General features: G+C 39.6%; 14 protein-coding genes and 7 long non-coding RNA genes across 22 annotated transcripts in view; 6 read left to right on the top strand and 15 right to left on the bottom strand.

Annotated features, from left to right (window-relative positions):
- Positions 1 to 14,100, bottom strand: part of tacr3a (tachykinin receptor 3a) — a 38,677-nt gene extending 24,577 nt beyond the window's left edge. Inside the window, exons 1-2 of the mRNA XM_033969684.2 lie at positions 13,733 to 14,100; positions 1,911 to 2,093 (exon numbers count right to left, since the gene is read on the bottom strand). Of these exons, the coding sequence (XP_033825575.2) occupies positions 1,911 to 2,093; positions 13,733 to 14,100 (551 nt within the window). The remainder of the gene's footprint in view (positions 1 to 1,910; positions 2,094 to 13,732) is intronic.
- A 23,446-nt stretch (positions 14,101 to 37,546) lies between these two features.
- On the bottom strand, positions 37,547 to 45,126 carry cnga1a (cyclic nucleotide gated channel subunit alpha 1a). The gene is made up of 9 exons (XM_055222651.1): positions 45,052 to 45,126; positions 44,087 to 44,182; positions 43,448 to 43,507; positions 43,311 to 43,364; positions 42,773 to 42,880; positions 42,584 to 42,688; positions 41,306 to 41,412; positions 39,812 to 40,422; positions 37,547 to 38,546 (listed from the first exon to the last, which is right to left on the bottom strand). Exons 2-9 carry the CDS (start codon positions 44,170 to 44,172, stop codon positions 37,692 to 37,694), a joined length of 1,986 nt encoding a protein of 661 aa, XP_055078626.1. The 5' UTR covers positions 44,173 to 44,182; positions 45,052 to 45,126; the 3' UTR covers positions 37,547 to 37,691.
- A 656-nt stretch (positions 45,127 to 45,782) lies between these two features.
- enam (enamelin) lies at positions 45,783 to 48,112 on the bottom strand. The gene is made up of 8 exons (XM_055223018.1): positions 47,810 to 48,112; positions 47,555 to 47,614; positions 47,421 to 47,444; positions 47,212 to 47,277; positions 47,095 to 47,130; positions 46,975 to 47,007; positions 46,835 to 46,903; positions 45,783 to 46,343 (listed from the first exon to the last, which is right to left on the bottom strand). Exons 2-8 carry the CDS (start codon positions 47,603 to 47,605, stop codon positions 45,924 to 45,926), a joined length of 699 nt encoding a protein of 232 aa, XP_055078993.1. The 5' UTR covers positions 47,606 to 47,614; positions 47,810 to 48,112; the 3' UTR covers positions 45,783 to 45,923.
- A 2,989-nt stretch (positions 48,113 to 51,101) lies between these two features.
- On the bottom strand, positions 51,102 to 53,021 carry scpp5 (secretory calcium-binding phosphoprotein 5). Its single transcript, XM_055223454.1, has 10 exons — positions 52,950 to 53,021; positions 52,635 to 52,691; positions 52,463 to 52,507; positions 52,342 to 52,389; positions 52,140 to 52,208; positions 52,024 to 52,053; positions 51,898 to 51,945; positions 51,568 to 51,618; positions 51,414 to 51,497; positions 51,102 to 51,336 (listed from the first exon to the last, which is right to left on the bottom strand). The coding sequence occupies exons 1-10, from the start codon at positions 53,001 to 53,003 to the stop codon at positions 51,319 to 51,321; spliced, it is 504 nt and encodes a 167-aa protein (XP_055079429.1). The 5' UTR covers positions 53,004 to 53,021; the 3' UTR covers positions 51,102 to 51,318.
- A 1,681-nt stretch (positions 53,022 to 54,702) lies between these two features.
- On the bottom strand, positions 54,703 to 56,687 carry scpp7 (secretory calcium-binding phosphoprotein 7). The gene is made up of 9 exons (XM_055223030.1): positions 56,649 to 56,687; positions 56,512 to 56,575; positions 56,343 to 56,387; positions 56,175 to 56,222; positions 56,048 to 56,080; positions 55,904 to 55,960; positions 55,604 to 55,816; positions 55,036 to 55,097; positions 54,703 to 54,953 (listed from the first exon to the last, which is right to left on the bottom strand). Exons 2-8 carry the CDS (start codon positions 56,563 to 56,565, stop codon positions 55,056 to 55,058), a joined length of 492 nt encoding a protein of 163 aa, XP_055079005.1. The 5' UTR covers positions 56,566 to 56,575; positions 56,649 to 56,687; the 3' UTR covers positions 54,703 to 54,953; positions 55,036 to 55,055.
- Positions 56,688 to 58,750: 2,063 nt separating this feature from the next.
- LOC129456502 (uncharacterized) lies at positions 58,751 to 60,074 on the bottom strand. The gene is made up of 3 exons (XR_008648800.1): positions 60,037 to 60,074; positions 58,958 to 58,996; positions 58,751 to 58,831 (listed from the first exon to the last, which is right to left on the bottom strand). It is a non-coding gene; the product is annotated as an uncharacterized LOC129456502 (long non-coding RNA).
- Positions 60,075 to 60,131: 57 nt separating this feature from the next.
- On the bottom strand, positions 60,132 to 61,280 carry LOC117370258 (uncharacterized). The gene is made up of 4 exons (XM_033965655.2): positions 61,161 to 61,280; positions 60,748 to 61,026; positions 60,622 to 60,675; positions 60,132 to 60,296 (listed from the first exon to the last, which is right to left on the bottom strand). Exons 1-4 carry the CDS (start codon positions 61,212 to 61,214, stop codon positions 60,132 to 60,134), a joined length of 552 nt encoding a protein of 183 aa, XP_033821546.2. The 5' UTR covers positions 61,215 to 61,280.
- Positions 61,281 to 73,065: 11,785 nt separating this feature from the next.
- On the bottom strand, positions 73,066 to 73,748 carry LOC117373026 (uncharacterized). Its single transcript, XR_004541550.2, has 4 exons — positions 73,685 to 73,748; positions 73,551 to 73,614; positions 73,222 to 73,275; positions 73,066 to 73,136 (listed from the first exon to the last, which is right to left on the bottom strand). It is a non-coding gene; the product is annotated as an uncharacterized LOC117373026 (long non-coding RNA).
- Positions 73,749 to 77,214: 3,466 nt separating this feature from the next.
- On the bottom strand, positions 77,215 to 77,845 carry LOC117376535 (uncharacterized). The gene is made up of 4 exons (XR_004541769.2): positions 77,801 to 77,845; positions 77,667 to 77,730; positions 77,340 to 77,393; positions 77,215 to 77,254 (listed from the first exon to the last, which is right to left on the bottom strand). It is a non-coding gene; the product is annotated as an uncharacterized LOC117376535 (long non-coding RNA).
- A 3,092-nt stretch (positions 77,846 to 80,937) lies between these two features.
- On the bottom strand, positions 80,938 to 81,272 carry LOC117391541 (uncharacterized). Its single transcript, XR_004543006.2, has 3 exons — positions 81,233 to 81,272; positions 81,061 to 81,145; positions 80,938 to 80,983 (listed from the first exon to the last, which is right to left on the bottom strand). It is a non-coding gene; the product is annotated as an uncharacterized LOC117391541 (long non-coding RNA).
- Positions 81,273 to 82,257: 985 nt separating this feature from the next.
- LOC117375121 (uncharacterized) lies at positions 82,258 to 82,715 on the bottom strand. Its single transcript, XR_004541669.2, has 3 exons — positions 82,666 to 82,715; positions 82,387 to 82,453; positions 82,258 to 82,315 (listed from the first exon to the last, which is right to left on the bottom strand). It is a non-coding gene; the product is annotated as an uncharacterized LOC117375121 (long non-coding RNA).
- Positions 82,716 to 96,083: 13,368 nt separating this feature from the next.
- On the top strand, positions 96,084 to 96,440 carry LOC129456500 (uncharacterized). The gene is made up of 3 exons (XR_008648799.1): positions 96,084 to 96,170; positions 96,241 to 96,312; positions 96,384 to 96,440. It is a non-coding gene; the product is annotated as an uncharacterized LOC129456500 (long non-coding RNA).
- Positions 96,441 to 97,988: 1,548 nt separating this feature from the next.
- LOC117375135 (uncharacterized) lies at positions 97,989 to 98,296 on the top strand. Its single transcript, XR_004541671.2, has 3 exons — positions 97,989 to 98,029; positions 98,097 to 98,132; positions 98,237 to 98,296. It is a non-coding gene; the product is annotated as an uncharacterized LOC117375135 (long non-coding RNA).
- A 166-nt stretch (positions 98,297 to 98,462) lies between these two features.
- On the bottom strand, positions 98,463 to 101,010 carry odam (odontogenic, ameloblast associated). Its single transcript, XM_033971364.2, has 10 exons — positions 100,978 to 101,010; positions 100,839 to 100,904; positions 100,721 to 100,756; positions 100,501 to 100,575; positions 100,185 to 100,430; positions 99,879 to 99,935; positions 99,659 to 99,787; positions 99,011 to 99,043; positions 98,705 to 98,788; positions 98,463 to 98,627 (listed from the first exon to the last, which is right to left on the bottom strand). Exons 2-10 carry the CDS (start codon positions 100,896 to 100,898, stop codon positions 98,592 to 98,594), a joined length of 756 nt encoding a protein of 251 aa, XP_033827255.1. The 5' UTR covers positions 100,899 to 100,904; positions 100,978 to 101,010; the 3' UTR covers positions 98,463 to 98,591.
- A 1,329-nt stretch (positions 101,011 to 102,339) lies between these two features.
- Positions 102,340 to 103,644, bottom strand: scpp9 (secretory calcium-binding phosphoprotein 9). Its single transcript, XM_055221720.1, has 8 exons — positions 103,600 to 103,644; positions 103,373 to 103,387; positions 103,122 to 103,271; positions 102,935 to 103,018; positions 102,792 to 102,860; positions 102,646 to 102,726; positions 102,493 to 102,543; positions 102,340 to 102,408 (listed from the first exon to the last, which is right to left on the bottom strand). The coding sequence occupies exons 1-8, from the start codon at positions 103,642 to 103,644 to the stop codon at positions 102,355 to 102,357; spliced, it is 549 nt and encodes a 182-aa protein (XP_055077695.1). The 3' UTR covers positions 102,340 to 102,354.
- A 3,159-nt stretch (positions 103,645 to 106,803) lies between these two features.
- Positions 106,804 to 111,546, bottom strand: sparcl1 (SPARC-like 1). The gene is made up of 9 exons (XM_055221719.1): positions 111,529 to 111,546; positions 110,653 to 111,483; positions 109,998 to 110,103; positions 108,943 to 109,067; positions 107,856 to 107,976; positions 107,623 to 107,759; positions 107,177 to 107,325; positions 106,932 to 107,080; positions 106,804 to 106,848 (listed from the first exon to the last, which is right to left on the bottom strand). Exons 1-9 carry the CDS (start codon positions 111,544 to 111,546, stop codon positions 106,820 to 106,822), a joined length of 1,665 nt encoding a protein of 554 aa, XP_055077694.1. The 3' UTR covers positions 106,804 to 106,819.
- A 3,933-nt stretch (positions 111,547 to 115,479) lies between these two features.
- On the top strand, positions 115,480 to 118,683 carry scpp1 (secretory calcium-binding phosphoprotein 1). The gene is made up of 8 exons (XM_055222796.1): positions 115,480 to 115,596; positions 115,682 to 115,736; positions 115,963 to 116,010; positions 116,319 to 116,372; positions 116,487 to 116,537; positions 116,647 to 116,682; positions 116,760 to 116,822; positions 117,285 to 118,683. The coding sequence occupies exons 2-8, from the start codon at positions 115,683 to 115,685 to the stop codon at positions 117,801 to 117,803; spliced, it is 825 nt and encodes a 274-aa protein (XP_055078771.1). The 5' UTR covers positions 115,480 to 115,596; position 115,682; the 3' UTR covers positions 117,804 to 118,683.
- A 15,774-nt stretch (positions 118,684 to 134,457) lies between these two features.
- On the top strand, positions 134,458 to 140,678 carry dnajb14 (DnaJ heat shock protein family (Hsp40) member B14). Its single transcript, XM_033985021.2, has 8 exons — positions 134,458 to 134,787; positions 135,524 to 135,695; positions 138,304 to 138,449; positions 138,530 to 138,718; positions 138,804 to 138,886; positions 138,987 to 139,096; positions 139,481 to 139,653; positions 139,720 to 140,678. Exons 1-8 carry the CDS (start codon positions 134,655 to 134,657, stop codon positions 139,842 to 139,844), a joined length of 1,131 nt encoding a protein of 376 aa, XP_033840912.1. The 5' UTR covers positions 134,458 to 134,654; the 3' UTR covers positions 139,845 to 140,678.
- A 187-nt stretch (positions 140,679 to 140,865) lies between these two features.
- Positions 140,866 to 144,953, top strand: pla2g12a (phospholipase A2, group XIIA). Its single transcript, XM_033985441.2, has 4 exons — positions 140,866 to 141,280; positions 141,708 to 141,784; positions 143,681 to 143,846; positions 144,628 to 144,953. Exons 1-4 carry the CDS (start codon positions 141,061 to 141,063, stop codon positions 144,744 to 144,746), a joined length of 582 nt encoding a protein of 193 aa, XP_033841332.1. The 5' UTR covers positions 140,866 to 141,060; the 3' UTR covers positions 144,747 to 144,953.
- A 330-nt stretch (positions 144,954 to 145,283) lies between these two features.
- On the top strand, positions 145,284 to 148,362 carry LOC117387669 (caspase-6-like). 2 transcript variants are annotated; one of them, XM_033985324.2, is made up of 8 exons: positions 145,284 to 145,342; positions 145,531 to 145,572; positions 146,540 to 146,573; positions 146,653 to 146,802; positions 146,892 to 146,968; positions 147,047 to 147,222; positions 147,298 to 147,448; positions 147,522 to 148,362. In XM_033985324.2, exons 1-8 carry the CDS (start codon positions 145,312 to 145,314, stop codon positions 147,764 to 147,766), a joined length of 906 nt encoding a protein of 301 aa, XP_033841215.1. In that variant the 5' UTR covers positions 145,284 to 145,311; the 3' UTR covers positions 147,767 to 148,362. The 2 variants fall into 2 exon arrangements, with proteins under 2 accessions (XP_033841215.1, XP_033841135.1); XM_033985244.2 differs by having other exon boundaries at positions 146,537 to 146,573; positions 147,522 to 148,258.
- A 2,608-nt stretch (positions 148,363 to 150,970) lies between these two features.
- On the bottom strand, positions 150,971 to 168,577 carry LOC117387566 (calcium uniporter protein, mitochondrial-like). The gene is made up of 8 exons (XM_033985135.2): positions 168,228 to 168,577; positions 155,081 to 155,150; positions 154,232 to 154,399; positions 152,947 to 153,051; positions 152,720 to 152,880; positions 152,096 to 152,299; positions 151,355 to 151,471; positions 150,971 to 151,262 (listed from the first exon to the last, which is right to left on the bottom strand). The coding sequence occupies exons 1-8, from the start codon at positions 168,333 to 168,335 to the stop codon at positions 151,185 to 151,187; spliced, it is 1,011 nt and encodes a 336-aa protein (XP_033841026.1). The 5' UTR covers positions 168,336 to 168,577; the 3' UTR covers positions 150,971 to 151,184.
- Between the last annotated feature and the right edge of the window lie 63,997 nt (positions 168,578 to 232,574).

The following is a 232,574-nucleotide window of genomic DNA, read 5'->3' as shown; positions in this document are numbered from 1 at the left end:
TGGACAAAACTTTGAAGGAGTGACACGTCTACAGTTGTGGTCAGCTTACTGCTGGACACTGCCTTATATTTATCTGAAGTGAGGAGCAGAGAGGATATTTTGAGTTCCAGTGTAGTTAGCTCCTCCACTCAGACAGATATAAGCCAGCGTCCAGCAGTAATCTGACCAGAACTGAAGAAACGGCTTGAATGAACAACCAAACATCTTCACTCTTACAACTTTTTTGTCCAGTTGACAGATTAACATTCTTCTTTTAGTATGGATCACATCTGGACGACTGAGGGATTACACAGATATGCTAAACCCAACAAATATGTGGAGTAAATGAATAATGCATGCAATTTAGGTTTCTTGAAAAGCACAGCAAAAAAATATATGGTGTTTTTCACAACACCCAAAGATAGATTAGTGAGAGTAAACAGCAAACTTCAGCAGTTAGAATGTGTATCGGTACTTTTTCAAATGTGAAATCAATATGAAAAATAATATTCGCTCGCTTTGAGACTATATTTATCTCACATGCAGCCACCTCCCCTATTTAAGTACACTCTCTGGACCAACGCAAAGGCCTATGTGACTTGTACTTTTTTATGTTTTGTAGTTTGAGTAGGTATTTTCTGTATCATGTTTACTTCACATAGATTGCACCTTGTTTCTTGTTCAGACTGTGTTTAGCTTAAAGGTCCTATATTACGCATGATGGATTCTTGTGACCTTTAAGCCGCGTTATAATGTTGTTGCCTCCTCAAAAACACACCTGGAGTTGTATTTGTGTGTGTTGTGTTTTGTTTCATTCACACATATTTGAGTAATCCTGCATTTTTAGTCTGCGGTCTGTTCCACCTTGTGATGTCACAAAGCGGTAGTTTTCGAGTTAACTTTTTTACTTTTACCTTTAGATTAGCAGCTCCAGGGTTGAAATGATCCAAATGATTCTAGTGAAGGTGTATAGAGTCTTAAAACACAGTGGGGCACGTCCTGTATCACCACATGATGACATCACAAGGTGGAACAGAGTGTTTTCTGTTTGAGAGACGAAAAACTTGTGCGAATGAAAGAAAATACAACTCCAGGTATGTTTGTGAGGAAACAACTTACCTTTCACATTCCTGATGATTAGATTTCTTTATTTAAACCCATTTAACATCTCGGTTAGGTAAGATTCTTCAAAAACAAAATGATTGTCACAGTTCTTCCTGTTTTTCATGTTTATCCTCAGTCCAGCTCGCTCCGTTTCCCAGCCTGTTCCTGTCATTTTTTTGCTACCTCCCTGTTTTCTCTGTAGCTGCCATTCATGGTCTATATACACTCCCTCTGTTCATTCAGTACTTGCTAGATTATTGATCAGTCAAGAGAGACGCTCAAGCTCTGTATTTGTTTGCAATTCTGAATCTGCATTAGTTCCTGTTTGAGCTACCTGTTTCTGAGTTTATTTTTCCAGCCTTTCCTAATTTCATTTATTGATTCCCCAAAGTGTAAGAGATTTTAGTTGATATTCAATAAGCTATTCATTCCTCAGTTGTTACTTGTTTGGACCCTCTCTGTTGGATTTACTAAGACTTCCGTTTGACTTTACTCTTTGTGTTGCATTTGAGTCGAGTTTAGCTGCGTGATAATGATGCTATGTTGTAATTAGTGAAATGAGCAGTCTACGACATTTAAATCCAGGCTCAAAACGCTCCTGTTTAGCTGTGCATGTGACTGAAAGGGGTTTATTCTGCACAATACAATACAATAATTTGTTGTTTTGCTTTACAAATTGCTTTGCTCTGCCTATTTTCACACATTTTCACACTTTCTCATTGCACCATATGCCCAATACAAATCCCCCCTCTGATGCCACAAATCTTATTAACTAGCTAATTACAATACCGTTTTACAGATGTTACACCAAAAGGCTTTATTCTCACATGAACTCATTAGCTCCGTGGGGCCACTTCACGTAGCACAGCGGCCGGGTACGCGCGGTGGTGGTGGAGTAGTAGCACAGGGGGAAGGCCAGAGCCACAGCCAGACACCAGATGACCAGGATGATGCACGTGGTGGCTTTGGCCGAGAGGCGGGGCTTCAGAGGGTGGATGATGGCCATGTACCTGCGAACACAAGAGAGAGGACGTGCGGTTGTCAGTACACTACGCTTCTATCTGTCTGACATTTTCAGTCTATGTTTATGTCAGATTTGCAAGGAGAACAACAACTCCTATATCACAAGTAGGAGGGTCGTGCTGTAGATAGATGGGTCCTGAGGAATGGAGGTGACCTTTTGTTGTTCACGTGTAGTAGTTAATGCAACCGCTTTTGTACGTGACACTCAGTTGCTATGCCAACAAGTTGATGTGAAGTTCTAGTGCAGGGGTCGGGAACCTTTTTAGCCGAGAGAGCCAAAAAAAAAGTCACATATTTTAAGATGTGTTTCTGTGAGAGCCATACAATATTTTTTTAACTCTGAATACAACTAAATGTGTGAATTTTTAAACAAGACCAACAATTTTAGAGTATAAGAAGTCTCTGAATGTATTGTTAATATATTTTTTTAATAACATCTGTGGGAGCCAAGTTTTGGTTTACGTGTGGTAATGCATGCAAATTCAGAGTGTTAATATTTTAATGTTAATAAATGATGCTTTATGTTAATATTTGATTTATATGTATAAGCTACACTTGTTTTCTTGCATTAATGTTGATTTTGAAAAATATCTTAGGATTGTCATTATTGAAGTTTTACGAAAATATGTTACCGTCACTTTAAGAGCGATAATGCGCATGAGGGAAAAGAGCACGCGCTGTGAGAACGTGTTAGTTGAGGCAGCGCATAAAGACGGAGCCAAATGGTTTTCTTACCGTAGTATTGTTTATTTTTGAGAATTACTTGATTTGATTACTTCTGTATTTATGTATGATTTATTCATTACTTATTGTGTTAACAAATGTCAGCTAAGATTTACCTGAGAGCCAAATGCAGTCATCAAAAGAGCCATGTCTGGCCCGCGAGCCATAGGTTCCCGACCCCTGTTGGCGACCAGTCTACAGCCTTCAATCAGCCCTCAGCTTTTTCTGTGTTTTTATAGTGGCCTTTAATAAGAAAAGTTTGGACACCCCTGCTCTAGTGAGTTGAGACTGTTCTTGTTTTGTCGTGAGTTACGGCCGGCAGTAGCCCTTGTGTTCAGAAAATAAACAACCAGAAGAAATTCACCGTGCTTCCTTAGACCAGAACGCTACAAAGGAAAACTACAAAATGTATAGTTTCTTATAGCAATGTATTGTCTTGATTGTATTTGCACTAGAGGAAGGGCAATGAGAATGTGAGGGGCATGGGAAACACCATCTTCATATATCTCGTTAAAATTGTTCAGTGGCTACATCAAATCGCTTATTTGTCAATTATGTCTGTAACTTCATGAAAAAATCATATTTTTTGAAAAAAAAAGATTTGAACTTTTTTCATGTGCTGAGAAGAAGAAAAACACCTCAGAAAAAAATCTTGACCAAGGCTTTCAAAATTCATGCATCAGAGGGTTAAATTTCTATGGGTTTAATGCATGCTCTGTTTAAAGATGGTCTACATAACTTTTCTGGTGGACAACTGGTTGATATGGTGTTGTTTAGTGGGTGACACCATGAAGAAAGATTGCATGTTTTTTTAAGTTTGTTCGTTTTTAATGTTTTTGGGGTTTTTTTAACAATAAAACATAATTTAAATGCCCCATATTAAACTGGTTTATATATATATATATATATATATATATATATATATATATATATATATATATATATATATATATATATATATATATATATATATATATATATATATATATATATATATATATCTCTTTTTAGTACATTTTAACAAATCACAACCTCCCCTCCTCCTCCCCTACAGATGGCACCAGGCAAGCACAGGAACACAACTGTTACATACACAATACATTAGAATTAACACATTCTTATACATTTATAGATCCTCACACACACACACACACACACACACCCACACACACACACACCCACACACACACACACACACACATACGCATACAGGTAAGTACAAACCAATATACAATATGGTAAATAACTGTAGTAAAACCAACAAAAATAAATAAATAAATCATATATTTCCATGTTTTTCGTAGCTCTCTATTGGTCACCATCTGCGTCCTCTCCACAGTCCAGTCGTCACAAAAAATATCTGATGATAAGCCACGCTCCAGATCAGACATTATTTACGCACTCTACTTTCAATATAAACTTCTGTTATAGTAGTTTTTATTGTAATAAGTTGTAAATCATTTTCAAGTTTATATAATCTCTGTTCTACACATTAATATAATAATAACCTTTATGATCTTTGCAATTTTTATTTTTTAATTACTTTCATTTCTGGTCTGGAATGTAGGTCAAACTACTTCCCCGTTTGAAATGTCAGAGGTCAATAAGGTGTCTCCGTAAATAGTTATATGGGTCTGTCCTATGTTTTAAAGCGTAAGTTTGATACTGTGTTAATCAAACGTGTGAATGAAGCTAAACACCACAACAAACTCCAGGTATGTTTTTAAGAAGGTAACAGCATTACAACATGACTTAAAGCTCACAGTTGTCAGTTTTGTGTAATATAGAACCTTCAAGAAATGCCACACATCCCAGTACGCTCCACCAGAAATGTTACTGTTAGTGCAATCTTCATTTATTTTACCTAGGCTTAGGAATAGCACAAAGAGATCATTTAAAGGTATAAATGATTTTTTATAGATATTTCTCGGTTCTGTACATTGAGTAAAGGTGTGAAAGGGGTCGATTCTGTCATTAGTATGCTGTTTGCACCCGCCTTTATCAGGCATGTCAGAGCGCTTGTTTAAGGCTACGGCCGTTCATGCCTGTGGTCTGAAGCAATAATATTAAACATAAGGCTCGACAAGCCCTCGTATTGAATCCCATTGATCTCCTATAACCAGATGGATAACCTCCCACGGACAGCTCCCCACTCTCCTCATGCAAGTGAACGTCAAACCTGCCAGCGCATTTCACTAAGATCCATCATTCTGAGTGCGTGTGAGTGGTGGGCAAGTCTTTCCATGTCTTGTTTACACAACTTGGAGTACTTACTTGAAACTTTTAACAATGATAGAGAGAAAATATAAAGATGATAAATCCAGGAATAGACGCTTTTAGTTTTACTGCACTTTTACTGCGCCGTTTCCAATTGAATTCCTCCAAAAGGTTTATTGGATTTTTTTAGTGCCCCACAGAGAATGGTTCAGGTTGGAAGGCGTGCACTGCAGTAATGGAAAGTTTAGTAAGAGAATCTGCAAAATCAATAGTAGCATAGCTTATAAAGATAACGAAGTTCCAATTTTTCATGCAGGCAGCTTCTGAAGAATGCAGCTGCACAGTGTTGAAGAAGACTGCAGAGATGCTCATTGAAAAACAACTAAAACCACAAGGAAAAGTGGTAGAAGGATTAATAGACAAGCAAATGAGATGCATTGAGATAAACTTTAGCTGGATGAATATTAATTTTGTCAGGAAAGAGGAGGATATGGAAATGCTGCTGCAGTAATGATGGAGGAAGAGGTTTGCAGCAGCTGATACAGCAGAATGGTACTGCACTGAAATAATACTGCATTTATTTTATATAGAGCGTTTCCAGATGCTCCGTTCTATACTGTGGTAAACTGTACAGGAGCGACACCTGCCTTGGGGTAGACTGACAGAAGTGAGGCTGCCAATATGTGCCATCAGCCCCTCTGACCACCACAAATCATGCACACACCACTGAACCACGGCAAAATGCAAAAGAACCACTGTCCCACTATGGCACTATGGTCTCCTGTCTAAGTCTAACCGGACATAATCCTGGCGTCTGACCACCGACGGACACCGATGGTCTAAGACGAGGTTTCATTGTTTCTGTGTCATTGTGTGTGTCATTGCGTGTGTCATTGTGTGGGTGTAGTGTGACGGTGATTGATAGTTAGAGATTCTGCACAGATTGGCAGCCACACTTTCATCAGTCCACCCTAGGGCAACTGTAGCAAAGTATCTGGGGAGTTTATGAATATTTATGCATCTAGAAAACCACAACAAAATGTTATAAATATGTATCATTTCCCATACAATTTTTACATCTGTGTAATTTATTCAGCATCACCACAATCGAGTGTCTTCTGAAGCTCACAATGGCAGAACGCTCACCAGTAACAGGATCAGACCTCATTCAAGACCCAAAGAAAAGCCAAAAATTGCTCTTGCCAACTCAACACAAATGCTTAACCCGCTATTCATCATATTCTGAAACTGTCTGCGCCGCCTCCCCATTGAATATGTCTCTCCGCTGATGTGTCTCTGTTCTGCAATAATTGTGTGGCATTTACCCTCAGCCTCATCAGTCCTACAAATGGGAGACTCTGAATGGTTCGTTTCAGACTCAATCACCAGTGTGGCTGAGGCGTGTACTATCCATCAGACGCATACAACAGAACGCATATACGTACATACGCACACACACATATACATACACACACGCACACACACACGTCTAAAATCAACAATAGTGAAATTGATTAGGTTCAGCCAGATTTTATACAGAACATTTCCATTCATCTCCCATGTTCCCAAAGCACAGAGCTGTCAGTCTGGATCCTGTTTTGTTTACCTTACTTTAAAATGCCCATATTTGCTATGGTGTCAAGGATATAATTGCTATTTAAGTACATGAAAACATAATTACCCCTGTGAATTCTTTCATTAAGGGCTTATCATTTTTTAATTTGTTGATAAGAAACAAACAGAGTAAGAAGCTTTGTGAAGGTCCACAGACAGTCAGGCTCCTGGCATGAATGCACTTTAAATCATATCCTGAAAGTTGTTGGGTTTTTTTAAGTTACTTCCATCATTTGCCTGGATCCAGAACACAGGCTTTCAATACTTTACAAACACCAGAGTTCAGATGGCCGTGATTTACAGGCAGGATAAAAACAAATATGGCTGCTTATGAGGAAAAAGAAAAAAACTCTACAAGGGATGAAAAAACATTTCAGATTTCAATGAGCAAAACAATAAAACTGATGAGAGAGATACTAGGGTGACCAATGAGCTACAGCTAGGACTGGGCATAAAATCAATGAAATCAATGAATCAAATTTAAAGTTCAAATTGATTTGTTTGGAAGAAAATTTATGTTATCAGCAGAGTGTAGCACACGGGGAGCAGAGTGTAGCACACGGGGAGCAGAGTGTAGCACACGGGGAGCAGAGTGTAGCACAGGGAGTAAAATCTTGCACAGGGCGTCAAATGAAATGTTGGGGCTGCATGTTTAATGCAATAGTTTCATCTCATTCATAAAAGATTTCCCCCATGGCCATTGGGTTAAATATGATCACTGAACACATTTTTACAGTTCTGACCATGTTCTGTAATATGTTTTGTTTTTTTGTTTTTTTTTTGCAGGGACAGGGAAAAATTTAACATTAAATGGAAAATCTAATTTTGGGGGAAAAAAATTAACAATTTTATTTTCAGGCAAAATCGGCCAGCCCTAGCTCCATTTCACCTGTCACTCAAATAAACAAATCTGACTGCACAGTCAGTTTGGTGACACAACTGATACCTCCTGTGTAAAAAAACACAGAGATAAATCTTTCTGGACCAGCCACACAAATCAAGAGCAGCAGTGTGCACAAACAAATTAACTCAAAGTTAACTCAAAGAGGTGTGAATGAAACACTAGCCTAGGTTTGGATGCTGAACCTTATAAAACTAGAATAGTAAAAATCCTTTTCAGCAGATTATGCCCTATTTTTGATGATTATTTAATAGCAGTCGAGAAAGTTCATAATGTGACCTTTTCATTCTGAATGACCTTGCTTGGGGAAACTAGCTCACAAACTTTAAACATGATTACTAATGTTCTCTCCTCTGTCCTTCATTAGTCAATCCATGTATTTTGTCTCCATTGCTTTTCATGCAAGAGCTTGAGTGTACTACATGACCAGATATAACACTCAACATGCAGCTCAAGAGGGACCTACTGCACAGCCCCAATTTTCACTGGTAACTCTCCAGATGGATCAAAACTCCTCCTCCTCCATGTTATTTTACTATAGTAAAATAAGTACAGTAGTACTTTACCCTAAATGTACTAAAAGCACATGGTTTAGAACAGACTTCATTATGTTCATGAAATTCATAATGAGATGCATTTGATGTGATTTACATTTTTGTGATACATTTTTTGTCCTAGGCACTGATCAAAACTAAGACTGTAGCATCAAAACCAGAGAGTAGTGATACTGGAAATAAGCACATAAAAAGGACAAAGTTTGACTTTTTCTAAAGAGCAGAATTATGACATGAACCCTGGAGTCACTCTCCACTGCCTTATCTTTAAATATTTATTCATTTTAGTGTGACTCAGAAACACCCTCATAGAGATCCAACTGGAGAGGAAGTAGTGACGCTAACAGTGACGTTACCAGGTGCTGCTGAGCACAGAGCCTATTCTACAGGGCTTAAATAAAATGTCTGAGGCACACTGATAACAACAATAAAAGTCCTTTATCACGACAGGAAGAGGCTGATCTTGGTGTTTTAATGATATTCACTTGTTGAAGAGAAGTACCTCATCTTACACTAGAAGGATCCACTGACGCAATGGACTGACTTGTTTCAGTTAAACCATTACTTTTTTGGAAATTACGTATTGTATAAAAATGATTTTGTATTATATAACCATGGTATGAACTAGCATTAAGTATTGAACGTTTTACTTAATATCAAAACTGAGTGGAGAGATAATTTGTGTTGTGGCAACAGTAGTGCGTACAATTGTTTAGACACATGGAAATGTCATAACTATGCAGACTAAACTGTGTCTGTGAAATCCATGCAGCGTCTAAACACTCTCCATCATCTTGTGTTTAAGCATAACAGATTCAAGAGAGGAGAGTTGAAGGGGCCAGCACACATACAGCTGTTTGGAGATTCACCAATGAGTGTGTTTACATAGGCTGGAGTATCCCGGTTATGATCAGGTTTTTGTGTCCTGGTTTTGTGTGTGTCCATATAAATACAGTATCCTGATTTCTTAGCACTGCTACTGTACTGAGTGTGTGAACTAAAGTAACAAATAGGCCTGTAGTAGGAGCAGCAACTTTCCCAAAATGACTCAAAGTCTACTAGGACTTTTAAAAAAGTTTTGTTCTAACATCATATAGCAGTCTGCTGTGCAAGAGTCACTTTTTAACAACATATTCATTCTGTGGCTGTTTATGTTACTCTGAACAGACATTTTGGGACTGTTGTATTTTTTGTTCTTAACGCCTTTTTCTGAAGCTGTGATTGTGCCTCATAATCTTCATTGAATATATATCTTGTATCTTTTCTTTGTCTTTTGTTGTTGAAAACATGTTAACTAGCCTTACATTAGTAAAGTTAACATGTTTAACTCCTTGTCGTATATGTGTCATAGTTACCATAGTTACCAGTCCAGGATCCAGGATACTCATGTATGTACATTGTGCATGTACACTGGTTTCTCTGAGCGCATGTAACGCCTGAACACTGTCTTCACCAGGATAAGGCTCATAACCTGGGCACTCCAGCTCATGTAAACACACTCATTGAGAAGGTAATGAGTGTTTGTGCAAGCAGGAGATAGTCAAAATATTAGTGGCAGAATATGGTATGTAAGTATTTTTAGCATTATACTGAAGATATAACATTCAGAAGCTGTAGCATTTACAATATTTTCACTTCTGAATGTGCTGTACAATGCATTTGTATAGATGCATGTATTCATTCAACCTGTTGAAAAAGAAACACCCTGAGAGTGCATCTATAAGGACAACATTACTATTCTCATTGTAGTTTGCTTTCAGAAGATGAAGTTAAAGTTAAATTCATTTTGAATGTTTTGCATTTTTTCCAAGTGGCTGATCCTGTGTTTTGATTGGCTGGAGTAGGACATGCTTGTGCACACTGCTGTCCTCACTCTCACCAGAGGCAATGCGATGTGCTACATGCACTAAAGTGTACTGTTGTGTAACAGTGCTACAGTGCTTCTACATGGTGGGCTACATAAAACATACCCCATGTGTGCTAAATGACAAGTAGACCATATGAAGGAACATAATTACAGCATAGAGCAGTGCAACAACACGTCCAACATGAGAGACATTGTTATAATAAGAAGAAGAGCTTTTTGCCTCCAGACACACTGACTCTAAAGTGGTTAAGTTAGATCACATTCACACCATTTGTTGCTTGATGGAATAGTCGTATTTTCAGGAAGAATGGAAGACATTCAAATGTAAGATGTATATTTATACACTGAGGATGATTAAATCCACCTGTCACTCGCTCATTGTGGAGCGGGCGGAGAAAAAATCTGTGTTTGAGCAAAGAGCTGAACAGAAACAAAGTCAATCACAATAATCAGTCTGTGAAGAGAGGGAGAAAGAGAGAAAGAGAGAAAGAGAGAGAGAGACAGAGACGGAGGAATAAGGTCACCATGTGTTTGTTTTGGAAATTGGGTGTATATTTTGGAAAATGTGTGTGGTTTTTAAAAATATGTTTTGTGTGTGGTTTGTCCTTCAGGGCCACTGTAGCATATGGTAGAGGAAGTAGGGCTGAGCAATCAATCAAATTGATTTGATTAATTCATGTTTTTAATCATCGAGATTTGAAAATCTGTAAAATTGTGAAATCGAGGAATGTTCTGAAATAAGTTTACTTCAGACCATTCTTACTTAAAAAGCAGGGATACTGTGCAGTTACACAATAGACATTGTAAAAAACAATCTCATTCTAATTTTAACTCTTAAAATTTGATTTTAAGTCTATACAAATGTAACTGAAGGCAATTTAAAATTTCTTAAATGAAAGGGTTTGATAAAAATGAAAATGTGTTATTGTCTAACAGTCCCTGCTGTGACTTTGATTCAAATCGATACAAATACAAATAAAAATCATCCAGTGTCTGCAAGAAATATGTAGAGTTTATTTTTTGTCCATGTGATCCAGTCCTATACTCAAGTTTGCAATTTTCCATAATAGATGCTAAGGCTCTTTACTAATGTTTGAGGCACTAATCCTCTCTTCTGATCACAGCCAAATTAAATTCAAATACTAAAAGGCCCAATTAGCCACAACTAATGCTCCTCAGACTGTGTGTCTTATGTACTTGGCTGGACAGAGGACAATGTTGTCAGGTCTGCTCCTTTGTTAACCCTATAGTCGCCTTTGCATTTCCCTCTCCAACAGCGTCCTGCCTCGTAGAAACACACTGGACTGCACTAAAGGCACTGCTCATATACAACATCACAGACGGGGCCAACTCCTGCCCCGTGCCATTTCAAAACATCAGAGCAGAGACTCATTCTGGGGTTAGAAGAAAGTGACCATGAGTTATACTGGCGCGGTGCAGGGGCGCGGTGCAGGGACGCGGTGCAGGGGCGCGGTGCAGGGGCGCGGTGCAGGGGCGCGGTGCAGGGGCGCGGTGCAGGGGCGCGGTGCAGGGGCACGATGCTGCTCTCTTTCTCTGGGCACCAGCATTAACACAATCACTCTGACATATGCAGCAAACATGAAAATACAATTGGAAAAAGAGTCAAAACAAGTTTGGACTGAGGAAGTGGTGCACACCTCAACCCAATAGCCTTGTGAAGATAGAGAGAAAGGGACAGATAGAGATGTGGAGAAAGAATGAGAGAGGAAGAGGGAGGGATGGGGAGAGAGAGACAACTGGCTTTCATCATGAGCTGCTGTAATCCCCTCAGTGGAACATGATAACAACGGACCAATGATCAGAGCATCAGAAAGAGACTGCAAATTACATAAAGCGGACAGATCAGTGCAGCCCCTCTCAGTGCAGCCCCTCTCAGTGCAGCTCCTCTCAGTGCAGCTCCCCTCAGTGCAGCCCCTCTCAGTGCAGCCCCTCTCAGTGCAGCCCCTCTCAGTGCAGCCCCTCTCAGTGCAGCTCCTCTCAGTGCAGCCCCTCTCAGTGCAGCCCCTCTCAGTGCAGCCCCTCTCAGTGCAGCACCTCTCAGTGCAGCTCCCCTCAGTGCAGCTCCCCTCAGTGCAGCTCCCCTCAGTGCAGCACCTCTCAGTGCAGCCCTCTCAGTGCAGCCCTCTCAGTGCAGCACCTCTGCCATGCTTTATTTTTGAGGGGGTGGAAGTCTCTGAAGGGGCACCATGGCTAAGTTGCTGTTTTCAGTTCTTTTTCTCTAAAGCCTGAGGCTCACACACACTGGGATACACAGGAACAACATAATAATATAATCCACAACTGTGTGTTTAGTAAATGTGGATAAAAAAAAAAAAACAAAAAACCACAACTGGATTTTTGATTAAGCTAATAACAGAAATGTGCAAAGACCCAGATGATTTTTTTCTTTCTTACCACATTTTTCTTTCTTTCTTTCTTTCTTTTTAAATACACCAAGAAAAAAAGTAAAATAATAGAATGAATGTGAGAGAAACATAATGAGGCAACAAAAAGTGTGAAAACAGAGACTTTTCTGAGGTGACTGATGTAGCAGGAGGTGTGTGACGGTGTCTGTGTGGAAATAGCCACACTGCTGCAAATGAGAAATCCTCAGGGATTTTTGTATTAAGCAGACTGGATTATTGCTGCTATTTGCCAAAGATGGAGTCTTGTGTTTTGCACAAGGCTGCAAGGCCAATAAAGGTCACAGATATGTGAAACATGCAGAATAGTTAATAGAAATATGTTTTAAGACTAAGTTATTTGTGAATGAAGCATGTGGAGAGCACTGCACCCCCCATGAAAGATATGTTTTCTACAAACTCCAAACTGCATCAGTAAAAAACAGTGCCCCACCTTCCCACAAAGTAAAAAAAGGGCTGAAATATATGACTCTACATGTCACCAAACATTATCCTATTAGATGAACCAGCAGGTCTTTAACACAGCTATAATGAAGTCATTTAGTCCTGTTTAGAAACAGTGTTAACCAAATAATGTGAATAGTGTGTGTGCATAAACATTACATTACACACTGGTGGAAAGAAAAATAAGCAAAAATAGCAAAATCACCATTAGTATTTTTGTAGCAGGCCTGGGAAGATGGTAATACTGCCACAAAATGTACAGTTATTTCAACATAAATGCTACTCTCACGGACTTATACTAGATGGAATTGATTTTTCTGTCTCAATTGTTGGAGAGGAACATTATGGCGGCCAGTATTTCATTGAGATGTACAGTCTGCGTCATAAAATGGAATGTAGACCTTTAAGTTTTGTGTGTGCATGTTTTTTGCTTTAAGATGACAAGAAAACTAAAGCAAATCTAAAAAGGGGCTTGGCAGCTTACATCTCAATGGTCAAGCAGAGCCACCTGTTACACAGAGACAAAAAAGATCCATCATCTAGTGCATCATTTGAGCAGCACATCAAACACGGGGACTTTTTCCAAACAAAGGATTTCCCATGGCCTCAGGTGGAAGCAGCATGCCTAAGCAGAATGATAAGAACATGTCCAGAAAAGCATGCATGAAGCGTTTGAGATGAAAGCCCCTGAATCACAGGAGCATTGTTCATTTACTACAGCCTCACACCAGCCTCTAGTCTCTTTGATCAAACCAGAGACAGAGTACAGGGCTGGAACTTGGATGATAAATGATTTAATTAAACATTTCAGCGCAGCCTCCACACATACACGAAGGAGAAAAGAATCTTAATGTAGTCTCAAAAGTTGATATAAAACACCCACCTGTCCACTGCGATGGCCGTCATGGAGTAGATGCTCGCAAACACAGATGTCACGGGGAAAAAGTTATGGAATTTACAGTATGCTTCCCCAAAGTACCACACCCCGTGCGAGGCGTAGATAAAGTTTATGAGGGTGTTGAACGCGGCCATTGACGCGTCAGAAAAAGCCAGGTTCAGGAGGAAATAATTGGTGACCGTCCTCATGCGTTTGTGCGCCAGGATTATCCAGATGACGATGAGGTTTCCAAACACCGCCACGGCCAGGATGAAGCTGTAGGCGATGGACCAGAGCGCCACGCGCCACGGGGGCTGCGCGAACTTGTTGGTGTAGTTCATCGCGGCGTTTGATTCATTTTGTAAAACCTCCATTCTCTTCGTCCTTTCTTGGGAAACAGCCGACCTTAAAGATGTTTCTAGATAAAGTCTCTTGCGCAGGCAGTAGTCTGTCTCCAGGCTTTCATAGCGCGTAATGTGAAGTCATCCACAAAGAGAAGCTCTCCTCTGAATCCCCGTTATCCCACTGACCTGCTCTGCTCACTCCTCGGTAATAACAAGCACAGGAGCTTGGAGTGTCCTCGGGCGCCTGTTGAATGTGCTGGAGAGCGCACAGACTCCAGCAGCAGTTTGGAGCAGCGCGCACTGAGCACTCAGTGACGCACGGAGTGGCACAAATGGAGCGAGGGATTGATTGATACGTGTGGCTGCTGTTTAAACTTGAATAAATAACAGATGGCCCATGCTGTGTCCAATGTAGACTAGTGCCTTCATGTCGTTTGAAATGATCTCGCCTTGGCAGTACTGTGAATGCAGCGTGAGACAGGATATTGAAACGATATGAACAATAAGTCAGCAAAGGTTGATGTCCACACAAGAGAAAAACAAATATAACAGAAGAAATTAACTATAACGTCATGGAGCTGTTGGAGGCTACAGCTCCATGTCCAGTGTGCAGCCTCAGGCTTATACTCAGGTGTGATTTGTTTTATCAGTTTATTTAGATTTTTTGTTTCTTTTTTTCAGTTGAACTGGGTTGGTTTAAGAGGAACAATATCAGGGTTTAAATAATGCATGAAATAAAATGTTTAAAAAGTAAACAGTACTGACAGTTTTAGCCCTTTATTTTGTATCCCAGTCACATCTCCATGATTTCCCCCCACTCGTTTTGAGTGACCTTTTGATGTGATGTGTCACTGTATAATGTGCCTCTTATTACAGTGTTGGATCATCCTCACACAGGGGAATCCCAGTGTACTCAGCTGGAATCGTGAGCTGCTGTTGAATTGACTCCTTCCTCTTACTGTCGTATTCCCACTACCAACTGGCATCTAGCCCATCTTCATCTCCTCTTATCCTCTGTCTTCTATGTCCTGCATTTTCTGCTCACGTTTCTCACTTCTCATTGGTGTGATACTTGACAATGGTACTCGTCCACCTGCAGCTGCCACACCTTTAAATAAGGCAGTTTGATCACATAAAAAGAAACATATTGCTAAATAGTTAGATAAAAAAAACAGGTTTTCACAGGAGAACTCTCTTTGGGTTGTGTCAGCCATATTTCAGGGCTGGTTTTCTGCACATACAAAAGCAGATGGAGATGACAGATGCTTCAAACACCACAAAAATACATATTTAACTAACACATGGATTTATAAAAACGTTTAATGAGGTACCTTTGGACCTTCTGAAAAGACGCCTTTCTAACTGTGCCCGCACTGTTCTGCACATGAACAATAAAGCATAGCAAAAAAAAGTTCTTTACAGTGTTTGAGTTTTTGTTTAATTTACACAGAAATCTATTCATGTTTTTGTTCTGTTTTGGGCCAATCATTATTAATAATTGGTTTAATTACATATGGTAGCTTACATTTTACACACACACACACACACACACACACACACCCACACACACCCCCACACACACACACACACACACACACACACACACACATACACACACTCACACAGATCAGGCACAGCTCCCAAATAAAGTATATAAACACACTCAAGTGTAAACAAGTAGACATAAACATGTGTATACAAGTACAAACCAATATAAAACATGAAAAATATTGTAAAATAAACAGAAATAGATAATAATTAAATAATATATTCACCATCAGCCCCTCTCCACAGCACAGTCGTCACTTTTACTATTTGAGCCACGCTCCAGATCAGACATTATTTATGCTCTCTACTTTCATTATGAACTTCTGTTATAGTAGTTTTCATTATAATTATATTATTATTATATTATATATAATAATAATATATTATATATAATATATTATATTATTATTATTATACAAGGGGTCCGCAACCTTTAACCCCCAAAGACCTGGTTTTCAAGAAAAACAAAACAAAACCAAACACTGGATTACAGACTCTAAATTTTAAAACTCTAAAGTTTCTCTAAACTGTATAATGTGCCTCTTATTACAGTGTTGGATCATCCTCACACAGGGGAATCCCAGTGTACTCAGCTGGAATCGTGAGCTGCTGTTGAATTGACTCCTTCCTCTTACTGTCGTATTCCCACTACCAACTGGCATCTAGCCCATCTTCATCTCCTCTTATCCTCTGTCTTCTATGTCCTGCATTTTCTGCTCACGTTTCTCACTTCTCATTGGTGTGATACTTGACAATGGTACTCGTCCACCTGCAGCTGCCACACCTTTAAATAAGGCAGTTTGATCACATAAAAAGAAACATATTGCTAAATAGTTAGATAAAAAAAACAGGTTTTCACAGGAGAACTCTCTTTGGGTTGTGTCAGCCATATTTCAGGGCTGGTTTTCTGCACATACAAAAGCAGATGGAGATGACAGATGCTTCAAACACCACAAAAATACATATTTAACTAACACATGGATTTATAAAAACGTTTAATGAGGTACCTTTGGACCTTCTGAAAAGACGCCTTTCTAACTGTGCCCGCACTGTTCTGCACATGAACAATAAAGCATAGCAAAAAAAAGTTCTTTACAGTGTTTGAGTTTTTGTTTAATTTACACAGAAATCTATTCATGTTTTTGTTCTGTTTTGGGCCAATCATTATTAATAATTGGTTTAATTACATATGGTAGCTTACATTTTACACACACACACACACACACACACACACACACACACACACACCCCCACTCACACACACACACACACACACACACACCTACACACACTCACACAGATCAGGCACAGCTCCCAAATAAAGTATATAAACACACTCAAGTGTAAACAAGTAGACATAAACATGTGTATACAAGTACAAACCAATATAAAACATGAAAAATATTGTAAAATAAACAGAAATAGATAATAATTAAATAATATATTCACCATCAGCCCCTCTCCACAGCACAGTCGTCACTTTTACTATTTGAGCCACGCTCCAGATCAGACATTATTTATGCTCTCTACTTTCATTATGAACTTCTGTTATAGTAGTTTTCATTATAATTATATTATTATTATATTATATATAATAATAATATATTATATATAATATATTATATTATAATTATTATACAAGGGGTCCGCGACCATTAACCCCCAAAGACCTGGTTTTCAAGAAAAACAAAACAAAACCAAACACTGGATTACAGACTCTAAATTTTAAAACTCTAAAGTTTCTCTAAACTTTAGAGAAAATTGTCACATGATGCATTGTAAAAGATGCATTTTGGGCAGAAGATGACGTTCAAAATTCTCTCAAATTACAGAGTAGTAAAGTTATTTAAATTTAACCCAGCGCAATGCTTTTTGGTGCACATCATCTTAAGGGTCTCTAATAATCGTTAATACATTTATAATCACTCCACTTTATTTTGTCTGCGCCTTCACTTTGTCTCATACACTTATACAAACTATTTCTTAAAACTGACTGATATTGACAATTTGGGATTTTTAATTTTTTTTATTAACCCATTTAAACCCATCGATCATAATAGTGACCACTAAAAATTGTGTACTTTTAAAGCTCAATATGTCTTACTGTGAATATTTTCAATGCATGACAAAAGATGTTTTATAACAAAGACAGTGGCATTAAATGAAAATGAATAAAAGATTTCATATTTTTATCAGTAATGCTCTTAATAATTCACTCTTAAATATTCTCCATCTAGAAACACTGTGTCACCATATTTCTGTGTTGTTTTTTTTTGTTTTGTTTTTATTTAAAACTGTAAAAAAAAAAGCTTAAGTAATTGCACCTTTTTGAATCTCGTGTTTTTTCATATTGTGATTTTGATTTGATAACTATTACTTGTGCAGCTCTCCTGTTGCACTGTGGACAGCCAGCGTTTAAGATTAAGAATAGATTGGATCTTTGGTGAATTATATTAAAGCAGATTTAAGACATTTTCCACAATAGAGTTCCCCCTACAGCTCCGTTATGAGAATACACTGTCAGAGAACAGACTCAAAAATGTTTGGGTTTTTCTCTTTCTCTTTTTTGTTTTTTTGTTTTAAAGAAACATATTGCTAAATATTTAAATTTAAAAAAACAACAGGTATTCACAGGAGAACTCTCTTTGGGTTGTGCCAGCCATATTTCAGGGCTGGTTTTCTGACAAAAGCAGGTGGAGACAACAGACGCTTCAAATACCCCAAAAATACATATTTAACCATCACAAGGATTTATAAAAATGTTTAATGAGGTAAATATGTTACTTAGTTCTGCTATAATAAACAATTATATTAATAAATCAGTGATATATTGGCATTTATATGTAAGTATAGCAACACACTCATGCTCAAATGTGGAATGTGAAATCACCTGGCGACACGTGACATCACCTGGCAACACGTGACATCGCCTGGCGACACGTGACATCGCCTGGCAACACGTGACATCGCCTGGCGACACGTGGCTTTGTGATGACATCGACAGATTCTATGCAGAAGTCTGTAAGTGTAGCACAAACCCAGCATCACTTCAATTTAGCACTCGAACGAGCACGCAGCGACCGAACTCAGAGCAGCAAACATGACCAAAGACTGGAGCGACTTTACTCCCGAAGACGACGAACTCCTCTACAGTGAGGAATTTAACTTGATGGAGGAGTTGGGGATAACATCCACCAATGCAGACCTTCTTGAGGAGGGTCCTTCTCCATCTTTTGAGGAGTTGGAGCAGCTCGAGAAGCCGGTGATAGCATCCACCGGTGCAGACCACACCTCTGGACCTTCTGAAAAGGCGGGTCACGCCTTTCTAACTGTTGAGGAGTTGGAGAGAGAGCAGTTAGGGCCTCTAAACCATGAGAGGTCTAAGGAGGAAGAGGAGAGGGGCATGGCCTTAGTCATGTCTCAATTCGAAATGGCCTCTAAAGTTGCTCAAACTTTAGATGCAAGAGAGAAACATCTGCTCCAAGAGCTCGAGGACCTGAGGATTCTTCGAGAACAAGACCATGATCAGCACCAGGAGGAGAAGTTAAAGCTAGAAATGATTATTCTCACTCATAACACTCAGATGGAGAGAAAGGACAGAGCAGCCCAAGAACTCCAGACTGAGCTGGACAAGGTCAAAGAGGAGAATAGACTTTTACTGAGAGAGTCTGAGGAACTGAAACGTGCGATTCAGTTCAAAGATGGAGAAATAAGTCAGCTTGTGAAAAAGCACAAGAAAGACAAGTTAATGGTCCTGAAGAACACTCAAATGGAGAGAACAAACAAAACAATCCAAGAACTCCAAACTGAACTGGCTCAAGTGAAGGAGGAGAGAGGAGCAATTAGACATCAGTCAGGTGAGCTGAAACACCAGCTTCAGACCAAAAACGGCAATATTGAAGTACTGGAGAAACAGGTCGCTGAAATTAAAGCCACGTTGAAGCAAATTCGAGAAGACTCCAGCCAAAAATCCAAAGAATGGAACATCGAAAAGCAAAGTTTCCGCAAGGACACTGCTGATCTAAAATCCAAACTGCAAGAAAAATCTTTGGAGAATGCAAAGCTGATGGAGCAGAACACTCGACTGGAGCGTGCTCTGTCCAACCTTAAAAGAGACATGTCTGCTCTGGTTCAGTTCTCTAATAAACTGGAGGTAAAGCAAAAAGAGGACGCTGAGCAGAAGATCCAGATGCTCCAACAGATTCAAAACAAAGAGTCACAGGTCCAAAAGAAGGAGGAGGAGAAGGACGCCATTTTGAAGACCTATGAGGAGCTGAAGGAAGTGCTGAAAAAGTCACAAGTAGAGCGCTCCCTGTTGGAAGAGCGATCCAGTGCATTAAATCGGAAGCTGAGGAGTGCAGAAAAACAGCGCTCCCTGCAGCTTCAACGATGCCAAGCGTTAGAGCAGGAGCTGAAGAGCACGAAGGAACAGCGCTCCCTGCTGGATACGAGCAGAGCAAAACAAAACAAAACAATCCAAGAACTCCAAACTGAACTGGCTCAAGTGAAGGAGGAGAGAGGAGCAATTAGACATCAGTCAGATGAGCTGAAACACCAGCTTCAGACCAAAAACGGCAATATTGAGGTACTGGAGAAACAGGTCGCTGAAATTAAAGCCACGTTGAAGCAAATTCGAGAAGACTCCAGCCAAAAATCCAAAGAATGGAACATCGAAAAGCAAAGTTTCCACAAGGACACTGCTGATCTAAAATCCAAACTGCAAGAAAAATCTTTGGAGAATGCAAAGCTGATGGAGCAGAACACTCGACTGGAGCGTGCTCTGTCCAACCTTAAAAGAGACATGTCTGCTCTGGTTCAGTTCTCTAATAAACTGGAGGTAAAGCAAAAAGAGGACGCTGAGCAGAAGATCCAGATGCTCCAACAGATTCAAAACAAAGAGTCACAGGTCCAAAAGAAGGAGGAGGAGAAGGACGCCATTTTGAAGACCTATGAGGAGCTGAAGGAAGTGCTGAAGAAGTCACAAGTAGAGCGCTCCCTGCTGGAAGAGCGATCCACTGCGTTAGACCGGGAGCTGAGGAGTGCAAAGGTAGAGCGCTCCCTGCTGGAAGAGCGATCCAGTGCGTTAGACCAGGAGCTGAGTAGTGCAAAGGTAGAGCGCTCCCTGCAGCTTGAAAGATGCCAAGCGTTAGAGCAGAAGCTGAAGAGCACAGAGGAACAGCGCTCCCTGATGGAGGAGATGAGCAGAGCACTGGAGCAGGATCTGGAGAGGAAAAGGAGGAAGTGGTACAGGAGGCTCCTGCCTATCTAAACCCTCTGTCCACCCCCCGCACTGTTCTGCACATGAACAATAAAGCATAGTAAAAAAAAGTTCTTTACAGTGTTTGAGTTTTTGTTTAATTTACACAGAAATCTATTCATGTTTTTGTTCTGTTTTGGGCCAATCATTATTAATAATTGGTTTAATTACATATGGTAGCTTACATTTTAATATATCACACCAACACCTCCCCTCCCCCCACCTCCCCCTACAGGTGGCACCCGGCGAGCGCAGGAACAGAGCATAACTGTTACATACACAAATACATTAAGATTAACACATTCCTATACATTCAAACATCCTCACACACGCACACACGCACACCCCCACACACACACCCCCACACACCCACCCCCACCCCCACCCCCACACACACCCCCACACACACACCCCCACACACCCACACACACACACCCACACACCCCAACACACACACTGATCAGGCACAGCTTCCAAATAAAGTATATAAACACACTCAAGTGTAAACAAGTAGACATAAACATGTGTATACAAGTACAAACAATATACAATATGAAAAATAACAGTAAAATAAACAGAAATAGATACTACTACTACTACTACTACTACTACTACTACTAATAATAATAATAATAATAATAATAATAATAAATAATAATAATAATAATATGTTTCCATCTTTTTAATAGCTGTCTATTGGTCACCATCAGCCCCTCTCCACAGCACAGTCGTCACTTTTACTATTTGAGCCACGCTCCAGATCAGACATTATTTATGCTCTCTACTTTCATTATGAACTTCTGTTATAGTAGTTTTCATTATAATTAATTATTATTAATGCTATAGTTTATATAATATTATATCTCTGTTTTATTATACCAGGGGTCGGCGACCTTTGACCCCCAAAGTCCTGGTTTCCACGAAAAAAACAAAAAAACACTGGGTGCCACAAAAACTTTCTGAGATCTAAAATGAAGATAATACTGTTTGTTTTTTTTACCTTTACGCTTTGTATAAACAACTATAGTGTGTTACTTATGAAATCCATGAGGTTCTGCAGAGACTCTGACCCTCTGCACAGAGTCTGCATCAGGGCGGTGTCTTTACACAGGACTGTGAGCTGTGTGTGTGAGCCGTGAGGGGGGTTTGTGTTTAACATGTGAGTGAGAAGCTTATTGTGAGCGATGAAAAATAATAAAATATTATTTTATTATTTAATATTTAGTATATATTTAGTCAAGTACAATTTAAAAGAAATAACTAACACAACTGAAATACATCTTAATGTCATTGGCCGTATTTCACAAAGCACGATGAACTTACTCTGAATTATTTATTTTTTTCTCAGAGTTGTGGCTCTGAGAGTGATACATTAACATAGAAATTATAAAGACATTATAGAAGCATTTCAGAGCTCTCACAAAAGCCTTCTATCCAAGTTATCCTTCATACAGCAGTTGAAATCCATCCATCTATCCATTTTTTTCCGCTTATCTGGGGCTGGGTGGGGGCATCAGTCTAAGCAGGGGCTGCCAGACTTCCCTCACCCCAGACACGTCCTCCAGCTCCTCCGGTGGGACCCCAAGGCGTTCCCAGGCCAGCCGAGAGACATAGTCCCTCCAGCGTGTCCTGGGTCTTCCCCGGGGCCTCCTCCCGGTGGGACATGCCCAGAACACCTCCCTAGGGAGGCGTCCAGGAGGCATCCTGAGCAGATGCCCGAGCCACCTCAGCTGGCTCCTCTCAACGTGTAGGAGCAGCGGCTCTACTCCGAGCTCCTCCCGTGTGACCGAGCTCCTCACCCTATCCCTAAGGGTGCGCCCGGCCACTCTGCGGAGGAAGCCCATTTCAGCCGCTTGTATCCGCGACCTTGTCCTTTCGGTCATTACCCAGAGCTCATGACCATAGGTGAGGGTAGGAACGTAGATTGACCGGTAAATCGAGAGCTTTGCCTTCCGGCTCAGCTCCTTCTTCACCACAACGGACCGATACAGCGACCGCATCACTGCAGACGCTGCACCGATCCGCCTGTCAATCTCACGCTCCATCCTTCCCTCACTCGTGAACAAGACCCCGAGATACTTGAACTCCTCTAGGAGTTCAGTTGAAATCCCCAATAATAAATTCAAATTTGTTATCATATTGACTGTACAACATTAGCATTTCTGTCATGAAGTGTGACCTATCTTCATTTGGTGCATAAATATTTAAAATAGTAATTCCACTGTCTAGAATTGTTCCATTAAGACATATCTGCGCTCTGGGTGGTTCTGTTTTGATTTGAGTGAAAAGGATGTATTTTTATGAATTAGAAAAGCAACTCCCATTTATTTTGGTTATGACTTGAGTAACAGACTTGTCCAGCTCAGTCTCAGTGCTTTGTGTTCACCACGGGACAAGTGAGTTTCCTGTAGTAATGTAACATCAGCCTTTTACATACATATATACAGCAAACACTTTAGAACTGACTTTTTCATGATAATATTTTATTAAATACAGTCCCTTGAGATGCATTATCTCTTTTTTGAGGGGGTCATGATGTTTAAAGTTCAACATGTTTGTAGTTAAACTATAAAGATCTTTGGTTATTTTCTACATAAATCTGCTGCTACAATGATGAAACGGAATAATTGTGACAAGTGATCTATTAAATAATCTGTTGTAAATAGGTTGTATTTTGATAAACAAAATTGTAATCTGGATTACAGACAAAACATGACTAAAACATGACAAAAGATGTTTTATAACAAAGACAGTGGCATTAAATGAAAAGTAATAAAAGATTTCATATTTTTATCAGTAATGCTCTTAATAATTCACTCTTAAATATTCTCCATCTAGAAACACTGTGTCACCATATTTCTGTGTTTTTTTTTGTTTTGTTTTGTTTTTTTTGTTTCTTTTTTAACTGTAAAAAGATAGAGGAGTGGACATTTTATTATAAAGCTTAAGTAATTGCACCTTTTTGTATCTCGTGTTTTTTCATATTGTGATTTAGATTTTTTTTTACAATTACTTGTGCAGCTCTCCTGTTGCACTGTGGTCAGTCAGCGTTTAAGATTAAGAATAGATTGGATCGTTGGTGAATTAAATTAAAGCAGATTTAAGACATTTTCCAAAATAGAGCTCCTCCTACAGCTCCGTTATGAGAATACACTGTCAGAGAACAGACTCAAAAATTTTTTTTTTTCTTTCTCTCTCTCTCTTTTTTTTTTTTTTTTTTTTTTTTTTTTAAGTACGAGTCTATTGACCTTATTCTGCTTTTCCACACTTTTCCTGTAAATGCTCCAAACTGTGCATTCTTTGTGGTGGTTCTTCTGGTTAAGCGGGAAGCCTATTCATTTCGGTGGAGGATCTGTGTAAAATGATGGACAAGTCAACACTGAAACATCTTTGGGGTTTGTATAGAACAGATTTGCTGTGAAGATCTGCAGCCCCACGTAAAATGATACAACCCTGATGTCAATGGCGTCCACGACAACTTCAGAATTACGGTGAATGTCACTCCTGTCACTCCTGGATGTGAGTGATCAGCCACACCAGTGATTTTTGTTTCAATCTTACATCAAATCCAATTAGAAAATGTATTGAAACTCCGCTCCACCCCAGCTTGAACTGATCCAAACATATATGTGTAGATAAACTAAAAAGTAAACAAAAACTGTATTTTGGGGGACATTTCTTGGTATAAGAATCAATATTATTTAGATAGATATTTATTTATTTATTTGGTCATTACATTCAAATCAAACATTATTCAACTTGTATAAGGTTGTACATAACATTTCTATCATGACCGAAAGGGTTTAGACTGAAGTAAAAAAAATAATAAAAAAAAACTTATAATGCCTCACCCATTTTAATAACACACAAGAATTCAAAGAAAAGCAGCATCAGTTCTACAACATATGACTAAATATGTAACAAAAGAAAAAACTACAAACCACGACAGTTCACATGAATCACTCCTGAGTCCTGTCATTTTCAAAAAGTCATGTTTTATACCTCTTTTTAAATGCTTCTATTGTGTAGGAGCTTTTTAATTTATCATCGAGGTTGTTCCACACACTAACCCCTCGAACAGAAACACACTGATGTTTTTTATTGGTTCTAGTCTTAATTTTTTTGAATATACCTGTTTCCACCCATTTGCTCCCTCAATCAGTGTCAATATATCAATAGTATGAGGTTTTTTGGGGTTTTTTTTTGTTGATTATTTACAGCAATGACTTGCCACAACTCTCAGACCAGAGTGTCACGTTAAAGCTAACAATAACTAGCATGCTAACAGAGCATCCCTGGTTCTCCAATGATAAAGTCCTTTTTAATGCAGAACACATTTTTCTCCCATTTTGCCCCTAAGAACTGTTTTTTTTACCACATTCACAGCGAAAACGGTGCCTTCATCGCGCGTCTCTGACCTGCAGGTGCATCCATGGCACCGTCACTGATTGTATCTTGTGTCTAATCAACAAACGGGGTGTGAAGAATACAAAGTGAATATCTGTTTGCTGTAAGTGCAGACAAAAATCTGATGATATGATATGAATTAGAAGGTTAGAGTTGGTCTTTCTCCTGTGTTGTTCTTCTGCTCTTGTGGTTGTTGCGGGTTGTGTTTTTGGAGTAGAGCGGTCACGTCTTTGTCAGTCCGCCCCCTGAATGAATTTACAACCTCAGAGTGTGACTGAGACGTCGCACACATGAAAAACAAATATATAATTACGTAACAAATAAAAAAACAGACACATTTACAGGTCCTATATTACGCAAAATTGACTCTTGTGTGCTTTAAACCATGTTATAATGCTGTTATCTACTCAAAAACATACCTTTAGTTGTGTTTTGTTTCATTCACACATGTTTGAGTAACCCCAAAATGCCCTGTTTCACTTTGTGATGTCATCAAGCAGTAGTTTACAAGTTAACATCTACTTTTTACTTTTAGTTGAATAGAGATGGGCAATTCCAGGGCTGAAATCATCCAAATGATTCTAGTGAAGGCACAGGGAATTTAGAAACACAGTGGAGCACTTCCTGTATTACCACATGACATCACAAGGTGGAACAGAGTGTTTTCTGTTTGAGCGAAGACCTCATGTGTTTATGTGTTAAACATGAATGAAACAAAACAAAACTCTGGTATGTTTTTGATGAAGAAACAACATTATAACATAGATCAGGAAATAGTGTAATACGGGCCCTTTAATATTGTCACTTGTGAATAAAATAGATTGATTTTACGTCACTTACTTCGCGTGTTATTTCTTCCACTGGGGTAAGAGTGGGCTTCTCGAACAGACACCATATGGTCATCCTGGACACCCATCAGCAGCACTGCGACAGACAATAGTTGGAGGGGGGGTGTAAAATGCTGTGATTTGCATGTGAAGCATATTTCCTCTCAGTCCAGTCCTGACCTCTGTGTTTCCTCACATCTTTGAAGCCGCTGTCTAATGAGGCGCTGTCTGCTTTTGTTATGGGCCTGACACAGAGCTGACTGGTGTAATTGAATTATGGCATTTATTTTGAACATAATGCAAAGTAATGAGGTTGTTGATGTGTTTTTGTGATCATTTTAGTGTTACTTTGTGGGCAAATGTACAGATGTCCACATTAAAGGTCCTTTATTGTGGAAAATTGAGCTTTAAGCCATGTTATAATGTTGTTATCTGCTCAAAGACATGCTCTGAGTTGTGTGCTGTTTCATTCACACATGCTTGAGTAACCGTTTATTATTAGTCTGTTTATATCGCCAAAGCTCAAAATGCTCTGTTCTACCTTGTGATGTCGTGAAGTGGCAGGTTTTAAGTTAGCATCTATGTTTTGCCTTTTGTTCAGTAGAAATTGGCAATTCCAGAGCAGAAATGATTCTAGTGGAGGTGTATGGAGCATATTTTAGCTGCAAAACATTTCTCAAATCCTCTATTAACATGAAGAGGATTCCCGCTTAACCAGAAGAACTAGCACAAAGAAAGCACAGACTGGAGCATTCACTGGAAAAGTGTGGAAAAGCAGAATCAATAGACTCGTACTTTAAGGTGTGGCAGCTGCAGGTGGAGGAGTACGATTGTCCAGTATCACGAAGTATCACACCAATGAGAAGTCAGAAAAGTGAGCAGAAAATGCATGACATAGAAGACAGAGGGTAAGAGGAGATGAAGATGGGCTAGATGCCAGTTGGTAGTAGGAATACGACAGTGAGAGGAAGGAGACAATTCAACAGCAGCTCTCGATTCCAGCTGAGTACACTGGGATTCCCCTGTGTGAGGATGATCCAACACTGTAATAAGAGGCACATTATACAGTGACACATCACATCAAAAGGTCACAGACAACTATGGATATTTACGAGCTGAATGCTACATCCCATGTGCATATGAAATGTCTTTATTTGTTGGTTGCACGCCAATGTTTCTGTCTGGTTTAGTCCTGGCTTAGTCCTAGTTTTGTCCGGGTTTATTCCTGGTTTGGTCCTTGTTTATTCCATGTTAATTCCTGGTTTAGTCCTGGTTTTGGTTTAGTCCTGATTTAGTCCTAGTTTAGTCTTGTTCCCTTGTGTTAAAGGTGTTGATGTTTACTGTCTTAAAAAATGAAAACCAGAGCCAGTTCATTTAAAATATTTTACACTGGTCAAAAGTTTTTCCTCTCTTACCTTATGTCTAAGTCAGATCATCATAATCATTCATGACAATGAGTTTTTAAGAGCTTTTCACAACTTTCAGAGGCTATAGCAGAGTTTTAATGCTAACAGCAACTGGCATGCTAACTGCGCACATCCTAATTCTTACTTCTCTTACTTCTGACTGACTTAATTTTGACTTTAAGTGCTACTTATACAACATATCTGTACTGGAGCAAGACACATTTTGTTCAAATACATGTAAAAATCTGTCCTTTAATGGTTTTAGCATTGGTGAAACATAAAGTAAAAGTAATAAAGTGCTGTATTAAAGCACACATTATAGATATCAGTACTTAAGTACATTTTACAGTGGATACTTTTTACTTTTACTTTACTACATTTGAGAGCAGTGTCTGTACTTTCTACTTCACTACATTTTTTAACTGGACTGAAAAGTACAAGTATTTTTTAGGATTGTTTGAGGCCTGCTGAAAAGTCTGAGGAATTTATTTTTTAACATGTTCGTAGTTTGAGTAAACAAAAATATGCAAATACATAAAAACTGGAAAAAAAAAAATTGCCCGGTTGAACAAAATTCAGCACAAATCTGTATCAAAATCACTACATGACAAAACCTGCATGAAATACTTTTACTTTTTACTCTTTAAGTACATTTTAAATAGCTACTTTTACTTAAGTAGATGTTTTCATGTGATACTTTTACTTTTACTTGAGTTTATTTTTTTTGCTCCAGTGTCTGTACTTTTACTTCAGTACTTCTTCCACCACTGGGTTTTAAAAGTCAACCTCAAAAGCAAACAGTTGCGTGTTTCTTGCCCATAGCGTACACAAACACATACAGTCCACATACCGCCGCTGTGACATCAGCATCTCGCTCTGACCAGTTTGACTACAGCCACCAATTTATTTCCTAATGAAAGAGCAGTGCACCTCAATTATTTCCTAATTAGACTCCATTCCAGACATTAGCGCAGAGACGTGTTGTTCCTTCCGGGAGCATCACGCATGAGTTTTCACTGTCACCCTGAGTCTTCTTCTTTTTCATTGACGAGGACGACATGATCGGACCAAACAGCACCAATCGTATGCGGATCAATTAAGAGTAATCAGAGGGCATGATGGGTAATAGCAGCGCATACGGTGACCTCTGACCTCCCACCTAAGCCAAACCCAGCAGCACACCCAGCAGTGGTGGGAGGCCCAATAGTCAGGTATGATTGTGGCGGTGAAATCAAAGCCACTTCATTAGAAGCTTTTATCTATTTTTAAATCAGGCTGATCACCACCAATTACATCAGCGTGAAGCTCGCAGTTTCTTATGGACTGTTTATTTATTTATTTATTTTTGGTCTTTTTACTCTCTCTGTGTGTAAATTTGGAAACACTAACCTGGAAACAGCAAAATGGTCAGAAATCCAGAAATCCTGCATATTTAAGGTGCATTCTTCTCTCAAAATGAAAACACTCCCCCTTGTGATGTCATGTGGTAATACAGGAAGTGCTCCATTGTGTTTTTAAACTCCATACACCTTCACTGGAATCATTTGGACAATTTCAGGCCTGAAAATGCCAATCTCTACTGAACAAAAGGTGAAAGGAGCTGTTAAGAACTACCACTTAGTGACAAGGTGGAACAGAGCATTTTGAGGTTTGGAGATGTACAGACTTATAATAAAGGGTTACTTAAACATGTGTGAATGAAACAAAACACAACACCAGGTCTGTTTTTGAGGAGGTAACAGCACTATAATATGTCTTAAAGCTCACAAGAGTTAATTTTGTGTAATATAGGACCTTTAATCATTTTGCATCCATAGATTTCTACTGGGATATAAAGATCTGCCTTTAATGCATGTACACACACATCCATCCTGGATTAAACTTTATTTTTTGCAAGGATTTGTTCATACACTGCCTGGCCACCACCTGGATTTAACTAAGCAAATATGTTGGTGTTGCTGCAGTTGGTCAGGTCTAGGTTCAGCAACAGTCTGTGCTCAAAGAATGAGGTCAGTTGACACCTGAATATACTGAATGACCAGGTTGGATTTTTTCTTCCCTGATGGCACGGGCATATTTCAAGTTGTCAATGCCAGGATTCATCGGGCTCAAATAGTGAAAGAGTGGTTCAGAAGCATGAGACATCATTTTCACACATGGATTGTCCACCACAGAGTCCAGACCTTAACCCCATTGAGAATCTTTGGGATGTGCTGGAGAAGACTTTGTGCAGCGTCAGACTCTAACATCATAAATGCAGGATCTGGGTAAAAAATTAATGCAACACTGGATGGAAATAAATCTTGTAGAAGCGAAATTGAAACAATGTCACAGTGAATGTGCCGTAATCAAAGCTAAAGGGGGAACAACCAAATATTAGAGTGTGTGACCTGTTTTTTGGTCAGGTAGTGTATTTAATTCTAAGCCTGAAGAAGTGATTTTTTTTTTGATTTTTTTTTTACTTTTACACCACTTTTCTGTAGATCCACTCAAATGCTAAATAAGATATACCAAAATCCCTCTGTACATCTCAAATTGAAAAAAAAAATGGCTCTATCAGTTTCTCAGATGTATAACTCCCAAATATGTAACATTTTTGAGATTTTTACACTTCCTCATGTATCTTTATCTCTTAAGGGAGAGCACAGTGAGAGTATCAGAGTCTTTATGATCTCCCTGTTACAATACAGACAACAACAAATAAAACAAATAACTCCATCGGTCCATTTAAACCACACAAAGCACATTAAAACAGGAGCCGGTGTGAGTGTAAATGTTTGTCGCCAGATTATTAAAGTGCATTAGTGGCAATGGTGTATCCAGTTTTGCACGTCCTTGAAATGTACTTCATTTTTGGGAAGCAAAGCAACCAAACTTTTTTTTTCTCCCCATTTCAGTTATATTGTTGTTTTTAGACATAGACAATCATGAGATCTTGCAGCGTCTCACCATAAACGTTGCAATTAAGTGCTCAAAATGTATTGTGGTCACGAAAGTCATAACATCTAACTTAGAAACAGAAAATAATGTGATGTAGTTTCAGCTCACCTCAGACGACACAGTCAAATCAAAAGTATATTAGCCCCTGTGTAATGAGCGGCACAAATGTAAGTTCAATAGACTCGAATCACACGTCATGGGGGCTCGGTTTTTACATTAAAAACTATTTACCACAAACAATTTTTTTCTGTTGGAGGTCACAGCAATTTAAGCACACGCTGGTTTGGAAAATGTCCTTTCTGACAAATTGAGCCATATCACTGAGACTGAGTTTGGTGGGAAATAGTGACGGGATGTTCAGCTCTTTTATGAGATCTGAAACTTTTGGATTTGTTCCTTTCAAAGAACCATTGAAAAGACTGGCGGTTTTACTATTTATTTATATGATAGAAGCCAGTGCGAGACTCAGATGTGTTTAAAACGGATCAAAGTGAGAGCGGGAGTGTGCTTACCCGCTGAAATGATGCATAATCAAAATAAAACGTTTGAGTATAATAATAACCATTTAAAAACTAACTGTTATTATGATGCCAAATATGTTTTTTTGCGCACGAAGCTCTCACTCGTGTCGCCTGCTCTGTTTCTGTGCTGATTCTTGTGTTGGTTCAGTGTTAATCAGTGTAAAAATGCATCAAAACTAGAAAGAAAAAGCTTTGATTCTTTTAAAAAATGAGATCTGATTCCAACAGTTCACATTAAGGAGCCGACTCATTCACAAACGCCACATCGCAGTGAAAGTGTAGCATGAATGTGTCTGTCCCACCACACGGCCGACCTTTTACGTGCCTTCTGACCTCTTCTACTTCCAGGTTTGGGGTTGCAGTAGATGCAGAGGTGAGAGCGCTTCAAATTGATTCGGATGGTGTCGGATAACCTCTGGATCTGATCTAAGCCTTCCTCTTATGGGTCCAGGGAGCGCTCGATGTGTAAGGCTGCGACTGTAGACGGGCGTGCGGTCCCCAGTGGTCCTGTGATGTACCCATTTATTTATTTTAGGTTCTACTTAATCCCGGTCATCCACGCAGATTTACTCCGTTTCTTATCTCTACATTTGAGCAGCTGTTGTTTTTATCTGTCCAAGGAAGTGTTCTGTCAATTCAAAGGACCATTAAAGTCACTGTTTGTGTATTTGATTTATTTTTATCAGTAAATGACAGATGTAAAACCTGCCCCCCTCCTCTCACCTGGCCTTTACTCACACTCACCTGTCACTCAAAACATCAGGCCCGTCCATGCCCCCTCCTCCTCCAGCAGGGTCTCAAATCAGGCCCTTAACGACGCTTTCAATGAGAATAAGAAAATGCACTACTTTGTAAGCAACACACGCTCTGACATTCAAAATAAATCATTTGCAAAAAAGACTGTTCTTGCTTGTAAGACTATAACCTCAAACAAAACTCAGCTCATGCCAGATATTGGGTTACAAACACACATTGATTATGGATGAAGTGGTATTTCAAGAGAATTTCCGTCTCAGTTGCGCCTGCAGGTCAGATGTTTGCACAGCGCACACGTTTTTTGGTCGAGATAGCAAGAATATTTCACCTATCGTGTTTGGCCTGGGTTGATGTGGTGTTGAAACTGAAGTGCCTGGAGGTGGTATTTCCTTTAATGCACGTATATGTTTTATATTTCTAAATAAAAACGATGCGCACAAGTCAGACCCATGTGACTCTTGGTTGGGAAGGGAGCCTATACAGCACACTTGTTTTACTTCCCTATCCCGAACAATGAAACTTACATTTTTGTCATGACCTCACTCTGAAGACTGGCACTAAGTGGAATCAGCCAGGGATCCAAAGTCTGGAGAATAGTTGCAGATAGCCAGCCTCAAGCATGCTCCAAAATGATCATCAGTCGAGGTGGAACTGCATTTGGACTTAATCATCTTCATGTAGGAAAAGGCTGACTCGCATGAATAAGTGGAGCTGAATAATGTAGTCAGGGAGGTAACGCAATTCCTCTGTGAGTAAGTTAGTGTCGTAGCTTTTGTGAACAGTCCGAAAATCCCGCTTCACGTTTCCCTTCTTCAGAATAGCAACGGTACACGGGCAGATGAGGCAAACGCACTTCGATTACGACATTGTGAGAAAAAAAGTCCTCCCATCCCCCTCCCATTTTTACTTGGTCCAGCTCCACCACTCATTTCATCCCCTTTCTTAAGATTAGATAGAAATCAATTGGAGCTAACTCGATGATAACTTTAATTTTGTGGCATTTGGTGTCTATTTTTGGGGGGAATGTCCTGCGATCTACTCGTACTACTTTTGCCATCGTGCGGCACATCGCGATTGACGTATTGGTACTTTCCTGCTTTAAGGATTTGAGTGTGAACACGTCTTCTCTCTGAGACTGGTGGTGTTGGGCTGGTTACAATGGCATCAAGTTGTAGCTCTGAACACTTATCAGCTACGCTCCTGATGTTAGAGTAATAAATACAGTTATGACAGTACTACATAAGCATATTCATTGTTGGATTTTGAATAAGAAACATTCCCATTCTACAAAAACATCTACTAATTTACATTACTGTATTAATTTCCTGTTACTTTCATGGCAGCAGGCTAATAGGACTTCCTCAGAGCATATTCTCATGTGCCGCTGAAGTCTACTTGAATTACTCCAGACCCAGGCTCCTCCGTTTCCCTACGCCGCACTACACTACACTGAGAATTGACTGAATGAACTAAACTGCTTTTCTTATTAATGAGGTGTTGAGCCCCTTCTGCCTTTGGGGCTTCACGGAGCAGAGGCTGTTAAGGATTCCGCATTATTTCACATTAATGGGATACTCACGGTTGCCCATTTTATTTATGTCTATTCAATCTCTTATTTAATCTTGGGTGAAACGTACGAGTTGCCTAATCCTGCATATTATTATCCTATGGTTTTGCATTGGTCTGTAGATTCAGAACTGTCTTGGGGAAAGGTAATGGTATATTAAGTGCGCTGTACGGGGGACCAATTCCTCTACAAAACGGGAGAGGTTTTGTTCGATACCGTTCGACTCCTCGGGCAAAGAATCCCTCAGAGAAACACATCCTTTGGGAAATCAGCCTTATAGCAAACAATCTCCGTGCTCTAAATGACATGCGCTCCATCACTTTTCCCTGTTCTTTGTACTACCATATGTCTAATACTGCTGTGTTTCAGTTTCAACGGTATTTATTTATCACAGACTGTATAAAGAAGTGTATTAAGTGAGTACGACGTCACCCACAGCGTTCAGCTCCAGTCAAATGAAGCTAGAGCTAGAGGCTAGAGCAGTTATAACGGCTGATTTGGAGCCAAGTTTCATATTAGGAATTCTGACCACGAGTATTTTAACAACCAAAGAGTTAACCCGGAGCCAGACTGTTGAAGGTAACACGTTTTCCCGTCCGCACCTCTGGTTTAGCAGGGAGTGTGCACTTAGCAGCGCCGTCAATCAAACCTTTTGTTAACGCTAGTGGGAGCGACCTCAGGGAAAGAAGGCGGCTGATTTGTCTGTTATTAATGTTCATTTCGTAAATCATGGACACAATAGCGAAATCAAAACAACAGGATCATTTAGAACGGGTTAATATGAACATTTTAAGACCAAAATGACGAGTCTGATTGCAGAAGTTACAGAAAGAGGGACCACAGTTTTTCAATAGAAAGTGAATTGGAGCCAGAGTAGATGGAGCCGGAAGTGCGCACATGAACGCTTCCTATTTGGAACGTGGTGGCTAGCAGGTTAGCTATGTTTATCACAGACTTACAACTGTTCAGCCAAGTATTAACAAATTTTTAATTGGCAATTTTTCTTTTGTTTTTGTCTTTTTCTGACTCCCAGTGCATGGTAATTTGCATCTATTCATTATAATGTGAGCTCAATTCTCAATTCAACTCTCGTTTTAACCCCATTGGGAAACAAAAACGTGAGGGCAGGTCCAAATACTGGCCTGTGACAAAATGTGCTCACGTTTGGATTGTTCGGAGAGTGTTTTGGATGTGACTGTGGTAAATAAATTTGCATAAAAGCTCCATATTTGCACTGCTCGTATTCTTGTTGGTCAAATGCTTTTCTAAACAAATTGCTCCTAATAAATGCTTTTTATCCGTATTAAAAGATTAGAAATTAGAACATTTTTCACAGCTGAGGGAAATGAATTGGAAAGAACATTATGCAAATATGGAAATGTATGCAAATGTGTATGCACACGTCACTAGAGGCAAGATAAGATTTAAGATTAGTGCTTCAAACTCCATGATCATAAAACTCAAGTATATTCTTACGTATACTGTTTAAGCTTTCAAAAACGTACCAGGAGTTGTGTTTTGTTTCATTCGCACATGTTTAACACACAAACCTTGCAGATTTAGGCTTTAGAGTTTTTCCCTGAAACTGAAAACACTCTGTTCCACCTTGTGATGTCATCATGTGGTAATACAGGAAGTGCTCCACTGTGTTTTTAAACTCCACACACCTTCACTAGAATCATTTTGATAATTTTATCCCTGGAATTGCCAATCTCTACAAACTAAAGGTAAAAAGTAGATGCTAACTTGAAAACTGCCACTTTATGACATCACAAAGTGGACCTACATTTGGATTTTGAGCTTTGGAGATGCAGACAGACTCATAAAACAGGATTACTGAAACGTGCGAATGAAACAAAACACAACTCCAGGTATGTTTTTGATAGTAACAACTGTCTTAAAGCTCACAAGGATCCAGTTTTCATTAACAGCGCGAGACATGATAAAAAACTTATCCTGCAGTGTCCTCTCTGTGGTGTTATTCCTGCTCTGGTTTGGCCCAGCGAATACGACTTTCCATTCTCCCGGCACCACACAGTAAATGATCAGTGATCCCATGGGTGCACACAAGCACTTATTAGCCCGCTAATCCCATCAGGTGGCTTCTTTAAATATTAGTCTCAATGCCGAAAGAAGCAGATTTTCCATTCAAATATAAAACACAATGTCATTCCTCCTGAAGCCTTTCTGTGCAGACATTTGCTCTCCATGGCTACTTGTGCAAAATAGGCCAATCTCTCTCCAGGATTACCTCTGTGTAATAGTCTATTTTTGTTCCAACACAGCCATTTGCCAGCCACTGTTTTTTAGTGCAATTTAAGGTGGAAATGGAAGTGATAGTGAGAGGTTGCTTGCGCCCTTAAGAGTCAAAGGAGATACTTGAAAATGTGGCATCACAAAATGTTTTGGGGTTGCTTTTGTCTGATAGATTTGGTTCCTAGTAAATAGAAGTTAACAAAAATGAATAGTAATTTGTACCCCATTTACACCTCTAACTGGCTTTTTGTATCTTTTACTGTAAAAGCTCTTCATTCATAACCTTCCCACCAGCTGTGAAATGATCAGTTTGAAAATACTAGAGTTTTACTATCCCCCAGTGGCCAATACCCTGAACTGCAACTGCCTCCTAGTTGGTGGATAAAATATCAGGTTTTATCAAAAATGACTGAGGAATTATTTAAAGTGAATGGATTTTTACCTGCATATTTAGACTGAGTTCCTCTCGCAAACAGAAAACACTCTTTTCCACCTTGTGATGTCATCATGTGGTAATACAGAAAGTGCTCCACTGTGTTTTTAAACTCCACACACCTTCACTAGAATGATTTGGATCATTTCTGCCCTGGAGTTGACAGTCTCTACTGAACTAAAGGTAAAAAGGAGCTGTCAACTTGAAAACTATCACTTCATGACTTCATGACATCACAAGGTGGAACAGAGCATTTTGAGGTTCGGTGATGTAGACAGACTAATAATAAATTGTTACTCAAACATGTGTGAATGAAGCAAAACACAAAAGCAACAGCATTAGAACAGGATTTAAAGCTCATAATAGTCAGTTTTGTGTAATATAGGATCTTTGCGCATACAGAGGGATTAGTATTACTTCAAAATCAAAAGACTAAAGAAGAACCAAAGTGAAACTGTGGCTCAAACTAAACCAAGCCTGTGAATACTAAAGATATATTTTCTATTGTGCTTTATGATATAGGGACTTTGCAATTTTAAATGTGCCAGTGCTCTCTTTTCTGTCACTTTTAAACAAAAAAAGCAAATAAAAAAGCATAAATAAACAATCAAACTAACATACAAATAAATAAATAAATAAATAAATAAATAAATAAATAAAGTAAAAACACCTTGTATCAAATGTGTAACTAAGTGGAAAATATTCTTGACCTACTTCTACTAGAATTCCAACTGATACTGTTACTATAAGAGATGAGACTTTCGGCTCTTTTAGGGTATCCAAATTTTTTGGATCCGTTAATTTCAAAGAACCGTTCAAGCACTGGCTCTTTTTCTATTTATTCATATGACAGAAGCCACGTGAGAACTAATTTTATCTACAAACTAATCACAGAGAGACACGACCAAGGCTCAGGTGTGTTTAAAACGGTTGAAAGGGAGTGTGAGAGTGGGAGTGTGTTTACTCTTCGAAATGATAGAAATCTAATTAAAACCTACAATAATAATAATTAAAAAATAACTATTATTATGAGGTCAAATCGGTTTTTGTGCATAGCTCTCACTTGTGTCAGCGTTAATCAGTGTAAAAATGTATAAAAATGTGAAAAAATCTCATTTGATTCCAACGATTCACGTTAAGGAATCGTTCAAAAGAGCCAACTCTTTCACAAACCTCACATCACTGGTCAGCTCTTCAAACATGATACTTACAACACTTCTCTATAGGCGTATTTCTTAGTAATTATACCTTTTTAATTGTGGTATCAGCTATTTTGCTGTACTTGGAAAAACGACTCCACCTCTGTAACCCCTAAGATGAGCTTTATGCTTTCATCTTGAGTATTTCCAGGTTCATAAACAACCACAGGCTGCATGCACACTGCCTATAAATGGAAGCAGACATAGGTTAAACCACACAGCAGCTACACCTTATCCACATGTTTATTAATATTACACATTTCATGCACAGTACTTATTTCCCATCCAGAGATCAGCGTATTTTTGTCAATGTCCCTAAGTATACAATATATACACTCTGCAGCCATGATTAAGTCCAACTCATATTTGAATAACATTTTTAAAGTTATTTCCGAACCTAAACCTAAACCTGATGCTACACATTTTGCCACAGTCTTATGTACAAGACAAACTATATTTATTTTCAACATTTGTTTTGTGGTATTTCGTCTGAGAAGTCACAGTTTACTTTTCATCTTCCGTTTTAGCTTCCTTCCCTGTCTCCTCGGCGTCCTTTGCCTCCTCTACCTTCATCTCCTCGACCCTTTTGCCCTCCTCTTCCTCCTCGTCATCCTCCGCTGGCTCTCCTGTCATTCGTTCCAAGTCGGAGAGCTGATGCTTTAGAGCTGTCTCGGTGGACTCGTAGTTCACCAGTATCTTTTTGATCTTGGTCTGCATCAGTTCCATGGTGCCGTACAGTTTGTTAACTTTCTCCTCGAGCTCTTTAACTTCGGGCTTGATATTTGCAGGGTCCAAATCAATCAGACCGTCCTTCAGGAGAATCTGTCGCCCCTTTTCCTCCAGCATAGCCTTGGCGTCCGGGTACTCTGTCAAAGACTCCATAAGGTCATCTTTGGATAAGCAGAAAAGATCGGAATACCCGATGCTCCGTATATTCGCGGTTCGTCGATTCCCGGCTTTGCTCCCTTTAATATTGAGGATACTGATTTCGCCGAAGTAGCTGCCACTTCCCAACACGACAAACTGTGTCACGCCATCATCAGCCACGACAGCCAGTTTACCATCTTTTATAATGTACATCTCGCGTCCGATGTCGCCCTTTTTGCAGATGTAGTCGCCCGGGCTGAACACCTGGGGGCGCAGTTTAAGTACCAGCTCGATCAGTAAACCCGCCTCACAGTCAGCAAATATTCGGACTTTTTTCAGAGTGTCCATGTGAACTTGGATGGCGATCTCGGCTCTGAGTTTGTCCGGGAGGTACCTCAGAACTTCTCGTTCGTCCTGGGCTTTACCGTTGTTCCACAAGTAGTCAAACCATTTTATGACACGCTGCTCCAGTTCTTTGCTGACCTTTCGAGCCTGAAAGAAAGGCACAAAACAAACTATTTTAGCTTTTTTTCACTTTATTATGCAAAATTGACTCTTGTGAGCTTTACACTACGTTATAATGTTGTTACCTCATCAAAAACGTACTTGGAGTTGTGTGTTTTCATTCACACATGTTTGAATAATCCTGCATTATTAGTCTGTCTACATCTCCAAAGCTCAAAATGCTCTGTCCCACCTTGTGATGTCATGAAGTGGCAGTTTTCAAGTTAACACCTACAACCGTTAGTTCAGCAGAGATGGTCAATTCCAGGGCTGAAATTATCCAAATGATTCTAGTGAAGGTGTGTGGAGTTTAAAAACACAGTGGAGCACTTCCTGTGTCACCACATGCTGACATCACAAGGTGGAACAGAGTGTTTTCTGTTTGTGAAAAGAACTCAGCCTAAATAACTCCTGGTCTGTTTGTGATGAGGAAACAACATTATAACATAGATTCAAAAATAGTGTAATACAGGCCCTTTAAAGATGCACTATGTAACTTTTCTGGTGAAGGGTCCGATACGTGCTTGTGTCCATGGAGATGTTATTGCTTCGACTGGAATGTACCACAGGATAGCATTTCTACTTTGCATTTGTTAAATTACACATGATGTATGGTTTAAAACACATGACAAAAAACATGATTCATTGTCAATGTGAGTGGGCTTGCACCTCCACAGATTTGACCTCTGACATGACCTGGAGACCCCACCTGCTTGTCTCCATGGGAACACATAAAATTAACTGTAAATTATGACATTTTTCTATATTTCTTTTACCCCTTCAAGGCACTAAAGCACTTTACATCAAGGAATCACTCAGCTATTCACACACATGCACACACACATTCACACACAGACACTGGGGCCGAGGGGCATTAAGTGTCTTACTCAAGGACACAATGAATATGACAGCAGCACAGCGGGATTTGAACCACCAACATTCAGATCAGTGGACAAACACTCAAATGTTATTGGAAAAACAGTAGCATGTACAAGCTTGTGGTTTAAACTCCTCCAGAAAACTTACATAGTGCAGCATTTTACATCTTACATATTGTTCGCAAGATGAAATACTTTATCCCCTGTGTAGTTATTTTGAAAGATCAGACAGAACTAACTTATATTTAGACTTAACCTAACCCTAACCTCTGAATACAGGCATCAAGATTTCTTCTAATTAGGTTCATAAATTCACAAAGTTCCACTGAAGCAGGAGTTTGACAAACATACCTGCGTGTAGAGTTTGAATCGTACCTGCATGTAGTGCTTGATGTTGTCTATCCTGGACTGAAACTGGGCCTGTGCTGCATTCATGTTGGAGATCATTGTGGCAATGTTTCCTACTATCGTGGCAAAGATGAGGACACCAACCAGGAAGTCCACCACGTGAAACAGGAACTCGGAGTCCAGGGCTGGTGGCGGCGTTTCACCGATAGTTGTAAGAGTCAACGTGGACCAGTACAGACTAAACGCGTACTTCCTCATCGGCTGACCAAACTCTGGCTCCTCAGGATTATCCAAAGCGGGATACACCCAGTCGTCCGCCCCAAACCCTATGGACTTGGAGAAGGAGAAGTAGAGGCAGGCGTTCCAGTGGATAATAATCAGGATGTACATGATGAGGTTAGAAATGCGGAAGATGTTTGGGTAGTTGGTCTTCGTTTCCGTCTTGGTGAAGAACTCCATCATGCGACCTATTCGTAGCAGTTTGTTGATGCGGATTTCGGGGTAGTCTATTCCGAAGTACAGGTACAGGACGTCGGTGGGCAGCATGGAGACCACGTCCAGGCGGAACTGAAAACTGGAGATGTAACGATCCTTAAGGAGTTGCTTGTCTTTCACCAGGAGGCCTTGCTCAAGAAAACCTGCATTCACCATAGAGAGGGTCCATCACCGCAGTTACACAATGACACGTCCTACACGTTGATTAGACTCATAATCGGTCTGATTATGCAAATGTACTAATCAGTGGATGAGCTGAAATTTGCCATAAATGTCGCGTCATGTTAGGAAACTGTGTGCAAGATTTTGAATGAACTAGCTGAATTATCATGTATTTATGTTATAATTTGGTGTTTTGCTTCTCAAGAGAGTGATCCAATCAGAAAGTGGATATAGTCTCACACAAGACTCTCATTTGGATTGCCAGTTTTGAAGCTGAAATCGAGTTGGTTTAAACCAGGGGTCCCCAAACTTTTCTCATTAAGAGCAACATATAAAAACACAGACAAAGCTAAGGGCCGATTTAGCGCTATAGACTGGTTGCGAATACAGTGAATACTTCAAATCTGCTTGTTAGAATGAACCACTAGACCTTTATTCACACTTACATCCTCAACGGGACACATTAAATATCTGAGATGGGCTTGTTAAAGTAGATTTTCAGAAATGTACAGTAAAAAGGACTGTTTAAAGTAACATGGGCCAATTCACTTGGAAGCTTGAAAAAGAAAAATTGGTCTGAGGGCCACATTTAGCCCCCGGGCCACAGTTTGGACATGCCTGGTTTAAACGTAAAAGGACTCTCTCTGGTCTAAACCCGAGCACTTGCAGCCAAACATGAATCAGTGCTGGTGCTAGGGAGTTCTGGAGGTTCTGAGCTTTCACATGAGACCTGAACTATCCGTGTCCCAAGCAGAACAAGAACGTGGATGTGTTCTTTATCTGCACGTTGAGGCACTGGCAACCTGGCAAAAACGATAAGAGAGCCGACTACGTACAGTCCCTTTGCGTTATTGATTGTCTAACCTGTTCTGGTCCTGAAGAACATGTCAGCAAGGTAGATGAGGTCTGAGGTGTAGTCCAGAAGAACCCAATAAATGATGTAGTCGTGCTGCAGCTCCTCGAAGCAAGCCCTGCGGCACAACAAGAGGTGGATGAAACATTAGGCTTTTCCTGTCGCTCTATAGTAATCTGTTTTTTTTTTTTTCCATAGCTCAGAGGTCTTAGTCTATTTAATTACATTTCTAGCCTCATGAAAAAATGCTTGAGAAAAATGAAACGTTTTGCCTTGACATTTCATTACCCACCCATGCAAAGAAAATGAGTGTTTTGGCAGACCCAGATAAATGGCCGTTATCTGCTTCTTTGCTGTGGTGTGGTAAATCAATAAAAAATTACACTAATGCACTGTCCATAGCTGAGACGTTACTAAAAGTTGAACAAGGCTGGGTTTTAGTACAGATTTGGGTAGTTTAACACCGTGCAAACATAGTCATGCGTACAATTTTGTTCATTCATTTGGATTTCTATTACAGCCATGTTCCAGTATGTGAAATGTTCCGCAGTGTGTCACTATCTATCTTGCGTTTATTTCACTACAGGTGTTTTGTTTGCTAAAAGGCATTCAAATACATGCATTCTTACTGTGAATAAGGTTTGATTTTCCACAGATCTGACCTATAAATTAATCGGGTGGAACCGCACGCTCGTCTCTATAATGAGATGACACCATACTGTGGAATATTCACGTCAAAGCAATAACATCACCATGGAGACGAGTAAGTAGTGAATCCAAGTAGTGAAATAATGACACCTTCAAAAATGAACTGTCTCAAAGCGAAATGTTTCAAAAAATATATAAAAATATAAACTTTTAAATTAAAATGACATAAAAACGACGCAAATTGATGCGACCCAGAAACAAAGGGGCTTTGATGAAGGCTGAGTAGTACTATTAGTAAAAGTAAGTAAAAGTATCACCAGAACAATGAGGATTTTTATTTAAATGCATCATATCTCAAGTATAAATGTTAACTACTCTCTGTGAAGTGAGGACACGGCAAGTACATTTACCTTAATGACCAATTCCATCGCTATTTCTCCAACCATATCCTGTTCTCCTCTGGTAATAAAGGTTTATATAACACTTGACGCTGCTAACTTAGTCTAATGGCGTGATAAATATGGTACTGGCCTTTATATAAAGTAAGCAAAGGTCTACTGTATGTCTCCAAACCTGCATGTTCAGATACTCATTGTACCTGTTCTATTAAACAACTCAAATTGTCCCACAGTGCCGTTCACCTGGCTATGATCATGGTCCAGTTGTACATTACAGGAAGTGTGATAATGAAAAGCCAGTTGTAATACAGATTTCCAGCCGGGTTTATCACGAACAGTTCCTTGGGCCTGGAAGTGTCAGATGAAAATAAGGAGTGTGAATAACCAAAAACACCAAAGACTTGAGATCCAGAGCGGAGTACGGTCACCTACGTCTCCTTCTGCTTTTCTTTCTCTTTCTTCTCCTTCTCCTCCTTCTCTTTTTCCTCCTTTTCTTTGGCTTCCCTCTCCTCTTTCTCTTTTTTCTCTCGTTCCTTCTTTCTGTAACACACAGTTAAGTTAAAGACGCACTGTGTGGCTTTTAGAGTCACCCACCAGCTTATCTCCGTGAAGATGTTTTTGTTTTTTGTTTTTTTTCTGTTGACTGGAATGTTCCATAGTATGGCATTAAACTATCTTAATCTATCAGCAGGTTATGCTACCAAACCAGGTCGGATCTGTGGAAAGGCGACGCCAATCACAGTAAGGATGCATGTTTTTCTGTTTTTTATTACTGTACTGTATTAATCAGCAATAAAATAACAATAATAAAGAAATAATAAATGCAAGACAGATAGTTTTATGACCACTGTGGAACATTACAGGCAAAACAATAACATCTCCATGGAGACAAGCAGGTTACATAGTGCAGCTTTAAATTTGGCCTTTACAGTGTCTCCAGCATATTAAGAATTAAAAATGAAATAATTACTCTTTCTTTTCTTTTTTCTCCTTTTTGTCCTTTTTTCTTTTCTTCTTTTTCTCCCTGTAAAAAGAAATGATTAAAACGTTCAAACACAAATTAACATTAAACATCAAACAAAATAGTCTAGCCGCCGTTGTACGCACTCTTCATTGTTGTTAGAGTTGTTCATGTTGAGTAATCCGTAGGGACCGCCAACCTCAGCGCTGAAAACAAGACGCTTTCTGTCACATGATTTTATTTTTTTTTTTATTTTTAACATTAAACGGTCCATATTACGCTCTCTCTGATCTATGTTATAATGCTGTTTCCCCATCACAAACAGACCTGGAGTTGGGTTTTGTTTCATGTTTTCATTCACAAATTCTTCTCTCAAACTGAAAACGCTCCGTTCCACCTTGTGATGTCATCATGTGGTACCACAGGAAGTGCTCCACTGTGTTTTTAAACTCCATACACCTTCACTAGAATCATTTGGATCATTTCCGTCTAGGAATTCCCAATCTCTACTGAACTAAAGGTAAAAGGAGCTGCTAACGTGAAAACTACCACTTCATGACATCACTGCATGACATCACAAGTTGGAATAGAGCATTTTGAGGATTGAAGATGGAGACTAATAAATAATAAAGTGTTACTCAAACATGTGCGAATGAAACAAAACACAACTCCAGGTCTGTTTTTGAGGAGGTAACAACATTATAACATGACTTAACGTTCACAAGAGTCAGTTTTGCGTAATATAGGACCTTTAAAGGAGTAATACAGTCTGAAAATGTGCTCACAAGTCGTCATCTTCCTCACTGCCCTCTTCAGCGTCTGAGGTGAGTGGTGCGGGGAGAGGCAGGGGGACAGAGCTTGGGGTTGCCATGACAGCAGATCTGATAAAATCAAAACAAAGGAACACAGTGTTTGAGAATAAATGTACTTCATCACATAATCACACCTTTATAAATATTACCATTCACTTTAACCTTAACCATATGTTTTGTGTTTTGTGTTACTGCTGCTCTAATCCTCGTGCATCCTTTACTACTACCACAACTATTCATATTTTACTATCTCTAAATATTGCATACCATAGTTTCCTTAATTTCCTTTGCTATAGCTATCCAGAAGTATTCATCCACAGGAAAAAAACAAAAAAAACAAACAAACATCTGTAGTATATACTTTCTGTTCTAAAATTGTGGAAGTACTCCATTTTATTACTTAAGTAAAAATAAATATGCTCAAGTGAAAAAAAAAAATGAAAAAATGTACTCAAGTAAAAGTTTTAAAGTACCTGTTTTAAAATGTACATAAAAAGTAAAACGTAAAAGTATTTTGTGCAGATTTAGAGGTCTAATGAAGCTGATTTTGATTTGTGCTGAATTTTGCTCAATAAAACAACTGAATCTTTTTTTTTTTTTTTTTTTTTTTTTTGATATTTTTTTGTTTGTTCAAGTTATGAACTTAAAAATAAACCCTCTCAAACAATCATAAAAACATACTTTTTACTTTTCAGTCAAAAATGTAGTGGAGTAGAATGTACAGATGTGTTCTCTCTAATGTATTAAAGTAAAAGTAAAAAGTATCCACTAAATTTTTCTTAAGCACAATACTAATACTTTTACTTTGTTACTATTTCTACCACAACTACAGATATTTTTACTATATGTTCTGCTCTGAGGCATATTTCTTCAGTCTAATCAGGTGTTAATTAGACAGAGTGACACAGTGTGATACAGTGTGGTTCAAATGAGCTCACCTTGTTGCTTTCTTAACGCACGGACAGATCCATTTGGCGCTCTCTCTCTGGAGAAATATCAGATCCAGCTGTTTGCATCCATAATTGCACTAATCATTTTGATCATACTTCATAATCAGGCTCCAGGAGCAGCACACACTGCAGCTCTCTGTAGTGTGGTATGCAGGACTGGGTGACCTTGATAAGGATTTGTGGATTACACTGGGAGCATTGTCCTGATCTGCCCACACAGTAGACCCCACGATCACAGTTTGCTCAAAGCCCTTAGTTAATCTATGAAAAAAACAGACAAGTGCAAACCATTTTGGGTCCCGTTTTATCTGACACATTTGTAATTTTCCTGACTATCAGCGGAACACAGTAGTTTAATGCTCTGCTACTGCAGCCCCGGCTCCTCCCGCGGTGTCAGCACTTTCTCCCCTATCCCAGTCTGATCCTATTAGTCCTGCCCCGCACAGCTGATTTAGGATCAGTTGTTTAATTGAAATCTTAACAGTGACTGTGGCGGTAGCATAACAGAGCTTCTGTGGTGCAGTGGCGCCCCCTGTGGGCTGAAAGGATCACCTTACTTGGTTTGCTCTCCTCTTTTATGACAGCAGCCTGTTTAATATTCATATACAGTGAGAGTGAGGATATTTATGTGGCTGTACAGACAGAAATAAGTCTGTATGATTTTAGAGAAATTAATAATACCAAAACTTTTTATTCATGAAATAAAGGAAACACTGGTGGCAAACTTTCTTTACAAAAATACAAACAGCCTAATATTTTTTCTCATACACTTTCTAATCATTGCCTGCTTAACATGCAGCACCTTTATATGTATTTAAATAGCATGTATCCAGTGACAGGCAACACAAAACAACACAAACTTATGCAATAGCAACCACACCAGGATCTGCATCAGCTGCAACGGGAGCGTCCACTGCAGGGGCCACGTCCACGGGAGCCACATCCACAGGAGCCACATCTACAGGAGCCACATCTACAGGAGCCACATCTACAGGAGCCAAATCCACAGCTCCGGTGTCCACCGGGACCACCTCCACCGGGGCGTCCACCACCACCGGCTCCAGTGGGACTGGGTCAGCTGGGATGGGGTCTGCAGGTGCGGGGTCTGCAGGTGCGGGGTCTGCAGGTGCGGGGTCAGCAGGTGCGGGGTCAGCAGGGGCAGGGTCAGCGGCGGCAGGGTCAGCGGCCTCAGCAGCCTCAGCCTCCTCCACCTCTTCCTGTTCATCGGAATTCACAGGGGCACCACCAGCAGCAGCTGCAGCTTTGGGGGCAGCCCCCTCCTGGAAACACAAGAAAATACACTCAACATAAAGTATATGCAGTATGTGCATTCCTAACCATAAATAATGAATTATGGAGCAGGTTAATTATAAGGAGAGTTTTACTACGGGCTCAGGGGTGGATGAGTATGACAATAATCTGTGTCTTATCTTGTGCTTCCCGCCCACTGTGTCTGCTTACTGAGGTCTCTGACTGAGGACACTTTCTAAAGACTCTTTAAGTCAGAACTTGTGAAAACAGTTTTTATGATTATTGTAAAATCAGCTAATTACACCTTTAGCAATTGTTTTCTCAGAAAGCTGTTGAGGAAAATAATAGTGTCTAGACAAGACAGAGGAGTGTGCGGTACCTCATTTAACCTACATAAAGTCAAGTACAGAGGAACAGCAATGAAAACTTCTTTTGGGAAGATGAGCAGTTTGAACAAAGATGTATGGATGTTGTACATGTAGTAAAAGAAGCAGTAGTCACAGATATAAAGTATGATCACCTCTGTCTCTTCCTCAGACACTTCCTCTGCAGGGGCTGCTGCTGCCGCTGGGGCGGGGGCTGCATCTACCTGCACATACAGACCACTCACTGTACAACTGCAGCACAATGTCACTGAGGGAAGAGCTGTGCTGGACCTACCTGGACCAGAGGTGCTCTGGCAGCTGGATCAGCCTGGAAATGTTTATACTGCAGGTCAATTGTTTTGATATGAAACACGATTCACAAACAGTGTGTGCTGGTACAGTTAAAGTAACTTACAGGTGCATCTGCTGGGAGGAAGGGGTTCACCAGCCCCTGCAAATACACAGGAATAATAATGATTACTGACCATTATCAATGAGGTCATTACTGCTGTATACAGAGGAGATGACTGGCCTGCTGCTGGTACATCCTGTACATCTCCATCCAGCGCAGGGCTTCATTAGCATGAGCCGCTACCTGCTAAAGAAATACCAGACAGTTTCAGACATGCTTCCTACTGAGACCAGACTTATCCTTCTCGTGCTGTTTCAGACTGAGACAGAGACATGTCACGGCTCACTCACACGATGTTATCATAAGTTTTGTACAGTTTGTTTGTTTACCTCATTACTTTCACTCGCTGGAGCCTGGATACCAAAGAACAGAAATAAAGGGGTCACTTTGTGCTCTGATCATTAGAATGTTTACATATGTAAAGATAGCTGAGTCAACAAACTAAACAAGTTACTGGACTTACAGGAGCAGCGCTGGCAGCGGCCAGCAGGCACGCGATCAGCACCAGGTTCATTCTGAAAGCCTAAGAGAATATAAAAACATGCTTTTAACATGACTTTATTTCATATGTGTTTTAATTTGCCTGAGCAAAGCATTCAGACAGTAACTCTTACATCTGCACTTCTCACTAAGAGTGAAATCCACTTCTAAACTGTGGTAATATTTACAAAATCATAGAAACAGAAATTCAAAAAATCTAGAAACAAGTGTGTCTTACCTGTCGTGTGTTGGAGGGAAAAACTGAAGATTTCTCGACGTTGGTAGCTAACCTAGTCCATCTCCTTCAAGGATGCCATTTATATCCCAGAGCATCCTTTGACAACCAATCACATGCGCACATGGCTGTTTGAAGAAATGCCCCACACTTCAAAAGTGAAAAGGAGGCATGCATAAGGCCCCTCTTACACTTAATTACATGCTGCGCAGGTTGGCTTAGCATACATGCCCCTCTTTATTGCCCTAAACCAAACAAAGTGGTTAGCGCTGACACAAGCACATGCCTTGTGGTGATAAGTGAGGAGGGAAAGTTAACCCAAAAATTGGTCTAATGATAATAGGATGATAATGACAGGAAGGTCCTGAGGCAGCACACAGTGACACCTTGTCTCACATGTCCATGTCCCCGAGCTGAGACAGGTTCCTGGATGTTTGACAGATGCTTCATAAATAGGATCGTTTTTAATTTTTTTCTTCTTTTTTCTTGTGCTTTTTTGGGTAATTGCCATCATCGTTGTTTCTGTGTTTACATTGTGCCTCACAATCACATCTACATCCAGCCTGCTGAGCTCGTCAGTTTCACTCAAGTGGGTTCCTCCCTTCAGATAAACACTTTACATTTCATTGTTTGCTAAATGAAAATTTATACTTCAAGGAAAAGTTGTAATTGGTTTATGAAACTTTTACAGACAAGAGCTTCACCAACATGAATTAAACCAGATTTGTTTGAGTGTTTGTCCAGTTTTGGCCTGTCTGGGCCTATTCAGTATTTCTTTAATTTCATCATTAAAGGTAGGCCTAAACTATCAAAGTAATATTTTTTTCATTTGTGCTAACATGAGCGGAATATCAAGAAAATAAAATGAAGTAACAATCAGTGGTTGTGTATCGGGGATTAGTGAAAGGAGGATTACTACAAACAAACCTGTGTGAAACTGTGAAAACAATTATCACATGGTTAAAAAAGTCGATCTTGCATAATAAGTCTCCTCTAATGCAGCAGTTTTACTGTTTGCTTTTGGTCTGCTCTTTGACATATGTGTTTGCTGAGTCATACTTTGCTATAACTTAAAAATGTACTTACTTTTGTTTCCTCCCTCTGTCAGGACCATCGTGTCTTCAGCTGGTTTTGTGAAAAGATGCCAAGAGCTCAACCTCCAATCCACAGAAGTATGCAGACCACAGAGACACGCCGGAGCCTCTCCATGTGGGAGGTCGACTTTTTTCTTTTATCTTTTATATATTTTTATCAGTCGTTTTTCAATATAAGAAGTAGACAATCAGTTGTAAGAATACCAGAGGCCATAAGAGCTTGGACGATTAAAGCCAAGACAGTCCAGTCACATGACAAACAGATGCATTGTTAGAATTCCAGCAGAAATGACAAAACTCACTATAATAATGACATATGCTCATCGTATGGATTTGAGAGATTTTAGACCTTTTACTGTTTCATGACACTGATGAATCATCTGTATAGAAAAGTAGTTTCTTACTGCTGTCAAGGAGTATAAGTGTCAACACTGAAACAACAACAACTCAAGTAATGAATCATAGCACTTACAGAGCAGAGTCGCAAGATATAAACAGTGATATGGTGAGTTTAAAGTTTTAAACAATATCTGTGCAACAACAAAATGGGAACTTTAAAACTAGAAGAGGATTTAAAGTGCATCTGCCAGGTTTTCATCCATCCATTCATTTGTTTATCGCTTATCTGAGGCCAGGTCACGGGGGAAGTTCAAGTAGAAGTAAGAACTTCCCTCACCTCAGATACTTCCTCCAGCTCCTCTGGTAAGACCCCAAGGCGTTCCCAGGCCAGGCGAGATACCTTCTTCCAATGGGACATGTCCGGAAAAACCTCACCAGGTAGGCGGCCAGGAGGCATCAGGAACAGCGGCTCTACTCCAAGCTCCTCCTTTGTGACTGAGATTTAAGGAAACGCCCAGCCACCCTGCGAAGGAAACTCAATTCAACTCCATGTATCCACGATCTTGTCTTTTTGGTCATTACCATGACCACATAGAACAGTTTTTCAATTCATTACTTGGTTTGGTAGAATAGTTTTTGTCTATTTAGCATAGTTTTGCATCAGTTAAGTGGCAGTTTGTGGAAAAAGCAAGTAAGGAATTTTTCTGACAGTTTAAACCTTCATTTAATAAAATAAAGGTGTTGCCATGTGTTTTTATTCATCAAATAATCAATACCTTGTAAATGAAATTATCTTTGGCCCTTGTTTACAATATGGTTGCCAGGTAAAATTATAATCAAAATAGTTGAAATGGAAAAAATGAGGCACAGTTATTAGTCAAATCTTTAATATAACTTATACTGTATACTGTATCTTGTATGTGACACTTTGTTGCTATGCCGACAACTTGACGTGAAGCTTCTACTGGTCAGTTCCTGGTCTGTTTTGGAGACTGGCTCAAGGAGTGGAGACTGCTGTTGTTTAGCTGTTGTCTTGCTCTTGTTTTTGCATGTGTTATGGCCTACAGCATCCCTTGAGTAACCAGAAAAAATTTGTCCTGTTTACACCACTACAAAAGAACGCTATAATATGTTTTCATTAAGTGTGGTCTATATACTCTTTAAGGATATACATAGACTATAATTTATAAGAACATCTAAGAAAACAGACGGGCTGGACTGTGAGACAAAAGGCAATTTATCAACTCATTTTTAATTTACCCAGACACTGCTCTGAGATATTTCATTAATCTGTCTTTACAGATGTAGACTCCGCTCTGGTGTCTTATCTGATGCAGGCAGTATTTCACGATCCTTTTGTCTGACAGTGTTCAAATAGTTTTAATATAAAGCCTGGAGAGGTGCTATCATCTTGACTGTGATGTGGCTGAGCGTATTTATACTCTGGAGCGCTGTCGTTCCAGGAAAGAGGACGAGACAGAGTAGCGTGAGAGCTCGGTGCCTCTGTGCAGGTGCCTTTGAAAAGATAAGTGTTCAGCAGTGCTGTGACAGGCTCCTGCCCTCAGGGGACTCAGGATTTTTATATTTTTTTCTTTCTTTTCTTTTTTAGCGTTGTTTATTTTAAATGATTGTGAGGGAATGTTGAAAATCACTGTGGCCCGTTATTTTTTACACTGTGTTGTAATTATGATGTACTCTCCATGTAAAATACACACATAACATGATAAAATGATTTTGAGTTTTCAAAATCATGGGCTGTGTTAATAAATTGAATGGATACATTTGTACATAGCTCAAAAGTGACATTGTAATTATTCTTAATACGTCCAAACATTTGACTTTTTCCAAGAACATACAAGCACTTGCTTCAAAATTTTATTTACTTAAATACAATTAATTTAAGTGATGTGAAAGTGATTTAAATTAATGAAAGATAAGAAACATACTACAAAGTGTTAAGTTAAAGTAGGAATGGATACAGAAAGGCTTAGAAACATTTAGTATGTTGGTTGCAGTTCTTGAAATCTTCCGGCGCATGGCTACTGTTAAAAAGAGTGTAACTTTGTTTTTGCATTCACTTTAAACTTTGGTCGGTGCCTGAAGAGAGACAAATAGAAATGTTTATAAAAGTACACTCTCTAATGTCCATATGTCACATGTGCTTTTGAATCAACCTGGCTGCTCTGGATGGGCTGGTCCTGCTGGGCCTGGTTCAGAGGGTCCTGGGATGGAAGTGGCTTCATGTCAAAAGTGGGAATCTAGAAACAGAGAAATGACAGTGTGAGGACTCAAACTCCTCCGTCACAGATGGGACATGAATCCTCTCACATTCTGAGGTGGTGGAGGGATGTTTTGAGGTGGGAAGTCAAACGGCAGAATCTGAAAAATTCAGAGTCAGAAAGTTACTTTAAAAGTGACAATCACAGGGATTGTATTGGAAACAAAAACATATTGAAATCAAATGGGTTAAAAACTGATCCTTGAGGGATACCATAGTGTAGAAATAATAGAAACACAGTGAATACCAGATTTGTGAAAGGCACAGACTTTCACCAAATCTGGATGCAACAAAAACAAAAAACAAAGCAAGCAAACAAACAAACAAACAAACAAACAAAATAACATTGAAGTATTCTTGATCATGGATATTTGTCTTACGTTGGGGCTGTGAGGAACATTTGACATCGGGGGCATGTTTGCAATTATCTGTAATCAAATTTAAAATGCAGTTCATTTATTTTATTTATTTATTTATTTATGTATCATTTTTTTTAAGATTCTTACCCTCTGCTGTGCAAAATCATATGGGTAGTACTGAAAAGAAACATGAAAATTCATTTTTTATAGTTTGTCTAAAAAAAACGGGGAAATTGGAAACCAGAAAAGAAGGTGACACTTACAACTTCAACGCTCTGTCTGCCTGGAGGCTGTGGGATGGAGTATTTGATGAAACCTTGAGTGGGGAAAGACTGCACAGAAACATGAAGGAGGAGAGTGAACAAAAAGTCCTCTGCAAATCAGCAGAGACAATGGAAAAGCCAAACAAGTTTTCAAGTCAAGCAGACTAGTACTATACTAGTACCAGTGTCGTGTATAATGTACCTGTCCAGCAGTCGCACCTCCAGCTGCACCAAATGTGTGAGGATAAATCTATAAAAATCAACAGCATTAAAATAAATGAAGCATGGTTTGTCTGTCATTGAGATGTGGAGTGTTTACTCACTAGCTCCACGCTATAGGCACCAGGAATTCCAGTCTGTGGTAGAGCCTGAGCACCGAGAAAAACATATTTCAGCTTGAACATATAAACAGCTTCCATTGAAGAAAGTGTTTTTGTAATTGGAAAAGCAGTTCTTGTAAAATAATTTGTCTTGAGAAACATGATGCGTCATTACCTGAGGGGGTGGCACTTGTCTGGAGCCCGTATAATGAGGCAGGTAATGAAAGAATGACTGCAAATAGACAAGTATTTTGGTATATGGAAACTGTGTATTTTACAAAAAAAAGGCTGTGTGGGCAAAAACTTAATCATAGCACTATAAAGGCCAGTATATGGATATACAGTGTAGTCTGTGTCATGGTCAGCGCGTGTTACAACACAGATCCTTATAATAAACATGATCTCATAAATAAAAAGAGTGCTCAGTTTATTATATGGTTACATTCAGACGCCATTCACTGCTTCAATATACAACATCTTCAGTTCTTACCGGTGCAGCGAAGGTCGTGCTCGCCAAGCACAGACACAACAAGGCTACTTTCATTTTTTCTATGTGTCCTTGCACTGAAATAAAAAAAATATATATATACATATTCATATATATATACATACAGAGTGGTAAATGGATATACCAAAAAATAATACTACCTGTATGTTCCAGTACTTACCTGTCGCTCCTTGTCAAAGTCTCTGCGGTACGGTCCAGTGGTAACATATTACAGACGTAGTGATGGCTTTTGTAGGGTTCAAGTGGACCCTTCAGCCAATCAGAGACCTGTGATGATGTTATCAGATGAGTAGGTAGAGGTGTCTAGTCTTCAGCTTTAGTAAACTACCTGTGGTAATATCCACTTTCTGTGTAATAGCAGACTGTTGTTGATTGCATAGTCTAGAGCAGTGGCACTCTGCCCACTGCTTATGCCAGGTCCATGCCTGTGCTACTTCAGCAACAACATAGGACGTTTGCGGAAATATAAATCCTACATCAATTGTTCCATTAATAAGTTATAATATTAGGCAATAATGGAAGTATTTTGTGATATTTGGCTGCACAGACAAATGATGAACTTCCACGTCAACAACTGTGGTGTGGGGCAATGACATAATGATTTTAATAATGGAGTGACAGTCGCTCAGTTTGTAGAGCATTTGACATAAATATCCACTGACCCACAGGTTGGCGATGCGATTCCAGCTCCCACAGATGAATGCTGTCGTTATGTCCTTGGGCAAGACACTTAACCCACCTCACCCTAGTGTCTGTGTACACTGGTGTATGAATGTATATGTGAATGTGTGAGCGGTTCCTTGATGTAAAGCGCTTTGAGTGTTTTGCAGGTGTAATCTGACCGTTTGCCATTCACCATTTTGCAGTTGGACATAATCAGTGTCATTTTAATGTGAATAATGTGTAGTATGAAGTCAAGTGAGGCTTGTGCCGCAGGGAAACAAAGGGGTTAGATTACAATGTATATGCAGAGGTCAGAATGCTTGACTCATTTCATGTTTAATTTTGTCCCGTTTAATAAAGCTCAAGGTCTTTAATCATGTTCCATTGTGAATACTATAGTGTAAAGCCTCTGAGGTGAGTATTACACACACACATACACATTATTATAAGTGATGGCAAATAGAAAGTCCTCAGATGCCTCAGGTCATACTGTAATTCCATGTACACCAATCGAATCTGACATTTACTGCAATAAACCAGATTACCCTAGTACATGTTTTGAATATTGTTACACCATTCTAATGACCAGTTATAGTTTGCAATTTGCTCTTTCACAGTTCACTCTATGTCAAGCAGCTCATATTGGTTTTTACATATGATACTTTTACAGAAATAGAGTTGTTTTTCCCCCTCACTTCCCCACTTGGCCACTTCACAAATCCACCCGCATGTGCAGACCTGTTGATGCGGCAAAACTGGCTCTTTTCCAGATAAGTCATAATGTGTGAAGCATGCACACAACACACACATCAACCCTGCACACGAGACCAATCCCGCTCTGTGCCGATTGTTAAAGGTGAACCTCTAATCCAGTGCACATGACTTTCTCTTTACATCACACATTTGGAAGCACTTGGAAAGCCCCAGAGCCCATCCCCTATAGCCCCCGAACATGTCCCCATACGTCAACATAAAGAACTGTTATTGAGTGATTTAAAATGGCATCTGTTCTCACCAACTCTGTAAAATAGAACGGTGCGTTTATTTAATTGTACGTCATAGTCGTATCTGTCAATCAAAAACACACACTTGACGGATGCCTTTGCCTTTATTTTGAAGCAGCAGCAACTCAGTGAGATTAGAAACATTGTAGAAAAACAGTAGAAAAAAAACACACATCAACACATCAAATACACCCAAATTGAGATGCAAAGCACAAATCTTTTTCACATCAAATATAGCACCATGTTTCAACACCAGACGTGGGAATAGTCCAAGAATTCTGTCAGCTTTATTTGTGGTAGGTAGTTGCCCTTTGTGGACCTATAAAAACACAAGAAGTGATTCTCAATAATAGGGAGCAGACAATGTGGCATGTGTATATGCTTTTAGTGATAATGGTCACCTGGCTCTGAGGCTACAGGTTTAATCTTCTTCTTCCTCCTCCTCTTCGTCACTTTTCTTTGCCTGAAACCGCAAAGATGAGTCATGAGTGATACAAACAGGAAAGGTCCGTCTCAAACTGAAAATGTGCCAAGTCTCCACGTGTGTCTATACACCTCCGCACAAACAGAAGCACCGTGTTAACTACGAAGTGAATCTATAGTTTGAGCCACAAATGGCCTCACATCTGTCTATCACTCCACACCTGTCGATCACTCCACACCTGTGGATCACTCCACACCTGTCGATCACTCCACACCTGTGGATCACTCCACACCTGTCGATCACTCCACACCTGTGCATCACTCCACACACTTATCGATCACTCCACACACCTGTCGGTCACTCCACACCTGTGGATCACTCCACACACTTATCGATCACTCCACACACCTGTCGGTCACTCCACACCTGTGGATCACTCACACAACTGTCAATCACTCCACACCTGTCGATGATGTCGACTCCAGTGTCTTTACTCAAACTACAGCTACTTTCTCTTTAGGTTCAAATGCACATTCAAGTCTTACAGCAGGAGCAGCTACAACCACTGGGGCAGCAGGGGCAGGTGCGGCTACTGCGACAACAGGAGCAGCCGGTGCGACGGGGGCAATGGGGGCGATGGGTGCGATGGGAGCGACAGGGGCAACAGGGGCGACAGGGGCGACAGGGGCGACAGGAGCTGGTGCGGCTGGTGCGGCTGCTGCAACTGGGGCCGGAGCATCAAATCCAAATGGATAGAACTAGAGCAGAGGACAAAGCATTAGTTTTAGTCTCTGGGAATCCAACCAAACTGTGCTGGCTCCAGTCGGGCAGAAAATGGCACTTACCACCTCTTTATCTTTGCCGTTTGGCTGTGGGATGTCCTGTTTAATGAATCCACGGACCTTTCAAAGCACACATAATCACACACATTTTGATTGTGCTCATGTAAACAATTATGTGTTGGATTTGTGTTGAGTTGTTCCACTTACAGGAGCACCAGCAGGAGCGTTCAAAGGCAGGAGCTGCAAACACAAGCTGTTGTTACAGTCGCTCAACACTACGATGATGATGATGATTATGATGAATGAGTCAAATTAAGGAAAACTCAGCTCTTACCACTTCCAGGCTGCCAGCAGGAACCCCCGCAGGGATGGCCGCTGCCGCCTACAATGATTTATGGACTGTAAACTTTTGATCATGCACAGAAAATAAAAGCTAAAAGGCTCAAATGAAGACAAAGACTAAAGGAAACGTATAGATGGTACTATAAATAAAACAGTGTACCTCAGCAGGAGCGTAGTGGATGTCATATTCCACATACATATCGAGCTGAAAAGAAAAGGCTGAATTATCACAGAGACAGGAGGATGTGTAAAGTGATCAGACAAACAGCAGGGAGTTGATTGAAAAATAACTGTATCATATTTGACAATTAACCAAAAAGAAATCTTACCGGGAAACAAAACACTGTCCCAAGAAATAAAACAACCACGAGGATGGACTTCATTTTGGATTATCTGAAAATAAAAACATTGCAAAGGTTATTCTCATTGACAAGAAACAGAAAAAAGTTGTCTAAAGTAGCCTGACCGTTCTTGTAGCGAGCACTGGAGCGCAGATGGGTTGCAGAGGAGAGGTGTGAGAAGTGGAGAGAGAGCTCTACTCCTATTTATTTGCTCCCAAAAAACGGATCTGGGGTGCATTTTGACAGCCTTTGGTTTCCAGCCAAGCATATTTGTTTTATGCTTTTCACATTGGCAGCAGCAGCTCAGGGAGAAGTCACAGGCTAAAAAAAAAAACTGGCCTCAACCCTGCATTCATCACATTTGATCTCTCTATAAGGTTGTGTTTTTACGAGGAGGCCCTGTGCATGTTGGGATCTATAAATGCATCCACTGTAGTCTGCACGTGACTCTTTGCTATGTTTTGTCCCATGAAATACACATGAAACTTGAATACTTAGTTTAACTTTTGTGATTTCTCTTGGTAAAACATTTCCAGACTGCAATTAGTCTTAAACAAATTGGGATTTTTTGATCATAGGAACCAAGGTCTATATTTCAACTCAACTGTAAAAACTAAACAAATGTGTGGTACCATTTTGAAAAGGAACCGTATATAAAGACTGGAAAGAGTAAACAAACACTGACTAGACTTATGTAATATTTCATTTTCCCAAGATGGTTTGCTACGTTGTATAAAAAGAACGCAAAGATTAAAGGTCCTATATCACGCAAAATTAACGCTTATGAGCTTTAAACCATGTTATGATGTTGTTACCTCCTCAAAAACATACCTAGAGTTGTGTTTTCTTTCACACACACACGTCTGAGTAACCCCTACGTCGCTCCAAATGCTCTGTTCCACCTTGTGATGTCATGAAGCAGTAGTTTTCAAGCTAAATTCCAGCGCTGAAATCATCCAAATGATTCTAGTGAAGGTGTGTGGAGTTTAAAAACACCGTGGAGCACTTCCTGTATGACCACATGACATCACAAGGTGGAACACAGCTTAAATATGCAGGATTTGTGTGTTAAACATGTGCGAAGTAAACAAAATAAAACCCCGGGTATGTTTTTGATGAGGAAACAACATTATATCATAGATCAGAGAATAGCGTGATATAAGCCCTTTAATGAGTCCACAAAACTGTGCATTCCACGTTTACGGGCAGAGTATGTAGGATAAATCCGGTGACATAAGTATTAAATAGCTTGTTAAGTATGTTTTTCACAGCCCTGTATTTCGAATTACAGGCAGGGTCTTTGTTCAAACATGGATTGGCAACAAGTTGAGAAAGTTGCACTCAGCAGTTTAATAGTCAGATAATGTGCTGCAGCTGCACTCACACACCAATAACAACAAACAATGAATACAGTATGTGGTTCTTCTCATGCTATGAATTAAGCACGGAGATATTTATAAGCAAACATTTAAAACGGCAGGAATCCTATATTTTAAGATTTCCGTACGTAGATGTTCGTCTGCACATTTCACAGTGACCTCCTCTTGACTCCAGCCATATGGTGCAATTTGGGTATTTTTGAACTTATAATTACATATGATATATACCATACTATACCGTACTATTTTAGCTTAGTGTCATGCTGTGTTTTCGTACATCTAAGTTGTTATTATGGATAAATCTAAGCTACCCTGGTCCTGAACCCACTGCTGCAGTAACTTCGTATTTGTATTTGGTGCTTGAGAAAATGACTCCAGGCCTAACTGAACTATTGCTTCACTTATAAACATCCAGGCGTACTTTGACATGTGTGTACTTCACTTCATCTTGTTTGAAGACAGTGCTCAGTGTGGGTGATTGAGGGGATATACATATGAAGACACTAGACTTTATTGTATTTACATTTATTTGATCATAAAGGCTATGCGGAAAACATAATCAAAAGGTAAACACACTACAGTTCCCATTGCATTATTTACTATTGACTCATATGTTCTAACTACAGACCCGATGTGAAAGTGACAGTACTCTGCTCGTAGGGGGGACGTCCCGTTGTTCTTCAGTCTATGTCTGGAGCAGCAGCTTTCTGTGGGCCTGTGGACTGTTGCCTGTTTGAGCAGGGGGTTCCTCCAGTGCCTCTACTGGGTCCCTGTATCTTCTGGACCCCCGCGGGCATGACCCCCACCTCTGCATTCACCTGGGTGGGGATCCCCCCTGCGTGATTCAAATGATTCAAAGGCTGCACTGCTCCTCCACCACCGTTATTCATAAGAGTGTACATGCCCAGCTGGCTCATTTTAGCTGCGATCTGCAAGACAAGCAGAGATGTGAGATGGGGAGATATTGGACCGTCTTTGGGATCATTGGGTTCATGAGCGCTTGGGTTTGAACAGGCTCACACTGAAGAACAATAAAAAGTTGGCAGTTGTTTTACCTGGAGCTCCTCCGAGCTGAGGCCGCCAAGCTGTGGGTTCTGTTAAGAAACAGAGCACATGTCAGATAACACGTCATCAATTCAAAGTTTTCCATCCATTATATAATGTTTTGTCAATGTATTCTCATGCCAAAGCTCACACTCCACACTTAGTCTATATATATATATATGTATGTATGTATATATACAATTCAATCATGAGCTTCCATGGCAGAATGGTGTTTATTATTATATTTGTTTGATAGTATTTTTCCATCACATTTCAGCTCATCTCATGTCTCTATTTCCTTTCTCCATTTGTATTTGGAGTAGCATAGTGTACGACTGCTGCTATATTTCAGTTATTTGCTTATTGAAGGACATCATGGAGGCCTTTCCTCATAAACATATTGTGATCCTCTCAATTTCTGCATGTAAATGAGCTCCATACTTGCAATACTTGATACAAATATAATCAGTTTCGGTGATGATCATTGTTTAGAAGATGATATATATCTACTGTAAGTATAACATGTTTGGTAAAGGGCAGCTCATCTTCATATAGGTCATATAAACTCTGATTTTAGTGTCATTCCCTGTAGTGAATCTTTACAACTTGCTGTGTGGCTTTTTCACATAGAACACATACACTGTTCATGGTTACAGCTTCCTGTTGTATGGTGCCATTTGGAGGACAGCTGACCATTCAAAAAATACTACAAGTTGTTCTGAACTATTAAGTGCTATGCCAGTGGTGGATGAAGTACTCAATTTTGTTAGTCAAGTAAAAGTAAAAGTATCACATGAAAAAGTGTAACATATTTAAGTACCTGTTTAAAAATGTGCTTAACAAGTAAAAAGTAAAAGTATTTCACAAAAGTGTTTTTGTTAAAGTGTAAATAGCTTGAACTCAAAAACTTTAGTCAGGATGAACGTGGTAAAAATAACCTCTCAAATTATATGAAAAGTTCTTTTGACTTTTCAATCCAGTTCAGAAATGTAGTGGAGTAGAAAGTACAGTACTTTACTACTTGTACCTTCCACCACTTTCTATGACAACTGTTTGTGAAACCCATGGATAAACTTGTTAAACTTATTACCATTGGCTGCTGCATCATGTAGATGACCTGTGGACTCTGCGGAGAAAAATACTTGGTAATAATGCAGGTATTTCTAGACTGAAATGCCACAGACACTAGACCCACAGAAGCACCTGTTGTTGCTGTTGCTGTTGTTGTTGCACCTGCAGCACTTCTCCTCCAGGGGCGGCTGTGAGGGACGTTTCTACTGGTAATGCATTTGGCGCCGGATTGGCTGGTGCTTGTGGGAGAGGGGCTTCGGGGAGCCTGTATGGAGAGAGCTGGCAACACACATCTGGCCTTCATAAGGTGTAAGTACAATTTCAATCCCTGTTTACTTCCAGATGTATACATATATTTCAGTACAGTGTCAGTTGTTTCATTGCCAAGAAAAGTCTCCACCACAGAGTCATAAATCACATGTACTTAAGTTGGCCCTGCATTTCCACAACGCAGTATCCCTACCACACATGCTAACACCACATTTAAGAGCGCCCTCAGGTCAAAACTGTGTAGATCTTTTTTTTTTTTTTTTTTTTTTTTTATAGAGCCTATAGAATACACAGTGCCGTTTGTAATGTGCGTGTAAGATAATTATGATCTCACCATCTGGTTGGTATATGGAGGAAACATTGGCAAGTATCCAAAAGACGGAAAGACCTGGAAAGAAACAACGATTTATAAATATTAAAGCTGTGAAGTATCGCCCCTTTAAGTGTCTTTGCGTCATACCAAAGGCTGCATAGGCATTCCAGGTGGATTTGCAACTGGCTGAGATCCAACTACATTAGGCTGGTAAGGGAAAATCAGTGGAGTGCCCCCCAGTGGACCCCAGGGGTATTGCTGCAGAGGAGGCAGGAGCTGGGGACTGGGCAGCGGCTGCGAGGAAGGCTGAGGCTGTTCCACAATAGGAGCTAGAGGGGCTTGTGTTTGTGTTTCCGTGGCCTCGGCTGCACCATGGACCCTCGGGGATAGGTGAGATTCCAGAGGAGGGGCTGGCTGGGCATTTAGCTAAAATTTTATGAAGCAATTTAGAATAACAAGACTAGAAAATATGTCCATAAATTAATAAAAAAAAAACAAAAAAAAAAACATAAGATCCCAAAACGTTCTGAATAAATAGTAAATACGTGAAAAATACTTACAGGTGTGGAAGATCCCATGTAGCAGAGGCACGATAACACAAGTAACACCATCATTTTGACAGAATATCTATCTATACTAACCAAAATGCAATTATAAAGCCTTGCAGTGGGTATATATAACCGTTTTTAAGTCTACTGAAACACTTTTTGAGGGCCACTGACTTATGCAGTGCGGGCCACTTGAGGCAACCAATCAACAGACAGAATAGGCAAACTCATTTTTAGTGCAAATTAAGCAATAGAATATTAAGAACCAGCAGGTTGTCTAAAGTGCCTGTTTTGGTCCATTATGATGGTGTCATGTCTGCGAATAGTGATTTCGCTCGCACCCAGGACAAGAGCTTTCCTGTTAGTCACTGCTCCTCTGTCGGTTAATTACTCGCTGAGCCGCCGTCAGCTAATTATAATTATAGCTACATTTGTTTTATGCAGCATACAGCAAGTTTTTTAACAGAAAAAGCAACTATGGTTATCTGGTCATTTCGCAATACAGTGTGATGTCAGGCTTGTGCAGTAGCATTATAGCTCCTGCAGTGTTTACACATGTGTTTTTTCTGTTCAGGAAGTCTACCCAGGGGCAGACTGAGGGCATGAATTTCACAATCTCGTGCTATAAACGGAGGCTTGTATTCACATTTTGTTGTTGCAATGTCACTGGGTCAGACAAACATGCTCGACAATATGATTTTTTGCGTTTAACTCTTGAGAAACTTGTTTGCAGCATGATGGAAAATGATTTTAAATGCTAAAAAGGAGCAGATGATTCCACACGAATGCTGCAAAAATGGAACAGGCGAGTTAAAAGTGAAAAGATTAATATTCAGTGTTTAATAATATCCATTCATCTATTGTTTTTTTCCGCTTATCCGGTCATGGGTGCAACAGTCTAAGAGGGGACTCCTAGACTTCCCGCACCCCAGACACTTCTTCCAGCTCTGGGTTGAGGGAAGTCTGGGAGTTAAACAGAAGAAAAAAATCAATTCATCAATTTTTTACTTAAAATATACCGGTAACATTTTCAAAAGTGTGAGGTTTTGGTTTAGAGCCATAGAAATGTGTGGCAAAAAGCGCTGTTGTTCTGTGTTGGGTAGAACTCAGTTACATTTATGACGTGTACATTTACTTGACTCACTTTTTAAATAAACGTGTACTCAGAGTAGTTACTTCAACAATATATCGCACTTCAAAATGTGTTATTGAGACAGGCCTAGTCCTACTTGAGTGATACAATATAACATCACTCTTACATGTGTAAACGGTTTGGCTACTCTTTCCACTTTGTCCATAAGCGGATTCATGTTGAAAGTATAAACATATAAATACATATAAATAAGATTATAACAACTGCTCATTCAGTTTTCTCAATTTTATCCTTTGAAAATACCAGATTTTGTGCATTATTTCATGTTTTTTCATTCCAGTTATATTAAACTATTAATAAGACAATTACTGTTACAACTCTTGAGCAGGTTTAGGCCTGTCAGACTTTGGAGTTCACTGAAGTAAATATAGACAATAAACGATAATATTGAAACTAATTTATGCAACTGACACAGAAACCCAAGAGATTTAAACCACAAAAACGATTCTAAACCTACAATGTTGTTAAAAAATCATGAGCTGCAATAAATAAATAGCAGAATAAAACACTTTAGTCATTAGTTTGCATCTGTAATGAGTCAGACAGTTATTAATTTAACCTTTTACGGCTTAAATCTGATCATATAGCCAAAAAATAACAAAAATATTCCCAGTAATGCAAAGAAAATGTAACATGTTGACCCCAGCTTTCAGAAGTAGGTCCCGCAAATACTTTTTTTTTTACTCTTGAGTTATAACGTGGACCACTATTTTATTTCTACTTAAGCAATAACAGTAGACTCCTCTTATATGAGCACAATTTTGTACAGTTTTATTGTTTTTTGCATTAAAGTGACAGAAAAAACACACATTTCTATCTTCCATTGAATCTTAATATTACTCATTACTATTACTTCTATACTACTATAACAAATCATAAGGCTATTTCTTCTCAGTGCATGATACAGATGAAGTCATTTCCATGGTTACATTCAATATCAGAGGTGCAGGTTTATCTTAAGCATGTATAGTGGTTTGGTGTTAAACGGCACGTGATGGTGGGTCAGTGAGTGAGTGAGGGCTGCTGTAGAGGTGAAGTGTGCAGACATGGCATTAGAGGCTCAACACTGATCCAGCAGAGACGCAGAGTGCAGATTACACCTAAGTGTTGTCAGCCACTTCCCACTGCTGTCTCCACCCCGGTCTTAGGTCAGGTTTAACCAAAGGAGTGCCTGTCTGTTGCCCCGTCATATAGTTTCAATCTTAGTCACAATCCATGTTAGTTGAAATATTGTATACAAGCCTCATAATGGGATACAAGCTGAACCAGGAACTGTCCAGGAGTCAATCGTCAAAATTTGCTTGTTGGTCTTCCTGTCCAATCATTATCGGATAACAAACATTCTTAGCTCATGAAACAGGGGTGTCCAACATGGGGCCCACGAGCCAAATTCGGTTCTCCACGGGGTCTAATTTGGTCCATGACGGGGCTCTGAGATTTTAAGAAGAATCTATTTTATATTAATTCAGTGTTGTATTGAAAAGAGTAATGGGACAGAGGCCAATCCTGTCTATTTGCTTATATTTAAACTCATTTTAATCATATAATCTTTTACAGAAGAACATTTTGATGCAGACTATCAATAATTAGTATTCATTTTGCCGTGCCGAGAAAAATACTTAAGGCAAATAAAACAAATGCAACCCCTCTTAAACCCACTCTTAAATAACATGTTTTTTAGTACAGGGATAAAGCCGCTAGTCATTCAGTCATAAAGCATTAATAAGTATATAAAAAAGTATTATCGTTTACTGTAGTATTTCTCTGTAACAATATATCTTGCTTCAAAATTTGTTATCATGACAGGTCTATATATAGGCTCGAAATGCGCAGTTGATTTAGCAAATTTCTTCCAAATTCGGATATATTTGTGTCTTTGCAGTCGACAGTAGATTAGGCAGAGAGAGAATGTCATTTATGTTGCTGAAAAAATTACTTAACTTTCAAAACAATGAATAACAATAGTCTGTTATATAAGATTATCCATTGTCTCCACGTGGGACCGTTGTTGACTTCGTAGTTCTGGTGGTTGAAGCTGTTGTCGTTGTTCTAGTAGTAGGTGGAATGAGAGGTCGCCACAGTTGAAGTAAAGGTAAAAGCTGCCAAATGGTTAAATGCCCCTGAAGAAGAAACCCAAAGTCCAAATTGGAAGAATTAACGTCAGATATACTGAGATGATCATCTTGCCTCACAACTGTCAGATTAAATACTATAATCTGCTGCTAGGCAAGGGCTGAATTTCAGTCTTACCTCTTCACTAGAGGAGTCGCTGCGGATTTGGCGATCACTTCTCTGTAAAACAACAGAATACATTTTCATTCTTAAAGGGCACATACATGTATTACGATATTTTCTAATCTACAGTATGTTATAACGTTTTTCCTCATCACAAACAGACAGGAGTTGTTTTTTTGTTTCATTCTCACATGTTTAACACACAAACTCTACATATTTAGGCTGAGTTCTTTCTCAAACCCCCTGTTCCACCTTGTGATGTCATCATGTGGTAATACAGGAAGTGCTCCACTGTGTTCTTAAACTCCACACTGCTTCACTAGAATTATTTGGATAATAATAATAATAATTCAGCCATGGAATTTCCAATCTCTACTAACCAAAAGGTAAAACGCAGCTGTTAACTTCAAAAATACCACTTCATGACATCACAAGGTGGAACAGAGCATTTTGAACTATGGAGATGTAGACAGACAATAATAAAGAGTTCCTCAAACGTGTGAATGAAATACGTTTTTGATGACGTAACAACATTCTCATTCTAAAATGGCTCAGTTTTGTGTTTTTTAGGACCTTTAAGCTTATTCACACTTAGTAAAGCCACAAGACTATTTCAGATATTACTCCAGATGCCCATCCAAACAAAAATATAACATTCAGATTTTCTAGACATCTTAACTAAACTGGCAGAAGCGAGACAGCCAATCAGCCCCACCCACCACCGATCACTCACACATTCACATAGTCAATATGGTCAAAGTGTCTTGCCCATGTACACAATGTAAATGTGCACCGAGCTGGGGTCAAACTGCCAACTTTGGGGTTTGTAGGAGAACTCTCTCTTCTGCTCTCTTAAAATTAGGTCTATCCAGGCAAATAGTACATAACTTGTGAATCCTCATGACTAGATTTAAACTCAACAATGCACAAATATTCATCTATAAATTTTAGAGTACTTACAGGACTTGAAGACTGGATCAGACAGAAGACCAACAGGAGACAAACGGTCCGAAACATTGCGGTCGTGTGGTATTATCGACTATCGCTTATAAAAGTCGTGAGCGAGTGGATAGGTTAAGTCTTGGTAATATTTGCCTGACTCTTTCAAAATCTATTAGCTTTTAAACAGGCCTTTTATGTCCTAATTGCACCTGACTGTCAAGGTGTGGCGCTATGTCTCATATGTGGTCTGCGCCGTGGGAGTGTGAGAAACCAAATCAACCAAACAACTTTAATGACTAACAGGTGATACCATGACCCGGCAATTAGTGCAAAACGGTGACGATGATTTAAAAACAACCACATTAGTTTCCGTATTAGGAGCCCACACGGATATTGCAGAGGTTTCAACAGAAGTTAGTAGCTCGAGTTCAGTGAGGTCTGTGTCTAAAGCTATTAATGCAAAAACAACAGGACTTGCCCAATGTCTTTCCACATCCGAACTCTGCAATCATCTTGTTTACTCAGTCTTTTTATTCACTAGGACTGTCGGTGAGTTTGGCATCTGTAACACAGCATTTTATTGTGTAGTGAGGGTTTGTCTGGCACATTTAAAGTACGTTCATATACAGGACAGTTCAACCCCAAAAAGGTGTCTATCTTTAAAGAGTTAGAGTTTATATTAAACATTTTACAGATTTGTTATACTCCTTTACACCATAGTCTTGGTATTTCCAGTAAATGATTAAATGTAGTTGTAAAAGCACCAGCAGATGGCAGTAGTTCAGTGTCTAACGCCATATGGAGTGGTGTGTGATCCCTCATCATCCAGGTATGATCCACAGCATAAAATGTTCAATTCTGTCAACTGGACCAAACATTTTTTCTTTTGCCATATTAAGAGAGCAAATAATTAAGGACTCAGTTTCAAACATTCGGGTAGCAATCCAAGATTTCATAAAAGCCACAGGTTTTTTGCTTGATTGGGTAAAAGGAATCATACTACCAACAGAATAAATACACATAATCTTGAAACTTTATGCACAGTTTTGAAGCATTACCATGAACTTGAAGATCATTGATGAAGATTCAGATCAGAGCACAGAAGATATTTCAGCTTCTCAACGACTTTTTGTTAATCATTTTCTTTGCAAATATTAGTGTTATTGTTCAAAGCTTGTCTTTAAAGGTTGTGCAGTAGAGCTGAGCGATATAGGAAAAAGAGTTTAATCTGTAAAATTGAATCAAAATACTTTCTTTATGGTCTGAGCTGGTATTACTGACTGAGGATTGGCTGTAAATCTCTCAATTAAAAAACCCAGCAACACTGCATAAACTCACATAGGTCATATATCTTTACTTTGTCTTCAGTTCCATGTCACTGAGATTAACTAGAAGAATGTTTTATTCCGTGTGTCCCCTGGGAAGACCCAGGACACGCTGGAGGGACTATGTCTCTCGGCTGGCCTGGGAACGCCTTGGGGTCCCACCGGAGGAGCTGGAGGACGTGTCCGGGGTGAGGGAAGTCTGGAAGTCCCTGCTTAGACTGCTGCCCCCGTGACCCGGCCCCGGATAAGTGGAAGAAAATGGATGGATGGATGGATGTTTTATTGTACAACAACTGCTCACCTCCTGTCATATATGAGAGACTGAGAGCCGATTGTAACTAATCAGACCTTAATACACATGGTTATTGAGAAATGTCTTGATTAAATCTATACTGTAAAGTCCTCATAACTCTTTATAGTCTACTTTGCTGGTGTCTAAGTCAGGGGAGCAATATTTATTTTTCATCTAGGGCCATATTCAAATCCAGACATGAGGCTAGGGGACATAATGAAAACTCGCCAGTAGGTTAGACTGCTGTAACGGCCTGCTCACTGGCCTCTCCAAACGAGTCTTAAGACAGCTGCAGTACATCCAGAACACTGCTTCTCACGTCTCTGGCTCCTGTGGCTCAGAGAATAGACTTTAAAGCAGCTCTGTGTGAACAAGTCTCTCCATGGACCAGCACCAAAGAACATCTCCCACATGTTAGAGCCACATGAACCATCTCACACTCTGAGGACTTCAGGGACCGGCCTCCTGCTGGTCCCAGAGTCAGGACTAAACATGGAGAATCAGTGTTTTAGTTTTAGCAGCTAAAACCTTGTTGTATTGTCATGTTAATGCCTTTCCTATTCTCTAATGGACTTGTGCATTACTTGCAACTAAACTTGCCTTGCTGTGCCTCTGTCCTCCCTGATTGAAGAGAGGAAAAATACATCAAAACAACAGGATACGATCATGAAGCTAATGAAAGAGACAATGCAGCTCAAACTACAGACGTGATGCAGACTTGGAGCAGTACTCCAGAATAAATGAAGTGCCGATCACTGGTCTGGACATCACGCTGCAATCGTATGCCTGTGCCGCTGCGACTGAGGGGGAACTGACACAGCCGGACAGCCGGTGATCACCTTCTGGGAAAGACAGACATCGCAGTGGAAAGGGGAGACATTGAGGCCTGCCATCCACTACCACAGAGAAGCACCCAGTAGAGGCCAAAATGTACCTCCAGCCTCTAGGTGTCACTGATTACATGTTCTGATACCGTGTATTCAAGGGAAGGTAATTAGCGTAGCAGGTGTTACATATGTGAGGTAGAACAGTCTTTTGACCGTGGAAATAAAGTGCATCTTTTTGAGTACTGAGCTCATTTTTAGGAAACACATGTCTGAAACACCACCAAAAACATTTGCAACCAAGTGGTTTTGTGGCCTCTTCACACCCAAACAATGGCACCAGTCATAGTAAGATTTGTAAGCAGAAAATCTAAAAATGCACTGTTAAAGCGAGGTAAAAAAAAAAATTAAGGGTCCAGTGTATACATGAATGACCACCTGACCAAGAACAACACAGCCACAGGCCAGGTGTTGAAGCAGAACATAATTCAGTCAACTTGGATGTTTAATTATCGTGTGTTCATTAAATTAAATGGAACAAGGCAAACATGCTGTGGATTAAAAAGGCCACGAGTTCAATAGGTACAAATGATATGTACTATACTAGTGAAACTGTAAATAAAATGTTCCAAATCACAATTGCCAGAATATACTGAATGATGTAGATCCAGAAAATAATTTGTGTAACGATAACTGTAGTTACTATAAGGATCTTTGGAATATTAAAGGTATTTGGCAAGTATTAAATTGTGTACTTAATAAAAATGTAAAAGTGAGCTGTCCTGAGCAGTGCTACATTCATAATGATGAAACGCTCTAGTATGGATGAAGTGGTTAATGGTTTTAACTGTTACTTTGTCAGAATTGTTTCTCAAAGCAGTGGACGAAAAGGAAATTATAAACACTGACCCCAACTCCAAAAACAAGAAATCTACAGATGGTGATGGACTGTATATGACTTAAATCAAAATGGAATCCTCCAAATTATGGAACTGATAACTGCATACAGTAAATTGAACTTTCCAAACTGGGAAATTCCCAACAAAAATGAAAATGTAAAAGTTATTCCAGTTTACAAAGACAGGGTCAAACAACAATCTGCCAACTACAGGCCAATTTCTCACTATCTCCATTTTCTAAAATTCTCGAAAAATGATTCACTGATCGATTAAACAACGACACTAAATCAAGTAATAAATTAAATAAAAGTCAGTATGGCTTCAGGAGTAACTCGTCTTGCCCTTGTAAACTGTGCTTGCCCTCATAGATTTGGTAGAAGAAATGACCAACAATCTGGAAAATAAACAATATTCTATTGTATTTTTCATGGACTTAAAAAAAAGCCTTTGATACAGTTGATCACAATATACTCATCAATAAATGTTAAACTGTGGCATAAGAGTAAATCCTCTGCAGTGACAGACTTCACTACATCACTGATAGACTGCAGTTTGTCCTGTTGTGCACAGATCCACACTGCACCAGCTGCTGGTTGAGGTAATCACAGATGTGACTCAAGGACTAAACTAAATGGCTTTAAAAAAAAGCTAAGAGACATAGCTTAATGATATTTGAAAATAAAATAATAATAATAATAATAATAATAATAATAATAATAATAATAATAATAATAATAATAATAATAATAATAATAATAATAATAATAATAATAATAATAATAATAATAATAATATGGATGTAAGTATAAAAACTGATAATGAAGACATTGAGAATGTAAACATAAACATAATTTGCTTAGAGTCATATTTGACCAAAAACTGTTCTGGAAACCCCAGATAGCAAAAAATAAAACAAAGATGACAAAATGCATCTCAGTTCTGGGTAAATCTAGGTATATATTAAATTATAAAACACTGTATAGTGTCTATTGTGCTTTGGCATTGCTGTATATCAAACTGAAAACACTCCAAATTCTGTATAAGGCAAGATACAACTTGCTCCAATAAAGAAGCTAAATATAATTTATGTTGTAAAATGAATTTTCAAAAACATTGTTTTTGTACTAGATCGACTAGGAGTCGACCTGTGGAACGGACTTGATTAAGAAATGAAGTAGCACTTCCCTTGAGCAGGTCAAACAATGGTTAAACACAAAGTCCTGCAGTATTATGCACTGAATGAAGACTAATGGACTGATATGTAATTTGGATTATGAATACCTCACTGTCTGACATCACACTTTCCCTTATAAACAGGCCACAGTGTGTGTGGGCCTGGGTATGGGTGCTACCCATCCACTTCAAACAAGCATCACGTTGATAAGCTGCTTTAAACAGCATTATATACTAAATCACAAATTCAGCTGCATTTGCAATCAAAACTGATCCTTATGTGTGAAATAATAAAAGGTAATGAATGTATTAGAAATGAATTATTACAGTTTTGTTAGTGTAATTATGGATTATTATGTGCACAGTCGTCACCACAAAGAATATGACATTGTAAAAAAAAATATTATTATATTTATATTCTGTACCAATTTCACTCATAATCAGGCTGGGTATGGGTGACACAATGAAGCAGTAAATACTTTATAAAAACTTGGGTGCTGAATGTGACTCTTGTTTTTGTAAAGGTAATGGATGTAACAAACAGCTATAAGTTACAGGGGGTTGGCTCAAAGAAGCTTTTGCTTCTGTTTGCTCCTTTTGATCATTACTGTGTTACTTTTTTAGTAATTTATTAAAAAAATGTTTTGTTTCTGTTACTCTGTGTAAAAAAATGCTCAAATAAAATAAAATGAATGATCATATGTACAGAGCAAACATATAATAATCAACATTATCCTTTGACATGAAGCTTGTGATTGCATTTGTATTTGTACATGCAATGTAGGAATAGGAACAATTAGTGAATATTATTATATTATTTTTGGTTTGTTTATGCAGTGCTAATGGGGCTGTGGCTCTACAGTGCAGTTATGCTGAAGGGAGCTCTGATTCTGAGATTGTTCTGTGTGGTTTCTATGGAGCTTAAAATGTATTGGATTTTGTTCCTATATGTTACAATATGTTTACCCTGAATTTGGGATGAAAACAGATATTGGCACAGAGATCATAATGCGAAATTGCTTGAGATTTCTTGTACAACCCCAATTCCAATGAAGTTGGGACGCTGTGTAAAACTTTAAAAAAAATACAGAATACAATGATTTGCAAATCCTTTTCAACCTATATTGAAATGAATAAACAACAAAGACATGATATTTAATGTTCAAACTGAAAAACTTTATTGTTTTTATGCAAATATTCACTCATTTTGAGTTTGATGTCAGCAATACATTCCAATAAAGCTGGGACAGGGGCATGTTTACCACTGTCAGCAGTCTGGGGTCTCTGTTGTTGTATTTTATTCTTCATAATGTATAATGCATAATGTGCCACACATTTTCAATGGGAGACAGGTCTGGACTGCAGGCAGGACAGTCCAGTACCCGCACTCTTTCACTACGAAGCCACACTGTTGTAACACGTGCAGAATGTGGCTTGGCATTGTCTTGCTGAAATAAGCAGGACATCCCTAAAAAGACGTTGCTTGGATGGCAGCATATGTTGCTCCAAAACCTGTATGTACCTTTCAGCATTAATGGAGCCTTCACAGATGTGCAAGTTCCCCATGGGCACTAACACACCCCCGGACCATCACAGAGGCACTAACACACCCCCGGATCATCACAGAGGCACTAACACACCCCCAGAACATCACAGAGGCACTAACACACCCCCAGACCATCACAGAGGCTTTTGAACTTTGCGCTGATAAAAATCCAGGCAGTCCTTTTCCTCTTTGGCCCACAGGACACGACGTCCATGATTTCCAAAAATAATTTGAAATGTGGACTCGTCAGACCATAGCACACTTTTCCACTCCACGTCAGTCCATGCCTGGTACAGTTTTAACTTGTACTTGGAGATGTAGCGACGAACTGTGTTAACTGACAATGGTTTCCTGGAGTGTTCCTGAGCCCATGTGGTAATATCCTTTACACATTCATGTCTGTTTTTAATACAGTACCACCTGAGGGGTCAAAGGTCATGGGCATTCAGTGTTGGTTTTCAGCCTTGCCGTTTACGTGCAGAGATTTCTCCAGATTCTCTGAATCTTTTGATGATATTATGGACCTAGATGATGAAATCCCTAAATTCTTTGCAATGATATGTTGAGAAACATTGTTTTTAGACTGTTGGACTATTTGCTCATGAAGTTGTTCACAAAGTGGTGAACCTCGCCCCATCCTTGCTTGAGAATGACTGAGCCCTTCCTCAGTCACCCTGGGCAGCCGAGCTACAGGCTGTTTTTTGCTTAAGCACAACATCAGTTTGTATTCCATAATAATTTGCCGAGCAGTGTTAACAGAATAAGAGCAAAACTGGTGTCCAGTTATGAAGAGCAGTGGCTAAATGGGGTCTTGGTTAAACCCAAGTTGCAAACATATATTAAATTAAAAGATACGTTTAAGACTGAATTTTATGTCAGAGCAAATTTGAGTAGGAATCAAAGATCGTTGAAGCCACGACTGCGACAGAGATCCCTCCCCTGGTTTTAGAAACTGTGAGGTTTTCTCAAGCCCCTGAAGAAGAAAGACTTTGTGGTTTATGTGAGTTGGAGAAGTGGAAAGTGAAGCTAATTTTTTTGTTGTATTATCCATTTTATGACAAATTTAGAAATTCTTTATTTGATGAAATGTTCACCCAGTGCCCTGATATGTTCTGGTGTAATGACAACGACAAGATTAAATGGTTTCAAATTCAAATTTTTATAAGTTGGCATCATTTCTCTGTAAAGCCTGGAAGAAGTGGCAGATGAGTCTATTGTTTTTTGGGGTTTTTTGTTGTTTTTTTTTGTAATACACATCTGGACTGTTGTATTTTGTTAATGGGGGTCTTATAAGCCCACGAAAGGGCTCAGCATTCTTTGTACGAAGGACACAATAGTAAAATCAAATAAAATAAATAATTATTATATTTATCGTTGTAGGTTGTTTGCTGTATAAAACAATACAAGACGGAGCACATAACTTGCTTTTAATAATGCTTTTTATTTCACACACATTAGTACAGCTTCAGCCCAACTGTGTGGGAATAACATCTCCAAACACTTTCACCCTGATAGTAATGCCTGGAGTGCCTGGATCAGTGCAGCGAGATCAGCTGCTGTGGTGGCTGCAGTTGTGGTGGTCGCAGTTGTGGTGGTACTCTACAAAAGACAGTGAAAACAGTGAATAGTTTCTAAATCCACATCATTTACTGATGAATGTTCAAGTCATTTAGTGAAGCCTTACCTCCCCTGAGCTTGATTCATCAGAGCGAACATTACGATGGTGCTCCTCATTCATCTGCAGACAAAATATTTTGTAAATGTGATCATATTTTCTTCTTTTGCCTTTGGTCTATTTTGGATCACTCAATACTTTCAATCTAATTTGACTTTTTAGTGCCGGCAAAAGCACCAGTGTGATATGGATCTTTACCATTACAGTAAAGTCACTGATGATACTAATGTGCATCCATACTACCAGAACACTGACAAATATCACCTGTACCACTGTTTGAATGAATAGCCTGTAGTCTTAGTCTTTTAGAAGTATTGTAATAGTTATATTGGACTTACAGGGGAAGCCAAAGTAAGGCTCAGGAGACATCCCAGAATCAGAGCTACCTTCAGCATGGTTGCACTGTAGAAAGAGCCACAGTCTCATTAACACTGCATACAAACACTGCACCAAATAAGTTTTATATTCTTACCTTGTCTAGTCTTGTGTTGCTTGTCACACAGATGAGACAGAGGAGTGTTGTGTTGTACGAGGACAGTGCATCTCCTTTTATACAAGACTGAGAGCAGAGCTTAACTGATTAGGTTTTAAGAAAGACTTATTAAGAAATGGCCATTGGTTAACTTTACCAGGTGTGGAATACTGTGTGGTATTTACAATTATGAAATGTATTATTATTACTAATAAGATTAAAGTTATTATTTTTATTCTTATTTTTTCTTTGCAAAAGTTCTAAAACTCTGGATAAGCCTCCGCCTACATTGATGGGGATTCTGTCATTTTAAATAGTTTTAATTCAAGCATGTAGAGACTCCAACAGTCAACTATATTCTTATGAGCCCATGTTTACACTGTTGTAATCTTTGTTGTCTAATAGTTTGACACATTTGGAAATGTTAATGCTGAAAAATGTAATAAATAATTTACCATTAAGCACTTCTGTCAAGTTCCTATGTTAGAACAACCATCTGCGGTAGGATCCATGAAAGGCTGGTGCAGAGAGATCTGGGCGGTAGTCGAAGGCGGGGGCTGGATATCCAGACATGGAGATTGGCTCTGGGGACTTGGAAAAATTACAGCCACTTGTAACTATGGTCGTAAGGTCTGTGGTGCTGGTCGCAGCGGCAACCCCCGAATCCGGTGGTGGACACCGGAGGTAAGGGTGGCTGTCAGGCTGAAGAAGTTCTGTCGAGTTTTGTTTGCTTGTGAGACTCCTGAGGCAGCCGACGAGTACCGGCGGGCCAAGGGTGCCGCAGCTTGTGCTATCACAGTGGTAAAAACTTGGGTTGGGAGGAGTTCAGGGAGACCATGGAGGAGGACAATTTGTCGGCCTCAAAGAGATTCTGGCAAACCGTCCAATACCTCAGGAGGGGGTAGTAGTGCTTCATCAACACTGTTTACAGTGCCGGTGGAGAGCTACTGACCTTGAGTGGGGATGTTGTTGGACGGTGGAAGGAATACTTTAAGGATCTCCTTAATGCCACTGTCACATCTTCCCGGGACGAAGCAGAGACTGTGGACCTGGAGGCTGACTCATCCATCTTCCTGGCTGAAGTCACTGAAGTGGTTGGCAACCTCCTCGGTGGCAAGACTCCAGGGGTGGATGGGATCCGTTGCGAGTACCTTAAGTCTCTGGATGTTGTGGGACTGTCTTGGCTGACATGTCTCTGCAACATTCCATTACAGTCGGGGACAGTTTCTCTGGACTGGCAGACTGGGGTGGTGGTCCCTTTGTTTAAGAAGGGGGACCGGAGGGTGTGTTTCAGTTACAAGGGAATCACACTCCTCAGCCTTCCTGGTAAGGTCTACTCCAGGATAGTGGAGAGGAGAATTCGACCGATAGTCGAACCTTGGATTCAGGAGGAGCAGTGCGGTTTTTGTCCCAGTCGCGGAACACTGGACCAGCTCTATAATCTCCATCGGATGCTTGAGGGTTCATGGGAATTTGTCCAACCAGTCCACATGTGTTTTGTAGATTTGGAGAAGACATTTGACCATGTCCCTCGTAGTGTCCTTTGAGGGGTGCTCTGGGAGTATGGGGTCCAGGCCTCTTTGCTAAGGTCTGTCCGGTCCCTGTACGACCGGAGCAGGAGCTTTGTTCACATTGCCGGCAGTAAGTCAGACCTGTTCCCTTTCCACCAGGGCAGCCCTTTGTCACCGGTTCTGTTCATTGTATTTGTGGATAGAATTTCTAAGTGCAGCCAGGGTCCGGAGGGGGTCTGGCTTGGGAACCACAGGAATGTCTTGGGGTCCCACCGCAGGAGCTGGAGGAGGTGTCTGGGGTGAAGCAAGTCTGTGAGTTCCTGCTTATACTGCTGTCCCCTTGACCCGGACCCGGATAAGTGGAAGAACACGGATGAATGGACGGGATGAAAATTGGTCACAGATTTTGGCACAGAGACCATATTGCTGTATTGCTTGAGATTTCATGTTGATGTAAAACAAAGGATACACAGAATGGAGATATTGGCATGTGATGCCAACCAAAGATAATTTCAGACTTGGAATTACAAATCTCTACTGAAGTAAAGGTAAATAGCAGCTTACTTGAAAACTATTGCTTCATGACATCACAAGGTAGAACAGAGCATTGTGAGCTTTAGAGATGTAAACAGACTAATAATATAGGAGTAGTCAAGTGTGTGTGAATGAAACAAAACACAACTCCAGGTATGTTTTTGAGGATGTAACAACATTATAACATGGCTTAAAGCTCACTAGAATCAATTTTGTGCAATATAGGACCTTTAAACTCTAGATCGCTGGGGTGTCTTAGTAAATTCAGACTTCTAAACTAATCAGCTTTGTCTTTGAAATTCATAAGACAAACTTTATTGATCCACAAGAGACATGATTTGGCCACAGCAGCTGACACATCACAATATAATAACAAAGAGCAAAACTATAAATGGTAATAATACATTCAAAATAAGTAGCGACAATAGCAAGAGACTGGTGTCAAATAACAGAATAATGACATATAATAATAATAATAATAATAATAATAATAATAATTATTATTATTATTATTATTATTATTATTATTATTATATAATGTCATGTGATGTTGTCAAAATCAAGGCATTAGAGAAGTTTCCTCAAAAGTAGATGATAAAAACTCATAGATCTGTAATAAAATATAGAGCTGCTCTCAATCAATCAGATGAATACGCAGTCTGCAGTTAAGAAATACAAACACTTAAGTACAAAACTTACCTGGGCAGCCAAGACCACACGCCCTGACAACTGTTTACAAACAGAGTCTGGATCTATATCCTGTCTCTCTCATTTCTGATGTCTGAGATTAACTGGCAGATTGACCAAACAACAAATCTTTGAATCTGAAGTAAAATAATGTGTATATTTTGTTCTTAGTTTTCTAGAGGAGACGTCTTCCATGTTGGGCATGACTACATGCTTCCTCATGTGTTCATTTGTCACATAGTCCAATTTTAGATTTTTTCACATTACGTTGTGTGTTCCCCTGTATTGTCCATTTATTAGTATGATATTTTTGAAGACCGTTATTCACATCAGATGCTTCTTACTGTGTTGATTTACACTGCATATATCACTAAGGGCAGAGGGGTGGAAACAGGGACGTAGGTGACAACACTGATCTGCAGTGTGAAAGATGCAAGTGAACATTCTGCTTGGATAAATTCAGCTTGAGGACATTTATGAAAACATTATGGAAGAATTATGATTTATGACTTATGGAGGTCTGTGTTTGTAGTCACTGAAAGATTGCATCTGGATATCTTTACCTGAAAATACCCTATTGGCATATATATAATTATTATATTTATCGTTGTAGGTTGTTTGCTGTATAAAACAATACAAGACGGAGCACATAACTTGCTTTTAATAATGCTTTTTATTTCACACACATTAGTACAGCTTCAGCCCAACTGTGTGGGAATAACATCTCCAAACACTTTCACCCTGATAGTAATGCCTGGAGTGCCTGGATCAGTGCAGCGAGATGCAGCTGCTGAATTGTGGTGGCTGCAGTTGTGGTGGTCGCAGTTGTGGTGGTACTCTACAAAAGACAGTGAAAACAGTGAATAGTTTCTAAATCCACATCATTTACTGATGAATGTTCAAGTCATTTAGTGAAGCCTTACCTCCCCTGAGCTTGATTCATCAGAGCGAACATTACGATGGTGCTCCTCATTCATCTGCAGACAAAATATTTTGTAAATGTGATCACATTTTCTTCTTTTGCCTTTGGTCTGTTTTGGATCACTCAATACTTTCAATCTAATTTGACTTTTTAGTGCCGGCAAAAGCACCAGTGTGATATGGATCTTTACCATTACAGTAAAGTCACTGATGATACTAATGTGCATCCATACTACCAGAACACTGACAAATATCACCTGTACCACTGTTTGAATGAATAGCCTGTAGTCTTAGTCTTTTAGATATTGTAATAGTTATATTGGACTTACAGGGGAAGCCAAAGTAAGGCTCAGGAGACATCCCAGAATCAGAGCTACCTTCAGCATGGTTGCACTGTAGAAAGAGCCACAGTCTCATTAACACTGCATACAAACACTGCACCAAATAAGTTTTATATTCTTACCTTGTCTAGTCTTGTGTTGCTTGTCACACAGATGAGACAGAGGAGTGTTGTGTTGTATGAGGACAGTGCGTCTCCTTTTATACAAGACTGAGAGCAGAGCTTAACTGATTAGGTTTTAAGAAAGACTTATTAAGAAATAGCCATTGGTTAACTTTACCAGGTGTGGAATACTGTGTGGTATTTACAATTATGACATTCATTATTATTTTTAATAAGATTAAAGTTATCATTATTATTATTTTTTGTACCAAAGGCCTAAAATTCTGAATGAGCCCAAGATAAGATTGTTGGGGGATTCTGTTATTTTAAATAGTTTTAATTCAAACATGCAGAGACAGTCAACTATATTCTTATGAGCCCATGTTTACACTGTTGCAATTTATGTTGTGCAATAGTAATAGTTTGACACATTAGGAAGTCATTTGTAATGTACTAAAATGTATTATCTATAAATGTATAAATTAAGCACTTATGTAAAAAAAAATGCCTTCAGCCTACCCAAGCCCCAGAAACAAAGCAAGGCTATTTTATTTGTATACCACAATTTGCACACAAAATAATTCAAAGCACTTCACACAATAAGAAAGACATTAAAATCACAATAAAACAAAGAAAAAAAAAATTATCAAGAAACATAATTATCATATAATTAACATTAAAAGAATAAATGCAGAATATTCACAGCTAAACAGAACTGTTTAGAGCCTGGATTTAAAAAGTACAGAATTTAAGGTCATAATCATTTTAGTGGTTAGTAGCGTAGATAATGAGAAGACATGTATCAGGTTGAGACACATGCTGTAAAATACTATGATCATGGGCTTATTTCCATTCAGTGTTCTGCTTTTTTAATGTATTTTTTCTATTAATTGTAAGTTAAATTAAGCACGGACAAATATGCAAATAGTATGACCATGGAAAACAGCACTCGACAGTGTCCCATCAGTAAGCACATAGTTGGCTGAGTGCACAGGTAGGACTCTTTGTGTTGGCTGATGTGGTCTCGAGGCTGCTGCTGAAAGCCCACACTGGCACAGTTTGAATGTAAAACATGACAGAGCAAAATTATGCTTGTTTTGCAGTGTGGTCAAGCCTAGTGCCTGTAATGTTATAGTTTTATCTGAGTGCAATACAGCCAATGGAGAATAAAATGCACACAAAAACACTATCGTTCACACAGCAGTGTTTTAAAGGTGTCTTGTCCAAGGACGGTACTGCACTGAGCAGGGTTTGAACTGCTGAGCTTCGGATTGATGCAGGACCACTGAGCCACTTCTGCCCCACTATGGCCCCACTTCTGTCCCGCTATAGCCCCACTATGGCCCCACTTCTGTCCCACTATGGCCCCACTTCTGTCCCACTATGGCCCCAATATGGCCCCACTTCTGCCCCATTATAGACCCACTTCTGACGCACTATGGCCCCAATTCTGCCCAACTATGGCTCCACTTCTGCCCCACTATGGCCCCACTTCTGCCCCACTATGGCCCCTCTATGGCCCCACTGATCTCCAGTTCCAGTAGCTTCCAAGACCAGGCGTTCTAGAGGTGCTATTGAAGTAGAGACATTTATACCTTTAGCAGCATTGTTGTGTAATCAAAAATTGCTGTTCTTACGAGTGATGATCTGAACAGATAAGTTAAAAATGTGTTCCTGTTGGTGATTTAGTGTAACCAATGACAAGCCTAATCTGCACATTCTGCAATCCAGTAAACTCGTTCTGAATGACTAAAGAGGCATGACGCAATGTTTATTTGCCTGTGAGTCTGTATCATCCCACCCTGTGATTACTCAACACTCCTTTGATATCTTAAGATGGTGGAATAGGCTCTGTGAATTTTTCTTTGGTCTTTTTTCAATTAGGATGTGTCTAATGTTATAATCACATGTGTAATTTGCTGTTAGGATGTGTGTTCATACTTATAAAGTTCTGTATTTCCTTTCGCTCTAATTGCCTTAAATCAGTGGTTCTTAACCTGGGTTTGATTGAACCCTAGGGGTTCGGCAGAGGTCAAGACACGCACCTCACTCATATGATTTGAGGATTGCAAGCATCTCCAGACGCTGGCCGTGTCCCAATTTGACAAATGCACCCTTTGCTGTGCCTATCGAAGTACCTGGCCGACTTAAATGAGCCGTTCGAACAGCATAAAAACGAAGTAAAAGGAACAGACTTTGCTGTGAAAAAGACATGAGAATGGTCAAGGTGAAGCCACATATTTCTGATCTGGTCTCTCAAAGGAAACAGCAGAAGTCTGGTCTGGTCTGGTCTGGTCAGGTCATGGCTGTGTGTTAAAATGTTAAAAATAATAAATAGCATAAATACAATAAGTTCATTATTGGAATACATAAGGTTAAAAAATGTTATTATTTCAGTGTGGTAGTATTAAATAAGGTCAAGTCTTTGTGAAAAGGTATGTATGTAATTTGTTGTGAGTTCATGCTCTGTATTGGTTTTATTCTTTGAACACAATGATGTTAATGCACGGTTCATTTTGTGTACCAGTAAACATACATGTGTCTTGAATATGAAAAAAATAATATTTTATTTTTCAATAAAGAAGGGTTTGGTGAATGTGCATATGAAACTGATAGGGTTCAGTACCTCCAACAAGGTTAAGAACCACTGCCTTAAATGCATTGGAGTCCAGAGATCAGTGCCAACAAACAGCTGAAACAGACCTTGGGATAACTTAAAAACTCAAACGAAAACTGTTCAAGAATCATAAGTCTGTACAATTGGTGACCGTGTCAGATAAAAAAAAATCCATGAAACTAAGGAACATTTGACCTGTACCATGTTCTTTATTTTAAAATAACATTTATATACATCTGTAGCATACAAAGTAATGAAAAAGCCACATAGTCAACTATCCATGAGGGCATCTTATTGGAGTGCGACCTCTTCAGCCTTGGCTGCTCAGTAATGCCAACAGAGTCGTCACTGCAGTTGGGTTGGATTGGGCCTGGGCCAGGAGCAAGGGAAGCAGGAGCTGAAGCAACTGGTTGTTGGTGATCATGTTGTTGTTAGCCACGTTGGTGTTAGCCATGTTGCGGTTGTTGTAATTTACCTGGAAAAAAAGATAACCATTCAATATAGTGATATAATGTGAATACTTCTTTCGTAGTCTCACGTACTTCATTGCTGCTGGAGCGTTTGACCCTGGCGTCTTCCTCTTGGACCTTAAAAACATTCAAATGATCTTAACACAGTCCTTTAAAACTATATTTTAAAGTATCTATTTGCAACTTGGACTTACTGGAAGAGCAAGACTTAGTCCAATGAGCACCAGACCAGCCATAAACACTGAAAAGAGTTTCATTGTTGCTGGACTTGACAGATTTCTATGGAAACAAACAATATTAATCTATAATCTATAGGAATATATAAAAAAAAAAAAAAATGAACAGAGATAAACAAGGAATGCGTACCACTGAACTGAGAGCTTCACAGCAGATTTCCGTAGTGAACTGGTGGTTGCAACGAGATCGAGGAGAGGGTCTCCTTTTAAAGCAGTGTCCCACTCGCTTCACCCAATCAGATGAGTGCTATTGGACATTTGGCCTTGTACAAAAACACAAGGAAATGTTGTAATTGGAGGATAATCCTGAAATCCATTGTCAGTGCCAGACTCTCAACTAATCTCAGAGGTTAAGAAAGAAGTGATGTGTCACACTTGTTGGTAGTGCATATTTCAATACAGGATCTCAGACATGAGGCAGTGCGTTGGATTCTGAAATTTTTGTTTGAATCACAAGCACTCACACATTTCTTAATGCAGGACGAGGCTGATTTATCACACAATCTGCTTAATAGTTAGTACAAATGTTTTAAATGGTGGTGTCTGAGGCGTTGAGTAACTTTTTTCTGCTACTAATATTATAAGATCGAGTATATAGAGCCTGTATTTTAAAAGGTTACGATGAATATGTGCGAGATTCAGTTATTTCTAATTATCAGTGTTATTGTTCGGGCTTTGAAATAAACAGGTCCACAGTGAAATCCTCAGTTAGTAAAGACACATGTCGTTTGTAGTTCCAACTTTGAAGGGGGAAATGTGAAAGTTTTACCTTTTAAATGTTTTTTAAAAGTCTGTATTGTTCATGTTCAGGAAACCAGTTGTGAATGTCATTTTATTCTAACTACATCTAACTAAAAATAAATAATTAGGTCTATTTACTATTTTCAGAACTGAATTAGATGATACATTTGTTTATAGGAAGTGAGCAGACAATAGATTATAATATTGCTGTTTATTAAGCATCAAACACACCATTAGTAGTTTTCTGTCTAACATTTAGACAACTACATCTGGAGCCATGGTCTTTGCAGTGCCTGATTCACCCAGAGGCAGCAGTGGTTGTGGTGGTGGTGGTGGTAGCAGTGGTAAGTGTAGCTAATGCTGTGATCAGCGCTTGCAGCAAGGCCTCCAGAGGGTTTACGGTTGGGGTTGTGGTTGCCTCTGTGGAATCAGAGTCACTGGAGCGGGCGATGCGCTTGTGCTCCGAGTCCGCCTGTTGGAGAGGAAGAACATTCTTAGTACAGCAATAGACTCTCTATGTTTTACTAAAGGCTTAGGTCTTACAGTGGAGGCCAGAGTCAGGCACATGAGACATCCCAGAATAAGCACAACCTTCAGCATGGTTATACACCTGAAAAACAATACAAAAATTTTAATAAATGAGAGTTCAAATGTCCCCATTCATTTGTTTATGGGTGCAAAGTTCAAGCAGATGTATCATTTAGGTTATATTGTCCTAGTAGCTAAGTGCATAATAGTTTTCATTGCATGTTATTAAAAATAAGGTGTCAGTACTTAATCAAGTACACTCTAATGGAAGTACACAAATGAAGAGTAACCTACCAGTAGTCTTCTCAGTGGATTCCAGTAGAGTAGAGGTGGGTATAGGTGGTTGATGTCAATGGAGGCACAGTCCCTTTTTAAAGCAATGTCCAGCTCCCATCAGCCAATCAGGTGAGTGCGTTTGGACATTGCGCTACACAGAGGAACTGTTGTAACTGGAGGATAATCCTAAAATCCCTAATCACTGATGTCACTTATCAAATCATGTTTACATGGCACATTGACTGGCATTATATTTCACCAATGATTTAATAACTTAAGTTGATAATAAGTCCCCAAGATTTGAAATGTAGAGATTTCAATGAGCCAATGATGTGTCCATTACAAATTTCTAAATAACAGGTAGAAACAAACTAAACATAAATCATTTACAGTCACTTGGATCAATAGCAGTTTGTAGTGGCGTGTGAGGAGTAAGCAGACCTCATACAGTTATGTGATCCACTGTTGGATCACATAAGTTTTCAGTCTCTCTGGTGGCCTCATAAACATCATAGTTGTAGTCATCTTGGTGCTCGTCCCCAGTGAAGTTTCCTCATGGAGTGAGCAAATAAGAATTTGGCTTTACCTTCTGACTAGAGATCAACTGATGTGTTTTTTTCCATATAGATTGTTTAGATGGTTGATAAGCTCTGCCGGTACTTTTGGACCGATATGTAGAGCCGTTACTACAAACTCACTTCCAGTCCTTTATCCCCTGAACCCATAAGAGAGCTGTGTAGTCATGTTTTGTGCAGTTACCTCTTTGCACTCAAGTGTTCAAATAAAACATGATCTGTGTTATTTAAGCAGCAGGTGGACCAAAAACAAAATATCTACCTGTGCTGAACATTAAAGCAGATGCCCATATGTTAAAACATGCAAATAAAGTGATATACCTAGACTTTTGACTACTTTTTCTTAATGACAACAGTTTCTGGACTGTGGAGACGGAGGAGTGTGGAGGTTAATTCAATAGTGTAGTGGTATCTCAATCCATGGCATTTTCAGCTGCATTAATTCTTGTACTTCTATATATATATATATATATATATATAAACCCAAAAAACGAAGTACGTATTTTGTAATTTAAGTTTATGTTGTGTGTGTTTCATTTTAAAGTGTCCCATAATGTCTACAGTTGTTCTTATTGTATTTTTAGTCTCCATCTCTGATTGTAGATCGACTAAGCGAGCAAAAAGACATTTGTCTACTGGCTTAGACAAAAAGAATACAGATATTACAAATGAATGGTTTATTTGATTGTTGCATGAGCATTTTCAAACTCTTTATTAAGCCGTTCCCCACTGTCTCAGCCGACTGTTTGGGGAATAGGGGTCGTCATAGTTGTAGTAGTTGGTGTAGATATTTGTTGTGACAAATAAATTATAGAGGATTTGAAAAAATCATTAACTCTTGATTTTTGTTTGTTTAGAGCAAATTATACTTTACGATAATAACAACTGAAAACCATGACCTCATTTGAATCAGAAAAAGAGCGAGCAAGACATCACTCCTTTCTCATTTCAAGCTGTAGAATGGAAATGGGTTGTTTAGATGACAAATGTATGATTGAACACAAATGAATGTATATTTAGACTTACAGGAGAACCCAGAGTCAGAATCAAAAGACATCCAAGAATAAGAGTTAACTTCAACGTGGTTACAAAACTAAAACACAATACACCAGTTGAGCAACAACAGTGCTACTAATAATAAGAGATTTACTTTTTTAAATAAATTGGATGTGTATTACCTCCAAGTTTTGTTTTTGTCTGTCTGCACCTACAGTCTTTACTACATCATATACTAATATTCATTTAGGTTACTGTGGAAATGTATATGATTAATACTAATGCTGTCAAGTTCATTTTTCAATTGTTTCAAACGTGTTCTAAAATGTCCTTTAAAACAGCACTGACCACCACAATAATAGGGATGGGGCATTATTATGTTTCACAATAGTGATGAAATCTGAAATATTCTTAGTTTAAGAAGTTAATGGGCCTGCAAAAAAAAAAAAAAGAATTCTGCGTCACATTAACACTGTGCTCTGTTCTTTAGCAATTCACCAACATCCAGATGAACGTCACTTAGTTATATTTGATTATTTATGTATTTTTTCCATAAAAATTCATGTCTGGGAATATGGAAATAAACAAATAACATGCAACACACAAAATATACAGATTGCATTAAAAGTGTAATAATACTGTAAACCTTCTTCATCCCTGTGCAGAGGAGCGCACATGTTCTCAGGATGTGATCTCCCAGAACATCATCAGTAAAGCCTCACACGACGGGAACACTTTTTAGGCCACGATTTAGGCCCTGATTAGCTTCTTCCTGATTTTAGGGAGGTGTGACTCGACGTGTGATTTAAGTTAAACTGTAGCATTCATCCTTATGTCCAAAAGCCTAGTATTTTCTCTGCACATCCATGGCACCCAGGCCCACTCCCCATAGTAAACAAAAGACTATCATTGATGTATTTAACCCCAAATTGAACTACATGCTCTGAACAGGCTTTACATCTTTTATTTGCAAAACATAGTATTTGTTCATATTTGTATTTGTATGTTTTGTCTGTTGTTATATTTTTCCAATAATTATACAATGATAGAAACACACTGGATTGCAGTGAAAGGTAAAGAGGCTTTATTTTACACTACGCCATACACATACTCTCAGTACAGTGTCTAGCCAGCGGCAGGGGTGGTGGGGGCAGTGGTCGTAGTTGTGGTAGTAGTAGCTGTAGTTGTAGTTGTGGTAGCAAGCAGGTTGATCAAAAGCTGAAGAATTAATGAATTTAGGGAGGAGGAGGAAGAGACCATCTGTCCCTGTAAAATGAAAACACATCAATATGAATATATTTAATATCACGATTAAACATATTTTTCAGTGTTCATGTAAACATGTCACTTACAGAAGACCCTGACGAGCGAGCAAAGCGTTCATGCTCCTCCTGTATCTGTAAAAACAGGCATTTACAATCATATTTGTACAATTTATATACATTTTAAAGATTGCTGAACTTACAGGAACAGCCAGAGTCAGGCTCAAAAGACATCCCAGAATAAGCACAACCTTCAGCATGGTTATACACCTGAAAAACAATACACAAATTTTAATAAATGAGAGTTCAAATGTCCCCATTCATTTGTTTATGGGTGCAAAGTTCAAGCAGATGTATCATTTAGGTTATATTGTCCTAGTAGCTAAGTGCATAATAGTTTTCATTGCATGTTATTAAAAATAAGGTGTCAGTACTTAATCAAGTACACTCTAATGGAAGTACACAAATGAAGAGTAACCTACCAGTAGTCTTCTCAGTGGATTCCAGTAGAGTAGAGGTGGGTATAGGTGGTTGATGTCAATGGAGGCACAGTCCCTTTTTAAAGCAATGTCCAGCTCCCATCAGCCAATCAGGTGAGTGCGTTTGGACATTGCGCTACACAGAGGAACTGTTGTAACTGGAGGATAATCCTAAAATCCCTAATCACTGATGTCACTTATCAAATCATGTTTACATGGCACATTGACTGGCATTATATTTCACCAGTGATTTAATAACTTAAGTTGATAATAAGTCCCCAAGATTTGAAATGTAGAGATTTCAATGAGCCAATGATGTGTCCATTACAAATTTCTAAATAACAGGTAGAAACAAACTAAACATAAATCATTTACAGTCACTTGGATCAATAGCAGTTTGTAGTGGCGTGTGAGGAGTAAGCAGACCTCATACAGTTATGTGATCCACTGTTGGATCACATAAGTTTTCAGTCTCTCTGGTGGCCTCATAAACATCATAGTTGTAGTCATCTTGGTGCTCGTCCCCAGTGAAGTTTCCTCATGGAGTGAGCAAATAAGAATTTGGCTTTACCTTCTGACTAGAGATCAACTGATGTGTTTTTTTCCATATAGATTGTTTAGATGGTTGATAAGCTCTGCCGGTACTTTTGGACCGATATGTAGAGCCGTTACTACAAACTCACTTCCAGTCCTTTATCCCCTGAACCCATAAGAGAGCTGTGTAGTCATGTTTTGTGCAGTTACCTCTTTGCACTCAAGTGTTCAAATAAAACATGATCTGTGTTATTTAAGCAGCAGGTCGACCAAAAACAAAATATCTACCTGTGCTGAACATTAAAGCAGATGCCCATATGTTAAAACATGCAAATAAAGTGATATACCTAGACTTTTGACTACTTTTTCTTAATGACAACAGTTTCTGGACTGTGGAGACAGAGCAGTGTGGAGGTTAATTCAATAGTGTAGTGGTATCTCAATCCATGGCATTTTCAGCTGCATTAATTCTTGTACTTCTATATATATATATATATATATATATATATATATATAAACCCAAAAAACGAAGTACGTATTTTGTAATTTAAGTTTATGTTGTGTGTGTTTCATTTTAAAGTGTCCCATAATGTCTACAGTTGTTCTTATTGTATTTTTAGTCTCCATCTCTGATTGTAGATTGACTAAGCGAGCAAAAAGACATTTGTCTACTGGCTTAGACAAAAAGAATACAGATATTACAAATGAATGGTTTATTTGATTGTTGCATGAGCATTTTCAAACTCTTTATTAAGCCGTTCCCCACTGTCTCAGCCGACTGTTTGGGGAATAGGGGTCGTCATAGTTCTAGTAGTTGGTGTAGATATTTGTTGTGACAAATAAATTATAGAGGATTTGAAAAAATCATTAACTCTTGATTTTTGTTTGTTTAGAGCAAATTATACTTTACGATAATAACAACTGAAAACCATGACCTCATTTGAATCAGAAAAAGAGCGAGCAAGACATCACTCCTTTCTCATTTCAAGCTGTAGAATGGAAATGGGTTGTTTAGATGACAAATGTATGATTGAACACAAATGAATGTATATTTAGACTTACAGGAGAACCCAGAGTCAGAATCAAAAGACATCCAAGAATAAGAGTTAACTTCAACGTGGTTACAAAACTAAAACACAATACACCAGTTGAGCAACAACAGTGCTACTAATAATAAGAGATTTACTTTTTTAAATAAATTGGATGTGTATTACCTCCAAGTTTTGTTTTTGTCTGTCTGCACCTACAGTCTTTACTACATCATATACTAATATTCATTTAGGTTACTGTGGAAATGTATATGATTAATACTAATGCTGTCAAGTTCATTTTTCAATTGTTTCAAACGTGTTCTAAAATGTCCTTTAAAACAGCACTGACCACCACAATAATAGGGATGGGGCATTATTATGTTTCACAATAATGGTGAAATCTGAAATATTCTTAGTTTAAGAAGTTAATGGGCCTGCAAAAAAAAGAATTCTGCGTCACATTAACCCTGTACTCTGTTCTTCAACAATTCACCAACATCCAGATGAACGTCACTTAGTTATATTTGATTATTTATGTATTTTTTTCATAAAAATTCATGTCTGGGAATATGGAAATAAACAAATAACATGCAACACACAAAATATACAGATTGCATTAAAAGTGTAATAATACTGTAAACCTTCTTCATCCCTGTGCAGAGGAGCGCACATGTTCTCAGGATGTGATCTCCCAGAACATCATCAGTAAAGCCTCACACGACGGGAACACTTGAATGATTTAGGCCCTGATTAGCTTCTTCCTGATTTTAGGGAGGTGTGACTCGACGTGTGATTTAAGTTAAACTGTAGCATTCATCCTTATGTCCAAAAGCCTAGTATTTTCTCTGCACATCCATGGCACCCAGGCCCACTCCCCATAGTAAACAAAAGACTATCATTGATGTATTTAACCCCAAATTGAACTACATGCTCTGAACAGGCTTTACATCTTTTATTTGCAAAACATAGTATTTGTTCATATTTGTATTTGTATGTTTTGTCTGTTGTTATATTTTTCCAATAATTATACAATGATAGAAACACACTGGATTGCAGTGAAAGGTAAAGAGGCTTTATTTTACACTACGCCATACACATACTCTCAGTACAGTGTCTAGCCAGCGGCAGGGGTGGTGGGGGCAGTGGTCGTAGTTGTGGTAGTAGTAGCTGTAGTTGTAGTTGTGGTAGCAAGCAGGTTGATCAAAAGCTGAAGAATTAATGAATTTAGGGAGGAGGAGGAAGAGATCATCTGTCCCTGTAAAATGAAAACACATCAATATGAATATATTTAATATCACGATTAAACATATTTTTCAGTGTTCATGTAAACATGTCACTTACAGAAGACCCTGACGAGCGAGCAAAGCGTTCATGCTCCTCCTGTATCTGTAAAAACAGGCATTTACAATCATATTTGTACAATTTATATACATTTTAAAGATTTCTGAACTTACAGGAACAGCCAGAGTCAGGCTCAAAAGACATCCCAGAATAAGAGCGACCTTCATCATCATGGTTACACCTGTAGAAAAAGAACCTTGTAAAAACATATTCTTGATGATTACAGCTAAACATTGTATGAAAAAGCATTACCGTATGTTGCCTTGAATACAACAGATAATGAGAGAGGGCATTCTGCTCACCTTATATACAAACTGTGAAGCCGCTTGCCACACCATTGAGAAATAGATTAATATTTGTTTCTGCAGCAAAAGCTGTGGTTGTACCTGTCTTTGACCACAGACTTAAGCAACATTCATGTAACGATTGAGACATGGTCAGATCATTTATCATTTAAATGTTCACTGTGCAACTTCACCTGTGTGACCCCATAGAGATGTTATGCTTTGTAATGTTGTAATGTTCCTCGTGTATGGCACTTTATTTAGCTCTTAGCTTATATCTCCATGGATACCAGTGTCACCATCAGACCAAGTAACAGGTCAGATGTGGGAAGCAGTAAGAATGTGTGTTTTACCATGTATTTTTAGCAATAAAAACTATTGTAATGAATAAACTGAATATACATAAATACATTTAACATCATATTGTGGATCATTCAAACAGATAAAACAACTGAAACAGGTAGCAGCTCTCCACCGGAAAAGTTACATAGTGCACCTTTAAATAAACAGTATAAGAGTCAAATATCTTTAATTTAAATCATCAAAAATCAAATGTATTACTGTTCTGTGATGTTATGAGGGTTATTATTGCTGTTAGAGGTAATTACTACCCCAGATGGTGGCATCATTGTTTATTTAAGAAACACAAAAATTTGGAAATATTATTAATAAGTTCCTCGGTAAAACTATTGACCTCATTCGGCCCTGCCCACTTTTACTGTAGATGCTAATAAACTGTGCTGTCTTTGTGGTGGAACTTCCAGTTAAGTGGGAATCAAAGTTTTGCTTGAGAGATCTGATATAAAATAGGTTGATTTGTATAAAATGTTCAGTGTTCATGGGACCAACAAGTTAACACTGCATTGATTCTCTGGGAGGTGTTAAAACAGCTCTGTAGTCAATATAGAACTTATTTGCTGTTTAGATCTGCAGCCCCATGCGAAATAATACACCTGGTGGTGCTCAGGGCAACTTCAGGAATAAGATGGACAACAAATCACATGGGACGGCCTAGATATGGTCACATTTTTATATAACACTTTTCCACCTTTGAGCCACTCAAAGCGCTTTACATCAAGGAATTCACCCCCATTCACTCATTCACCCCAGTGTACAGTGTCTAGTTCATTACATGGCATATATTATTTTTTATTTTTGTTTGTAAAATAAAAGAAACTTACACTGGATTTCATCAAAAGACAATTGACTTTATTTTGCACAAAACCATAGACATAATGGGTTTATTGACAACACGAGCACTGCATTTCTCAGGTGTGGTGTCTAACCAGAGGCAGGAGTAGTAATAGTTGTAGTAGTAGTTGGAGGAGCAGTGGTAGTGGTAGTAGCTGCTGTATTGGTGAGCAGTAAGCTTAACAGTTGAAGAAAAAATGAATTGTTTGAAGAATAAAACATATCTTCCTGTTTAAAGAAAAGAAATGGTAAGGACAGAGCAAACACATCAATCAAACCAAAATCCAAATGTGATCTTTACCTCAGTAGATCGAGAAAGACGTGTTTGCACCTTAATGCTCTGTAACTGTAAGAACATATATTTAAAACCTCATAAAAACATGACAAAAAATACAATTTATAGACTCTTGAACTTACAGGAACTGCCACAATCAGGCTCAAAAGACCTGCCAGAGTAAGAAAGACCTTCAGCATGGTTACACCTGGAGAAAAAGAACTTTGTTAGAATGAATAGAGATGTAAACGAATGCAAAAACATGATGAAAAACCTTTACTGTAGCTGTGTCACAGTAGCAAATACTGTCTACTGATCACCTCAAGTCCAAGTCCAAGTGTTTCAGCTGTGGTTTTCCTGACTTTAGCAACAGACTTAAGCAGTGGTCTGTTACGAATGCCAATAACACTGCGGTTTATTAAGTAATCTGAAAACTATTGTCACATGAGTTTGAACAAAAATATACAAATTTGCAGTATTTTCCGAACTATAAGTAGCACTTTTTTATAGTTCGCCTACATGTGAATGTATGTGTGAAATATATGTGTTTTGTTTTTATGTGAGCTCGGGATGTGTTGTTTTTTTGTTTTGTTTTTTTTTGGGGGGGGGGGGATTGTGTTTTTGCTGTTATTATGTAAACAATAAAAAAAATTTGATCACAAAAATATATATAATATATAATATATGTGTTTTGCTTCATTATTATGCATTTTTTGGCTGGTGCGACTTATACTCAGGAGCGACTTATAGTTCAGAAAATACGGTAGCTGTTTTGGGACACAGTACTTATCATGTGTACAATCTCTTTATTTAAAAATGTGTTTATTCTGTTTTATTTTAGTTGTGTCAAAGGCATAAAGTGGTGCAATATCTACACTCATCATTAAAACCGTAGCTGCTAATATGCTCTATCTACTCCCACCACCACCAACCCCTTACCCATACTTAGGTAAAGTGGGTGAAGTGCCTTGCTTAAGGACATGGACTGTTCTGAGCGAGGTTTAAACCAGTCCATGAAAATATCTTTCCTTCATCATTTGCCAAACATGCTCAAAGACTCTAAATATATTCTTATTTTTCTGCAACTCTTGAGGTACACAAAGGGCTCTGTTGTCCCCCAGAGTCTTAGCAGCCTAGAATTGGACCGTCTTTCTATTCATTTATATCCGAGGGGGGCCCATGTGAGGCTTCTTGCCGCAGGGGCCTCCAGATTTCTACTGACGGGCCTGATTAATGGAGATAATGCCTGTATGACATTAAACTGACATTAAACTGTCCTCACTGCTCAAAAAACGTTCTCATTGTGAATACTGTCGTCACTCCACAGATCTGACCTGTAACAACGCCTGCTGGGGTCAACTGCTTGTTGTGATGGAGAGAGATGTGTTTAATGTTGTGGAACATTCCAAGGAAGTAATATCATTTGTATGGAGTAAATCCTGCGGCGTACACCCTCCACGAGAGACAAGTCACATACCTGTAAGACATAGTGTTCACTTGTTTCTTTATATCACTGAGATGAATGCTGTTGTTGTGTCCTTGGGCAAGAAACTTAACCCACCTGAATATGTGTGTGTGTGTGTGGGGGGGGGGATAAAGGCATTAGCGTTAAGTCCTCGGGTGACGATCACACACACACGACACAGAGCTGGTGTTGTAATGTGTTGAGCAGGAAATGGGATTATCTTATACACACTTCATCTCATTAATATGCACAACTATTAAGAAACTACAGTTATTAGGTGTGGTGACTAGACAGACTCAAACCACTGTTGGAATGCACCTTAGGTTTTTAGCGCAACACTAAGACATAACGTTGTACTTCCTGTCCAGTGTTCACTATTGATGTGTTTCATTCAGGGATGAAGAACTCAATTTTGTAACTCAAGTAAAAGTAAAAGTATCACGTGAAAAAATCTAGTAAGTAAAAGTATTTAAGTATCTGTTTAAAAATAAGGAGTAAAAAGTATTTCACACAGATTTTCAGGTCTAATAAAGCTTCAATCAATCAACAACAATCAAACAATCCTTTTTTTTTTTTTTTTTTTTTTTTGCAGTTTTTCTTTGTATAGTTTTGTTTGCTCAAGTTATAAATGTGTTACAAATAAACCCTCAGCTTTTTCAACAGGTCTCAGATTATAATAAAAAAAATACTTGTCCTTTTCAGTTCAGTTAAAAAATGTAGAGTAGAAAGTACAGATACCTGCTGTCAAATATAGTGAAGTACAAGTAAAAACCATCCACTTTGCTCTTAAGTAAAGTGCAGATCATTAAAATGTTCAGTTCAGTGCTTTACTACTTTTACTTTGTTCTGTTCCACCACTGCCGGGTTTCAGATGACGTCACAACATTAGACCTGTACAGTGAATTGGAAATGTGGTTTAGATGCTGCTGTTTTCAGTTATAAAAGACTATAGCGTGAGATCATGGGCCTTTTTACAAAACAAATTATCAGGTCCAACATCTGTGAATTTTCTTATGTAAATACCATATAGTCAATAGGGAAAACTGGATGTTGTCCCCCAACAGGGACTATGGCACAGAGACAGTGAAGAGCAATGTGTGAGGCATAAACTCTATCTGTGTATGCTGAAGTATGTCCTTGTTTTAAATTTGTTTTAAACTAAAACATTTCAAATTTGTCTAGAATACAGTATAGCCCTACTATCACTATTAAAGGGCCTGTATTATGTTGGTGTTTTGTTTTTTTGTTTTTTTAATCAATTTTTTGGCCAAAGCACCCACAGGGCATAGGGCCTATTGCTTTCACAATGATGCTCAATGTTGTCAAAGGTAGTGTGACACGCTCATGTCCCCAAACACACTCCTGGCATCGAGCTCACTGGGAGGTCAATGGGCACTCATCATTCGCCATTGACCCCACAGTGACATGGGGAAAGTTGAGAGCTTTCAAAAATCATACAATATGTCATTCTAATATTAACGGATACATGGCTTTTGCTAAAAATATTAGCCTCTATTATTATAACTATTATGGCCCAAGCATGACTGCACCAAATAAATCACTCCTGAGAGAAAGAAAACATGCTCAAAAACTCTTCAGAATCTGCACAAAATTAGAGATTGACTCAAATTTAAGTTACATAACATCACCAAGAATCTATATTGCAGGATGGCTCAGTGGCGCCCTCTGGAAAATTTAAATATATTACGAGATAGGAGAGGGCGAAACCTATTTTTTCATTGTTGGCACATAAAACTTGGAGCACATGGAGCATCTCAAGACAGACAAAAAAGTATATTATGGCCTCGCCCTGAACCACACGGGACGTCAGCCAGACGTTCAAAATTTGGACCTCATATTTATTCAGTTTGTCCAAGAGGTTTGATTCAACAGACTCTAAACTAAGGCCGCATCATCAGGACATATCTGGTGTCAAAAGTTGTTAAAAGAATCGACATAAGTCTCAGGGTGTGGTCATGACGAGCTCTTAACGAAGCAGCCATTTTGAAAGCTTCAAAATCCATGTAACTCTTGAAAAAAGCATCAGATCTGGACCAACCCAATGTTGCGTTTGTGTATTTTGATGAACTGGACATAATGATGTGTGAATTAAACTTGTAGCTTTAAAAGTGTGGGCCCTTTATCACTGCTTGCAGATTTAATATAATGTTGCTTCCTCACCAAAAACAGACCTGGAGCTGTGTTTTGTTTCAGTCACACATGTTTGACACACAAACCCTGCAGATTTAGTTCTTCTCTCACACTGAAAACACTCTGTTCTACCTTGTGATGTCATGTGGTGATACAGGAAGTGCTCCACTGTGTTTTTAAACTCCACACACCTTCTCTAGAATTAGAAATAGACTTGGATAATTTCAGCCCCGGAATTTCCATCTCTCTACTGAACAAAAGGTTAAAAATAGCTGTTAACTTGAAAACTACCACTTCATGACATCACAAGGTGGAACAGAGCATTTTGAGGTTTGGGGATGTAGACACACTAATGATAAAGTGTTACTCAAACATGTGTAAATGAAACAAAACACAACTCCAGGTCTGTTTCTGAGGAGGTAACATGACTTAATGCTCACAAGAGTCCATTTTGTATCATATAGAACCTTTAAAAACAGAATAAACGTACAATTATATGCAAACTGTACGTGAAATATTTCTGTCAATGATGATCAAAGTTGAGTTTCTGTATTTTTGCTCTCCAGGTTTTACAGTGCTGCCTCCTGCTGTGGGGCACTCCACCTCTTCATAAATGAGCGAGCAGTGTGACGGAGCCCTGCTGAGGGTTTAACAGAGCTCACACAGAGAGGCCTGTGTGCGCAGACGGCACACGGGGCACGCAGCAGGGCCCACGACGAAGACGATGAAGAAGATGAAGAGGGAAAGGTGAGCACTGAGCAGAGACGGGCTCATGAAAAGATGTGCTTCAGGTGTGTGGGGCAAGAAAAGACACAGAATGAGCACCATTTTGAACTGACCATGTCTTTTTATAACTGCTGAAGTCTGATCTATTCATCAAACACACATTCCCCACAGGACAAAGATGGACTCCATGAAATTACACTCATACTTTTTTTTTATTTTTATTTGTACAGAGACCCACAGAGAGCACTCTCTTTTCATGGGTGCCCTATTAAAAAAAAATACAAACAAAAACCAAACAAAACTAAGCACGAGTCTATTTAAAGTTTAAAGTTTCCAGATTATTAAACTGCATGTGTGGCACCAAAGTATCAAAATTTGCTTGTCCTTGAAATATATTCCAATTATTGTGAAGCAAAATAACCAAAAGCCCTTTTTACCACCTCCGTTCTGGTGCAGCTCGTCCTTAGACTTATACAAACACATGATCTTGTAGTAAACGTTGCGTCCCGTGTCAAGGATTAACGAGCAGCTGAGATAATCTGTCAGTCTATCATCATAGTTTCTTATAAATACATTTCAGACGGTGTTGTTCTGACAGATTTCTGACAGGTTTCAAAGTAGAGTCTGAAGTCTGTGTGTAGATTATATCTCCATAATCCAGTACAGAAACAAAAAGGTTGGCTTGAACAATTTATCTTCTGTAATTTAATGCGATACAAGATTTGTTTTAGCAATAGAATGATAATTTAGACTTTAAACTGTTACATAATTCTGAGATATGTATGTTTAAATGATATATTTACACACCCTAAACTCAAATTATACTCAGTAAATATGAATTAGTAATAAAACTGGATAACTTTGCAAAATAGATTGTAAATAGTGAGCCTAATCTTTACAGGAAACAGGTGCAGTTTGTTAATCCTTGTTTATTGCACATTTGAGAATTGCTGCAAACTTATTTCAGGAATTATGATGCTGCTCCCAAACCTGTTAAGTTAGTTTAAGTAACACTGGTTTGCCCATTGTTGAGTGTGAATACTTTGTGATGGCTCAATAACTCACGGTATAGTCTATATAAGAACAAGTGACCGAAGCCTGGACACACATTCAGACAGAGACAGGGACTACGTATAAAACATCTGCAAAAATAGTGTCTGACAATGAAGGTTTTTTCTGTTATCGCTCTATTTTTGGCGGTTGCTGCTGCTCAAGTACGTAAATAAACTCATGAACTACTCAGAAATTATAAATCAGTTTTTTAAAGAGTTTTTTGTGTTTTAGTCGGGTGATGATGATACAATGGAAAGTGAAAGTCCTGAAGATGAAGGTTGGCCGGAACATCCTGCAGTTAAGGTATGAATGTTTATCAAAGCAGATTTTTTTAAACATAAAGTTGGCCGCATTCAATTGTTTTTTTGATGAAGCCAACTGGACGTCCTTGGCTTCCTTACAAACCCGGAGATTCGAGATTGAAGCACAGCGGTCCTGGAGGGAGGAGTCCAGGCCTCCCTTTTTACAAGGTAAACACACCTGGTTAAAAGAGGTTTACTTGTTAATATTTACCTAAAAAACAAGATCTAAACTGTTGCATTTTCTTTGCTACAGAAGCCTATAGTGTTTTCTCCCATCTTCAAGGTAGGAAATCAAGCTGCGTCATATACAGTGCACATTTTCAGAAGATAATTCAGTTTTTATTGCTGTTATTATTATTTTAGATCGACAATGTGACATTTCAGGTAACTGTATGACACACAAAGTGATAATTAAATGTATATATTTTAAACTGCTAATAATTCATTGCAATCACAGAACAGCTCAGACGTCCAGCTGAAGGAGGTGAGCAGCGTGCACATGTTAGACTTTGGATTATAGTGTTTTCTTTCATAACTGAGTGTTTGTATTTTCAGGGGGAGAACATTTTCTTTTTGATGAAGGTAGGTCTGAAATCTTTAACATAGTCTATAGTATTACAGACTGATATATCTGAATAAAACATCTCTGTTCCTCAGGAAACAAGGCCCCCTTTCAAGGTAAATGACATAAATCCAAGTCTAACTTTTACACAGCATTCACTTTGTATCTAACAGTTATTTCTTTGTTTTTATAACAGCAATATGTGAAGCTCACCTACAACTCCACTGAACCAGTAACTCAGATCCTCCCAAATATATTCTGTACTGTCACTTAACAACTGTCTCTTATTTAACATGAACTGTTTTGTCTTTTACAGAACCAAGTCACCGTAGAGTTTGGAGAATTGCAGCCGGTGAGTTAAAGAGGCTCAGCTCATGGAGGTGATTACATTTATTTCAAGTCTTGTAATGTGTTTGTTATTTCATATTTTCAGCCCGCTCGTGTGTTTTTACCTGTCTTCAAGGTAAGATCATTTCCAAAAACATTTAGCATGTTATTCTACAAAAATAGTTTATGTTCTCAATAATAATAATGTTATATAATGTTAAAATAATGTTCCTTTATGTTGTAGGTTGAAAATGTGACGTTCCAGGTAATCAAAACTTTTATTTCAACTGTCAAAAATATTTTTTATTTATATTACAACATGTTTAACAAATGTGTTTTCTTTCTTAGAACATCACAAGTGTTCAGCTGATGCAGGTAAAAGTCTCTGTTTGTTTCCCAAACTCCACTCAAACTTTACATGTACTAATCAGTGAAACTCTAAACTTTAAAGGGAGAGAATCTCTTTCTCAAAGTGAAGGTGAGTTTTTGACACTGTCTTTGTATAAATTACATGTTGAGAAAGATCAGAAATGAGTAGATCTGTGTTTTAGGGAAGAGGACCACACACCCCTCATCACTTTAAGCCCCGTCACTTTAAGGTAAACAGAGTATTCTTCACAACATCAGCTAAACGATGATATGTGTAGTTTATAACATGTACAACATGTGATTATGTTGTAGCTTCCCTTCCATCCACCACATAGTCCTCCATTTAAGGTATGTCATGTACTGTGTACTGTTGCTCTGAAGTATGTATTTCACTTAACCGTGTTTGTTCTATTGTTTACAGGGACAGTATGTCAAAGTCACCTACAACAGCACTGAGCCTGTAAGTTTAAACAGCACATCAGAGCCTAGAGTTTAAACACATCAACTTAATGTTTCTCCTTTTTCAGGGCCAAGTCTCTGTTGAGTACGGCATTGTGCGATCAGTAAGTAAAAATGTATTAAGAATATTTCAGCATATTCCCATGACCATCTTCCCATATTTACACAATTACTTTTTTTTTTTTTTACATATTTATTGAATAATTAGACCTTCAGCATTAGGAGTCTGAGTGAGGAGGAGGATGACTGTACTGTACAGAATGAAAAGGTGAGACTCATGTAAATTTGACTGTCAAATCTTGTTTCTAATGATATTACTTTACTCTTTCTCAGGAAGAGTAAAGAGAGGAAGAGCAGGAAGAAAATGGATGGGCCTGCTTCTGAATAAAAATATTCTTGTAACAAAGCACCAAAATAAACATTAATCAAGAGCATTTTGTCACACATCTTTATTTGACATGTTTTTAAAAACATTTGAGACACATGAATATACAAAGAACAGGTCAAATTGTAGGTGATGCAGAAAAAAGGGCTCTTAGTTGGTGAGTGAAGTCTGACGAAGTTCAAGGCTCAAAAAGGAAGGGGAAGTTGGATTGACCCTAGAGAAATTAGCAAAATTTAAACAACAATTAAACCAAATGGCACATATTACTTTGTGATTATTTTAAATTCATACCTCATCAACCCCAGGACCAGAGGCGTCACCGCGCAGCTCCGGGGTGAGCGTAGTGGACTCTTTGTTTGTCCCCAGTGGCCATGTCTGACAAAGAAAGTAATTAATCTATATAATAATAATAGTTCAAGCTAAACATTGAAGCCTATAATTTGATATGGTTAAATAAGCTTGGGAACAAAGTGAATGTGTTTCATTATAAGCCATGTGGATATTTATATCAAACAAATTGACAATTACAAATAGACAATCATCAGTACTGAGATAAACACACAGGTGCTAAAATATAGGAGTTTAAAGGGTACTTACAGAGTCAGTGGGTACTTTTGGTTGGGACGCATGCTGCAAAAGAATAATGAAAATACAAATAAAACCTGGTCAGTTTATGGTTTGATGGGATGTTGTCATTATTTCTATGTTATTCAGTTATATTTGTACTGTGTAATCACAAACATACCATAACTACAACCACCTCAGCAGTTCACTTATTATTGATGCAGCCATTTGAAGCTACACTGATGGATCAACTTATTACTGCTACTACTTTGCATATTATCCTTAGGGTCAATGTGTTACAGAAGAAGTAAGTATCTAAAAGTGTGGCAGGCAGAACGAGAGATATTCATGATTTTCCTCCACAGTCTCACTCTGTTTGTGGTCAGTCTGTCAGACACTGCCAGTTGCATCACAGCACACCACATCCCCACAACCACAGCGCCAACAAACCTTTTATTATTGGACTTATGACAGCATGATCTCACCAGCCAGACATGTGTCCCTCCTCCGGTCTCATCCCAGTCTGACCACCTGCTGTATTGTGAAACCCACTGTCTCCCTGCACTGACCTGAGGAGGGAGCTGTTCCTGCACTGACCTGCAGAGGGAGCTGTTCCTGCACTGACCTGAGGAGGGAGCTGTTCCTGCACTGACCTACATAGGAAGCTGTTCCTGCACTGACCTGCAGAGGGAGCTGTGGTCTCTGAGTGGTCCTGTCCACGTTGGGCTGCACTTGTCCGTTGTTTGGCGGCAGGGGCGCGGTGTTTCTCTGCTGAGGGTATCCATAACGGGGGAAATAGTAGGAAAAGCCCTGCAGGTATCAGAAAAACACAAATGTTCAGGATTTTGGTCATATTTGATGAAATTGTCGTGATGCTGGCGCAGGTTAGCACATGTCCCACCTGCTGTCTGGTCAGCTGAGGATATCCATAGGCAGGATACTGAAACTGAGGGTACATCTGCAAGTTCAAAGCAGGTTTGTTTTTAGTGAACCTCTAACAATATAGTTAATAATACATTTTGTAATATTATAAGTATTATATTATAAGTATTATTATTTCTGTAATTTATACACAATATAAAGTTTCAACATGAATACCTGAATTACTACAGCCTAAAGGCTCATGATGTTACTTGTGTTAAATCACATCAGATGCCAAAGCAGCAGTTTTCCTCCTCCTCTTACTAAATGTCCGCTGTGCACTCACCTGTACAGGGTTCTGTGCCTGCTGTGGGACATTGGGGGCGTTGGGGTCCTGTGGTCCGAGCTGCTCCTGCTGACCGTTGGGGAGGATGACTGGGGTCAGCTGGTTCCCCTGAGAGGGCAGCAGCACCTGAGGGCCCTGAGGGCCGAAGGGCCCGGCCAACTGCGGGTTCAGGTTCACCACCTGAGGAGTGAGCAGCACCTCTGGCTGCTGCTGCTGCAGCACAAACGGAGGCAGCAGTGAAGTGGCCTGGGTAAGAGCAAGTATATGAGCTTTTTAAATGTCCAAATGGTAATGTGGCCTATTGTTTTTGTTTCACCTGTGCTTGACCAAGAGTGGTGAGTGTTAATCCATTCAGTGTGTTCAATCCGTTCAGTCCATTCAGTCTGAAAATCTAGACACAAAATGTTTGAATTTAGAGATACTGTTTTACTTTTGACAACATCTCAAAAAGAAATACTGTAGATGTGTCCTTAGTCCAAAAGATAACCTTTAAAGAAATCACCAAAACAAAGAGACAAGGTAAACATGCTGTTTACCTCATTGCTGTTACTTGTAAGAAGTCCAATCTGCACCTGTTAAAAGGCCACACATGAAAAATATAAATAATAAAACATTCCTTATAGCATTTAAGCATGTTAAACCATCAAAACGTACTGGAAGTCCAGAACTTGTCCTCAAAAGACAGAGTAACAGTATAGCAACTTGAGGCTTCATTGTGGCCTACAGTACAGAATAAAAAACGCACTTATTTTCAACAAAATCCTCAAATTCAGCTCTCTACAATTGAACTTACTTTGCCTTTGCTTTCCCTTTCTGAATGCTTCACCTTGGTCCCATCCTTTATAAATATCTGCAGGTCATCCTGTCCAGAGCCTGCCCAGACGAGCCCTGTGTGGTCAGTACAACAGACGTTTCTCATCACTTAAGTGTGTTATTATGTGTATGTCATGTCTCTAAACGCCATAACAAGTTTGGATAGTGCCAGCTAATCTTTCACTTAATTTTATACAATCATTTATTGCAAAACTATCATGACTTTGCAGTATTTTAAGTAGGAATTGTGAATGTCATGAGGTGGGGGGTCTCACCTCTCACATTTTTTATATTCTACATATTTTTAAGTGTAGAAACTATGCGGGTAATTACAGGCTCTAAATCAACAAGAATTTGGCTTGTCATGGGAAAAAGAACAGCATCGGCAGAAAGTCTGTAATCATAAAGACATGTGTCTCAATCATGTTCAGACTTATGCACAGATATCTTTGGCAAAGAGTTTACAGTGGTGAAATGTAGATCACAAACTGCTCATTTGTGCAAATAGTGTTTACTGTGCAGATTTGATTTTATTCTTTTTTTTCTACCCTGGTCTAATTTTTAAATAAAGTACTTTAAAATAAATAAATAACTTTAAAATCTTGTTAATGAAACACAGAACCATACAGTATAGAGAAGTTTACATAAGGAAAGTCTTGGATCAATTCTGGTCTCACTTGACATTTTTGATTTTTTTTTTTTTTACATAAATATATAGACAGTTTCATGACCAGTAGTTTTCAGGTGTCCAGTCTTAAAGGTGCTCAATTTTCTGGTGCGGGGTCTGCCCCCTACTTGTCTACATAGAGATGTTAATACTGAAATGTTCCACATTATGACATTAAATTTGTCTATCTGAGTTACGGGTCAGATCTGTGGAGTTTTTCATGGTATTTATTCAGTAATTAAAACACTTGTAATCTGATAAATGCTAAATATATGAGGTGTAAAGTCATACTGTGAAACATTCTAGTCAAAGCAAGAACATCTCCACAGAGAAAATCAGATGGCAAATTCTAAACCTGAAAAAGTGCATAGTTCACCTTTAAATACTGTCACAAAGATTTGTATAGAATGTACATGATGAGGGATGATGATGATTTCAGTGAATCTGTAGTCTATAATACTTATGTGGTATTTTTGTTTGTAATTTTCTCATTGTCCACTTGATGGCAGTAAATGCCCACTTGGAGATGGAGCCAAAAATAAATAATAGTGTGATGAAATCTCAAAATGAAATTTTATTAAACATTACATAATGGACATTGGAAATATAATCAGAAAGAAACAACTTTTTTTTTTTTCCATAGGTTTCAATGGTGATGTAAATAAACATCTCAGTTTTTTCTGATTAACTTCACTGAGTAACTTCATTGCTACAAGCACTAGGATCCTCAGTTGGAGGCGGAATCTAAAATAAAAGAAAAAATAAGCATGTTAAAAAGTAAAAAAAACTGAGTTAGGGAGAATATGAATATGTTATAGATAAAGTTACCTGAGTGTCCACTGTGGCCGCTGCTGTACTGTCTGGGATCATGACCTGACGCTGAAAAACAAGCACCAGCTTAGCTCAGACTGGAGTATAAGCTCATTCATAAACATTCACTTATATAATGTAATAATATAATAATATGATCTAAATGTGTACCCTGAAGCGTTGGACTGGGTCCAGCTGAGCTGGGACCAGCTGTGGTTGTTGCTGCTGCATGTTGCCCATAGGGAAACCACCCTACACAAACACATTTTTTATACAAATGATTTTTTTATTGTGATGTGATGACATAAGGAACCTACCATGAGTTGCTGTGGGAGTGGTTGTGGAGGGGTGATTGGCCCCATCTGTGCAACCCCCATGTAAGGATACTGCCACAGAAAAACACACACACATATTGAAAAACAACACAGATTCCACTGACATACGTTTGGGTTACACAAACCTGATTGGCTGCTGGGGCTGGGGCAGGGTACATGTTTGGAATGGGTGCTGGCGGGACACCGTAGGCAGGTAGAGCGGGCACAAACTAAAAGGCCATTTGGAAGTTGTTAAAACCTTAAATTAGCCATAGCTGAAGCTGACATGCTGCACAACTGTAAACTGTCAATTTAACCTCCTCTTTTTCTCACCTGAGGAAACTGGGGTTGCCCAATGAACCCCGCGCCCCCTGGAATTACAATGGGACGCACTAAGCCTCCACCTAACAGGCCGGCGGCGGCTGGATTCACTCCCATCCCCATACCATTCATGGCATTCATAGCTGCCAACAGCCTTGCAGTCTGTTTCAACATAAAAGGGAATTTACACAACAACCTTTATTATAATGCAGTACTTGTATACAACAGTACTTTCATTATAATAATAACACATGATTTCTTACCTTGCCTGCACTGACCTACAATAGCAGAAAACACAGTCAGAAACAAATACTACTAAGAACTTAATCTGAAATCACATTTAGTAGAAGTAGTAGTTGTAGCCGTGGTAGTAGTAGTGGTAATAGTGGTAATAGTGGTAATAGTGGTAATTTAATAGCATTAAAGCAGTTATGGCAGAATAGTAGTTGATGAGCAGTTGATGACACAAATGTCCCAGTTGATTACTTACATAGCAGACTGTAGATAACAGTGTTGTAAAGACCAGGAGCTTCATCTTCTACTGTAAACAAAATAGTTCTATTGAGTTAATTTACACATTTCCTGTCGTATTAATTGTGTAACATACCTTAAGTTTTCTCTGGTGAATGTCATGTGCCAGGAAGAACTACAGTAGTTGTGTGGTTGTGACCGTATAGGTAGAGCTTTTTATCAGTCCCAGAGATTATTAGCATCCAATTAGACAGGAGAAGACCCAGTTATTCATGGACTATTTCTGTCACCTGGGTGTCACCATTTCACTCTTTCTGCAGGACTCAAAATTTGGTTGAAAAGGTCATTTTTAATCTCTTTTTGTTCTCTCACAGGGACCACAGACAACAACAATGATTCATAGGCCCGAGGTAAATGCCTTTAAACCTGCTTTAACCCCACAGTACCACAAACAGATGCATCAGTCGGTGCTGCTGTAGAGCCAGGCTGGGTTGAACTGGACAGATTTGGTTTAATAGTAAAGAAGTAACATTATCTGCTTTTCTGCTATAGTATAGAATGTTACCAAAAGGGGAAATACTTGGACATAGTAGCTCATACATCATAGAAAAGTAATAAAGTAATATTTTCTTTTTTTACTAAATGTATTCCATAACTTATTTGATTTTTAAGTTAAATTAATTATTGTTGTAAATATTTCCAGTGGTGTTAATCCTCATGTAGATACTTTGGTGCTACAAACGCAATTTAATAATCTGGAAACAAACTTTTATACTCACACCTGCACCAGTTTTTAATGTTTTAAATTGATTTATTTAAATAATACTTTGTTTTGTTTGATTTTTGTTTGTATTTTTTCTATTTTGAACAGGGTGCCCATGAAAAAGACAGTGTAAGTCCTCTCATTGGGCCTACCTGTATGAATAAAGATAAATAAATAAAAATTAAGAATTATTAAAATGAAATTAATTTGCACTCCATTTTCAGATCAGTATTATGGGAGACTATAAAAAGGACCTATATCGACCAGATAGCTGTGGTCTGGTTTTAGTCTCCGTCTTGGTAGTTGAGGATCCTTGACTTATACTATCATTGCTTTTACTTATCTCAAAAATATCAAATGAGTGTGTTTTTAGTGTGTTTACCATTTAAATGTTTAATTTGAATGTTTAAAAGTGTCCTGTAAAGGCGTACTTAGTCATGCTCATGTGCTTTTCTGGGCATGTCGTCACATTTTGAGGCTGTCTGGGAACCTTCTGGAGCTGCTGACTGGGCAGCCCACACACACCAGGTAAACAACACTAAGAGACTGGGCTGAGATCGGCTTAAATTATACTCTTGTCATCAGCTTCAAATGAGGAAAAGCTCTTCCTGTGCTCTGCCGTTGCAACACAATAACATATCGTTAAAGAATTACATCATTTCATCACATGTTTTCCACATTGTAATAAAGATATGTTACTTTTTATGGCCTATACAAAACTAAATTATACTTATCTGTGTGTTAGCTTTTTATGTGTCAAATATAGGATGCAGTGTTTTGTTTAGCTTTGGATATTGGCAGCCATTAATCATCCAAAAATGCGTTGCCATCATATACTTTGCCATGACATATAAATGTAAGAAACAAAACAAAAACATTATGAGGCACCTAATAACCACTGCACACAGATTTATTCAAAGATCATATTTATTTTAGTCATTGTGAATCAAGTGATTTATTAAGGCATTGAAGTGTTAAAGAGTCAGACAGCATTGTGGGTGATTGACAGTGTGACTTAAGCAGTATTTCTAATATTGTTGTTTCCTCTGTCTATCCATCCCCGAGCCTTCCTCTTCCTCCTCCTCCTCTTCTTCCTCTTCCTCAGATGCCATCGCCTTTGTCCCCGAAACTTGAGTCCTTCTGAGACGTGTAGCAGCAGATCGCACAAATCGAAGTCCACCTGCTATTTTCCCAGCATTCCCTGGGATGGGCTGCTGCTGTTGGTTGTTGATTCCTGCCGGAGCGACCAGCTGGACTTGCCCTGGTGTCAAAAATGCATTCTGAGGGTTTCCAATGGCTCCCCCTTGTGGAAGTATGGCAAACAACGTGATGGGTGATCCTTGTCCTGGCAGGCCTGCTTGCCCCTGTGCGATCACACCTCCTCCTCCGGGCTGTCTTACTGCAAACTGGCCTCCTTGTTGGATAGTGCCGAGAGGTATGAACTGTTGTATCGGAGGTTGGCTGACTTGGTTTCCAGCTTGCTGTAGATAAAGTGATCCTCCTAAAGGAACTAAATGGGCCACAACAGCCTGTCCATTCAGTGGGACCCCATTTTGGGCAGCTGCATTTACATTGTTGCCCGCTATACCTCCAACATTTTTCCCCCCAGCTTTGGCCAGCGTTTCAGCGCTTGCCGAGGTCAGACCCCCCTCCACCAGAACAGCCAGACTTGGAAAGATCAGCCAAAGTGTGCACAACATTTTACCCAAGAGCAGCAAGTGATCAACAGAATGAAGACACTTTCTCTGCTTTTATTCACATTGTCCCATCCAGTAATCACCAACAAACAGCCAATCAGAGTCCAGCACATTACCTCCAAACACGTTACAGTGCTCACCGTGACTGTGCATCTTTGCTATTTTCGCTTTGTTGACTACAAAGACGTTCATTTGGATTATGTGGCTGTTCAAAACCAAGAATTAGTGGACAGCGTTTTCTGGTGTCATTGTACAGAGCTTACACAAAAATAGTCAGTAACAAAGATATAATAAAAGTACATTGGAGATGTTATTTAACAGTGGTACAGGTGCACTGCTCTCCATTCAGCCCTGGAGTTTTCAAATTCTAAAAAGTCAAATACTTCCTTTTGCTGAGAGTACAAACCAAACAAATGATATATAGCAAGGTATTCGGGTTAGACTAAGGTATTACAAATGTGATACTCTAAAAGGGTTTAATAACATTTGAAAAGACATTCAGAGTCATTTCTACAGCCATAAAACAAAACAAGAAAGTTCAACATTGGCTGAACTAAAAGACTAGATCGAGTCAACTACAAGGAGCTTTTGTAAACTAATCTCCAGTTTGGAATGCTCTTGGACATTTTTATTGAGAAAAAATTTAACATCTTAATAAAAAATATAAAGTATTTCCAGGACTAGTCTGTCTGGATGAAACAGGGCCTATAATTATCTCTAAACACGAGGTAAAGTGAGTTTGTTCATACTGTTTACACTTGTGGGACTGTCTCTGAAGCTCAGAACAACAAACTGGTGTCCATATCCTCTGTGAATGACAAAAAGAAAAGCACAGATTTAACTTCACGATTATAATTTGATGCGAGTCATTGTTGATTTTGCTGACCGTACCTTCTTTGATGCCAAAACAGGAAGTCCACTCTTTGAATGACACCTGCTTGTCTTTGTCAGAATCACACTCCTGGAAGAAGAGGGAAGTGCAGTGCTCCATGGGCACGAGAGGCACCCTCAGAGGGGCCAGCTCCGAGTGGGACAGCTGTCTGTAAAACCCCAGTTAGCATAAGGTGAGTAGGGAGCGAGTGTGTGATCATGTGTTTATGTTTTATGCCTTTTTCATACATAAAAACACTACATACCGGTCAGAGGGGTGTTGGTCCAGCTGTGCAAACTGCCAGTGAACGGGATAGATGTACATGTGGTAGTTTTTCTCAAAGTCCCGTTCAAGAAGTTCGACTGAGTGATCACCGGCATGAAGACGTCTCTCACTCTCAAAGATTTTTTTCACCTAAATGCACATATATTATTTGTCTGCTAGTTTGGATGCACTTTGGATACTGAACTTATTCAAAACTTGATGAACGGAACAGTTTAAAGTTAAAACTGCAATCCACATATTCTCTGAGGTCTGGCCAATCAGAGCAGAGGATGAGCTGTTTTAAATATTTGTCGATATAGAGCAGAGCAGAGACAGCGTTGAGACTTTTTTAAATGTAGCTACAGTTACATGTTTAGAAATATTGAATTACAAGTACATGTTTAAACTCTAGTTACTCCCCCCGATTTCAATTATTATTGAAATTACTCTTAAGCGTTGTTTAGGCGTTAGGAAGCCCGGGGAGGTGGTGTCGTGTTCATACAGCTGAAGTAAGACATTTTTCAGCCAGTCCCTCATCCTCAATGGAAACTGGATCAGCTCTGGGTCCAGGCAGGGCGGGATCACTGCAGCAAGACAGAGGGACAAGAGGGACATGAGGACTTTGTGAAAGACATTATCAGAAACAGATACTTTGCATAATACCATGTTTTTATACTTACGTTTGCATGATCCAGTGTAGTCCAGATGAAGCCGGTGTCCTTTCTTAGTGCCCTCGAGGTTACATTTTGTGGCAAACAGTTCGCAAGATGTGTCATATGTTTTGTTGTCAGTTCCACAGACCTGCAGAAATTAAAAAAAATATATATATATTCATAGGAACTTACATTATTGGTAGAGCGATCAGATCCACTGAGCCACAGGTTGGCGGTGCAATTCCAGCTCCTACAGATGAATCCTGTCGTTGTGTCCTTGGGCAAGACACTTAACCTGCCCCAGTGTCTGTGCACACTGGTGTATGAATGCGTGTGTGAATGGATGAGTGGTTTCTTAATGTAAAGCGCTTTGAGTACTAAAATTCTGACAATTTTCCATGTGATAGAAAGAACAATATATTTTCAGTAATGATCACATGTACCTTATCTTTGTACTTGTTTTTTTTTTTATATTTTTTGTAGTATGAAGCCCATATGGTGAGTTTGAAGCCCATTTGTGCTGTAGTTGATGGAATAATTCAGATCTATGACACATTATAGATTATACTAACTACTAAAGTGTTCAATAGCTCTGTTTATCTATTGGTGGCCACATGTTTTATAATATAGTTCACTTAAAAAAGGTTTAATGAGGTTGTCCAGCTGTAGGGTTACAAAATAGTTTCAATATTGTCGTTTATCTTGATATTTTCTGAAACAATATATCCCACTTTAGAATTTGTTATTGAGGCCTAGGGGGAAGAAAGAAATGGTAAATTGTCACATTTTCATATAGCGCTTTGCCACGTTCAAGGCACTCAAACACTCGAAGCATTTTACATCAAGGAACCACTCACTCGTTCACAGACACATTCATGCACCAGTGTACACAGACACTCGGGGCGATGTAAGTGTCTTGCCCAAGGACACAGCGACAGCATTCATCTGTGGGAGCTGGAATCATACCGGACAAACGCTCAACCAACTGAGCTACTGTCGCCCAAGAGAAAAACTAAAGCGAAAGAAAAAGTTAAATGTCTGTATTTCATTTGTTGTATTCAAACAGTGAAATAAAAACAGATTAGGCCTAGCTGCTAGTTCTGTCAGTGCTTACATGGTCCAGCTCATTTAGACTTGGAGGACATTCCGATGGCACTTGACACACACAACTTGGCTTATTGCCGTCGTCCAGTTTACATGTTTTCCCACGTTTGCAGCGGAAGGTGTCGCATGGGTCTGCTACACAAACAACATAGAACAAATTGCCATGAACTTTTTCCTTTATTTACACATTTGTATCAAACCAGACTGTAGAGATGGACAATATATCAAGGAGCCAGATCACCATTTCAGTTTCATCAGGATTCATGTAAGTTCTGTATCTTTATATCGTCTTGAAGAGGTCACTAACGTCATCTGCTTCACACTTCATTGCACTGACTCTCACTCAGAGCATTGAGGCGGCCGACCAATGGGAGATGTGGGCGGGGAATAGGCATGGGGCGATGTTGACATTTTGTTTTATCATGGCCTGGATGTTCTGGATATGAATAGTTATAATTGTAATGTTGTAGAACTTTTGTGTAACTGTACTTTGTTATCAGTGAAAACTACTACGATTTAGCAGAGAACATTGTTTCTGCACATTCTGGTGATGTAATGGCGATTATGTTTGTTGCCAATTATCACGATTATATAAAATGGCCCACAAACGATTAATGTCAACCCTTTTTATCACGATAATTAATATTATTATTTATTTTCCCATCCCTAGTGAGGAAAGGGGTCTTTGTTAGAGCATAGAGCTGTATTCAAAAGAACATTTGGTGAAATTTCCATATTGTCATTCACAAAGCAGCATATCGTAGTGTGAGATTCGATTTTATCACAATATGGCCCGCCGTACCAGAAGGCCATAACCTCTTTTTCCATCCCACACATTGGCATTCCACTGCCATTCATGTTGGTTCTGTGATTAGACTTCCCTGATCTCTCTCATTGACTCTTAAGCCTGCCACGGTTGTGTTATAGCAGTGGACGGGATCACTGCTTACTGGTCATGTGGAAGTTTGAGCGTGAAGTGCCGGTCAGCAGATTCTGGGATAAGATTGTTGGGACAGTGTGCTGTTTTGGCCTGTGGTGCACACTGTTACTACTGCACAAACTAACCTGAGGCTTCAAGGTCCTGGGTGACTCCTGCCAGCGCGGCCCTCGACCCGGGGTACAGGTCCACCGTGGCTCGGATCTGCACTGGATTCACTCCCACCAGAGCCCCCTAAAAAGAAAGCGTGAACGTAACTTAACTGGTTTCATTATCACCAACGGATCTAATTTAGAGGCCCAGTCTGTCAAAGTTAAGAGTAGTTTTTCTATATGTTACCACAAGGTGTCACAAGTCAGTAGTTTTATGGTCAGCTTCCAGGTTTGATAAATGGAGTGGTTGAATCAGGACACCCAGAATGTAATAAATAATTGTAATTTAAAATCAACCACTTATAGAAGTAGAAAAGACATTATTAAAAAAGACTAATTTACAGGCTCTTTATTTGTTCTAATTCAGGAAATGCTTTATGCAGGATGCTATATAAATATTCCCATATGCATTTTAATGGACATTTTAGGAGATGAGAAAAAAAAAAAAGATAAAATAAACACTATACTGATGCTTCACCTGTCCAATTAGTTGCCACACTGGATGAGAACCATCTGGAACAAACTGCTGAGGACTATCCCAGACAGTTTCTCAGTCAAGTTCCACACTTATGGTTCAAAATCAAGGACAAGGCCTTTTAAATATTGCACGCTTTGAATATTTATACAGTACCCATTTGCCGGCCCTCCTCCTCTTGGTCTTGTGCGCTCCGTTGTCAGTGCTGTTGCCCTCTGACTGCACCGGCTCCTCCTTGGCTGGCTTGGGCGGGTTCGGCTCTGCTTCGATCCGGGCCTCATCTTTCTGAGGAGAGTGTTTCTTCGATCGCTGGTTCTTCTGCTTCCTCTGCCTCTTCCTGCCTTGAACATTACTGTTGTTCTTTCTCTCCTCCTCCTCCTCCTCCTCCTCCTCTTCCTCTCCTCTCACTGGCATATCGTTCTGAACCTCCGTAGCATCATGTGACACACTGTCCGCATCTTTCATCTTTTGCTTGTCGCTTTCTGTTTGCGCAGATTTATCATGTTGTTTTTCTTCATATTTGTCCAGTTGTTGAGCGTTTACTTCATCCACACTGGACACTGGACGTTTTTCATCCATATCTTTGGCTGGTAGGATCTTGACAAGTTGTAAGCTGTTGCTGTCACTGGCGTAGTCCAAACCCAATGGAGTCTCAGATTCAGCGCTGCTTTCCACTTCCTCAAACAATTTCTCCTGTTTAGCCTCAGTTTTCTCCATAGTCGTCTTCACTTGATCTGCAGCGTCTTCCACAGCTTCTTCCACTACCTCCTGGGCATCATTGGACTCGGCATCATCAGTATCTTCTCCGGTGTTTACAAGTGCCTCCAGTTCCTCTTCACTCATCAGCACTGCTCTGGCCTTAGACATCTCAGAGGGTGAATCTGCGTTCTCCTCTGTGGTTCGCTCGTCTTGCTCCTGACTGTTGGCTTCATACGTGATTAATGTGGGCAAGAGTTGAGTCTGGTGGACCTTCTCTGCGGTGGCATCCTTGATCAAATGAAAAAGAGCATAAATATACTTTTTAATTCATACTTGTGAATTCAAAATCATTACCTTTGCTTTGTCATTGTAGGATCTTTTGTGTAAATCATGATGCTTCACATGTGGGACTCCTTTTACCTGCAGACAGAGAAGTGTGATGGGTCCATTTTGTTAGGTGCATAAACAAAACTTTTTCAACTATATAAAACTACAGAAACAGCAGAGACAGGGAAGTGCTCATCAAAAACTATAAATAAAGGCTTTTAAATATATTATGTTTTTAACCAAGTGAGTGCCTGGTATCTTTCTTTCCTTATAAAAAATACATTTTATAAATAATCTTATATTCTGTAACACTGACCTATTATGGAGATCCTGGGGCAGAACTCCAAAATCATAGAATTATAATAAATACGTCTGAATGTTTTCTATGGTCTTGCCAAAAAGATTGTCACATAGCTACTGAAAATTGTGCATAAAACGTTATGTAACTTACCGCAAATGTTGCTGTCAGTAAGCAAAGGAATATAAAACAGGCCCTCATATCTGAAACAGAGAGTCAACTGTAAACAATAAATTCAGTGTAAATAGATCTCATTCTGTGGCAAAATTCACTTGGCACATCGTTCAAAGCTATGTTTATCTGTATGCTGCGGACATGTCCATCATGCCGTTGTCATGGTTATAGTTCTGTGTGTCTCTCATTCAGAGCTAAAATAAACAACAGAAGGCACCAGACTGGAAGAAATTTGACTAAGTCCACAAAGTTTTTGTCCCACTGGACGGAAACAAAGCCAACATGTTCAGTCCCATCAACCGGGCAAAAGCACGCAGGGTTAACCAAAACAGAAGGCTGCTGGACGAAAAGTCATTTTGAAATAATGTAGTGTGCACTAGCTTTGGATGTGGCCTAAACTTTGAAGGTTGTTGCAGGTTGTTTTTACCAAAGACAAATAATTATTTTATGCCAGTATATTGTAAATAAAATTAAGAAACATGCAGATTTAATGTAACTGAACTAAAAAATAATCGGCTTAAATAAGTAAGAATGTGAGACAGATTTGAAAATTAATCAGCATTTTAACAGAAATCTAAACACTTAAAGTCACCAATTATCTGGCAAAAATACGTCTGTTTATATTAGATTCGGTTAGTGTTTTAATGCACAAGAGGAAGTCATTACAATAACTACAACAAACAGATAACAGAAATATGTCAGAGATCAGATACAGGTAAAATGATGAGCAAATGAGACGTGTTTTACCTGAGGCTGGCTGTAGCAGAGTAAACCCACAGCTGTCTGAACGTGAGTCTGTGAAGCTTCTGATTTCACCCCTCTGTCCTCACAAACTGGACCACCACAGTCACATACACACACTCGGACCACTCAGGCATGGGGGTCCTGCCCTGCACAACATAGACTGTGGGGCGTATCGATATGAGTGAGGAGAAGCTATAAACATCTCAGGTATTACTGTTAAATCGGTAAGTGCACATTCATTATTGCATATTGTTTTTTTCTGTGTTATAATGATGTTTCCTCATCACTAACAGACCTGGAGTTGTTTTTTGTTTCATTCACACATGTTTAACACACCTACTGCATGACATCACAAGGTGGAACAGAGCATTTTGAGGTTTGGAGATGTAGACAGACTAATAATAAAGGATTACTCAAACACAACTCTTTTTTTTTAGGACGTAACAACATTATAACATAACTTAAAGCTCATTTTGTGAATCAATTTTGTGTAATATAGGACCTTTAAAGAGGAGGTACTATGCAGAATCAACTTTTTGGAGATTTCTACGTTGTTCCTTCATCAAAAACATGCCTGAAGAGGTTTTAGATGTTATCCATGCATGTTTAAGTAATTTAGCGATCTCTCCCGGACGCTCTTTGAACCCTCCTTACGGTTAGCTGTAAAATTTTGTCCAAAGCTCCGCCCACAAGCCTATGTCATCCATGCTAATGGCCATAATTCTTCATAAATATACAAAAAGCATGATACAAAACAATACACTACTACTTCATCAACATATGTGCAATATTTTAATTTGCGGGTGATGTCACTCTGAAGGGGGGGGTGACTTAGTGTGGAGAGCAAAAGAAGGAGAGATTCAAAGCATCAAAAATGAAAGTAAAACTTATAAAACGTGTTAATACGTTGTTCCTGGCAAGTATAGCATTTTCAAAAACATTAAAAAGTAACACGATGGTCTAAATATGGCATGTGTTGCAGTTAATACCCCATCGAAGTAAAACACCCCCGCTTTAATAGTCGAGGTGTGTTCTGAGCTCTAAATGTCATGTTGCACAATACACTTCCCTTGTGGCATGTCGTTGTAAATATATTTGCAACTAGTAACTGCGGTTATTGTTTAAAGATAGAACATATTGCTTTTAATAGATTCAGATCATTATTATGTCCCACTGTCGCTGTCTCTCCTCTGGTTTATGCTTTATTTTGTCGTTAAGCATATTTCCAGTCTTTCATTGAGGACAGGCATTTTGTCCAGTTGACAGAATTGAATTTTTGTTTCACTATTACCCGCCATTTAGGAAAAAACTACTTTTCCCTCATAGATTTTTCCACAGTATATATTGAATTTGGAGATGTGTCAAATGTGTTCCTTCTGATGATTCCTGTTTTTTCCCTAGTTTGTTTTCTTTCTTTCTCTCTTTGCTATTGTGAAGTTTATAGTTTTACTAACTGGCTGGATGTGGGCAGCAGATGTGACACACGTAGACGTAATTCCATAATTGTTCCTTATAGCAAGAGGCCAAAACTTGTGTAAATTGCACTGTTGTTATGATTAGGAAAAAAAATATGACACAACCTTTATTTTTTTAATGACTAAAATACCAGAAAAATATGCTCCTTGTTCTTAAATAGTCCCTGCATTTTGGATGGAATTTTCAGCAATGACGTAGGTAGAGGTACTTTCTACTTCCTGTATTTTTCTTTTCAACATTTTTTTCCATAAACAGCCACTTGACTGATGTAAAACTATGACATCTGTGATCATATGCACTTGAATGTTGAATACATTGTTTGTTACATTTTAAAGAATGGGTTTGATCGTCAACATTGAGACTGGGGTGTTTAGGTCAACTTTTATAACCTTTCTCTATTTTTAAATTAGACGAGATTAAGCAATAAATGTGCATAACTAAAACTATTTAAAAACTGAGCGCCATAAACAGGCATCAATCTTCTCTGGCCTCCGCCTCTTGGTGCAGCAGAGCCCTCTAGCTGGTAGCTGTGGTTTGGGCAAACAGCTCCAGACTGGTGAATATACACTGTAATTACAGGTCTCTTTAGCATGGTGGAAATCCAGTGTGAGGTTAAACAAGGAATTCTGTAAATGTATTTTAAGCTTGACCATGTATGGATATCCAGGAAGCAATTATGATGTTCACAGAAGTCTTTTTTTTTTTTTTTTTTACTGTACAAGCTCTCCTTCTAAGAACGACACAGTTTTGAGGCCAAAAATATAAAACTGGATACAAATTATGTTTTTGATATTTTGTCAGAGCTGCTGCCTGAAGATGGGAGCAGATGTCTGTTGTGGTACAGTATAATATGCACTTACATAATCTTCTGTAACTGAGACACTACTTAACTAATATAAAATGAGGCAGTCACGGTCTAAACGAGAAAACTCGTAATTAGAGCGGAAACGAGCGTGACCCTGCCTGGCCCTCCTTTCCTCCCAGAGTGGGCGACAGTGTTTTTTCACCAGGCCACAAACCCTGTGGTTGACGATGCTAAACTATATTTCACATTTAAGGCTGACAGGGGAGGAGAGAATTTACTGTCTGAATGAACCAGCCCAGAGTGTTTATGCAAGTCCAATTATCGTCTGCTTTCTATTTTGTGTATGTTTCCAGCTCTTTCTCAAGGAAAAAAAATCTTCTAATGTTGGCAAGACACAGACACCCGGAAGGAAGTGATGCAAGCATCTTAATGGGCTTTACATATATACAGAGGGCTGGGGCGCTTGAGCATCACATCCACAGACAGGCGCTGACTGACTGGTACTGCTCAGAAAGGACACTAATTTCATCACAGAAATACTCCACTGCCAAAGGTTTGGAACCTTCACAAAAAAGAGGTGAATTATGTTTTTATGCTTGTATTCACTACTTCATTCATAATGAGACCATGGTTATAATTTGATTTTTTTGCATTTTTTGCAGAATGAATGCTTTCATCATATTCTTTTGCTTTTTCTGTGCAGTCTGTGCAAACCCAGTAAGTATATTCCACACATAATTTGTATACAGCAGTACAAAACATGTTTAATGTTGTAGGAGAAATGCCAAACTGACGTAACAAATGGATTAGTTTATAGTCCGTTCAGTCCCACCTCTAGTGACTCAACAAGTCTACATGTGCATAGTGTGTGCAGCTAATGTGCAGAATTATTGTCAGATTGTGACTTTTGAAATAACCATTTTGTTCCTCTTGTGTTCTCCAGATTACAGTCAATATAGATTTGGATCCATCAGCACCAGACACAAACTTGGTAAGATCTTTATTTTAAATATGCCATTGCTGAACATAATGTTACATTGAACTTATTCTACAGTAAATCATTGAAAGGTTATCATGCTCATCAACAGCTGTGCTTTTGCTGCTTTCCCACACGTGTCTTGTTTACCATGTCTGCACAGTCTTGCAATAATACTTGTTGTGCAACATTTGAATGAATGGATTGTGCTCATATGATTTACAGAATGATTGCAAAGATGAAGTTTAATTGTTCATTTGCAGTTATAGGGTATAATTACCCATGTTGTGGTCTTGGCTAACTGTATGTTTCTGTCTTTTTAGACAGAACCTCTCTTGATTACACAATTATCTGGAAATGACACCTCAGAAAGTCAGGTAAAAGTCGAATTCTGTTTTTTTTCCCCTCCATTTTCAGTAGTTTGAATACTGTGTATGTTGCCTCGTGCCTGTTTTTTACTTTACTTTTTTTTTATCTTTTTCATTTTTTAGAGTTCACAATCACAGTCATCAGAATCTGTAGAATCTGCATCAAGTGACAGTGTGAGTTGGAAACACACAACGTACAGCAAACGTGTTAATTTGACTTGAAACTTTATGCCTGTAGATTTGAATGTTCCATATGTTGATCTGTGCCTTTGTCTCTTTACAGACATCAGAAGAAAGTGACTCAGTTGAATCCAATGAGGTATCTTGGAAACTTATATTTTATTAACTATTGTTAGCTACTGCTCAGTATAATTGACTTTTCCACTATTTTTCTAGAACACTGAGATGCTGGTTGAAACAAGAGATGACAGCATGGGCAGTGAAGAGAATATTAGGAAGGTATGTTCACTTAATTAACTCTGCTAGGTGTCATGAGCATTCATTTCTGCACCAAAACAAGCAGGCTACAGCCATAAACAAACCACCTTTAGTGTTCAAGGGTGCAGTCGAGGGTCTGCTGTGTGCTTGTCTTTATGGAGATGGTATTGCTTTGCCTGGAATGTTATTAAATGTGCCTCTTTATGTAGACGAACAGACCAAGTTGCAGCTCAGATCTGCAATAATGAATTAAATAAAATAATTAAATACATGCAAGGAATATATGTTTTATCTCATAGTAGTAAAAGAAAATTTCAGTTAACCTTTCAATTAACAATTTAATCCCATAGTGTGAAACATTCCAGGCAAAGACCTTTACCAATAGTACTGTTTTATGAAGGGTTAGTTTTTTTTATTATTATTATTATTATTAGGCTATAAACTGTTCAAAAGTGTCAACTTGTGGAATTGTTTTCTTTTTAGAGCTGGGTTCGAGTATTTGCGACAGTTGTACGAGACGCCAGCACGGAAGACAACAGCACAGAAGTGAAAGATCAGCAGATTCTCAACAAATTGGCAGCCCAGCAGCCCATGATCACCCCCACAGTGAAGACTCTAAAACAGAGCAACAATCCCATAGTGTCACTGCTGCAGAAGGCCCAGGCCGCCAGCACCTCCAGCAGTGAGAGCGCAGAAAGCACCGACAACACGGCTCTCATCATGGCCGCCACCGCAGACAGCAGCCAGAGTGTGAGCAGCGAGAGCAACGAAACCTCCTCATCCTCCGAGGCCAGTGACAGTATGCAGAGCTCAGAAAGTGACGAGGACAGCAACGTGAGCGACAGTGCGGAGCTAAACCAGATCATAAACTGCGTGAACGGAACCCAGAGCTGCGAAAGCGAAGAGTACGTCTTTCAGGACATTGGAGATGATGCCAATTACTCTGTGGACAACTTGATGGTGCTCGACAAGGACGACAGGGAGCTCAGCCTTAGAAGATAACATTATTCACATGTATGAACTGAGAAGTGATAATATCCATTAAAACATAGCCTACTGTAAAACCTGCCTGTAACTTCAGAATGTCTTGTTTCCTCTGTTTTTATAAGAAGTTTGACTCTAAGTTTTAAACCAAATTGTGCAATGTATATGTATGTATCAAAATGTGTTTGTTTATTAATACAATTGTGTAATTTATACTAACATACTTTGATTGATACTTTGATTACTTGTGTTTTCTTTAAAGTAACATCATGGAAGTATGAAGTACATTTTCTGTATGTGGCACGTCATCTGCAAAATTCCACTGAAAGTCAAAACCATACTTCGAAACATACGGCTGTAACCAGAGTGGGAAGGAGTTTGCTCAGTAGTCTGGATTCCTCATACAAACATAGGGTGACCAGATGTCTCTATTTACCCAGGACAGTCCCAGTTTTGAGTACGGTGTCTCATGTCACAGCAGTTTTATCCAAAACCACTGATTTGCCCCAGTTTTGTAGAGGAAATGTCCCAGGTGTCCCTATATTTGACCGATTTGATACACGCCAACCGTACAGAGCGGAATATATTGTTATTTGTTTAGCTAAAATACAGATAACCATGCTAAGGACCACAAGGCAAAGAAATGAACTTTGAACCCTCAGATTGTGCAGGCTACTGACCCACAAGTGAGTCGAGAATAGACAATGTTACATGTTCTTTAAACAGTTTCATTTATACATATATAATTTTGAAAATCTGGTCACCTTATACAAACGTCACTTGAGAATCCACTCTGGGGAAAAGTCTCTGGGGAAGAACTCTGCAGTAAAACTTTCACCACCAGAGAGAAGCCTTGTTTTGTATGTTTCAATGTTTATTTGGTTGTTTTGCATTTGACCCAATAAAATGAAATATAACAACATTTCAAACTGTTTATATTTGCTTATAACTAACTCTTTGGTTGCTTTTTAGATGGTTTTGTCCTTTGCATCTCTATGGGTGTTTTCTACTTTTCACACAAGCAGACTTTTTCAAAACAGCATGTTATTAACAATAGTAGTATTTTTTTCTGCCCATAATAATGGTTTTACTGCGTTTATGTGAGATCTACGACCACTCTGATATTAGCACCTACACCCATGAAAAACAAAAGGTACAGAAAAAAACAAAAAACAAAAAAAACATTGAGTTTTGCTTAAAGGCGCTGTACCTGATATTTAATCCTCACTTACCTTATGTATTCCCGAGCATCGTAATTAAGTTTATCAGCATGTTTCACAGCTTTCAGAGGCCACTGAGCAGAGTGTATAGTCACTGTAAAGTTAAAAAGAACTAGCATGCAGTGCACTTCCTGATTGATTATTGATCAATAAAACATTTAGAATTAGATGCAGACAGTACACAGTGGATTTATTCTGACCTCAAGAGCTGCTTATCCAGTGGTTCTTAAACCAGGAGGGGACACAGCTGAGCGCTTACACTCAGTGTTGGATGAAGTAGTCCATTTTGTGTAGTGGTGTGTTGATAATGAATTGCACAGATTTGTGGTCAACAGCAGCAATATCATTTTTCTAGTTAATGTTATGTATGTTTGGGGTTTTTTTAAGCTGAGACTTTCTCACACCAGCTCTAACTCTCTCTCCCTGGCCCTTAACGCTGTGAGTCTCCTTTAGAGGGCCCTTCCTCCCCACGTGCAGCACTCTGTCTCCAGATGCACTAGATCCACAGGCACTATACTCCAGCTTCATCCTGAGTAAAAATGAACAGTGCATTATACCGCCACCTTCTGGGTTGTTTTAGTATTTGTGATGGGCCTACAATACAATCATAAAATAGTCCCCTAAAAATGTTTAAAATATTTACATTTTGTTAAAAAATCACCATGACCACGCCCAACGTTTTATTTAAAATGTAATTAATATCATTTTATTGCACATGGATTGTATGTCTTTTGGACATGTGTTTATGATGAAAACTGTTGGAGGAGATGTCAAAAGATTATGATGATCATGGGTCTGATCCAATATGGCCAAATTCCTGTAGGGTTTAGGGCGAGCATATTATCTTTTTTTTTTTTTTTTTTTTTACATATCCTGACCATGGAGCTATTAAAATAATGGTCCTGACGTGGCTTATTTTTGTTGCTTCAACACTGGACTCCCCTCCCAACAAATAGACGAATAGAAGCCATTAAGATGAAAATATTACCTCAGATAACTTATCTATTTACAATGATCCCTGCAATGCCCTCTGATAACTGGTTTAAAACACTCAACATGTTGCGTTAACGACATTACAAAATGCTAAAAAACTTGGCAGCCTCGAGGCACCAAATTTCTTTCATTACTTTCTTGCCGCACAACTACAGTTTTTACCTTGCCTAGAAATTGAACAAAACATATGCAACACAACTTCAATCCAAGATCTCCCCTTTCTTCTCCAGAAAATAAAGAAATCTCCTTTTTTTTCATTATAACGCAATCAGCACTACCCTGACATCCTGGTGGAAAACCCTCAGAATCACCAAGTCTGCACATAACTTTTGCAACCTCTCAATGGCAATAAAAGTGAATAACTCAACTATAACACCTGTTTGAACACAATACATTTATATCTTTCATAATTCTTATGAATTACAGAAGAAGTACAAGATTGGAAAAGAGCCATTTCTACAATATCGCCAAATCAAACACCTCATCAAAGAAAAAGTAAAGTTAGATATCAACACATTACAACCCACTACATTTGTTGAAGAAATCATTAATATTTCTACTAGTGTAGTCCTGGATTTGTCCTGGTTCAGTCCTTGTTTAATTCTGAGTTAGCCATGTGTTCAAATTGTTCTCACATCTTGCACCTGTCCAGTCCAAAAGCCACACCCCTCTGAAAAATCTGACCCTTGTGCAAATTTGGTTAAAGCCCTTGCTTATACTATACTCTGGGGAAAAACAATCACGTCTCTACTATGAAAATTGCCCCATCCTCCTCTTGAGTTTCACACAAAAGATTTTCAGATAGTTTCCAGGAAGAATCTGCCCAAAATTCCATGAAGTGGTGATGAAACTTATCTGAATGCAGGTCAAAGGGCCCTTATTACACTATATTTAAAACCTCTGTTATACACTCTTGATCAATATTTTAAGACCAGTTGAAAAATTGCAAGAATTCATATTTTGCACTATTGGATCTTAAGAAGGTTCAAAGTAGTGCTTCAAAATGCAAAAAGAAGAAATGGGAGTGAGACAAGAAAAGATTTTGAATAAGCAATTTATCGGAAACAATCATTAAACTGAAATAGGCCGATCAAAAGTTAAAGACCACGTCTCAAAAAAAAAAAACCTAAAAAAGAAATACAATTTTCAAAAAGGACTCCTTGTCATGCCAGTAGCTATGACATTCAGACATTTGCAACACCGAAACATAATAAAATAACGGTGACACACTACTACATGGGGGGGGGGGGGGGGGGAATAAATAAATAAATCCCATTTGTTTAATTGAAGTCTTGCATCAGAGATGTATTAGATTGCGATCAAAATGAAGCAACAGCCTACACAGATAGGACCAGCAAAAAATGTTCACTTTTTAATCTATACATTTATTCCTCTCATTCTAGACAAATAAAAGGCTAATTGTGAGCATAAAAACTGTCAACAAATTTACCATGTATTGTGCAGCTTTGGCCACAAGATGCCAGCACAGAACCAACAAATCTTCCAAAGTCTGTTTCTTCTTTTTTTCACCCACTTTGATTCAAATTGAATAGTTCAGTTTAGACCACTTAGTTCTTGAAGAATTTGATCATTTCATTTATACCAGTCTCCAATCTTTGCTCTACTTATTGTTAAACCAATAGTATTAATGCTATTTATATTAATTCTTTCAATCTAAGGTAACGTCCTGCGTTGTCATGGCAATCAAGAAAATCAAATTCAAATTTCTGGTAAAGGGTACACCACCTGCTTGTTTCTCTGGACCCATTATTGCTTTGATTAGAATGCTCCCCAGTATGACAGCAAACCTAATTATCTCCATAGAGACAAACAGTTGATGCCCCCAGGCCAAGTTACCAGTCACATCTGTGGAGAGGCAGCCCTGCTCAGTTTTTCACTGAATTTTTTAGCACTTTAAAAAAGCCATAATTTATAATGTTAAGATAGCCAAGTTTTTATACTATGTAGCTTTCCAGGAGACAAGCATGTAGCGGACTTCCCACCAGAAAAGTTACATAATGCCCTTTTAAGTAAACTGTACAAAAAATATTTGTATAACCCTTAAAAAAACATAATTCTAAATCACAGTTCTTCTCTTTATTGACCATTTCCAGACATTTTTTCAGGGTACTCTTCTGATCAGCTCCATCTTGTTTTTCAAATTCATCTTCTGGAGACACAGTTCCTCTCGTCAGCTTCAATATGTCACTTCTGATCATCACTTCACATCACTTCTTCATTACCCAGTCACCATGAAAAAAAAAAGAGACAGAGGTAAGACACTGAGTAAATATTCAAAAGCAGCTTCTATGGAATGAATACTATTTTCTTACCTCATGTTTGTGATCAGCTTCATCACATCACTTCTGATCAGTTCTTGTACTTCATCTTCTAGAGACACATTTTTTCTCGTCAGCTTCATTAGATCACAGGACCACAGCTGTCCCCTCCAAACCAGTCGCCATGTAAGGACAGAAAGAGAGACAGTGGTAAGACACTGAGTGCACATTCAAAAGCAGCATCTATGCAATTATTATTTTCTTACCTAATTTTTGTGATCAACTCTTGCGCTTCGTCTTCTGGAAACATGTTTTTTTCTTGTCAGCTTCATCAGATTACAGGACCACAGCTGGCCCCTCCAAACCAGTCGCCATGTAAGGACAGAAAGAGAGACAGTGGTAAGACACTGAGTGCACATTCAAAAGCAGCTTTAGTAGAATGATTTTTATTTTCTTACCTAATGTTTGTGATCAGTTCTTGCACATCATCTTCTGGAGACACATTTTTTCTCGTCAGCTTCATTAGATCACAGGACCACAGCTGGCCCCTCCAAACCAGTCGCCATGTAAGGACAGAAAGAGAGACAGTGGTAAGACACTGAGTGCACATTCAAAAGCAGCATCTATGCAATTATTATTTTCTTACCTAATTTTTGTGATCAGTTCTTGCACTTCATCTTCTGGAGACGTGTTTTTTTCTCGTCACCCTCATAAGATCACAGGACCACAGCTGGCCCCTCCAAACCAGTCACCATGGAAAAAGAAGGAGAAACAGTGGTAAGACACTGAGTAAATATTCAAAAGCAGCTTCTATGGAATTATTATTATCTTCTTACCTAATTTTTGTGATCAGTTCTTGCACTTCATCTTCTGGAGACGTGTTTTTTTCTCGTCACCCTCATAAGATCACAGGACCACAGCTGGCCCCTCCAAACCAGTCGCCATGTAAGGACAGAAAGAGAGACAGTGGTAAGACACTGAGTGCACATTCAAAAGCAGCATCTATGCAATTATTATTTTCTTACCTAATTTTTGTGATCAACTCTTGCGCTTCGTCTTCTGGAAACATGTTTTTTTCTTGTCAGCTTCATCAGATCACAGGACCACAGCTGGCCCCTCCAAACCAGTCACCAAGTAAAAATAGAAACAGAGACAGTGTTAAGACATTAAGTACACAAAAGCAGCTTCAATGGAATCATCATTTTCTTACCTGATGTTTGTGATCAGCTCTCATGCTTCATCTTCTGGAAACACGCCTTTTCTCATCAGCTTCATTAGATCGCAGGACGAAATCATGCCCCTCCAAACCAGTCACCATGGGAACAGAAAGGGAGAGTGTTAAGACATTAAGTAAACATTCAAAAGCAGCTTCTATGGAATTATTATTATCTTCTTACCTAATTTTTGTGATCAGTTCTTGCACTTCATCTTCTGGAGACGTGTTTTTTTTCTCGTCACCCTCATTAGATCACAGGACCACAGCTGGCCCCTCCAAACCAGTCACCATGGAAAAAGAAAGAGAAACAGTGGTAAGACACTGAGTAAATATTCAAAAGCAGCTTCTATGGAATTATTATTATCTTCTTACCTAATTTTTGTGATCAGTTCTTGCACTTCATCTTCTGGAGACGTGTTTTTTTCTCGTCACCCTCATAAGATCACAGGACCACAGCTGGCCCCTCCAAACCAGTCACCATGGAAAAAGAAAGAGAAACAGTGGTAAGACACTGAGTAAATATTCAAAAGCAGCTTCTATGGAATTATTATTATCTTCTTACCTAATTTTTGTGATCAGTTCTTGCACTTCATCTTCTGGAGACGTGTTTTTTTCTCGTCACCCTCATAAGATCACAGGACCACAGCTGGCCCCTCCAAACCAGTCACCATGTAAAAATAGAAACAGAGACAGTGTTAAGACATTAAGAAACACAAAAGCAGCTTCAATGGAATCATCATTTTCCTACCTTATGTTTGATTATTATTATCAAAGTCAAATACTTTTTAAGTTCACATGAATTAGAATAAAACACCTAAATCTAATTATAGATATAAACACAGTACTTAATTAACCAAAAAACAAAACAAAAACATGTACATAATGTCTCAAGCAAAACAACAAAAAGGGAGAAACAGGGACTGTCCCACCGACCCACGAGTCAGTGAACACACCCAGACCTCGAGATACAATCATTTGGAACAGTCAAAGTCATTATTTCTGAACAGCCTCCAATCAGACTGTTTACAAAGGCTTAGAATTAATAATAAAAAAAAACTACAACAAAAAGGGGAGAAGCAGGGACTGTCCCACCGACCCACGAGTCAGTGAACACACCCAGACCTCGAGATACAATCATTTAGAACAGTGAGGATCACTATTTCTGAACAGCCTCCAATCAGACTGTTTACAAAGATTTAGAATTAACTAGAAAAAAAAAACAACAAAAAACAAAAAACAAAAACAACAACAACAACAAAAAGAGGAGAAACATGGACTGTCCCACTGACCGGTGAGTTAGTGAACAAACCCACATCTCCAGATACAATCATTCACATTCACAGTACAAGTCAGTATACGTACAGTCTCCAAAGAGACTGTTTACAAATGCTTACAGTAAAATTGCTATTGGATTTGAAATTGTGCATTACCATCAGACAGTACAGTTTGTGTCCATGTATTTTTATTATTCATCCACAATTATTATGTGTGGAGTCAACATTTCCTCTGTATTTTAACTCACCACGGTGTATTAGGTATTAAGTATCTGCATAATATTTGCGCTTACACTTTGTATAAAGGCTAATATTGTGTGTGGATTACTACCTGCTCAAAGAACAATAGACTGTTAGAATACACCAAAGTCACATTGGTAATACAATGTAATATGACTACAACTACTACTGTCACTACAAAAACAACTTTTTTTTTTGTTTGTTTGTTTGTTTGTTTTTTTTGGGGGGTATTTTTTGTATTTTTTGTATCACACAAATACTAATTAGTCCTTAGTAGTTGTACTACTAAGTACTATAAAGCACACTGTCACCTCTAACCCTCCTATGCCCAGAAAAGCACACATTTAAAGTAAATGCAAGGTGTACTATGCAGGACATTCTGTCAAACTTTAATACTTAAATTTTGTGAATCAATTAGTACCCACTTTTTCAATACAAAATAACCTGAGGCCCAATCACATAATACATGTTATGTGTGGCCATGGGCTCTGTCCCTATGTTTAAGAATCGCTCAATGAGATCACAGCCAATCACAAAATTTTATATTTTGTCATCAGGGTTTCTTAAGTTTTTATGAAATCCTATATAATAATCCTTGCATTTCTTTATTACTTAAAAACTATAATGTTTCACCTCTGACCCTCCTATGCCCAGAAAGTACAAGGTGTACTATGCAGGAATTTCGGTAAAACTGCAATACTCAGATTCAATTCAGAATAGTAGTTACACAACTCAATAATTTAAGGTGTTTGTTCTTTTATGAAATCCTACATAATATTCCTTAACTTCAATCTACTTCTTTTAAAAATCAATCAATCAAGAAATCAAGAAATAAATGGGATGGTGGGCCTGGTGGAAAGTGGTAAATGTCGCTGCATTGAGCCAAGCTCTGAGTCTCAGGGGCTGAGTTCAGTCCTCATCTGACTCAGAGTCTTGGAGTCTTGAAGCTAAACCAAAACCACTCTCACCTCTGACCCTCCTATGCCCAGAAAGTACAAGGTGTACTATGCAGGAATTTCGGTAAAACTGCAATACTCAGATTCAATTCAGAATAGTAGTTACACAACTCAATAATTTAAGGTGCTTGTTGTTTTATGAAATCCTACATAATATTCCTTAACTTCAATCTACTTTGTTTTAAAATCAGTCAATCAAGAAATCAATCAAGAAATAAATGGGATGGTGGGCCTGGTGGAAAGTGGTAAATCTGCTGCATTGAGCCAAGCTCTGAGTCTCAGGGGCTGAGTTCAGTCCTCGTCTGACTCAGAGTCTTGGGGTCTTGAAGCTAAAACAAAACCACTCTCACCTCTGACCCTCCTATGCCCAGAAAGTACAAGAAGTGCTATGCAGGAATTTCGGTAAAACTGCAATACTAAGATTCAATTCAGAATAGTAATTACACTAAACTCAACAAGAAGAGGTTATGTTTTTATCATAAATGTTTGTTGTTTAATGAAATTCTACATAGCATTTCTTAAATTCAAACTACTCCTTTTTAAAATCAATTAATCAAGAAATAAATCAAGAAATAAATTGGATTGTGGGCGTGGCTGAAGGTGGTAAATGCCGCCGCAGTGAGCCAAGCTCTGAGTCTCAGAGGCTGAGTTCAGTCCTCGTCCGACTCGGAGTCTCCGGAGGTGGAGGGGCGAGGCTCGGGGGAGGAACCTGGGTCGGAGGAGGAGAGGTGTGGCCGCTTGGAGCAGGGGACATCACTGTCTTCATCTCTGCTGCGCTTGCGTCCGCCGAGGGGAGCAAAGTCCAGAGCGGGACCCGCAGAAGGAGAGCAGGAGGAGAAGCGCAGCCGCTTGGAGCAGGGGTCTTCTTCGTCTTCATCCCTTTCGCGCTTGCGTCTGCTGAGGGGAATGACGTCCAGAGCAGAAACCACAGGAGGAGGGCAAGGAGCAGGAGGAGAGCAGGGTGCTCGCTGCTGAGGAGAGGGGGTCGGGGCACGACCCTCTGGCTCCACAGCTTGAACAGGAAGCCCCCTCCAGTTCACAGACCACAACTCCAAGGCTCTGATGAGGAGACGCTCCTCTTCGGTCTCTTCTTCCTCTTCGTCCTTCTCCTCCTCTTCCTCTTCAGAGACACTCTCGAAGCCAGAGTCGTCACTGGAGTCCTCTTCATCAGACGACCCAAGTGCAAGCCTGTAACCACCTACACCTAACTCACCTAGGTCGTCCTCGTCCGAGGAGTAGAGGTCTGGACGCTCCTCCTCCAGAAAGTCTGGACGGTCCAGAGGGTCCTCAGGCTATGCAACAGGTTTGACAATGTTAAACACCCTTTAAATTGTAGCTAGAGTAAGTCTACCACAGGACTACTACCACAGGCTCTAATGACGACTACTACTACTACTACTACTACTACTACTCACAGCTATACTGCTGGTGTAATGCGTAACAAATGTAGTTTATATGTGCAATGTTTCATTTTTTTCAGATAATAATAATTTTATATTTAATCCAATTACATAATTATTATGATCTTATATTGCAATAACTTCATTGCGCAGTGGGAGAAAGGAGGGAGCTCAGAACCAGTCTTTATAACCTCCCTATACCACCTAATGACCTGCGCTTCCTAACACGCCGCTGTCTATGTCTATGGCTACTACGCACATTTTGCACATCAGGAGTGGCAAGATTGGGCCCCTTGTCTTACTCTGATAAGATTTTGGATTATTTGGATCTCCTAGGCCAGCCCAAAAGATTTAAAAATGGTGCACATCTTTTGATATAATTACAAAAATTCCAAATATTATATAATAGCCCGTGTCTTCAGAGTCAACAGACATTAAGTGTGTGGCAGTAGCAAAACTCTCAGGGGGTTCAAGACTACAGAAAGTTTGGGACTCATAATCTCTTTGGTCGGTGCTATGTGTTTTCTTAAAGTGCTTAGAGTCTGGCCTTTCCTCCTTTGCACAGTCAGCTACATAGACATTCATACTAATTAGCCTAACTATATGGTATGTTAAAGTCATCTAAAACAAACAAACCCCACAGAGAAGGCTCAAATTAAAACAAAACAACAGCGTTGCTATGGAGATAAAACAAGCATTTTTTAAACATTCTATTTTAGAACTGCTGACCGGCGCCATTTTGTTTCACAAAAATTCACTCCCGCCCTGATGAATTTCGACGCCCACAAAATAAAACACACCTGATTTCCCATAAATGTGACAATAACTCTTGATTTAGTACTCGTGCTGATATATTTAGACCAGTTTCACCAACTATTCATCATTATCCAAACTGAAATCTTCCAGTAAAAGTCTCAACTTATCAAATGTAGCTGTCAATTTTCATAAACTTTGAAAACTACATTATGTTAGCAGCTATGTAGCATGTGGATACAACTGTTCTTAACTCATTAAGTATTTGGGCTATTTTGTTAATAGTTACCATAATGGATCAAAATTGATCATAACTAATCATAATTTAATGATATTTGATTGTTTTTACCTCCAGGGAGGAGACCCAAGACTCCATGGTGTGGCGGGCGTACCGGCGTGCCAGGGCGGAGTAGCTAGCCATAGCGATGAGCGTTTTCACACTTTCAAAAGAAAAAAAGTGATATCAGAGAGTTAGTAAGTGTTGTGACTATGTTTTACATCCCGCGAAGAGATGAATACCAAAGTCACGTACAGTTGTCCGCTGAGTGTTCAAGTAAGAGTGAGCGCGTTCAAGTGAAAGTGAGCGAATGAGCGGAGCGCAGCCCTTTATATAGTGTGCTGGGTTACTATGGCACCGACGCACCGCCTGACCGTGCGTCAGTATTTGTTTTCATCGCAAATGTAAACCAACTTTACATTACATTACGCTTTCACTTATGCTAGCCCTAAAAGTAGCTCACTATTTATAGTAAAAGCCAAAAGTAAAATCTGTCAACTGGACAAAAAAGTTGTAGGAGTGAAAACGTTTTGCGGCTCATCCAAGCCGCTTCTTCAGTTCTGGTCAGATTACCGGTAGATACTGCCTTATATCTATCTGAAGGGAGGAGCTAACTACACTGAGTGTCCACCAGCGGCTTGAATGAGCTACACATTTCTTGTAGCATGCATTCTTACAGTGAGCAGGCTCACTTCTTCATAGATTTGAGGTGTAACTTGGCCTGGTGCCACCAGATGCTTGTCTCCATGGAGATAGCCAAGCTTATGGCGATATTGTGAAAGTCCGACCCATCGGGCTGCACCTAGAATTTCTGAAAAATGAACAGAACCAATGCCAAAGAATCAATGCACTGGGCTGATATTCTTAATTCCTTTATTCATTTAAAAATATTTTGTAGAAATCATTTCTCAAGTTTTTGTCAGTGCAAAATGTGTTTCAGTTATGTAGAGAAGAGCGACCTCCAGAGGACCAAAGGAGAAGTGCGGCTGGTGATGGAGAGTCAAATGGACCTGTGCTTCTCAAAGGTGGACACTGTCCTCTTCATCCTTGATCAGCCTCAGCGCTGTAAACATAAAACCTCACTGGAAAATACCAAAGGCATTGTTTATTTGGAGATAAGTTAATAAGCTGTTAATAAACAACTTTTTCAAGAACTAAAAAGAGATGGGTATTGTGGAATCAAGACTGCTCTTCTTTAGGAGAGGCTTGATTACCGCAGTTTTCAAAGCTCTCGGGAATGTTCCAGATTGAAGTGACATGTTAATTATGCAAAGTGTTGAGCACACTTTAAATATCTAGTGGGTAACACATGGAGGCAGCATGTAGGAGTGAAAATGATGGCATTTTTAATGCCCTGAACCTTGTCATTAAAGACTATTGCAACTTACTGCACGTAGATGTATAAATTTGTTCTAACAGTAGTGCAGCTGGAGGATTTATTAATCTGTTTACTGTCGCAAACAGGACATGAGAGTTTTTACTCCAAGGTCAGTAAGGTCAGAAAATACCTATATATATATATATATATATATATATATATATATAGAGAGAGAGAGAGAGAGAGAGAGAGAGAGAGAGAGAGAGAGAGAGAGAGAGAGAGCCATCAGGACCATCAAGTTTAAATCTTTTCTCATCAGAGAATTAAACTTTCTTCCACCTTTCAATGTCCCATGTTTGATGCTCTGGTGCAAACTCCAAACGGAATTAATAAACATTGTTAAACCTTTCCCTGAATTCTCTCTCTTTGGTCCCCACGTCAGTCGTTATGACACATACCCAAAGTTGTGGGGTTTTTTTTCATTCACACATGTTTAACACATAAATCCTGCATATTTAGCCTTTTAGTTTAGAGTTCTTCTCTCAAACAGAAAACAATCATAGATCAATAACAAAGGGTTACTAAAATATGTGTGAATCAAACCAAATACAACTCCAGGTATGTTTTTGATGAGGTAACAATATTATAACATGGCTTAAAGCTCACAAGAGTCACTTGCACAGGGTGGGCCTGTTCACTGTTCACATTTACTCACAAGAACACAGTGACAGATGGATAAATAATTGGTCTGTGCTATAGACTTAATATGGGAATTGGCAAAAATCTGTTATCAACCACAACAGCATCATATCAAACCTCCTCTAGTTTTTATGCTATAATAAAAACTCCAAATTAATGTGTCAATCAAACACATTTAATGCAAGTATTCAGTATTTTGCAACATAATGCATTTTCAAAGTATTCTTCTCAACATGGCTAATGCTAGCTAGACTGTAACATTATTTGAGAGGGATTTAACAGCACAGATCACCTGTTGTAGTTTTAACTAAGACTCAGATTAAAGTCTAACTTGAGTAACAGAGTCAAATCTGCTCTAACATCTTCTCCATGACTACAAATATCAATATGCAACTTCCACAATAAAAAACTATTCATAAATATCTCTATACTCAAAACAGACTTCATAAAATGGGCTCGACAGAAACAGCAATCTGCACACAATATAATCAAGATACCACAGCCGACTACATGCACGCCACATGGGACTGTCCACCAGTACATTCATTCTGGATCACTGTCACCGACACCCTCACAGATATTATAGGCTGCAGAATTCCACCATCTCCAGCACTATGTCTACCAGGGGACCTTACACAAAGCTCTATTCCTGTCAAGTATATAAATCCCCTGCTCACATGCCAGTCTTTAGCTAAAATAATTATATTTCAAAACTGTAAATCAAAACAAACATGTCACATCTCACACTGAACAAACACAATTATCTCCACAAAAAGAATAACTGCAATAAAGAACAACAATTAAAACTTAAAATAATAATTATCAATACTATATTCAGACGCATCACCTCTATACTTTTCTCCCCTCCCTTTTTCATTTTTTTGTTTGTTTTTTCCTTCTTCTTTTCTCTTCTTCTGTAATAGTACATTTTATTATTATCCATAGCAGTTCCCTTCTCCCTCGATTATAATTCCAATTTTAATTTCAGTTGCATATTGATATTACAAATGCAGATACTGCTCAAACATTAACTTTGTCCCCCATCATTTTCTGTGTTTTTAATGCACCACAATATTCAATTCAATTAATTTTATTTTTGTAACGCCCAAAATCACAACAACAGTTGTCTCGAAGGGCGTTCATGTTTTGGTTGATGGGGGAAACCGGAGTACCCGGAGGAAACCCATCCAGACACGGGGAGAAACATGCACAACTCCACACAGAAAGGCCTGGGCGACCCGGGGATCGAACCAAACCCTCTTGCTGTGAGACATGAGTGTTGCCACTCAGCCACTGCTGCCTACACACAAAAACAAAACAACAGGAAAAATCAGACAAAACAAGAAAAATCGGCCAGGTGAGGAAGAGGAAGACCAGGCGAGGAGGATGAGAGCCAGGCGAGGAGGAGAGGGAGGCGGGTGGAGGAGAGGGTCCAGCTGTCATCGGGACTTCTGAAAGAGTTACACTCCACAGGGGGAGTGGGACAGGGGACAACATGTGAATAGCATTGCTGATGAGAAAATAGGACAAAGCAGAGGATAGTGCTCAGGTTGCCATAATTCCCCCAGTTAGTTATCTCCTACTGCAGCCTATCTTATCCCGGGTTTTAATGTCCCTAACTCCCTCACTAAGTAACCTGGTCATAAGCTATACTGAAGAGGAAGGTTTTAAGCCTGGTCTTAAATACAGAGACTGTGGGGGCCTGTTTAACATCAGCAGGGAGTTGATTCCATAGCACAGGAGCTTGGTAACTGAATGCTCTCCCTCCCACTGTACTTTTGGACACTCTAGGAATCACTAATAGTCCTACATTCTGAGAGCGGAGTGCTCTGTTTGGCTGGTACGGGGCAATAGCATCTTGCAGATAGGATGGGGCCATACTGTTTAGGGTTTTGTATGTCAGGAGGAGGACTTTGAATTTGATTCTAAGCTCGACAGGAAGCCAGTGCAGATATTTTAGTACAGGACTGATGTGGTCTCTTCTTTTAGTTCCTGTTAGGACATTTTGGACCAACTGGAGGCTCCTTATAGTACTTTTGGGGCAGGCGGCGAGCAGAGAATTACAGTAATCAAGTCTGGAAGTAACAAATGCATGGATGAGTTTTTCAGCAACGTTTTTAGGTAAAATATTTCTAATTTTAATTATATTTCGCAGGTGAAAGTATGCGGTTTTACAAGCTAGGTTTATATGGGCTGTGAATGAGAGATTTTGATCAAATAGGACTCCAAGATTTTAGCTTGAGTATAGGGCAGAAAAGAAATGATGTGGGGAAGGTTACCTAATTATTCATTCAGAAAAGAGGGGAAAAAAGGAAGAATGGAGGAGGAAGAGAGAAGAGGGGGAAGAGGAGGTAGAGGGAGAGAAGGGAAGGGGAAAGGGAAGGGAAAAGAGGGGAAAGAGGAGGGAGGAGAGGCAGGAGAAGGAGGGGAAAGAGGAGGGAGGAGAGGCAGGAGAAGGAGGGGAAAGGAAGGGAGAAGAAGAAAGGAAAGGAAAGGAGAGGGAAGAGGAGGAAGGAAAAGAGAAGAAAAGAGGGAAAAAAAAAAGAAAAAAGAAGGGAAGAGAAGAGAAGGAGAGAAAAGAGAAAAAGAAAGGGGGAAGAAAGAAAAAAAGAAAAGAAGAGGGAAAAGGGAAAAAAATGGTGGATGAATTGAACTGAATAAAATGTATGTAATTAAAGTACAAACATTTGTACTTAACCACAGTACTTTTACTTGTGTGCTTCGCTGTGTTGGGCTAATGCTAATGATGGTGAGAAGAAGCCTCATGAGGCACTGAACCACTTGAGCCAATTGGTTCGAGAAAGGGTTCATTTCTCGAAGCTTCATGTGCTTATGAACCCACCTACTGGCCAAGTGTGTAATCACAGGCAGCTTGATCTGAACCACATAATGTGTGATGCATTGAATGTTTTTGTCTGTTATGTTGGGAATCACTATGAATGACAAAGAATGTATCATAAATTATCACATATGTGTATAATACATTTTGTATGTGTTCTGTGTGTATACATTTTCCCAAAATAGTAATAAGGCAGGTAAAGCTGTTTTTTCTGAAAATGGCAAGGGGCATAATCAGACAGAGGACAGTGAACGTGCTTGTGGAACTAGGGAAAAGGGGCACAGATAATGCTTGTGTAACTTGGACAATGATGTACTGGACAGGGGAAATTGTATTCATTTTTATTCAAAAAGTCAACAGTTTCTCAACAGTTTTCGGTTTTAAACTATTTCTTTTTTTTTTTTTAAACAACCTCTCCGGCTTTGGAGAAGACCCTTTCACAAGGCACAGAGGATGCCGGTGTGCACAAAAAAGCAAGTGCCAGTTTGTATAAATTTGGGTAGATCAATTTTTGCCTTTCCCAGTACTCCAAATGGTTTTCTAGTCTTTCAATAATGGGCTCTGAAAGGTAGTGCTGGACCGCCACAGTGGCATCTGCAGTCACATTTTGAGACCTCCTTGCCTCCAAGACACTGGTGTCTAGAGGATGCCATAGTTTTAGTCCTGGTTTAGTCTTTGTTTAGCCCTTGTTTAGCCCCAGTTTAGTCCTGGTTTAGACCTGGTTTAGTTCTGGTTTATTCCCAGTTTAGTCCTGGTTTCAACCTGGTGTAGTTCTGATTTAATCCTGGTTTAGTCCCGGTTTTTATCTGGTTTAGTCCTTGTTTAGCCCCAGTTTAGTCCTGGTTTAGTTCTGGTTTATTCCCAGTTTAGTCCTGGTTTCAACCTGGTTTAGTTCTGATTCAGTCCTGCTTAGTCCCGGTTTAGTCTTGGTTTAGTTCTGATTTAGTCCTGGTTTAGTCCCGGTTTAGATCTGGTTTAGTCCTTGTTTAGCCCCAGCTTAGTCCCGGTTTAGTCCCAGTTTAGTTCTGATTTAGTCCTAGTTTTGTCACAGTCCTGCTTGTTTGCATGTTTTTTCCTCAGTCCGGCTCCGTTTTTCAGCCTGTTCCGGCCTTTCTTTTGTTACTTTCCTGTTTTCCCTGCAGCTGCCTCTGGTGTTGTTAATCAGCCCAGGGTAGTCTATATATGCTGCTTCTGTTCTCTCAGTTCTTGCTAGATTGTTGACCAGTCAAGAGCAACATTCAAGCTCATCTGAAATACTCTGTTGTTTGCATTTCTGCAATTCTTGAACGCTACCCTGCTGACCACGTGTTGTGTGGAATGGTCACCTGACTCTGATCACGTGGTGTGTGGAATGGTCACCTGACTCTGACGCGTCCTGGAGGAGGAACGAGGAAGAGGAGAGAAGATGGAAGGCAACAGGGACGAGGCTGAAAAATGTATAAAAATCGCCACAAGGGCACTGGATGCAGGCGACAGAGAGAAAGCACTGAAGTTTCTCTACAAAGCAGAGAAGCTGTATCCAACTGACACAGCCAAAGGTACAGCGCAGTGCGGCTGGTGCGGGCTTCAGCGGGGCTGTGCTAAACACAGGCTACAGCTAGCATAGCATCCTCTGCTAGGGCAGATGTCAGCTCAAACTCAAAACGGCTTACATTAGGCACTTTGGATGAACTGAAAACTTGGCAGAATAGATTTAAAGGTTTCAAAATGAAAAGTGTACTTCACTAAGTTGCTCGAGGTTGCATGGTGTCTCTAATGTCTGAGCTCCTTTAAAATACCTGTGTGCTGCATGACATTAAATACCTAGGATGTGTTGGGGAAAACCTCGCTGTATGAAATAAAACATAAATAACGTTAGCGCCAACGGCCTAAACCTGTTGTAATATTGGCGTGAATGAAATTGAAATAGTGAAACTTGTTAAAGGTTGTAGAGTTTAGGCTGAGTAGGCCACAGTTTAATCGGGTTCATAGACTTAAGGCTCATCTCAGGCAGTGTTTGGATTTTACACTTTTTGTGTAATATCCAACATTTTGTGTTGTGTAGCTAAGCTTTACCTTCAGTTTACTCAAGCACAAGGCAAATCTGTTTTTCTGTTTATTATTGTTATGTTTGTGTATTAACAATGCTCAAATGCTACATAATAATAATATAAAATACATTTATGTAATACAATACAATCTTTTTGAATTGCCTTTCTTTATGCCAAGTCATTGAACTGTATTATAACAGTAAATTATATTTATTGTTGTGGGTTCTCATTGTTTCGCCAATAGATTTGTTGGATGCATTGACGAAAAATGGGAGCTCTGCAGGAAATGGTGCTTATCGCAGGAGACCAGCAGACCATTCACAAGGTGCTGGTGCACAGCCAGAAAGCGAGAACCACGAACAAGGGGGCCCGGAGACAAAGGGCTTCACCAGGGAGCAGGTGGAAGGGGTTCAAAGGTGAGCTTCATCAGTTCATCTACAGTTGCTGCATATCGTATTGAAAGCATCACCATTTTTCTTCCAAAATATTTTCAATGGTGCAACTGACATGAAATTTTCTGCAAATATAGGTAACAACCTTAGTAATCCACAAATGCACCCATAGAAATAAATAAATTCCGTAGAATGTGAAATTACACCCAACAATAATTAAAAAATTAACGCATTTACAGCGAGACATCGACTCACTGATTCACACCACCAGGATCTACAGCACAGACATTGGAATGTCATTTGGGCATAAGTGTAGCCAGATGGTGACAAAGAGAGGGAAGAAGTCCACACAGAAGGGGTCTCTCAACCAGAAGGGACAATAGTAGACATTGAGGACAGTTACAAGTACCTTGGTATCCCACAAGCAAATGGCAACCTTGAAGAGGAAACAAGGAAAGCTGCCACGGCCAAATAGGTGAGACAAGTAAGGCAAGTCCAAAGGAGTCAGCTCAATGGCAAGAACAAGACCCAGGCAATAAACAGCTACGCCCTGCCAGTAATCGGATACCCAGCAGGAATCATAAGCCAAAGGAGGAGATACAGACCACAGATGTTAAGACCCGAAAGCTCCTGACCATGCAGGAGCACCCTGAGACTGTACGTGAGACGTAAGGAAGGAGGCCGAGGACTAGTGAGTGTGAGAGCCACAGTCCAGGATGAAACATCCAAGATCCATAAGTAAATCAAGGACAAGGCCCCAACAGATGACGTGCTCAGCGAATGTCTCAGACAGTGGAGTGTAGAGGAAGAGGTGCTGGAGGAACCATCATGGAAGGACAAGCCCCTGCACGGGATGTACCACCAGAACATAACTGATGTGGCTGATATCAAGAAATCCTACCAATGGCTTGAGAGAGCTGGACTGAAGGACAGCACAGAGGCACTCATCCTGGCTGCACAGGAGCAGGCCTTGAGCACTAGAGCAATAGAGGCCTAGATCTACCACACCAGACAAGACCCAAGGTGTAGGCTGTGCAAAGAGGCCCCTGAGACAATTCAGCACATAACTGCATGGTATAAGATGGTGCAGGGAAAGCATACATGGAGCGGAATAATCAAGTGGCGGGCATAGTGTACAGAAACATCTGTGCAGAATACGGACTGGAAACCCCAAGATCAAAGTGGGAAACGCCTCCAAAGGTAGTGGAGAATGATCGAGCCAAGATCCTGTGGGACTTCAAGATACAGACTGACAGAATGGTGATGACGAACCAACCGGACATTTTGGTGGTGGATAAACAACAGAGCAAAGCCATCGTCGTGGACATCACAGTATCAAGTGATGGGAACATCAGGAAAAAGGAACATGAGTAACTAGAGAAATACCAGGGGCTTGAAGAAGAGCTGGAGAAGGTCTGAAAGGCGAAGGTATCAGTGGTGCCCGTGGTTATCAGAGCACTCAGGGCAGTGACCCCCAAACTGGAGGAGTGGCTACAACAGATCCCAGGAAAAACATTTAGACATCTCAGTCCAGAAAAGTGCAGTACTAGGAACAGCAAAGATACTGCGCAGAACCCTCAAGCTCCCAGGCTTCTGTTAGAGGTCCCATGCCTGGAAAAAGAGGGGATGAGACCACCCGCAGAGGGTGAGGAGGAGATTTTATATATATAATTTTATTATTATTATTAATTTATTTTTTTATATAAAGTCTTTTGACAAACTTGGCTTCAGGTTTGATGATTGCTTGCGCCATTCCACCAGCATCTTTCTTCTTTCTTTCCTTCTCTGAGTTCCAAAATCAGCTGTGTTTGTGAACCATCCCACATAATAATGTCCACAGCCAAGCTTCACTATAGGCATGGTGTACTTTCAGTGATGACTGAAAGTGTGACTTCCTGACAAGTTCTCATTTGTCTCATTTGACCGAACTACAGAATGCTTTACCTTTGAATTACTTACTGTATCTGCCGGTTCCTGGTCGTGCCACTGTTGACCTGTACCCCTGGACAACTGCTCTGATCGTTATTTTTCACTTTTGTCAGAAATTTTAAAGGGAACCCCTGATCATTGTGGACATTTCCATTGGGAAAAGATTACTCTTACTCCTGATTATAGCCTCAACGTTAATGAACATTCAGAAGTTTAGAAATTCTGACATTACTGCATATAACATCATTAAATGGCATATATTGGTTGGCACGCATGCATTACTAAGGTATTTAGTTACCAATATCTGCTGAAATTTTGACGACCCAACCGATATTGTTTTCAGCCGCTGTAAATCTTAGCAGGATTTTCATTAATTACACCCCGTGTAACCTTACTTGGCCCCAAAGTGAGCCCAAAGAAGCCATACATACAGGGGTTTGCCACAGAGGGGAATGTCATTATATCCCAAACTCCCATTGGGAATATTCTGCTGTCAAGTGTATTGTTTGGTTGTAATTCTACATAAACATACTTTTCCCTTGGTGTTTTCACTCCTGAAGCAGAAACTTGCATCATAAAAGTCTAGGTAAATCTTTTCTGTTCTGAAAAGTTACAAATGTGCAACAAAAAAAATATAATCTCTTTGAATGGTATTAACAAAATATCTTAATTAACCATTTAATTACATGTATTCAACTTTCAGGATAAAACGGTGTAAGGATTTCTATGATGTCCTTGGTGTCAGCAAAGATGCCAGTGAAGATGAGCTAAAGAGAGCTTACAGAAAACTAGCCCTGAAGTTTCATCCAGATAAAAACCATGCTCCAGGAGCCACTGACGCCTTTAAAAGTATATGTTCTTTTAATGTAAATTGTTGAAATCAATTATTTTTGCCTAAACATTATTGTCCTTTAATATTGCTTCTATAGAGATTGGTAATGCTTATGCAGTACTCAGTAACGCAGACAAACGCCGGCAGTATGATGTGTCCGGCGGGGAGGAGCCCAGTGGCACCAGTCACACAAACGGAGGAGGCTTTGATTTCCACAGAGGCTTCGAGGCCGACATCACCCCGGAAGACCTTTTCAATATGTTCTTTGGAGGCGGATTTCCTTCGTGTCAGTAACCAAGCCGGCAACACAAGAACATTCTCACATGCTGACTCAAAATGAGTAACAATGATTTTTATCTTTCTGTCTACAGCAAGTCCACATACTTTTAGCAATGGCAGATCTAGTTACAGTCATCACACAAACAGGCATGAAAGAACAAACGATAGAGGAGATGTAAGTAAATGGGTTAATTATTTTCACATATTTACACAAGAAAATCTTTTTAAACATGAGCGCAACAGATTTCATTTTTGCCTTGTTTTTTTTTCCCTAGGGAGGTTTTTCAATGTTCATTCAGATCATGCCAGTCTTAGTCCTAATTTTAGTGTCAGTACTTAGTCAGATGATGGTTTCTCCTTCACCATACAGTCTCTATGCTAGACCGTAAGTACACACATTTACATTTGATAGCGCTGTACTGGAACATAAAAGTGTACTATGTAACTTTTCTGGAGGAGGGTCCACCACCTGCTTGTCTTCCTGGAGATGTTATTACTTTGCCTTTTTTGCCATATTGTATATCCTGCAGTATGGCAAAAAAGTAGGAATGCATGTTAAGTATTAAGTATGTTTGAGCAGTGAAATGCAAATGAAACTGAAGATGGATCATTTTAATACCATCCTGTAGAAGAAACGATTACATCTCCATGAAAAAGAGCAGGTGGTGGACCGCCCCATAAGAAAAGATACATAGTGCACCTTTAAATTATGTTATTCGAATATTGTACATTTTGCTAACTGCACGTGTTTGCGTTTTTTCATTCTTAGGTCCACAAGTCAGACCATAAAGCGACAAACAGAAAACCTACATGTCGACTATTATGTCACAAAAGAGTTCAAGTCTGACTTCAAAGGCTCCGCGCTACAGCAGATAGAGAAAAGTGTTGAAGAAGACTATGTATCAAATGTCAGAAATAATTGTTGGAAGGAGCGACAGACAAGTAGGTTTTCTTCAATTCGCAGCACACTTATTCTTGAAATATCTAACATCTATTAACTTTATTCAGAAACAGACCTGCTGTATGCTGCTAAGGTCTACAGGGACGACCGCATGCGCAAGAAAGCAGAACTCATGACCATGGATAACTGCAAGGAGTTAGACAGATTAAATAATATTTTTAGGGGTGGATGAGCTGGACTCTAATGAAGTGAATGTGAATAGATGTTTATTTAATATACCGGTATATATTTTTTCTTTTCCTCCAAGAACATCTTAATACTAGAAGCAAATACATAATGAACTTATGTAGTTCTAGTTGCATTTTTTAATACTTTTTTCTGCTATTACATTTCTTCCATCATCAAAAACGGCATTATCAGATCTCACTGAAACCTCTTGATACTGAGAGCCGATTTTGTCTACTGCTTTTTTTTTTTTTTTTATGAAAATGAGAACTGGATTCTAGGTAGTGCGTTCCAAGCGTGGGAAATGGCAGATTATGAATGATTGACAGGTTTGTAGTTTTCCACACTATGCCCAGAAAGCATAAGCAAGCATGAAATAAAACGGATATATCCCTTAAAGTGGATCATTTTATCAGTCCTCTGTGTACATATAAATGTTTTTGTTTAGCTGCACTGAAGAAGTGGAAAAGACATGAAGGCTTTGGCTTCTCAAATCAAGTGAAGACACAATTTTACATAGAAATAATTTTATATTTCCTTCAGAATGTGTATAACTGGGTCAGATAAATTATTGTACATTTTTGAATGTTTTTGAAACTTTATTTAAATAACTATAGATGAACATTTTATTTAATGCTTGTATAATCATTTAAATAAAGTGAAAGTTAGTACTATAACACTTTCTTGTCTCATATATTTAAGAAGTAACCACAGCCTAGTATGGAATAAATGTAAAGAACATTTCGCCCTAAAATGCTTGTGGGCAATCGTTTAGACCTAGATCTGACTCCTGTGTTCATGAATTAAAACATAATAAAAGTTAGCTTCAGTTGAAAAACTCATACTACAGCTTTTCAGTCTATCATACCGTTATATAAATATATATGTGTGTGTGTGTGTGTGTAAACACTATTCTATATATATACTTCTAATGGTTTAATTAGGCTGTAGGTATAATATTAGATGATTGTAAATAAAGTAGCGTCGGACTGGAAACCAAATTGATTGGTCGATGTTGACGATCACGTGACAACTTAAACCGGAAATGAGTTACCTCCACGGCTCTAAACACGGAGCGAGAACCTGATACACATCTTAAATGACTGCCCGCTGAAGACAATGCGTGAGAAATACATTAAATCAAAGCTGAGATGGCTTTAAAGGCATTTTGTTCAAATTGTATTTATTTTACCTGTTGGATCGCAGTTTAATTAGTCTGGACAATGCACTGTCAAGGCTCTGTTTGTGTTTTCGTGGTAAGTTTGTATTTCATTGGATTTCAACGACATGTCTCCGCCTTCCAACAAGAGCCACAGACTCCGGACTGGAGATTGACTTTAAAAACTATTCGCAATGGCATACACAAGATTGACTCAGTCCTAAACGCAGCGCTGGATCTGTTTGGAGGCGATGACGGCTCGTGTCACCACAGCTGCAGTGATGGTGAGGACAACTGTCCAATACTAACTGCTCCATATCATTTCCCCACGTGTTGGCGTTATTTAAAGGCCCTGTATTACGCAAAATTGACTCTTGTGAACTTCAACCCATGTTAGAATGTTGTTAATTAATCAAAAGTTGTGTTTTGTTTCACTGACACATATTTGAGTAACTCTGCATCATTAGTGTGTCTACATCTTTAAAGCTCAAAATGCTCTGCTCTTTGGGATGTCATAAAGCAGAACTCCGGGTATGTTTCTGATGAGGAAACAACATTATGGGCCCTTGCAATGTGGCAAAAATTAACCCATTCAAAGAACACTTAAAGTGTCGTACATTCCTGTGTAATCATATGTTCTGTAGTCTGCTGTTATCTGAGTACAAGATAACAGAGAAGAAACATTTCACCACCTTTGCTCCCCTCTCACAGGGTACAAGCCAGAACCTCGCCCTGGTTATAAACCGCCGCCCCCCAATGGATGTGGGTCCCCACTGTTTTGGTTTCAGGTAGGTGAACATTGATTTTCAACCAGTGGTAATCATTGGGGAATAATGACAATGATAATAATAATAATAAATGTGATACATAATTTCTGACTCTAACCATGTTTTGAACTGTGAATATGCAATGCTTCCATCTGGGCGACGGTTCAGTGTTCCACGATTTAATAAGGTTAGACTGAAGCATTCTTTTGTTTATCAGTCAATCCTTAAAATAAGACACTGCCCTCACAGTTTTGGAGCAGGACGTGACTAAGCTTTTCAAGAAGCAGAATCCCCGTAAGTCAGCGGGCCCAGACGGTGTCTCTCCTTCCACCCTTAGACACTGTGCTGAGGAACTGGCTCCTGTCTTCACGGACATTTTTAACACCTCCCTGGAGTCATGTCACGTCCCAGCCTGCTTCAAGCTGTCCACCATTGTCCCCGTCCCCAAGAAGCCCAGGATCACTGGACTTAATGACTACAGACCTGTGGCGCTGACGTCTGTAGTCATGAAGTCATTTGAGCGCCTGGTCCTGCACCACCTCAAGTCCTTCACCTCCCCCCTCCTGGACCCTCTGCAGTTTGCCTACAGAGCCAATCGGTCTGTGGACGACGCCATTAACCTGGCCCTTCACTTCATCCTCCAGCATCTGGACTCCCCGGGAACCTACGCCAGGATCCTGTTTGTGGACTTCAGTTCTGCATTCAACACCATCCTCCCTGCTCTGCTCCAGGACAAACTCGCTCAGCTCAACGTGCCTGACTCCACCTGCAGGTGGATCACTGACTTCCTAACGGACAGGAGACAGCGCATGCGGCTGGGGAAGAATGTCTCGGACACTCGGACTACCAGCACAGGTTCCCCACAGGGCTGTGAACTTTCTCCCCTGCTCTTCTCCCTGTACACCAACTGCTGCACCTCCAGCCACAACTCCGTCAAACTGGTTAAGTTTGCGGATGACACCACCCTCATTGGACTCATCTCGGACGGCGATGAGTCTGCCTACAGGAGGGAGGTGGACCGGCTGGTGTCCTGGTGCAGCAGCAACAACCTGGAGCTCAACGCCCAGAAGACAGTGGAGATGATTGTGGACTTCAGGAAAGTCACAGCCCCCCTGCCTCCTCTCACCCTGACGGACTCCCCCATCACCACTGTGGACTCTTTCCGCTTCCTGGGCACCTGCATCACCCAGGATCTCAAGTGGGAGCCGACCATCAGCTCCCTCATCAAGAAAGCCCAGCAGAGGATGTTCCACCTGCGGCAGTTGAGGAAACTCAAGCTGCCGGTCCAGATGATGGTGCAGTTTTACACTTCCATCATTGAGTCCATCCTCACCTCCTCCATCACTGTGTGGTTCGCTGGGGCCACTGCCAGGGACAGACAGAAACTGCAGCGCATTGTGCGCTCTGCTGAGAAGGTGATTGGCTGCAGCCTTCCATCTATACAGGACCTGTACGTCTCCAGGACTCGGGGGCGAGCAGGCCGTATAGCAGCTGACACTTCTCACCCTGGACATGGACTATTTGAGCCACTTCCCTCTGGCAGGAGGCTACGGTCCATTGGGACCAGAACCTCTCGCCATAAGAACAGTTTCTTCCCCTCTGCCGTTTGTCTCATGAACACTTTATCATATCTGCACTAAACTGGACACTTTATAACACCGGCCACTTTGCACTGTTGTTCTGATGCTGCTATTGTATATATTTTCTCCCTTTAAGTATTTCATTTGATTTTTTTAAGCATATCTTTTTAACTTTGTGCATGCCCTTATTTGTATTTGTATTTATTCAGTGTGTTTATGTTGCACTTTTTCACCGAAGCAAGTTCCTAGTTTGAACTGTGTTCACAGACTATGGCAATAAAAGTCTTCTCATTCTGATGTTCACATGTGTACATCTGACCTAATTGTCTCCTTCTAGTTTGACATAGGCATTCCATCCATGACTAAATGCTGCAACCAGCATGACCGCTGCTATGACACCTGTGGTCGAAAGAAGAGAGACTGTGATGAGCAGTTCCAAGATTGTCTTGAGACCATCTGCAGAAAACTGCAAAGAGCTTTTGGACTGACCCACAACGTTCAAGGTAATGAACTATAAAACAATGCAAAATCTGTTTTCTAAAGAAGTACTTGACTTAAAAAAAATTGTCTACACTGTAACTACATGCATGGAGCATCACTGTTATTGTAATATTACACTGTGTTCACAAGAGGGCATCAGTGAGCACGTATAAAGCCTATTCGTGGATACTTCATGAGCCTACTAGTCTTGTATGATAGTTATAATAGCTAAACTAAATAAATCAGAAAACACAAGTTTTGATTATATTATTTAAATGGAACAATGAAACTGAAATAATTGAAAACTGCTTCAAGTTCAACATTGATTGAAATAGTTGAATCGTTAGACTGTAGCCATTATATTTTCAGTAAAAAAATGCATCCAGAATCAGACTATAGTTTTAAACCAGTAATGCTATGGTTGGTTGTTGTGTATGGAAGATAATTTGTTTAATCACATTTTCAATTTCTCACTTTGAATTTTTTCAGTCTAAAAAAAATCATGTTTGTATTATTTTCATTCTGAATTTCAATTGTTGAATTTTTAAGTATGCATTTTCAATGTGTTTTAAAAAAAAAAAATCTCAGTGAGATGCCATGGCCTCAACAATCGGTTTTAATTAGGCTAATTCTAACTAACCAGATTGATTTCCTACAGCATTTGATTGTTACCAAGTTATGGGGACTCACTGAGGATCAACTGCTTATGCCTTGGCATCTTGGAGATTTGCTGTGAAATGTTGTACTGCAGCAGTAAGGCTTTCTGTTCTCTGGAAATGTTTTAAATTCGCTGTTTCTCTGCAGCTTGTGAGTCAGCCGTGACTTTGCTCTTCGATGCAGTCATGCACTTGGGCTGTAAACCATACCTGGACAGTCAACGAGAGTCCTGTGTGTGCCAGTATGAAATGAAGAAAGAACTGTAATCATAAACTCTTTTACAACCACCTGCTGGTTAAAACCGTGGATTTCTCAAGAACTGGAACTTTCAGTGAACTTCCTAAATCTGTCAAGTAATTTTTTAGCTAAATTATTTTACTACAACTAGTTTTTCTTTTGACCGTAAATAATTGTTTTATGTAACATACTGTTTCTGTATATGCAAAATTGAATAAAAAGTAAACTCATACCCTTACATTTGTGATTGAGGAAATGATCATATATTTTTAAGGCAGGTTAGTCACACATTTACATACACACAGGCTTGGCATTAAAGACAAAGGCTGACCACAGCGGTTACAGTTTACGTCGGTAGTTTAGTAGTTTCACTTTGTTACTTTATTATAGTGAACAAAGTGCTGATTAATGTTTGTAGTAAATCGTGTAGGATGAATCCGGAAGTCTTGTTTGATTATTGACGTGTATCTGAGCCAATCATGTGTTACGTCAAAGTCACGCAGCCTATCCCGTGAAGGGGCGGGTCTTACGTGTGCGTGCTAGTTTGACGCAGCATTTTGCTTCAGTCAGTCCAGTGTAAAAGTTTATGTGGAGATGTCAGGTGTGATAGGACAAGACATACAGGGTAAGTGCATGTTTTAGCATTTTATGGCCTATGGCGAGCACAGCTGTGTAACTATGAGACTTAACAAGAAGCTTTTGTGGGGTATAGCCTGTAGCACAATGAAACTCTATGGTTGCCACGATTTAACCATTGTCCTGCTGCTCATGCAAACAAACACGACACATGTGTAATAAAGTGTTTGTTTTCAGGGAGTGTGGCCATGGACAGCATGACCACTACGGACAGTGCCGGTAAGTGCTTTTATTCTAGCGTATTACTCAAAATTCATCTTTTTAAGGGACTGTAGGCCAGCTCTGGTTTACTAAAACAAAGAAACTCTGGTAGTTTTCTCAGAAGTCTGCTGCTCACTTCTGCTGTGTCACAAACACCAGACAGAACCGAAACAAAACCCAGACGACTGATCTTTGACACCTGTAAATGTTTAATTACATCTGAGGAACAATAAGACTGACAGCAGCTCTGCTATAAACAGGCCAATTTAACAAAGAGTAATGTTACAACACTGTCATAAACAATACGTGTCCGTGTGCGTGTGGGTGGGGGTGTGTGTGTGTGTGGGTGTGTGTGTGTGTGTGTGGGGGTGTGTGTGGGTGTGGGTGTGAGTGTGTGTGTGTGTGGGTGTGTGTGTGTGTGTGTGTGTGTGTGTGTGTGGGGTGGGGTGAGGGGGGGGGTGGGGGGGGGTGTATGTGTATGTGTGTGTATGTAAGTAATGGCGAGGGGCAGATTTCACAGTGTCAGTATCACACAAATACAAGGTATACACCTCACACTAAAGCCAAATTATTCAACCCACATGATTCCATACAGCACGGCTCTGGCCTTTATGCCTCGGTCTAACCTATGTTCAGGTGGGTGGGGCAAGCAGGTACAACTCTAGGTATCGCTTTTCTTTTGCCATCTTTCTCCAGCTGTCAGCTGGCTATTGAACACCATGAGGGCTCTAAGCTGTTGAGACAAAGGCTGCTTGACCCCATACCATCAATTCATGCACCATAGTTGTACTGCTGCTTAACAAAAAGCAGAAGCAGCACAAGAGCAACAAAAAGCCCTGATAGCCCATTCTGTGGTCTTCTGTGTAGTTCTACTTGAAAACAAATGTATCAATAATGTCATGTGTAAATATTTGAGGGACTATCTGTAAAAGTAATACTTAAAGAACTGAACTTTGCTAATTAATATGAATGTGTTTTCAAGCAGCCTCAAAGAATGTGACAGAGACAGATGCTTGGAGGTATAACTGTTAAATGAAATTCATCATAATATTTCTGATACATGAGTTTGAATAGGCCTCTTTCTTGGGTGTTCTGCAGGACCTTAACACTGGATCCGGGTGAGGAGTATAAAATGACCCGGAAAAGACGAGGACTTGCAATTATTTTCAATCAAGAACACTTCTACTGGCGTATGGGATTGCCCATAAGATATGGAACTAATGCTGATCGTTATAATTTAGAAAAAAGGTATTTATTTTTTAAATATATTTAAATAGCATATGTCTGGCATTAGAAGCCTGGTACATTTTTATCTACTCTTTCTGTTTACTTATTAGACTCAAAGCCTTGAATTTTGAAGTCAAGGCTTATGAAAATTTAAAACAGATGGAGATATTGGATGTACTAAGTGAAGGTAAACTCACCCATCCTGAGTAATAAGTATTGACTTTATTTAGAGCCATTTTAAGAAATCTTGAACTGATCCCAACAGCTGCACAGTCCAACCACTCCGATGCGGACTGCTTTATGCTCATCTTTCTGAGTCATGGTGAACAAGATCATATTTATGCATTTGATGGAAAGATCAGCATTCAAGACGTGACTGCCATGTTCAAAGGCGACAAGTGTCAGAGTCTTGCAGGAAAACCCAAAATCATCATATTGCAGGTAGGTTGAAAAAAACAACATCTACTCACAAGTTACTACATTGTTTTTGCTCAACTTGCATCTTTCTGGTGGCAGGCGTGTCGTGGAGATAAACACGATAACCCTGTGAAACCTTGTGATGATGTGGACAATGTGATAAAATCCAATGAGGTGGTGGTCGATGCCAGTGCTGTTCACACGTTGCCTGCAGGGGCAGACTTCGTCATGTGCTACTCAGTTGCTGAAGGTTGGACAGATCTTTGTCTTATGTTTTATTGAGACATTAAAACGTTCTAATTATCTTTTGAACATTTCCAAAGGTTATTATTCCCATCGAGAGACCGTTAATGGATCTTGGTATATTCAAGATTTTTGTGAGCTGATTGATAAGTATGGAGATTCTCTTGAGTTCACCGAGTTGCTCACCCTGGTCAACAGGAAGGTGTCCATGAGGAGTGTGTATAACTGTAACGATCGCAATGCTATTGGGAAGAAGCAGGTGCCTTGTTTTGCCTCGATGCTCACCAAAAAGCTGTACTTTAGACCAAAACCAGCTGAAAAGTAAAGCAGAGATGTTCCACATTCCAGATTTAATACCAAAATGTGCCTCCATCATGGATGAATCTACATTGTAGCTGTCATATTAGGGAGTCTATTTCACTTGACAATAAGGTAGTTTTGGAGCAAAAGTGCTGACCAATATAAATATGCTGTACTTTTGAGAATAATTTAAGCATGGTGAAAAGACTGTCCAGGTTAGTGTTTTATTAGGGACAATTAGCGATGTGATTGTGAAAGCCCCACATCATCATAGCATTTAAGTGTAATGCCATTGAAAAAAGGGAATTACTGTATTGTGTGTTTTAATTCTGCAGCATGTTATGATACTGTGCCAAGTGTGTTTAAAAATGTCTTTGTATAGAATAAGAACCTCAGGGAACATAGATGATTACGTAAGGTGAATTTAGACCAAAGATATAATTGAATCATCACTCAGGTGACACTACCAGTAAACATTAGTTTGAATTTGACAGTACAATAAAAATCTTTTACTTAAATGTTTTATTACATTGTGGTTACTTAAGGATTTGATTTTGCTAATTTGACATGTAAGATTGATAATAATGGGACTGTAACTATAATGAACCACAGAACAGAGTAAACGGAAAAAGGAACAAAAACAAAGAATTTGGGGTACAAATCTTATTTCCCATCACCTCAGATTAAGTTTTGTTTATTATTGTCAGGAACAGATTTAATGTGTGTCTAAACATCTAAACTCCACCTACAACCACATTGCAAATAGAGCTGAATGGGGAGGAGGGGCGGGGTCTGGAGGTATAAGGGCAATGTGATCGGTCTAACAGGGCCAAACTCCACCCCTGCAGCCAGGTATTTATAATCGGAAAAACTTGGCTTTAATAAGGGCAGTCCTGCGTGATGTTGCGTAGTACAAAGCACTGGAAACAGCACACACCATATACAGTTTATAGCAAACAAACGAAGTTCAATCTGTCAACTGGACAAATCTTGTAGGAGTGAAGATTTAACTTGGTTCGTTTGCTATGGATCAGACCTGGACGACTGAGGGTCTACACAGACATATACAGTTTAGTAAAAAGTTGATTTAGTGTTTAGTTCAACTTTGAAGACCCTTTTAATGAGAACATATTTTTTGGCAGTGAACCTTTATTAATGAAAAACAGATGATTCAGTTTCTTTTTATGCAAAAAGGTTTATTAAAGGTTTGTGATTCTTATAGTTAGATGCAAGTATGCAAAGTTATGCAGGGCTAATTTAATATAAGCATATATTAAAAGTTATACATAAGTGGTATTTTTTGCATTATCAAACAAGCACTCTAAACAAGCTAGAATGACAAAAAATGTGTAATAGGCTTACAACTCTTGTTTCAAAATGTTTTCAAAATATTTGAAATTGGGCTGAAGGATGATATCATTTTATTTATCTATTTATTTATTTGACAATACATCAATGAACATTTCTTAAATGCACGAGGTTTAGTCTAATTTTCGTCCGTAGTCCCTGAATAGATGTTACATTGTCATCATAAAAAAGTTAAAACAATGCACGTACAAAACTATTTACAATTATTTACATGCACAACCATCACAACACATGCAACAGACACACATTCAGAGCAGACAGTTTAGACAGAACATGAGCTGGAGACGAGAGCAGATGGAGCGTTTCTGTTAAGACCTGCTGAGCAACTTAGAAGAAGTTAAACCTGAAAAAAACCCATAAAAAGTGCACTATGTAACTTTTCTGATTGAGATCCCACCAGATCATTGTCTTCATGGCAATGCTGTTGCCTTGTCTGGATGTTCCACAGTATGGCATTAAACATATCTGTATCTGAAAAGATAAGCAGCTGACACCATCAGGGCAGATTACTGGTCAAATCTGTGGAGAGGTAAGATCCAGTATAGTGCACCTTTATTTTCACACCCAATACTAGAAAATATTTGGTTTTAGGCATACACAAGTCGCATGCAGGGCGCCATACTAAACATGTTTAATCTGGATTAAAACAGCCTACTACACTGAGTTTTAACCTAACAAAAATCAGCATTTTTAAATACCCTGTGGCTCTGCGAAATGAGATCAGTTTATTGCAAAACACAAATTCACATCAAGACAAAAACTGACAATTTAATATAAATTAAATTGAATAACTTTAGATTGCCAGTTTACCAAAATAAAAAATATTTCAGATTTAGCAAAAAATTATACCTAGTTCACTGTTGCTTTTTGGTTATGTTTGCAGTTACTTTCTGGTTGGACACAGGCAGCAGATATGACAAATACAAATCATTCAACAACTGTGACCGCACCAGACTAAACAAGAGCTGAAGCTCATCTAATTTACACAAGTTATGAATGAATATGTAATAAACAAAATATGACAACACATTTGTTTTGATGAATTATGTTTATACTGTCACAAACGTGCTACATACACATTCGCGTTCCTGCATTTTGGACTGAATCTTGTGTTCTTTTCAGAATTTTCTGAACTTCCTTTAATCTTTCAAGTTTTGCTTCAGCAAATTCTTCACAAACAGCTACCTCACTGGTGCAAAAGTAATATTAATATTTACCACCGGCGCTGCCCCAGCAAACACACCTGTCATGTGCACTTCAGTGTGCAGAGGCCAAGCAGCAGTGTGATAGTGTGCGAGTCACAGATATCTGACTCACACACTATCACATACATTTTTATATAGACATTACATTATTATTTTTTACATTTATTAAAAACGTCTGCACTGAGTCTGGTGAACCAAATGTTCATCAAGGCAGTGAAAATTCTTTCAAAAGAATGTACATCAACCAACACACAAAGTAAAAGAATAATTCAATTCTGTCAACTGGACAAAACATTTTAAAGTGAAGACATTTCACTGCTCATCCAAGCCTCTTCTTCAGTCCTGGACAGATTGCTGGTGAACACTGCCTTATATCTGTCTGAAACTAACACACCTATGGTTTACAGTGTGTTTGTTGGCTGGTCTAATGAGCTACACTAAGTGTGAACTGTGCCTGAGTCATATTTAGCATAATCATTCCTGCCCCTAATGGTACTCTCACACCTCTGAGCTTACAGGCTATTAGGGATGGCCAATATGCTTCTTCACTCCCAACAACTTTTTGTCCAGAGACAGATTTGAATTTTTCTTTTCCCATGGATCAGACCTGGACGACTGAGGGATTACACAGACAACACATAGAAAGCACAGCTCCATTTCCTTGTATAGCAAAAAAGATTTTTAATAACTTTTGTCATTCCTAGTGGTAGGAGCAAATATATGCAAGACATTTTCAAATTATACAGGCAAGTATACAAGTAGTTATTATCTTTCGCATTATCAAATAGAAGGAACTGTAAACATAACATCATGATGAAAATGTGTCATACAAGTATTTTCTGGAAATACTCTGGTTTCAAAATTTAATGTTCATGGCTTTATTTGAATTTGTTCCAGTGGTAGCTGAAGTTGAGTGGGGTATCTCAGACGTCTCAGATCATCCTCTACCTAAAAGAAAGGATTCTTTACTTGAGAAAGCTTGTTTTAATTATGTTTGGGTTGAAACATGGGATAAAACCCGCAGAGCAACATTAACCAACCTGTGCCAGTTCTTCTCTTAGACTGTTGTACTTTGTCACATTAAACTTTGCCTTGGAAGCACCTTTGTAAAAGTATCGCAGAAACTGTCTGTCCTTGGCATCTGTATATATATAATCCTGAAGAAAAATCAATAGAAACCAACATTACAGGTGTAGCAGTCTTACACATTATTACATTTCACAGCTAAGAAGAGATACAAACAAACATTCCAAGAAAATGTATGTCTACCGTAATCATGTAGATTTAAAATTTCTGTTTGAAGTAGCTGCACTCTAACGGCTTTAAAAACAGATACTACAGTCACAACAGAACCTGGGTTGCCAGTGAGCACAAAAATGTTTTTCCTCAGTATATGGACAGGCCTCATTGCAAAGCTCAGAATCTCCAGAATTCACTCTCTGAGCTGCAGAGGCTGCACTAGCACTGATTAATGCCTGGCTGCAGGTGCTGGGGTTTAGGTAGTGACCATTCAGATCAGAGGGAGGCATTTTAGGTTTAAACCAACTGTGCTCTGCATTTGAGACTTGTGTCTGTCTAATGCTTTTGTAATTAAGAATAAATCAGCATTAGAACTGTGATCAGTAAAAGCTATATTTAACATATTTACCCTGAGGATGCATTTAGGTCACGTTTATCAAATTTAAAGTCAAATATACATACAGCTCCTTGAAGTGTAAAATCATCTGTGCCATTTTTTATGCAAATACAGATCTAAACAGGAGGAGTGCACTGAGACTTGCCTGCTTGGTGAGGACGTAGTACGCAAAAGCCCCCATACTTGTGGCATAAGTAATGAAATACGTGACAGGCTCCATGACGTCCCACGAGTAGACCCACCAGGTGAGCCAGGCCAGAGCCCCACCCTGGACAGAGAGCAGGGCCATCCCCGTCCACAGGGCCTTGGAGGAATGGAACTCAGCTTTACGGGACAGGTCGGCCTTCATCTGAAAATAACAAGTGCTTTTTATTTATAGAAAAACAATCTGAACCACTATTTTTTTAAAGAAAAGATTGTTTAAATGGCATGTACAGTATTTTAAAAGGTGCACTATGTAACTTTTCAGGTGAAGGGTCCATCACCTACTTGTCTCCATTAAGTTGTTATTGCTTTGCCTGAAAAGTTCCACAGTATTGCTTAATTAAACTCATCCATCTCCACAAAGACAACCATATGACGCCATTATAGGCCAAGTTACAGGTCAGATCTGTGGAGAGGTGACCCTGCTCACACCTAAAAATACCTGTAGTGAATAAAGGTGCTATATTATGGAACATCTCAGGCAAAGCAATAACATCTCCAAGGAGACAAGCAGGTAGACAAGCACCCTCCATCGTGGAAGTTACGCATAGTTAAATATAGTTACCTTCTCCAGTGGGGACAGCTCTTGTTTGAGTGAGTCTAGTTTCTCCAGTAACTCTCGTTCTTTCTGTAGGTGATGTTCTGGAAGATTTAGGGCAGTGTGCAGCAAATGTACCATATGTTTCATGTCTTCCAGCTCTAGGGCATGTTCACTGGAAATGGCCACTGCAGAAAAAAATGTGAATTGTGAAACAGTGCAACACAACAAGTACAAATCTTCGAAATGTGTACCCTTCTCAGGAGAATGGACATCGTGCACATTGTCATTGATGACCAGCTTGAAGTCCTTGTCCAGCAGAGTTTCTAAGAGTGTACTGTTTGCAACACGCTCTCCATCTGCCAACAAATATAAAAATACAGCAGAAAGTCAATTTGAGATCAAAGCAGTAATAATACACAGTGATACCATTTGTTTGTGGATTTGTGGTCTACTCTATGCATCACACACAGTAACTTTTCATCTAAATGTTAATCTGGAATAAATCAAGCATGTGTCTTTTATAAAGTGTGTTTTGAAACATAAAATTTTAGAAAACCTTGTAACAAGCGCCATTATGGGTTAGTGGTTCATGAAATTATCTTCTGCGGGCAAGAAGCCAGTTACTGAACGCTGCTGTTCAGGCTTTACGGCTACTTTACGCAGAACTTGAAAAACCAGAAGTCAGGCGCTGGGCTGTATACAGTACTTTAAAAATGTGAATAATGTGTGTGGGTGGGTATTTATCACATTGTGGGAACTAAAACCTGTGTACACACTCAATTCACAGAGATCTGCCTTTCTTATGGGGTCAAAAGCAACAGTTTGTGACTAAATGAAACCACTTTGCGCAGTCTGCAGCTAATAATAACATTATTTCTCATCAACCTGTTAAGAGCCAAAAGCAGCGCTCACTTTGCTGTCTGAAAAGTGCATTCGCTTGAGGACATCCTAATAGAACATATTTAGACAAAAAGTCTTTACACATGATTTACACGTTTCCTGTCATTTGTATGTAATTCCTGATCTGTCTGAGTCATAAAGCCTCTTCTCTCAGCACGGTTTTTGCTTTTTGGGGCCTGTGTACAGACCAGTTAGCAATTATTATTTGTGAAAGCTAGGAATGAGTTTGACAAATTTACATAATTACTTCCTCCTTCCGTGTTGTGACAATCAGCTTTAAGGTTTGGGTTTAGGTTGTAGAGGGGATATTACACTATGAAGCATCAACTGTTAACACATAATATATTTAGATTGCCATGTTAACTTTTATTTTCTTGCATTACTAACCATAAGGAGGGCTAGAATAGTGCCCAGGAGAGATCACAAGATGCACTTTACCCCTGTGTGTAGCGCACTTTACCCCTGTGTGTAGCGCACTTTACCCCTGTGTGTAGCGCACTTTACCCCTGTGTGTAGCGCACTTTACCCCTGTTTGTAGCGCACTTTACCCCTGTTTGTAGCGCACTTTACCCCTGTGTGTAGCGCACTTTACCCCTGTGTGTAGCGCACTTTACCCCTGTGTGTAGCGCACTTTACCCTTGGACAGCACAGAGGCGCTGACTCCAGGGTCCTCCTTCTGCAGATCACTGATCAGGTCGCCCACATTCATCAACATGGGCCTCAAAAAGAACACACACTTCTCATTCCTGGATGGCAGCAGCACCTCCAGAACCAGGCGGTCATATTTGTATTTCAAGGAGACATCTGCAAAAGACAGAGTGAGCACTATAAATTACAATGGAATTATTTTTTTTTTAATCCAATATTGTGTATAATAGTATGGGGATCAGTAAAGTACAAAACATGGGTGTGCCATTATCTTTCTTCAATAATACTTAAGGGATGAATCAACTATTTCCGTGGAACAAAAGCTACTCAGAGTATACTGCATTCTTGGGCAGTGTGTCATTATCATACAGTAGGCCAATTTTATGCAAAAACCTTGACCTACTGTCAACACCTGATAAATTTCAATTACGGTGAACCTCTAACAAAATAAACTAAGGCCAATCACCGATTAAGAAAATAAAATTGAAGAATGAAGTAAGGACAGAGCAGTGGGCGTGTGCCGGTGAAAGTGGGGGTTGATGGTCAATATGGCGTCTTGATAAGAGATTAAAGACTCAAACATGCACAAATCACTCCAAATACAACTTCGAAAGTGTAAAGGGGGAAAACAAGAGGAAACAACTAAAACATGGTTAAAAGCTTACAATAGATCTGCTTTAATAAAGGCAAGATATAATAAATGTATTACCATATTGCGGCTCATTTCTGTTAAAACCATAACATCTCATAGAGACAAGCAGATTAACATTATTACAAGTTGTAATGTGTGTCACCAACCCCTATCTTTATTCAAATAATGCAGTAATAACATATTACCACTTGAGGGAGAGGCTGCACTGCAGAAAAAAGCCTGGCGTTGTCCCCGCAAAATCCCTCTGTGGTGAACCTGAGAAGAAAAGATACATGAGAAAAACAACAAACAGTTCAATAGAAAAGTGTTCTGTGTCTTCACAAGACCTTCTTCCCTTGGTAAACTGAACAGGCACTTGTGCAAACACTTTAAAAGGATCCAGGGAAGGAAGCGGAGTGTAGTGAAGTGTGTGTGTGGCCTGTGGATTTGCAAAGTGCTCTTCCTCTAATGAATATGTATGAATCCCAGAGTACTGCTGGCCCGAATCAATCATACTATAGTCAATGAGCAATGAAGAGAGCTCAAAAACAAATGATGTCCAACAGATAATGGCTTTTAGCAGCCTGTAGTGTAAACAGCACAGTGCTAAAAGACTCTATAGAACATAAATTTAGTGTTAGATCAAATGGCTGTGCGCACCCTGAAAAGACAAACATACAGGCACAACTAATTACTCAGCAGGTACTCAGCTCCACTTGACACACAAAATTTTACATTAACTGGATAAATGTAAATATAAAATCGACTGGCATTCCAGTGATGCAGATCATAAGTTAAAAAGCATAAAAAGCAAAAGTATGTATGCACTGAGGCAACTTGCATGCATTTTAATGCAACGATGTTCCTCACCACTTTCTGCTGCTGCTGCTTTCAGGCTAGTGCAACAAAATAAGGAGATTTGTGTTATCAGAAACATAAGCCACTTGACTAGATAAAAACACTTTACTATCATTACTGTAATGCCCTTTAATATTGACAATTTAATTATGTATACAACTCAAAGAATAATCTTCAGCACTTAATTTATTCTGAACCAAACAGTGAAACCAGCTTCCAGATCATCTGAAATGAACTGCATCTCTCCAAACACAAGATTACCAACCTTGTCAACAGTGATATTAAATTGTGCAGCTTATTCAATGTGATATATTACATTTTAATATTCTTCTTTGTAGGGAAAATCTAAACATGCCATCTTATTTACTGTGAGAAGAAGAATCACAAATTTACAACTGTCACATCGTCAGAGAGATTATCTTTCACAATGTTGGGTGTTCTGGTTACACAGTAGGGGAATGGCAGAGTAAAGCTAATATGATATAAACTGGGACATGCCATCAGAAAATTTGACCAGGAATCTACTCTCCATACGTACAGTATGAACAGAAGAGGCAACAGAACACACCCCTGAGGGTCTCCTCGGAGACCCAGAGATGGAGGAGATGGAAGAAGATGTTTGTTTAAAATCTACTTCTTCTCTGTGCTCTAAACTACATAACGACTAACAAATATATGCACATAAGGTTCATTTACATTTATTGAACAACTATATGTTTCATCGATGCACAGCACAATTCTGTATGCATATAAAACAGTGACCTGACCTCACTCAACAGATTGATATCTTGGGCTTTTTCATCAAAACCAAATGGAGTGACTGCTTGTGGCGACACATAAATGCATAGGTAACAAAACTGCCCTTTAACACCACCATCCACACACTTTACATCCTAACAGTATCTGGACCTCATTTTATTCTCAGTCCAGTGGAGCCAAGTTAAGGTGAAAACAACCGCTCTGCACCACTGCCTTCTATTTGGTGAAGTGTGTACATGTGTGTGTACGGGTGTGTGTACATGTGTGTGTAGGGGTGTGTGTGTAGGGGTGTACATGTGTGTGTCTGTGTGTATGTGTCCGTGTGTGTACATGTGTGTACATGTGTGTGCAGAATCGGTGACCAACAGCTGAGTGACTGCAGGCACTTCATATGCTGTGTGCAGCCATATTGGCCTGGCGCTAAATCAACACGACGTGCCCACTGTGGCGGAGAAACAGCTCTGATGAATTGTAGTCATTTCCTTGGCCACGTTCATAAGCCTGTGTATCTATAGGCCAAGGCACAATATGTATTATTCTACCGCAGACAACAGCCCAGTACGGTAACAGTAGTAGAGATGCAACCATACTCATTATACTGTATTTATGAATCATATGAATGATTCACAATGCAGTACAGGAGTAAGCACACGTCACTATTCAAACCTGTTAATAGTATATACTTTTGCAGAATATACAAACAAAATTAGCTCCATAAAGGGTAGAGATTGTGTTATTGAATAAAATGTTGAGATGTATGTATGTATGTAGATCCATAATGTAATAATATATAATATAATATATGTGTAATGTGGAATGTAGCCGTGTCAAACTGTGAACTGTATAACTGCATCCCAGTAGTATGGGATTATAAATGCTGTAATAGTGTGTATTTAAACCCGGGTCTGTTATTCAAAATGAGAACAGAAACCTCATTGTTCACTATAGAGACAAACTGTAAGACAAACTGCTACTTGCACTTTTTTGGGGGTGAACACTTCTAATAAAAAAAAAAAAAAAAGCTCTACAACACAGTCTGAACCTTTTCACTGACTTTGTTTTAGTAAAAGAAAGCATGGCATGTTAATAGTGTGCAAAGCTATGAATGGAAACAAGCCCGGACAAACAGGGAAATTACAGGCACACCCAGCACATGTTATGAGACATGCATGACGCTGCAAGCCCTGAGGAGGAGCGTCAGAAAAACACCATCTACGGAGTTATGTCTTTGGTACAGTTTGGGGCAGTGACACAAGATTCCATGGCACAATGTAACATGAGACTCAACGGCACAACAATGTCCAAGCATCGTATGTAAATGAAAACTGACATTAATAAAAATGATAAAGTTATTAGTCAGAGTAAATAAATGTAAAACAAGATCATTTCAGAATATTGAAAATACTTATTATGGTACTGGAATGGCACAGCAAATCTATGTAATAAGAATAACAACTTGCATTTAGAGATACAACGGTCTGATGTCAGTATTGAATATCAACACAGATACTTGCTGGACCGGATATCTGCTTCCAAATATCAGTGCAGATAATATCCTGGTTGGACATATACATCGATGTAATAAGATTATTTACAGATTATAATTTTCCCAGAAAGTCTCATAACGTTTTATACAAAGCAGCTCTGTAGTAACTTAAGAGATTAACAACTACTACATAACAAATCTGGATATGTTTTGTCTTATTTTATGTTTGTTTAAATGAAATATGCGCCGTTTTCAGTCTCTGCACTGGTATCAGTTCATATTGAGTTTCGGCAAATATTTAAAGCTATAATATCAAAATTGGAACTGAAAAAGCTGGATCGGTGCATCCCTACTTGCATATTACTGCGATAAAGTGGAATGTCCATAGTTCAAACCTTTCCCAAACCCTTGCAATTTAGACAATTGGCCACTGTGCCTCATTAGAAAAGTTGGAGGTGCATCACAGCAGATACAACACTTTAGCAAAGCACCTAAGCTATTGGTTTATCATAATAATATTCCACTGCCAAATGCTTCTCTTTTAGACAAACATTGACCTTTCACCAGATAAAACTCTTGTCCTGTACATTCTTCGATCTAATCAATATTCTGAGTGCATGCTGGTCACCCTCTACGCATCGCCCTTCACACACTTGAGGAGACAATTTAGATCAACGGGGAATGATTCGACTCCATCTGTTCCTCATCATCGAATCACTGCCTTTGCCACAACACAAACGTCTGAAAACGTACGCCCCCTTTAGCTATACTTCAGTTATTTATGTCCAGCCAATGGGGACAGAAAACAGACAGCCCAAGCCGGTGACAAACTGCCCTCCTCCTCCTCCTCTTTTGCTCTGCTCTCTCCCCCCCCGCGGGTCACTCATTACAGACCCCTGCTGTCAGAGTTGAGCTATGCCTCTGTTCAAGCTTGCCCCCTCATACACCTTCCTATAGTGTTTTTAATTCATTGCTTTAAAAAGGGCCTTGATATGAACCAGGAATGACTTGAGTGTGCATACATATGATATCAGGGCAGGATGACTTACACTATCTTGCAGGCACTTCTGAAGGCTGAGGGAAATGAGCAAAATGTGATAAATAGACCGGGGCGATGATGACAAATGAAGGAAGGAAACATAAATTGGATTACGTAGAAAGTCTTTGTTGCCGCTGGAAGCTACGATAAGGATTGATGAGGAATAAGGTGCAAGCTACAGCTAAAAGGCCCTATGTTTTATTTGAAAGTTATACAGTAACAGTGTCATCAGTCAATTTCACCATTTGGTCCTTAGAAAGACAAGCAACCTTTTGTGACTCTAAAATGCACAGGGGATATAAAATACAACACTATACTCTACTGCAACAACATTCCACCAAATCATTATGAGCTTATTTATGGCCCAATGACAAATCTTTTTTATCTGTTGCTCCCAAAGGCCGATAAGCTCTGACAGGGTTGAAGTGTGGGGTATATTCTGAAGATTTCAACCAGTTTTACAATAGAAAATGTATATCCAAGTTACCGTTTACACAATGCACTAGTCTTAAAAATACCAATAGCATCTGTTTCCCTGTGATTTCCTACAATTACCACAGCAGTGTACCACATACAGTGAAGAGCCCCCTTCTGGTGGACTACAGCTAATTCTGTTAAAACAAAGCTTCATGTATTCCCTTTACTCGGGAGCTGGCCCAAACTAAATTTCAGCCAATTATCGAGGTTTAGAGCCAACAGACAAAATCTAAAACATGCAAATATCAGGAATACAAATGTGTCGGTCGATATGGACTGTGTAAAACGTGATGTTATTACAAAACTTAAGTAAACTTTAAATTATGTTCTCACTTATTTACCTTACATTATTACCTAGTACTAATATTAAGTTTGTGACGAGGTTATTTTTCCTGTGTAACATTTCGGAAAACATCACTGACTCTCCAACAGCAGTGGAGTTTGAATCCATCTATTCAGACATCTCTAAAGCTGCAGAAACCAATTGCCTGCTACACACTACACAACAAGTATCATCCATCAATCCACCTGCTACACTCAGAGATGCTCTGCAGTTATCCTCAATAACAAGGCCTCAGCCACACTGCTCTCACTGTCCCACCACAGAGCACCTCTGGCATTTCACTCTGTTCTCAATGGACCTTAAAATGGTTGAAGCCAAGGCTCACTGGCTCTGTAATATGTAAATAAGTTAGCAAGCAATAAATGGCAAAGCACAGAAATCTACACACCATTTAACTGCAATGCATTTGGGTCCGTGAAGTATTGCCTCTGGATCAAAATATAAATTTCGAACGATTCAAAATAATATCAGGTAAAAATATATTTCACTTAGTGTGTTCACATTGAGCAATTTTTTTTTTTTTTTTGTGATTTGAGAAAAACATTTAAAAACATAAGTATGACTTTTGAAAATTCAAAAGTGTTTAAAAAAGGGTAAAAAAAACCCAAAAAAAACAAACACTTGGCACGTTAAATTAGCCTTGAGGCAAACCAACCTTACAACAGATGCAAAGTTTAAGGCAGATTACCACATTTTTTTCTGAAAGTTAAATTCTTCACAGTCCCCATGACGACATCAAGATGGGTCCCAGTCCGACATGGCTCCGTCCCAACACCAGCACTAGGCCCTGAGGTATACTTGCAGTGCAGCACATCTGTTGGAAGTGCAGTGAAGGGGGACGAAATCCATTACAGCAGAGACTTATCCTGCATCGGTCTTACAAACAATTTTCTAGACACTTTTATGGTATATTTCATAGGCATCATATTGACTTTAAAGGGCAATGGCAGGAGTCACAAGTCCCCTGGCACGGACTTGGCCAACGAACGAGGTAGATGCCAGTACCCCACAGATTCAGCAGTCACCCTCTCTATAACACATTCATTTATCTCAGTTTGAGGTTGTCCCAGATTGATTGTAAACCTAATAAAAACTGCATTGTCCCCCTTGTTGTCGGAGAGCCTTATTTTATTCTTTGGCCTGAATATGTAGTACAACAAACCAACCGCACTACTATTTATAACTGTATGTGCATTAGTATTAAAAATATATGATTCATTGTTCAAACAGACATTGTTCAGACTTTTAATCCAGCCTACCTCTTTTCTGGACCCATGCTGAGTGATGGAAGCCCTCTCTAACTAATTGGCCCATTTATTACTTCCTCACAAATCACGTTTTGGGCTTCTATCAGCACATTTGCCTCCACTCTCATCCAATACTCCACACAAACTTGGGCTGATGGAGTTGTCCAAGTTAAATTAAAATAAACAGGATGTGGAATGGGGTTTGAGGAGTGGATTGTGTGCACTTGTGCTTTACAAAAGATAAGACGTTCGCCGTCTACCTTGGAGGGTGGATCTAGAGGGCATCTTGTCACATGTAATGCTCTTCATTCAGTGATTGACTAGGCAATTCCAACGTAATTCCCTTCCCTAGCGATCAATTTTCAGTCTAAGATGTAATGACTTTATAGATTGTTCTTATACTATAGGGAGGGCGGTTTTGGATATTACCCATGTGGAAACAGGTACCATATATTCTTAAAAAATATCAAGTTATGTCGCCACAGTCACCCATCCATCAATAATATGGGCTAATATGTTACTGAGAGACTATAAGCAGGAGGCAGTTTGGCTTTTGATTGGATTTCAAAAAGCAGTTTTTGGGCAGCATGGGAGATGAATACTGCAAATATAATATGACAAGATGTGAGACAGAATACAAAATACTTCCCACCTTCCTTTTCTGCAAACAAACTGTTTAGATGTATACATGCGAGTCTTGTATTAGTTTGTGACTTTATAGGCCCATTTCAGTCTTTTTGTCAATTCTTCTGGACATTTTAAAATTAATTTTGAGCAAAATTATATTATTAAAACATAAATTTAAATCACAATTACATATTATTCCCAAATATCAAGTAAGCCCTACTACAGGAAAGACATTACTGTGGGATCCATTCATTTCATCCTGGCAACATGTTTAAGAGGTGACCAGTTATAATCTATCAAAGAAATTCCATCTTCATGTTGTAAAAGTGTCACTTAGAATCATTGTAATTATATTTGAATGGAGGAGTCAATATGTCAGATGATGCTATCTATCGGCCCGGGGGGTATCAGGGAGCCATGCAAGTCACTTAACCCCATTACAGAGAGTTATCACAGTAATAAGCTTTATTTCCTCTGAGTGGAAGGGGTAGGAACAGGCGAGTGTGGCACAGTGCCAAAGGCTCTGAAACTGAAACATAGATATGTTTTATTATCTTGTGCTAGAAACCAAGGGAAACTCCTGTTCTCACTAGAGTATCACACAAATAGTTAATATACACATCCACCACAAGCAGACAAACTGAACAACTACTGACCTGTGTTGAATTGCAATGAACTTAGATATGTCTGAACAGTTTGCACAACATCTTAAAGTTTACAATATAAGTGACCAAACCCATAACTAAAAACATACATCAGGGTCTAACTAAGTCTGGAGAAAGGATGGAACAATAAAACACAATCTTTAGCTTTTTTCATTAAGACTTTTTTTAATAAGTAGCATTCCACATATTTGTGAAAATAAGATTTGCTTAAACTGCCATCACTGCACTACACATAATGTTATAGTTGTGTGGGCTGCTGTTTAAAATCATCAATAAGGAGGAGCATTTTTCTTAGCAAAGCATGCAGGAATAACTTAGCTATTCCCAAATGCAATAGAAACAGGTGTTTAGACAGCAGTAAAGATTCCACAGTCTTATGAGACAGGCGGGCGATGAAAGGTAGAAGAAAGCAAATGTAGTGTTCACATAAAAATGTCAGGCATCTCTGTATCTCAAAGCTGTTTGAGCGTGCGATTGCTTCAGGGTGGAACAAACAACAAATACAATGATTCCACTGCAAAGTAGATAGCACAAGATTTAAGTGAAGCTGTTAAGATGCAATATGTAACTTTTCTGGTGGGGGTCTGTCACCTGCTTGTTTCCATGGAGATGATGTTGCCTTTACTGGAATGTTCCACATTGTGGGGATGTCCCCTGAAGACAAGCCTTTAGGTCAAGTTACAAGTCTGATTCTCTCACACTATTTTTTTTTTCCCCAAGGTGTTACTGAGCAATAAAAACACATGTAATTAATAAATGCAAGATCACTGTCATACTGTGGACAATTCTAGGCAAATCAAACCATGGAGAAAAGCAGGTGGCAGACCCTACACCAGATAAATGCCATCGTGCATTCCAAACACAACACATTGACTAGTTGTCTACAAGCTCTTTACAAATGTAGACCGAGCTCTTCAAATTATCAATGATGCCTCTGGCCATCCTGGTGAGCCCCGTTCAAGCTTCTTCCCTCTGGAAGAAGATATCGCTCCATTAACTAAGGCTTCTTGCCATGCTAACATGACCTGTGAATTCTAAAGAGCCACAGGAGAATTTAATGCTTTACAGGGAAATCTAATTTTGCATTCACACTCATGCACCGAGCAGAAGCCTTCTCCAATATACTGTTCCACTCTTTTAATCATAGACACATTAGAACAGCTAATGTGTGTAACCAGTCTGAATAAATTAATGGATTAGCTCAAAACTAAAACAATGAATCATTCAACAGAAGCTATACCAAACAGGTAGTGACCCTGTACTCTTTAGAAAAACACTGAAAAATGTGATTGCACATCCACTTGTACAGCACGCCAAGTAAGCATTTGGAGTGACCGCAGCACCTTTATGAATATACTTACAAACAAATCAATACAAGTGTGTTGAAAAGCACTCAGGTGTTTTGAGAGGCCGGGTGCAGCAGCAAGAAAATATAAAAGTAACTGCCTTTATTTCAGTCTTGCAAATTTACATTAGTGGTTACTTACTACTTGACCTATAAAACAAAGAACACAACAATAAGCACATGTTTAATCCAGTCTGTCCTGAGCATGTGAGAGGTTGGCAGCAGGTCACAGTAGTTTTTGACAGTTTCAGCTGGGTTTATTCTCCAACAGCTCTGCTCCCACAGTGAACAATGCAGACTATAGAACAAGTCCCTCTTATGTAAAAGGTGACCTCATTTCACATCCTGCCAGCGAGGAATACACAGATACTGGCTGGTCAGGATATTGGACCATGTAGCACAACCACCAACCCTGTGAGGGCTAAATATGTATCTTTGGGGTGTTTGAAGCGTCCCGTCTTCTCCCCCTGCTGTCTCTGGGCGGATTATACTGCCAATAATGTTCTGGTTCTGTTCAGTGGTAGTGTATTCTCACGAGGGAGCTGCATGGGGAGCTCTATCTCTGAAGTTACCAAGTTCTGCTATAAAGCTCCATACTACTCACTTCCTTCTGCCCCACCCACTATTCTGACTGCTACCAGCCTGCACTTCTGTATGTTAGCACTCCGGCTAATGCTGGAACAAGAGAAAAATCTTGCCACTTAAATATTACAAAAATGATAAAAGCTGGACTAAAAGCTGTGCACTAACAAGTCAACAGTGAACATTTCTCTCTGCTTGAAAATCACTTTGTATCTATACAGAACTTATCTGCTGTAGAGATTGAAAAATGATGCAATAATAGCAATAGTGATAATAACAATGGCAATGATAATGGTAATAATAATTATCATTGTCTGCCATTATCAAAATGCCTTGATAATGGCAGATCCCATGGCAGCTGCTGGAATAAGGTCAGTAGCACAGCCTGATATTTTGGGCAGATCACCTGACTAAAGAAGATACACAAATCTTTGTTGTTTCAGTGCAAATAGAGCACTGCACAAAATGTGACTGTGTTCTCTGGGTGAGGTTTGAAGTAGGGCTGGCAGGTAGATGAATTCATTTGATTAATTTGTGTTTTTAATAATTGCAGATCATAAAATCAAGGATTATGGTGAAGTTCACTAATTACTTTCTCACTTGCAAAGCAGAGTTATTGTTATTGTGCAATTCAACAATTGGCATTGTAAAAAGGTCTCAAAGGTCAAATTTAAACTATTGAAATGAGATTACATATCTGTACAAATGTAACTGAAGACAGCTTACAGTTTTGAGATCTTACTTCTTAGCCCTAGTTTGTAGTGAAAGGGGATGGAGATGTCAAGAAATCAATCTTTGCTATTGACATTATTTCATTCAGATATATTTTCTAATGTAGAGCAGTGTATCGTAACAGTTTAAAGTAGATTTACTTTACTGTTTGGTAATCAGCTCTACATATCGGATTCAAAATATCGGTAAACCTTAATGTTCATTTGCATTGGTCAAAACAATGTCAGTGTTTCCTTTTCTTACACTGAACCTCCTTAAATCCCATCTTCTTGTACAATTTTATAAAAGTTACTGTATAGTCATTTTGCATGTAGAGCCGGCAGCAGTGGTGGAATATAACAAAGTACAAGTAGTAAAGTACTGTTCTCAAGTAGAATTTTTAGGTATCTGTACTTAAGTACATCTCACAGTCAATATTCTTTACTTTTACTTGACTACATTTGAGAGTAGTGTCTGTACATTCTACTCAACTATATTTTTGAACTGGACTGAAAAGTAAAAAGTACTTTTCATATGATTTGAGGAGATATTTTTACCATGTTCGTGGTAACATCCTGACTAAAGGTTTTAAGTTCAAGCTTCAGCTTTGAGCAAAGAAAAATAAATACAAAAAATTCATAAGAAACAATTAAGAAGTTGGTTTGTACCGTTGACCAAAATCTATCGTTTTTAATGATTATCACTAATTCTAATTCTCTCCTTGAAGTCTACTCTCATTTACATCTCGGAGAAGGAAATGTGACTTTACACGATGCTTCATAAAAAAAAAAAAAAAAGAAAAAAAAAAAGAAAGTGATGTTACAAATGTAACAGGTACAAACTGAGTGAGAACCTGATAAAATGATATCTTGTTAATCCTTTTAACAGAAAGCACCCAATGTTGTTCCTATTTTATAGTAAAGTCGAGTCTTAGTCACTGCTGCTGAAGAGTCATCATGAGTCAAGCAGACAACATAGGACACTAAAGACTGTGTTACTCTTCTTTCATGTGCATGTCCTTAGGAGTGGTACAGGATGGCTCAGTTTGGGGTGTTTCCATTATTCAAAGTGAACTATCCCAATGTACTCTTCCCCAGCAAGGTCCAGTGTGGCTCAGCACCACGTGGGCTGCACTTTGGCAAAGGAAGAGCAGTGGACCGCAGTGACTGGACAAAACATCTGCAAAACAGTATGTCATATCACCCACCCCATTGGTATTTGATAATTACATTCATAAAAGTGACTGAATACTATAGAACTCACCAGCCTGGCAACAAAACATGTTTTAGTACATGTAGCAGCATTTTGTTCATTGCCAGCCTTGACTGGTTACAGTACCTAACCTCTGCCATGTCTGTCCACATGACTAAGAAAATAAATTACAGGATAAACTCACCTATTAACAGCTCTGCTCTGTGGAAAGTGCATTGTGTTTCACTGAAAATATCCTGCCATTCTTTCTGTTATCATCCACTTTTCTTATGCATTAAACCATGTAATTTTTCATGGTTACAGCATACACAGAATAAAATAACTGCCATAGTATGTGTCATATTAAGGCTCTGTTTAGACTTAAGCCCCAAAGAGAAGTGACAGCCTCTTCTGCAGCATGAGCATTTTGTCAAAACAGCTCAGAGGAGCAGCAAACCCTCTGACAGCAAATTCTGATTTACTTCCTACACCAACAGCCTCTTGGACCCCTCCGTTTGAGTTTCTCTAGATCTACAAACAGTCCATTATTTTACAAAGATGACAAAGGAAGAAGTTGACATTCTTCAAGCCATGTTTTTGCAAGTCTAACAGGTCAGATTAGACGAGTGCTGTGTGGTTTGAAGTTTAAAAACTCATAAGATAATATGACATAATATACCTAAAGTTGTGCTTTGTTTCATTGTAACATGTTTAACACAGAGACCCTGTGCATTTAGGCTGAGTTCTTCTCTCAAGCAGAAAACACTCTAGACTCATTTGGATGATTTCAGCCCTGAATTTGCCAATCTCTACTGAACTACAGGTAAAAGGAGTTGTTAACTAAACTAAACTACCACTTCATGACGGTGGAACGGAGCATTTTGAGCTTTGGAGATGTAGACGGACTAATAATAAAGTGTTACTCAAACATGTGTGAAACAAAACACAACTGCAGGTCTGTTTTTGAGGAGTTAACAATGTTGAAACATGTCTTAAACTCACAAGAATCACTTTTGTGTAATATAGGAGCTTTAAACCATATTTCAGTTTTAAACAAATTGCAACAACTGGTATAAAGCATAAAGCATGGACCACAGGAGCATGGACCACAGGGGCATGGACCACAGGGGCATGGACCACAGGAGTATGGACCACATGAGCATGATCTACAGGAGCATGGACTACAGGAGTATGGACCACATGAGCATGATCTACAGGAGCATGGACTACAGGAGCATGAACTACAGGAGCATGAACTACAGGGGCATGGACCACAGGGGCATGGACCACAGGAGCATGATCTACAGGAGCATGGACCACAGGAGCATGGACCACAGGAGCATGGACCACAGGAGCATGGACCACAGGGGCATGGACCACAGGAGCATGGACCACAGGAGCATGGACCACAGGAGCATGGACCACAGGAGCATGGACCACAGGAGCATGGACCACAGGAGCATGGACCACAGGAGCATGGACCACAGGAGCATGATCTACAGGAGCATGGACTACAGGAGCATGGACTACAGGAGCATGGACTACAGGAGCATGGACCACAGGAGCATGATCTACAGAAGCATGGACTACAGGAGCATGGACCACAGGAGCATGGACCACAGGAGCATGATCTACAGAAGCATGGACTACAGGAGCATGGACCACAGGAGCATGGACTAACTACTGAAGCATAGTCCACAGACATCTGTTTGCACTGATCTGATGCGTAACTTTGAGCAGGGAAGTTGGAGTTTGTTGTTGGTGCGCTGTTGTCAATAAGACTTCATAAAGCAGCCTAGCCACATACCAGCCACAATGATCATATAAATACAAGAGAGACCAAACTAACCACAGCTCGTGGAGTTGTTCTTCCGTGACAACGCGCAGCATCAAACCAAAAAGTTACAAAACTGAACCGGATCTTGCTGTAACCTAATGAGCACACCCGTCTGAAACTCTGAGTTTAAAACAACAACAGGCTCATCACATCAAAAAACACAGCTCGACTGAAGGCGGTGATTACCTGGTGAAAAAGTGTAATCGGAGGAGCATTTCTGAGAGCAGCGCGAGGGGGATGAAGTGCTCCCAGAAGTCCCAGCGTAACTTTACCAACCATCCGCAACGAAGCCATGTTCAGCTCTTTCTCCGGCTCACACCCGCGTCAGCCTGCGCATTCCTCCACCCAAAACACCACCAGGGACCCGTGTTTCTGTCTGAATGCTGGCGGAAGGCTGTAAATACAGAGAGGGAAGGAGACGCGCGTTCCGGGACAGAGGGAGGCAGAGGGAGAGACAGGGAGACAGAGGGAGGGACAGGGCGGGCGGTGCAGCGTGCGCACACTGATCCGCAGACGAGTTCCTCCCTCCTGACTGAACACACGGGCTGGGCGGCCTGCTTTTGCCTCGTTTTTCTTCTATGGGTTGATGTGCTACACAGAGCAGCCAGCAGGGACACATCGGACCAGGACCATCACTGTGTCCACTCCAGAAAGCAGGTCACGTGGTCACAAGAGGGCGTTAGTTCCCAAAAAACTTGACTTTGTGTTCAGCACTCTGTTAGGCTAAATATAACCTTACTTTTTTATATGTTAGGTAAATTGTCACTAATCCAAAATATATGAAAATCTCAACTGGAGCTGGGCTGCTCATGTCTTAACCTGCATAAAGGGACAGGTTATGTCTCAGGGCCTGTGTGGACGGGTCATGTCTCAGCTGCAGAGGCTGCATTAGCACTGATTAATGTTTGGCTGCAGGTGCTTCCTTGTGTCTTGGTTCATGTTTATGGATTTTAAAATCAAAATCTTACATACAGATAAAAATGAAATAAAATAATTACTTGACTTGCAGTGAAATGAGTAGGTCCATTTAGTTAGAAACCATTAGGCCTACATAGTGCTGTGGTCTAGACACAGACTGTATAAAGAGGTCTATGATTTCAGACGACATCACAACATTCTGTAGGCCAATCATTTTAATACAGCTAAAATGAACCTTGTTAAAAAGCCAGATTTGTACAGTGGCTCAGTTGGCAATCCTCCAACCTGAAGGTCAGAGGATTGATTCCTGCTTGGACCAAGTTCTGTTGTTGAGAGGTAAGACACTTCACCCTAGTATGAAAGTGGTGTGTGTGTGAATGATTGGTGGTGGTCAGACTTCCCAGGGCAGCTGTGTGGGATACCATCACCAAGTGTAGTGAATGAATAATGACTATAGTGTAGCACTGTGAGAGGCTTTGGCAGCTTTATTATTATTATTGTTGTTGTTGTTGTTGTTGTTGTTGTTATTATCATTAACATAGGCCAGTTATAGGAATTAGTCATTCTATTTGTGATATTTGTGAATTTACTTTTTAGATATTTCAACAAAAAGTACAATGTAATCAGTCGGGGACATTGTCTCTTGGCCCCATGTGGAGTATGACATCATCACAGAAAAGCACCAGTCGGAAGTGTACAGTCCTGAGTAATGGCCTCTCTGCTGCATAGGGGGAAAGTATGGGGTGTAATTTCCTCTGATTAGTCTGCACCTGTTCCCTCTGACAAAACTGATAGAACATCACTACGATGATACAGCAACATGTCTGGATGTGCAGGGAAACCAAGGAAACCAATTGCTACAACTTGGAACACCTACATAAAATAGGAAATTCAATACACACCTGTAGTCTTTCCAAATGGTCTGTTCTTGCTGAGAATGAGAATCACTTGTATATGTCCTCTATCTGCAGCTTTAGGCTCTGGCTCAGGTTCAGTTGTGATTGTACCTTTTTTAAAGTAGAAGGTACAAGAGCTCAGGCTTCCTTTAAATGGTTAAGAGCAACACAGTGAATCACACTGATTACCACAGGGTGCACATTGTCTCTGGGCTGAGCCAGTTTCACAGCCTTTGCTTACAAAGAAAGATATAAGGAAGTTACCCTGGATGCATCCTCAGTTATCAGGATTACACTATCATTATTGTGAATGTACTATGTAGTACAACAAGTACACAATTAGCTCCATGTGCCAGATGCTGTGCTCATTAGCTGAAGTAATTACAACAGAGACACACTTAGTCAAATGAATAGATGTTTTGAGCGTATGCTAACCCGCACTCTGCTCTGCATTTCTTCACTGATGCATGAACTCTTATGTCAGTAAATACACTTTTGCTTATTATCAGCAAGTCTCCAACAGCCTGACTCCACAGACGGGGCAGTGTCCTGTGGGACAGACAGAGGGTGTACCCATCGCCCCTTATTAATATTTAAGGATGCTGCTCTGGTCCAGTAAAAGTTAATAAGCTGTAAAGGTGTTCTATTATGTAATTATCTGGTGGAGAGTCTGTCACCTGCTTGTCTCCATGGAGATGTTATTGCTTTGTCTTGAATGTTCCACAGTATGGCATTATCTCCGTGACACCACCATTTACAGGTCTGATCTGTGGAGAGGCACCCTCACTCACAATAGGAAGAATGCATCTATTTCTATGCACGTTTGAGCAATAAAACAGAAGTAATAGAATGAATACAAGATAAGTTTAATGCATTTCGACAAGATGAGGTAGAGATGGAGCCGCGACCAAAAGGTGTACCTTTATTTACATTTTAAATATTTTCTCTGGGAGTAAATCATTCAGATGTGAGTGCTTACACGACACATAAATAGTTATCTCTTCTCATGAAAAGTCTTAATTGCCTAATTATAAGTGTAAATTGCTGTTTTTTGCACATGCTTGTGGAGACTTATAATGAACCAATGCTATCTGCTGCATACAAAGTGGTGATTTGTTTTATTTGTGCTCCATTTTGCACTCTTCTTCACTGAATTCTGCAGAATGAGGAGTCATGAATACTCCCCAAGAGAAGAAGGAAAGAGATGAGAGAAAAGCTGGAAAAATCGATACCTGAAGACAAAAAGAATGTGCACTTTTTGAATGGCTCTTTTTCAACAGGAAAATATGTAAGAAATGTGTATTATGTTGTCCACAGGATCACTGCAAGGCTGATGAAAGAAGTAACCTGACTCTGACATGACAATGGACCTTCCACAGAGCTTCAGTCCAGTTTAGATTTACATTACTTTCTTCAAAGTCAGAGTGTACATACAGTAAGATTACTATGTCTTTAAACAATTTGGGAAAACCCAGATGATGATGTCATGTCTTTGGAAGCTTCTTTATGTAACATCTTAGGGAAAGTCAAAAGAAATCAGCCAAGATATCAGGAAGAGAATTGTGGATTTGTGTAATTTCCAGATGCCTGAAGGTGCCACGTTCATCTGTTCAAACAATTATACACAAGTATAAACACCACCATCATACTGCTTTGGTCCGAAATGTACAGATCAACCCAAGAACAAAAGCAGGTGATGCTGAAGCTGTAAGAGTGTGTCATTATCCACAGTGAAATGAGGACTGTACCGACATGGGCTGAGAGGCCACTCTGCCAGAAAAAAAGCCATTACTCCAAAAGAAACATAAAAAACAGATTACAGTTTGAAAATGCACATAGGGACAAAGATGTTCATTTTTGGAGACACGTCCTGTGGTCTCATGAAACTACAATTTAACTGTTTGGCCATAATGAGAATTGTTACGCTTGGAGGAAAAAGGGCAAAGCTTGCAAGCCTGAGAACACCATCCCAACTGTGAAATATGGGGGTGGCAGCATCGTGTCGTGGGGTTGTTTTGCTGCAGGAGAGACTGGTGCACTTCACAAAATAGATGCTTTATGAGGAAAGAATATTATGTGGAAATACTGAAGCAGCCAGGAAGTTAAAGCTTGGGCGCAAATGAGTCTTCTACTGCCAAACTGGTTACAAAGTGGCTTAAGGATAACAAAGTCAATGTTTTGGGGTGGTCATCATCACAAAGCTCTGATTTCAGTCCTATTGAAAAAACATGAGCAGACCTGAAAAGGCAAGCAAGGCAGCCTTTAAACTTGGCTCAGTTACACCAGTTCTGTCAGGAGGAATGGACCAAAATTCCTGCCAACTGTGAGAAGCTTCTGAAAAATGTCCAAAATGTTTGAGCCAAGTCATACAGCTTAAAGGCAATGGTACCAAATACTAAAGAAATGTATGTAAACGTCAGATTTTGAAGTCATGAAAAGTTGTCTGAAAAAATCCTGTTATCTTCTCTCATTATTTTGACATTTAACAAATAGAAATACTAAAACGGAAATAGTTTAGTCTTATTTCATGTCAGACAGTGAGTCAGATGGGTGTTTTTATTGCTCAAAAATACCTTGAAAAACATGCCAGAAAAGTGACATTGTGCATCTTTAATTTATCAGAAGCAAAGCATAATGATACATGATGTGTTTGCGTTACCAGTGTTTGGAAGTGGATCTAGACTGCCATCTTGTGTATGTTTGGCAGCATCACAGCCCTTTCAGAAAGATATTATACATTTATCGCATTCATTCATTCATTATGATGTATAATTAATATGTACTTTGTGAGGTCGATTTGAAATTGACATGACATTTTCGTTTCTTTAAACAAACTTCACCCTTAATTAGAGCTGTAGTCCACAAAAGAAGTTCTTGGTTGACTAAAGACATGTCCTGACAATGGATTCATCGACTAAATGAAGGTGTGACAACTAGCGATGGACTAAAATGAGCAAATATCGGCCCCAGCATGAGCCGATTTGATGTTTCAGTTGATCACCTGACTAAAGGACAGACTCTTAATAATCTGAACATTTTAAAGTGAAGATGGTTCTGCTCTACACTGCTCTCTGATGGGTTTGCAGTGGAATAAAGTTGCTGATAAGGTTGTTGTTTCAAATCATATAACCTGGGTATAAATGATCAAAACCGCCCCTATATATCGACCCCAAATTATCGGCAGAGCGTATGGGCAATCAGCTGATCTAGCTTCTAAAGAATCATGTGTAGCAGCACAAATCAACATCAATGAGCTGGTCTATTTTAGAGAAATCTCTAAAGATTTCAAAGCAAATGTAACAGATGAGGTATTTGATAAGCTGCGTAGAAAGAGGGCTTGTGCACTTTGACCACATCCTCAAAAATAATCCTTTGAAAACGTCCCAAAAATATGTAATATACCAAGTAATCAATTCTATAAATATTTACAAGCTCTTTAAAAAGCAGAATAAAGAATGGAGGCGATGTGCACCTCCTGATAAAGCTCATGGCAAGAATATCTAAGAAAAAATCTGAACATGTTTTGTGTCAACTGTATGAAACTTGGTTTAGTCAAAGATATGTATATATATAAAAAACAAAAACAAAAAAAAAAAACAAAAAAACAGCAAACAAGAGTTTCTTATTCAAATAACAGAAGGATTGGGAACAGATCGGGGTCCATAAAACCATGTCCTTATTTTGGAAAGAATTCACCTGGAAAATGTCCATGAAGTATTTCTTAACCTCAGAGAGTATGAAAAGTATGAGAACAATACTCTGGAGAAGAATGACAATTATTTACACATTTTTATACATGTAAAATAATAGAACCATATGGGCATATTCTTGAAAAGAAACTGGAATTAAAATCTGAGAACATATGACTAGAGAAAACCAGTAAATAAAACTCCAGACAAAACTTGATTTATTTCAAACTGTATCACTTTTTAATAAAAAAAAAAAAAGAGTGGAAAAAGAGTAACACACCAGAGGTTATGAAGTGGATCAATACAATACAAGAAAATAAGAAAAACAAAATCACTCATAAAATAAAAAAAAATAAAAAATATAAATATAAATATATAAATATATATATATATATATATATATATATATATATATATATATATATATATATATATATATATATATATATATATATATATATATATATATATATATATTAAAAGAACACTGAACAACATTTTGAGAAAAGTGGGTTAAGGATTTAGAAATAGATTATTATTTTTATTATTATTATTATTATTATTATTATTATTATTATTATTATTATTATTAGTAGTAGTAGTAGTAGTAGTAGTAGTAGTAGTAGTAGTAGTAGTATTGTTGTTGTTGTTTTTATCAGTATTGAATTATTATTAAATAATAATTTAATCATCTCTTTTTTTCTCAACTCTGAAACCCCTTTAATTTAAATAGAATTAAGGCTGTACAAAAAATTATGTATTAATGTACATGTGGATACCGCTAAATGCATTTGTATTAATATGCATGTGTATATATGTGCATTTTTAAAAATGTAGATGGGTTAACCATTTGATTAGTATTTTCTTCAAGTTTAATAATAATAATAATAAAATAATAATAATAATAATAATAATAATAATAATAATAATAATAATAATAATAATAATAATAATAATAATAATAATAATCCATTTCTAAATCCTTAAACCACTTCTCTCAAAATCTTGTTCAGTGTTTTGTTTTGTTTTTTAATGAGTGTTTGTTTTTCTTATTTTCTTGTATTATATTGATCCACTTCTTAACCTCTGGTGGGTTGTAATAATAATCACCAAAACGATTACATATCTCTTTGTATCTGACCCAAACTACCTACTAACTATTTATGCGAAAAAAGGATGAAACAGTGTATTTATATACAAAGACAGATACTTTTTTTTTTTTTTTTTTTTTTTTTTTTTACCTTTTTACATAAGAAAAACAAATCCTTCAGCTTCTCTTTCTGCTGTTGTCCCAGATAAACCCTTATAGTCTAAATGAAATGATTAGTGGAATTTTGGTAGATTAAGACTCTATGGACTGATTAAGTGTCTTAAAGCCTAAATGCCTGCAGCACTAGTGTGGATTACCATCGTTGTTTCCAATATCTGGTGAAAATATCATGCCAGTACAGCTTTAGAAATACAATCTGTGCAGTTTTTCCACACCCTGCTCTCTGATTTAAAATAGAGTCTCCCCTGGCAATTTTGTTTTTATTTAGTCATACTTTTGGACTGAATAATGAACTTTCATGGGCTTGTACCAATGTTATAATCACGTAGGTGGACAGAGTGAGGCTTGATGTTGTAGTCAGGTATTTTAGGTTGGGTGTTGCATCATTTATTTCCTGTATTTTAGTGTGAATTTCTCAAGTATTAAGATGTGTGTGTGATGGTAGATTACAGATTAGCCAAGAAGCCAAGAAATGACTTGCTCATTTTGTAGTTAGTAATCTGTTACACACACACACATAGACCTGTCATGATTATTTCTATATTATTTCGTTGTTGATCGTTTTTGAGATCATTATTTATAGCGGGGATGTTTCCTTTGTACTCGTGGGGGAATTTTTGTCATTTTTCTGTACTATGATGAGGTTTGAACAGTAGAAAGTTGAACAGGTGACACCTGTGACTCACTATAGAAACAGACTCAAGTGTTTCAATAGGCTGTGTATTTGTTGCAGGTTTTTAAAGACATCACACGTTTAGAATAGTTTTTGGTATGATTAGCTTGAATATCATCGCTTATCGCCTGTATGTTCTTCAGTTACAGATCTACACTTCAAAATGTGTTATAGTGACAGATTTACACACATATATAGTGCATGACATATAGACATACGTTCCAAAGGTGTCCACTAGAGGGCAGCGTCACATCATCAGACATGTCCATCATAGAACCAGGTTACAGTGTTTGAAACCAGCAGCATCGTGTGGGCTAAATTCTTGCAACCATTTTTCAAAACCATAAGTAAATACAAATCAAATGTCTCAGAGAAAATCAGCCATGCTCCTGTTGACTGTCAGCGATACTCTCAGCGATACAACATTTTTATTTTGCATTCTAAGTGATATCCCCATGATTAAACATTCCCCATGATGCCACAGAACACCTACTCTGTCTAGACTTGAATTTCAAACATGTAAATCCAAATTTAAATAACAAAAATAATTACTTTTCCGAAACAAAATGAACGTCAGGTGGTGTTGCTCGTCTTTAAGGCCTTACTTCATTTCTTTAAAGCCACACTGTAACTTTCTTTTCTGTTGAACGTCACCATTATGAATCCATGGAAACAGAAAGTTCAAACCACACTTTGAAACAATCAGACTGTGGAATATTATAGCCAAGGGAATAACATAATAACACAGAGTTTGTGGAGATGCAAGCCCGCTCACAGTGAGGAGACATGTTTTTCACTGCAATAAAAACATCCAAAATATGAAAAACAGGCTAAAAAGTTACATGATGGGGCTTTAAAGAGCAGTATGTTCAAAAATATATAAATAAATACATAAAATCAAAGCACTCTGAACTTTCAAAACTTTAGATTTTTGTTTTTTGGGGGCAAAAACAAGTTTGGGAAAAATACTTAATCCCAGTTTGGCTTTCTTTGGGGAACGGTCGATCTGAAGCTGTCGACAAGCTCTGTACACGTCTCCTGTTGCCGTGCAGAGATTTAGTCTTTCATGCTGTGGTGGTTTGGGACTGGAGAAGAAGGACCAGCAGAGAGGAGCCTACTCACTGAAGCTGCATGTATTTTTGTAGACATCGCCGAAGACTCAACTTAATCTAAGAGCACATCAAAGAGTCTTCATGCAAGCTGCAGCCTTCCCTGGTCCTTATTACCAAAGTGCTCATAAACGCCTTCAGGGAGTTGACAAGAAGAAGAAAAAAATGCAAACAAAAAACAAACATGTTTGCTTTTATCTTTTAAGTAACTATTTATGCCACTACAAATGAGCATTGGAAAAAAAGAGCCATATTGTGTCACACATGTAGAGCTGTATGACAAAACCCAGTGTGCGTGACAGGCTGGGGGCTGTGGGTGGGGTGGGCGCGCTGGCAGAGGTCGGGTGGGTGGGGTGGGCTTGCTGGCAGAGGTTGGGTGGGTGGGGTGGGCTCGCTGGCAGAGATGGTGGGCACAGCAGTCCAACTTCTACCCGAGCAAGAGCAACGACCCCAATAATTACTCAAGACACAATAGTAAAAAAGGAGAAAAGAAATAAGCACTGTATTTTCTGGAGTATAAGTCGCTCTGGAGTATAAGTAAAAAAAAAAAAAAGCATAATAATGAAGAAAAAAACGCGGTTGTCAGGTTGTCAGTGTGACCGTAACGAAGATGTGAAATTATATACTCAGATGTGACTTATATTCCACATATAAGTCACCTGAGATCCACTCAGTCTCTGTGAACCCAAATTGCACAGTTTCAAAAAGATCCTTGGCCTTTGCTCAGTCGCCTTTTCATTTCACACCATCAGACAGAGAATCAGCTCCAGACTCTGAAACTGTCTGTAGATTTGAATGATTTTACTAGAAATTTGAAAAAGTACATTTTAGATAATCAAATGTGTCCACACCAATTTGTTTTGTTCTGTCTCACTGTAAAAACCTGCACTTAACTGACTTTTTAAATAGGTTTGGACTGTAGGAGACATACTATATTAAACATGGGGACATTTCTTGTATTTTACTGATAATACTAATGATGAAATGTTGGTCTTATAATGTAATTTTAACATTGTTTTATTTTAACATTGTTTTAATGTGTGTTCACTGCCCAGGGACTGCACATGGAAAGCAGCAGTAGCTAAATCTGGTACAAATCATCTCTTCTTTTGTAAGATTAATGAATTTGTACATGGTCAATGACAAATAAGGAATAAGAAAGTCATCTGAGTATAAGTCGCACCCCCGGCCAAACTATGAAAAGAAAAAAAAGTGTGATTTATTGTCCAGAAAATATGATACATGATGAGTAACAGTTTGGACGTATTTTAAATCATTATATTTTAAACTGCTGAAACCTGTGCCATAAAATCTCTCTGCATGATACATGATTCTGCTCATATTTCATTGTTGTAAAACTGTATATAAAGTTGTAAAAATGTTTATGAGGGTGCTGTAGTTTTATTATTTAAGTAAAAATGTAGGTGCATTTTATTTGTACTGTTAAGTTGATAAATACTTATTGTACATATATATTTTTTTTTTACCTTTTTTTTTTTAACTCTGTTCTACTGGTTGGCTGCATGTCTATAACAAAAATAATTCCTTGGAATGAGTAAAAGTAATTTTGACTGTGATTATAATTTTATAAATTTATGTAATTGGGAGAAAAAACATTGAATCTGATATTTCCAAGTAACATAGACAAGAACAGCATAACAGCTCCAATCTGAAGGTCAGGTGTAACAAGCATAAATAAAGCTTTTGTCACTAGACTTACAATGCAAAGAGTAACCAAAGTAAGTAAGAGTATGCCACTGATACTTAAGTACAAGTAAAAGTATGTTGTACAAACTGTGTGCTGGTTTTGTGAGTGATTCCAGTCTTCTGCCAAAGTGCACTTTTTGGTTTGCCGAGTGGTTAGGGGCGAACATGGGATTAACAAATGGTCTGTTTTTGATGTATGTTTGATGGCTGTGATGACGGCTTGTATACTCCAGTGGACTCTCAGTGACACACCAGTCTTTCCATCAGGAGAGAGAGACGGAGCCCGAGCCCCATGGACATCCTAGAGAGTTCTGAAGCCCGAGATGTGAATAATAGAACAAAGTTAGGACCGGTCTTCAGAGCTTCCCCTGCTCTTCAACTTCCCTCCACGGCAACAGAAGAGGATCTACTAACATGCACGCTAAACTTGACTCATAGTTTTTGATGAAATGTTAATGGTATGTTGATGTTTGATGAAATAGTAATGGCGTGATAAAAGATGGGGTGAAAGTGTTTGTCATTAACATTTGTGTGAGTGGTCAGTTACAGGGCGCTGCACGTCATGGGTCAAACATATCCAGTATTTGTGGGCAAGTTCCATCCAGAAATCTCCTCTCCGGGCCTGGAAATACAACGATGAAAATTTGATCATTATCTGATTTGATTCCCATGCTGATACTATTAAATGTCCCATATTACGCTATTTTCTGATCTGTTCGAATGCTGTTTCCACATCACAAACATGCTGTATCTGGGGTTGTGTTTTGTTTCATTCACACATGTTTAGCATGCAAACCCTGCATATTAATCCTGTGTTCTTTTCTCAAACTGAAAACACTCTATTCCACCTTGTGATGTCATCATGTGGTAATACAGGAAGTACTCCACTATGTTTTTAAACTCCATACACCTTCACTAGAATCATAAAAATAATTTCAGTCCAGGAATTTCCAATCTCTACTGAACTAAAAGGTAAAAGGAGCTGTTAGCTTGAAAACTACCACTTCATGACATCACAAGGTGGAACAGAGAATTTTGAGCTTGTGTGAATGAAACAAAGCACAACTCCAGGGATGTTTTTGAGGTGGTAACAACATTATAACACGGTTTAAAGCTCACAAGAGTCAGTTTTGTGTAATGTAGGACCTTTGAGATAAAACTATGGGGCGACAGTGGCTCAGTGGTAGAGTGTTGGTCCCCCAACCCTAGTATGAAAGTGGTGTGTGTGCGAATGATAGGTGGTGGTCAGAGGGGCCTGTACTGTGGTCAGAGGGGCCTGTACTGTAGCCACAGCTGCCCCAGGGCAGTTGTGGCTACAGTACAGTAGCTTAACACCATCAAGTGTGGAAATGAATGAATAATACTATAGTGTATCGCTTTGAGAGGCTTTGAAAAAGCTCATTACAAGTATAAGCCGTTATTAAAACTGTCATCATGATTCAGTAATTCTTCAGTAATTACACACTTTCCCTGTCCTTTCTTCCTATTGGTCAGCATCTCAGTGAGTGACAGGTGGATTTAAGCAAAGTTAAAGGTACACTGTGTAACTTTTCTGCCAATGTTCGTGGCAGTCCTGGAACTGGCAAGGCGAGTTTATTTGTATAACACAATTCATACACAAGGTAATTCAAAGTGTTTTACAGAATAAAGAAGACATTAAAATCACAATACAACAAATCAAAACATAAATAATCACAAATAATCATTATAAGATTAAAATTAAAGGAGAAAAGTGCAAGGTAAAAATATTTCAGTCATATTTACAGCTAAACAGAACTGTTTTGAACTTGGATTTAAACATGGTCAAAGTAGAGGCCTGTCGCACATCTTCAGGAAGAAGGTTCCAGGTTTTAGCTGCATAAAACTGAAACTCTGATTCTCCATGTTTAGTCCTGACTCTGGGACCAGCAGGAGGCCGGTCCCTGAAGTCCTCAGAGTGTGAGATGGTTCATGTGGCTCTAACATGTGGGAGATGTTCTTTGGTGCTGGTTCATGGAGAGACTTGTGCAAAAGCAGAGCAGCTTTAAATTACTTTTTGAATGTTTCCTCTGTATGTTGAACATGTTCTGAGCTGCATTTTGGACTTTCCTCGTGACAACATGGTAAACTGAAAACAAAATGCTAACAGCTTTGATAGGGTTTTGAAGAAGAACACTGGAGCATATGTGACAGTACACTCACCTGAACAAGGTCTAAATCCAAGGCACATAAGGCTTACATAAACTTAGGAGCATTTGCGTGTAAAGAAAACCAAAAAACAACCAACACTTGTGTATAAATAGATGTAACTTATCTTAATGTTACTGCACACAGCTTTTTCTCATCCGCATAGACGCTATTCTCCCGGGACTGGAGCCTCTCTCCCTTTTTCTCTGGGCTTATAAAAGATTCACCACAACCACCCCCTTTTTTGTGCATCGGGAGCACTGAGAACTGACACGCGGTAAACGCAGAGATATTCAAAGGCAGTCTGTCTCCCACCGGGCTCTCCCTTTACCACCCCTCTCTCTGCTGAGGAACGGGCTCTCTGGACGTCACAGAGGCCCCTTGATGTTGGGCAGTTGCTCTGGAGCGCTCCCTGGCCCTGATGATGGCAGCCTTCATTAGAGCTGTCAGTCAGGCCCTGGTGACGACGCAGCGCCGCGGGGCACCCTCAGGGCCCAATCAGTGGCCCCGGTCCCCAGGAAAGGGCCATCAAACAGCCCCTGGAAGATGATGCTGTAACCCTGCGTCGTCAAGCCTCCCTCATCTACCATTGATCACATGATTAATAGCACAGCGCCCCAGTTTGAGTCCAGCGTTTTTGAACTCTGATGTCTTGTATTTTTAATCACCGGCTTCCCATTGGCCTGCCTATGGAAATGTGCGCCTGGAGGTCTGTGTAGAAGCATCCTTATTCCAGATACAATAACTTCTTTGACAAACAGCTCTCCAGCAGCGGAGTGGGAACCAGGAGCTCGACTTGTTATTTTCTCGCATCATTTTAGTCTGTATTTTCCCAGTGTGCGCCTCAACAATGGGTCACATGATGCAATGAAAATAAATGAGCCAGTGGGTGCTTCGCTGTCCAACAATCCCAAATCCTAGAACAATGAGATATCCACGAAATCACGCCGCACACCATTCAAATACAGGAGCAAACAGAACCCAAACAAAACAAAGAGGCCGCCTTTGAAGAGCCAAAAACTCCGACTACCAGAGTTCCTTTCAACAATATACACACGGCAATATTCTCAGCAGCACTGTGTTGTTGGGATTGTTCCTTTTAAATATTTGGAGAGAAGGAGGAGAGATGAAACACGGCTAGAACAATAGGACTTTGGGGCTGTGTTTTGGCGTCCGTGCACCTCGCCCCATGTAGGCTCTTTGTACTGTGCGTGTTCTGAAGGGCGTCTGGAACAGGTGGGGTCGTTGCAGTACTGTCCATGCACGCTCTCCATGCACGCTCTCCACTCCCCCAATGCTTTTTCACTATCTGTACAAACATCCAACATTCAGTCTTTAATATGGTTCTAATATCGACTTTGAAGTATTCTCATAAGCCTAAAATTACAAACTCGTTATTAACAAAAAAGGCTCATACCAATTTTGATTCCACGAAGATACTAAAAACCCTTAGAACACATGTGTCAAACTCAAGGCCCGCGAGCCAAATGTGGCCCTCCGCATCATTTTATATGGCCCTCGACAAAGTAAATTAAAAGGTATGATAGACTTAAAATGTCATTTTACCTGGAGACATGCAGTTACACAGCCATTTTTACATCTAGGCAAATGCACATGCAATATTTGTAAATTGAATAAGTAATAAATACAGAAACAGTTCACGAACAAATAAAAAAAAAAAATTGTTAGATTTATTTTACATCTGGCCCTTTCAGAGCAGCCATTTTGCTGATGTGGCCCTCAGTGAAGATGTGTTTGACACCCCTGCCTTTACCAAAAAATACACTGCTTGGCCAAAAAAAAGAGGTCACACACTCTAATATTTGGTTGTTCTGCCTTTAGCTTTGATTACGGCACATTCCCTGTGACATTGTTTCGATTTCACTTCTGCAATATCACGAGATTTATTTCCATCCAGTGTTGCATTACTTTTTCACCAAGATCTTGCATTGATGATGGTAGAGTCTGACGCTGCACAAAGCCTTCTCCAACACATCACAAAGATTCTCAATGGGGTTAAGGTCTGGACTCTGTGGTGGACAATCCATGTGTGAAAATGATGTCTCATGCTCCTGAACCACTCTTTCACAATTTGAGCCCGATGAATCCTGGCATTGTCATCTTGGAATATGCCCGTGCCATCAGGCATTGATGGAATAACCTGGTCATTCAGTATATTCAGGTGTCAGCTGACCTCATTCTTTGAGCACAGACTGTTGCTGAATCTAGACCTGACCGACTGCAGGAGACTCGCTTTTTATTTACTTAGTTAAATCCAGGTGGCGACTTTAGTTTTTGGCCAGGCAGTATAATCTCTTTCTTTAAAGGACACCGTTTTTGGTGTCATAGTTGTCCCTCATCAGTACATACTTACCTGGAGTATTTTGTTTCATTCACGCTTGTGTCATTAATCTGTTAATACAAAATCATCTTCTCTGAGAAATAAAAAAAAGAAAAAAGCTCTGTTCACATTTTGCCCAAATTGTTGCGTCACAGGTAAAAATCCTAACTTCGCCTGCACCATTTTTAAGTTCTTAATCCATCTTCGGACTCATTCTGCGGTCAAATATGATTGGTTAAAATAAATTAATACCACGATAATGTTCTTTAAAGTGCCATATAATATTAACCCGGTTGTAAGTGTTATTCTGTTTGAAATAATGGGTTTAACGAGAGTCCTGTCCCATGTGGCGAGGCACCAGTGTCAACATGCAAAAAAGGTTCTTTAAGAATGTTAAAAATGTAGTTAGAAGTAAAATATGCATCACATTTTAAGAGATCTATAATTGATGATAAACAGGAGCACGGCTGTCAAGAACTGTGGCCAGATGAAGACAGATAAAGGACGCTGCTAATGAATTCAAGCTTCTTTAATGGAGACGGCTAAACTTTTCTCAATGGAAACAACTCGCTCAAAAGTTGCACAGAAAGTTTCCCATCGTTTCAAATATTTAAACCCCCAAAAGTATCAAAAAGTGGCGAGACATCAGCTTCATTTTACATCAAGTCCTCATGGTGAATGGTGCTCGCTTTGTGCTTTCAGGCTGCAGTACTGCCTCCTCACCACTAGATGGGGCTCCTCTGTGGATCTCTAGCAAATCTGAGATGCAGGACAAAGACAAGACAGGTATGTAGGTAAATATTGTTGTTTTTTCTGGTTTGTTTGTACAGAAAAAGTGTTCATTAGTGAGTCACCACATGTTAATGAAATGAAAATAACAACAAAGATGGGGGTTGACCTATTTTCACAATGTAGAAGATTACCCTGTGGACCACCAGGTACTCTATCAGGGTAGTGTGCACCCCTTCAAGATGATTTACCCTGCAGTACCTTTTTACAAAATAATCCAGGTTAATGTATATTTGGGGACATGTATAGGCTTTTCTACCTCCATCCAGAATCAACTTTTCTTATTCTTATTTCTATATTACCATGAGCCAGAAGCTTAAATGCAAAGTTTTGTGATGGAGGGTCCACCACCTGCTTTGTCTGAATTATTCCACTGTATGACATTAAATTTATCTATCCAGGCCAAGTTACAGGTCAATTCTGCGGAGAGGCAAGCAAGCTGGCAGTAAGAATGATGTTTTTATTTCTTTATCTTTATTTATACAGCCATGTTTAAAATACAATAAAACAGCAAAAAAAAAAACTCAAAACAAATAAGTATATCAGCTCATGTACAAGTCCATAAAAACATTAAACATTAACAAGTACAAAAAAGTTTGTTACCAGATGATTAACTTGCAATTGTGTCACCAGCGTATCCAGTTTTCCTTATACAGAAAAGTATAAGGAAAAATAAGGTGTTTTTAGCATTAAAAACCTGTGCATGATAAATTATTAAAGTTAATGTCAGAAGGTGTGACATTCCAACAAAGCAACGTCATCCTTGTACAGCTGTCTCCTTTAGAAGTTTACTAATGTGTCAATGGAGCCTTAGTCCAACAAAATGTGTATTAGTTGATGAATTGTTTTAATTAAATAATAAGGATTCTGCACAACAGCACAACAGCACATAAGAAAAGAGAGGAGATTAGTTGAAGTCTTGGGAGTGAATTTCATGCTTAATCTCCCATTTTTTCTATATAAATACAACTTTTCGTAGTACTTTTCAGTATGAATAGTCGTTTTTGCATAAACCCACATGCATTTGTAGGTTTTTTGAGTGCAGTTACTTGGTTATAGAGATGATGAACAGTTTGAGAGCTTTTGCCACGCCCCCTTTTCAGTCAGTCAGCCAATCGATCAGCAGGATGTGTCTTTAGTCCCAAGAATTTCTTTAATCGATGGCAGTGGACCTCCTGCTAGACACAGTTACACTTACGTAGCACGGTTTTTAATGCAAAAAAACGAATGCCAGTATCTGCACGGTAAATTACAACTTAATTTCTCCCACTACAGTGAACGCAAACGTTATAAAAACTGCACAGATGTGTTTAAAAGTAAAAAGTACACTCTGGGATTATTTGTGATCTGGTCCTTGTTCATCCAATCAGAAGAGATAGCTCAGTAAATACGCTTTGTGCTGTGTGTTCAGACGCCTCACACAATGGGGAAGCAGGTGAACACTTTTAGATAAGACAGTTGTTTATTATTCTCATCGTCATGTGTTAGTTCAGCAGTGTGGGTTTTGTAACGACAAGCGTGCTGTACTTCTACAAGATAAGTAATAATAATACCTATAGTTCGCTTACAAGTATTCATGCTTTATAATATGTTGGATTTTTTTCAGTCGTTTATGTTGTGAAAGTGTAAATGCACTGATCAGATTTTGCAGTTCTGACGATAACACTTTGACTTGAGGCTCCTGCTGGGACCTGATGATGCCAAATGACGATATTTTCATGAGAAGCGTCTCTCGGTACAATATTTTTTGCGATATTTTGTGGAGACAAACAAAACTGTGAATATACTTTTCCCTTTTAAAATGTCTTAATGAGCCTTTTGTACAGTCATCAACTAAACAATTATTTCTTCACGTAGTCTACACTGAAACAGATTTACATTACAATTAAATTTAAATTACATTCTATTGTTCTGTTGTTTTTTGTTTTTTAATCACCAGGCTCTAGAAAACTGCACTTTCTTTTTCAAGCTTTCTATTTTTAATCATATTTATTGAGGAGTGTTGAGTTTTTAACCCATTGTCATAAATAAATAAATAAATAAATAAATAAATAACTTTCCAAACACACTGTTCACCTCTTGATAGTGCACACTGTCTCGTGGGTCTGGGGGTGTCTCTGGTCGGTGTGCAGCACAGTGCTGACTGGGGGTAATCCTCAGTGATCTGGTCTAATCTGTCCCTGATATGCAGCTGAGGAGCAGGAGGTGAGCAGAGAGGGAGACTCTTCAGATGGATTATAACACTATGTCTGCATTAACTCTCTGGCCTTCCCTTATCTCTTAAATGCTCAGAAATACTGCTCTGGATTGTGTGGGCAGGGAACGGGAGGCTGCACTAAATGTGAGCTTAGAGTGGTTTATGAAACAGAGACAACAACAATATCCCAACACAAGGAAGAAAAATAACTCCTGAGATCTTTGAATGTAATCTATTCATAAAAATCATAATCATTACGTTTACAGAATATCAAACACTATTACTCAAATACCTGGAAAATGCACCTTTTTAACAAATAAGCAGTGTTGGAAAGAATATTTATTACAGAATACTGAACACCTGCATTAAAATGTATTTTGTAACATATTCCATTACATTCTCCAATTGCAGAACTATACTCTGAATACTTACAATACTTTTGCAGTATATAAGTTGCAATTTATAGTGTAAAAATATGAAATAGGATTAAAAGGGCTTTATATGTGTTGCACTGTTTTCATGCACTTATCACAAAGTAAAGAAAATTCAAAGCCTAAATTGCATAAAGTACCACCATCCTTTGATTTTAGGAAAGTAGCTGTATCCTGAATATTGTATCCTGAATACTACCCCATGATAAAGTAGCTGTACTAGAATACTATGACTCAAACTGAGAATTCTAAATATGTATTTTTGGTACATGTTGTTAAATAAATAAAAAAGTCAGGGATTAAAAGCTAATTATACCAGTGTAGTCTTCTGAAATGAACACTTGGCCACATCATAGTTTGCTCGGTAAACCTCTTGCATATATTAACAAAATGAATTCCTCCTCCCCCTTAGATGTGGTCAGCCATGCCACTTGGAAACTGTGTATTGTCAAACACATCCTCCATATCTGCCCCATGAACTACGTGCCCTTGACTTAGATTTTTCCTGGTTTAACCACATTTAATTATGGTTTACTGCCATGTTGGAAAAAATAAACTGTTAAATTGTTGTTGTGGATGTCCTGAATTAGACATCAACACAGGAACACACACACGCATCCTCACACGGCCTGCTCCGCCCATCAAATGATTGCTAAGTGTTCATAAACAACTGATATAATATGATTGATCAAGATTTGGTCAAAAACAAACAGAAATGGTTTAGAAGCACGCACAGCTCTGCATGTGAGGAGGGTCATCTCGTGTCAGGACATGGTGACCCCACAGTCCTGTGAGCAGTGACCGAGGATGCACTCCTGTTTATGTTTAGGAGATTAGACATGATGAAAGAATGCCTTCAAGTTCGGGCTTGAGGGGCCTTTCTGTTCAATGCCCCACCCATCCACCACAAACACTTGTACTCTTAAACGCACACGCAATCCTGCTGTGTGTGACTTTAGAAACAACTGCACAAGGACAACATCCAGAGCCATGATATCATAATAATTATATTAAAATAGTTGTAGATGTATTTTGATAATCATTATTGTTACGGGAACTATATAAACACATGCCAAAAACCTTTTACAACAAAGAAGGCAACACATAGAGAACATGGGACCAGCTCTTTACCCTGTACTGTGTGCCAGAGCATGAGTGCACCAGTCTGCAGTGCTTTGAGCATCTGGAAGAGGGATTCTACCTCGTCCCTCATGGCATCCCTCATTGTGTGGGACTCCACCAGGGCTGCTCTTTGTCACTGGTTTTGTTCATTGTCTTTATGCACATAATTTATACAAACAAGAGGGTTTGGATCTCTGTGTTTTTGTAAATACTGTTGTCCTGCTAGCTTTATTAGGTGAGGACCTTCGTTCATTATGGCAATTTGCATCTGCAGCTGCAAGAAAAGCAGCTGGGGAGAAAAAGACATGATTTTCAAATGGTGCCCTCAGATGGTAAATGACCATATTTTTATATAATACATTTCCACCTTCAAAGCTCTCAAAGCACTTTGCATCAAGGAACCACTCACTCACACGATCATTCATACACTAGTGTACACAGACACTGGGGGTGAGGTTGGTTAAGTGTGTTGCCTAAGGACACAACAGCATTCATCTGTGGGAGCTGGAATCGCACCTCCAAACAGTGGCTCAGTGGATCTGAAGCCTCTCCCAGTGATGAGAGCAGCCTTCAGATCAGTGGATAAACACTCTGCTGCTACTTTACAGATACTGTTGCCCCACTGTTACAACTTTTTGTGAAGAAGTTGATAAATTAAAGTAGGCTATACCAAGAGGTTCACAGAGAGGGAAATATGGAGTGTGAGATGGACAGATGGGTGCAGCTTCCTGTTGTTGCTGTATCAGTCTGTTTTGGTGAGAGAGCTGAGTCAAAAGGTAAAGGTCTTGATTTATATATTGTGGCCATTACCTAAAAGACAATGTACTGGACTCTCTGGAATGAAGGATATTCCTTTTTTGTTCTAAGACACCCATCTTGGTGTAGAGACCCTGCTCCTCCACATGAATATATAATATCTGTTCTGGATAGCTTCTGTTCATTTCTGACATGTCTCACAGTAAGAAGGCCCCTTAGAGGAGTTGGACTCACTATGTTTACCAGGCCTGGGAACACCTTGAGGTCTCCCCTGAAGGAGCTGGAGAAAGTGTCATTGGTGAGGGAGTTGTGCGGACAGACCTTTTGAGCTGGTGCGAGATAAGCAGATGATAGATGGGTAGATGGAGACAGGGATACGATAGAGAGTCACACTCTGAGGACTTCAGGGACCAGCCTCTGTTGGTCCCAGAGTCAGGACTAAACATGGAGAAGGGTTAAGGGCAGCTTGTCTATATTTTAGGATTTTGTTTAGGGATTCTCTTAGGGAAGACACCATACTTGGGCAATTTGGTCTCTACTAGATTTTACCCAGCACTACTTACTCCAAGTAAAACATAATTACAACTAGGGAAAGTTGCTTCAAATTTCAGCCTCTCCCATAAGATGATCTAAAGCCCAATTGCCACACCGATCCTGAACTTCTGCGTCGTCTGGATCCATCAGTGGTTTGTTTGACCAGGCATTACAGGCCGTATTGTGTAACTTTCCTCTTTATCCTAGGCCCATTCTTGTTTTATTTGGCTGCTTGTCAAGGGCCCACATGACAGTTTGCCTCTGTGTGGAGATTCATGCTCCCACTACATTTCACGTTGTCTTCAAACTGACTTACGTGTGCTTTGATACGCTGCACGTTTATTACCCCGAGTGGCGACTGCACGCGGAGCCCGTCTTTGTTGTCTCAGCAAGCATAAAACCATCAATTAATCAAATGGTTAGAAGCGCAGGTGTAATTGAAGTTTGATGGCTGAGTACGGGGGGCCTTGGCTGCTCCAGAGGCCCTCGGGATGTGGAGACAGAGCCGTGGAAAGCACCGTCTTCATGTACACTAATAAAAATGTGTTTGGTGGTGGCAGACGAGTGTAGTGGAAATGGGAGGAAGAGTTGTTAATAAAACTGAGATGGAGATGACTGTTATTATCAGGTGATTGGCTTGATAATGTGTTAGAGTCAGGTTTGGAGCCAAGTGGGTGTCTTGGTTATCAAAATACAGACAGTGTTTCCACATTAAACAGTGTTAAGGGAACTCCTGAGACTTAACAGTAGTGGATTAAAGACTCAATGTATATTTATATAGTCTTTTTCTAACGTTTAAATGTAACTCTTTTCTATTTGTTTTGGAGACTGGAATCGAGTATTTGATTATAATAATTGAAGGCAGTGTATAAGAGATGATTTCTGACTTGATTACTGTGAGTTAATGAACATTGGGTTTCTTCTTCTTCTAAAAAACTTTGTATTTATTCAATATTTTACCAGGTAAGTCAATTGAGACCACATTTTCATATGCGTTGATGACCTGGCTAAGATTCAGCATACAACACAAGCAGAATACACACACAAACGCTCACACATCAGTCATAATGTGAAACAGTGAATCAGAACATTCTTTGGGCAAAGTTACTTGCAAATTTAGGAAGTTGCGGGTTATGTTTTTGTTTTTTTTGGTGTTTTATTTGCTCCAGAAAGACAATTTTATGCCAAAACAGCGGTAATTTTTAGCTTTTGTTGCAATTCTGTTCCCCGTTAATAGTTCTAAGAATGACAGAAACACAGGCTGTGGTTTTGAAGCTTAATGATGTTGAATAAGTGATTAAAAACATGCATATATCCATCTCTCGTTCAGTGGCGACACAGCGTTCTACTGCTTCTTTTTGGGTCTATTTATGTGGAGTTGGAGTCACTTGTTATGGCTTGTTTTTTCAAAGGCTCAGTCACTTGTTCCTCTCTGCAGACAGATGCACAGAGGAGGTATAAAAAGATAAAAGAGTGTGTAAAAGTTGGCTTACAGAGAAGACAACCTGGAGGCACTGACCTGGCTGCCTCAGTGCAACCCGATCTACTCTGAGTGACAGCTGCTGATAGTGCTAATGTGTGCGCTCGTGGGGTATTCTGCAGCGCATATCGTCTGGTTTGATTGTCTGCATGTGTTGTGTTTGGGGCTCAGGGTTGGCACGCTTGTCCATAAATGCCACAAGCCAAGTGTTACACCAATCCATTTTTAGAATACTTTTAAGCAGATAGAGTTGCTTCCTGGCATGCTTCTTGATGCCAGGGTGAGGACTGCTGCCAATCACTGACGGCACTCGCAGTTAGTCATACGGTGGAATGTGATGTCATGGTTAGCTGACCTGCATCCACATTAACACCGCCAGCGCGTCAACAGGCTTCCCTCTTGGCCTGACATCAAACGGTTGCCATATTAGAGTAGCATTTACAGCTACTTTTATTGTCTTTAGGGTACGGCTGCACGATATAGCGCAATCAAATCGGAATTGCTATTTGAGTTGAGGCAATTATCAAATCGCAAGGGCTGCAGTTACCTAGAGAGTAAAATGTCCTCTGCAACGATTGAAATAATAATAAATCTTGTTGTAGTTTAGACTTTTTGTTCTGAAATGCATGAGATTCTTCATATTTCAGATAACACATATGAATTATTGTTTTAAAGTTACGCTTATGGAGTGCCAAATTCTACATTTTAAATATAAATCACAAATTAAATCATAATCACAATACTTTATTCCAAAATTGTGCATTCCTACTTTATTGGATTGATGTATCTGCTACTAAACTATACTTTAAAGTTTGGTTGGTGGAAAAAAGTCCTTTGTCCCTCAGTGCTGATATTTGTTGACTGTGTTATCATATCAGATAGGAACGAATGTTTTGCTTTGGTATGATTTATGTTTAACCCTTTTTGAGGCACCCACAATGATGATAAGATTCCCGATTCCCTCACACTAATGGAAACCTGGGTGGCAAGAGATACCCAGATCCATCAATTAGTAAACTAGTTGAAACCCTACACTTAAAAATATAGTGTGGTAAAATTATAATCTTTGTTTCTCATTCATTTTTCTCAGACTTTACTAATAAAAACAATATTAAAAGTATGAAAGCTTGTTGAAAGTTAGTAACATGGTAACTAATGACTACAAGACGTATAACTTTATGTAAAATCTGCATTGCAACTCTTGAAAACCAGGACATTATTAAAACATTTCACGGAATCTTGCATTTTAAGTGGCTTTTTCGGAATCAACCAACAGCGTTATGGATATTAGTTAGCATGTAGCTGGTTAGCCTCCGCCTTGGAACTCTTAACATTTGAATTTTTCGAAAAGTCTCTGAAATGTCTCTAGTTTTCTTCTTATATTTATCAATCACAATTTTTGATTTGATTTTGTCATTTCTTCCTCCACTGATGATTAGAACTGACTGGATCTTGATCTCGATTAAAATTCAGTTGATTACACATCCTTTTGTTTGTAAAATGCCTGAAAAGGGTATTGGAAGGACAATAACCTTCAGCTACCCAAAGATAAATCCGTGACTGGGGACTCACTCAACGTTGCCTTTATGAAGGGTCACATAAACATCCTGTATATTCTTCACAGTATATGGCTCTCAATATGGAGTTTAAAAAGTGACAGCCTTGTTTGGACAGCGCAGTTCTTTGTTGATATGGAGTAGCGTGTTTGTTGTGCATGGGGAGCAGATGGCACTACCGTTGACCCCTCTGTGTGTCTTCCTGTCCCCCAGCTGAACCAGAGCAAGAGGGGGCCCTTATCTGGTCAAACTGGGCGGTGGGGAGGGGGACACTTTGAAGCTCGTGCGCTTCTGTGGCGATGCAATCAGGCGATGCTGGAGGGCCACAGCCAGCACCCACCCTGCTTACCCCACCCTGTCCCCCCCACCCGGCCCACCCCACTCTGCTCCCTGCCACTGAAAAACTCAGAGATGCTCCCAGCGCTCCAAGACCAGAGAGGTGAGCCTTAGGAGTGAGGAGGACCGTATCGTGTCCTCTTCCCCCCAATCACATCTAACATCTCAGAGATAAAACGCTTTCCCAAACCCAAGAGCATTGATTGCCTGGATAGAAAAATACAGATTATCTACATATACACTGGAATCCCAGAGGTTCCCCTGAATTTAACATGCGGGACACAGATGAACTCATAGATAATACAGTTCAAAAGTCAAGGCTTAGATACACAGACTTTCAGATGCACCCATCCCACGTTTGACTCAAAGATTTACACAGAGTACGTACTTAAGAGATTTCATGTTGGTGTGTGGCTGTCTAATGGTGCTCATACATTATGTTTAGTTTGGCTACTGTAGAAGGAGGTGTGTGTGTTATGAGCTGTCACTCAGGTGTCATGGAAGCTTCTGTTCAAAATCCCCTGGTGCCAAAGAAAGCTTCTGCTTTGACTTCAAATGTGGTTGTTCATAAAGCACATTTGCATGTTTGCAGAAATGTATGCCAGCGCTCCCAGATTTTTCCAATTATTCTGCATGATATAAAAGACATAATTTCATCTAGCTAACCACTTTGATGCTTTCATCTTCAGCTAATATGTTCCACACTAGCATTGTAACTACACTCCAGCACTCAGAGATATTGATTTGGATTAGGCTCTGTCACGTTCGGGGATTGCGTAAATGAGGCCTCTTTTTCCCTTTTCTGCTCCCCTCACTCATTTGGGTTCCCTTCCTGCCTGTCACATCTCCATGCAGTCTTTTCTCAGCCCTTTGATGTGCCTGCTTTAATTTGGAGCTTAATGGAATCTGTGGCACTGCGGTGTCTATCGGTGGCAGGATCACAGATCGTGGCTTCAGTGCTCCATGCCTCCATTCTGCTGAGGGGGTGTTGAGATAGCCATGAAACAATGAAGGAGGCACTGTAGCCATAGGAGACGCACTGCATTTCCAACCCACAGAAAGAATCGGAAGCCCTGGTACTGACTGCCTGCCTGAGGAAGTCCTGTGTGTAACAGCAATTCATACTATTGTTACCTCTGTTGACAATGCAGAGACTGACAAAAGAACACATTTTGGCCTCATTTGGATAAATAATGTGTTCATACTTCACAGAATGGGAACTATTGAGTACTGAGTATTGAGTATGTATGTAAGGCACTGTACCTGATTTTACTGTTCTAAAAGTGAAAACTGAACTAGTTTGTTTTAAATTGTTTGCAGAGATCCAAACATACGCCTCGCTGCATCCAAATTATTCACAGCAATGACTTTATAAACACTTTTCACAACTTTCAGAGGCCAGAGCAGATGCTTCCTCAGTAACACTAACAACAAGTATGGTAACCAGCAGTTCACAGAGGATAAAAAACGCTTTATAACTGGATGTAAACAGCACACAGTAGTCTCATTTTGACCTTAAAAGCAGCTTTGACAACATATATGTACTACAGGAAATATTTAAATACCAATTTCTCTGAGGTGCATATTAAATTACTAATCTAATTCGTAACAATGGCCTCTTCTTTATCCATACTGGTCTTTATTCAGGCAGGTTTTGAGCACAACCCAGCCTGGAGACATGTCAAGGACTTCATGCACCAAATCCAGGCTGCAACTTCCAATCCCCCAACCATAAATCAAAGCAGGTGGTTTCCTCTTTCATCCCCAAAAAAATAACTCTCTCTGCCGGATAGATGGAGTGCTCTGGGATAGCAGGTTACGAGGCAGCAGTCATAAAAGCACACCCATAAATCAATGCAATCTTATCAAAGGCATATTTCAATCACGATAACTATAGTAAAAACAGAAAGTAGTCCGAGGAAGTTCCGCTGTACCTGAGGCCTGGAGATTGCGCCCTTAGCCATGCATTTGTACAGTATTCAAAGACACGTGTTGAGACAGTGTGCTCCCAGGGAATTCCCCCAGCAGTCTTCATCTCTCCACACGCGCTTAGCCTAATGAACTCATGCATGTAGCGGCACATACGGGAGCCGCGGTGGAGGTGTGTTGCACTGTCTTTTTATCCGCCTCTGTATTTGATGTGCGACTGCCAGATCATTATTATATCGCAGGTAGAGTTGTTTATGTCTTTGAGGTTGCCTGCGCCTTTTGAAAGCGGCATAGGCCTTTCATTCCTTTATGAAGGCAAATCTGCATCACAAAATGGCAGCTTGTTGTTTGTATGAAAGAGAAAAGAAAAAAAAAAAATTTAAGTTAAGTTACCTGAAGGCAAATACTATTTGTTTTCGATTGCTATGGAAAGAAAAGTACTGCAAACAGTTAGTGGAACCACATGTTCAAAACAAGTAAAGACACAGATACATGGCACAATAGAATAAGTGTAACTGTCAACAAACTTCTATTTGGGTCTTGTGACAAAGAAGTTTAACTGAAAATGTGGTTTTGGTTTATTCCCTTTGACCCCTCGTGTGGATGGTATGGCCCTCCCCAGGTCTTAATGCATCTCATGTGGGGGCAAGCGGGTGGCCGTAGTTGCATAATACACCTTTTAAATTAAATCAGAAAATGTCCAGGTTCAGTATTTGTCCTTGGTACTTTTGTCGTCGTACAAGCATGGACTTTTCACATTACTACATAAACGATTTGAGCTGTAGAGGGTTAAAATCATCTATATTTTCTTGTGCTATATATCATACATCAAAATACGTTCTAGTATACTGCACCTCAACAGAAAAAAAATGACCTGATTTCCCTTTGACATTTCACATTTGCTTGCACTTATAGGTTTGATATGATTGACGAAGTATTGGTTGACAAATGGAATATATATTTAGAATTCAAAGCAGTAGCAGCATCTGTATCTGCAGGGCTTAGATTCAAACGTTCTACTCAAGCCTACAGAGAAAACTGAAAAAAAATCTTGCGTTTATTTGATGTCTAACTTCTCATACAAAGATATATATATTACCCTCGACTTCAATGCAGTTCAAAGTGAGTATATTTTTCTTCTATAGTCTGATTCGTGCTCAAGTAGATCAAAACAGTTAAGTTTAGTCTTAACTTGAGACTGGATTTTCAATACACCCTCCGGCCTCATGTATTGGTTAAATGCATCTTTTTGATTCAAGGTAAGGATAAACTGAGCTCTGCGTGTTTTCTGGTTTAAAATGGTTTACTTTTTGTTTGGCCTTGTACTTTGTCGGTAAGAAAAAAAATGAACCAATCGACCTCAGTGAAAATAAACAGTAGGCATGATCAGGCTAAGTTCTGATCTGTGCAGAGGCTCGTACACAGAAAGAATCCAAGTACTTTTGAGCAAAAAAAAAAACAAACAAAAAAACTCATAATGGAATCTAAACTACACAGATGTTTAATAACCACAAGTTTGACATTGCACCATCCAGATACCATTTCCACGCGGTTTAGTCTTGGTCCCATACGCCAGCCTCAGTGCTATGAGATCAACCCCTTTTCTGACAGTTCACCGAATGTCGCTCCCCGCTCTTCGCCCACAACGACGTACATACAGACATCACGAACTTCAATAGTCATACGCAGACTGATACGAAGTGGTAGCGTGTTGATAAAAGCACTTGCTCAAATCGTTCTAATACCGTGCCCATGTTTACAGGCTGCGTTTGGCCTTTGAAGTCAACATGCAAACATTCACACGTGCAGCCAGACCCGCACCGCTCCTAACCCCGCTCTCCTGGCCGCTCCGTGTTTGAGTTGCCGCTTGTAAATCCATGTGTGTAATATTATAGCACAATAGAAGCAGGCTGGAGCTGTCTGTTCCATTCACGGCGGACAGACTGGAACCCTCTCCTCGCCCTATACCTGTGCGTCTCTCATATGGGGCTGTAAATTGACTTGCCTTTTCAGCTTTGACCCTGATGTCTGATGTAAGACCCAGACACACGCACTTCAAAGGCAGCCGGGGGGCGGGAGAATGGATTTCTATTTTGGACGAAATATTGACTTTAGGCACTCAAGTGAGGAGACATCCAGCTTTACGTATGCTATGTGTAGGACGGAACTGCACAATGATTTCAAATGATATGGTGTTAATGGAGTGTTTTGCTGGACTGGACTTTTGAACTTGGATATAGGTGTACATGAGCACTTAGAGCCAGTGGTGGAAGCAGTGCTCATTTTTGTTACTTAAGTAAAACAACAGATGCTGGAGCAGTCCAGTGAAAGTAAAAGTATCATCACCAGGGGCGGCAGTAGACATTTCTGACTGGAGGGGTGTAAGTTTTTCAATGGAGGTGCTCACTTAACATGTTAGTTTTGAATCTTTTATGTATACAATCGCACACCCCGACCCCGTAACATGTTAGCTTCAATTTAAAACAAGTTTAAATGTACTTAGCCTCTGGAATTCTTTTTTTAAAATGTATTCTAATTTTAAACGTCTGTGGTTGCAATTTGAACATTTTTAGTTGAGATTGAATGTCTTAAAATGTCTAAAAAGGGCGTAGAAAGTCTTCAGGGGAGCTATGAGACTGCACTGGCCATTCTAGAGGAGGCTAGTGCCCCTGGCCTCTGGCACCACCCCTGAGTATCACATGAAAAAAACCTACCTGTTTAAAAAGGTACTGAAAGAGGAAACACTTAAGCTATTTTGCGCAGATTTTGAGATTTAATAAAGCTTCAAATGTAGTAATTTTGATAAAAATTTCAATTGTGCCTAAATTTTCATTTGTTGAAATTATGAACCTCTCAACCACAGTTTTATCGTTGGGCAAGGCACGTCACCTCCAGCACTTACCTCATCACAAATGATTATAGTTGGGCACGTGACTAAGAGAAAATTTATAGGGCAATTAAAGCTTTTTATGACTAAATGGGACTGACAGTTTCCACTTTGTTCTGGTAAATCCCTTTATTCAAGAAAAACACGTAATGCAACACGGGTGGATGATATAGTGACAAAAATGAATATCTCAATGTCCTGATTACAATATTTAGTTGTTTTATCTCCCCTCAAGCTGCTGAAACATCAACTTATACCTTTATTAGGACGTTTACAACATATATGTTTTCATTTTTAACTATCTACTAAATATTCAACTGTTGCATATCTAAACAGCATTCCCCATACTATATATATATATATAATGTGCCTACCTCAAATTCCAACTTTAAACACATTTAAAGTGGCTGGCATCCTAACTGTAAACCAACCAAACCAATTATCGTCCCATTCACTTCATATCGATCGTTCTTCTTTGACAGTGCCCTATTTCTGGGTCAACTATTTTACTTTTGATGTTCCTGCTGAGTTAGCTGGTCAATAATTGCCAATGATAGCCTATTATTTTTAAGTGAGAAAGCAGAGGCGGCCCCCTGCAGGAAAGAAGAAGTCTGGAGAATCCCATTAAGCAGCGCAATGCCACAAACAAATGCACTTGAAGGATTGGGATGCATTGAAAGTATATTACATTGTTCTGTGTTTGCAGTGAGCTATTGGCAAACTGGACCCAGCTGCAGTGCACAAAAGAGGAGGAGTGGAGGCCTCCTTCGGCTTCAACGTCAGGTCCACACTGCGCTTCACTAATACGCTCCACACGTAACCAGGTGCTGAGGACGATGGGATGAACAACAACAATTCAAGGTGGGTTATAATAAAACGTACTGGATAAAGATGCATTTTTGTGACATATTTTCTGCATCTACTTGAGAGACTACTTTTTAGGTAGTATTATTAATTACCATGACAATATAATGAAAGATAATGTTCAAGTTGTAAAACATAATATTGCTCTAAAACGACTTAATAATAGAAGCAGATCCACTGTTCAAAATTGCACAGCTGATAGACTCCACCTCTTCACAGTGGTATTTCATTTTAGCTCTAAATGTATGACATGGGGTGTGAATTTTTTGCATAATAGTAAGTAACTAATACAGACAGAGGTGAAGATAGGGGGTAGCACTCATAGAGGATTATTGAAACATGCATGAATCAATCAAAAAACAAGTTTGAGGGAACACTGTTACAGCTAAAAGCTCATAACAGTCCGTTTTATACTCTATGTGCCCTTTTTATGGCTCTAAAAATAAAAAATCCAATATAATGTTTGATTACTTGAATAATAATTTGCATAACTGAATAATTATTTTTTATTGCCAACACGTTTTTGTCTACTCTATCACCTCTGATTCCAGTAAGGCTTTAAAAGGGTGAGTCACGCATTCTGCCGGGAAAGACTTAAGTGGCAATCCAATGTTCTCCTTTTGCACAGCTACATTTGCATGACCATCACTTATAAGGCCTGTGATATATTTAAACATCTATATTATGAACTATTTGTCAACAGTTACTATGCAGTGGTTTTATTTGAAACTGCAATTTTCCCTGCAGCGGAAACCTGTTTTGTATTGGTTAAATGTGCAGCGATTCTCCTGAGCCAGTTTACAGAGAGTCATTAAAAAATGTGGCGAGACTGCCGCCCCCACAACACATGCACTGCTGCCAGCGCACATGCACAGACGTGAGGCCTCGTCCAAGGATAAAGATGGTGTCTGAGTAACCCTTCATAAAGCTGATCGATACATGTCTACACCTTTTTATACTTTCAACTACAAACCTCTTTCATTATACCTTTAGTTCATCTCCTCAGGCCTCCATAAACAAACTAAGTCACTGTCCAAGATCTACACAAACAAGTCAATAGAATTACACGTATTGGCTGTGAAATGTGAAAAACACCAGTTGAGATACATTCAGCAGAAGCACGGTGCACACACACATGCAGCTACCACGATAGTACTTGTTGTGAAAAGTTTGCAGACGCTTCAAGGTTGCCTCAGCCATAGTGCTCAGAGAGGAGTTTGTGGGATGGAAAAGCATTTAAGCTGGATTCACAGTGGGGATCTCCACAAAGCAGGCTCAGAAGACAGCAAACCCAAGTATTATACAGCTCCCTTTGAAGACAGGGAAATACCAGTTGTTGCGTTTACCCAAAATAAGCAGCGACGCACACTGCGGGTTTGTACCTTCAATTTTTCTCCTTGTACAAATAAAACTAAACATGGGGCAAACGCAAACACCCAGCCATGCACGGGAGCATGGGCACAGGACAGCTCTTTGAGTGAACATGAGAAGCCTGAATGATTTACTGTACTTGTACTCATGCACACTCATGGCAAACCGCATCCTCCGCCTCACCACTAACTAGACTCTAGCTCTGCACTTGTGCTAATGTGCGGCTGGCAGCAGACGCCTTGTCGGAGCTGCCCAGCTTAAGAGCCTGCGGGTAAACAGAGCAGGCAGCCACCTGTGAGCCAGTCCTCCTGGAACGCTGCCAGAACAGAGGAGATATGAAAGCTGTACCTGAGAAGGCCTACACTCCCGCACACACTCTCAGTTAGAGGAGGGTAATTCTGTTGGCCACATGAAAGCAGGAGGAGCTGGGCAGGGTGCCAGCCGCTGCTACCTGGAGACAAAGAGCAGCACCTGTGGGGGAGCGCATGCTGATGGATGGGGCCTGTTTGTGGAGCACAGGAGAATATGTGAGCCTCCCAGCGCTCCCAGCACGCTGCAGCTCCGCACTCTGCAATTAATCTCTCCGACATCAGGCCTCCCCCAGGGCCAGATCTGTGAGCTGTGATCTGAGCAGCGGCGCAGCAGGGCCTGGGGCGAGGGGCAAGGGGAGGGCTGCTCACTGCAGTTCCTCACCTGGCACACCACACACTGATGTGAGATTAGCTCTAATCAGAGCCTAATCAAGAGTAGAAAACCCTAAGTACTGCTATGACAGTAATCATTGTCAGTGTGCCCCTCATTATTTTATACTCAATAGACCTGACATTAGCAGCTTTTTCATCTGAATAAACATTGTACAAGATGTAATCCTCCAAACTGAAGTTATGATCTACATTTTAGGACAATACATCTTGACCTAATCCTTGTTTTGTTGCATTTCTTTATGAATTTAGAGTGTCTGCACAGATTACTGTTCATTTATAGACTTCTGTCAAAAGCTTTTAGAATAGTAAATGCACCTGAATACCTGACCTGAATATATGTGATTCAGAAAAGACAAGTTATGAGTGGTGGGGCCACTTTATGACATATGTAGTCTGCTGCCTGTACAACTCTGTGGTACTTTGGTTTGGGTATCCTGGAGTCTCCCTGCTCCTGCCCTACAGCGGCTGACTGACTGCAGGATGAACGTGAGCTAATCCCCCATTTGTATTTGTGCTAAAACACCACTGTGTCACTCCACATCTTCACAAAGGCCGTGCGATGCCAGGATTAGCACATTAGCCGTAGCCACGCGCCGCTCTGTGTGCCTGTCAATGTTGGGATGGTGCTGTCCTAATGATATGGGGTGTAACGGGGGGAGGAGTGGGGTATAGAGATGAGGGCAGGGGGGATGTTACTTATCTCCATTGCTCCACTGCATTTCTCTTAATTAAAACTCCTATCTGTGTCTTTGAAGTCCATAATGAGTCAGTTTGGTTACGCCAAAGGAACTGGGAGAAAATAAGGCCAGGGCTGAGATTTATATATATTTATGTGCTACTTTCTCCGCCTCCTGATTCCTCCCGGTATTATTTGATGAGCCAAATCTACGCCAGAAAATGTTGCCAGTGTAAAGGCCATTGTTGTGCTCATTTCTGCATATTTTTTTCTATTTTACATGAGAAACAACCTAGAGCGGTGTCAATGTACCAAACCCAGCTGATGGTAAGAAGCTGGCTCCTCCATTTTCATTTTAAGATGTGAATAGGTTTAATCTTATCACAGCTTGTCCTGATCTTTTGCACATAGGCACACATACACTTAAAGGGCTTTCAGATTACAGTCAAATATTACAGCCGTGACCAATCTCCAATTAACCAAATGTTATAGTGTTACAGTATCACCCTTGGCTTCTTACATGCTCCTTTAACTTAGCCTTTTCATCACATTTTACCACTTATATCCTCCTTATACAAGCTTAGCCTAAATAAATCACTCTCTGCTAATGTATTCCAAATCAGAGCAAGTATAACTGAAGCGTGAATGTTGTATCACTAATGATCACATTGCATTTGGCTGTCCAAGGAACACTTTGATAACATGTAGACTGTGTTTTTGTTTAGAGTTTTTAAGTGCTCCTGTGGTGAGTTTTGTGTGTTTTTTAGTTCCTGTATCACGTCCATATGCCGTCAATGTTCCAAACCATTTAGGAAATAATTAGAGGATGGAATGCATGTTTTTATAGCTATGGTGAGAATAAATCAAGCAGTAGCAAGCCTGAGCTGAGATGTGCCCACAACAAAGGTACAGTGGTGCAGCAGTTAGAGCTGTTCCTTCACAGCAAGAAGGTCCTGGGTTCAACTTCTAGGCTGCTTTCTATGTGGAGTTTGCATGTTCTCTCAGTGTCTGTGCTCCTCTGGGTGCTCTAGTTTCTACTACCACTGAAAACAATCACATTGACTCTGGGGCCAGGACTGTCTTGAAAAAGAGATTCTGAATCTCTGATATGTCTGGTTAAATAAAGGTCAATAATTTTAACCTAAGGTCAGTGCGTGTTTTGTCTTTTTTAAGTGGACCTGATTGTCCATTTCTTTACATTCAGTTCAATTTATTTTTGTAAAGCCCAAAATCACAGCAGCAGTTGCCTCTTCGGGCTTAACAAGATCATTGACTTAATCAACAGAAAGTTAGAAAATCTATGAGTTTTTTGGCAAGAGAAAGGGTCAACTCAGTGGTTACAGAATGAGTTTAACAAACCCCAACATTTCACTTCTCTTTTAAACTCACTAATTATTTGTCCATTGTCTTATAGAAAGAGGCCTTCCAGGTAAAGCAAGGCGTGTTGTGCTGTAAAATCTGCACTAGGCCAAACAAAAAACTAGATATGTCCCAGACAGAGTTGGTGTTAAGCCTGTATCAAAGCCATTTTGCTCAATAGTATAACCATATGCATAGCTGTGACTTGACAATACACAGTATAACTCATATAAACAGTATATGAAGTAGTATCTCCTCCAGCAATAAAAAAACAACACAAAAATCTGGGAACAACCTCTCCCAAAGTTTCAGATAGATACGGACTGGATAAAACGTTCAACAAACACTGGCTCTGCTATGACTTTATAATATGTGCCTTGTTTTGAAGGACATTTGAAAGTTTTGTGTAAAATGTTAGAAAACAGGAAGTTAAAGTTGTTATGTTTATCAGTGCTATCGGAAAGTCAGGTCTCCAGCCAGTGCCTCTATTACCCACATGTACACAGCCCTGGGCCTGGAAATTGGCTGTGTGCGTCCGGAGGCAGAATTCACCATCTTGAGAAAATGCATCTGCCAGGATACAGAAGACCTCTTCAGGTCTGCACCTTTGATCCTTAAGAGACCCCCCTCCCCTAAGGTAGTGGTATCAGAGTAATTGAAGATCATTACCAACCCACAATGCAACCCTCTCAGCGACCTTCTCCATAATGGAAATGAATTGTGTGGCACAGCTCACAACAGCGGCAAATGGAAGCCAAGAGGCAGAGAGGGCGAGGGCCTTCTTCCAAATTGAAATGAAGTGGAAATATCCTGTCCGCGGTGCCATTGGTTAGCCAAGAAGCCGAAACGAGTGAGATTACGGGCTTACATTTGTAGCTCCTCAGTGTTTTTGTTTTGTTTCACTGAAGTGGGGTGGCATACGGGGGCTTGTATGCGCACTTCAAAAGAATTTGTAACAAACCTAATTCATCTGAAGCGTAGGATGAGCTGGTAAGAAAGATGAAAGATGAAAGTGTGTTGGCATGGAAACAGAAAGCACATGGGGCTCGCTGGCACACAAAAAGGCTGCTTGTGTTGCATGTTGCATTTCTGCGGGAAGAGATCCAGAGTGGCTTTAAGTGCTATCATGACCTTACTAACAAAATTAGCCAATTATAACTAACCAGGGGGTTCAGATCTTACTTTGGGGCCGTGTTATCTTGTTTTCCCCTATTTTTATATCCAATCTAGAGCGTGGAATCAACATTTAGAACAAATATATTTCTCTCCTCACACAGAAGAACTGGAAAAAAGACTTTCCAAACAGTTAAATCTTCTTGTCTGCTTGGGCTGTTATCAGCCCTCATCAGATCACAGACAGGTGAGGTATTAATTGCAGAGCAGTGACAGCAGATATATTTGAGCTGTGACTGAAGTCAGGCAGGGGAATTCCGCAGGTAGTTTGTGCTCAGACCACCAGTGCTGCTCCAGCACATACATAAAGAAGAGAAACAAGAGGAAAGTGAGGATCTGTGCAAAAGTTTTCTGCAACTACAGCAGCATTATTTTAACAAGTAAAAGTACATGAAAGCACAAACACATTTCCAGAACAGCAAACAGCGTGGAGGCTGTAGCCCCTGAACATTTGTGGCCACAGCCTTTAAAACAAAGAGCTGCTCTAAACAGGTAAAGCGCCAGGACGCAGTGTTGAGCGTTTCATGTTGTGTGTGAGCAGAGCAGTTTGATCTTCCTCCTGTGTATCCTGCAGTGTCACAAACACAATGCACTGTCTCCAGCTTCAAAGGCCTAGCGGTGACAGGTTAGGGGAAAGATCAAATATTCATTTCCAAAGGAAATTTCAACGAAATACAGTGAAAAGAGAGAAAAATGTCTGATGTGTCACCTCCGCAGGAGAGAGCTTTGGGCTCCTCTTTGTGCTTGTTTTATTTTTACACTGTTGTTCAGTGAGTTCCTAAAATAATGTGAGTTAGACAGACAAAGAAAGCTTTGCCGATTGAAAGTCTGACTTCAATTATTCCATCTCAGACCTTCTGCCTCTGCTCTGTGGAGCCAAACGTGCTGAGCGTGTGAAAGAAGCTTGCTTGTTCTGTGAGTAATTAAAACTTTTCAGTTTGATGCTTGTTATGGTGCCGAGCGCTCACATCACATTACCCATCCCTGTTTTCTACATACCATCAACAAAATATCCCAGTGGGCTTCTCTGGAACGCCCTGCAAAAGAGCTAATTGAATTAAACAGCATTAATGGGACACAGTGTATGTCCTTCCACCCATGTTCCCCAGTGCCTTCATGTTTGTGATTATATTTGATATTGACGATTCCAACACATGAAAGACATTTTACCATATCATCCAAACAGCTCTCCCGTGCTTTCTTGTTGACACCGAAAATCCCATATAAATCGTAAACACACATCACAACACATGCAGAAATCCCACAGCCATTTGAACAGCGCTCACGTCTTCTGTGTCTGCATCATGACGACTTATCCTCTCCTCTCTGGGCAGCTTGAGTTTAACCCGCTGCACCTCTGAGTGTCTCTAACGGGGCCATAGCAAACACACTTTGACCAGACAAACCTTGCATTTGGTTTCATTTTGTTTTATTTTATTTATTTTAGTTAACCAGAAAAGTTTGACTGAGATAGATTCAAATGATAGGGGCAGGAAACGTACAGAGAGACAGGAAGAGCATGCAATTCAAATACAAAAATGCACCACATGATCTGGGAATTGAACCATGAACCATTCAACAATCTTACTGTCTCTACCTGCTTTGGTCTTGTTTATCACACTTATTTATTATGTTTTTTTTACATAACCTGTACCTCCGTAAGTACATTTCAAACCTCTATTATGAAAAAAAATGAATCAATTCCCTAAAATATACAGAATATTTAAGGCGCAGCATCAAACTTATAGATGAGCCACTTGCTTGTCTCTGTAGAAATGTTTTTGTTTTGAGATCCCTGGTTGGCTGGCACACACTAACCCATGAGGTGCTAACTTAAATCACTGTTTCCCTTCATGGCAATTAAAAACTTTTTCAAGCCCATGATAAAGTTATGACTTACAGCTCAGCCCCTCGCTGTGTTATATCACTCCTTGTTCCCCTTCCATTATGTTTGAGACTGGTGGAGCGTTTGGGGGGAAGAGGAAAGGAGACCAGCCGGCACATGTTGAAAGGCATGGCTGCTCTTTAATGTGGCTCCAGCAGCATCGGGAGTCCTGGGCCTAATGAGGTGCTCTGTAGCTCTGCCTCTCCGTACCCATCGCCTACATACACACACACACATAAGCGCGCACGACCGCCAACCCACATGCGGCTGCACCATTGAAGATCATTAAGGAGATGCTCCCCAATCCCTCTAGGGACCAAGAGAGCAGCAGAACAAAAGAACCAGCGCTCCCAGACTGGAGCTCAGGAGTTTGGGTGAGAAGTAGAAAACCGTCGCCAATGGCATCGTACTAAAGTTGGCCTCTGAAGACTTTATGCGTTGACATGCTCTACAGTGTATGATTAACCTATAATTTCAGGAGCGAAATCATTTGTTTAGCTCAGGCTTCTTGAATTTCCTCTTTTAAAATTGAATAATTAGCTAGAACTTGGGTGAATGCCATTGCTATCAATCTTCCGTAGACGCAACTTGACACGAGACAGTCCTGGGTACAGTTCTTGAAACAACCGTAGAGCCTTCTATAGTTCGCCTTTTCTCCCCATGTTCCTCCAGGTTCTCAGGTTTTCTTTACCACTAAAACTCGTACGAAATGTGTCCGTCTGAGCCAAGGAGTTTGCCGTAAGAGGACGCTTGAATAACTGAGCTGATCACATGTTTTCTTTGTCAAATATGCAGCAGGTCTCAGCGATTGCGTCAGTTACTATTAATGGTGATTATTATATCATTCATCTCCAGATTCTTTTTCCTGTTGTGTAGCGGAGAACTGCAGCCAACAGCAATCGGACTTGTGAAAAATTACATTGAAATAAAGCAAAATTCTCACTTTCATTCTTTAAATATGACGAGATAAGGTCTGGTGACTAAACCTTAAAGGGCCTATATGACACAAAATTGACTCTTGTGAGGTTTAAGTCATGTTATAATGTCATTACCTTCTCAAACAGACTTGGAGTTGTGTTTTGTTTGATTCACATGTTTGAGTAACTCTTTATTATTAGTATGTCTACATCTCCAAACCTCAAAATGCTCTGTTCCACCTTGTGATGTCATGTAGTGATAGTTTTCAAGTTAACAGCTTCGTTTAGCTTCAGTTCAGTAGAGATTAGAAATTCCAGAGCTGAAATTATCCAAATGATTCTAGTGAAGGAGTGTGGAGTTTAAAAACATTGCGGAGCACTTCCTGTATCACCACATGATGACATCACAAGGGGGATTAGTGTTTTCTGCTTGAGCGAAGAACTCAGCTTAAATATGCAGGGTTTGTGCGTTAAACATGAAATGATTGAAACAAAAAACAACATTATACAACATAGATGAGAAAACAGTGTAATATGGACCGTTTAAACTTAATCTGAGGTTGCAGGGCTCTTGACTCTGATACCGGAACAACCTTTAGTGCACATTTGTATATACATGTAAAAGAACTCTATTTTAGAATGTAACAAAATATCTTACAAATATTCTATTAACAATTTCCCCCAGATTGTCAATCATAACAACACAGACCAAGTAGTTTGCAATAATTACACTCTATCTCGGCCAGATTGCACCAGCGCATCATGATGTATATGTCATGCTGCAGCTTACATCAAACTGTAGCACAAAAAAGAGAAAGAAGTTAGTGCAGATCTGTGTGCAGTTAGTGCCTGTCTGCGTATGTGTCAGTGGTGGCTTGTGACAGCGGTGTACAGCCCAGCCAACCCCATGAATAATCCACAACACCATCAAAGGCTTGTGCAGTGAGGAGCCCGGGCCGTGACAGTGCCGTTGGACCCCCTGGGGACTGCACCGCGGAGGAGAAAGACGCAGAAATGGGGAAAATGACAGGAGCAGAGAAGGGCTCAGAGAAGGGCAAATTGGGAAGAGTGGGGTGAAATGAAGAAAAGCAATAAAGTGGCAAGATAATGTGAGAGGCAATTTTCCCGAGAGTGTTTAAGGGCAATGCCGTGGGGCGGAGGAGACAAAATGTATTAGGTAAGTGTATAGAAACCAGGAGAGGACATGAAGCACTGAAAAGGGTAGAAGCTGGATCTTGAGTTGATTTGGGCCACACAAAACTGAAAATATTTGAAGTTTCACACACTGCAGTTGTTATGCCATCATGTGCATGGATATTACACATTATTACATGATATTGGGTGGACTCTACATCTTTGCTGTTTGTATTTTTCCAATCTTTTCCTGGTATTTTTGCCTCTCAACCAACTCTTCTTGGAGATGTTATTGCGTTTCCAGGAACGTTACGCAGTATGGCATTGAATTAATCTAGAAAGAAAAGCAGGTAATGCCAACACAGCAAGTTTCAGGTCAGATCTGCGGAAAGGTGACACTGTTCACTGAAATAATCCATGTTTTTCAAGATATTTTTGAGCGATAATAACAAGAAATAAATGATAGTGCATAGATTTGATGTAATACCGTGGAACATGTCCATGGAGAAAAGTTACGTAGTGCAATCTTTTATTTTCGCAAATGTCTGTAGAGTTTCCCAAGCCCGACTCTTCTGCTAGCTACACCACACCGTAGCTCACAGCTGGCTGGATGCCCACAAATGGAGCGGCTTCCCTGCATCCCTCACATCAGCCTCTCAGATCAGGCGCCAACTCTGCCACTACCACCACCCCGCCTCGGAGGTCAACCCCTCTGCCTCTGCTCTCTCCCCCGTCCCCCGAGACCCCATTCACCCCCTCCTCCTCATTCTCCCCTCTTTCTCACCCCTGGCTCAACTACTACCGCTTCCTCCTGCCAGCTCCCCTCACAGCCCCGGCAGGATATACACTACAGAGGTTTTGTTCTCAGATGGACGTGTAATTAACCTAAGACCACGGGTGTTTCTGGACTCACCGAGATGGATGGCCGTTTAGCAAATACGTCAAAATGGCTAGGAGTGCGCAACAGGAGCTAAACGCAGGGAGATGAATCAATAGGTTTAGGGTCACGTGGCATCAAAACATTTTAAGAATGAGCTGGACGGCAGGTCAGGCCATTCTAATATTTCGTGGTAGAGTTTTCATTTTAACTGTGCAAACGCAGATGTTTTGTAAAAATTCAAGAAATGCGCGATTTGAAAACACAAACAAGATGAAAAGCGAGCATCCAATTTCAGAACAATCCAGTCGCGGCAGCTTTGTAGCACGTGTGAGGACATCGCCTCTCAAATGTCCTTGTATATTTTGTTCTGAATGATAAAAGGTAAACTTATAATGTGCAGAGCATGTCGATCTTCTCAGGATTCGTGCTCTGGAGATGGTTCCTTGAGTGCTACGCTGCGATCTCCCGATGTTCGTGATCGCTTGAAGAAGGAATGTTCATGAATTAAAATTAAAATATGTTAAAAAATAAACCTAAATCATCTGCATGGTTCTTAAAATATCTCTCTTTGGCATTGTACTACCCATACCTCCCATTCACATGCAGATTCAGCTATCCGGCTTTGTCTCAAAAATAATCTCATTTGGATCGGCTCTCCTATCACTACCTTCCTTTCACTCCGACATAGATGGCGCTGTTGCGTGGCTAACACTCTCACTGATAATATCTCATTGACAACATTAAGCTCTCCATCCCCAGTGTGTTCAAATCAGCTGAACAATACGCCTGTCTTTTCCGTCTCATTCTCTGTCCTCAAGATGAGCTATACACCAGCAGCGGGGGTTTGCTTTCATCATCGGCCCCATGCATTGCTCACCATTTTCCCCCCTCCGTCTTTCATCTCCCGCACAATAAGTCAGGAATCATGGCGACATTACGCAACACCCTGTAACACCATTACCTCATTGTCACATTTGAGAAAGGCATGTTACGAGGTCTTGTAATCCAATAAACTGTCAAAAAGAAAAGAAACTGTCACTGCAACAACCCCTGTCGGCCATTTGTAATTATTTCATGCCCCTTTGGTCGGGCGTACCGGACGCATGGCGCATGGAAGAAGAATTGTTGGAGATTGACAGCCAGCAACCCATCCCATAGGAACTCATTAGGCTTGCCGACTAAAAGCTAGTGGGCACGCATGCTGCTCCGTCTTCTCGCAGTCCCTCCTTTTAGTCCTACATTCGGAAAAAGTTGGAGAAAGAAAGAAACGAGCAGAGGAGTGAACTTAGCGCTCTTATCTCATCTGATCTGAGGCTCTGAAAGTTTTCTGGTCTTTCATATATTTTTTTCCCTGTGTAAAGCTTTCTCCTCCTCCTCTTCTAAGCCCATATACTCTTTTGCATTGGGGTTGAGTGAGGATGTTCTTACCCGCTCGGTGTCTGCTGTCTCTTGCGTTCGCTTTCCGTTCCTCTCCGGGCCTCTTTGCTCCCCTCGCCCAGTGTGAGATGCTCGGTGCAGTGGTGCGGGTTCAGAAGAGCCCTTGAAGTGGTTGGCTCCTCCGAGGGTACTTTAAAAGGCCATTTCATCATGTTCGTGAAGCAGCGCTGAGACCCACTCAATATGACTTATGAGAAACTAGCAATAACTCCTTGGAAAGTTTTCTACCGCTGTGTTTTTACTCCGTTAAGATTTTCAGAGTTTACGTTTGCTTTTTCTGCCAGTGCTTTTTTTTTCCTCCTTTTCTTATATTAAACGGTGGAGAGCACTACTGCCTCACAGCAACTAGGTCCTGGGCTTGGTTCCTGAACATTTTGGGCTTTTTCTCTATGCTTTTTTTTTTTTTACATTTTCTCCAGGTGTATAGGAGTCCTAGGTTCTTATGGGCCCAGAATCGGACCACCTTTCTCGTATTTTCAGTTAAAAGTGGGCGCCATGTGAGACTTCTTGTGCGGGACCCCAAAATTCAAGGATGGGTCAAATGTAGGGGACTCAATTTTACATTACCGACCATTACCTGCTGAAAATACTCTTTCAACTGCAAAAAGTATGCCAAGTATTGGGCCAACTTTGACAAAATACCAAGAGCAGGGGTCAAATTTTAAATCTTAAAGCTAGTGGGCATAGGTGTCCTCCTCTTTTTCAGTTTTTTTTCCATGGTGATGCTACTGTATTGCCCAAAATATTCCGCAATATGGCATGAAACTCATCTCTCTCCATGGAAACAAGTGAGTGACCCCAGCAAGCCAAGTTAACTGTCAGATCTATGGAGAGGTGACGCCACTCTTAGGAAGACTGCATGCTTTTCAAGGTAATTTTGTGCAATAAAACATATAATTCCATACTGTGAAAAATGACAGGCAAAGCTCCATGGAGACAAACAGTAAACAGCTCATAAATTTCATTTGATTATTTTTTTTTAATAATTATATCACTGATGTGTTATTTTGAATACATATTTAAGGTTTGGATTATTCTTCTAGACCATCTTCCTGCGCTGTGGCTCTCGGTGCATGTTTGCTGTTAATCCTTTTCCATGTTGACGACATAATCTGACTACTTCAAGGAAAGGAAAAGTGACTTGCAGAAGCCTGATAGCCATTAATTACGTTGGATTGTAACCCTGATTTGAGCGTTCTGGTTTTTGAGTATATGGAATTGTGGGCCTTAAACACCACATTTCCTCACCAAAATTGTAGAGCAGAGGGAGAGGAGCGCGAGACACCTCCTTTTAGACATGCACTGTCCAGACTTCAATGGGCTTTGTGGATTCAAGCAATTATGACATGCCAATTAGACAGAAGAGGATTTATGTGCTCCACTCTGGTTTGTAATCCTCCAAAACCAGGGTCTGCAGCCCCTGGCACAACCTGGATCAGACATGAGCAGTGATTTAACTGTGTCATCAAATCACACATGAAATATATGTTCTGCCCAAATCCAGAAAACGTGTAGAACACAAGTAATGCTGCATTTTCTTATTATTTCACTTTCATTAAAGGGGGCAATTACCTGTTATGAGCTTTTAAAACTTTGGTATAGCAGTGTTTCATAAACCTACTCATTATTCAGTTTTTTATTTCGTGCATGCTGGGGCCTATCAGCTGTGCAGACTTGAACAGGGAGTCAATGGACCTGTTTCTATTATGAAGCACTTTTAGATTAATATTGTGGTTTACAATAAACATAAAACACTGCCGGTGCACTAGACTGAAGCAGTTTGAATGAGTTTCAGAACAATGGCCACAAAATGTTTTAATCTAAAACAAGTTCTGAATCATTTTGAGGTTGTTTTTTTTTTTTTTGTTTGTTTGTTTGTTTGTTACACTCCACATGTGTCTATTCATGTGTGTTGATACCTCTACACACATCTACACCGAAAATAACCATGGAAATAAAGTTAACCATGGAAATAAAGTTAAAAAAAAAAAAAAAAAAAAAAAAAGAAGTGTATCCAAACATGTGACTGAATGAGTCTGGTGTAGGTGTTTTCAACTCTGGAGTCGGTGACCATCTAAATTACTTGAAAAAATTTGAATGAAGCATTTCATTTCATTTATTTTTATTCAGTCATGCAATTTCAGTAATGTATTTTAACAAAAATACAGTGACGTTAACACATGGGTGAATAGGAGCATGAATAAGAGCATTATTAGTCTTATTATTACATGAGCCTTTAACAAACGCACACACAATAAAACCCCAGTACTGTTTTTAGGAACTGAGGAAACATTTCACATTTTACATAGTACATTCAGTATGATAAACCACTGCCTATATTAAAAAGGAATCTTCTTGGTGTCTGACTATTTACTGAATGTCTCTCCTGCTTGTCACCCTATTTTCACATGTTTCACTGTCACATAAAGCCTCATAAATCCTGTCATGTAAAGTAGGGAGTTTTTTGTGTTCTCTGTGGGTGAACATGTCCACACAGTGGAGCACATACCTGGAGCAGCACAGGTGTTTCAGGCTGCAGACCAAACTTATGTCACAGTCGTCACCGTTTAACTCTTATCTCCTCTCAACTGTCTGGCTTCATTCACAGAGCAGTATATCAATGTTCTCTGGGGCAATTAACACAGATGTTTCCAGAATAGCATCTTGATCAACTTCCAATCAAATGAGTAATGGTTTATTTGGTTTTGGTAAATGTGCAAATTTATGAGCTCCAACTCATTCATTTTAGCATTTACCATAAATGCCCTGACATTCATCTTAATAACATTGTACTCATCTGTATGAGTCTGAAGATGTAAAATGAATCATCATAGTATGTTTCTTCATGTAAACCAGGGGTGTTCATTACGTCGATCGCGAAGGCATTTTGTGTAGATCATGTCCCGTCATCCATCCAGTCACATGACTACTATACAGGACAACCAGTCAGATTACACCTGACCCTAGGTCACATCATGGCCGCTGCATAAACAAGCGCGAGTTAGTTTAACCCTATAGCGTCGGATCCTATCGTCGCTGATAGAGCGCGGTCGTGCTCTCATGTAAATTCAAACGGCGTCTAAAAGCGGAGACATGGGGCTATCTAAATATTTTACCATCATTACTGTAATCTGCCTCTGTTGTCCCTTGAAGGTGACGAATGAGAGCACGGGGCTGCGGGGATTTTCCCAGTCATTTATTTGGTGCATAAAAGAAAAAATACGGATGGATGTGTAAAATAGAAGTAGTTGTGTGAAAAAATGCAGTCAATTCTGATACTTCGTTTAACATGATTTTTATGGCTATTAAAAAAAGACAAAACCGTAATCAACATGATTAGCTCTGTTATCGCTTTCAAATGAAAAATGCAATTTTACTCCTGGCTGTCAGAAGCTACTGCCCGAACTATGCATCCCTCACTGATTCTATTCAGTGTCATCAGAGCAGTAATCATCATACAAGTAATTATGAACATGTAAGAAGTTCAATTGTGTTGTGCAGTATTATCTCATGACGTTGTGCAAGGTACATCAAAATGCACTGTACATGTAAGAATTCATAATACATTTACAAATAAATATATGTTTAACATTTTTTTATTAGGTGGTAGATCTTTCAGACACGATCATTTTAAAAGTAGCTCACATACTGAAAAAGTCTGAGCACCCCTGATGTAAACTATAACATTAGTTTGAGGTTTTGCAGTATTTTGGAGATTCTCTAATTGATGTTGTTTACACAAAGATTCTTCCACAGTTGTTATTCACCAATGTCTCTGATTGGATACATCTCTCTGGCAGCTGCTTCCATACACTGTGTTATAGAATAATTTACAGTACTCTGAGAGTAAGAAGAAGAGGCATGAGGCTGGGGGTATAACACAGGAGAAGTTTATTTATTTATTAGTGCAGAACAGATTGATATGTGTCTGAACTGAGTTCTACACAGTTCTACACGTCTAACGATGGGTTCAAATAAATACTCCATGCTGACTGGTTAAAGGCCACAGTAGCTGAGTGCATCTTACCTGTCCACAAATACACAAAGCACTTCCCTCTGCACATATAGTACAAACTACATAGTCAGTATTTCCGCTAAAACAGATTGAAGTATATCTGTCGGCATCCCCATATTTGTTTTGGTTTGTTTGGCGCTGGCTTCTGCCCAAACCACAGTACTGCCTGTGATCGATCAGTTTGTGTGGGATCTATCACATGCAAACAATTCAGCCGGAGCTGAACAAGACGGATTCTCAAGAGTTTGTGCAAGAATTCATGTTGGTAATGCTACCAGACACAGACATGCTCAGCCCAATGCCATATTGTCCATTCAAGCCTATATGCTTCTGTTATACATCTGATGACACACATAAAAAAAACAATCTCTACAGCAGTGTTTAACTCTCTGTCACTGGGTTTACATCCATGTGAGTCAGGTGTGATTCGGGTCCTGCAAGAAATACAAAATGATGCCCTTTAAATGTTTTGCTTATTTTATTTCTAATTAAATGTGTGAAATGCTTTACTTAGTTACATAGTAATTTATCCCATGATTTCCTCCACAGTTCACCCCAACTTATGCAAATAACTTGAATTCATTTCTGCTGATCTGATTCAATCCATTTGCTGATTAGGTCTCCCAATTAGTTCCCAAATAACATGGCAGCAACTTCTCATTTGATTCCTCCGCTCTCACTGTACTACTAGGACTTAATAGCTTGTTGTGGGTGTTGTGGTGTATAGTGAAACAACAGTTCACGTTCGGTTTTAGTGCTAAGAAATTAATGATGGATATTGGGGCGGCTGTAAACAGAGTCTTTGTTGGTGCTGTGCCAACAGTTAAATACAATTTGAGAAGAAAGCAGGAGATCAATGGTTTTCGGGCTCACCCTCAAATCCCTGTGACTTTGTGTTCTGTTTGAAGACAGAAGTGTGGACCTCTTTCACGCTCCAATCAAAGAGATGCAGTAAGAGCACATAATATCACTGTGGGACTTGTGTTATGGGCTCACCTCGGGACTCAAACCGGGGTCTGTGTCTATAATAACAATAATGTGCTCTCAGTGGTCACCTCAGACCAGGTCAGAGTTTCAAAATGATGAAAAATGAGTGCAATTAATCCTTCAAAAACATGTATTCAGCCTTTTGAATGGTAGTGTATTGGTAATGTAGCACAACTAAAGCCTATAGGCACTAAAACGGTTGTGAGGTTTTGAAAGGATGCTTGAGATGTTTTGTAAAGTGCGCCAAAGTGCACCTACACATACAGTTTTTGGGCTGGAAGATTCAAATTAATGGCAATTTCTAACTACAATTCTTAGATGCCGCCTACTTCAATTGCTGTTTAGAAGTTTTTTGTGCATCAAACATATGAACCTCACCTGGTTGATGCAATTCATTTCAATTTTACTGTTTGGTATTGGCGTTAAGATGAACAAAAGCGAACATTTCAGAAACATAATGCGCTACTTGAACCATATAGTCAGTGTAGCTGATCAGTAGAGGAATGGCAGTCTATTATGTGGATAAATACAGTACATATTTCAAACATAAACATTTGCATAACTCATTCGGTTATCTCCAAATATCAAAATGACTCAGAGGTCATGTGTAGAGCTGATACAGCAGAACCCTGGTATAGGCGTCTAGGCGTATGTGATGCAATATGGCAGGAAGTGGCCACAGCTGACAGGATCTGATATGAGTTTAGATGCAGTTTAGGTGCATTTTCTATGTTTGCGCATAGAAGTAAGAGAGAAAACACACGTCTGTCAGAGGAAAGACATCTGAAACATTAAAATCTTAAACATAACTCCACCGCCCCATCTGACATACCATAAAACCAGCCACTGTATATAGTAACCATGGTATACTAACAAGATTTACATTTTTTTCTTCTTCTTTTTTGCTGCCGAGTGAAAAAACAACCAAAAAAATCAAACAAACCCATGAGTAAATAACTGTTTTACTTTATCCACTTATCTATCTAGCTATACACTGTGGACCATGTTGCTATAGATACATGAAAGTACCACCAGTCTCCCAAATGTTACTACATAATAATATTTGCAACCTCTTTTTATCAAGGAAGTCAATCTGAGATTTACAGTCTATGTTTTAACAGAAACCATGACTAAGGTAGCAAGTAGCAGTCATCTGGATGCAATTGAGTGCGAGCGTTCAAAACTATAATATACAGTATCACTTTCAGCCCAGTTAGCAGATTTTTCTAGCGCAACAGTATCTTTGTAGACAGAGACATTCGCTCATTAACTACGTACAACCGGCACGCTGTTGTTGTGACTTTGAACAAGACCCTTAACACCACCTTGACTGTGCGTGTTCCTTTGTGTAAACTGTGAAATCCACACCAAACAACCACAATAATCTCACATCTTTGCACGACTTTGGTAACTGTTCTGCATTTGGCTTGCGTTTAACGACCCAACCTCTCCTTTTTACCCACTCCGTCTCCATCTTCTTCTCCTCCCTCTCCTCCTCTCTCCGTCCCTGGTCCATCTGGGCTGTCTGCTGGAGCGGGGAGCGTCCAGGCCTGCGGAGGGGTTAGCTCAATGGGGCGCTGGTTAGGACACAAAAGGAGGATTAGCACAGCTGCCAGTCGAGCTAAGACCCGCGGTGGCTCTAAAGCAGTGTCCTCGAACCCGCGCGGCCGACGCTAGCACAAAGGAACATCATTAGCCCGCTCACAAAAGAACCCCCGCGTTGGTCCGTCTTAAGCAACAACACAATCACGACTCACAAAATGCCTGATTAGCCCAGATAATATGCGTGGTTGTAATGTATGCTACTGTCATCTGCGCTCAAAACAGAAGGTGGGACGACTCCAGCAAGGTTTTAACATCATGTTGGCAACTTAATGAGTGGATTCAGTTGGCGACGCATGGACTCTTTTGGGTTTTGAGGAATCTGACAACATGGGCTTAAAAATCTGGCAACTGTTAATTTCTTTAATGATACATGAAATGGAGGAATGGAAGTGATTATAGAGATGTGAGCTTGATCCAAACCAAAAATTTATGACTTATTAATGACTTATTCTTGAGCTCGTCATGTTTACGGAGTTCTTTATGGTTCTAAACTGCACAAAAAAATAAATAAATTGGCTAATAATTTTGGTGAATTGTTTAAAATTTTCCACTTTCTATTTCATGTGGAAAAAATCTCACATTGTGATTAAATCCTATGTTATATACACCAATGAATATACAAGCATAACACTGTTTTTATGTGGACAATAGAATATAACTTTTCAAAACAAAAATAAAAGTTTGTTTTTTTAATATGATAATGTTCTAAAACTATTTGGGAAAGGTCATAATGTGTTCTATTTATGTGATTTTTTCCACAATACTTATATCAAGACTATGTGGGTATCAATACTCTTGACGCTCCATTATAAAAACAACACGTACTACCACCAAACGTCTAATAAATACAGTCAATGTTAGATTTTTGGCTCAGTGTTGTGCCACATAAGTACAGGCCTATAGATAGAACACATATCCCTTTGTCTTTCCAGTCTGAACCATATCAAAAGTAGTACAGTATTTTGATTTATTGGATACATTGTATGAACAAATATTAACAATACTACACATTTTCCCACAGACCAAACCATTCCTCTTCAAAGTTTCCAACTGTTGCCTTGAGATTGCACCAGAAAAAAACAATTTACCGCCAACGTCAGTGTCAATATTTTGGTGACACCTTTGGGAGAGTGATTTCTAAACACCACAGTCAGATTTAGTACATTTCAGATTGCAGATTAAAATTACATACAGCCCCTTTAAAGCCTTTAATTCATTATAGTTTGTCAGGGGATCAAACTTATCCTTCAGGAAATTAATTATTGATACAAACTCACAGCCAAGAGAGTATTATATATTAACACGTTTTAATTATACATTAAAAGGTGTGTTTTAATTGGACTTTCCAGGAGGATTCAGGATTTTTCATAACATTTGTTAATTGCAAGAACAAAGAATTCTCCACCCCTTTACTCTCACTTCAAGTTACCACACAAGCACAGTTCTCAGGTCTTTGTTCTTCTCCTTCAGTCACGCTAGAGCAGAAATATTTGATTGATGTTGTGTTGAACTGTCATTGCTCGGGTCATTGGTAGGCGGTTCATTTCCATGTTAAATCAGTGCTGTTTTGTCCTTGGGCAAGACACTTTGTCATCACTCTTGTACAGATGTTGGGTATGAAGTGACCGGTAATAATCGAAGAGTGGCTTAGATTGATATTCTCTCAGTCTGGTCAGCTCGCCCTTCATCACGCCTCGAGCAGATTCAGACAGTCCCATGCAATAACGTTTGTTTATTTGAGTGTCACATGAAATAAAGGAGCTCATTGGTCATCTATGATATTGAACTAAATCAAAATTCTCTCACCTCAGACTGGCAGAGTTTAGTGCGTTGATGATTGTGATGATGGTTTTTAAATGTCTCCATGGGTCGGCCCCTCATTGTCTCTCTGAGCGTCTGTCGGCCCATGTTCCCAGTAGAACTTTGAGATCAGCAGACCAGATGATTTTGGATGTTCTCAGGTCCCAGCTTAAAACCTCGAGGGGATCAGGCTTTTGCTGTAGCTGGTCCCAGACTCTAGAATAATCTTCCTCTGGGTATTAGAACAGCTCAGTCTTTAAATATTTTTAAATCTTTGTTGAAAATTCACTTGTTTGCACTGGGTTTGAACATGAGCTGAGTGGGACTCTTGTATTGTATTATATTTGTAGTGTTTTATCGTGTTTTTGCACGTTTTTTAAGATTGCTCTTTATATTGCCTTTGTACAGCACTTTGAGCAGCAGGGCCAGTCCAGCCTATAAGCAGAATGAGCAGCTGCTTAGGGCCCTAAAGCCACTAGAGGGCCCCCAAGAGTCCATACATTTGAATTGAAAATAATATAATATGTAAAGTTTTACAAGAAACAACAGCCTAAATAGCCCTCTATAAAAATTACATTTGGTTTTTTTTTATATAGAGTAGAAAAATATCTACTGCGTACATTTGTTTTATCTATGTGTTTCCCCCCTCGAGGTGCACTGACGCTGCTGAGGTACATTTCAATGGCTGTTTTACAAGTTAAATTAAAACATTTATATCTTTTGGTCACATAAATAGGAACACAATCAGACAAGGTGAAGATCATGACCATAATGCCGTCAAATGTGAATCACCAGTAGCTGATCCCAGGTATATCCACTGCCAGGGGGCCCAGAGACACATTCTGCCCCCATGAAAACTAGGACCGGCCGTGTTGAGCAGCTGTGGTTGTTTTTAAATCTGCTTTATAAATACATTTTGCATTTTTGGCTTGACTTTGCTCATTAATTCTGTAGTTTTTCAGTCCCCTGTGATATGTTTAAGAATTATTTTTTTCCCCGTAAACAGTTATATTTGTTTTGATACAGGCGACCATGCATGTCCCTAATTGGCTAATAAGCCTGCCAGTCACACCCATCTGAAGTCTATTGACCAGACTCACATTTATGAAGTGGAGAAGTGTGTAAAGTGTATATTCTGGATCCCAGGCAAAATCAGCATCAGTCAGGCTTATAGAAACAAGTGTTATTTTAATATGTAATTAATATAACTTGACCTCGTTTGTCATACTTCATAATACAATACTCTGAATACTTGCCAGTTCAATAACCTCTGTCCATGTAAACCTTATGGCTAATGTTAAGTGATAGACCAGAATTTCCCGACAGCAGTTTTTGCGCTTGTGTCTCTGGTTAAACGAGTAGTAACTTCAGCGCGTGTACTATTAAAGCCTTTTGATTGCATAGGCTTGATTGTCGGCACTCACTTTATTGCCCATAAAGTGATAAGGCGGCACATGCTCATTCAGTATTTTCCATATCAATAGTTTTATCACTGACCTGGGGATTTCACGTTACAAGCTCCCAGTCTTTGAGGGTTCTGGATTAAAGGAAGGAAAGATATAAAAATGAGGCTCAAAGGCTGAATGAAAAAGGCTGGGAATGTCTTTTAAGTGTGAACCTGCACCAGTGGCAGTGTGAGCGGAGAGGAAGTGCCTTATGTGGTGGGAGGAAGTGCCTCATGTGGTGGGAGGAAGTGCCTTTTGTGGTGGGACGGCCGTAGACATGGTAAAACATGTTCAGTCTTTATTCGTTTGGTTATCTTTAAAAGAACGATATTGATTAAAATGACATCCACTGTAATATTAATTGTTAAAAATGGCAGTAGGGGTCTCTAGTCATCTCATAATGGAACTCCAAAACACGCACACATGTTTACATTTTATTTGAAACCTCAATTACTTTTACTGTAGCCAAGGATTTAATATACTTGTGCTGTGAAGATGCTCTGTGTACTGTCTTTGAGCCTGTCCTCCAACCTGGATCCATTCCCAACTCCCCGGGAATCTGGATCCTGTTTGTGGACTTCAGCTCTGCATTCAAACACTATCCTCCCTGCTCTACTTCAGGACAAGCTCTCTGCTCAAAGTGCCCCGACTCCTCCAGCAGGTGGTTTTGACGGACTGGAGACAGCGTGTGCGCGACTGGGGAAGAATGTCTCAGACACTCGGACTATCAGGAGAGGAACTCCACAGGGCTGGGTACTGTCCCCCCTGCTGTTCTCTCTGTACAAACTGCAGTAAATCCAGCCACAACTCTGTAAAGATGAACAAGTTTGTGGATGTTGTGGAATTTCTAAGAGTAAAAAGCTTAAAAATATATGAAACCAATAGAGAAGTTGTCTTGAATCAAAAAGTCAGATTTATTGAATCAATTATGCGCAATTGTCAAAGAGCTGTTGTCCGTGATAGTGTCATCTCACCCTCAGCCAACAAATGAACATTTATACCATCAAAATAATCGTACTAGTCCTAATCTAGTCCCTGTGACTCCAGCCTGCTGGACACATCATCTTGTACGCTAACAAACAAGAGATATCCACATGCGTAACAACAGATAGTATCACAAAAGTATAGTCAAAGAGATAGATAATATTACATATCAGTACATGCCAGGATTTAGGAATTAGGTCAAACAGATAGATGACTATACATATGAATACAAGTAAAGATTTAGGGCAAAGAATGTCATAACATCAGGCTCATCCTGGACGCGCTACAGGAGGGAGGTGTACTGGTTGGTGACCTGCTGCAGTGGCAACGACCTGGAGTTGAACACCCAGAAGCGCCCATCCTCAATAGCCATTATGGACCTTTTCTCTTTCCTCTGCACCACCATCATTCAGGACACGTGGGAGCCGACCATCAGCTCCATCGTCAAAAAGGCCAAGAGGAGGATGTACTTTCAGCAGGTGATGAAAGCCAAGCTGCAAAACCGGCATACATACATGCATCTCCACAGATACGACCTGTAACTTGTCCTGGGAGGGAGACAAGAAGGTGGCATAATTTCACCAAAAAAGAAGCGACATAGTGCACGTTTAATACATTACTATACCCTGATGGACAAAGAGCAAACAGCATCCAAATGGCACCACAATTTCCCAGCTCTCCACAGACTGGGGCTTAGCTGTGAGGTGTGGTGGCTCTCTCTTTGGCCCTTCGTGACAACACTTTATGGAGCAGATGGCCGGGAGAGGCAAGGCAGCGAGGATCCTGGCACTGCCTCGTTACTATACCTCCTTTGGGACTGCACGCTTCCAAAGTTGGCGCAAATGAGGCCGCGACTTGGGCGAGACTGAGGCCAAGAGTTCAAACGCTCACATATTTGGATACAATTAAATTAACAATGAGTCAAAACAGGCTGTACTCATACACTTGACTAGACTGGTGTTCCCGGGCCCCAAAGAGTTTAGTGAAGGAGAGGGAGAATAAAAGGCCACAGCTCAAATGAAAATGCGGATAAAACACTGACATTATGAGTCCAAAGCTAAATGCAATATCACATGTTCATCGTGGTAGAATGACTGGAAGTGAAGGGCCTGGACTTAAAGATGGTCTATGTAACTTTCTTCTCCTTGGAAATGTCATTGCTTTACCTGGAATTTTGCACAGTATGGTGTTAAACATATATCTCCACAGAAACAAGCAGAAGACGGCACCAGACCAAGTCAAATCTTTAGAGAGGCCTGCCCGGTCGCCATAGGAATGCATTTTTGAGCAACTGAAATAATATTGTTAATATCAGAGTGTGGAACATTCCAGGGAAAGCAATAACATCACCATGGAGACCAGGTGGTAGACCCCTCACACTACACTCATATAGCTGGTATCTGCAGCAAATCCTGTATTCATTTTGTCCAAGTAAATTCTATTTTTGCACACATATGGAAAAGTAGAGCAACAACATCCGATGAACCAAAAAAGTATTGTTATTGCTAACTTTGGTAGAGCGTAACCCACAAACTTTGGTGACCTGGTTTGGATTGTACTTGGGTCAATGTTTTCAGGGCCCCTTAATATATGGAACCTGCCACTTTCAATTTAATTCACTGGACAAATCAACATTTTGGGGATGCTGGAGCGAACAGGTCGCGTTTGCATGAGATTTAAGTGTCAGATTGCAGAGCAGTTCACTTCGTCCCTGGTTTAAATCTCAGAAATTACTGGGTCTATCCACATGAAACAAAAACTGGCATGAAATATGACATGTTCTCTGTCAGCATAACTAAACAAACATGAATTTTTTACAAAGTGGGGACATTATCTAACTCCAAAGACGTGATTGTTGTCTGCTAAAAAGGACTTTAAGCTGTAAGATGAACATGCCAAGCCTGTGGAGCCAATCCCAAACAAATAAGCTTCAACTCATGAATCATACGTTTGGATATTTCTTGCACTGTTGTCCCTAGGTTCCTGTTCTCCATCTGAAATTTTGACATAATCACATTTTTGAAAGTGGACGTAACCTGTGTGCAGAATTCTGAACTGCTACCATCACCGGTATAAAGTATTAATTACAAAATGAGCCCGTCTTAAGAGTTACAAGCATTGAATACGAGACGTCAGTACACTTTTGTTCACACATAAAAATATCACATTTCAACAGCCCCATTCAAAACGTCTCCGATGACAAGCTGAAGATTAAATCCAGCATTCACTATTTACTCCCTGCTTTTATCAAAAATAATTAAAAGTTGTGACAAGTTCAATAAATCACTTTAGTCTGCTCCAGATCTCTTTTCTCTGGTTAGCCTGAGGTCTGCCAAGAAGAGGCAGATGAAATAACTGGCTTGCAACACTTTCTTCGCGTTGTGAGTGGAAAAACCCAAAGCTAAAAGTTAGTGAGACATAGCGCCGACCTAAAAAAAAAAATCTCATCTGATGTTTTTAAAATAGAACAAAAGAGCAGAGGGCTGAACTAAACCTGTCAAATTGGCTGCGTGTGCTGGCCTCTATAGGGGACTCTGGGGAGCTGTCGACGGATGTGTAGACGGGAGAAATCAATGCGAGTCGGTTAGGATCACACTCCACTGGTTTAACTGGTAATATCTCCGTTCACTGTCCACTGGCATGTCCACCAAACCAGCGACGGTACTGGGAGTAGATGGCCCGTTGCGTATGCTGATAAACAGAGGCCTGCAGTAAATATGGATGAGGAGTGAGCGGAAGAAACAAACATGCAGTTAATTAAATTGATTACATAATGAAAAAAAAGACAATTGGAGTATTTTAGGAGACTGTTTGGCTGTAACAACGCCCACCTGCTACTGGATCTTTAGTACCGTATTATCCGTACACTTTTTTGCAGTTTCGCTGGAGGTGCGACTTATACTCAGATGCAAAATATATGTGAAATATGTTTTTTTTTTTCCTTCATTATTATGCATTTTTTGGCTGGTGCGACTTATATTCCAGTGCGACATATACTGCAGTGTGACTTATACTCCAGTGCGACTTATACTCCAGTGTGACTTATACTCCAGTGCGACTGATACTCCGGAAAATATGCTATGTATGTATGTATTTTTCAATGCACCATTTTGTCATGTCTGGTCCGTTTTATTCAAATTCATTTTTCATTCAACCATTTTGCATCCAATAAAGCAACAAAAACATGGAAAAGCTGGACGCCACAAACTATAGTGTAAAGATAAACATAGATAAACAAGCCCCCGTTCATTTTGCTGCCACGTTCCGATATTTAGCCAGTAAACATTACACCACTGACCATTTTAATCGTTTTTGTCATTTATTCCCAAGTTGTTATATTACGGTTCTCATTGCGTTTCATTTTATAGTCAGTGGAGGTTAACTGTATGTATTTCTAAACTTTATTTGATTTGTTTGTCGAGAGAGGGGCTTTAAGGCAACCATACGGCAAACAGTGTCCCTGTGTCATTTTGAAGTTTAACATGACCAAATATTGAAGCTTCACATTCCATATATTTTCACGATTACAAAATGGAACATAACTTTTTGCAGAAACCTTAGATATCAAATGTTGACAACAAACAGCAGTAACCTTTACCCCGGGCTTCGTACAGATGTGTCCTCTGCTTGCACACAGACGCACACTCGCACACACAGGCGCACACAAACACACACCAGTGAAAGCAGGCGTTCTGTTTACTGTTTAGCCCTGTGTGTTGATGTGATGAGACACCCAGGCTGATAACGCCGTCCCGGAGCTGTTTGATCTCCTGTAGCCGAGAGAGGGCCCGGGAGAGAGCCAGGGCCCCGGGGTAGTGGTGGTGGTGGTGCTATGGTGAGGGGCGTGTGTGTATTTGGGTTTTTATCACATTGTGGGGACTAAATTCGTGGAGATGTATCAAAAATCCGGTTTCCATTAGGGCTGATTTGTGATTTCTGTTTTAATAATAGGATTCTGTTCACATTTTAAACGAAAATGACAAAAAATACTGACAAACTAGTATAAAAATCACATTACAGGATATGTTTGTAAAGATCTAAACTGCAGGGTTAGCAGTTTAATACAAAATATGATAGGATATTTTGTTGTTTGTGGAGAATCCGCGTGACGTTAATCCTTTATTATTAGATCAACAACATGATTTAATGTTAAGATATGGGTTAAAACAAGTTAAGGTTAAGCTCAGTCTCTTAGAAAACAATGTAAGTCAGTGCAGTGTCCCCAAACAGCATGGACATCCAGTATGCATGTGCGAGTGTGTGTGCTTGATTACAGACTGGACAGGGGCCCCGTGACCTCTTAGCAGGTCAGCCACGACCCCTCGACCCCGGCACAGCGGGCACTGACGCGATGCTCAATGCCTTCTCCAATAACACAGTGGGATGAAAGAGTGCGATGGGACGGTGGGGGGGTGCTGCAGGGGTGAGGGGTGAGGGGGAGGGTGCGGCAGGCAATATGGGGGACGGGTGGTGGCAGTGCGCGCGCGGCTGCTGGACGTACAGTGCACAGAGAAAGAGGGCTTTGTCCCCGGCACCCTAACCTGATCAATTACAGCAGGCAGGCGGGAGGGACTCAGGGCTTTCCCACAACGTAACTCAAGAACAAGCCTCAGAAGTTTGGCTCAAAACAAGACAAATTTCAAGGGGGAAAATTTTGCACACTGACAACATCTCTACTGCGTTTGAAGAAAATTGTTTTTTGTGGATGTAATAAAAGGCAAGATGAGAGTAATTGGTTATTAGATAAAAAAGTCTTGAATTCAACATTGAACAGTTTAAGTAGATTCATATAAAACCTCCCAATAATGCTTGAAAATCACAATTAAAGTGCAATTTTCTGGGGTAAATAACCAAAAGCTTGTCTTCATAGCTTTGCCTGGAATGTTCCACAGTATGGCATTAAAATCTATTCCCGTTCTACAAGATTTGAGATAAATTGATCCAGTTTATATCCTCCGTTTGTTAGGATTCTGTTTGATTATGAGAATATATTGTGTAATAGTATGAATGTATGAATCCTCTAACTTCACTGTGTTTATTTTATGGGTGAAACATCCAGTGTCGATCTAATCTATCTCCATGGAGACAAGCTGGAGACTGTACCAGGCTAATTTACAGGTCAGATTTGTGGAGAGGTGAGTCCCATTGCAATTAAAAGTGAACCTGTGGAACTCTGCAGCCAAAGTCACATTGCACATTTAAATCATTGTGTTAACTTAAAATATAAGAGCTAAGTGCCCCTAACTGCAGAGCTCAGCACATTGGACCGACTGTGGTGAGGCTGCCTGTCCCCGCTGGGTGAAGTTTGTAGGTAAATAGTCTCTACGCCATCGCCCTGCAGGCACCTGGGTCAGCCAAGAGTCGGTCCAGACATTACTCTTCTGCACTGACAGCGAGACAGGAGAGAGAGTGAGTGAGAGGAGAGAGAAGACAAGAGAAAGAGAGGAGAGAGAGAGATTGAAAGGAGAAAGAGGACAAGAGAGAGAGAATGAAGAGAGAGGGGAGAGAGGACGAGAGAGAGAGCATGAGAGGAGAGAGAAAAAGAGAGAGAGAGTGAGAGGAGACAGGACAAGAGAGGGAGAGGAGAAAGAGGAGAAGAGAGAGAGAGTGAGAGGAGAGAGAGGACAAGACAGAGAGAGAGAGGAGAGAGAGGACAAGAGAGAAAGAGTGAGAGGAGAGAGAGGACAAGAGAGAGAGAGTGAGAGGAGAGAGAGGACAAGAGAAAGAGAGTGAGAGGAGAGAGGGCAAGAGAGAGAGTGAGAGGAGAAAGAGGAGAAGAGAGTGAGAGGAGAGAGGACAAGAGAGAGATAGAGTGAGAGGGAGCGAGAGATAGAGTGAGAGGAGACAGAGAACAAGAGAGAGAGAGTGACAGGAGAGAGAGGACAAGAGAGAGTGAGAGGAGAGAGGACAAGAGAGAGAGTGAGAGGGGAGAGAGGACAAGAGAGAGAGTGAGAGGAGAGAGGACGAGAGAGAGAGTGAGAGGAGAAAGAGGAAAAGAGAAAGAGTGAGAGGAGAGAGAGAGGAGAGAGAAGACAAGAGAGAGGAGAGAGGACAACAGAGAGAGAGAGGAGAGAATGGACAAGAGAGAGAGAGTGAGAGGAGAGAGGACAAGAGAGAGAGACGACAAGAGAAAGAGAGTGAGAGGAGAGAGGACAAGAGAGAGATAGAGTGAGAGGAGAAAGAGAACAAGAGAGAGAGTGTGACAGGAGAGAAAGGACAAGCAGAGGAAGAGAGGCGGGAAAAGGCAGGTGAAGAGAGAGACATGGAGAGATAAGCGGCAGAGAGAGGGGAAGAGAGAGACAAGGAGAGAGATAGAGAGAAATGAGAGAGGCAAGAGAGTGCAAAAGAGGAAGAGATGGTGAGAGAGATAGAGAGGCAAAGAGAGAAGCAGAGAGAGAGAGAGAGAAATATAGAGAGAGGAAAAGAGAGAGAGGGAAAGTGAGAGGAAGAGAGAGCGCGCCTGCCTGTCATAATATTCTATACCCTGGAGGACTTTCAGTTGGCCACAATGAGCCAGTGGAAGTATGAGCGCTGAATGTAAACGAGCCAGAGACAACTGAAAGAGTGTTTGTACATGTTTGTGTGAGGCTCATCACACACTGCAACTGTGGAACACTGTGGACAAAACAATAACATCTCTATAGAGACAGTTATGCAATGCACCTTCAATTTGACATTATATAAAGTGAGAAAAAACTTTTTGCTGTTTTGCTGAGTAAGCAAGTCAAATTACCAATATGCACATATTTAATGATTAAACACTTGTCTGAGGTCCAGAATACACTTTATAAAGATGTGACGAAGATGTGAGTCTCATTTGAAAACAGTCAGTGAATCTGCTCGTTTTCAAATGAGCGTGATTGACAGGTGGATTAGCTAATCAGGGACAGGCATGGTCCGTCAGTACTGGAAAAAATAAAGGAAAAAATATCACAGGGGGCTGAAAAATATCACGGATTTCTGCAGAATCAATGAACGGAGCACTAAACTCTGTTAATCTGAGGTGAGAGAAGTTAGATTTTATTTGTAAATCATAGTTGACCACCATAATTTCACTGAAAAAAAAATAATAAATCTAATTACACGACCACGTTTGGCCAAGCTTGAGAGGCAGCAGAGGGCGTGGAGACCAGACTGATATCAATCTGTATAAAAAATAGAGAAATGAGGTATCAATGTGACTTTTCCAGCAAGTTCAATGCAAGATCTTTATGGTGTTTATTCCTATTATCTCTGCTTCATACAGGTCATTACATCAAAGAGCCTTATAAGGTTAATTTGGGCAACTTTCCTTTTCCGCAATACCAACATACATTTGGGTATTGTCAAAACAGAAATATAGAAAGAGATGTTGAGAAAAACAAAACAAAACATGGACAGCGGCTGCTCTACTTGACCCACTTTATCAACTGTTGAAGCATAGAAGTAATTGCATTGTGTTCTTAGACCTCATGAATCTTTTCAGGAACTCGTAGATCTCAATTGGGTTTTGTTTCCACGTGCTGCATACTATATGATATGTAAATCGACATTATTTTTGGAATCCATAATGGTGTATATATGCTTGTAAAATATAGCTATATATAACAGCTCACACTATTGTACCTAACCCATCATGCAGCACAGAAATTCAGTCATATTTTGGAGGTTTATAGACTTATTGTTTTCATCTGGAAATGCTGAATGATATCTCTGTGTATTTTTATGCAGATGTCTGTCAGTCTGGTCCCCACACTTTCTGTCACGCCTCAAGTCAGAGACGAACATGACTGTGCAGTTCTATTTGTTTTTTTGAGTGATGCATATGAAACAAAGGAGCTCACTGGTCGCCCATCACTGTAAATAAAACTTTAGTTTCAGTTTAGTGCTTCGCTCCTTGATTCCACAGAAATCCACAATGTTTTTCAGTCTCTTGTGATATTTTGCTCCTTTCTATTTTCCTTGTAAGTAGCGATATTTCTTTTGATACATGTGGATCATGTGATTGGCTAACCCACCTGTCAATCAAACCCATTTGAACTCTGGGAGATTAACTATTGACCAGACTCACATCTTTGTAAAGTACTGAAGAAACGTGTATGCTGTATCCCAGGCAATTATTGTTACTTAATAGTTTTACAAATACAACTATAATTCCACTGTTTTGCCTTTTGTACTTGGTTGTGTTTCCATGCCAACATCTTTAATACACTTCCTCATTCACTTCCTACATTTACACCTATCATTTTCTTACCTAAACACTTCCAAAATATTTATACTCATTTGACAAATTCCCCTTCTTTTCCAACAGGGCGATAATTAGACTTTAATGACAGTGTGTCAGCGCACATCAGCAGATCACACGGCTCCGTCTCTTCTCTTTACCCCCCGGACATCACTGGAAATGTGAGTCACTCTCGACCAATCACAGAACAGCTCAAATCATCATTCATTTGGACCTCCTCTGGTCTGATTTGCACCTTTGATAACCGCTCTCCTTTCTCAGCTCTAATTGCATACTCTTTTCAACATAATTCCATGTTTGTTTCCTGACATTTTTCTTAGAGGTGACTTAAAGCTATAATTTTAACTTAAATGACGAGCAGGTGGAATACACACAACACAGGAACCATTGCTAGGATTAGACATACAAAAAACAAAACAACAAGGAAAACTATGAATCAAAACATTACAAACAAGGTCAAATAAAACAAAAAAGACTTAATATATACTGAATATACAGTACGGGCAGAACAACAGAGCCAAACTCTCGTGGCTCATTGTTGCACTCTGTAACTTCTGCTTCAGGTCGAGGCTCACTCACCTGCTCATCCTCATGTCTGGAATGTTCCACACTGTTGTCATCTTGTTAATCTTTCATTTAATTTCAAGTGTTTTTATTGCCAAAGAAAGAACCTACTTGGTTTGTTGCAGTCATGTGATTGTCTCCATGGATATTGCTAAGATTCCACAGTGTTGAGGGACACAGACAGGGCAGTGCATCATGGGGGATGTAGTCCGACGTGGGGGAAGACACAATGAGAAACACAACTTTCTCTCTCTTTTAAGTCATCTCTGCTGGATTATGAGTTTTTAAGCACATTCATGTCCATACCACAGGAAAGTTATTTGTACATGTTAAATAAAATTATTCTTTTGATGTTAAAATACAGCAGGTGGAGCTATAGCATATAGAGCTACCATTAGTTTCTAGAAAATGAATACATTTGGGCCGTTGGACTCTCTCTGAATTCTTCTCCATGCTTTTATTTCTGTACAGTATCCATCCCAATAGCTGTGTTTGTTCTTGTAGTTGTTGAACAGTGGGGGATAGCGCAGCTCTTTTCAAATGAATGGTTTGTTTTCTCTCACAGAATTGCTCGAAACAGTGGGCGTTCCCTCACACGTTGATCTTTTACATAGACCTAGGCTCTTTTTTTAAATATTTAAATAGAAAAGGTGACACAATATATTTATTTAGGGGCATTATTGTTTTTTGTGTTTGTTTTGAGTTCGATGCATACCCATGCCTGTGCATTCAGACAAACATGCAGTGAGATAATGAGGTCTTGTTTGAAGTATTATGCAGTACCATTGGAAATAGCACAGATAAAAGATGAGACAATAATAGATCTGAAGGGGACCTTGGCTGAATGTTGTTCTTACACAAATCATTTTGTTTGACACAGTTCATGTGGTTTTAAATGCATTCAAGAAGACACTTTTAAACATGCGTTTTTTGTGTGGATATATTTCAGATAGGTGTTTTTGTTGCTTGTCAGTATCAAAGGGTTATATGAAACAAAAGCTTGCAAATACAATGAGTGTATTTTGATGAAAACAAATCATACAAATGAAACTAAATTGCTGCAAGTTTTTAAATGTTAATGTAATAATTTTCATAATCTGAATGCACCTCCTTTACACCAGGACTAAATATGGCCTAAACCTAAAACAAAAGACCTGAGAGAATCCATTTCCAGGACGCAGTGATGCTGAGTCACATCACCTCAAATATAACGCATGAAATGTGGATCTTTAATCATTATTTTATCTCATGTATGTTTTCCATTTTTTATTTATGTTGATCCAAAGCAGAAGATTTTGATTTAGTTAAAATAATATGTTTATTTAACGAATATTTTTTTTTTGAAAAGAATGTTATTTAAGGTTAACTTTTTATGTTTTTGCATGGATATATAATAAGCCAGCATAAAAGGTAAAAAAAAAAAACGCTTGGAAAATTGGAAAAATCTGTTTTTGAACATTACAAGAAATAAAATGTTTGCTCAGGCTAAGCTGAAAGCATGGTTACCATATAAATTAGTCCTGAATCAGGTCTATGTATGGCCATAACTGGCATTAGACAGTCCATCTAGTTGTAATAAACATTTATTAATTTACATCTCGATAAAATATGAACTGATTGCATTTGGAAATGTGTCCACCACAAACTTAATCCTGTCTGTAATCACACTCCCTCATTTTAAACCAATGTGGAATCTAACTCCAGTGCTAATAAATTATGCCCTGTGTATTGATATATTCCTTCCTTATATAACATGCAGTAGGCAGTATCTAAAAGTGCGAGACAACTGAATCCAGGTCACAGCGCAGCAGGAGAGCTCCCTTTTCATGTGAGATACGGAGGGGTCACTCTTATGAACTCATTAGGAGGAAAATGCTAATGTACCGATGTTTTATCCCTCCCCACTCCAACTTTCCTGATTTTCTTAACAAGCCGGGCTTCTGTACACAGAGCTGTGCCAGCGCCCATAATGCACTGGGACGTTGGGGGAAACAGTCTTAGGTGCTTCTAATGGTGGCTTCATTAAAACGGCTGTCGCTTGTTGCCGTGTCATCAAGACCCAAGCCCAAATCATTTCATGGCAAACAAAGGCCTGCTTCTGCGTGCAGCTTGTTACTGCCATGGTTTTTATGTTTCTATGATAATTTCCTTTGCACAGATGGAACTGTCGTGAAATACATGTGTGGGAATCCATACATTTTCAGACTGGATTTAATCTTTGAAAACAGGTCAATCAAATGACTACAAAAATATAAAGTGGTGAGATTAATGCACGTGTTTGTGTTTGCATCCTCCTGAGTGAAAGTAAAATAAAGCTATTTGGTTTTGTCAACAATTCTTTTTCATAAATTGTATAAAAAATGTAATACAAATACATGCATTAAATTCAGTCAGAAACATTCAACTATCTGAAATCTATGTTTGTTTAATGAAATAAACAGGGTACAGATGTACACCGTACAAAGATCCAAATGCAAAGCAGAGGACTAAACAGTAGCACAAGGCCTGTGATTAATTTAAACCATTTTCACAGCTTGAATCTCATCAGCTCATTCTTTAGGCCTGAGGCCTATCTCCTTTTAGCACCTTAATAGGCCTGTGTACACCACAAATCCTTTTATTTCCCGATCCCCTCATTTTCTTATTTAAACCATATCCAAGGTGAATGCTGAAAAGGCACCAAAAGAAATATTTGAAGAAAGGCCTGTTGTTCCTGTTAGCATGGTTCTAGGCTTTTGTAGGCAGCTAGCTTAAGTTCAACTGTGCCAAAGCAAAAATGGCGCGTAATTAAATTAAACAAGTAGGCTTCTGTAATGAAGTAGAACCAAGTTTTAAAATGCAGGAAAACAGCCAGTTTTCACCTTTGTGCACGTTTCTTCTCTGTTTTGGCTAATGTTAAAGGCTTTAAAGCAGTGTTTGCTTGTTGGGGTGTGCCTGTGTCAAATCTTTCTAATTAACTCTCGTCTTGCGCGCGCTGTGTCGCATGTGTGCGCGTGTGTGAGGCGCGCACGTGACTGTGTAGCGTCGGTGTGTATGTGTAGCGCGTTTGTGCATGTTGTGTACGTGTGTGTATGTGTGTGTAGCGCGTGTGTGTATGTAGTGTATGTGTGTGTGTGTTTCCGCTCTCCTCTGGAATGCAGCCAGTCTCTGTTGAATCCACACTCCGCTTCCAAAGCCCAAAGCCTTTGATCTTTTTTTCGGCGTCTCCTTACCCGGAAGAGAACCCCTCTCTCCCGCTCTCTCAGCTGGGATGAACGCACACGTGGAAATGTTGGCCCGGCTCCACGCTCGGACCAAATTTAGTCATACAAAGGCTCGGGAGCGCGAGGGGAGCAGGGGGGAGCGCGAGGGAGCAGGGGGGCTGCAGAGGGGGAGACCGGGGGGAGGGCGGGGGGAGATGAAAGAGTCCGCCGCCACAAGATCAAAGGCAGCCGCGGCTCCGCCCCGCTAACCCCACCTCCGCGCTTTATAAAGATCTGCCTCTCCATCCCAACTTTGATTCTCACGCAATCTCTCCCTGCTCACACTCACACTCAAAAACACGGTCAGTTTTTTCCACATTTTTCTTGTTTTCTTCTCATTGAACAAACTCATCCTGTAATGTTGGAGGGACATTTCAGCTTTTTGAATGTGCCTAACTAAAAACGAGCCGAGTGCGTGTATGTGCGTGCGCCCTTCATCTGCACACACACACACACACACACCCCCACACACCTACCCCCC

The sequence above is a fragment of the Periophthalmus magnuspinnatus genome, chromosome 1 (genome assembly GCF_009829125.3).
Source record: "Periophthalmus magnuspinnatus isolate fPerMag1 chromosome 1, fPerMag1.2.pri, whole genome shotgun sequence".
Lineage (NCBI taxonomy): Eukaryota > Metazoa > Chordata > Actinopteri > Gobiiformes > Gobiidae > Periophthalmus > Periophthalmus magnuspinnatus.
The sequence above is the reverse complement of the archived record's forward strand: the minus strand, read 5'-3'. Positions and strand labels throughout refer to the sequence as shown.

Bases quoted from the DNA above. Each gene is read 5' to 3' on its own strand.
- LOC117370258 (XM_033965655.2), bottom strand. From the start codon at position 61,214: ATGATGGTGTTACTTGTGTTATCGTGCCTCTGCTACATGGGATCTTCC. The intron at 60,676-60,747 runs GTATGACGCAAA...GTTTCTTTCCAG, and splicing joins GAATGCCTATGCAGCCTTTG to GTCTTTCCGTCTTTTGGATA. The intron at 60,297-60,621 runs GTGAGATCATAA...GTGTGTTGCCAG, and splicing joins CTCCATATACCAACCAGATG to CTCTCTCCATACAGGCTCCC.
- LOC117387669 (XM_033985244.2), top strand. From the start codon at position 145,312: ATGTCAGGTGTGATAGGACAAGACATACAGG. The intron at 145,343-145,530 runs GTAAGTGCATGT...GTTTGTTTTCAG, and splicing joins GATAGGACAAGACATACAGG to GGAGTGTGGCCATGGACAGC. The intron at 147,223-147,297 runs GTAGGTTGAAAA...TTCTGGTGGCAG, and splicing joins CCAAAATCATCATATTGCAG to GCGTGTCGTGGAGATAAACA.
- sparcl1 (XM_055221719.1), bottom strand. The intron at 110,104-110,652 runs GTACTGTATAAA...CTTTCTTTTTAG, and splicing joins GGAGGAGGGCCGGCAAATGG to GGGGCTCTGGTGGGAGTGAA. The intron at 107,326-107,622 runs GTAATTTCAATA...ATGTGCATTTAG, and splicing joins CGCCTAAACAACGCTTAAGA to GTGAAAAAAATCTTTGAGAG.
- LOC117387566 (XM_033985135.2), bottom strand. From the start codon at position 168,335: ATGGCTTCGTTGCGGATGGTTGGTAAAGTTACGCTGGGACTTCTGGGA. The intron at 154,400-155,080 runs GTAATATGTTAT...TGTCTTTTGCAG, and splicing joins TGCAGCCTCTCCCTCAAGTG to ATGTCTCCTTGAAATACAAA. The intron at 152,300-152,719 runs GTAACTATATTT...TGTTATTTTCAG, and splicing joins AGCTGTCCCCACTGGAGAAG to ATGAAGGCCGACCTGTCCCG.
- scpp1 (XM_055222796.1), top strand. From the start codon at position 115,683: ATGAATGCTTTCATCATATTCTTTTGCTTTTTCTGTGCAGTCTGTGCA. The intron at 116,011-116,318 runs GTAAGATCTTTA...CTGTCTTTTTAG, and splicing joins CAGCACCAGACACAAACTTG to ACAGAACCTCTCTTGATTAC. The intron at 116,823-117,284 runs GTATGTTCACTT...TTTTCTTTTTAG, and splicing joins GTGAAGAGAATATTAGGAAG to AGCTGGGTTCGAGTATTTGC.
- pla2g12a (XM_033985441.2), top strand. From the start codon at position 141,061: ATGCACTGTCAAGGCTCTGTTTGTGTTTTCGTGGTAAGTTTGTATTTC. The intron at 141,281-141,707 runs GTGAGGACAACT...CCCCTCTCACAG, and splicing joins TCACCACAGCTGCAGTGATG to GGTACAAGCCAGAACCTCGC. The intron at 141,785-143,680 runs GTAGGTGAACAT...GTCTCCTTCTAG, and splicing joins CCCCACTGTTTTGGTTTCAG to TTTGACATAGGCATTCCATC.
- scpp5 (XM_055223454.1), bottom strand. From the start codon at position 53,003: ATGAAAGTAGCCTTGTTGTGTCTGTGCTTGGCGAGCACGACCTTCGCT. The intron at 52,390-52,462 runs GTGAGTAAACAC...TGATTTTTATAG, and splicing joins GTGCCTATAGCGTGGAGCTA to ATTTATCCTCACACATTTGG. The intron at 52,054-52,139 runs GTAAGTGTCACC...GTTTCTTTTCAG, and splicing joins GCAGACAGAGCGTTGAAGTT to TACTACCCATATGATTTTGC.
- enam (XM_055223018.1), bottom strand. From the start codon at position 47,605: ATGAACCTGGTGCTGATCGCGTGCCTGCTGGCCGCTGCCAGCGCTGCT. The intron at 47,008-47,094 runs GTAAGTTACTTT...AAACATTTCCAG, and splicing joins TCCTCCCAGCAGATGCACCT to GCTGATCCAGCTGCCAGAGC. The intron at 46,904-46,974 runs GTAGGTCCAGCA...CTGTATGTGCAG, and splicing joins CCAGAGCACCTCTGGTCCAG to GTAGATGCAGCCCCCGCCCC.
- scpp7 (XM_055223030.1), bottom strand. From the start codon at position 56,565: ATGAAGTCCATCCTCGTGGTTGTTTTATTTCTTGGGACAGTGTTTTGT. The intron at 56,081-56,174 runs GTAAGAGCTGAG...TTGTGTTTGCAG, and splicing joins CTGCTGGCAGCCTGGAAGTG to CTCCTGCCTTTGAACGCTCC. The intron at 55,961-56,047 runs GTAAGTGGAACA...GTGCTTTGAAAG, and splicing joins ACGCTCCTGCTGGTGCTCCT to GTCCGTGGATTCATTAAACA.
- scpp9 (XM_055221720.1), bottom strand. From the start codon at position 103,644: ATGAAGCTCCTGGTCTTTACAACACTGTTATCTACAGTCTGCTAT. The intron at 102,861-102,934 runs GTTTGTGTAACC...TTTCTGTGGCAG, and splicing joins CAGCCCCAGCAGCCAATCAG to TATCCTTACATGGGGGTTGC. The intron at 102,544-102,645 runs GTACACATTTAG...CTTGTTTTTCAG, and splicing joins ACCCAGTCCAACGCTTCAGG to CGTCAGGTCATGATCCCAGA.
- cnga1a (XM_055222651.1), bottom strand. From the start codon at position 44,172: ATGGCAACCCCAAGCTCTGTCCCCCTGCCTCTCCCCGCACCACTCACC. The intron at 42,689-42,772 runs GTAGGTGACCGT...TGACACTTCCAG, and splicing joins AAAGAAAAGCAGAAGGAGAC to GCCCAAGGAACTGTTCGTGA. The intron at 41,413-42,583 runs GTGAACGGCACT...GTTGTGCCGCAG, and splicing joins TGGACCATGATCATAGCCAG to GGCTTGCTTCGAGGAGCTGC.
- dnajb14 (XM_033985021.2), top strand. From the start codon at position 134,655: ATGGAAGGCAACAGGGACGAGGCTGAAAAATGTATAAAAATCGCCACA. The intron at 138,887-138,986 runs GTAAGTAAATGG...TTTTTTCCCTAG, and splicing joins GAACAAACGATAGAGGAGAT to GGAGGTTTTTCAATGTTCAT. The intron at 139,097-139,480 runs GTAAGTACACAC...TTTCATTCTTAG, and splicing joins TACAGTCTCTATGCTAGACC to GTCCACAAGTCAGACCATAA.
- odam (XM_033971364.2), bottom strand. From the start codon at position 100,898: ATGAAGCCTCAAGTTGCTATACTGTTACTCTGTCTTTTGAGGACAAGT. The intron at 100,757-100,838 runs GTACGTTTTGAT...GCCTTTTAACAG, and splicing joins GGACAAGTTCTGGACTTCCA to GTGCAGATTGGACTTCTTAC. The intron at 98,789-99,010 runs GTAAGTACCCTT...TTTCTTTGTCAG, and splicing joins CAAAAGTACCCACTGACTCT to ACATGGCCACTGGGGACAAA.